This window comes from Gorilla gorilla, chromosome 20, assembly GCF_029281585.2.
Source record: "Gorilla gorilla gorilla isolate KB3781 chromosome 20, NHGRI_mGorGor1-v2.1_pri, whole genome shotgun sequence".
Lineage (NCBI taxonomy): Eukaryota > Metazoa > Chordata > Mammalia > Primates > Hominidae > Gorilla > Gorilla gorilla.
Genome location: NC_073244.2, coordinates 47,622,202 through 47,866,266, shown reverse-complemented (window position 1 = coordinate 47,866,266; position 244,065 = coordinate 47,622,202). Strand labels below are relative to the sequence as shown.

Sequence of the window (244,065 nt, the reverse complement as noted above, 5' to 3'; positions counted from 1 at the left end):
AGGAGTTTGAGACTAGCCTGGCCAACATGGTGAAACCCATCTCTACTAAAAATACAAAAATTAGCCAGGCATGTTGGTGCATGCCTGTAATCCCAGTTACTTGGGTGGCTGGGGCACGAGAATCGCTTGAGCCCAGGAGGAAGAAGTTGCAGTGAGCAGAGATCATGCCACTGCACTCCAGCCTGGGCAACAGAGTGAGACTCTGTCTCCAAAAAAAAAAAAAAAAAGCTTTAAGAAGTCTTTAGATTTACAGCTAAGCATATTCTAAACACTACGTGATGAATTATTTCTCTTATGTTAAAAAAAATATTAATTTGGACCCAACTATGACTGTGGGTATTCTGCCCAGGGAAGAAGAGCTAAGAGGCTTAAACCTTACCTTGGACTTGCTGCTTTGTTTTCTATGCCTTCTTGACAGAAGGATTTATTTCACTTCCGAAATATTAGCCATAATGCCCTGCTATCAGTAAGAGGACAGCCTTGCTCCATTAGTACCCTTTAGACCCAACATCAACAGACTCTAATCTGTAAGGCATACACATGACGAGAGGACATTCATTCACACCCAGAGCTCCTATGAATTCTTGGGAACTCCCAGGGTTATCACTGTACTTCTCTAGAAGTCTTTGTCATGCTCTACCTTTGACTTACTTTTATTTCCCCTGTTGAATTATAAGCAATACAAAGGCAGCAATTATAGCTTAGTAATTTGTGCTTCTTCCAAGTATTGAAGCACAAGGTCTTGCATGTTGCCAGGCATGCCAGTGTCTTACTCAGAAATCCCCCACTTCTAGGACAATTTGTCTCTTAGGAAGTAATTATAAAAATGAACTAAATAGTATTACAAGAATGCTCATTGAAGAATTCCTGATAATAATTAGTAAATAAAAATGAGAATAAACAGTGTGTTAAATATCATATAACAGAACCCATAATCCTAATGATTTTCATTCCAAATTAGTTGGCACTCATCAGGAATGGCTTTGTGAAGCGGGTGGGATATAGAATAGAAGGTGTCAAGTTAGAAAATGGTAATCTAATAGTTAAAGACTGAGGGCTTTGAAATTCAAATTCCAGTTCCTTCTCTTAGGAACTCTGTGACATTTTACAAGTTATTTAAGCTCTTGGTGCCTCACCTGCATCATCAGTTTACTGGGAAAGGTATCAATAACTCCCTCAGGGTTCTGAGGGGAGTTAAATGACACTATACATGTAAAATACTTAGGACAGTATATTAAGGTTCTCTAGAGAAACAGAACAAACAGGGTGTGTGTGTGTGTGTGTGTGTGTCTGTGTGTCTGTGTGTCTGTGTCTGTGTGTATGCATGCACACAGAAAGATTTATTTTAAGGAACTGGCTCATGCAATTGTGGAGCCTTGGTACGTCCAAAATCTGCAAGGCAGGCCAGCAGGCTGAAGACCCAGAAAACAGTTGTGGTTCGAAGTCTAAAGGCAGTCTGCTAACACAATTCCCTCTTGCTCAGAGGACATTAGCCTTTGTACTATTAAGAACTTTAGCTGATTGAATGAGCCTCATCCATTGTGTGGAGCGTAATCTGCTTTATTCAGAGTCCACTGATTTAAGTGTTACTCTCATCCAAAAAAACACCTTTCACAGAAACATCCAGAATAATGTTTGACCAAATATCTGGGCATCATGGCCCAGTCAAGTTGACACATAAAATTAACCATCATAAGTCCACCCTTGTCAACTTGGTACCCATAAGCATCTCCTAAAACCATACTTCATATCTGAATAAAGGCAGTAACAAGGTTATACTTCTGCTTAACATGATACAACTATCCTGCATAAAACCAAAAATAACTAACCCTTCCCCAGAAGAGGATGCAAAGTCTGGATGATGTTAATGCTTCTCCCTGATATCCCATAACTTAAAAACTGATATAAAGTTAACAATATTTAAATACTCTAATATAAAGTCAGTATATCTTACTGTACATGATAAAGAGATATGAAAGGGATGAAAACAAAGCTGTGTTGTATACACATTCATTACAAAATAAAGAAGACACATTCATGACAATTAGTCTTTGTTTCTGTAACTGCTCACGTGGTTATAGCTGGTATTCATACCTACCTTCTTCCATTATCCATTACGTATTCCTTTTTCCCTCAGCAACGAGCTCCTCAGCTGATTGTGGTTCTTTAACTGGTGGGGTGACCCAAACCTTCATTCGTTAAGGGTCTGGAGGGTAGTTTTGGCAGAAGCATTTTGTGTCAGGAAGGCAAATTTGTATCTAAAGTGTGTATTCCAGTAAGAAAAAAATACTACCCCTTCCATGATGGAAGCAATCCAATGTATCAGCCTGCCACCAGGGAATGGTGCCATATTGGGGAACCAATGTTGGTCTTGGCTGCCAGCAGACTGGGCACTCAGCAGTAGCTGTAGCCAGTTTGGCTTTGGTAAGCAGAAGTCCATGTTGCTGAACCCATGCATAACTTTCATCACTGCCATCATGACCACTTTGTTCGTGAGCCAATTGGGTGATGATAAGGGTAGCTTGGTAAAGAGGCTGACTGATATCCACAGAATGGGTCATCCTATACACCCGATTATGAAACATCCTCTGCTAAGGTTACCCTTTGGTAAGTATTCACATAGGGCACAAATATCTTTATATTTTTTACCTGTTCAGCGAGGTCCATATCTCTTCCCTAGAATTCCTTGTCACCAGTTTTTAAATAGTGTTCCTTCCAAGTTCCTGACCATCCAGCCAGACCATTGGCTACAGTGCACGAGTTGGTATATAATGTCACATCTGGCTATTTCTCCTTCTAGGAAAAATGAACAACCAGGTGCAGTGCTCAGAGTTCCAATCACTGGGAGGATTTCCCTTCACCACTGTTCTTTGGGGATGTCCCAGAACAGGACTGTAGTGCTGTCCAGGTGGTATCTGTCTATCATGCAGAACCATCTGTAAACCAGGCCTGAGTCTTCTCTACCTCTATCAGCTGATCATAGGGAACTCCCCATGAGGCCACGAGTGCAGGCTGGGAGAGAAAGATATTGTAGCAGGAGGGGGAACGATGGGCTTTTGGGCCACTTCTTCACATGTGTGCCTTCAGGGCCTGCTTAGGCCAGATCACATTTATACCACTTAAATTTTATGATGGAGTACTGCTGTGTACACTCAATTTAATGACTTGGTGGGTCAGGTAACACCCATTTCATGATGGGTAGTGCAGGTTGCATGGTAACTTTGTGGCCCATGATTAAATGTTCAGTCTCTACTAAGGTCCAGTAGGAGGCCAAAAGCTGCCTCTGAAGAGTCGTTTTCTAAAAAGGAAGATAGAGCTTTGCTCCAAAATCCTCAGGGCCTGCACTGTGATTCCTCTGCTGGGCCCTGCCAAAGGCTCCAAACAGCATCCCTCTCTGCTACTGACACCTGAGGCACCATTAGATTTGTTGGATCATGTGGCCCAAGTGGCACATCAGCTTGCACAGCAGCCTGGTCCTGTTGGGGAGTTTTCCTTTGTTCTGGGCCCCACTGTAAACTAACAGCTTTTTGGATCACTTGGTAAATGGCCAGCAGAATAACACATCCAAATGAGGAATGTGTTGCCTCCAAAATCCGAAGAGACCCCCTTTGCATTGTGCCTCCTTTTTGACTGTAGGAGGAGCCAGATGGAACAATTTATACTTCATCTTAGAAGGGATATCTCACCATGCTCCACACCACCGGACCTCTGGGAATTTCAGTGAGGTAGAAGGCCCCTGATTTCTTGTTGGATTTATTTCCATCCTCTGACATGCAATGTCTTAACAATAAATCTAGAGTACTTGCTACTTCTTGTTCACTAGGTCGAATCAGTGTAATGTCATCAATGTAATGGATCAGTGCAGTATCTTTTGTTTATTTGTTTGTTTGTTTTGAGATGGAGTCTTGCTCTGTCACCCAGGCTGGAGTGCAGTGGTGCGATCTCAGCTCACTGCAACCTCTGCCTCCTGGGTTCAAGCAATTCTCCTGCCTCAGCCTCCCGAGTAGCTGGGATTACAGGTGCATGCCACCATGTTCAGCTAATTTTTGTATTTTTAATAGAGACGGGGTTTTGCCATGTTGGCCAGGCTGGTCTGGAACTGCTGACCTCAGATGATCCACATGCCTCGGCCTCCCAAAGTGCTGGGATTACAGGCGTGAGCCACCATGCCCGGCCCAGTGCAGTATCTCGTGGAAGGAAAAGGCAATTGAGATCCCTGTGAACTAACTTACGATATGTGTCTGGAGAGCTGATATACTCCTGAGGCAGCACAGTGAAAGCGTATTACTGGCCTTACCAATTGAAAGCAAGCTATTTATGGTGGTTTTAAATAACAAGGATGGAGAAAAAAGCATTTGCCAGCTCAGTAGCTACACACCAGGTAGCAGAGGATGTGTTAATATCCTTAAGCAACAAAACCACATTTGGTACAGCAGCTACAACTGGAGTCACCACCTGGTTAAGCTTGTGATAATCCAGTGTCATTCTTCAAGACCCATTTGTCTTCTGCAGGGCCAAATAGGCAAGTTGAATGGTGATGGGGTGGGAATCCATTACTATTATTTTGTAAATAGTAAATTTTTACTATTTACAAAAATAGTAAAAAAAATTACTATTTTTCTAGGTGGAGACAGTTTTAGTAGCTTCCACCTGGCCTCTCCCACCATAACAGCCCTCAGTCCACAGGTCAGGTAATCAATGTGGGGATTCTGCCGGTTACTAAGTAGATTTAGTCCAATTATGTGTATGGTATTGGGGATACAACCACAGAATGCTTCTGGGACTTGCTGTGCCCATTGTGAGATAGACCTGAGCTAAAACTCCATTCATCACCTAACTGCCATAAGCCCCTACTCTGACTGGTAGATCACAGTGATGTTTTGGGTCTCCTGGAATTAAGGTCAGTTCAGAGCCAGTGTCTAATTTAAAACAATTTAATAAAAATGAAACAATAATTTATTGTGATAAAGAATGCAAAATGGCCATGAAAGAACATTTCAAAGAAAATATCTGTTACAGGGTAACTATCTGGGAAGATGGCTGATATTCTTTGATGGAAGTTAAATAGATAGGAAATCTACTAAAGCGTTAATTGATTTGTGTAAGTGGAAGACTTCTAGGTCAAGTGAACAAAAGCATAACTTGATTCATAAAGACAGAAAGTCAGTGTCCCTCAATGAATACCCAGACTTGAGCCAGTGAAGAGACCCAGAAGCCCTTGAACGAAGGGGAGGCCAGGTCCCCTTAAGGAAGAGCACCAGTATACTTCCAGAAATTTATACTGTTCATCTTTCTCCCAGTCTTCCAAAAGGGACCTATGGCTTTTATTAGAGTGACTGTGCAGAGACCAACACTGAGTCCCAACATGGCACCATTCTCTGGTGGCAGGTTGGTTACATTGGACTGCTTTTTTCTCACTGAAATAGACACTATGGATATGGATTTGCCTTCCTTATACAAAGTGCTGCCACCAAACTACCCTGAAAAGTAATCCCTGAAAGGTCTGATTATTTATTTTCCCCACTGTAACGTATCTATGGGTCCCAGATACCTGCATTCTCTTATGTAGTTACTACATTCATATAACTTCGCAATCTTTCATTCGGATTTTAATTCATGTAACATTCAAACACACCAAATCTCACATGATCTCCAACTCAATCATAATCCTTTAAAACATACACATCAACCTCAAAGCCACAACAGTCTAATCACGTACTCCTTCACTGTCATACAATTCATCCAGAGACTTGAGCATATTCGCAAACCACTTTCACATAGTCATCCCTCAGTGTCCCTCCAGGACCCCTCCCTACCAACATACACAGATGCTCAAGTCCCTTATATAAAATGCACACAGTATTTGCATATAATCTATGGAAATCCTCCCATATTCTTTAAACCCTCTCTAGATTACTTATAACACCTAGTAACCATGTAAATACTATGTACATAGTTGTTATATTCTATTTTTTAGGGCATGATGACAAGAAAAAAAAGCCTGTACAAGTTCAGTACAGATACAAACATCAACTTCTTTTCCCAGATATTTTCAACTGAAGGTTTGTTGAATCCACAATGCAAGACCCATGGATAGGGAGGGCCAGCTGTACGTGATACATTTCACTCTACTTTCTCTCTCACTGACAGTTTCAAGTGCAAACCATCTCACATACATGAATGAGAATCAGACACAAGCAGAATCACTTGTTCTCAAACAAGCACCATTTCCTCATATTACACTTGGTGATGGAGTTACTGGTCTCTCAGCAAGGTTAAAAATCCTTACCATGGATCTGTCCCTTCTGGCAGATAACATGTGCCAGCTTCCACTCCTCTAAGTCGGCTCTGGACTCTCACACACAAACATACACAGTCACCTCACACCGCTCCTATGCATACGTCTAAGGTTCAGGACGCCCTGGTCCAGAGATCTGTCATTCATCCATCTCAGACCTTCCTGGTCGCAACCAGCTTCTTCCCTTCTCAGGGGCCGCCACATCACACTAGTCCTCTAATCATGGGTGGACCCAGCGCAAAAAGCCTCACACAGAATGTCACACGATCCCTGTGCACGTGGCTGCGCTCCTGCAAACGTGGCAATCACACGGGTCCAGGTGGCCTCTCACATTTAAGCCACATCACGTATCACCCCCACAGGGGCCACTGCGGGAGTGGCGGCGCTCGCCGCATGAACCCCACGCGGGCATACAGAACAGCCATTCTCAAAAAGCCTCAAAACCGTTTCACCACCCAGCGCGGTGGCTCACACCTGTCATCCAATACTTTGGCCACCGAGACGGGAGGATCGCTTGAGCCCAGGAGTTCGAGACCACCAGCCTGGGCAACACAGCGAGACCCTGTCTTTACCAAAAAAATAAAAATAAAATAAATCGTTTTGGCCTGACCCGGTGGCTCACGCCTGCAATCCCAGCACTTTGGGAGGTGGATGCGGGAGGAGCTGAGGAGGTGGAGACTGCAGTGAGCTAGGATCGCGCCACCGCACTCAGCCCGGGCAACAGGGCATGAAGACCCCGTCTCAAAAAGAAAAAAAAAAAAAGTTGAGTGAAATATATGACGTACAGTTTTTGTTGTTGTTGTTGTTTGTTTTTTCTTGCCCGGGCAACAGGGCAAGAAGACTCTGTCTCTAAACAAATAAATAAATAAATAAATTGAGTCAAATATATGACATACAGTTTTGTTTGTTTGTTTGAGAAGGAGTTGCTCTTGTTGCCCAGGCTGGAGTGCAATGGCGCGACCTCGGCTCACCGCAACCTCTGCCTCCCGGGTTCAAGCGATTCTCCTGCCTCAGCCTCCCGAGTAGCTGGGATTACAGGCATGCGCCATCACGCCCGGCTAATTTTGTATTTTTAGTAGAGACGGGGTTTCTCCATGTTGGTCAGGCTGGTCTCGGTGATCCGCCCGCCTTGGCGTGAGCCACCGCGCCCGGCCAAAAAAAAAATTTTTTTTTAAATCGTTTCACATACAAATCTCACGCGCTACACCCTCACCGTCAGTTCATATCCACCTTCTCCTCCGGAGTCACCTTCGGACACGCGCACAACAAAACACCTTTCTCACCACAACTCCACAAAGGGAAGCCGGGTTAGTCCGCGCCCGCCGAAAATTATCTTCAGCCACAGCCCGCGGAGGCCGCCTTGAGGGGTTCGGGGCAGCCACTGTGCCTATTCCGAAATCCGTCCTCAGTGGAACCCGAAGTCCAGAATCCGAAAACGAACATTAACAGGTTGGCGTCACTCCAGCTTCGGGTGAAACTGCGCAAGTGCAGCCCGGAGCCCGGCGGAACACACCCGCTCCAGTCCAGGCGCTCTCCCCTCGGACTGCATTTCCCAGAGGACACTGCTGTCCACAGCTACTTCCGGTAGGAGCCTCGCAGGAATGGTCTCCGGGTAGAGGCAGGTAAGGATGTCCCGGGCCGGTGGAGAAGGCAGAGCTGGGCGTGTGGCTTTGCTTGGAATCCGAATCAGAGCTTGGACCAGAGCCTTCCCTGAGGATGCTGAAGGTAAGAAATCCTGGCTCACCAGTGCCGCGGAAGGGGAATGTCTATAGTTTTAGGCCTCTGAGTGCGGGATCAGCCCTTAGGTGGGTGTGTTTTGAATGCGTGAGGAAGTAGGGTTTATCTTTGGGCTGTGTGTTACTGTTGGGACAGCGACCTGGTGCGTGGGTGTGCTTTAGTGACAGTGTGATTGTGTGCCTGATCATTTGTGTAAATGGGGTTTGTAGGTGACTGTGACCATGATTGTGAATGGCTATTTGTGTAAATCTCATTTATTTAAGTGAAAGAAAAAGCACATTTACAGGCCGGGAGCGGTGGCTCACCCCTGTAATCCCAGCACTTTGGGAGCCCGAAGCGGGTGGATGCCCTGATGTCGGGAGTTCGATACCAGCCTGGCCAACGTGGAGAAACCCCACCTCTACTAAAAATACAAAATTAGCCGGGTGTGGTGGTGCATGTCTGTAATTCCAGCTCCTTGGGAGGCTGAGACAGGAGAATCGCTTGAACCCGGGAGGCGGAGGTTGCTGTGAGCCGAGATCGCGCCATTGCACTCCAGCCTGGGCAACAAGAGTGAAATGAAACTGTCTCAAAAAAAAAAAAAAAAAAAAACATTCACGTTATCCTCAGGCTCACACGATCAGGCAGAGAGCTTCCACTCCTCTCAGTCAACTCTGGTCTCTCACACACAGACACACGCACATTCACCTCACCCCGCTCCTGTGCACACATCTAAGGCTCAGGACGCCCCACTCCAGAGATCTGTCATTCATCCATCTCTCATCCTCTCCTGACTCCTTGAGGAGTTAGCTGTAGATTTACACACACAACACAAGCGAAAATCACATTGCTACCCCGCATTTATCATTACAGCCTCAGAAAAACACCACATATGTAGTATGCTTATGTACCTATGTGTTTGATTTTTTTTTTCTGAGATTTGGCCACAATACACATTGTTCTGCAACTTCCTTTTTTTTTTTTTTTTTTTGAGACGGAGTTTCTCTCTTTCACCGTGGCTGGAGTGCGGTGGCGCGATCTCGGCTCACTGCAACCTCCGCCTTCGGGTTTCAAGCAGTTCTCCTGCCTCAGCCTCACGAGTAGCTGGGATTACAGGCATCCGCCACCACACCCAGCTAATTTTTGTATTTTTAGTAGAGACGGGATTTCACCATGTTGGCCAGGCTGGTCTTGAGCCCCTGACCTCGTGATCCGCCCGCATCTGCCTCCCAAAGTGTTGGGATTACAGGCGTGAGCCACCGCGCCTGGCCTCTGCAACTTCTTACTAAAAGATATTTATGTCCTTTTGTCTGTATTCAAAGACAAACTTAAGAATATTTTTCAGGATGTTTGCAGGTATGATTCTTCTTTAATTCTTACAGCACTGTACTTCAAACTAAAGACTCAAGAATTTATTTTGGTCTGCAAATTTTTGTTCTATTTATTTTTTCTCTTCCATCTGTGTTGTTTCAGCCTCTATTTTTGAAATTTCTGTTACACATACATTGGGTCTTTTGGGTCTGTTTTCTGTTTCCCTAATCTTTTCTCATAATGTTCATTACCTTTTCTTTTTCCTCTTAATTCAGTGAAAATCTACCCAGTGCAGTTCTCAGCACCCTGATCCTGGCTTCGATTTCATCATAGTATTGGGACAATGGGCTGGCCTAACTATCCCTTCTGCTGAAGAGCATGATCCTTGCTTTTCTTGAGTCTATCCTGCTGTAGCTGAGTTTCCTCATGGTTTTGAGTAAAGCTAGGATTTGTCCAAATTCCCACTAATAATTTATGTATGTATGTATCAGGTCTGGGAATAGGAGATATGAAGGGGGAAGAAAAATGTCATTCTGAATTAACATTTTGGGAGCTTAGAGGCAATCATCTCCTGTCTTTTTTTTAACTCCCCTCTCTCCCAGCAACACCTTCTTTGGATTGAGTTTCTTCCAGAGGGAACGAAGAAGAGGATTAAATAATACATTCAATTCTAAAATAAGACATGGCCCATGTAAGTTGGTTTTTTCTTGCTCCTAATTACAATACTTGATTTTTTGTTTGTTTGTTTTTGTTTTTTTTGTATAGGGCATGTGACTATTTGCTTTTTTTTTTTTTTTTTTGAGACATAGCCTCGCTGTCTCCCAGGTGGGAAGGTTAGAGTGCAGTGGTGCGAACTTGGCTCACTGCAGCCTCCACCTCCCAGGTTCAGGCGATTCTCCCACTTCAGCCTCCCAAGTAGCTGGGACAACAGGCACGTGCCACCACACCCAGCTAATTTTTGTACTCTAAGTAGATACGGGGTTTTGCCAAGTTGGCCAGGCTGGTCTCAAACTCCTGGCCTCAAGTGATCTGCCCATCTGAGCTTCCCGAAGTGCTGGGATTACAGGCGTGAGCCCCTGCACCTGGCCTGCATTATTTATTCTGACATCGTTTCTTACCTGGGAATTATACAATAACTTACTAGTGAGTAAGTGACGGTGCCAGAATTTCAGGGCCTTCATTTTTGCTCCTCTCCTCTCCAACTCATGTTCATATACTTGTTGAATAAATGATTCTTCATCTCCCTTACGTGAAATCTTTTAACAGACACAAGGAGAGAACACAAATAATATTCTTTTGAAGAAAATATTAGTGTTTCTCTTGTCAGAACTTTGATTTGATGAGGTGATTAACGAATATTTATTGAGTACCTACTATGTGACAGGCATTCTTCTAGGTAACGGAATAAATCAGTGGGGAAAAAAATATCACATACATACATGTTTCCCTTCTGAAGCTTAACTGGTAGTGAGAGACAGAAAACAACTTACATATAGTAAGACTTCTCAGATATATGCAGAGAGAGTGAGCAAGACAGAATTAACAAAATAATCACATGATAAAAGCCAGGCACGGTGGCTCACGCCAGTAATTCTAGCACTTTGAGAGGCTGAGGTGGGAGAATTGCTGGAGTCTGGGAGTTCCAGACCAGTCTAGGCAACATAATAAAACTCAATCTCTACAAAAAAAATTTTTGTGTTAATCAGCTGCTTGTGGTTGTGTGCACCTGTAGTCCTAGCTACTCGAGAGGCTGAGGCTGAAGTGGGAGGATCACTTTATCCCAGGAGTTTGTGGCTGCAGTGAGCTGTGATCACACCACTGCACTCCAGCCTGGGTGACAAGGCAAGACTCTGTCTCAAAAAAAAAAAAAAAAATTACATAATAAAGTTAAGACCAGAGAGCAAACATATATACCTTATTAACATATGCAAATGGGGTTTAACTCATCTATTAAAAGACCTTTCAGATTGAATTACAAAGAAAAACCCAGACACCTGAGTGATTCACTGATTTAGAAAGGTTAAGAAAAGGATGGGCGAACTATACCAGGCAAATAGAATGAAAAGAAAACAGGACTGGGCATGGCAGCTTATGCCCATAATCCCAGCACTTTGGGAGGCCAAGGCGGGAGAATTGCTTTAGGACAGGAGTTAGACCAGCCTTGCCAACATAGCAAGACCCTGTCTCTACAAAAAAAGACAGAATAAAGAAAACAGACTAAGTAAGATTCAGGCCACATCACAGAATTAAACATGGCAGAAAGACATTATATACTTTTAAAGTATAAATTTCAAAATGAAGATATAACAGTTCTGAATATATGTGTATTGAATATCATAGCATTACCTCTCCTAAAGTAAAATTTAGAGCAGATAGAAGAAATAGACACTTACCAGCAGTAAGAGACATTAATTCACTCTTCTCAGTCCAAACCAGGCCAAGTAGACAAAATTTAATAAGGAAATAGAAGTACTAAATCACATACTGTATCAGATCTATATTATTGATATATATATATTAAATTTGGTATCCTGATAATTGTTAATATTCATTCTTTCAAGTGGCTGTGGAATATTCAGTAAAAAATGACAAAATCTGAGGCCACAGTAACATCCAGTAATTAGAAATGATAATGTTGCGTGAATACAGTGAAATACAACTAGAATTTAATAATAAAATCAGAGAAATAAAGCTAATTTTATCAAAAGTTTATAAATTATGTCTTAATAAGTCTGGGAACAAAGAGGAAATATAATCTAAAAGTAAAGAATTTTTAGTAATCAATGATACATTGCATATTGAAACAAGAAACATGAGATTTAGTTAAAGCAGGACCCTGGCCAGGCACAGTGGCTCACGCCTGTAATCCCAGCACTTTGGGAGGCTGAGGCGGGCGGATCACGAGGTCAGGAGATGGAGACCATCCTGGTCAACATGGTGAATCCTCATCTCTACTAAAAATACAAAAATTAGCTGGGTGTCGTGGTGCGCATCCGTAATCCCAGCTACTCGGGAGGCTGAGGCACGAGAATCACTTGAACCCCGGAGGCAGAGGTTGCAGTGAGCTGAGATCATGCCACTGCACTCCAGCTTGGGCAACAGTGAGATTCTGTTTAAAAAAAAAAAAAAAATATTTTAGAGAAGGAAAGACAGTTGTCTGACACCAACAATGAGAAACAAGGAGGACAGTGGTACGAAGGCTGTGGGAGAAAAAAAAAGCCACCACTTGAGGTGTCCTCAGGGAATGAATGGTTAATTAAATCACACGTGGGAAATCTTTGAAATTCACAATTTGGGATTTTCCAGTGAGGTGTGATAGGAATTGGTGTTGGATGATCTCACTGAGCAGAGAGACTTTGCTGTGTGAGGCTTTAGAATTAGATGGAGATAGGATTAGTGCTTGCATGGAAAAATTGGAGATCTTGCCAGAAAATATATGATCACCAATTACAAACTCCAGTTTTAGATTGAACAGCATATGTTAGACTTGGGCCACATCTGTGAGAGTCTGGATCATTCTACATTAATATTCTTTGGGAACATAGTAAATATACAGGGAGAGGTGGTGGATGATAACAGTTAAGACCTCTCAGGTGTGATTGCAAAACAATGGAATATGTACCTTAGAAAATACCGTAGAGATTTTGTTCACTCCAGAGATTCAAGTTTAAGAGAATTATTAAATCTCTTATTGTAAGATTAAATGAGGCTAGGTGCAGTGTCTCATACCTGTAATCCCAGCACTTTGGGAGGCCAAGGTGGGAGGATTGCTTGAGCCCAGGAGCTCAAGACCAGCCAGGGAAATATAGTGAGACCCTGTCTCTTAAAAATGTTATGCTACCAATGTTATGCTACCAATAAAAATCATATTACAGTTACAATAACTATTTCCAGATAATAAGCCAACCCAAAGTTTAGTAGATTAAAACAACAATCATGGTTGGGCTTGCAAATCCACAATCTGAGCAGAGCTCAGTAGGGATCGCTCAGCTCTGTTCCATGTGGTATCAGCTGAAATGGTCTGATTGGGAACTACATGACCCACTTTCAAGATAGTTCCCTCACATGGTTTGCAAGCTGTGGCTGACTGTTGTTTGGGGAGGCTTGGTTCCTTTCCTCATGAGCTCTCCCATGGAGAGCTTGTTAGGCTTCCTAGGAACATGGTGGCTGGGTTTCCAGAACGAACATCCCCAGAAAGTAAGGCAGAAGTATGAGACGTTTTTGTGATCTAACCACGGAAGTCACATAATCACTTCTGCCGTATTCTATAGGTTGAATAAGTCACAGATGTCCTTTCAGGTTCGAGAGAAGGGGGCACAGACCTTTACGCCAATTGGAAGGGGGATGTCAAGGTTACACTGAAGAAGAATATTTGGGATGCAAGATACAGCAGTGTCCATCTATGGAAAATATAGTCTGCACCAGATGTGTACTAAAGAATTTGCAGGAAAACTAAAAATGCCTATGGCATGATAGTCATAATCATGAAGAAAAATCTTCAAGTTCTTTTTCTCAAGATAGAGATTTTAATAAGACATTTTGGAAAGATTTAAAAGTTTTTGACTATTTAATTTAATTGGGACCCTCTACTTATTTTCTTAGTTTTGAGATGACTGATTAACAGGAGTTTCCCACCTACACAAGAAGATGTGTCTGCAGAAAATGAATTGTTTAAGAACATTTGGGCACTCCGCTTCAGTCACACTAAATTCCTCTTTGACCCATGTCCCAGACTTAGCCTATATATTCAGTAGACTGTCTCCTTCCTTGCAGTACCTTCTTTTAGCACCTCTCTTTTCTTTTTAAAAACATTTCTTATAATTTCAAAAATAGTACTATTATTTGTCATTTTAGGAGTTGGTGATGTTCAGAGATGTGGCTATAGATGTCTCTCAGGAGGAATGGGAATGCCTGAACCCAGCGCAGAGGAATTTGTACAAGGAGGTGATGTTGGAGAATTATAGCAACTTGGTGTCACTTGGTAAAGTTATCTAAAAATTAAGAACCTGACAATTCAGAATTCCTCTAACAATTCACAATCTACTTCTTGGAATTTCTGCTTTCTCCCCTATTAATTTAGGGCTAGCTTTCAAATAACTGGATGAATTTTCTCTTTATGTATTGTAGAAACCAGCACAGCTAAATGGAGGTACATTTTCATTTTCCCCATCCTTACACGTTCTTTTGGTCCTTTCTTATAATAACTGCTCCTTGATGTTTAAGGGGCAGAATTGGAAATCTGCAATGTTAAAGCATAACACTGTCAAAGAAAGCAGACTCTGTCTTTTGTTTCACTTCCACTGTGCTAAATCTGCCAGTGTACTAGCATAAGATTAAAACTAGACACAAGGGTTCCAGGAGTGAAGCTTTTTTCTTTCCTGGGTAATAGAGTGATAGGCTGGAGCAATAAAGGTTCATTTACTATTCTCAAATGAGCACCACTCTATTTCCTATAATAAATGTAATCTTTCATTTTTTATTTTATTTATTTATTTATTTTTGAGACGGAGTTTCGTTCTTATTGCCCAGGCTAGAGTGCAATGGCGTGATCTCGGCTCACCACAACCTCTGCCTCCCAGCTTCAAGCAATTCTCCTGCCTCAGCCTCCCGAGTAGCTGTGATTACAGGCATGTGCCAATGCGCCTGGCTAATTTTGTATTTTTAGTAGAGATGTGTTTTTTCCATGTTGGTCAGGCTGGTCTCAAACTCCCGACCTCAGGTGATCCACCTGCTTCGGCCTCCCAAAGTGCTGGGATTACAGGCATGAGCCACCGCACCTGGCCTTTTTAATTTTTTTTTGAGACAGAGTTTCACTTTTGTTGCCCAGGCTAGAGTGCAATGGCATATCTTGGCTCACTGCAACCTCTGCCTCCCAGGTTCAAGCAATTCTCCTGCCTCAGCCTCCTGAGTAGCTGGGATTACAGGTGCCCGCTACCACGCCCAGCTAATTTTTGTATTTTTAGTAGAGACAGGGTTTCACCATGTTGGCCAGGCTGGTCTCGAATTCCTGATCTCAAGTGATCCACCCGTCTTGGCCTCCCAAAATGCTGGGATTACAGATGTGAGCCACTGCGCCTGACCTGTACTCTCTTTTAAGTGATTTGCCTTTGGAAGTTATTTTTTAAGAACTTTGTACAGTTAACATTGAAAAAAAAAGGAGGCTGGGTGCTGTGGCTCATGCCTGTAATCCTAGCACTTTGGGACGCTGAGGCAAGTGGATCACCTGAGGTCAGGAGTTTGAGACCAGCCTGGCCAATATGGGCCAAACCCCGTTTCTACTAAAATACAAAAATTAGCCAGGCAGAGTGGTGTGCACCTATAATCCCAGCTACTTAAGAGGCTGAGGCAGGAGAGTCACTTGAACCCGTGAAGTGGAGGTTGCAGTCAGCCAAGATTGTGCCATTGCACTCCAGCCTGGACAACAAGAGCAAAACTCCGTCTCAAAAAAAAGAATAAATATCTCAAGAAGCTTCTTTTTTTCCTCACAGCAAAAAAGAGAAACCTTACATAAATTTAAGTACTATTTTGTCGCCTATTTGTTTGCTTTGTTTGTTATGATCCTGTGTTCATCTGAATATGAGTGTTTCATCTCTTCTCCTTTATTTCCTCTGTATCCCTTATCAAGTACCATTTTTATCTGTGATTTATTTTTATTTTAATCAGTTCTAAATCACTGTATTTGGATACATTCATTTCCATCTCATCTCAGTTTCTTTTCTTATAACTAGGACTTTCTGTTTCTAAGCCAGCCGTAATCTCCTCATTGGAGCAAGGGAAGGAGCCCTGGATGGTTGTGAGGGAAGAGACAGGAAGATGGTGCCCAGGTGAGTGAGCAACCACAGGAAGCTCTTGCAGAGAGCAGGCCAGCTGGTCAGAATGTTGGGTTGGCAAGTTTATTTTAAACCAAACTTTGGGAAAACCTGATTTCAAAACATATTACAAAGATACAGTAATCAAACAGTGTGGTACTGGCATAAAGATATTCTAAAGGAATAGAATAGAAAGCCCAGAAATAAACCCTTGCATAAATAGTCAAATTATTTTAGACAAGGGTGCCAACACTTCCATGGAGAAAATTGGATTATCCACCGGCAAAGGAATACAGTTGTACCCTTGTCTTACACCATATAGAAAAATTAACTCAGAGTGGATCAAAGACCTAAATGTGAGAGCTAAAACAATAAAACTTTTAGAAGAAAATATTGGAGAAAAGCTTCATGACATTGGATTTGGCAATGATTTATTGTGTATAATACCAAAAGCACTGGCAACAAAAGCAAAAACAGACAAATGGGACTACATCAAACCTAAAAACTTCTGTACATCAAAGGACACAATCTATAGTGTTTATTAATTTTTGTTTGTTTGTTTTGAGACAGGGCTTCACTCTGTCACTCAGGCTGGATGGAGTACAGTGGTGCAAACTCGGCTCACTGCAACCTCTGCCTCCCTGGCTCAAGCAATCCTCTCACCTAAGTTTGCTGAGTAGCTGGAACTACAGGCCCATGCCGCCATGCATGGCTAATTTTTTAATTTTTTGCAGAGATGAGGTCTCACTGTATTGCCCAGGCTGGTCTCGACCTCCTTAAGCAATCCTCCCACCTCATCCTCTGAAAGTGCTAGGATTACAGGCATACACCACTGTGCCCAGCCTGCTTATTAGTTTTTTAAAAGATTCAGGCTGGGCTCAGTGGCTCACACCTGTAATCTCAGCACTTTGGGAGGCTCAGGTGGGAGGATTACTTGAGCTTAGGAGTTTGTGACCAGTCTGGGCAATATAGCAAAAGCCCTGTCTTTACAAAAAATTAAAAATTAAAAAATTCACCAGGCATGGTGGTACATGCCTGTAGTCCCAGATGTTCAGCAGACTGAGGTGGGAGATCACTTGAGCCCAGGAGTTTGAGGCTACAGTGAGCCAAGATTGTACCACTTTACTCCAGTCTAGGTGACACTGCAAGATGCTGTCTCTAAATAAATAGATAAAAGATCCGTACAAGTTGCTTTGCTAGGTGATGGGAATACATTTTTAAAGTGTTATAGAGACGTTTTCAATCTAACAGGGGATCAACAATACATGGATGGATGTTCTAATAGAATCACTAGGCAAAAAAATAGTGTTGATCAGAAATTAGGAAAGTTAGAGAAAGTAATATATGACTATATTGAGGAGGTAGAGATGGCAGAGGGATGATTGAGAAGGAAGGAGATCAACCAGGAAAGTTTGGGGTGCTATAGGCCAAGGGCAGATCCATTCTACAGGCTAGAGTTGTTTGATGATGTCTGTGTTTCATTGAAGTGCTATAGGCTGAACATGGTGGCTCATGCCTGTAATCCCAGCACTTTGGGAGGCCAAGGTGGAAGGATTGCTTGAGCCTAGGAGTTTGAGACCAGTCTGGGCAATATAGTGAGACCCTGTCTGTACCAAAAAAAAAAAAAAAAAATTAGCCTAGCATGGTGACATGCTACCTGTAGTCCCATCTACTCAAGGGGCTGAGTTGGGAGTATTGCTTGAGCCTGGGAGGTCAAGGCTGCAGAGAGCCATGATTCTGCCATTGCACTCTAGTCTGGGTAACAGAGCAAGACCCTGTCTCAATCAATCAATCAATCAGTCAAGTGCTACAGAACTGTGAGAGAATACATTTGTGTTGTTTTAAGCCACCCAGTTTGTGGGACTTTGTTAATGGCAGCCCTAGGAAACTAATAGAGAGGAATCATGGAAAAATGGTACATATTCTCATACATATTTTAATGTAAAGATAACATTCCTTTACCAGTTTTTTTATACCTGGGTAGGCCTTTTCCTTGGCATGGATTTTCCTTAAAAAAAGACTTTTTATTTTGAAATAATTATGGATTCACAAGAGGTTGCAAAGAAATGTACAGGGGAGTCCTGTGCACCCCCTTTGCAGCTCACCCCAGGGTTAATACCTTACCCAACTATAGTACAATACCATACCAAAAAATTGACATTGCTACAATTCATAGAACTTACTCAGATTTCACCAGTTATACATGCACTCATTTCTGTGTGTATATTTATAGCTGTGTGCAGTTTTATCACATGTAGCCTTGTGTCACCACCACAATAGCCAAAATACTCAACAATACCTCACAAGACTCCCTGTGTTAGCTATACTTATCCCATTTCTCTTTTTCCTAGCCCTTGTGATATTGTTTGGCTGTGTCCCTTCCCAAATCTCATCTTGAATTGTAGGCTGCCATAATTCCCACGTGTTGTGGGAGGGACCAGGTGGGAAATAATTGAATCACAGGGGCAGTTTCCCCCATACTGTTCTCGTGGTAGTGAATAAGTGTCACAAGATCTGATGGTTTTATAAGGGGTTTCCCCTTTCACTTGGCTCTCATTCTCTCCTGTCTGCTGTCATGTAAGATGTGCCTTTGCTCTTCCTTTGCCTTCTGCCATGATTGTGAGGCCTCCCCAGCCACGTGGAACTGTGAGTCCATTAAACCATTTTCTTTATAAATTACCCAGTCCTGGGTATGTCTTTATCAGCAGCATGAGAGCAGACTAATACACCTTGGCAACCACTGTTCTGTTCTCTGTATAATTATGTAATTTCATAAATGTTACATAAATAGAATCCTGCAATACTTGTCCTTTTGAAAATGGCTTTTTTCCTTTTATTTCATATACACATACACATATATATGGGTTTTTGTTTTTTACATTCATGTACAAACTTGTACATGAAAACAAGTCTTCATTTGTTTATGATAAATGCTCAAGAGTGTAGTTGCTGGGTGGTGTAATAAGTCCATTTTTAGTTTTTCAAGGAGCTACCAAATTATTGTCAACAATGTTTGTACCGTCTTACATTCTTACTGGCAATGTATGTGTGATCCAGTTTCTCTAATCATAGTCAGCACTTGGTGTTCTAATTGTTTTTCATTCTAGCCATTCTAATAGGTGGGTAATTATATCCTATTGTGGTTTTAATTTGAATTTCCTTAATGGCAAGTAATGTTGAACATCTGTGTGTGCCATCTGTCTATCCTATTTAGTGAAATGTCTCTCCATGCCTTTTGCCCATTTTCTAATTTGGTTAGTTTTATATTGTTGAGTTTTCAAAGTTCTTTTTGTATCTTAGACAGAATGCCTTTGTTGGATTTATGACCTGCAAATATTTTCTCCCAGTCTGTAATTTGTCTTTTTTTGAGTGGTAGCAAGGTTTATTGTGAAGAGCGAAAGAACAAAGCTTCCACAGCATGGAAGGGGACCCCAGCGGGTTGCCCTGTAATTTGTCTTTTTATCCTTTTAACAGGGTCTTTGCAGAGCAAAAGTTTTTAATTTTGATGAGGTCTAGTTTATCTTCTTTTCTCTTATGAATTGTGTTTTTGGTGTGTGTATGTGTATTTAGTGTCACGTCTAAGAACTGTTTGCCTATTCAAAGGTCTTTAAGATTTTCTCCAATGTTGTTTTTTAGAAGTTTTATAGTTGTATCTTTTTTTTTTTTTTTTTTGAGACGGAGTCTTGCTCTGTCACCCAGGCTGGAGTGCAATGGGGCAATCTCAGCTCACTGTAAAGTCCACCTCCCAGGTTCAAGTGATTCTCCTGCCTCAGCCTTGCAAGCAGCTAGAATTACAGGCATGTGCCACCACACCCAGCTAATTTTTGTATTTTTTTTTTTTTTTTTTTTAGTAGAGGCAGGGTTTCACCATGTTGGCCAGGCTGGTCTCGAACTCCTGACCTCAGGTGATCTGCCTGCCTCTACCTCCCAAAGTGCTGGGATTACAGGCATGTGCCACCGTGCCTGGCCAGAAATTTTATAGTTTTACATTTTTCATTTAAGTTTGTGGTTTATTTTGTGTTCATTTTTGTAAAGTTGTGAAATTTAGATCAAGGTTCTTTTTTTTCTATGGACGCCCATAGCATTTATTTAAAAGTTATCCCTTCTCAAGTGAATAGCTTTTTCACCTTTGTCAAAACTTAGTTGTGCACACTTGTGTGGCTCTCTTTCTGCATTCTCTGTTCTGTTGCATTGATCTTTGTGACCATCTCTCTTTTAGTGCCACCTTTCATGATGGCTGCAGGTATACAGTAAACCTTAACATTGGAAGGAGTGATTCTTCCCACTGTGTTGTTTTTCATAATTATTTTGGCTATCCTTAGGACCTTTTTCTTTCCATATAAGTTTTAGAAAAGCTTGTCTGTATCTACAAAAAATTTGCTGAGATTTTAATGGGAATTGTGTTAAGCCTATAGATGAAGTAAGAGAGAACACCTTTATTCTATTCAGTCTTCCAAAGCATGAACACAGTGTGCCTCTCCAAATATTTTTGTTTTCCTTGATTTCTTTTATTAGCATCTTACAATTTTCATCATACAGAATCTGTACAAGTTTTGTTAGTTTTATACCTAAGTATTTCATTTTCTTTGGAGCATTTGTAAATGGCATTGCATTTTTATATTGGAGTGTAGTTAATTTTATATATTAATCCTATATTTTGTGATCTTACTCAACTTGCATATTAGTACTAGTTATTTTTTTCTTAGAGATTCCTACTTATAAACAAATTATCGACAAATAGATAATTTTCTTTTTATTTCATAATCTATGCCTTTTATTTCTTTTTCTTGCCTTATTGGAGTGGCAAGAACTTCTAATACTATGTTGAATAAGGGTGGTAAAAGTGGACATCCTGTGTTTTCCCCATTTTGGAGGGAAAGCATTCAGTCTTTTAACATTACATATGATGTTAGCTCTAGGAATTTTTTTTTTTTTTTCCTGAGATGGAGTCTCGCTTTGTGCCCCAGGCTGGAGTCCAGTGGCGCAATCTCAGCTCACTGCAAGCTGCGCCTCCCAGGCTCACACCATTCTCCTGCCTCAGCCTCCCTAGTAGCTGGGACTACAGGTGTCTGCCACCACGCATGGCTAATTTTTTGTATTTTTAGTTGAGACGGGGTTTCACTGTGTTAGCGAGGATGGTCTTGATCTCCTGACCTCGTGATCCACCCGCCTCGGCCTCCCAAAGTACTGGGATTACAGGCGTGAGCCACCACGCCCGGCCAGCTCTAGGAATTTTGTAGATACTTTATATTACAAGGTTGAGGGAGTTCCCCTCTCTAATGCTCTGGGAGGTTTTTTTTTTTTTAATATGAATGAGTGTTGATGTGATCATGTTATTTTTCTTATTTATCATATTTATATATTACATTGAACTATTTTTAAATATTAAATTAGCTTCTTATACCTAGAATAAATCCCACTTAGTCATGGTATATTATGCTTTTTATTCATTGTTGGGTTGGATTTGATTTGCTAAAATTTAGTTAAAAATTTTCTCATTTAAGTTCATGAAAGATACTGATTTGTATTTTCTTTGTTGTGTCACCCTAGTCTTGTTTTGGTATCAGAGTAATACTGGCCTTATAAAGTGAGTTGAGAAGTGTTGTCTTTTCTTCTGTTTTCTGGAAGACGTTGTGTAAAACATCATATGAATGTTTAGTAAACTTCTCCAGAGCAACTGTCTGAACCTGGAGATTTCTTTTTGGGAGCTTTTTAATTATAAATTCAATTTATTTAATAGTTGTAGGACTATTCAGATTGCCTATTTTATCTTAGTAGAGTATTGGTAGTTTGTGATTTTCAAAGATTTCGTCCATATCTTCTAATTTGTTGAAGTTATAAGTATGAAGTTGTATGTGGTATTATTCTGTATATTCATATATATAAAGGATGTATATATGTACTTATAGTTGTTTTGAAAATTTTTTCCTTTGAGACTCCCTCTTTGACTCATGGATTATTATTATTATTATTTAATTTTTTTGTTTTAAGACAGAGTCTCACTCTTTCGCCCAGGCTGAAGTGCAGTAGCAATCTCAGCTCACTGAAGCCTCCGTCTTCCGGGTTCAAGCGATTCTCCTGCCTCAGCCTCCTGAGTAGCTGGGATTACAGGTACCCACCACCAGGCCTAGCTAATTTTTGTATTTTTAGTAGGGATGGGGTTTCACCATGTTGGTCAGGCTGGTCTCAAACTCCTGACCTCGTGATCCACCCACCTTGGCCTCCCAAAGTGCTGGGATTACAGGTGTGAGCCACCACGCCCAGCCAGATTATTTTTTAAATACTTTTAATTGAAAAATACAAATTGTATGTATTTATGGTCTACAATATGATGTTTTGATATACGTATATGTTGTGAAACGATTAAATCTAGCTAATTAACATATCTGTTACCTCACATGCTTCTTTTTTTGTTCATCCACAATAGTTATCTTATAAACTTATTTTTTTTGTGTGTGGGAGAACATTTAACATCTACTCTCCTAGCAGTTTTTAAGTTTACAGTACACTGTTTCAGCCAGGCGTGGTGGCTCAGGCCAGGCGCAGTGGCTCACACCTGTAATCCCAGCACTTTGGGAGGCTGAGGAGGGTGGATTACCTGAGGTCAGGATTTCAAGACTAGCCTGGCCAACATGGTGAAACCCCGTCTCTACTACAAATACAAAAAATTAGCTGGGCACAATGGCCCAGCCTGTAATCCCAGCTACTCAGGAGGCTGAGGCAGGAGAATTGCTTGAACCCCGGAGGCAGAGGTTGCAGTGAGCCAAGATTATGCCATTGCACTCCAGCCTGGGCACCAAGAGTGAGACTCTGTCTCAAAAATAAATAAATAAATAATAAAATATACTGTTTCAAGAGAATTTAAAATTGATTGGCAAAGACTTTTTGTGAAGCATGTTTTAAAGTCTTTGTCAGATAATTCCAACATGTGCTTCATCCTTGTATTTGCATTAGTTGATTGCCTTTTCTCCTTCAGATTTTGGTTTTCTTGGTTTTTGGTATGAGAAGTGATTTTCAGTTGTACCTTGGATATTTTCGTTATTATGTTTCAGAGAGTCTTGATTCTATTTAATCAATTTGAGCAAGTAGTTATCCTGTTAGATTTAGTAAAGATCTGATCTACTTTTGTAGGCTTTAGTTCCAATGACAGTTTAGTTTTCAGAACCATTACACTGCTATTCTGATCTGCTCCATACCTCTTGTGCTGCTGGGGCCAACAGGCACATGAAGAGATGTTCAAAATCACTAGCCATTAAGGAAATGCTAGTCACAACCACAATGAGGCTGGGCACGGTGGCTCATGACTGTAATCCCAGCACTTTGGGAGGCTGAAGCAGGTGGATCACTTGAGGTCAGGAGTTCGCGATCAGCCTGGCCAACATGGCGAAACCCCGTCTCTACCAAAAAATACAAAAATTAGCCAGGCATGGTGGCATGCACCTGTAGTCCCAGGTACTTGGGAGGCTGAGGCACAAGAATCACTTGAACCTGGGAGGCGAAGGTTGCAGTGAGCTGAGATTGCACCACTGTACTCCAGCCTGAGTGACAATGAGACTCTGTCTGAAAAACAAAACCAAAAACGAAAACAAAAACAAACAAACAAAAAAACACACAATGAGATATCACCTTACACTCAATAGGATGGTTAATTTAAAAAAAAAAATAACAAGTGTTGCCAGGAATGTGGAGAAATTTGAACCTTTGTGCACTATTGGTGAGAATGTAAAATGGTACAAGGTATTAGATCATTCTTGCATTGCTGTAAATACCTGAGACTGGGTAATTTGAAAAGAGGTTTAATTGGCTCATGGTTCTGCAGGCTTTATAGGAAGCATGGCCCTGCTCAGCTTCCAGGAAGGCCTCAAGGAGCTTTTATTCATGGTGGAAGGCAAAGCAGGAGCAGACACTTTACATGGTGAAAGCAGGAGCAAGAGAGAGAGTGGGGGGCGCGGGGAGGTGCCACACATTTTCTTCTTCTTTTTTTTTTTTTTGAAACGGAGTTTCATTCTTGTTGTCCAGGCTGGAAAGCAATGGTGCAATCTCAGCTCACTGCAACCTCCACCTCGGTTTCAAGCGATTCTCCTGCCTCAGCCTCCCGAGTAGGTGGGATTACAGGTGCCTGCCACCACACCCAGCTAATTTTGTATTTTTAGTACAGACACAGTTTCACCATGATGGTCAACCTGGTCTTGAACTCCTGATCTCAGATAATCTGTCCACCTCAGCCTCCCAAAGTGCTGGGATTGCAGGCATGAGCCACCGCACCCAGCCCACACACTTTCAAGGACGAGATATCATGAGAACTCACTCACCATCATGAGGATAGCACCAAGGGAATGGTGCTAAACCATTTATGAGAAAACCGCTCCCATAATCCAATTACTTCCCACTAGGCCCCACCTCCAACACTGGGGATTACAATTCGACATGAGATTTAGAGGGGACACATATCCAAGCTATATCATACAGCCACTATGGAAAACAGTATGGTAATTTCTCAAAACATTAAAAATAGAATTGCCATATAATCAAGCAATTCTACTTTTAGGTATATACGCAAAAGAATTGAAAGTAAATTGAAAGTGGAATTTTAAAATAGAATGTTATTTATTTATTTATTTATTGCTTTTTTGAGACAGCATCTTGCTCTGTCACCTAGGCTGGAGTGCACTGGCGCATCTCAGCTCACTGCAACCTCCACCTCCTGGGTTCAAGCGATTCTTCTGCCTCAGCCTCCCAAGTAGCTGGGATTACAGGCACCCACCACCACACCCAGCTAATTTTTGTATTTTTAGTAGAGACAGGGTTTAACCATGTTGGCCAGGCAGGTCTCAAACTACTGACCTCAAGTGATATGCCTGTCTCAGCCTCCCAAAGTGCTGAGATTACAAGCGTGAACCACCACACCTGGCCTAAATTAGAAAATTGTTGCATAATGTCAACTACAGCTGAAGAAATTTATATCCTATGATGCAGCAATTTCACTCTGATGTGCATACCTAACAGAAAAGAGTAATTATTTCCACCAAAAGAAATGTACAGGAATGTTCATAGCAGCACTAATCATAATAGTCAACTATTGGAAGCAACCAGAATGTCCATCATTAGGTATATGGGAAAATAAATTGTGTTAGAATGGAATGCTATATATAGTTATCAGTCTCAAACTTTTTATTCTCAGGATGCCTTTATATTCTTAAAAACTATTGAGAACCCCAAGAGCTCTTGCATATGTAGATTATATCCTTCAATATTAACTGTCTTAGAAATTAAATCTAGGAAAAATGAAATATTCATTTAATTCATTTAAAAATAATAAACTATATGTTAACATAAATGTTATATTTTCCAAAACAAAATGAAAATATTTATTGTGAAAAGTGGCAATGTTTTTCATTTTTTGCACATTTCTTTAATGCTTGGATTAAAAGAAGACAGGTGGATCTCACATCTGCCTCTGAATTTAATCTATTAAATTAAAACTCACTAGTCTGTCTTGTTTTTTGAATGGATCTCTTATCTGTGGTACCTGTTTTGTAACATGATGCATTAGTTATTTGGAAAATATTGCTCCAATTAGTTATGCAGATCTTCCAGACTTTGACACATTTTCTTATAAAATAGCCAAAAAATCATACTTGTTAATAACACCACGAATCTAATCAGGTAAGTCTTTAAGTATTTGGAAGCTGTCAAGCTCACAGGGGCTGACACAAACTTTCCTAAAGTCTAATTTTGACCAGGTGTGGCAGCTCATACCTCTAATCCTAGCACTTTGGGAGGCAGAGGAGGGTGGATCACCTGAGGTCAGGAGTTCGAGACCAGCCTGGGTAACATGGTGAAACCCCGTTTCTACTAAAAATACAAAAAATTAGCCGAGCGTGGTGGCACACGCCTGTAATCCCAGCTACTCGGGAGGCTGAGGCAGGAGAATAGCTTGAACCTGGGAGTCGGAAGTTGCAGTGAGCTGAGATCACACCATTGCACTCCAGCCTGGGCAACAAGAGTGAAACTCCATCTCAATCAAAAACAATAACAACAACAACAACAACAACAAAATAGTCAAAATCTGGCCAGGCACAGTGGCTCACGCCTGTAATCCCAGCACTTTGGGAGGCTGAGGCGGGTGGATCATGAGGTCAGAAGTTCCAGACCAGCCTGGCCAACATAGTGAAACCCTGCCTCTACTAAAAATACAAAAATTAGCTGGGCATGGTGGCTCACGCCTGTAGTCCCAGCTACTCAAGAGGCTGAGGCAGGAAAATCGCTTGAACCCGGGTGGTGGAGGTTGCAGTTAGCCGAGTTCGCTCCACTGCATTCCAGCTTGGGAAACAGAGTGAGACTCCATCTCAAAAAAATAAATAAAATAAAGCTTCAGTTATGCAAGATGAGTGGATTCTGAATATCCATATTCAGACTCTAGAATATTATGACTCTAGTTTGCAGTACTGTATTGTATATTTGAAACGTGCTGAAGGTACATGTTTTTTTGTTACCACAAAAAAAAGAAAACAGTTAACTATGTAAGGTGATGAACAGGTTAGTTAGCTGACTGTGGTGATTATTTCACAATGTAAATGTATATCAAATCATCAGGTTGTATGCTTTAAATATATAAATTTTAATTGTCAATTTTCCCTCAATAAAGTGGGAAATAAAGTGTTTCTCAAAAAATACTCAGTGTTTCTCAAAAACAAATATTGAGAAATTTAACTATGGATGCTATAATTAATATTTATTTACATTGGTGCTGTATGCTAAGAAATAGAAAAAAGTATTTATTAAATATGTAAACACTTTAAAAAATTTTCTTGTGTTGTGAATACTTTACATGAGATCTACCCTCTTAATGGAATTTTAGGTGTACAATGCAGTATTGTCCAGTGTGGGCACAGGGTTATACAACAGATCTTTTTTGTTGTTGTTGAGACAGGGTCTCACTCTGTTACCCACGCTGGAGTGCAGTGGAGTGATCACAGTTCACTGCAGCCTGGACCTCTCAGGCTCAAGCAATCTTCCCACCTCAGCCTCCCAAGTAGCTGGGACCACAGGTACACACCACTATACCCAGCTACATTTCTATTTTTATTTTTTTTAGTAGAGACAAGGTCTCACTATGTTGTCCAGGCTGGTCTCAAACTCCAGGACTCAAGTAATCCTCCCATCTCAGCCTCCCAAAGTGCTGGGATTACAGATGTGAGCCACCACTCCAGGCCAGATTTTTTAATAATAAAAGTAGTCTCAAAAAATAAACCTGGCCAGGCACGGTGGCTCACACCTCTAATCCCAGCACTTTGGGAGGACGAGGTGGGCAAATCACTTGAGGCCAGGAGTTCAAGACCAGCCTGACCAACGTGGTGAAACCCCGTCTCTACTAAAAATACAAAAAAAATTAGCCGATGTGGTGGCATGTGCCTGTAATCCCAGCTACTTGGGAGGCTGAGGCAGAGAACTGCTTGAACCCGGGAGTCAGAGGCTGCAGTGAGCTGAGATTGCGCCACTGTACTCCAGCCTGGGTGACAGAGCAAGACTCCATCTCAAAAAAAAACAAAAAAAAACAAACAAAAAAAACACAAAAAACTAGCTGGGCGTGGTGGCTTACGCCTGTAATCCCAGCACTTTGGGAGGCCAAGGCGGGAGGATCACCTGAGGTCAGGAGTTCAAGACCAGCCTGGCCAACATGGTGAAACCCCATCTCTACTAAAAATACAAAAATTAGCCAGATGCGGTGGTTCGCGCCTGTAATCCCAGCTACTCAGGAGGCTGAGGCAGGAGAATCGCTTGAACCTGGGAAGTGGAGGTTGCAGTGAGCCAAGATCGCACCATTGCACTCCAGCCCGGGGGACAGAGCGAGACTCCATCTCAAAACAAAACAAAAAACCAATATCCATTTTCAAGTATAAGAAATACATATTCTCTGCCGGGCGCGGTGGCTCACACCTGTAATCCCAGCACTTTGGGAGGCCAAGGTGGGCGGATCACCTGAGGTCAGGAGTTCAAGACCAGCCTGGCTAAGTGGTGAAACCCCGTTTCTACTAAAAATACAAAAAATTAACCAGGCATGGTGGCACGTGCCTGTAATCCCAGCTACTTGGGAGGCTGAAGCAGGAGAATCGCTTGAACCCAGTAGGCGGAGGTTGCAGTGAGCCGAGATTGTGTGATTGCACTCCAGCTTGGGCAACAAGAGCGAAACTCTGTCTAAAAAGAAAAAGAAATAGATATTCTCTTTTTATTGTATAATAAAATATTATTCTAAAATGAAGTATTTATTCTTTTGTTTCCATGTAGGTACATGGAAAACTTGGGGATTTCACAATAATTTCTTGGACAATAATGAGGCTACAGACATAAATGCAGGTATAAATAAATACAGTTTTTAAGAGTACAGTAGAAGTACTGGTAACAAAGTCAGCTAATTTCTGAAAGTACATGTTTATTCCCCAAACCTACTACTCTAGAAACTTCTAGAACACACAGAAATACATAATCACGCATTCTGTTAGATTTCAGAATGTGACGTTATCACACTTCTAGTAGTCTCTCAGAGTCTCTCCTGTCCAGTGGTAAGAGAATAAGTAAAAAAGGCAAATGTCTCAGAATTAGTATGAAAATAGCTTTGACCTTATAGACTTCCTGATAGGGTCTCAGGTACCCTCTGTGGTCCTTGGACCACCCATTGAGTACTGCTGCTATATAGTAATGAAAATTAAGAAACTACTACTATATGTAATATTACAAATGAACCTCACACGTGGTACTGGACAGAAGATGCTGGAGAAAAAAGTACCTCCTATATCATTCCATTTATTGGAAATTCAGAAATAGACAAAAACCACTGCATAGTGTAAGAAGGCAGGATATCGCCTACCTTTGGTGGGTAAGGTAAACCTGGGAAGGGCCTTGAAGGCTCTGTGTTTCTGGTAATGTTCTGTTTCTTGGTTAAGTGGTGGTTTCACAAGTATGTTCACTCAGTAAAAACATCGTCTGTAAGGAAGTGATGTAGAAAAGTGTGTGTTTGTGTTTATATCTGTACATAAATAAGTATGTGTATGAGTGTAGTGGTTGTTGTAAACATGTCTGCTGGCCGGGCACGGTGGCTCACACCTGTAATCCCAGCACTTTGGGAAGCCAAGGCGGGTGGATGGCCTGAGGTCGGGAGTTCGAGACCAGCCTGGCCAGCATGGTGAAACCCCATCTCAACTAAAAATACAAAAATCTCAACTAAAAATACAAAAATTACAGGTGGTGGGCACCTGTAATCCCAACTACTTGGGAAGCCGAGGCAGGAGAATCACTTGAACCCAGGAGGCGGAGGTTGCAGTGAGCCGAGATCGCACCATTGCACTCCAGCCTGGGCTACAGAGCAAGACTCTGTGCCCCACCCCCCCCCACCAAAAAAACACACACACACCATGTCTGCCACTTCTGTGCTTCTGTGACAGTCCTCAAACCAAAAAAAAAAAAGAAGTCTAACTTCCTGCTTTGAAAATGGGACAGCCCTAAGTGAATTGTTTCCAACAAATAGAAATACTTTGTGATTTCTGAGGCTAGGTCATAAAAGTAGACAGCTTGTGCCTCGCATATGCTCATATGCCCGCCCTCCCTCCCTGCATTTCCCCATATGCTTTTGGAGTCTGGAGTTGCCAGGTAAGAGGGCATCTGTTACCTTGAAACAGCTATGCTGGACACACCATGTAGAGAGACCACATAAGGATAGAAAGCCCCAGGCATCACAGCTGTTACAGTCCCAAGCTTTACATATTTCCTCAGGCCTGGTACCTGACATGTGGGTGGAGGAAGCCATTGGAATGATCCAGCCTGACCAGTGTGTGACTGTCACTAGAGAAATGCCAAGTAAGGAATGCCTGGCTGAGCTCAGTTAATCCTCAGGACTGAAAGATAATAATGATAAATGGGTCTGGTGTGGTGGCTCGTGCTTATAATCTCAGCACTTCGAGAGGCTGAGGCAGGAGAATCACTTGAAACCAGGAGTTCAAGACTGGCCTGGGCAACAAAGTGAGAGCCTTTTCTCTACAAAAAATGATTTAAAAATTAGCAGGGCATAGTGGCACACCCCTATAGTCTCAGCTTCTCCAAAAGCTGAGTGAGGTAGGAGGATTTCTTGAGCTCAGGAGGTCGGGCCTGCAGTGAGCTGTGATTGCACCACTGCACTCACTCTCGCCTGGGTGACAGAGCATGACTTGGTCTTCACTAATAATTACAACAGCAATAGTAATAATAATAATAAATGACTTACTGTTTTAAGCCACTCAGTTGGAGTGGCTTGTTATAGATAAGCAAGTACATGGTTTATTTATGTATGTGTTTATATATAAAATCAGTGCAGTCGATGCAGGAGTGAATAGAAGCATGGAGAGATGTTCAGTAGTTATTACAAATTTAAGGGCATTAAATGATTATGATTGTCAACTGTTATCTTTGTATTGTTTCTCTTCATCTTAATTCATTAAATGATTATGATTGTCAACTGTTATCTTTGTATTGTTTCTCTTCATCTTAATTCATTAAATGATTATGATTGTCAGCTGTTATCTTTGTATTGTTTCTCTTCATCTTAATTCCTTTTCCTTAATAATTCATTTATTCAGCAACTGATTATTGAATACTTATTATATTGTAAAGGTTGTTTTTATAGTGATTTCTCTATCCTTGAGTAGCTTTATGGGTAAAAAAACGTAATATATATATATATATTATATATATATTTTGTTGTTTTTTTGTTTGTTTGTTTCTGAGACAGTCTTACTCTGTTGCCCAGGTTGGAGTGCAGTGGTGTGATCTTGGCTCACTGCAGCCTCCACCTCCCGGTTCAAGCAATTCTCCTGCCTTAGCCTCCCGAGTAGCTGGGATTACAGGCATCCGCCACCACACCCAGCTAATTTTTGTATTTTTAGTAGAGACAGGTTTCACCATGTTGGCCAGGCTGGTCTCCAATGCCTGACCTCAAGTGATCTACCCGCCTAGGTCTCCCAAAGTTCTGGGATTACAGGTATGAGCCACCATGCCTGGCCAAATATTAAAAAGATTAATAATAAATGAATATGTAATTCCAGTAGTACTTCAGGAAGGACTTCATTAGATAATATTATCGGGAATACAATTCTGAGGAAGTGACTTTTACTCTGAGACTTAGATGAAATGAAGCCCACTATACAAAAAATCTAAGCAAAAAGATTCTTAGCACATGGAAGAAGCTATGAAGCTCTAACATAGGAAAAGGCTTTGGCATGTCCTAGTTGTTGACAGATTAATTTGGTTATAGCTTAATGAATAAAAAGGAATTGGACTCAAAATGAGATTATATTGGTTAGCAGAAGCCCTATATTCTCATGCTAAGGAGCTGAAGTTTTAAAGTTTCTGTGGGAAGCTGTATTTGTATGTATGTAGGTTAAGCTGCTTGTGACAGAGACCCAGAACAATAGCGATTGAAACCATATAGATGTTTAAATTAATTTTCTTTTTTTGATACAATGTCTATAACCCAGGCATATAAATTTAATTTTCTCTCGCATTAAAATCCAAGCTAGAAAGGTATCTACTCTACAAAACCATTATTTGATAGACATGACAGCAAATCAATATTGCCATCAGCTTTGTTGAGGAAGAGGGAAAACAAGCAATATAGGGCGTGGGCCACCTGGCTCTTAAGGAAAGAACTCAGATGGTATTACATAATATTTCTGTATTTCTTTAGGCAGAACCCAGTTGCATGGCATTCTCAGCTGTGAAAGAGCTTGGGAAATGCAGAGTTTATATTGGCAGCTTTATTCTCAAATAAAAAGCCATGGGTTCAATTGATATTTTTTAAAAAGGGAAAAAAATAGATATTTGGCAACAGCTGACAATCTGCCGCATAAACCTTTGGCCTGATAGTGTTAAACATATGAACTCTGACTCAGTTGACGTCATTCTAAGACCAACTCTCTTAGATTCTGATTGAGTTGATTTAGAATGTTTCCTGAACATCCATAATTGCAACAAACTCTCAAGGTAATTCAGAGGTGGATCAAAATTTCAGCACCATTGAATTGACTTATTTCCCTAATTAACTACTTCATTTGAGTGCTCTCATTTCCCTGTGCTCCTTTACCCATTTAAGAGTTCTCCAAGCCTTTTATTTCTTATATGAATTATTTGCAGTTATCTCTCATTGCTACCATAGATATTTTATTTCTCTTATAGTACAAAACCAGGAGTTAAAATATATTTTTTATCTTTCAGACTTGGCATCCAGAGATGAGCCCCAGAAGTTATCTCCAAAAAGGGATATTTATGAAAGAGAATTATCCCAGTGGGTTAACATGGAAGAATTTAAAAGCCATAGTCCTGAGAGATCAATTTTCAGAGCTATCTGGGAAGGCAACTGTCATTTTGAGCAACATCAGGGACAAGAGGAGGGTTATTTTAGACAACTTATGATTAACCATGAAAACATGCCCATTTTTAGCCAACATACTTTACTCACTCAAGAATTTTATGATAGAGAGAAAATCTCTGAATGTAAAAAGTGTAGAAAAATCTTCAGTTACCATTTATTTTTTAGTCGCCACAAAAGAACTCATTCTAAAGAACTTTCTGAATGTAAAGAATGCACAGAAATTGTTAATACACCATGCCTTTTTAAACAACAGACAATTCAAAATGGTGACAAATGCAATGAGTGTAAAGAATGTTGGAAGGCCTTTGTTCATTGCTCACAACTTAAACATCTAAGAATTCATAATGGTGAAAAACGCTATGAATGTAACGAATGTGGGAAGGCCTTTAATTATGGCTCAGAACTTACTCTACATCAAAGAATTCACACTGGTGAGAAACCTTATGAATGTAAAGAATGTGGGAAGGCCTTTAGACAGCGATCACAGCTTACTCAACATCAGAGACTTCATACTGGTGAAAAACCCTATGAATGTAAGCAGTGTGGGAAGGCTTTTATTCGTGGCTTTCAACTTACTGAACATCTGCGACTCCACACTGGTGAGAAACCTTATGAATGTAAAGAATGTGGAAAGACTTTTAGGCATCGCTCACATCTTACTATACATCAGAGAATTCATACTGGTGAGAAACCCTATGAATGTCGGGAATGTGGGAAAGCCTTTAGCTATCACTCAAGCTTCTCACACCATCAGAAAATTCATTCTGGCAAGAAACCTTATGAATGTCATGAATGTGGGAAGGCTTTTTGTGATGGCTTACAACTAACCCTACATCAGAGGATTCATACTGGTGAGAAACCCTATGAGTGTAAGGAATGTGGGAAGACTTTTAGACAGTGTTCACACCTCAAAAGACATCAGAGAATTCATACTGGTGAGAAACCTCATGAATGCGTGATATGTGGTAAGGCCTTTAGACTTCATTCACACCTTATTCAACATCAAAGAATTCATACTGGTGAGAAACCCTATGAATGTAAGGAATGTGGGAAGGCCTTTAGCTATCATTCAAGCTTCTCACACCATCAGAGAATTCATTCTGGAAAGAAACCTTATCAATGCGGGAAGGCGTTTAATCATAGATTACAACTTAACTTACATCAGACTCTTCATACTGGTGAGAAGCCAGTCAGGTTTCCTCTCCTCCCTCCCCATCCTAGTCTAGCATCATGAAATTTGTTGATGGAAATATACATTGTATTTGTTTTATTTAAGGAAAAAGTTGGTAAGCCACCAGTTTCATTAGTATTGATTTATTTAAATAATCCTTGAAAATCAAATGTTTTTAAGTGAGAAAGTGGAAAACTAATTAAAGTGTAAATTTTGGTCTCATTTTAATGCTGTTTCTGAGTTATTGTATTAACCATTATTGAGAATAAATTTTTTTATTGAGAAATTTTCTAAAATTACGTTTCACTGAAACAGTGAAATAAAATGAAAACAATTTCCTCCCTTCCCTCAAATCTCTGAGATAACCAGTATGTGTATTTCTTCTTCCTTTATGCTCAAACAACCTGTACACAGAAAGCGTTTTTTGCATGTGTTTGGAGGAGCTTTTACCCCCATACGGACATTTGACAGCGTCTTGTCCTTTTCATAATAATCCTGAATACTTTTCCAGGTCAGTACGTAAAGATGTAACTCATTCTTTGTAAGGTTCAGAATATTTCTAGAATGGAATGTATGTCCGTATTTTGGGCCATTACCTACTACAGACATTGAAGTTGTTTCTAATGTTCACCTAGAACTCTAATTTTACCTTCTTTTGTTTCTATTGTGCAGATTCCCAACAGTGGGATTAAAGAGTATCTGGCATATATATTTTGACATTACATTTATTTTTTAAAACCTTCTAAATTTTTTGTTTAATAAAAGCACACATTATAAAAATTCAAAAATTACCAAAAATGTGAAAATTAATTCTCCCCTAACATCCAGTTCTGTAGCCACTCACTTTCTCTCCACAGATGCAACAACTGCTATCAGTTTCCTTTTATTCTAACGGGAATATTTCATGTAAATTTCATACATTCTTTGGACAAAAGTAGGTTATTCATAATATGTGATTTATTACACATTCTCATCATTAGTCCACATTTGGCCTACTTCTTTTTTTTTTTTTTTTTTTTTAAGACACACCCAGGCTGGAGTCCAGTGGTGCAATCTTGGCTCACTGCAACCTCCGCCACCCAGGTTAAAAATTCTCCTGCCTCAGCCTCCTGAGTAGCTGGGACTACAGGCATGTGCAGCCACTATGCCCGGCCAATAAGCTATATTTATTCTTATTTGATGTGGATGAAAATTATCAAAATTGGCCAGGCTTGGTGGCTCATGCCTGTAATCCCAGCACTTTGGGAGGCCGAGGCGGGCGGATCACGAGGTCAGGAGATCAAGACCATCCTGGCTAACATGGTGAAACCCCGTCTCTACTAAAAAAAAAATACAAAAATTAGCTGGGCGTGGTGGTGGGTGCCTGTAGTCCCAGCTACTCGGGAGGCTGAGGCAGAAGAATGGCGTGAACCTGGGAGATGGATCTTGCAGTAAGCTGAGATCGCGCCACTGCACTCCAGCGTGGGCAACACAGTGAGACTGTCTCAAAAAGAAAAAAAAAAAAAATTGTCAAAACACAACCAATAGATAATGTTAACATGCATTCTAACATGCAATTTATTGGATTTAGCGAATAGAATGTGAGTGGAAGTTATTTTTGGTAGAACTGTTGGGAAAAGGGCTTGTGGGGTGCCTGCATAAACTGGCCATAAAAATATGGGACAATAAGTTGTGGAAAGCCACAAGAGGCCTCTGAGGAGGAAAGCCTCCTAATTGCCATCACGTTCCCATGACCAGAGTGTGACCTGCTCTCTTATCTATAAACACTGTGCTCAAGGAGAAAGACACTCCTTTGAAGCATTGGAATGTGGCCAGATATGCTGGCTTCTAGTTAGGCCCACTCCCCACAGCTGCTCTCTGATAAGTAAAAGAATAAATCAGTAGTTAAGTTTATGCTGCTTCAGCACAAAGAAAATGTACCTAAACCGCCATTGCCCCCCTTTCACTGTTTCACCCCTGAACATCTGCTTCTTAGATCTAAGTGATTGTACTCAATAAATAGTGTGGAGACCAGAGCTTGGCGTCTTTGCGCCTCTGATTTGCTCTGGCCCCTTGGCTCCCACCTTTATGAACTCTTAACCTGTCTCTTCTCATTCCTTTGTCGCCACCGGACTTCAGGTACCCTACAGGTGGTGTTGAGGCTGGTCCCCAACAGAACTTTACATGTGCTTTCATATTATGACTTGGCTTTTGCCACTGGCCATGAGAAGAACATGCCACATGTAGCCATTTGCTCATCCATGAAAACCTTCCAAGAATAGTGGTAATGCTTCACTTCCACCTTCTAAATCTCATGCAAATTTCACCAACATGGTGAAACTCCGTCTCTACTAAAAATACAAAAATTATCCAGGTGTGGTGGCAGGCCCCTATAATCCCAGCTACTCAGGAGGCTGACGCAGGAAAATCACTTGAACCCAGAGGGCGGAGGTTGCAGTGAGCTGAGATTGCGCCATTTCACTCCAGCCTGGGTGAAAGAGTGAAACTCTGTCTCAAAAAGTAAGGCCGGGTGTGGTGGCCCATGCCTGTAATCCCAGCACTTTGGTAGGCCGGGTCAGGTGGATCACCTGAGGTCAGGAGTTGGAGACCAGCCTGGCCAACATAGTGAAACCCCTTTCTACTAAAAATACAAAAATTAGCCTGGCGTCGTGGCATGCACCTGTAATCCAGCTACTCAGGAGGCTGAGGCAGGAGAATCGCTTGAACCCAGGAGGCAGAGGTTGCAGTGAGCCGAGATCACGCCATTGCACTCCAGCCTGGGCAACAGAGCGAGACTTTGTCTCAAAAAAATGAATAAAAATAAAAAAATAAAATGACCATTATCAAAAAGACAAACAATAAGAGATCTTGGTGAGGGCAGAGAGAGGGGAACTCTCTCTGCTGGTGGGAATGTAAATTAGTATAACCACTATAGAAAAAATTATAGAGTTTCCTCAAGAAACTAAACATAGATCAACCAAATAATCCAGAAATCTCACTCCTGGGTACATATCCAAAAGGAAGGAAATCAGTATATCTAAGAGGTATCTGCACACCCAAGTTTACTGCAGCACTATTAACAACAGCCAAAGTATGGAATCAACCTAAGCCTCCATCAATGCATAATGGATTTATACACAATGGAATACTATTCAGCCATAAACAGAATGAAATCCTACCATTTGCAGCAACATAGGTGGAAGTGGAGGTTAATTATGTTAAGGGAAATAAGCCAGGAACAGAAAGACAAACTTGGCATGTTCTCATGCATAAGTGGGAGCTAAAAGAGTCGATCTCATGGAGGTCAGAGTAGAATGATGGTTACCAGAGGTTCGGAAGCGAGTGGCTAGGGGTGAAGAGAGGTTGGTTAATGGATATAAAAATATGCTTAGATAGGGCCGAGTGCGGTGGCTTATGCCTGTAATCCCAGCACTTTGGGAGGCCGAGGTGGGTGGATCACGAGATCAGGAGTCGAGACCATCCTGGCCAACATGGTGAAATCCCATCTCTACCAAAAATACAAAAATAAGCTGGGCGTGGTGGCTCACACCTGTAGTCCCAGCTACTCAGGAGGCTGAAGCAGGAGAATTGCTTAAACCCAGGAAGCAAATGTTGCCGTGAGCCAAGATCGCATCACTGCACTCCAGTCTGACAACAGAGCGAGACTCTGTCTCAAAAAAATATATATATGGTTAGATAGAAGGAATAAGTTCTAGTGTTTGATAGGATAGTAGGATGACTATAGTTAATAATTTATTGTATATTTCAAAATAGGTAGAATACTTGAAATGTTTCTAACACAAGGAAATGATAAATGTTTGAGGTGGATATCCTAATTACCCTGATTTATTACATATTGTATGCATGTATCAAAATCTCACACATATCCAATAAATATGTACAATCATTACGCAGCAATAAAAACATACACTGTAATCCCAGCACTTTGGCAGGCTGAGGCGTGGGATCACTTGAGGTCAGGAGTTCAAGACCAGCCTGGCCAACATGGTGAAACCCCATTTCTACTAAAAATACAAAAATTAGCCGGGTATGGTGGTACATGCCTGTAATCCCAGCTACTTGGGAGGCTGAGGCTGACGAATTGGTTGAACCCGGGAGGCGGAGGCTGCAGTGAGCCGAGATTGTGCCACTGCACATATACAATCAGGGACCTTTAAATGGCACTGTGTTGGAATTAAGAATACCACTGAGAACCAAGGGATAGCAGAATTGGCCCCACTTAGTATTATTCCCAATGATTGCATATGCCCTGATGACTATGTATTGGCTGGTTTGTCAGCCACTGTTAGATGTGATGGAGACGCCCAACAGAGCACACACACTGAGTTCCATCTTCCATAGGTGTGCCACCCCCAGACATGAAGCCTGCCACTCCAATGGGGGGCTGATCATCTGGATGGAGTTTACAAATACGGGCTAACTGTAATGTGTTACTTGTGTTGTGAGTTGACCTGCGGAACAATGATGAGACCATGTGGCAAGGCCTGTGTGTGTGTAGGCTGACTACTACTGGATATGTAATTCAGAAGCCAGTCTAAAGATATCTTTGGAGACACAAATCAGGAGGTACTGCTGCTGATGAAGCAGAGCTGGGGATTTTTATTTATTTAAAAAAATTACAGACAGTACAATTCACTTTTTTGTATGTATACTTCTATTTTTTACACATGCATAGATTTTTTGTTATCTATGACCACAAGCAGAATACAAAACAATTCCAACACCTCAAAGAATTCCCTCGTGCAACCCCTCTGTATTCAGACCCCACCCCACCCCAGACACTCAGCAACATTTGATCTGTTTTCTGTTGTTATATTTTCACCTTTTCCAGCATGTCATATAAATGGAATCATACAGTATGTAACTTTTTGGGACTGGGTTCTTTCCTTTAGCGTAATGCATTCGAGGTTCATCTATGTAGTTGCATGTTTCAGTAGCTCATTATTGTTATCGTTGAGTAGAATTCCATCTTGGGAATGTACCACAGTGTATGCATTTACACACTGAAGAACATTTGCTTGTCTCTAGTTTTTTTTTTAAATTATAAATAATACTTACAAACACTCATGTACAGGTTTCTGTGTGCACATAATTTTTCATTTCTTTAGGATAAATACTTATAAGTGGGATTGCTGGGTCATATTGGATGTGTAACTTTTTGAGACGGGCATATTGTTTTCCAGACCGGCTTTACCATTTTGCCTTTCCTATTACCAGTGTATGAAAGCTCCAGTAACAAATCCGCATCCGTACTCCTGAATCTAAAACAAAAGTTAAAAAAGAAAGAGTTCCAGTTGTTCCATATTCTTGTCAGCACTTGGTATTGTCACATATCTAGGGTTTTGAAAAGTCCGATTATACGCCGGGTGCGGTGGCTCACGCCTGTAATCCCAGCACTTTGGGAGGTCGAGGCGGGTGGATCATGAGGTCAGGATATCGACACCATCCTGGCTAACACAGTAAAACCCTGTCTCTACTAAAAATACAAAAAATTAGCTGGGCATGGTGGCAGGTGCCTGTAGTCCCAGCTACTCAGGAGGCTGAGGCAGGACAATGGTGTGAACCCAGGAGGCGGAGCTTACAGTGAGCCAAGATCGAGCCACTGCCTCCAGCCTGGGCGACAGAGCGAGACACTGTCTCAAAAAAAAAAAAAAAAAAAAAAGCCTGATTATAAACTGATGATATCTAGAACATCCCAGGTGAATGTTGTAGACTAGTGTTGGAGCCTGTGCTTTTGCTGTTGCACATTACTTGTGAAGCAGGACATGGCAAGCCTAGCTCTATTGCTAGACCAGAAACTGAGTGGAGAAATTCAAGCATTAGCTGACAAGAAATGATCACATTTGAGATGTACTGTGCGCTATCTGATACTGGGGACACAGAGGGTGAGGAGATAGGCTTCTTCACATACATTATCAGGAAATATACAGCAGTTATAGGAACCATGTTTATAAGATGGAGCTGATTTACAGTCAGACTGCAAAGCTCTAAAATTATCTCCACGATGCCCGGATGTCTGGCTCTGACTCTTGGTTGGGATAAGGCCAGTGAGCTATACAAGGTACTAGTTAAAGTCTGATATTCCCTGGGAGACTCCCAGAGCCAATTTGTTTATGATGGCTTTTTAACTTTTTTAAACTTACATAACCAGTTAAATAGCCTGGCTTGACTATGTAACCAGTGAACAGAGAAGCATAAATACCCATGCAGTGGCTGGGCACGGTGGCTCACGCCTATAATCTCAGCACTTTGGGAAGCCGAGGTGGGTGGAGGATTGCCTGAGGTCAGGACTTCGAGACCAGCCTGGCCAACATGGAGAAACCCTGTCTCTACTAAAAACACAAAAACTAGCTGGTTGTGGTGGCACATGCCTGTAATCCCAGATACTTGGGGAGGCTGTGGCAGAAGACTTGCTTGAACCTGGGAGGCGGAGGTTGCAGTGGGCTGAGATTGCACCATTGCACTCCAGCCTGGGTGACAGAGCAAGACTCTGTCTCAAAAAACAAAACAATGACAACAAAAAAACCCATGTAGAGAAGTTCTGCTGTCAGCTCTCCCCAAATCAAGTTTGATACAGGTCTTAGTGCTTCAGTTCAGAGACAGTGTGCAGTCTGTGTGTGAATAAAACCACTGAGGAATGTGCAGCTAGATGATTCTGAGCCCTAATGCTTACCTTCCCTTTCTTTTGCTGAGCCACATCCTTTGCTTCTAAGTAAAAACATTTCCTGGGTATGCTCTGTGGAGTCCTGTTAGTCCTCTGAACTGATGAAATCATTTTGCATATGCCTTATAACCTTGCAGTTAGGTCTACAAAATATGAATTTGTAAAATCACTCCTATTTTGTCGTATATGTTTAGGTCAAGTTGACTTAGATTCTATAAACGTTTGCTCCTTAGAGTTGCCCAAACTTCATTGAGCAATATATAAGTTAGATGAAAAATACTCATGCACCACATGACATTTTGGTCCATGATGGACTGCATATATAATGGTGGTCTCATAAGATTATAGTACCGGCCAGGCATGGTGGCTCACGCCTGTAATCCCAGCACTTTGAGAGGCCGAGGCGGGTGGATCACGAGGTCAGGAGATTGAGACCATCCTGGACAACATGGTGAAACCCCGTCTCTACTAAAAATACAAAAATTAGCTGGGTTTGGTGGCGCGCACCTGTAGTCCCAGCTACTCGGGAGGCTGAGGCAGGAGAATCACTTGAACCCAGGAGGTGGCGGTTGCAATGAGCTGAGATCACACCACTGCACACCAGCCTGGGCGACAGAGTGAGACTCTGTCTCAAAAAAAAAAAAAGATTATAGTACCATATTTTTACTGTACCTTTTCTGTGTTTAGATAGGTTTACATATACAAATAATTACCATTGTGTTACAATTGCTATAGTATCCAGCACAGTAACATGCAGTACAGATTTGTAGCCTAGGAGCAACAGGCTCTACCATATAGCCTAGGTGTTTAGTAGGCTGTACCATCTCGGTTTGTATCAGCACTCTGTGATGCTTGCACGATCATGACACTGCCTCATGATGCATTTCTCAGAATGTATCCCTATTAAGTGATGCAATGCTGTATTTATCAATTCATAAAGTGAAAATCTCTAAAGTGAGTGAAGTGGCTCACACCTGTAACCCCAGCATTTTAGGAGGCCGAAGAGGGAAGATTGCTTGAGGCCAGGAGTTCAATACCAGCCTGGGCAACACAACGAGACCCCATATGTATAAAAAATAAAAACATTAGCTGAGAGGAATGGCGCCTGCCTGTAGTCCTAGCTACTTGGGAGGCTGAGGCAGGAGAATTGCTTGAGTCCAGGAATTCAAGTCTGCAGTGAGCTATAATGGCACCACTGTACTCCAGCCTAGGTGACAGACTGAGAACCTGTCTCAAAAAAATAAAAAAAATGCAAAGAAAATTTCTGATTTCTTCAAAAGAAATATTCAAGCAGGATTCTGGAATACAGCCCAATGCTGTTTCATGCCAAAATATAAACCATAGCACCAAATTTTCCTAAGGAGCGGCAGCTTATATGTAAATAGCTTTAGAAAACACAATTTCGGCTGGGTGCGGTGGCTCACACCTGTAATCTCAGCACTTTGGGAGGCTGAGGCAGGTGGATCGCCTGAGGTCAGGCTTTGGAGACCAGCCTGGCCAACATGATGAAACCCCGTCTCTACTAAAAATACAGGCGGGCGCCTGTAATCCCAGCTACTTGGGAGGCTGAGGCAGGAGAATTGCTTGAGGTAGAGGATGCAATGAGCCGAAATTGCGCCATTGCACTCCAGCCTGGGAAACAAAAGTGAAACTCTGTCTCAAAAAAAAAAGAAAAGAAAAGAAAACGCAACTTTATTTAGACTTTCTTTAAAGCATTCAAAAGTACCTCCTTCACGGACATTCATTAGATTCCATACCTTGATTTCTCTCTGCGCCTTTGTTGAGAAATGACAGCACAGGGTCTTTTGAGGATAGATCGCATTATCCTGCCTTCCTTTTGGGGGCTATTTTCATTTTTTGTGTGTGCAAAATTGGGACGTATATGATGAATATGATTTACTGCCAGAAAATGAGAAAGAACATATATGGATCCCTCAATTGAGTTGTAATTATTAAGGTATGTAATCGTAAGGCAAAAATGCAGCCAAATCTTCAACTGTATTTTATGGCCAGTTTTTCTTCATGCCAAAATCACCTATTAGTAACAACAATACCTTTGCTCATTGACTCTAGAATCCAAATATTTACACCTTTATGTATTTATTTATCTATGAGACAGGGTCTCGCTCTGTTACCCAGGCTGGAGTGCGGTGGTGCTATTCTGGCTCACTGCAACCTCCGCCTCCCGGGCCCAAGTGATCCTCCCACTCAGCCTCCCGAGTAGCTGGGACTACAGGCATGTGCCACCATTCCTGGCTAATTTTTTGCAGAGATGGGGTTTTGGCATGTTTCCCAGGCTGGTCTCGAACTCCTGGGCTCAAGTGATCCTCCCAACACCTCCCAAAGTGCTGGGATTACAGAAATGAGCCACCAAGCCCAGGCTTATATCTTTATTTTTATTATATATTAACAGATACTTAAAAATTACTTTTCCCTTTTAATAAAACAATCAAGTTAAATAAAAACTTTTTTATTAAATAAAAAATAAAACTGTTTTTAGTTAAAAAGCCTGATGATTTTGTTGGCCAGGAATTTGGGAAGACCTCAGCTGGGCAGTTCTTGCTTGAGGTCTCATTTGTGGTACCAGTTGGGTGTTAGCAGGGTCCACAGTCATCTGAAGGCTTGACTGGATGTCCAAGAGGCCTCACTTACATGGTTGGCAGCTAATGCTAGCTGATGGCTGGGAGCTCAGCTGTAGCTGTTGACCAGGGGGCCTACACATAGACTTCCTAGCATTATGGTCTCGGTATGGCTAGACTTCTTTCATGAAAGAGAGCTTTCCCCAGAGTTAAAAGTCCCTGTAATCCTAGCACTTTGGGAGGCCAAGGCGGGCAGATCACCTGAGGTCAGGAGTTCAAGACCAGCCTGGCCAACATGATGAAACCCTGTCTCTACTAAAAATACTAAAATTAGCCGTGCGTGTGGCGCGTGCCTGTAATCTCAGCTACCCGGGAGGCTGAGGCAGGAGAATCACTGGAACCTGGGAGGCAGAGGCTGCAGTGAGCCGAGATCATGCCACTGCACTCCCGCCTGGGTGACAGAGCAAGACTCTGTCTCAAAAAAAAAAAAAAAAAAGTCCCAAGACCCATTTGTTTCCTTGTAATCTTCCTTTCTTTGGTATTAAGTCTTTGATGGTGTAAAAGAAATGAGCAACAGTTAAAGTCATTCTTACAATCATTTCATTTGAAGAGTTCTCATCCTATGTGAATTCCCTGGTGTAGTATAATATATGAACGATGGCTATAAGCTTTTCCATATTCATCATTTGTACCTGACCAGTAGATACAGACCATAGGTAAAGACTATATTCCTCCCCACGCCCTAACTTCAACACAGTCACAGGACTTTTCTCTAGTTGGAATTCTCTGATGTTGAACCAGGGAAATGCTGGATGCCTCTCCTCTAGTAGATTTTTTGATTTCAAATAAGGCATTTACTGTGGCTAACGGCAATGTCACGTTTATTACATTTGCCTGGAAGATTTGGGCTGTGGCTAAATGTTTTTCTACATATATTACATTCACATTCCCAGTTTTCACAATAACATTGATTGAGTTTCCCTGCAGCATGAATTCTCTGGTTTGAACAAGCACCATATTGATAAAATTTATAGCTGTTTCCCTTCAGTGTCAATTATCTCATGTGGTGAAAGTTCTGAATCGTCTGCCAGTATCTGACTGAATACACACATGCTCTAAGACCCAGCGATTCCACTCCTAAGTATATACACAAGAGAAATACATGTATGTACACCAAGACAAGTATGTTCTCAGAAGCATGATTTATTATGACCCTAAGCTGTAAACAATGTAAAAGTCCATCAACAGTAGAATGGATAAATTGTGATATAATCATATAATTGAATTATATACTGGATAAAAATAAACTTCTGCCACATATACTAATGATTAGACTCAGGGACATGATGAAGGTAATAAGCTGTATATGAAAGAATACATGATACATAATCCAATTTATAGAAAGGTTTATAATAGTAAAAACTAATTTGTAATGTTAGAAGTCAGAATCGTGGTCAACTGTGAGGAGGTAACAACTAATTTTTATTTTGTATTTGCAATGAGAAATACAGTTCATACCTCCTTCTTTTAAAGAACTTCTACTCACTGTGTAGTCCATGGACCACAGTCAGTTGGCCAACTAGTTATTACTGATGAACAAAAAGATATGTATTGAAATGGAAAATGTGATTTTAAATGTTTATAACACCTTGACAGAGGAAGTTTTTGTCTGCTGAAGCTAGTAATAAAAAAAAAGTTTGGACTTCTTAATGATTTTTGTCATGTAATTTGTCTAATAATATTTGTGTGTGTGTGTGTGTGTGTGTGTGTGTGTGTGTGTGTGTGTGTGTTTTACAGGCTGGCAAACAGTAGGTTACCATGTGGTATAATACCTTAAACTGTTGGATATTACGCTTGCAAGCAACATCGTCTACAGGGTTTACTATGACTTAACATTTTTTTTACAAAAAAAGCCACATTACTTACTGAATTCCCGTGGTTTCTACCTTGTGAGTTTTCTGATGGACAATGAGGTTTGACTTACAACTGAAGAACTTCCCACACTGTTTACATTCATATGGTTTCTCTCCTGTGTGAGTTTTCTGATGGCGAATGAGGTTTGATTTCCTACTGAAGGCTTTCCCACACTGAGGACACCCATTGGATTTTTCTCCTGTATGTATTCTGTGATGAACAGTGAGGATTGCCTTCTGGCGGAAGGACTTCCCACATTCATTACAAATATAGGGTTTTTCCCCCGTGTGAATTCTCTGGTGGAGAGTGAGGGTTGTTTTTTGGCAGAAGGACTTCCCACATTCATTGCAAATATAGGGTTTCTCTCCTGTGTGAGTTCTCTGATGAACAGTGAGGGTTGTCTTCTGGATAAATGCCTTCCCACACTCATTACACTGATACGGTTTCTCTCCTGTGTGAGTTCTCTGGTGATCAATGAGGTATGACTTCTTCCTAAAGGCACTTCCACACTGAGGACATTCATAGGCTTTCTCCCCCGTATGTGTTTTGTGATGTCTAGTGAGGGTGGCCTTCTGGCGGAAGGACTTCCCACAATCGATACAAATAAAGGGTTTCCCCTCTATATGTGTTTTCTCATGAAGGGTGAGGGCTGTCTTCTGACGGAAGGCCTTTCCACATTGATTGCAAACATAAGGTTTTTCACCTGTGTGAATTCGCTGATGTTCAATGAGGTATGACTTCCTTCTAAAGTTATTCCCACAGTAAGGACAGTGAAAGGGTTTCTCTTCTGTTTGAGGTCTCTGAGGCATAATAAAAACAGACTTTCTGCAGAGGAATTTCCCATATTTGTTGTAGGCAGAGGGCTTCTTTTCCATAAGATTACTTGGATGGACACTGAGGCTTGACTTTTCTATGAAGGCAATTCCATCTTTATTGTATTCAAAGGTTCTTTCTCCTCTGTGAGCTCTAGTATGTGTAAATAGCATTCCTTTCATCAGGAAGGATTTTTCACATTCATTATGGTCAAATGGTTGCTCTGGAGCTTGAACCTTCTGATGCTGAATAAGCTCCTGTTTACCACTGAGAACTCTTTCTGTTTGTTTATGGAGATTCACTGCAGGATGAATTTTCTCATGCTTGGTATTGAGGAGTGATTTCTCCCATCCAGTACTGTCACCAAACTTCTCTTTTATGGGGCTTATATTTCTAATGACTAGTTCTGAAATATTTTTCAAAACTTTTCCATCAGGTTTATATTCACATAGTATTGTTTTTGAAATACGGTTCTTGCCTAGAGTAAATGTTTTACCATAAATATTACTTCTCTCCTTAATTAGTTTTTTGTGGTTGATGAATATGAGGGGTCTAGAATGCCTGTCTTGGTATTCTTTGAACTTCACTAAGACATCTTCAGTTTTCCCATCTTCTTCTAGAAAAGAATACCATTAACACTGTGAGTCTTCACATAAATGCTATGGATTGGGTATACATACAGACAAAATATGGTGGGAGTATCTCACTACCGTGATCTACAAAAAGGCCAGAATAAATTACCTCTTGGTAGGGAAAATGTATAAACATAAATACAAATCTTGCTACTCTGTTAAAATGAAGAAAAACTGGCATAAGCAAAAAACACTGATATCTTTGGCATGTTATAAATATAAGCTGCACTGAGAAGGTATAAGAAACACAAGGATGGCCAGGCGCAGTGGCTCATGGCTGTAATCCCAACACTTTGGGAGGCCAAGGCGGGCAGATCACCTGAGGTCAGGAGTTTGAGACCAGCCTGGCCAACATGGTGAAACCCTGTCTCTACTAAAAACAAAATTAGCTGGGCATGGTGGTACATGCCTGTAATCCCAGCTACTCAGGAGGCTGAGGCAGGAGAATTGCTTGAACCCGGGAGGCAGAGGTTGTGGTGAGCCGAGATCGTGCCATTGCACTCCAGCGTGGGCAACAAGAGCGAAACTCTGTCCCCCCGCCCCACCCAAAAAAAAAAAAGATAAGTGAGCAGAAGAGAAAGAATGAAGAAAGAGGGATTCTACTTGGAATGGAAGATTCAAAGCTGCTGAAGTGAGCCTACCAAGGGTGCTGAACAGTAGGCAATGTGACAAAAAATTATTTAGGAAGAGATGAAAAGCTATACATTTATCCCCTCACGACTAAATAAGTGTTATAAGTGCTTCCAATTCTTTCTTCTTCACTTGCATTTAGCCCATGAATGGTAAATGAACTTTCTCAGCTCATTTCCTAGTGTTTACAGAAACATTAGTCTACAGTCTAGGCCCTAGATGTCCATATAACCGTAATTTATTTTCTCTTGAAAGCAGAGAATCTGGAAAACATATTCCCATGAGGAATTATAAAATACAGCAAAAGACAAAATATATTTCCAACATGAATATAATCACTGTTTTGTATACATTATATATATATATATATATATATATATATATATATATATTTAAATTCATTTTTATTTTTTTGAGAAAGGGTCTTGCTCTGTCCCCCAAGCTGGAATACAGTGGTTTGATCCTGGCTCACTGCAGCCTTGATCTCCTGGGCTCAAGCAATCCTCCCACCTCAGCCTCCCAAGTATCTGGGGCTACAGATGTGTGCCACCATATCCAGCTAATTTTTGATTTTTTTTTTTTCACAGACGGGATCTTCCTATGTTGCCCAGGCTGGTCACGAACTCCTGGCCTCAAGTGATCTTCCAAAAGTTCTGGGATTATAGGCATGAGCCACAGTGCCTGGAAACTGTAGTATTCTGATTGCTGTTACCATCAATTTATTCAATTTATTCTGCCAGAGATGGTCAATAATGAAATTCTCCTGACCAACAATTCTAACTTCATTCCTTAAATTTGCCAAATTACTTTTTTTCACCTTTAGGGAAAGATAGGTTTGAGTTTTCCTCCCAATACATCACCTACCTTAACTCTGCTATTCCCTACTGGAGCTGTAAAGGACTGGATTCTTCAATGTATGTGCAGAGCACTGATTAATCTTAACTATTTAAAAAAAATTATTGTATATCTTACTATTGTTGCCTTACTACCATCCATATTTGGGAGGGCAATTTAAAGATGGATTCATCTTACCTATGATTAACATTGTTATTTATAATAGCCCCATACTGGGAACAGCCCAAATATCCATCAAAAGATGAACAGGTAAAACTGTGTCATGTATTACACAATAGAATACTACCTCAGCAATAAGAAGAAACAATGCTGATACACAATGACAACAAGAATGAATCTCAAATATTTTGCAGAGTGTAAGCTTTATGAAAAAGAATACATATTATACAATTCCACTTATGTGCAGTTTGAACATGTAAAACTAATCTGTATTGGTAATTGGAGTTACACTGCCTCCCTAAGAACTTCAAACACCTCCAAGTATATGATACTATCACATAGTTTTCACATAGTTTTTCCTTTTTTTTTTGAGACAAAGTCTCACTCTGTCACTCAGGCTGGAGTGCAACAGCATGGTCTCAGCTCACTTGCCTCCCTCTGCCTCCCAGGTTCAAGTGATTCTCCTGCCTCAGCCTCATGAGTAGCTGGGATTACAGGTGCCCGCCACCACACTTGGCTAATTTTTGTATTTTTAGTAGAGACAGGGTTTCACTATGTTGGCCAGGCTGGTCTTGAACTCCTGACCTTGTGATCCACCCACCTCGGCCTCCCAAAGTGCTGAGATTACAGGTGTGAGCCACCGCGCCCGGCTCCCTTTTTTTTTTTTTTTTTTGAGACAGAGTCTCACTCTGTCACCCAGGCTGGATTGCAGTGGCACAATCCCGGCTTACTGCAACCTTAGTATCCCAGGTTCAAGCGATTCTCATGCCTCGACCTCCTGAGTAGCTGGGACTACAGGTGTGTGCCACCAAATCTGGCTGATGTTTTTTGTATTTTTTAGTGGAGATGGGGTTTCACTGTGTTGGCCTGGTGGGTCTTGAACCCCTGGCCTCAAGTGATCCACCCGCCCTGGCCTCCCAAAATGCTGAGATTACAGGAGTGAGCGACTGCTCCTGGCTAAGCTTTCACACAGTTTTTCTACCTTTCAGTATCCCGTCTGTCTGAAATTGTAATATAATTATGGTCTGGAACATTCACTTCCAGATATTTTCCAACGGCCTAAGATTTTAACACGATCATTCTATGTAAAGTCCTCGATTTGATAATACAATATTGCTTTCCCAACTAAAACTCATGTTTTTGGAGGTCAACATTTTATTGACGATCTTCTCTAAAATCTTCTGAGTCTACATTTACACACTGTTACCTGAAGTTAGGGGATAAAATGCTGGCAGGTACACCTAAAAAGAACTTAGTAGTAAATGATTTCTAAATGGATGAGAAAGACATTTTCGCGTGCATGGCACGACAATCAATAAGATAACTACTGGATACATGGCCTCTGTTACAAGCTGCAGTAAGGAAAGGCAAAAGAGAGGACCTTATTTTGGGGAATGATTATAACCAAATAGAGAAAGAAGTGTCATATAAAACAATGTTGAATTAGGTACCAAATTACTAGATCATATCAGAGGACGTGTCTGCTCACATGTTACAGATGTTAAGTACAATGGGAATGCATAAAAAACAGAAATAGACATAGTCTATATAGTAGTCAAGGTATTTCATGGAGGAAATGAAACTTGATTTTTTAGCTAAATGATATATTATATAGTATTGTGTGGTAAAGAATTTAACCCTGCCAAATGAGAGGCCGAACCTTTAACTTCAGTTTCAGGGTGGTAATTTTTAAGGCCTTTGAATGTCATGGCTAATAGGAGTTTATTTGTTTGCTGGGGAGTCTTTGGCTGGCCAGACAGTAACAATATGATTTAGGGTAGGGGCTTTGAGTCATGCAGCAAGCATCAGCTCAGCTTCCTAAGGCACTGGAAACTGAGCTCAGCCACATGGGCAATCAGGCCTATTTGATGGAGCCCCAGTAAAAACTTTGGACACTGAGGCTGTGCTGAGCTTCGCTGGTTGGTGGTACTCTGTATGTATCGTCACATAGTGTTGTCAGGATTGATATCCATGACTCCACGGCGATAGGGTGACTAGAAGCTGCATGTTTGGCACTTTCCCAGACTCTGCCCATTTCCTTCTTCCCTTGGTTGATTTCAATCTTTTCCTGTAACAAACTGTAACTGTGAGTATAACAGCTTTCACTGAGTTCCATGGGTCTTTTCAGCAAATTATCAAACCTGGCCAGGTGTGGTGGCTCATGCCTGTAATTCCAGCACTTTGGGAGGCTGAGGTGGGTGGATCACTTGAGGTCAGGAGTTTGAGACCAGCCTGGCCAACATAGTGAAACCCTGTCTCCACTAAAATACAAAAATCAGCAGGGTGTAGTGGCACATGCCTATAATCCCAGCTACTTGGGAGGCTGAGGCATGAGAATCGCTTGAACCTGGGAGGCGGACGTTGCAGTGAGCCAAGATCACGCCACTGCACCCTAGCCTGAGTGACAGAGTGAGACTCTCTCTCAAAAAAAAAAAAAAATTATCGAACCTAAGGGCAGTCTTGAGGAACCCTGAATTAACAGCTGCTGTCAGAAGTAAAGGCAGTCTTGGATGGATTACTGTACCCTCTAACTTCCTAGTTGGCTAATTTTGCAAGTATATATGGAACATACAGTATCCATCATATAAGGAAAGGTCCAGCTGTGATGAATAAAACCAATTACAGTTTTCCCTCATTATCCAATCTAAGGGGACAGGTTGTGAAATCCCCAAGGATACTAAAATCCAAAGATGCTCAAGTCCCTCATATAAAATAGTGTAGTATTTGCATATGACCTACACATATCCTCCTGTATACTTTGAATCATTTCTAGATGACTTATACCTAATACAATGCAAATGCTATGCCAACAGTTGTTATACTATACTGATTTTTATTTGTATTTTGTGTGTGTGTGTGTGTGTGTGTGTGTGTATTTTTTTCTATTTACAGTTGGTTGAATCTGCTGATGTGGAAGCCATGAATTCGGGGGGCTGACTGTATATGAAGTATATTTAGGAGTCTTGAACAAATAGAGATTATCAAAAGTTCTTAGTCACAGACAGAAATACATTTGGAATGACCAAATTGGGTATGATCCTGTCACCCTTGAAAACAGAGGGATTTAAATTTCATATTAAAAAGTGTTATCTTTTTAGCATAATGACAGAAAAAAACTGAAAAAAAAAAAAAACTGGGGAAAAATCATGGCAAATCCAAAGATTAATTACAGTAGCCCACACCTGAAATGATATAGCTCTCATTTTGGAAGCTGTCAATGGCAAATGAGAATGTAAGAAGATGTAAAGATATTTTACAGAGTGAGATAATATAACACATTGTGGAGAGATCATTAAGAAAGTATAACAGAGATGATGGACCCAATTTTATACTACTTGGGCTGATTATGGGAACAAGAGAATACAGAAACAAACAATAATAAATAAGATTATGGGAACAGGCCGGGCGTGGTGGTTCATGCCTGTAATCCCAGCACTTTGGGAGGCGAAGGTGCGCAGATCACTTGAGACCAGGAGTTCGAGACCAACCTGGCCAACATGGTGACACCCCACCTCTACTGAAAACACAAAAATTAGCCAGGCGTGGTGGCACGTGCCTGTAATCCCAGCTATTTGGGAGGCTGAGGAGAGAGGATCACTTGAACTTGGGAGGTGGAGGTTGCAGTGTGCCCAGATCATGCCATTGCACTCCAGCCTGAGCAACAGAGGGAGACTCCATCTCAATTAAAAAAAAAAAAGATTATGGGAACAAAAGAATAAACAAGAGTAAAGATAGCAATTATTATTTCTGATATATTGGAAACCAAAAAGGACAGGACAATTGATAGTCATATTTCTATTGGCAGATTAAAATATACCACTACAGTTGACAAGGGAGAAATGGGCTGAAATGTCTATTTGAAAGCAATTCACATAAAACAAGGAAATCAATTTAGAATTCATCAGATGATTGTAGCTTGCAGGACTTTCATAAAGTCAAGAACTGAGAGTGAAGAAAATGCTTTAAGGACACATCAGAAAGGACCAATGAGAGGCCTAATGAAACGAGATTCATTTAGTCAACAAATATTTATTGTCCTAGACAAGGTACATAAAGGGGATAAAAGCAAACAAGATGTGAAAAGGTACTCAGGGAAATAGGATGAGAATGAGTTAGTATTTTTCACCCAAATCCCACAACTATCCCTGGCAGATATCAAGAATGATGCTCAGCATTATGATATGAAACATAAAAGTTTAATGGAAAGAAATTGTGATCTTCAAATTACCATTTTGGTCCCAGGCATATGGATTTTGGAACCTGGTGGTAGGTCTCATGGTGAGAATGGGATGTGAGACTCAGGCAGGAAACAAAGAAATAATATTTCTTTGCCCAGGAAAAGAGAAGAAAGTGAAAACTATGAGGAAGATAGATATTAAACAATGATTTTTATTTTTCTGATAGGTTTAAGAAGGCTCTCTCAGGCCAGGCGCAGTGGCTCACTCCTGTAATCCCAGCACTTTGGGAGGCCGGGGCGGGCAGATCTCGAGGTCAGGAGATAGAGACCATCCTGGCTAACACGGTGAAACCCCGTCTCTACTAAAAATACAAAAAAATTAGCCGGGCATGGTGGTGGGTGCCTGCAGTCCCAGCTACTCAGGAGGCTAAGGCAGGAGAATGGTGTGAACTTGGGAGGCGGAGCTTGCAGTGAGCCGAGATCGTGCCACCACACTCCAGCCTGGGCAACAGAGCAATACTCCATCTCAAAAAAACAACAACAACAACAACAAAAAAAACAACTCTTTTAATTTCTGACAGTGTAACCAAGTAACCCAGCCTCAAACATACTTTAAAACGTTTTTTCTTTTCTTGCTTTCAACCTTGAGACACTTTGAAACGCTTTGTCACCTTCTCACCTGGCACTTCCATGTGAACAGTGTTTACTTATCTAATTATGTGCTTGCTTAGGAATTCCAGGGGCCAATTTTGAAACAAACCAGGCAGAGACACCCAGCTGCAGAATCCTCCCCACTTAGTGGGGGTTACAAATAGTTAGCTCACCACTACCAGGCCAAAGTCAGAATGATGCAAACTGGACCTCCGGAAGAGCAATTACTCAAGATAAGCATTGGAACAAGACACACAGGCCTGTGCCCTCCTGCACCACCCTTTCCACATCCTTTCCTTCACAACCCCCTTCACTCAGCCCAAAAGGTAGAGATGGCTTCTTTGAGGCAGAAGCCTTGCCAACTCCCATCTGCTGGCATTTAATCAATCAAGTTGCTTTCCTTTCACCATTCCTCACTTCTCGTGTTTTTGGTCTCTAAGCAGTGAGCAGCTGGACTTAGGCCAGTTACAATGCCATACACACAGACATATGCGCACAAAGTTCTTCTAAGTTCTTAATAACTTTAAGATTTTAAATATGTCTAAGACTAGAAAGTTTGAGAACTGCTGGTCTGGACATCTAGATTTATTTATGTATTTATTTATTTATTTTTGGAGACAGAATCTTGCTCTGTTACCTATGCTGGAGTGCAGTGGCGCAATCTACCTCCACCTCCTGGGTCCTAGCAACTTGTGTGCCTCAGCCTCCTGAGTAGCTGGAATTACAGGTGGGCGCCACCATGCCCAGCTAATTTTTGTATTTTTAGTAGAGATGGGGTTTTGCCATGTTGGGCAGGGTGGTCTGGAACTCCGGGCCTCAAGTGATCCTCCCGTCGCAGCCTCCCAAAGTGCTGGGATTATAGACGTGAACCACTGTGCCCGGCTGACATCTAGATTTTGGTAATAACAAAGAAGTTTGTATCAAAACAATCCTCCAGCTGATTAAAAAAAAACAAACCACTTATTTGAAGGCACTAAAGAATGACCAAAAGTAGCCAGAAGCTGAAGTGGATGCAATCTTTGAAAGAAACCACACTGCATAAGAGCTACATTTAGCCAGATATATGTTCTCAGTAGTTCAGGCAGCACAGAAGAGATAGATCTCCAAGAGAAAGCACAAGTCATCTGTATAGGGGAATCAGAGGTTAGAGTTCAGAGCTACCCTAACTTGAAGACAAAATTTGGGAATGGAGAAGTCAAAAAAGCAGAGCCCCAAAGTTGGCATAAGCCATCCTCAAAGCCTTGGTTAACTACATTGCTGCAGGGCAAGACTGCAAGGAACCCAAAGGGGAAAGAAAGCGAGAGCCCTGAAGGAACTGAGCAGAGTTCAGTGGCTGTTTAGCTCTGAAAAAGAGTTTGCAATTCTAGCCCTGTGCCAACAAGAACCTTGTTAAAACCTTGGTCCCAATATAAGCAAACTAGAAATGTTATATTAAAAGAGAGTAGTTCAGCATGGATTCATGAAGACCAATATGGGGCAGTCCCTTTCTGGTATTTTTAAATGCACTGAAAATTTTAAAGCAGAGTGGAAAAACAGGCAAACAAAACAAAAGAGCAAAAAATCCTGGTCCATTCATTTTTGTCCTGGGCTAGGTGAAAACAAAACAAAACAACAAAGCAAAACAACCTTGGTCTTTCCATCGAGACTCCAGAAGGGCCACGTTTTAGGAGTAAAGACTGCATCCCAGGACTCAGGACAACACCATAAAACTTTAACCAACTAGGCCCAGTCCTTGGGCATGTCCACCGAAGGGCCCCGTTTTAGCGAGAATTCCGTCAAGTCGGTTTAGCTGGAATCCCCCACTCTCAATATCTGATCTCTCTCCTCACCAACCCCTCCAGGTGATATCTGATCACCATGACCTGCTTTCAGTAGGAATCCTGGTAGGTCAGCTAAGCAAGATTACCCTATCCACTCAGTAATTTCCCATCACTGCCCCCTCCCACAACTATAAATTTCCTCTCTTCCTTATCGTATTCAGAGTTGGCCCATTCTCTCCCCAGTACTTCAAAATCCCATTGTAGCAGTCCCTGAGATCTGCCTTACAAGTGTCAGGATAATGTTTTTCTTTAGTATTTATAGTAACACAGCTTGGATAGGAACAGATTGATTATTGGACCCCTTGGCGTCTCACCCAGGACCCCAAGTGCACACCTTTTGAGCCTTGGTCTTCACTCCTGACTGACTGGGGACCCACTGGTGAGTCAGACTCCTGGTCCACTACTCTGGACAAACTCCCATTGAAGCTGGTACAACATTTTGATTCCTTAGATTCTGAGCATACTCTAGAGGCTGGGTTAGAATCCTAGGCTCCTCTTGTTTATATGAAGTTGGGTTACAGGCACCGGCTTCTTTGTTTAAAAGGTACCTGCTGGGCTAGAAGTCTTTCTCCCTGGGTTTTTCTTTTGGGTGGGAATTTACTTCCTGACTGTCAGGGCTAGAAAATTCCTGACTCTGTGAGGCCTGTTTGATCCTGTTTCTCCCATGGGAACTTCTCAGTTGATTGATGGTGTATGTTCCCCTGTTGGTATACGCTCTGCCAACTCCCTCTACTTCCTTTCTTCTTGGCATTACTTTACTAAGGATTCTCTACACTGGCTCCTGTAAGACCTCTCTTTTCCCACTGCTCCACTCCTCCTTCCTCCTCTCACCACCTCTGATTGTCCCTTCAGTTCCCCTGAATCCTTTGACAGGTGGCCCTTCAGAACTCCTCCATCCCTCTGTCCACCCTGCCGACCTTTCCCTTCCCACTCTAGCCCCTACAGTCACTTGAACTTTAGGTGCCCTGCCCCACACTGGGGGCACTCAAGGGGCCCCCAAAAGAAACTACCTGCGGCTGAGAAGGACAAAAGGGCTAACTGGAAACAAAGTGGATATTTTATTCACTCAGCCAAGCTTTGGAGACATCCAGATAGCTCAGTTGCTCACCTAAAATTTAGTCCACAGCTTCCATAAGATTACATAACAGGGCAAATGAAAATCTGAAAATCTCTACAAATATTGGCTAAAAAGCATTAGCCCACATATTGAACAGCTAACCTTGTTCCATGTGTCAGAAACACTATTCAGATAAAAATATAAAGTGGAGCAAAGATGAGAGTGTAATACTATTTTACTGACTCCTGGCTAACATTTTAGAATGAAAGTTATAAGATCTCTGTTTGGGTCTGTCCGCCTATGTATGTCTATGTATGTATGTTATGTATATGTGATATTTTCTTACCTCAAGATGGTATTAATTAATTATTTAAACATTTTAGTTATTTAGAGACGAGGTCTCACTCTTGCCCAGGCTGGAGTGCAGCAGTGCATAGCTCACTGCAGCCTTGAACTCCTGGGCTTAAGTGATTCTCCTGCTTCAGCCTTCTGAATAGCTGGATCTACAGGTGCACACCACTGCACTGGGATACATTTTTTCAGAGACTGGGTCTTGCTATGTTGCCCAGGCTGGCCTCACACTCCTGGCCTCAAGCAATCCTCCTGCCTCAGCCTCCTGAGTAGCTGGAATTACAGGTGTGAGCCACAACACTCGGCCAAATTAATTTATAAACTCCCTTAAAGAGTTTATTCAAATTGTTTTAAGAGAAAAATGAGTGTTTATATAAGTGAAATATTCCTAATACCCCCAGAAATGTAGGAACTAACCCAAAGGCCTTTCAAGTTCATGTGACTTGGGGTAAAATTTTGATAACTAAGATGAGTTTAATATTGTTGGTTTAATAAAAAGAGGTGCATCTATGAGCACATATTTTTATTCTACTTGGCTTTACTAGTCAAATAAGTTACTATTATATTTACTACATTTAAAACTATAAAAACTATAAATTCAACTTAAGAAAAAAATGCACAAATAAACATATAGTAAAAACGAATTGTCTGATATCCATTATTTCATATACATCAAACACAGCAGGAAAACAAACCTATGTATTTAACTTTTCAGGTTTTCTTGATTTGCCTTTAATTGCCTTTTACTTGTATGTGCTATAAAAACAGTTAACAAGGAAATGACTTGAGAGGATGGCTAGTTTTGTTTAATGTATTATGAAATTTTCATGAACAATCCAAACATAATAAATACTATCTGTGTAGGTCAATATAAGTGGAATAAGAGTTTTGGATAAGCTCTTTGGATCTGTTAAACACTAAAAAATTGTACTACGAGGAAATATGTATCTATAAAGTTGTAAGATGATGTATTCATAACATTTGCTAATCTGTTATAGAATGCTAGTATGTAGCAGATAATTCACAACTATCTACTTCTTAGTTACTCTGTTAAAAGGTTACTAATGGTTAAAATTATAATTACTATATGTAATTAAAACTACTAAAAATAGTCGGGGGGCAGTGGCTCATGCCTGTAGTCCCAGCACTTTGGGAGGCTGTGGCGGATCACCTGAGGTCAGGAGTTCGAGACCAGCCTGGCCAATATGGTGAAACTCTGTCTCTACTAAAAAAATACAAAAATTAGCTGGGCATGGTGGAGCGCACCTGTCATGCCAGCTACTCCTCAGGAGTCTGAAGCACAAGAATCATTTGAACCCGGGAGTCGGAGGTTGCAGTGAGCCGAGATCATGCCACTGCATTCCAGCCTGGGCGACAGAGAGAGACACTGTCAAAAAAAAAAAGAAAGAAAGAAAGAAAGAAAGAGAGAGAGAGAAAGAAAGAAAGAAAGGAGGGAGGGAGGGAGGGAGGAAAGAAAGAAAGAAAGAAAGAAAGAAAGAAAGAAAGAAAGAAAGAAAGAAAGAAAGAAAGAAAGAAATGGTTCATTGCAACCTCCGACTCCCGGGTTCAAGCAGTTCTCCTGCCTCAGCCTCCTGAGTAGCTGGGATTACAGGTGTGTGCCACCATGCCTAGCTAATTTTTGTATTCTTTTAGTAGAGACAGGTTTTTGCCACGTTGGCCAGGCTGGTCTTGAATTCTGACCTCAGTTGATCCACCCACCTCAGCCTCCCAAAGTGCTGAGATTACAGGTGTGAGCCACCATGCCCAGCCGCTCTTACTATGTACAATAGAATCAGAAATATTAAAAGCTTAGAGAGAAACTTAATGAGCAATATGTAAGACTTCTATACCAAAAATAGGAATTGCTTTCAGGAATTAGAGGAGCTAACTAAAATGGAAAGTTATAGCATTGTCCTGAACCACAGGACTCAATATTGCTAAGACATTAGCTCTCACTAATAAAAAACCTAGCACGTTTATCTAAAGAAATCAAGAAGTTGATTCCAAAATGAATTTGAGAAGAAAATGACATAGAATAGCTAAAAGTTGTTTTCATTTGTTTGTTTGCTTTTTTTGAGATGGAGTCTCACTCTGTTGCCCAGGCTGGAGTGCAATGGCGCGGTCTTGGCTCACTGCAACCTGTGCCTTCCGGGTTCAAGCAATTCTCCTGCCTCAGCCTCCCGAGTAGCTGGGACTACAGGCATGTGCCACCATATCCGGCTAATTTTTGTATTTTTAGTAGAGACGGAGTTTCACCATGTTGGCCAGGCTGGTCTTGAACTCCTGACCTCAGGTGATCCGTCCGCCTCAGCCTCCCAAATTGCTGGGGTTACAGGCATGAGCCACCATGCCTGGCCCTAAAAGTTTTTAAAAAGCATAAAGTTAGAGGACTTACTCTAACTGACTTCCAGACTTATTATAAAGTTACAATAATCAAAGACCAGGTGGTATTGTCAATGTGACTTAAAATATGTCCAAGGAAACAACAGATTGTCCAAAAATAGACTGATACAAATGTGATCAATTTTCTCTATGATCATCATAGTAATTCAGTCAATAAATACTGATGGAACTAATTGATAACCATATAGAAGAATAGACTTTCGAACCCTACTTCACATCATAAACAAAACATGAGGTGGACCACAGAACTAATCTTAAAAAGCAAAATATACAGCTGGGCACAGTGGCTCATGCCTGTAATCCCAGCACTTTGGGAGGCTGAGGCAGGTGGATCACCTGAGGTCAGGAGTTCAAGACCAGCCTGACCAACAAGGATAAACCCCATCTCTACTAAAAATACAGAATTAGCAGGACGTGGTGGTGCATGCCTATAATCCCAGCTACTCGGGAGGCTGAGGCAGGAGAATCGCTCGAACCTGAGAGGTGGAGGTTGCAGGGAAGCGGAGGTTGCGGTGAGTTGAGATCACACCATTGCACTCCAGCCTGGGCAACAAGAGTGGAACTTTGTCTCAAAAAAAAGAAAAAAAGCAAAATATACAAAGAAATTACAGAGCACTATCCTCACCATACCTAGAAAAGAGAACTATCCTCACTATACCTAGAAAAAGACAAATATTTGTTTGAGAGGTCAAATAATTAATGATAAAAGAAACAATGATTAAGTGAAATTCACCAAAGTTAAAAACTTCTGTTCATCAAAAGACACCATTAAAATGAATATGCAAGTCATAGACTAGGGAAAATATTTGTAATACATACATTGAACAAAAGATTTCTATCCACAATATGTAAAGAATTCCTACTACTCAAGGAAAAATACATACTACCTAAATAAAAGATGGATACAACATTTGAACAGGGCCAGGCGCAGTGGCTCACGCCTGTACTCCCAGCACTTTGGGAGGCCAAGGTGGGCGGATGACAAGGTCAGGAGTTTGAGACCAGCCTGGCCAAAATGATGAAACCCCGTCTCTACTAAAAATACAAAAAATTAGCCGGGTGTGGTGGCGCACGCCTGTAATCCCAGCTACTCGGGAGGCTGAGGCAGGAGAATTGCTTGAACCCGGGAGGCAGAGGTTGCAGTGAGCCAAGATTGCACTACTGCACTCCAGCCTGGGCGACAGAGTGAGACTCTGCCTCAAAAATTATCAAACAAACAAACGAACAAAGAAACAAACAAAACACTTGAACAGATGCCTCTGATATAAAAAGCACTTGAAAAAGTTTTCAACATTATTAGCTGTAAGATAAATCTAAATTAAAACTGCGAAGTTATACAACCAGAATGGTCAAAATGACCAGAATGGCCAAAATGAACACAAAATGTAGAAAAGAACGTGGGGCAATCAACATTCTCATACAGTGCTGATGAAAGTCTAAAATGGTATAGTAGTTTTAGCTACTAAACTACCAAACCAAAATGGTAGTTTCTAAAGAAATGAAATATGCATCTGCCTAATGAATCAGCGATATCGCTGCTAGGTGTTTACTGAAGAAAAATAAACATGTATGTCCACAAAAATATTTTTACAAGAATGATTATAGCAGCTTTGTTCATAATAGGTCTAAACTAGAAACATCCCAAATGTCTTTCAACAAGAGATGCATAAACTGGTATACTCGTACAATGGAAAACTGTTCCACAGTTAATAAACTACTTATGCATGCAGAAACATGTATAAATCTCTCAGACATGAAGCTGAGCGAAAGAAAGCAGACATGAAAAAGGTTTGCAATAGACAAAATGAATCTATGTTGGTAGACATCACAACTGTGATTATCTTAATGGGAGGGACTGAGTTGGAAGAGGCCTGGTGGAACTTAACGGGTTAATGAAACTGTCTTTTATCTTGATTGGAGTGTGAGATACATGGGTTTATCCTTCTGTCAGAATTCAAAGAACTTTACACTTTAGATCTCTATGTACATTATACCTATAAAACATGGAATAGATTCTTGGTAAGGTAATAGCAGCAATATTTCCACAAACCCAGGCAAACAACGAAAAGATTTATGTGGGGAGTGATATTCATACCTAAAATTTACATTTTAGAGGCATGAAAGTCAGCCATGTATAGGCACTTTACAGATCTCAGGTCTTTAAAAATAGATCACTAATAGGATGGATACTATGAAAATACAGAAAATAACAAGTGCTGGTGAAGAAATTGTAACCCTTGTACACTGTTGGTGGGAATGTAAAATGATGCAGCTGCTATAGAAAACAGTATGGTGACTCCTTAAATATAAACACAGAATTACCACATTATTCAGCAATTCCACTTCTGAGATTATACCCAAAAGAACTGAAAGCAGGGACTAAAACTGATATTTGTACACCCATGTTCATAGCAGCAATATTCACAATAGCCAAAAGATGGAAGGAACCCAACGGACCACTGATGGATGAATGAATAAGCAAAATATAGTATATACATACAACAGAATATTAATCAGCATTAAAAATGAAGGAAATAGATGAACCTGGAGGACATTACATTAAGTAAAATAAGCCAGTCAGAAAAAGGATAAATACTATGTGATTGCACTTACAAGAGGTACCTAGAGTAGTCAAATTTACAGAGACAGCAAGCAGAACGGTGGTTGGCAGGGCTAGGGAGTAGGGATAAAGGGAAGTTATTTTTATTTATTTATTTTTTTGAGATGGAGTCTCGCTCTGTCACCTAGGCTGGAGTGCAGTGGTGTGATCTTGGCTCACTGCAACCTCCACCTCCCAGGTTCAAGCAATTCTCCTGCTTCAGCCTCCTGAGTAGCTGGGATTCCAGGTGCCCACCACCATGCCCGGCTAATTTTTTTGTATTTTTAGTAGAGACAGGGTTTCACTGTGTTAGCCAGAAATGGTCTCCATCTCCTGACCTCATGATCCACCCACCTTGGCCTTGGCTTCCCAAAGTGCTGGGATTACAGGCGTGAGCCACCTCACCTGGCCATGGGAAGTTATTGTTTCATGGGTACAGAGCTTCAGTTTTGCAAGATGAATAGTTCTGGAGATGGATGGTGGTGATGGTTGCACAACAGTGCGCATGTACTTGATGCTACTGAACCATATGCTTAAAAAGTTTAAGATAGTATATTTAATGTTACGTGTATTTTACCACAATAACAAAAACAGATCCCTAAAAACATTCAAAGGCTTCAACTACTTGACATTTAATGTTCACTAGACTTCATTTATAGACTCACCTAGGTAGCTGTAACTTGGAAAAATTCTCTGTGTCCATAGCTCTTCTCCTTGTTCCAACTTGCGGATCATATCAGGCTTAGCCATGTGAAACCCTGATGATGGAAAATGAGACTCTTGGTCTAAGCTGTTTCGACTTTAAAACTATTGAAGTAAGATAAAGATACAACTTCAAGGTAGTAAATGAGGTATACATTAATGTCTTACCAAAGTTAATACCTTACACTACACAAGTGATGATATAATCATATTTTCTTTTCTTTTTCTTTCTTTCCTTTTTTTTTTTTTTTTTTTTTTTTTGAGACAGTCTCGCTCTTTCACCCAGGCTGGAGTGCAGTGGTGCAATCTCAACTCACTGCAACCTCGTCTCCCAGGTTCAAGTGGTTCTTGTGCTTCAGCCTCCAGAGTAGCTGGGATTACAGGCATGTGCCACCACACCCAGCTAATTTTTGTACTTTTTAGTAGAGACGGGGTTTCACCATGTTGGCCAGGCTGGTCTTGAACTCCTGGCCTCAAGTGATCCACCTGCCTCGGCCTCCCAAAGTGCTGGGATTACAGGTGTGAGCCACTGTGCCTAGCAATATAATATTTTCTGCCAAAAAAATAATCACCTCTAATCCCTGAAATTCAAACTCCTATATGTTTCAGGAATTCTTAGAAGGAGATGCATGACAGTGAAAGATTCAGGAGTGTTTCTTACCCACAGATACGAAGTGGCAATAGTTTTCCAACATCACATCCCTGTAGAGCGCCTTCTGAGCAGGGTCTAGTTGCTGCCACTCCTCCTGGGTGAAGTCCACAGTCACATCCTTGAATGACACTGATCCCTGTAAGGGCATACTCTAGTTCATCCTGAAGTGATCGGAAATGTGTGAGAACTAGATATTGGAGACCTAGTACTGACAATGTTTAGTGGTCAGACTAGTTTCCTTATTTATGTTTTATATTGCATAAAATTCTCTCTGAAAATACATCCATTTGTATTTACTTATAATCTCATGCTAAACATACTGAGATCACACTATTTGTCCTGAATGTGACTGGTTGCCTGGTAGACCAAAATGAATAAAACCCTGACCCTACTCATGAGAAGTTATAGGCTAACAGAGGGGCATACATGTAAATACATGCACTTAGTAGGTTTTACAGATGCAATGACAGAAATATGTACAAGGTAAAGTGTCACAAAACAAGGAAAAATTTCATTTTGTACTCCGAGGCTTCATTGAGGACATAAAAGTTTTGTACTCACAACGAATTTGTTTTGTAGGAATACAGGGCATCAGCTTTTAAAAATTCATGGGGAGAAAAAAACCAGTTAGTAAATCAGGAAATAGCAAAAGGCACAGTATGTTAGGAAACAGTCTTTGAGCTCTAAGAAGGAAAAGGTATATGGAGATAGGCAGTGGGGATATTATGACATGATACTAGATTTTTTTTTCCTACAGAACAGTGGTCTTAAAGATATACTGAACACATTCCCAACATTGTAGCTATTTATAAACCATCAATAGGCATTTATGAAAACCTACATTGTTAATGAATACTGCTCTCGAATGTAAATTGTTAGTATTTTATTTCCTTCCAATAGACCGTCTTATACATTCTACTGTGAGGCATGCCCTACTGTGGGTCTGTTGCTTTAAGGAATGTAAAGAACATCAATAAACATAAGTTGACACACATGTTATGTGATAAAAGTTTTGAGGTAATACTCCTGAAGACTGGAAAAGGCTTATCATATGTTAGGTGGAAATGACAATTAAGTAACCATGGTTAGAGATGTCTCCTAGATTAAGGAAGTGTCAGCGGGCTGACAGAGGACAACTGCTCCTACATGACCACCATTACAACAGAGATGGTCGTAAATTGGCCGTAGAGTGGAAAAGATACAGGCATGTCATCTGCATAGGCAAATGCATGGCTGCTGGGACTAGAAAGTGAAAATGGGAAACAGAAGAAAATGTAAGCTGGACCAAAGGAAGTAATGAGGTAAGCTTTGGAAATGTACTTTAAGTGTCTGTGGAACATACAGGTGGTGATAGCTACTGGAGGTTGGATATTCAGTTCTGACACTCTGGACAGAGGTCTAGAGTGGAGAGGGGTATTTGAGAGTCACTAGAATCACACTAAGTGTAGCCTTCAGAATGAATCTGATTGTGCGTAGAGAAAAACGGACTGTGAAGAAGAAGAGAACCAATTAGCATCTGAGGAAAACCTGTATTTTAAAGGTTGGTGGATGAGCTAAAGAGGAATTTTCTGAAAGATATGAAAAGAGGACAAAGTACTGTTTGATCAACAATAGAATATTTCAAAAGTGGCCTGGCATATGGATTTCCTTCTCCTGCACCCGCAAATAAAAAATTAGAAGAAACTAAAAAGAAAATAACAAATCTCTAACAGCATTGGAATACTGGAAAGGTTTTCACTGGCAGCCCACAATTTGTAGGAATGGCTAGCAGACATGAAAGAAAAAAGAAGATGAGAGAGGAGGAACATAAAACCTGTTTCCTTTACAAGCCTGCAATCAAATTGCTATCCTAAACACCTCACAAAGCAGGACATCTTTCCAGAAACTAATGCTGGGATCTACCACTTCTATTTCCCAACGTATCATTGCAAAACCTAGGCTAGCAGAGATAATCAAGGTTTTTCCACGTCTGCTCCATGACTACTCACAGCTTAGGTCTCAAATCAGCATCAGGACAAGTTAAATTCATTCAAGCCATATATTCCCATTTACATCAAGACAATACCTTTCTATTCCAGCAGTTTGTTTGTGAGAAGACTGAGAAAGGAGATGATGAATGATGTACCCAATGAATATGTACAACCAGAAGGTACACTTGGGGAAGGCTTAAGTTGATTTGGTTGGAATGGAGAAATTGTGAACAGGGCTGGATATAGGGTGAGGCAGGTGAGGCACCTAGAATGCAAAATTTAGGAGGGCACAGCCCTGAGGGTACCCCTTAAATATTTCACCTCATGCCACTTGCCTGCCTCAGCCTAATCTGGCCCTGACTGAAGACTAATTTCATGGAAGCAAATCCCAATATCAGGGAAGGTTAAAGGACAGGGAAGCTCATGTTCATACACCATGAAAAAAAGTTATTTCAGAAAGAGAGGAAACATCATCTCACCTGAGACATGGCTTTGAGATTTCTAGATGAACTTTCTCTTTTGAGCTCCTCTTTTGGAAAAAGAAACAGTCCTGAGAAAGCAAAGATGGAGGATATACGTATGTGAGACCATACTTGACTCAGAACTCCCAGAATTAACTCAGTTAAATCTGCATGAATGTTCACTATTTCAGCACTTGTCCACCCTGCGTACCCTTCAGATGTCCAGGATGGTAGTTAGTGGGAAAACGGACAAATCAGGCTCCCTCACAAACACCAGAAACCCAGTCTCTTGGTAAAGTATACAGGATTCTGGGGAACCTGTTTTAGCTTGAAGAGAGGGAACACTGTGTTTTTCCCTCTGCAGCTCTACCTTCCATCTACCTCTAACCACAGGTTTACTGTGTATTTCCAAACGGTTCTTCTTGGACTTTTTGCCAACTTACACTGATAGTAGTGGATGAGAATACCTTCCCAAGCCCTGATGAAGACAGTTGACAACTTTTAAATCTTTGCCTATCTGGTCTATATTGTAGTTGAGAATAATCTTTTTTTTTTTTTTTTTTTTTTTTTTTTTGAGACAGAGTTTCACTCTTGTTGCCCAGGCTGGAGTGCAACGGTACAATCTTGACTCACCGCAACCTCCACCTCCCAGGTTCAAGTGATTCTCCTGCCTCAGCCTCCTGAGTAGCTGGGATTACAGGCATGCACCACCATGCCCGGCTAATTTTGTATTTTTAGTAGAGATGGGGTTTCTCCATGTTGGTCAGGCTGGTCTCGAATTCTCGATCTCAGGTGATCTGCCCACCTCGGCCTCCCAAAATGCTGGGATTACAGGCATCAGTCACTGCACCAGGCCCGCAAAATAACTATTTTAATTACTACAGTGAGACTGGACTTATTAAAAATCTATCAAATACTTTTTATTATCTTAGCAAGCCTAAGGGAGTAGGAAACCTCACTCATATACAAGTGTTGAAAGTGGTAGTTATGCCAGGCACAGTGGCTCACACCTGTAATCCCAGTACTTTGGCAGGCCGAGGGGGCAGGGGGGCGGATCACTTGAGGTCAGGAGTTCAAGACCAGCCTGGGCAACATGGTGAAACCCCATCTCTACTAAAAATACAAAAACTAGCCGAGCGTGGTGGCACAAGCCTGTAGTCCCAGCTACTCAGGAAGCTGGGGCAGGAGAATCACTTGAACTTCAGAGGTAGAGGTTGCAATGAGCAGAGATCATGCCACTACACTCCAGCCTGGGCAAAAGAGCAAGACCTTGTCTTAAAACAAACAAAAAACAACAACAAAAGTGGTAGTTATGGTAAAAAAAAAAAAAAAAAAAAATTTCCTGCATGTCCCCAATGGAATGCTATTCATTTCAACATATTGGTTTTAGTTAATATGGTGTTTCCAGGAAATGAATCTGGGAATTATGAAAATCATCTCTTCCCCTCTGATACTGTTACCTCTATTTTATTTGCTAAATTGCTACTTAGTTACAATTTTGGAGGCAGGCTTAATGGCTACTATTCAGATAATCAAGTCTTACATAACCAACTAGCCATGGTCATAACAGAGTTCCTCAATCATTCAAATACTTAGGTCACCAAGGCCACAAAACCACCAGAAGTAACAGTAGGTTACAAACACATGCAGAGTCACAGTCAATCAAACATCCTTCAGAGAACCACCAACCTACAGGCCCCACTTGTCATTCACAACCTCAGACAGCAGCTAACACGACTCCAGGCAGTCACAACCACATCTACAAATCACTTGCAATTCTCCACACTCAAAGGCAGTCTCAAATGCGACTCACACCTAATCTAAAAATAGACACACGCAGAGGAAACCTCGCGCAGCAACACTACTCCGTTCACTTTTCACACACAATCGGCCACAACATCCCAAAGAGAGGCAAGCACCTAAAATGCAGCAGGTTGGGCGCAGGAGGCCACCCCTATTCGGCGCGCGCGCGCGCGCGCGAACACGCAGCGCCCGCTCCGCGCGGGGACCCGCCGCCAGCGATGGCGCTTCCGCGGGATCAGAACGGGCAAAATCCCCCTTCGCGGAGCTCGCTCCGGGTCACCCTCAAGGTCACGCCCACGGACCACGCCCGAGGCCCGGCTCGTACAGATCGGAGCGTCTGGATACCGCGGTCCCGGTTCCCTCCTCAGAATTACCAGGCCCGGCTCGGACTCTTGGTTACCTCCCTGGCCTCCCCACCCGGTTCCGCGTCCTTAGACAGCTCCCCGGAACGGAGCTCCCAGTGCCCTCCTCGGCCTCCTCAGCACCCCTCGCACCCACCAAGCCTCACCCCCGGCCCAGGGTGAGTCGTCTGCGCCTGCGCACTCGCGCGTGGGCCTGAGCTCCCAGGAGTCTCCGGGGCGGCCCGTTAGGCGCCGCGCGGTGCTAGCTGCCGGCGCTCCCCTCCGTTTGCACCCACGCCCGCCCTATTGCGGCTGGCACTACGCTTCTCCCAGGACCCCGGCTCCCTTTTCCGTTGACCTGGTGTTCGTTTTCCATGTGGTGAGTTGAGGTGACCCGGGTCTGGATGCGAGAGGAGCTCACGGCAGGGGACCCGGGTTCATGGGACGCGGAGAGGGTTTGTGGAGGCAGAAGCCCCAGGCCTGTGTGCAAGTCACCTGCTGGGGAGGGAGACTGTGTGATTGTGTTTGTGTGTGCCGTTCTGTGGCTGCGTCCGTGTGTAGTGGTGTGAGTGGGCGCGCCTGTGACGGTCCCGGGGGGTCGGGGGGTGTGCACAGCAGGGGGTGTGTGTGCACAGCAGGTGCACAGCCGGGACAGCCCTGACTGTCCCCGATTGGGCCCGCGGGACTGAGTGGGGGCGGGGCCGTTTGTGTGACGGCGCTGAGCGGTGACTATGAATGTGTCATGCTGTTATCAGTGATCCTGTGACAGCGCTGTTGTGACCCACTGGAGACTGTGTTCAAAACTGGCCTGGTGCAGCTTTTGTAGAGTTTGATTTCTGCAGTTCTGGGGCTCAGGAATACGTGGACAAGGTCCCCGTATGGCTCGATCTGTGTCTGTGGAAGACTCTGAGACCTTCTGTTCTAAAGCATGGCCCCTGTCGCTTTCATAATGCATAATACACAGTGGCATGCAGCCTCGCCAATCTCTGGGGCCAATTTTAAGTTACGTGGTTTCTTGGAGTTTGTTATACTGGGATTTCTTTCACTGCCTCAGTCATTTCACCTTATAACCACATTGCACAGTGTGCAGTCAAATGGCTATCGAAAAGGAAGTTGGATATTTGAGATCCAGAATGAAGTTTCCAACTGAAAAAGCACAGCCTTGTGTTTCACATGGACAAGGCTGTGTTCTGATATGCACAGCCTCGTGTTTGATATGGAGATGTTAGAGCTGGAATTGCTCCCAAGGCAAGGTTCTGGGAAGATATGATATTGAGGCCCCAAGAGAAGGATTCGTTTCTCCAAAGATTTTGTGTGTGTGTGTGAGATGGAGTTTTGCTCTTGTTGCCCAGGCTGGAGTGCAGTGGCGCAATCTCGGCTCATTGCAACCTCCGCCTTCCGGGTTCAAGCAATTCTCCTGCCTCAGCCTCCCGAGTAGCTGGGATTACAGGCATGCACCACCATGCCCGGCTCATTTTTGTATTTTTAGTAGAGACGGGGTTTCACCATGTTGGTCAGACTGGTCTCGAACTCCTGACCTCAGGTGATCCACCCGCCTCGGCTCCCAAAGTGCTGGGATTACAGGCGTGAGCCACCGTGCCTAGCCAAAAGATCCCTTTTGGAAGCTCTGTGGGGGCAAGTTGAATATTGCAGATCCACAGCATTTTCATAGCTGTCTAAAGGAAATTATTGTGAATACAGAAACATTTCAGTCCCAGGCTTTGGTGAACCTGACTTTTCTTTATGAAGGGAAGAGTCAACAATATTCCCGTCTTTCTCATACTTCCATCTGGGCATGTTCAGCATGGGTTATGGAAGCTTGCCGGTGGTGAAGAATGTGTTCTTATTTAGCCTGTCTGGGCTCCAAGAAAGGCTGAATATATTGTGATTCCCTTTCTTTCCACATTTTGCTGTATTCCAAGAGAAGAGCTCTGAGAGAAGAAAAGCATTGTAGTTGCACATTTTAAAGCCAAGCTGGAGGTCATTTTGAATTTTTTCTTTGTTTTATGAAATGCATTTTTGTTTTTCAGGATGTGGAATAACTTCATTTGAAATGCTCACCAAATAGTGACTTATCTATTTACCTGGTCTCTAGTCCTTCTCTTCCCAGTTACTGATGACATTATGAAGACAGATCTCCTTCTTTCCAGTACCTCATCAGATGCCCTTCCTAGAGTTAATTTTCATATAACACCTTGACAGTATGTTCACTTCTCCTGTGTGCTCTTTTTGTTTAAGCATTCTCATGACATAGAAATAGTCTGCCTTCACACGGTGATTTGTTACGGAGGAGACCAATTGCTTAGGTAGAATTACACATTAGATAGTTTAGATTTTCTTCAGAGACATGAGTGGAAAAACAGCAAGATAGGAGATGGTTTGAATGGTTATAGTAACTTTTTTTGTTTTAGAGGACCTTAGGAGTTAGAATATTATTGCAGAGTATGTGCAGAGAGAGCTGTTAAGAAGGGCAGTAAGTTTTTCCGAGGGGATATCTTAGGAGATTTATATGGTACCAGCTAGTTCTTGCATGAGGTTTGGCCACATCAGGTGTTTTTTTTTTTTTTTTTTTTCTTTTCAGACGGAGTTTCACTTTTGTTGCCCAGGCTGGAGTGCAATGGTGCGATCTTGGCTCACTGAAACCTCCGCCTTCTGGGTTCAAGCGATTCTCCTGCCTCAGCCTCCCGAGTAGCTGGGATTACAGGCATGCGCCACCATGCCTGGCTAGTTTTGTATTTTTAGTAGAGACGGGGTTTCTCCATGTTGATCAGGCTGGTCCTGAACTCCCCCCACCTCAGGTGATCCACCTGCCTCAGTCTCACAAAGTGCTGGGATTACAGGCGTGAGCCACCGTGCCCGGCCAGGTGTTTTTTTCTTTTTTTTCCCCCAAGTCACATAACTGTGTAGACTGTGTGAGTATGGTATAATGGTCTCTGGGTCTAGAACAGGGGTTTGCAAACTATGGCCCTGTGGGCCAAATCCAGCCTGTAGCCTGTATTTTTGTATGGCTTGTGAACTGATTGGTTTTAACTTTTTGTTAATAGTTGACCACGAAAAAAAAAAAAAGGAGAGTAATATTTCATGACATGTGAAAATTATATGCAATTTAAATTTGTGTCCATAAATAAAGTTTTGGATTTTGGCAATTAAAAATTTGTAGAGGTGGCCGGGCGCGGTGGCTCACACCTGTAATCCCAGCACTTTGGGAGGTCAAAGTGGGTGGATCACAAGGTCGGGAGTTCGACACCAGCCTGACCAACATGGCAAAACACCATCTCTACTAAAAATACAAAAATTAGCTGGGCATGGTGGCATATGCCTGTAATCCCAGCTACTCGGGAGGCTGAGGCAGGAGAATTGCTTGAACCTGGGAGGCGGAGGTTGCAGTGAGCCGAGATCACGCCACTGCACTCTAGCCTGGGAGACAGTGAGAATCCATCTTAAAAAAAAAAAAATTGTAGTGTTCAGGTGCAGTGGCTCACACCTGTAATCCCAGCACTTTGGGAGACTGAGGAGGGAGGACTGCTTGAAGCCAGGAGTTCCAGACCTTATCTCTAAAAAAAGGAAAAACAAAGGGGAAATTTTTCATCTCTCTTTTATATAAACTCCTATATAATATCCTTAATTTTGCCTTTTAGTTCACAAAGCCTAAAATATTTACTATCTAGTCCTTTACAGAAAAGTTTGCCAACCCCTATTCTATAGTATCTGAATTAAAATCTAAGGTTTTGCTAATTATTAATACTGTGTGTGAATTTGGGCAATATACTCAATATCTTTCTGTTCTATAGTTTATTATTTATATAATAATAGTACCAATTTCCAAGGATTTTTATGAGGATTAGCAAAGTTACTATTAACAGAGTAACAAAACAGTGGCTGATAATAATAAATTATTAAGCTTAAATTTAAAACCTTATTATTATTATGTGGATATTCTAAGTCATTCCACATTCACGTATAAGGTGCAATGAAAATATGAGGTTAATTGTGATGGGAAGCGGTGCGATCATAGCTCGCTACAGCCTGGAACTCCTGGGCTCAAGCAGTCCTCCCACCTCAGCCTTCCAAGTAGCTAGGAATACAGTTGTAATTAAGAATTACACTTGTGGCCGGGCGCAGTGACTCACACCTGTAATCCCAGCACTTTGGGAGGCCGAGGCAGGCGGATCACGAGGTCAGGAGATCGAGACCATCCTGGCTAACATGGTGAAACTCCATTTCTACTAAAAATAAAAAAAAATTAGCCAGGTGTGGTGGCGGGCGTCTATAGTCCCAGCTACTCAGGGAGGCTGAGGCAGAGCGAGACTCCATCTCAAAAAAAAAAAAAAAATTACACTTGTAATTAAGGAAATAGGATGAAGGTTCCAACAGAAAAAGCACAGCCTGTGTTTGATATGGAGATGTTAAGAGATGGAGATGTGGTACCCAGCTAGTTCTTGCATGAGGTTTGGCAGCATGAGGTGTCTTTTTTTTTTTCCAAGTTACATAATTGTGTAGCCTGTGTATGGTATAATGGTCTCTGGGTCTATAGCAGGGGTTTGCAAACTATGGCTCTGTGGACCAAACCCTGCTTGTAGCCTATTTTTGTATGGCTTGTGAACTGATTGATTTTAACTTTTTCAATAGTTGACAACAAATCAAAAGGAGAATAATATTTCATGACATGTGAAAATTATATGCAATTCAAATTTGTGTCCATAAATAAAGTTTTGAATTTGGTCAATTAAAAATTTGTGGAGTTCAAGTGCAGTGGCTCACAAATATGCTCTGTCTAGAACAGGGATACTTCACCTGGAATAATTTGCCTTGGAATTATATACCTAATTATTGTATGTTTATTTTATTCATGCATATTTTTTCCTCGGCAAAAGTCTCTAATTTTATGAGAGTATTAAGGGTATATACAACCCAAAAATGTTTTCAACCACTGATCTATAACACTTGGAAATGAACTTTAGGAGGAGTTTGTCCAAAAACAATTTCCTGTATTATGTAAATATTAAGTCAGTCAGTTTACATCCAAGTGATGTAATACTACATAGATAATAAGAAATAGGAGATACTAATATAAAAAATATAAGATGGAATATCATATAACATTCATATTTGTGAGCAAAAGTACACAATGAATTGCTAAATTATAAATCAGTTGAACTATGATAGGCATTTATTAGCAGCTTTTCAAGGATTATATTAACTGGTCATTCAGTAAAGAAAGGCAATGATAAAACCACATTTGTTAAGCCTCCACTGTGGCCCAAACAGTATTTATTCAGTGTGAAAGGGCCACTTACCTCAATTTTGCACATCTGAACAAAAATCTGAATATTGGAAATGTCTCAGTACATTGATGAAATATGGGAAGAGAATGTACAAGACTTGGTCAGGCACGGTGGCTCATGCCTGTAATCCCAGCACTTTGGGAGGCCGAGGTGGGTGGATCACCTGAGGTTAGGAGTTCGAGACTAGCCTGACCAACATGGTGAAACCCTGTCTCTACTAAAAATGGAATAATTAGCTGGGCACGGTGGCACATGCCTGTAATCCCAGCTACTTGGGAGGCTGAGGCAGGAGAATCACTTGAATTAGGGAGGCGGAGGTTGCAGTGAGCCAAGATCGTGCCACTACACTCCAGCCTGGGCAACAGAGTGAGATTCCTTCTCAAAAAAAAGAAAAAAAAAAAAAGAATGTGCAAGACTTGGTAGTCTTGTTTATTTTGGTCAGTTTGGTTTTAGTGCTGCTCTATGTCATTTTGCCAGCCTGTTTGCTCACAGTTTTCTTAATAAGTAAAAGATAGCTTTCCCTCCCAGCTCTTTAGAAAAATGCTTTAGGTTTTATCATTCCTGATGATGGAATTAATGCAGTCTAATTGAAAAAAATTCAGTAACCTAAGTTGACTTATAAAATAGAAAGTTGTAAGTACTCATAGTTTTATTATCTAGAAAATGTTCACTATTAATATTTTAGTGTACATTCTTCTCAATTTTTCCTTGTAGATATGTTAATATGTTCTTGTTTTTTTCAGAAAGATTCACATGAATTAGTCATTTGAATGAGAGAAGACCTCTCTACTCTTAGCTTGAAAAAGAAATTCAAATCAGTCATGCTTTTGTTAGACTTCCATGTGTGTAGGGATAAAAAGGAAGTGTCATTGATGCCCAACTGATTTGACAAACATTCTGAGTATTTACACCTTTTAGAATTATATACATATCAATTTATGCATAATTACCAGGAGAACAGGTAGGCAGCTACGTAAGGTAGCTAGTCAGAATTATGTACGTATGTATGTATTTGTACAGATTTAGGTAACTTTCACAAGACAGCATTAACCTTTCAAGACCAGAAGTCTTAGGAGACTTTGTTATATAAATCACACTGCTGAGGATGGGTTTATGATTTCTGATAACAGAATTAGATGTTAATAGTTACAAATAGGCATAAAAGACTGGATTGGCCAAGGAACAAGACTGATCTTTTGTTAATATTTTCAATTTGTTAACTAATTGGGTCAGATTCTCTGAGCTATGTTTATAAGCCGAATGATTTCTCTCTAGCTGCTGTCCTTTTCTTTTTGAAAAAATCTGTGGGTTATGTTGTTAGTGAAGACTAATTACATTTGCAGGGTGTGCTTTGTAAGATATTAGCTTTATAAGAAAGAGCAGGCCTCAGAAAGCATGTTAAGGACAGAAGACACTTTTCTTTAATACTAATAGATTATATGACATGACATAGTCTTTTCATCATCAATACAAATAGATGATATTTATTAGGTGATTTTTAGGTACTTATTATGTGCCATGGAAGTGATTTGTTGTTAGTTTTTTTTCCACTTAATTCTGACAACTCTGTGAGGTACAAGGTGCTGTTGTTTTTCTAATTTTATTGATGAGGAAATCTAGGTAATGCCAATAAAATACTTGTCAAAGCACAGAATTAGTAACTTTCAGAGCTAAGATTAACATATTGAAAGTTTTAATCACATCTTTTGTTCTTATTCACAACTGTACATAACCTCCCAACCATTTTTTTTTTTTTAAGAGACAGGGTCTTGCTCTGTCACCCAGGCTGGGTTGTAGTGGTGCAATCAAGGTGCACTGTAGCCTCAAACTCCTGGGCTCAAGCTACCCTCCTACCTCAGCCTCCTGAGTAGCTGGGACTACAGGTGCGCATGTCACTCGGCCCGGCTAATATTTTTTACTATTGTAGACACAGAGTCTCACTATGTTGCCTAGGCTGGTCTTGAACTCCTGGTCTCAAGTGATCCTCCAGCCTCAGCCTCCCAAAGCGCTGGGATTACAGACATGAGCCACTGCACCCAGCCAAGAAGTAGTCTTAAATGAAAAGAAAACCATAGAGAATACAGAGAAGCAATGCTAATATAAGGATGCATAACCAGTCAGCTATTACTAGAGTCAAAGCTGAATCCTACCAAGGCAATTCCTTGTACTGGCTGTGCAGCTCTCGTGACCTGACCAACTTTATACCCGCTTCCAAGACCCTCTAGGAACGTGTGTCTTTGTCATTTTAAGTATAGATATCTACAGGAATGTGGCATGGGCTTTTGGTGGGTGAACAGATTGCAGCCTGCTCAAATCTACCTGTTCAGGCAATAATGTAGGATCTGGATAATTTATCCAGTCTCCTGGGGTCCCACTGAATAAAAATATTTCCTTCATGTACCTCTCCTTTTAATATCTATCTATTTTAACTTCTCATAAGTAAAATAATCTTCTACTGAATATCTGTGTAAAATTCATCCATGTTGTTCCATATAGCAGGTACCTGTTCCTTCCTTTTGCTGTGTAGTATTCCATTGTAGGATGTGGCACAGATTATTTATCTGTTCTATTGTTGGAAATTTGAGTTGTTTCAAATTTTTCTATAGAAATACTGCTAGTATGACCATTATTGTCAAAATATGGACAAAGACATGCACATACGTATTAATCCTCTCCCCCACCCCTGCACACAGACATTATGGAGATAAACAGGGGTAGAATTGCTGGATTGTATGATGTATGTATGTTCAGTTTTCGTAGATACTGCTAATCAGATTTCCACTGTGGTTGTACTTATGCTGTCAGAAGCACTGCATGAGAATTTTAGTTGTAGCAAGTTAAGCACAGTATTATAATCTTTATGGTAACTAAAATAATAGTGCATGACAGTATGAACTAATATGGCAAACTAGAATAATAAAATTATTTGACCAATAAAATAAAAGGTAAGAATGGGGGAATAAAAGAACAACAAAAAAAAGAGGGGGACACATAGAAGTAAATGTTGATGAACTTACCTCCAACATAGTAATTAAATTAGTAATTTAATTACATTAAAGAAATTTAATGAAACTGGACTAAACAATAAAAAGATTAACTATTGGCTGGGCACAGTTGCTCATGCCTATAATCCCAGCATTTGAGGGGTGAGATGGGAGCATTGCCTGAGCCCAGGAGTTTGAGACCAGCCTGGGCAACATAGTGAGACCCCATCTCTACAAAAAATTAAAATTAGCTGAGTGTGGTGATGCATACCTATAATCCCAGCTACTCAGGAGGCTGAGGCGGAAGGATCACTTGAGCCTGTGAAGTCAAGACTGCAGTGAGCTGTGATTGAGCCACTGCACTCCAGCTTGGGTGACAGAGCGAGGGACGAAAAGAACAAAATCAACCATATGCTTTTAGTAGCTGACACACTTTTAAGTATAATGACATAGAAAAGTTGAAAGCAAGGCTGGGCGTGGGGTCTCACGTCTGTAATCCCAGCACTTTGGGAGGCCGAGGCGGGCAGATCACTTGAGGTCAGGAGTTCAAGACCAGCATGGCCAACATGGTGAAAACCCCATCTCTACTAAAAATTAAAAAAAATTACCTGGGTATGGTGACACACACCTATAATCCCAGCTACTCTGGAGGCTGAAGCATGATAATTGCTTGAACTGGGAGGCAGAGGCTGCGGTGAGCTGAGACCAAGTCACTGTACTCCAGCCTGGGTGACAGAGTGAGACTCCATCTCAAAAAAAAGAAGAAAAAAAAAATTGAAAGCAAAAGTATGAAAGAGGTAATGCAAACACCAACAAAAGCTGATGTTTATTTATGTCAAAAAAATAGAGTTTAAGGCCAAAAATATTATGAGAGATAACATGGAGGCAGCTCATAATGATAAAAGTTTATACCCAAGGCTGGGTGCAGTGGCTCACGTCTGTAATCCCAGCACCTTGGGAGGCTGAGGCAGGTGGATCACGAGGTCAGGAGTTCGAGACCACCCTGGCCAACATAGTGAAACCCTGTCTCTACTAAAAATATAAAAATTAGCCAGGTGTGGTGGCACACGCCTGTAGTCCCAGCTACTCAGGAGGCTGAAGCGGGAGAACCTGGGAGGTTCTTGAACCCAGCAGGCAGAGGTTGCAGTGAGCCAAGACCATGCCATTACACTCCAGCCTGGGTGACAGAGTGACACTCGGTCTCAAAAAAAAAAAAAAAAGAGCTTCAGGATATAAAAAGGTCAATAAAAGAGAAAGGATGAATAGACAAATTCAGTCATCATTGGAGATTTTAGCACACCTTTCAGTAACTGTTAGAATAAGGAGACTAGAAATTATTAATGATGGAGGTGAGCAAACGACCTAATTGACATATATAGAATACTGTATCCAACTAGATATAGTACCATATATATTTATTTATACTTCTATATAGATATGTATAATGTAGATATATGCTATCTCCAACTAGACAATATTATATGTATATTGTAGGTATATGCTACATCCAACTAGAGAATATAAGTCTGACACTTATACATTCCTGATGTACATTCCTGATGCCATTCATGCAGTTCTGGTGTGGATGGTGTCATCCCTTTGCAACCCTAGAAAGTCAAATGAAGGGAGCATTTTCTCCCTCTGTTATCTCAAGATAGGGTTGAGTGGCTTAATTTTAGGTCCAGGTCAGCATTAGCAGAGTGGGGGATGGGCCAGAAACTTGCTGTCTGGACCCTACTTTTAGATTATGAGGATGTCTGCTTGGTGTCTACATCTGTCTGCTGGACTCCTTGTGGGTGCAGGGTTTCATTTTGTCCAGAATCCCTCTTACCTCCCCGATTTTGGAAGCTGAGAGGCACTTCTCATCTCATGGGCAGTTTTCCTTCCCCAGCTCTTGCCTCTGTGGTCTCAGTGCTTCTGCAAAGAGAGGACCCCTGAGGAAGACTGACAAGTTCTTAACCATTTTTAGCCATGGTTTTGGTGAACTGTTTGTCTGTACTTCTTAAACACAGTCATATTTTAGATCATGTAAACATTATCTTATCTTGAAATGTCCTATGTAACAGAGATCTAAGAAGTTGTCCCCAGTTCCAGTGAGTGATGATGCCAAACAGCCCAAGATTCTCCTAATGGATCCCTCTATTTTCCATTAATATTTAGCATCCACTATCGGTTCAGCCCTTTTTTTTCGGAACAGTAAAATGAAAGCTCTTGAAGAGGTATTGGATCATCCAAAAGATGTTGGACGGATGATTAAAAGAAGCTGATTTCATTCGATTATAGATTGGGACCTATCCAGGCACAGTGGCTCATGCCTGTAATCCCAGCACTTTGGGAGGCTGAGGCAGGCAGATCGCTTGAGCCCCGGAGTTCAAGAGTAGCCTGGGCAACATGGTGGAAACTCCATCTCTATAAAAAATTAGCCAGGTGAGGTGGTGCATGCCTGTAGTCCCAGATACTCTGGAGGCTGAGGTGGGAGAATCACCTGAGCTGGGGAGGTCGAGGGTGCAGTGAGCGGTGATCGCGCCACTGAACTCCAGCCTTGGTGACAGACTGAGACCCTATCTATAAAAAGAAAAAAGAATCTACTCTTTAGGATTTTTAAGTAAATACTTGAGTCATCTACAGAGGAAGTTTTCTTCTTTGCCAGTATTTATAGGTTTCATTTATTTTGTTGCCTTATTGTAATCGCTAGGACTTGCATTAGTAGTCATAGATAAGCATTGTTGCCTTTTTTATCATAGGAGGATTGTATTTAATATTTCATCACTATATTATAGCTGGAAGTTTTCATAGACTATCAGATTGAACAAGTTCTCATCTACTTCTAGCTTGCTGAGAGTTTTCATCATGAAGGGATATTGTATTTTGTCCGATAATTTTTTGTATACTAAAGTGATCATATTTTTTTCTCCTTTATTCAACTAATATGAATAAAATTGATTTTTAAAACTGTTAAGCAGAAAACAATGCCATTTCAAAATGTCATTGGCCTACATGGCATCCTGCCTCCCAGCCAACCCAACTGCTTCTAGCTCAGCATTTTCTATTTCTCTTTGTCTTTTTTGTTAAATCTTGTATTAGTGGTTCATTTTGTAACCTTTTTACATATTTCTAGATTAAATTTGCTACCATTTTCTTTTTTCTTTCTTTTTTTTTGGAGACAGAGTCTTGCTTTGTTGCCCAGGCTGGATTGCAGCGGCGTGAGCTCGGCTCACTGCAACCTCCACCTCCCAGGTTCAAGCGATTCTCTTGCTTCAGCTTCCCGAGTATCTGGGACTACAGGCACGTGTCACCACACCCAGCTAGTTTTTTGTATTTTAGTGGAGACGGAGTTTCACCATGTTGCCCAGGGTGGTCTTGAACTCCTGAACTCAGGCAGTCCGCCCGCCTTGGCCTCTCAAAGTGCTAGGATTACAGGTGTGAGCCACTGTGCCAGGCCTTTCTTTTTCTTTTTTTTTTTTTTTTTTGAGACAAAGTCTTGCTCTGTTGCCCAGGCTGCAGTGCAGTGGCATGATCTCGGCTTACTGCAACCTCCGCCTCCCGGGTTCAAGTGATCCTCCCACCTCAGCCTCCCAAGTAACTGGGAGTACAAGCATGCACTGCCATGCCTGGCTAATTTTTTTTTTTTTCTGTATTTTTAGTAGAGACAGGGTTTCACCATGTTGGCCAGTCTGGTCTCCCAACTCCCGACCTCAAGTGATCCACTCGCTATGGCCTCCCAAAGTGCTGGGATTATAGGCACGAGCTGCTATGCCCAGCCAAATTTGCTACCATTTTCTTAAGAATTTTTGCATGAGGTTTTTGGTCTGTCATTTCTTTCCTTGTAATATCTTTATCAGGTTTTGGTATTAGGGTAGTACTGGCCTCAAAAAATGAACTGTCCTCTCCTTCCCTATTTTCTGGAAAAGTCTGTGTAAGATTGGTATTATTTGTTCCTTAAATTTCTGGTTGAATTGTCTGGCAAAACCATCTAGGCCTGGAGATTTCTTTTTTTGATGTAATAAATTAAATTTCCTTTTTTTTTTTTTTTTCAGATGGAGTTTCGCTCTGTCGCCCAGGCTGGAGTGCAGTGGCACGATCTTGGGTCACTGCAAGCTCCGCCTCCCGGGTTCACACCATTATCCAGCCTCAGCCTCCTGAGTCGCTGGGACTACAGGCGCCCGCCACCACGCCCAGCTGATTTTTTTTTATTTCTTAGTAGAGACGGGGTTTCACCGTGTTAGCCAAGATGGTCTCGATCTCCTGACCTTGTGATCCGCCCGCCTCAGCCTCCCAAAGTGCTGGGATTACAGGTGTGAGCCACTGCGTCTGGCCTCAATTTCCTTAATGTATCTGTTTCATCTTGTGTGTTTCAGTAAGTTATATATATATTTTTAGAAATTTCGTCCATTTCATCTGAATTCTCAAATTTGTTGACTTAAGTTGTCTATAATAATTATTTTCTTTTTTTTTTTTTTGAGACGGAGTCTCACTCTGTCACCAGGCTGGAGTACAGTGGCGCAATCTTGACTCACTGCAACCTCTGCCTCCTGGGTTCCAGCGATTCTCCTGCCTCAGCCTCCCGAGTAGCTGGGACTACAGGCGCACACCACCATGCCCAGCTAATTTTTGTATTTTTAGTAGAGATGGGGTTTCACCATGTTGGGAGGATGGTCTCGATCTCTTGACCTCATGATCTGCCCACCTTGGCCTCACAATAATAATTCTGTTAGACTTCTAATATCTAAAATGCTCCTTAGTGATAAGTTCTTTCATGTAATTTGTCTTTGCAGTTTTTAAATTGATAATTCTAGCTAAGGTTTTTATCAACTTTTTTTTTTTTTTTTGAGACGGAGTCTTGCTCTGTTGCCAAGTCTAGAGTGCAGTGGCACTATCTCAGCTCACTGCAACCTCCACCTCCCAGGTTCAGGTGATTCTCCTCCCTCAGCCTCCAGAGTAGCTGGGACTACAGGCGCATGCCACCATGCCTGGCTAATTTTTGTATTTTTAGTAGAGATGGGGTTTCACCATGTTGGCCAGGCTGGTTCCAAACTCCTGACTTTAGGTGATCTGCCCGCCTCAGCCTCCCAAAGTACTGGGATTACAGGCATGAGCTGTCATGCCCACCCAAGGTTTTATCAATTTTGTTGATTTTTCAGAGAATTCACTTTTAGTTTGGCTAATTATATATCTATTTCATTTATTTTTTTCTCTCATCTTATTTCCTTTCTTCTGGGTACCGAGGGTTTACTCTGCTTTTCCTTTTCTAGCCTTTTAAAGTAGAACCTGTAGTTATTGATTCTAGGCCTTCTCTTCTAATATAAGCATTTAAATCCAGAATCCCTGCTTTAACTCCATTCCACAAATTTTCTTTTTATTTATTTATGTATTTACTTATTTATTTTTGAGGTAAAGTCTCACTCTGCCACCTGGGCTGGAGTGTAGTGGTGCGATCATGGCTCACTGCAACCTTGACTTCCCGGGCTCAAGCGATCCTCCTGCCTCAGCCTCCCACATAGCTGGGACCACAGCCATGCAATTGCACACCACCACATCCTGTTAATTTTTGTATTTTGTAGATACGAGGTTTCACCCTGTTGCCTAGGCTGGTCTGAAACTCCTGAGCTCAAGCGATCCACCCGCCTTGGCCTCCCAAAGTGCTGGGATTATACATATGAGCCACCATGCCTGGCCCCAGAAATTTTTATATGGTGCATTTTCATTATCAGTTAGTTCAAACTATTTTCGTTTTCCCTTTGATTTCTTCTTTAACCTATGGATTATATAGAAGTGTGTTTAATTTCCAAACATTTGTGGGTTTTCTAGGTACTTCATTGTCAGTGATTCCTAACTTCATTTGACCGAAGAACACACTGTGTACGATTTTGATCCTTTGAAATTCACGGATGCTTTTTTTATGGCCTAGTATGTGGTCTGTCTTGAATATAACATGTGCACTTGAAAAGGACATGTATTTTACAGTTGTTAGGTGCATTATTGTGCAAAATATTAATTTTATCAAGTTGGTTGATAATCCATATATCTTCACCAATATTTTTTGTCTTTTTTTTTTTTTGCCAGTTGCTGAGAGGTGGATGTTAAAAATCAACACCAGGACTACAGTAAGGCTGAAATCATTGAAGTGCTTGGAGTGCAGAACTGAAAGAGGTACTTACTAACTTTTAGGGCTGTGTAAGTGTAGTGTTGTTTGAAGCTCTGTGTGTGTTTCTGTAAAGACTGGTCTGGAAAACTGACCAGAGGAAAACATTTCCTTGCTTTTCCTCTGCTCTCACATGAAAACAACAAACACAGTAAGAGTCAACACCAAAGACTTCAATGACCCCCAGATATGTGGGGATTTCCCCCTACCAGCAAGCAAGCAATCAGTTCTGCAGCAGACACTAACTGCGTATCCTCCAATTTAATTCTGACACTATCTGCCTGGAAATAGCATCAGATCCCTCAGGTTGAGGGCTCAGTCCCCAAGACTGCCATCCCTTCAGACACCAGTTGCAAGTCTGGGCCTCTAGAACTTCTGACCAGCTGGGCTTCAAGTTGGCATTCCCAGACATTTACAGTGGCTCATGGCTGGAGGATCACTTAAGGCCAAGAGTTCAAGACCAGCCTGGGCAACAGAGTGAGACCTGTCTCAAGAAAATAAAAAGTAAAATTAGCTGTGCCTGGAGGTACAAGCCTGTGTAGTCCTAGCTACTTGGGAGGCTGAGGTGAAAGGCTCACTTGAGCCCAGGAATTCAAGGTTACAGTGAGCAGTGATCTGTGCCATTGTACTCCAGCCTGGGCGACAGAGTGTGATCCTGTCTTAAAAAAAAAAAAGAAAAAAGAAAAAAAAGATGGGGTTCTCACAACCCCCTCTTTGGGTTCAATTAATTTCCTGAAGTGCTCACAGAACTCAGGGAAACACTTATGTTTGCTGGTTTATTATAAAGGATATTACAAAGGATACAGTTGAAGAGATTCGCTGGGCAAGGTATGGGGAAGGGGCATATTGTTGGAGGCACAGAATAGGCAAGACTTCAGAGAAAGTTTCTCTTCTCTCCCCACTTCTTGCTGCCATTGTCTGTTAGGTTTGATCCACAATGGATGGATCTCATTCTACTTTTCCATTTCCCTAATATTTGTCATGGCCCCTTTGAATCTTGCCATTCACTGTTCTGATTTTCACAGTGCTGGGGGTCATCAGTATGTTCCTGAGGTGGAATAGCACTCATTTCAGAACAAGGATGACAGAGGTGTGGGGTGCAAACATACACTTAGGGAACAGGACAGACCAAGTGAATGACAACTCTCTTTCCGTCACACCTATCCTCACATCATGAGATACTTATCCACTTTTACCTCTGAATACAGGACTGTGGTACTCCTATGCAAAGACAGCAGGGAGTGGACACTAGGAGGGTAAAACAACGCTCTGAATAAAGCTCAAGAGATCTCCCATGGAATTTCATTAAACCACTACTGGAGGCCATATACTAAACTAGTAATCCCTTAAGGCATGAGACACATTAAAACCACTTTATTGAGCCATAATTCATATACAATTCACCCATTTAAAGTGTACAATTCAATGGATTTTTGTATATTCACAGAGTTATACATTCATCACCACAATTTTATTTTATTTCGAGAGAGTCTTGTTCTTTCACCCAGGCTGGACTGCAGTGGCATGATCTCGGCTCACTGCAACTTCTTCCTCCCGGGTTCAAGCGAGTCTCCTGCCTCAGCCTCCCAAATAGCTGGGATTACAGGCACATGCCACCACACACAGCTAATTTTTGTATTTTTAGTAAAGAAAGGGTTTCACCATGTTGGCGAGTCTGGTCTCAAACTCCTGGGCTCAAGCATCACCACAATTTTAGATCGTATGTATCTCCCAAAGAAATCCAGCTCCCCTTAGCTGTCACTTCCAAACCCCCATGCCCTCCAGCCCTAGGCAACCGTTAATGTGCTTTTTCTTGAGAGATTTTCCTGTTCTGGACATTTCATATAAATGGAGTCATGCAGTATGTAAATCCTTCATGACTAGCTTAACTTACCATAATGTTTTGAAGGTTCATCCATGTAACGTGTATCATTATTACTTTCTTTTTATGACTGAATAATATTCTAAGATGTGGTAAGGATATGACATCTTGCTTACCCATTCATCAGCTGACGGATGTTTAGATTGTTTCCATTTTTGGCTACTGTGAATAATGCTGCTGTGAAGATTTATGTGCCTGTTTTAGTGTGGAAATGTTTTCATTTCTGTCAGGTAGATCTGAGGAGCAGAACTGGAGATTATATGCTAACATTATGTTTAACCATTTCAGGAACTGCCAGATTGATTTTCACAGCAACTGGACCATTTTACATTCCCACTAGCAGGGTAAAAGAGTTTTTATTTCTCAACATCCTTCCCAACACTTTAAAATAAATTATAGCCATCGTAGTAGGTGTATTCATAGTATCTCATTATTGTTTTGTTGTGCATTTCCCTAATGGGAATTTTTTTTTTTTTTTTTTTTTCCTGAGATGGAGTCTTGCTCTGACACCCAGGCTCGAGTACAGTGGCATGATCTTGGCTCACTGCAACCTCCGCCTCATGGGTTCAAGCGATTCTCCTGCCTCAGCCTCCTGAGTAGCTGGGATTACAGGTGCTCGCCACCACGCCTGGCTAATTTTTGTATTTTTAGTAGAGACGGGGTTTCACCATGTTGGCCAGGCTGGTCTCCAACTCCTGACCTTAAGTGATCCACCTGCCTCAGCCTCCCAAAGTGTTGGGATTACTGGCGTGAGCCACCACGCCCAGCCACTCATGGGATTTTATTATACCTTTATGCTGATAGAAGTAAACAGAAACAGCATACTCGTCTTTTTTCTTAATATAGAAACCTTATACATATTTATGTCTTTTAGAAAAACAGAGATGAGTTTAAGCATTATCAGGGCAGCGAATTATGACATAAACAAGAGGATTTAGGATTACTATTGAAATATGAGGTCTTAAAGACTTCTTTGCACAAATAATGCAAATAAGCAAATTATAGACAGGAAAATAGCTGAGGATGATCAGAGTTATCTCTCTACTGAACAGGAGAGTAATGCTGATATTCACTGAGTGTTCTGAATTCAATACTTTATCATATCAGGTTCTTTTAAATAGCTTTTTTTTTTTTTTTTTTTTTTTGAGACGGAGTCTCGCTTTCGCTCTGTTGCCCAGGCTGGAGTGCAATGGCATGATCTCAGCTCACTGCAGCCTCCATCTCCCGGCTCCAAGCAATTCTCCCGCCTCAGCCTCCTGAGTAGCTGGGATTAGAGATGCACACCACCACGCCCGGCTAATTTTTGTGTTTTTAGTAGAGATGGGGTTTCATCATATTGGTCCGGCTGGTCTTGAACTCCTGACCTCATGATCCACCTGCCTCGGCCTCCCAAAGTGCTGGGATTACAGGGGTGAGTCACCGCGCCCAGCAACCATTTAAATAGATTTTATGACACAGAGTGGTGTCTTTTCCCCTGTAGCTCCATAGGGAGAAGACATCTCCATATTTTTAAAATATTCCTTTTTAGTACTATTAGGTGGGTCTGCATCCTGAAGAATTTTACTTGTTTGCATGATGACAAAACAGGACTGAAAAGCTCAATACATATTGCAAGGAAATGGAAAATGGAGTCGATAATTTCTGAAGTTAAAATGTAATAAACAGCATATAATGTTTTATAGTCAGGATGGGATTTCGTGTTCCACACTGGACACTCCTGTCTTTGCCTGACCTTTCATTGTCACCTCTTCTGCCTCATGATCCACAGTTGGAACCCCTTAAATAATCAATGTGGCATGTAAATCAAGGAACAGTACATACTTAGCTTAGCAGATGTAAGCATAAATGTTAAGACATTGCTTAGAGATCCATAGTTACTGAGCCAGCTAGGGAATGAGCTGTGTGGTGACGTTAAGTATCGTTAACCATCACATCCAGTCCTGGAGCTGGCCAGAAACCAGTCTCCTCATTATCTTCCATCCAACCAAAATCCAGCCTCCCAATGTTGCCACTGCTGAGGAGTATGGAAAGGAGTCATGAGTTAATCACTTAGGAAAAATTCATAGTAATCTCTTTTGTATGCAGAGTGCCTTATGGTTTACAAAGCAATTTTCCAGCTTTTATTTCAGTTTTGTGAGAAACAGGTAGAAAGACACTAATTTATTGACTGCACTGCAGACACTGAATATACTTTGTCTCATTTCATAAAGACTTATTCCCTCCATTTACAGATGAAATGCGTTGAGCAGAAATGCCTGTCTTCATTTTACATCAGAAGAGAATGAGGTTCAGTAACATTAAGGGATATACACAACTAAAAACAGTGCAGGTGGGGATTGTAGCTAGATCTGTGAGCACAGGGCTCTGGAACACTGACTGCCCTGCAGCCCTGTTACTCCACATGAGGATGAACCTGGGGCTCTCTGCTGGTCAAGAGGCAGCTCATTTCTCTATCAGACTTCACAAAAACTTCCCACTCATCCACGAGCCCCTGTAAGCCTTTAAACTGGGAGTAACGGGAGGGCAGGGAGTGGAAACTGATAGGCCTGAGTCTTTAATTCTTTCCTCCATGTTTAGTGTTGGGTTTGTTGTTTCTCCCCACCACAAACTCAGAGAGGCAAGGACCATGCACTTTGGCCACAGCAACCTGATTGACTTATGTGCTATTCTGGTCAGACTTCATCTTCCAAGAGCTGTCACCAGGCCTCCCCTTAGCTCAATGACCCATCTCTTTCCCCACTTTCTTTTTAATCAGGCTTACACTTGCTGCTTCTTTTATGTTTTATTGACTTCTATGAGATCAATTAAGTGCTCTTTATTCTACTTTCCCCTGCACTGGATTAAAAATAAGATATTGTATTGCTTTACTATCGGAAGTTACTCTTAACCTTGCATCTTTGACTTAATGACTAATTGGTATCTCCTTCTTGAGCAATAAAAAAGACCTTAGAATGCTGTAGGTACATTCTTTCTTTCTTTTTTTTTTTTGAGACAGAGTCTCCCTCTGTTACCCAGGGTGGAGTGCAGTGGGGCAATCTCGGTTCACTGCAACCACCACCTCCTGGGTTCAAGCGATTATCTTGCCTTAGCCTCCTGAGTAGTTGGGATTACAGGTGAGCGCCACCACACCCAGCTGATTTTTGTATTTTTAGTGAAAATGGGGTTTCAGCATGTTGGCCAGGCTGGTCTCCAACTCCTGACCTCAAGTGATCTGCCCATCTTGGCCTCCCAAAGTGCTGGGATTACAGGTGTGAACTACTGCATCCGGCCTCTTTCTATTTTTGTCTGGTGCTTTTGATCTAATTTGTTTTGAAATTCCGTAAAAAGTAATCATCATTACTTAGTAAACAGAATCCCCAACATATTTACCAATTTCCTTGCTCGATCATTTAAAATTTTATCTCATTCTGTCTTTCTGGGTTTTTCTTTTTGCTGATTCACACCCTTTAGAAATTCTTCCAGTGAGTCTATGAAAAAAACCTTATCTTTGTCTGAAAATGTCTTTATTTTGCCCCACTCTTAATTGCTACTTTTCCTCTATCAGTTTGAAGGTATTATTCTCCTGTCTTCTGACATCTTGTGCCCAATCATCTTTCCTTTTAGGTAGTTTGTCTTTTCTGTTTTTCTTTTCTTTCCTTCCCTCCCTTCCTTCTTTTCAAGATTTCTGTTTTGCATTATCACTGTGATGTGTCTAGGTGTTAGATCCGCTTTCATTATCCTACTTGACACTCATTTTGATTCCTCATCTTAAAATTGAGTTTAATTATGAAAAGTTGTAAACCATTTTTTCTTCTGATGCTTCTCCTCCTTTTTCTCCTTTTATGACATTTATTAGATGTACTTGGGCCCTTTTATTTTCTTCCATGTCTCAGTTTCTCATCTGTATTTCACTTTTTATCTCTGTGCTGCATTATAGGTAATCTCTTCAGATATATCTTTAAGTTCATTAATTTTGAGCTGTGCTTGTTATGTTCTCTATACTTAAGATCTTTTTTATTTCTAGAAATTTTCTCTGGTTATTTTTTAAATCTACTGATTCTTTTTAAGTATTATGCTTTCATTATGAGTTTTTTTCATTTAAAATATTTCATATTCTTTCATATTGTCATATTATATGCAGTTCTTGTAGGTGCCAACTTTATTATTTATTTACTCTGCTGACCCTCCTGTGATGGTTATTTCCTCGTTGTTTGTAATGTTTGTTTTTGAGCTCATCTCGGTGGGGCAGAGGTATGCTTTGTTTTTGTTTTTGTTTTTAAGGGTTTTTCATGTGCCCTGAATTAAGACAGCATTCAAAACCATGTTACATTTACTTTTGGCTGAGTTGCAGGGGTTTCAGTGGAGCTGAACCTGGTTCTGTACGTATGGATTTTTATTTATTAAAACTTAAAATTTTAGGCCAGGTGTCATGGCACATGCCTGAAATCTCAGCACTTTGGGAGGCCAAGGTGGGAGGATTTCTTGAGCCCAGGAGTTCAAGACCAGCCAGCACAACAAAGTGAGACCCTGTCTCTAAATTTTTTTTTTAATTAGCTGGCCATAGTGGTGCCCACCTGTAGTCCCAGCTACTTGGGAGGCTGAGACAGAAGAATCACTTGATACTGGTAGGTTGAGGCTGTAGTGAGTCATGATCATGCCACTAGCCTCCAGTCTGGGTGACAAAGCAAGACCCTGTCTCCAAACAAACAAACAAACAAAAATTAGATACAGACTTTCTGTTTTTCTATTTCATTTTGAGTCAAGAGTTTTGAGAAGCTGTGCTTTTAAAGGAATGGATGAATTTCATCTAAAATGTCAAATTTATTGGCATAAAATTGTTCATAATATTGCCTTATCATTTTACTGTCTATAGGATCCGTAGTGGCATCTTCGTTTTTATTCCTGGCATGGGTAATTTGCGTTTTCTCTTTTATTAATTATGCTTACTAGGGATTTATCAATTTTTAAAATACCTTCAAATAAACTTTTTGTTTTGTTCATTTTCTTAATGGTCTGCTTTCTATTTCTACTTAATTGATTTATGCTCATCTTTTTTTTTTTTTTTTTTTTTTAAGATGGAGTCTCGCTCTGTCACCCAGCCTGGAGTGCAGTGGCGCGATCTCGGCTCACTGCAAGCTCCTCCTCCCGGATTTAGGCCATTCTCCTGCCTCAGCCTCCTGAGTAGCTGGGACTACAGGCGGCGCCTGCCACAACTCCCAGCTAATTTTTTGCATTTTTAGTAGAGATGGGGTTTCACCGTGTTAGTCAGGATGGTCTCGATCTCCTGACCTCGTGATCCGCCCGTCTCAGCCTCCCACAGTGCTGGGAGTACAGGCGTGAGCCACCGCGCCCAGCCGATTTATGCCCATCTTTCTCTCTTTTTTTTGACTTTTGGTTTAGCATATAGCATGTTTATTATTCTTGTTTAAGCCTTTCCTCATTTTTAAAAATTGTGGCAAAGTATACATGTAACATAAAATTTACCATCTTAACTATTTGAGTATACAGCTCAGCAGCATTAAGTATATTCCCATTTTTGTACAACCAACATCCACAACTTTTTCATCCTGTAAATGTGAAACTATATCCATCAAATAATAACTACCCTTTTCCCCCTGCCCCCAGCCCCTGGCAACCACGACAAGAAACCTACAAACTCTCAGTACAAGCGTTAATAGCCTAAAAGTGGGAGACCAGTAATACTTTCTGATTTTATGAGGTGGACTACTCTAGATACTTCATATGAGTGGAATCATAAGTAGTTATCTTTTTGTGATTGGCTTGTTAGAATATCCTCAAGGTTCAGCCACATTGTAGCATATGTCAAAATTTCCTTCCAAGGCTGAATAATATTACATTGTATGTATATGCCACATGTATTAGTCTGTTTTGTGTTGCTATAAAGGAATACCTGAGGCTGGGTAATTTATAAAGAAAAATGGTTTATTTAGCTTACGGTTCTATAGGCTGTACAAGAAGCATAGTGCCAGCATCTGCTTCTGGTGAGGCCTCAGGAAGCTTACAATTATGGCAGAAGGCAAAGGGAGAGCTAGAATATCACATGGCAAGAGGGAACAAAAGGGGGAGGGAGGAGGTGCCAGGCTCTTTTAAACAACTATAGGGTGAACTCATATCCATGTGGAGGACACCAAGCCATTCATGAGACCCACCCCATAATCCAACACCTCCCACTAGGTGCCACCTCCAACACTGGGGGTCACATGTCCGTGTGAGATTTTGAGGGAACAAATATCCAAATCATATTACCACATTTTGTTTATCCATTCATCCACTGATGAACATCTGGGTTGTACGTATTTCTTGGTTATTGTGAATAATGCTGCTATGAATTTCTCCTTTTTTTATTTAAGTACTTAACATTCCTCTCAACTCTGCTTTAGCTGTATCCTTCCAATTTTGATATGCTGTGTTGTCACTTTTTCATATTTCAAAACATTTTCCCCTTATTTATTCAATGATCTGTAGATTTAGAAGTGTGTTATTTAATTTCCATGTATTGAAGGACTGTATAGGTTTCTTATTACTGGTTTCTAATGCACATTCCCTGTAATGTGGCAATCTTTTGAAGTTTATTGTGACTTATGGTCCAGCCTATAGTCTATCGTGGGGACTGTTCAGATACATGAAAAGAATGTAATTTTTCAGTTGTGGGTATGGTGTTCTGTAAACAACAATTAGGTCATGTTGACTGGTGTGGTTCATATCTTCTATACAGTTGTCCCTTGCTATCCACAGGGGACTGGTTCCAGGACACCTTGTGGATACCAAAACCTACAGATGCCCAAGTTTGTTATATAAAATGGTGTAGTAGTTGCATATAACCTATGCACAACCTTCTGTATACTTTAAACCATCTCTAGATTTTTTATAATACCTAATACAATGTAAATGCTATGTAAATAATTTTATACTGTATTTTAAAATTTGTATTTTTTTACTGTCATTGTGTTTTTTCTGAATATTTGTGCATTGCTATTGGTTGAATCTGCATATATGAAGAGCTGATTACATATACTACTGAATTTCTTGCCTACAAGTGCTATCAATTACTGAGATATAATTGTGGATTTCCAATTATGCTTGTGGATCTGTTTCTTTTGTTCTGTTAGTTTTTGCTTCATAAAATTTAACACTCTCATTATAGGTTCATACTAGCATACATATTCCTGATGAACACATACAGTCATGTGTCATGTAATAACATTTTACTCAACGTTGGACACATATACAATGGTGGTCCCATAAGATTACAATGGAGCTGAAAAATTCCTATCACTTGTGGACGTTGTCATGCAACATATCACTCAGGTGTTTGTGGTGACGCTGGTGTAATTAAACCTACTGTGCTTCCAGTTGTATAAAAGTATAGCACATGCAATTATGTATAGTACGTAATAGGTGATAATAATAAGTGATTACATTACTAGTTTATGTAATTTATTGTACTATTTGTATTATTATTTTAGACTGTACTCCTTCTACTTATTAAAAAAAAAAAAAGTAACTGTAAAACAGCCTCAGGCAAGTCCTTCAGGAGGTATCCAGAAGAAGGCATTGTTTTCATAGGCCATGCATATTTTTAATCCTGAAGACGACATTCCAGTTGGACAAGATATGGCGGTAAAAGACAGACATATTGATACTCTAGACCCTGTGTAGGCCCAGGCTAAAGTGTGTTTGTTTTTAACAAGGAAGTTTAAAAAGTAACAAACATTTTTAAAACAAAAAAATTTTTAAATAGAAAAAAGCCTATAGAATAAGGACAGAAATATTTTTGTGTTGCTATATAATGTGTTTGCGTTTTAAGTGAAGAGTTACTACAATTCAGAAAGATAAAAAATAGTAAGTTTATAATGTAAAAATATTACAGGAAGCTAAGGTTAATTTATTATTTGAAGAAAACTTAAAAAAATAAATTTAGTGAAGCCTAAGTGTACTGCTTGTAAAGTCTACAGCAGTATACAGTAATGTCCTAGTCCTTAGCATTCTCTCACAACTCACTCACCGATGCACCCAGAAATTCAGTCCTGCAAGCTCCATTCATGGCAAGTATCTTATACTGGTGTGCCATTTTTTAATATTTTATACAGTATTTTTACTGTACCTTTGCTATGTTTAGATAGACAAATACCACTGTGTTATAAATGCCTACAGCATTCAATACAGGTATGCTATATGCTATATAATATGCTATACAGGTTTGTAGCCTAGGAGCAATAGGCTATACCATGTAACTTAGGTATGTAGTAGGCTACCCCATTGCTGTTTGTGTTAGTGTGCTCTATGATGCTTGCATGATGCAATCACCTAATAACACATTTCTCAGAATGTATCCCTGTAGTGACAAATGTATATGCAAATTCCTAACGACCTGCTCTTTTATGACTGTTACCTATCTCCTGCCATATACATTGTTTTGAGGCCTATCATCTGATACTACTATAGCCATGCCAACTTTCTTATACTTAATGTGTATCTTTTTCTTGACCAATTTTAAGTAGCTTTCTCAGCTTAGAATTTCTAATTCACACATGTAGTATTTTTTTTTTTTTTTTAGACGGAGTCTCACTCTGTCTCCCAGGCTGGAGTGCAACGGCGCAATCTCGGCTCACTACAACCTCCACCTCCCGGGTTCAAGCAGTTCTCTGCCTCAGCCTCCCGAGAAGCTGGGATTACAGGCACCCATGACCATGCCTGGCTAATTTTTAGTAGAGACAGGTTTTCACCATGTTGGCCAGGCTGGTCTCGAACTCCTGACCTCAGGTGATCCACCCGCCTCGGCCTCCCGAAGTGCTGGGATTATAGGCATGAGCCACTGCCTCCAGGCGCAAATACACAACTTAATACTACATGTGGCCGGGTGCGGTGGCTCACGCCTGTAATCCCAGCACTTTGGGAGGCCAAAGCTGGCAGATCACTTGAAGTCAGGAGTTCGAGACCAGCCTGGTCAAATGGCGAAACCATCTGTACTAAAAACACAAAAATCAGCCAAGTGTGGTGGCATAATCCCAGCTACTAGGGAGGCTGAGGCAGCAGAATTGCTTGAACCCGGGAGGCAGAAGTTGCAGTGAGCCAAGATCGCACCACTGCACTCCAGCCTGGGCAACAAAGCAACACTTCATCTCAAAAAAAAAAAAAAAAAAAAAAAATTCTCCCCCAGTGGAGTGCAGTGGCTCATGCCTATAATCCTAGCACTTTCGGAGGCTGAGGCGGGGGGATCACAAGGTCAGGAGATCGAGACCATCCTGGCTAACACGGTGAAACCCCGTCTCTACTAAAAATACAAAAAATTAGCCGGGCATCGTGGCGGGCACCTATAGTCCCAGCTACTTGGGAGGCTGAGGCAGGAGAATGGCATGAACCCGGGAGGCGGAGCTTGCAGTGAGCCGAGATCACGCCACTGCACTCCAGCCCGGGCAACAGAGTGAGACTCCGTCTCAAAAAAAAAAAAACAAAAAAAAAAAAACAAAAAAAAAAACAAGAGATCAAGACCATCCTGTCCAACATGTTGAAACCTCGTCTCTAAAAATACAAAAAATTAGCTGCATGCGGTGGCGCAGGCCTGTAGTCCCAGCTACTTGGGAGGCTGAGGCAGGAGGATTGCTTGAACCTGGGAGGCGGAGGTTGCAGTCAGCCGAGATAGCACCACTGCACTCCAGCCTGGGTGACAGAGTAAGACTCCATCTCAAAAAAAAAAAAAAAAAATATCACCCCCACACACTTTGTTCTTGCCCCTCACTTGAAGGACAGAAAAAAAAAATAAGGGATTGAGTTCTTCATTTTATAAAAAAAATATAAGGGAGGAATGGACAAGAGAAAGAGTGGGTAGTACTGAATTAATGTCCAAAGGAAGGCTTAGAATACCATTTATTTTTTCACCAAGACTGAAGGCCTGCTCTATTCCTAGGCTCCTGTCACTACGGACCTGTTTCTCTTGTCCTCTCTCTTCTCCAGTGCTTTCCTGAGCATAAAGAGTAGAGTTCAGCTGAGTGTGGTGACTCATGCCTGTAATCCTAGTACTTTGTGAGGCCAAGGCAGGAGGATCACTTGAGCCCAGGAGTTTGAGACAAACTGAGCAACACAGTGAGACCCTGTCTCTACAGAAAATTTTTAAAAAAATAGCTGCATGTGGTTGCATGTGCCTCTAGTCCCAGCTACTCAGGAGGCTGAGTGGGAGGATTGCTTGGGCCCAGGAGTTTGAGACTGCGGTGAGCCATGACAATGCCACTGCATTCCAGCCTGGGTGACTCTGTCTCAAAAAAAAAAAAAAAAAAAAGAGAGTACAATCTTCTGTCTTATCTTTCAATCAGATTACTCCCATTCCTCTGGTGACCACTAGAATGGAGCTGTATAAATGGGACAAGGCCCCCTGGGATATGACTAGAAGGGAAACAGTGGTGCAACATGACCCAGAAGGTGAAGGGAGAACAATGTAACATGGGAGGACCTCCCTCTTCCCATATACTGTTAATAATAATGTGATCTACCTATTCTACTTCGATAGAAAGTAGGGCCGGGCACGGTGGTTCACACCTGTAATCCTAGCACTTTGGGAGGTCAAGGAGGGCGGGTTGCTTGAGCTCAGGAGTTCGAGACCAGCCCAGTCAATGTGGCGAAACCTTGTCTCCACCTAAAATACAAAATACAAAAATTAGCCAGGTATAGTAGTGGGTGCCTGTGGTCCCAGCTACTCAGGAGACTGAAATGGGAGAGTCACTTGAGCCTAAGAGGTTGAGGCTGCAGTGAGCCAAGATTGTGCCACTGCTCCCCAGCCTGGATGACAAAGACCCTGTCTCAAAAAAAAAAAAAGAAAAAAGAAAAAGTAGAATCACTCACTAGTAAACTGAGATATGTGGACATGATGAGGCTTTCCCTTGTATAGGCTCTCCTGAGTACTCACTACATAGACATCAAATCACTATCTGTATAAAAAAGGTTTATGAAAGGAATATATGCTTATTTAATTCAAGGGAATATGTTTCTGTTTATAGGAGTGAAAAGGAGTGCTGAGTGATATAGCCAATTATTATTATTATTATTATTATTATTTTGAGATGGAGTCTTGCTTTGTAGCCCAGGATGGAGTACAATGGCACGATCTTGGCTCACTGCAACCTCCGCTTCCCGGGTTCAAGCAATTCTCCTGCCTCAGCCTCCCGAGTAGCTGGGACTACAGGCGCAGGCCACCACGCCTGGATAATTTTTGTATTTTTAGTAGAGACGGGGTTTCACTATGTTGGCCAGGCTGGTCTTGAACTCCTGACCTCGTGATCCACCTGCCTCAGCCTCCCAAAGTGTTGGGATTACAGGCGTGAGCCACCGCGCCCGGCCGAAATATCCCATTATTAAGTGAACAGTAGTTACAATTAGAAGGGAAACTTGGAGAAGGCAACATCGTTATCTGACTAGAATAAAAGAAAATGGAGAATCCTGTCTCATGGAAGTTTCATGGTAGGCAAATGCTCAGTTATCCTGGGGGAAAGATATTTCAGAAAGGAGAGAAGAAACATTCTCAGCCATAGCTTTTATAATTTGCAGGAAAGGACCCTTGCTCTTTTGGATTCTTTTTTTTAAAAGGTGAACAACACAGAGAGAAGGGAGGCAAAACAAGCCACGTGAGGCCGGGTGCAGTGGCTCACGCCTGTAATCCCAGCACTTTGGGAGGCGGAGGTGGGTGGATCAAGAGGTCAGCAGTTGGAGACCAGCCTGGCCAACATGGTGAAACCCCATCTCTACTAAAAATACAAAAATTAGCCGGGTGTGGTGGCGGGTGCCTGTAATCCCAGCTACTTGGGAGGTTGAGGCAGGATAACTGCTTGAACCCGGGAGGCAGAGGTCGCAGGGAGCCGAGACGACGCCATTGCACTCCCACCTGGGTGACAGAGCGAGACTCCATCTCAAAACAAACAAACAAAACAAAACAAAACAAAAAACACATGTGAAACCTCTTAGAGTTTCTATAATAACTTGGTTAAACCTGCCTGGTTAACTAATAAGCATTTACTATTAAATCCTAATCATTATGTGAGATAGTAACTATTTAGTAATACAGGTTGGGGAAGTAGAGAAGAAAGTAATTACACTGTAGGCTCTAGACAGTTGAAAGAAATTTTTCTTTTAAATGAAGTTTGAAATTTGATTTTTACAGTAAATATTTTAATTAGAAAATGACTATTTTAATTACTACAAAGCTGACTTTGTGATTTTTAGTATTTCAAGTACTTTTACTTGGCTTAAAGTGATTTAGGAGGGCATTAAATCACCCTCAACTTCATCCAGGGGCAAGCAGGAGGCGGGGGGATGGGTGGGAGGGGACCTCAAATCTATATAACTATTCAAAGTGGTAGGGATGAAAGTATTTTACTTCTGTGCTACATATGGAGTCCACCTCATTTCAACATATTGGATTTAGTTTGTATGATGTTTCCAAGTAATGCAACCCTGTCATCTAGAAATTATAATTTTACCTCCTAGTTTCCAATGCTTGTGATATTTTAGTTATTAGAAACTGTCATAATTCTGCAAGCAAAATGAAATACACCAGACACACAGAGTTCTTCAGTCATTAACATCACTTACATAGTGATCCATTTTCAGTTATCATGGAATGTACACACAAAACCATGATAAATAACAATTAGCACAGACACATTCAGTTTCCTGTGATCTTACCTACTCCACAAAGCCACAATCCTATGGACCCTACATGACATTCACAACCCTGTTGAGCCCATCTTATAATTCCATACAAACATAGCAAAGCAAACTCAGAAACTACTTACTCCAGTTACACAATCTCACACACACAAATCACAACTAATCATTCTAAAAGGCTTATCAGCTTCTTGGAAAGTTAAATGTAAACTTACCAATTACCCAGCAACTTTTCTTCTAAATATTTGCCCAGGAGAAATGGAAACGTGCCAGCTTTATTCGTAATGTATAAAACCTGTAAATATGCCAAATGTTCAACAACAGAAAAATGACTACACAAATTGTGGTATATTTGCACAATGGAGTGCTGTTCAGAAAAAGAAAAATGAACTACACATGAAATCTCACAGACATTAGGGTAAACTAAAGGAGAAATATGGAATTCCGGAACTGACAGTTACAGTGACACAAATCAGAACTATGGCTGTCTCTGCTTTGGAACTGACTGGAAAGGACACCAGCAAACTCCGGTGGTGCTGGTGTTGTAAACCAAAAATAAAATCCTAAGCACACCCAGACCATCCTGAATGGACCCCTCCTCTGGGCCAGGGCATTCCTAACCTGAAAAACTAGTAAAGCCATGATGGAAAGGCGGGGGTGGGCGGGTCGGACATGCTTCATTATACCCTCCTCCATTTTGGAATTACTGATAGAAAAGACCCCAAGTCTGAAAAGAAACATTTACAATCTATTCTCTGTGAAGCGTGCTACCTGGAGACATTCCTAAGTCTTATGTCAATAACTCTTTCAACCCACTGTCAATCAAATAATCTTTGAATCTACCTATGACCTGGAAGGCCAGCCACCTTCCAGCGGTCCCGCCTTTCCGGAGGGAATCAGTGTACATTTTACATGTATTTGATTGGTGTCTCATGTTTCCCTAAAAGGTATAAAACCACATATATCCCGACCACACTGGGCACAGGTTCTCAAGATCTCCTGAGGGCTGGGCCACCGGCCATTGGTCACTCATATTTAGCTCAGAATAAGTCTCTTCAAATACTTTAGAGTTTGAGTCTTTTCGTCAACAGTGTAAAACACGCCCTAAGGCAGACACACACACACTGAACCGCCGCTACCTGCCAGATTCCATTTGGGGCCTTTCTCATGGTGCAAAACGGACAAAAACTCCAAGTCACCCTCAGGTTTACGACCACGGGTCACATCCTGAGGCCCCCACACTTAGAAGCCAGAGTGGAGCAAAACCTCGCCCGACTCAGGCTCCGAGTTCTCCCCTCGACCCTCCCCAGCCTAAAGGCTGTACCCGCTTCAGGCCTTCCCAGCCCGGCCCTCCAGTTCCTTCTTCGGCCTCCCTCAGCCTGGGATCCGCGTTTCCTCCTCGGCTGAGCAGCCGGGTCCGCGACTCCCTTCACCCTTCCCGGCCCGGGCTTCCGGTTCTTTCCAGAGGTGAGGCAGGGGCCACCTAGAATTCCGCGGCCCCCCACCTCCCCCAAGACCACCCTCGCCCCAGCTTCCTGTTCCCCATTCTGTCCTCCCAACCTGGGTTCCCGATTACTGCCTCGACTTCACCTTGCCGTCAGGGACCACCAGCCGCCTCTTCCGCGCCTAGGGGACGCGCAGCTGCAGCCTCTGCTGACGGCAAGGGTCTGCGCACCCGGAAACTCCAGGGTCTGGGGCGTGGTACGGCCCCTGCGGCCAGCGGGCTCCGCTTGAGCTTCAGGGCTCTTTCGTTGTTGGACTACGTTTCCCACAGGCCCCAGGGCCGCGGATGAACTTCGACCTTTGCTTCCCTTTCCGGTGTTGTGGTTATTGAGTTAAGCCTGGTGAGTCGAGGTGACCCGGGCCGGGCTGCGGGAGGAGCTCGCGGTGAGGTGGCCCCGCGCTGCCGGGCGAGGTCGGTCCACGTGGAGCCGGGAGCCTGAGGCCTTGTACGCGGGAGCTGCGGACGATGGTGGTTAGTGCTATTGTTTACGACGTCATTGTGGTGTGTGTGTGTGTGAGAGAGACGGAGACCCTAGTGTGTGCCGTGGGTGCTGTTTGATCGGACTCAGGACGATGAGTAGGGGCGGGGTCTATCGTGTGACCCTGGTCTACGGTGACGTGATCGTGTGACAGCACTGTTGTGACCAACTATAAGTGTGAACGGGGTAGAAGTGTTTTTTTTGTTTTTTGTTTGTTTGTTTGTTCGTTTTTTTCCGTGAGCCTGTAGGAGTTTGTTTTGGGTAAAGCGTCATTTTTCCGACTCTGTGATGTCTGTGATGGAATCTCTTCGTGAGTTCTTCTTATACACACACACACACGCATATAGATAGATTACATAGATGATATATAGAAGATAGATAAATGATAGATAATAGATAGGTAGATAGATAAGATAGATAAATGAAGTTTCCTGGGAAGACGTGAAGGGGAGGGCATAGGTGTAGTATTCATTCCTGGGATAACTCCCCTTGCATGAATTTGGAGGCCATTTATACATTAAAGAACTACAGTATTTCCTGAGCTGTGTTCCCTAGAAACTGCTAGGCATTGGTCGTACCTTTTTCTCGGATGTGGGGAGGAGTCGACAGTATTCTAGTTTCCCTCTTCGATCTGGGGGTGTGTTTGTTGTGTGTGATGGGCTTTTCTGGTGGTGAACACTGTGTTCTTATTTAACCAGTCCAGGATGTCATGAGTCCTTTCTCCCTCTTGGTTATGTAGTTCTGCAAGTGAAGACCCCCTGAAGTGGAAGACAGCATTGGTACTAATGGCCAACTCAAGGTTAGTTTTTTTTTTGTTTGTTCATTTACCTGGTGCCTTGGTTTTCCCTTCCCAATTAACAACAAGACCGTAGAGATGGGTCCCCTTGTCCTCCATTGCCTTTCCAAATGCCCATTTCCTTTTCATTGAATATTCACATACGCATTAGGTAAATCATTCAATTCCCCCATGTGCTTCTTTTTTTCCAAAGGATTTTTATGGTATAGAAATACAACTCCTGGAGGAGAAGTTAAAACTTTTTTTTAGAATGTAATTTGTTAAGGAGGAGACGAGTGATTAAGTAGAATGGCACACTAGATACCTTTGATCTTATTTACAGACTTGATTTGCAAACAAAGCAAGATAGGAGATGGTAGGTATTAATCAGTAAGTGACAAAGTTGGCTTTGGAGACATTTAGGAGTGGGAATATGGTAGGAGTTTTATGCGGAGAGGCTATGTCAACAAGGGCAGGGAGTTTTTCCAGAACATTCATGAGGGGATTTAAGTGGTGACAACCAAATCTTCTTTGAGATTTGGCAGTGTGACATTGGTGTAGATTGTGAGAGGCAGCCTGATACACTGGTGTCTGAGTCTAAAGCAGCACAGTCTAATGCAAATATAATATAAAGCCACTTAGGTAATTTAAAAATTTCCATTGGACACTTTTTTTTTTTTTTTTTTTTTTTTTTGAAACAGAGTTTCACTGTTATTGCCCAGGCTGGAGCGCAATGGTGCGATCTCAGTTCACTGCAACCTCTGCCTCCCAGGTTCAAGTGAGTCTCCTGCCTCAGCCTCCCAAGTAGCTGGGATTACAGGTGCCCGCCACCACACCCGGCTAATTTTTGAATTTTTAGTAGAGAAGGGGTTTCATCATGTTGGCTGGGCTGGTATCGAACTCCTGACCTCAGGTGATCCACCTACCTCATCCTCCCAAAGTGCTGGGATTACAGGCGTGAGCCACTGTGCCCGGCTTTAAACACATTTTAAAAAGAAAAAGAAACAGCTGAAGTTAATTTTGGTAATGTATTTTATTTAAACCAATATATCCAAAATATTATTTCAACATGTAATGATATGAATACACTGAAATACTTTACACTCATATCTTTATACCAAGTTTTCAAAATCTGGTGTATGTTTTATTGTTATTGCATGTCTCAATTTGGATGCTAAATTTTCAGTGTTTAAGGTGAATTATAGTCCTACCAAAACAATAAAGTTGTGTTTAATAGAAAAACATTTATATTGCTTTTGTATTTAAATTTAAGTTAATTAAAATTAAAGGTAATCCTGTGTTAATTAGCTTAGGAAAAGTGAAAAAAATTTAAAATTCAGTTATATGTTCACACTACATTTCAAAGGGGTTAATAGTTACTCATTTTTCCGCTTTACAGTTTCTTGTTGTAGAATGTAGACAATAATTATATCAGTGCTTTAGGGTCTTTATGAGGCCTGGATACATTAATATGGACATAAACCTAGAGAATTTAATAAAGGCCTGGCACTTTAAGTCCTTATCTGCAAGGGAAGAAAAAAAGCTGGTTTGTGAAGATTCTTAGTATTCCCCATACATTTTCTGTAAATCAAGAGCAATGAAAATATAAAGTTAATTTTGATGGGCACTTGAAATGAATTTTTTAAAAGCCAGATTTGCAAATGTTCTATTAAGGCAATTTGACTGTCTTAGGTTCAATGATTTGCTAGAAGGACTCACAGAACTTAGAAAAGCTGTTATGCTCATGGTTATTCTTCATTACAATGAAAAGGTACACATTAAAATCAGCAAAGGGAAAAGTTGCATAGGGCAAATACCGGGAGAAACCAGGTGCAAGCTTCCAGTGCAGTTGCACAGGCAGCACCTAATTCTCCCAGCAACAATGTGCGAATACAAACGTGAAGCGTGGCCAACCAGGGAAGCTCTCCTAAGCCGTGGTTTCCAGGGGTTTTTGTTTTGCTTTGTTTTCTTGTGGGTTTTCTTTTTTCTTTTTTCTTTTTTTTTTTTTTTTGAGATAGGGTCTTGCTCTCTCACCCAGGCTGAAATGCAGTGGTGGGGTCACAGCTCAATGCAGCCTCTACTTCCCAGCCTCAAGGGATCCTCCCACCTCAGTCTCCCAAGTAGCTAGGACTACAGGCACACACCACAACACCCGGCTAATTTTTGTATTATTTGTATAGATGGGGTTTTGCCATGTTGCCCAAGCTGGTCTTGAACTCCTGGGCTTAAGTGATCCACCTGCCTCTGCCTCCCAAAGTGTTGGAATTACAGGGTGAGCTACTGCCCTGGCCCGTGTCCGGGGTTTTTATTGATGATCAGTCATGTGGGCATGAAGGTTCTGTGCACTGACCTTACCTACTTAGTCAAGCCTACCCAGAAGTCAGATGGATACAGGTATTTACCATAAACCACATTGTTAACAAAAGCTATCTGGCATGGCTAAGACCTCAGATATACATAGACTCTCTTAATCAGGCAGGATACTCTAACTGCTCAGAGATTATCTCCCAGGAGCTGGTCAAGGACAATTTCTTCTTTGGAATGTGCAGGGTTTGAGCACTCTGAGCCAATTCTTCGTTTTTTTCTTTTTCTTTTTGTTTTGCAACAAGAGTCTTGCCCTGTCACCCAGGCTGGAGTGCAGTTGTGTGATCTTGACTCACTGCAACCTCTGTGCCTCCCAGGCTCAAGCAATTCTCATGCCTCAGCCTCCTGAGTAGCTGGGACTACAGGTGTGCACCACTGCACTCAGCTAAATTTTTTTTTTTTTTAGTAGAGACAGGGTTTTACCATGTTGGCTAGACTAGTCTGGAAATCCTGGCCTCATGTTGTTTGCCCACCTCAGCCTCTCTAAGTGCTGGGATTACAGGCATGAGCCACCACACCCAGCCAGTTTTTTAAAAAGTAATTATTTCTCTTTGTTGATATCTCACTTATTTATATGTCATTTTCGTGATTTCCTTTTTAGTTCTTTCTCTGTTTTCCTTTAGCTCTATGAGCATATTTAAGACAGTTTTTACAAAGCCTTTTTCTAGTTACTCCAATGCTTTTGTTTCTTCAAGTGTAATTTATTTTGCTCCTTTGATTGGACCCTGTTTTCCTGTGTCTTTGTATGCCTTGCAGTCTTTTGTTGAAAACTGGGCATTTGAATAAACAGCTACTTCTCCTAATTTTTGCAGACCGTTGGAGAAGATCTTCACTAATTAGGGCCTTGGGATCATCTCAGGGTGAAAGTCTAAGGTCTTATGTTTTTCCTGGGTCTGTAGCGTGCCTGTGCCTATACCTGTGTATGTGCTTTTACCAGTTTCCCCAATATGCATAGCTGCTTTCAACTGCCTTAATTTCATAGGGTCTCACCCTTGCTTCTTAGGCCCTAGATGTTATATTTTTCCACCTGTAATCGTTTGCTCCAAGTATCCACAGGTGTCCAGGCAATTAAAATATCATTGAGTTTTGCATATTGATCTTATATCCTGCAGTGCTGCTGCACTTATTTCTAGTTTTAATAGTGTTTTAGCTTTGATGCACCACAGTGCCCACCACTGTCCTTTGTGGCCTTTACCTGCCTGAGATCTGAGCTGTGCAGCCTTTTACATGTTGAAACTCAAAAGTCAGAGTGGCTCACACCTGTAATCCCAGCACTTTGGGAGGCCGAGGCAGGCAGATCACTTGAGGTTAGGACTTCGAGACCAGCCTGGCCAACATAGTGAAACCCTGTCTCTATTAAAAGTACAAAAATTTGCCAGGCATGGTGGTGTGCACCTATAATCCCAGCTGCACAGGAGGCTGAGGCAGGAGAATTGCTTGAACCTGGGAGGCAGAGGTTGCAGTGAGCCGAGATCATGCCACTGCACTCCAGCCTAGATGACAAAGCGAGACTCTGTGTAAAAAAAAAAAAAAAGAAAATCAGACAAAACAGAAACCAGTACCTCAGTACCTCAAGGAGCCCACAGACAGATTAGCATGTTCCAGATAAGCTCTGCTTTGTTCCTTCTGGCCTGAAGGAGGGAAATGGGAACTGGGCTGCTTCTTCCAGGCTGCACTAGAGATGGAGTAAGGGCACAAGTAACATAATCAACAAATTCACTACCATTTTGAATGTGACTTTCTCCTGACTGGGCATTTGTTTGATAGTTACAGTCTTTGAGTGATTTCCAGACCCTTACAAAGATATTTTAGCTAGTCTCTAGTTGTTTTTTAAGTGTTTCAATAGAGAATAGGGAATTGAAGCTTCCTCAGCTGCCATCTTGCTGATGTTATTCTCATGGTTCTGTTGTTATTTTCCTATTGTCTAATGATTTTCAGCATCTTTCCATGTACTTGTTGACCATTTGTTCATCTTTTATGAAGAAATGTCTACTGAAGTCTTTTGCCAGCTTTTAACTTGGGCTGTTTGTCTTTTTGTTGGGCTGAGTTGTAGGAGTTTTTATGTATTCTGGATGTTAAATGCTCATGAGATATATGATTTGCAAATATTTTTTCACATCATGCAGGCTGTCTTACCAGTTTCTTCTATAATGATTTTTTGATGCACAAAAGCTTTTAGTTTTGATACATCCTAATTCATCAAAATTTTCTTTTGCTGCTTATCCTTTTGGTGTCATCATTTAAGAATCCATTGCCAAATATAGGCCAGATGCAGTGGCTCAGACTGTAATCCCAGCACTTTGGGAGGCAGATATGGGTGGATCACTTGAGGTCAGGAGTTTGAAACCAGCCTGGCCAGCATGGTGAAACCCCGTCTCCTACTAAAAATAAAAAAATTAGCCAGGCATGGTGGCAGGCACCTGTAATCCCAGCTACTCGGGAGGAGGCTGAGGCAGGAGAATCACTTGAACCTGGGAGGTGGAGGTTGCAGTGAGCCGAAATGGCGCCACTGCACCCCACTCTGGGTAACAGAGTGAGACTCCATCTCAAAAAAAAAAAAGAATCCATTGCCAAATATAAGTTCATGATGACTTACCCCTACATTTCCTTCTAAGAATTTTATAGTTTTAGCTCTTATATTTGGGTCATTGATCTGTTTTCAGTTACTTTTTTTATGTGTTATTAAGAAGTGATGCAATTTCGTTCTTTTGCCTGTGGATATTCAATTTTTCTGGCACCATTTGTTGAAAAGACTGTTCTTTCCTTTATTTCATTAGATTGGCATCCTTGTCAAAAATCACTTGACCCTAGCTACACTGGTTTAAATTTTCACTCAGTTCTATTCCATTGATGAATATATCTATCCATATTCCGTGCCCCACAGTCTTGATTATTGTGGTTTTATAGTCAGTTCTGAATTGGGAAATATCAGTCTTCCAGCTTTGTTTTGGCTATTCCGAATCTGTTGCAATGTCATATGAATTTTTTTTTTTTTTTTTGGAGACAGTCTCGCTCTGTTGCCCAGGCTGGAATGCAGTGGCGCGATCTCGGCTCACTGCAACCTCCGCCTCCTTCCAGCACTTCTCCTGCTTCAGCCTCCCAAGTAGCTGAGATTACAGGTGCCTGCCACCACACCAGGCTAATTTTTGTATTTTTAGTAGAGATGGGATTTTACCATATTGGCCGGGCTGGTCTGAAACTCCTGACCTCAGGTGATGTACCTGTCTTGGCCTCCCAAAGTGCTGGGATTACAGGCATGAGCCACCAGGCCTGGCCCTTTTTTTTATTTTTTATTTTTGAGACAAGGTATCACTCCATCACCCAGGCTGGAGTTCAGTGGTGCAATCGCAACTCACTGCAGCCTCAACTGCCTGGGCTCAAGTGATCCTCCCACCCCAGTCCCAGCCCTCACACACCCCCGCCCCCCACCTCCCCAACAGCTGGGACCACAGGTGAGCACCACCATGCCTGGCTAATTTTTTGTATTTTTGGTAGAGACAAGGTTTCACCATGTTGGCCAAGCTGGTCTTGAACTCCTGGGCTCAAGCGATCTGCCTGCCTCAGCTTCCCAAAAGTGTTGGGATAAGTGGTATGAGCCACTACGCCTGGCTTTCGTTTTTAATTGACTTATTGTACTGTACCATTTTAATTCCCTTGTCATTTCTTTTATATAAGCTGATTGTTTTCTTAGCATGTGTTCTGAAGATTACAGTGAATATTTTACATTTACAAATAACTGGTTTGAATTTATAGACTTTGGTCATGGAACTCCAAGACCACTTTCAGGTTCACTGACTGCTAGATGGACTCACACAACTCAGAAAAGTGTTGTTGTTGTTGTTTTCCCACTAGTGAAAGGATCACATTAAAATTAATAAAAGCTGGCTATTCCGGGGCCAGAATTTATCTTCTAGGTGTTAGTCAAGGGCTACAACTTTCTTTGGAGTAGGCAGGGTTTAAACATTCCAGACACTACTACACTCCAGCCGGGGCAAAAGAGTGAGGCTCTGTCTCAAACAAACAAAATTCCAGACCTGTTGAGTCAAAACTGTGCTGCATACTCCTTAGCTTTAATACTATATCCAAAACTCTGTTCCTATACAGTTCTGCTCCTCTTCATGTTGTTTTGTCACAGATTGCATTTTTATACATTGTGTGCTCTTTAACATTGGTTTATAATGACTGTTTTACACATTAGTCTTTTAAATCATATTGGGGAAATAAAGAGGACCTGCAAGCCCAAGATGCAATAGACTTTTGTATTTGCCTATTTAGGTACCTTTATCGTTGTTTTCTTTTCTTTTTTTTTTTTTTTTTTTTTGAGACGGAGTCTCGCTCTGTCGCCCAGGCTGGAGTGCAGTGGCGCAATCTCGGCTCACTGCAAGCTCCGCCTCCTGGGTTCACGCCATTCTCCTGCCTCAGCCTCCCGAGTAGCTGGGACTACAGGCGCCCGCCACCACGCCCGGCTAATTTTTAGTATTTTTAGTAGAGACGGGGTTTCACCGTGTTAGCCAGGATGGTCTCGATCTCCTGACCTCGTGATCCACCCGCCTCGGCCTCCCAAAGTGCTGGGATTACAGGCGTGAGCCACCGCGCCCGGCCTGTTGTTTTCTTTTCTTTCTTTTCTTTTTTTTTTTTTTGAGACAGAGTCTCACTCTGTCACCCAGGCATGAGTGCGGTGGCACAATCTCTGCTCACTGCAACCTCCGCCTCTGGGGTCAAGCAGTTCTCCTACATCAGCCTCCCAAGTAGCTGGGATTATAGGCATGTGCCACCATTCCCAGCTAATTTTTGTATTTTTAGTAGAGATGGGGTTTCACCATGTTGGCCAGGCTTGTCTCGAACTCCTGACCTCATGATCCACCTGCCTTGGCCTCCCAAAGTGCTGGGATTACAGGTGTGAGCCACCGCGCCCGGCCTGTTCTTCATTTTTGTATATGGCTTTGAGTTACTTTCTACTGTCTTTTTATTCCAACTTGCAGGGCTCCCCTTAGCTTTTCTATTATGGCATGTCTTCGAATGAGGTCCCTCAGTTTTTGTTTACTTGGGTATGTTTTAGTTTCTCCTTCATTTTGTTTTTGGTTTCTTTTTTCAACTTTTATTTTCGATTCAGGGGGTACATTTGCAGGTTGGTTAACATGAGTATATTGCATGATGCTGAGATTTGGAGTACAATTGATCTTGTCTTCCAGGTAGTGAACCTAGTACCCAATAGTTTTTCAACTCTTGTTTTTCTCCCTCCCTCCCGCCTCTAGTAGTCGCAGTGTGTATTTTTCCCATATTTATGTCTATTTGTACCCAGTGTTTAGCTCCCACTTAGCAGTGAGAACATGCAGTATTTGATTTTCTTTTTCTGCATTAATGCTTTTAGAATAATGGCCTCCAGCTGCATCCATGTTGCTTCAAAGGACGTGATTTTGTTCTTTTTTATGTATGGTATTCCATGACATATGTATACCACATTTTCTTTATCCAAGCCACTGTTGAGGGGCACCTAGGTTGATTCTGTGTATTTGCTATTGTGAATAGTGCTGTGATGAACATAAGTGCATGTGTCTTTTTTGTAAAATGATTTATTTTCTTTTGGGTATGTACCCAATAATGGGACTGCTGAGTCAAATGATTGTTCTATTTTTAGTTATTTGCAAAATCTCCAAACTGCATCCCACAGTGGCTAAACTAATTTACACTCCCACCAACAGTGTGTAAGCATTCCCTTTTCTCCGCAGCCTCACCAACATCTGTTACTTTTGACTTTTTAACGATAATTGTTCTGACTGATATGAGATGGCTAACTCATTGTGGTTTTGATTTGCATTTCTCTGATGATTAGTGGTGTGGGGCATTTTTAAAAGTATGTTTGTTGGCTGCTTGTATGTCTTTTGAGAAGGGTCTGTTCATATCCTTTACCTACTTTTAGTGGGACTGTTTTCTGCTTGTTGAATTGTTTAAATTCCTTGTAGATTCTGGATATTAGACCTTTGTTAAATGCGTAGTTTGTGAATATTTTCTCCCATTCTGTAGGTTGTTGTTTACTCTGTTGATAATTTCTTTTGCTGAGCGGAAGCTCTTTAGTTAGGTCTCACTTGTCAATTTTTGTTTTGTTTCAGTTGCTTTTGAGGAATTAGTCACAAATTATTTGTCAAGGCTGATGTTTACAAGGGTATTTCCTAGGTTTTCTTCTAGGATTTTTAGTTTTAGTTCTTACATTTAAGCCTTTCATCAAACTTGAGTTAATTTTTGTATATGTTGAAAAGTACGGGTGCAGTTTCATTCTTCTGCATATGCCAGTCATCCCAGCACCATTTATTGAATAGGGAGTCCTTTCCTCATTGCTTATTTTTGTTGACTTTGTCAAAGATCAGTTGGTTGTAGGTGTGTGACTTTCTAGGTCCTCTATTCTATTCCATTGGTCTGTGTGTCTGTTTCCAAACCATTGCGTTTTGGTTACTGTAGCCTTGTAGTATAGCTTGAAGTCAGGTAGTGTGATGTAACCAGCATTGTTCTTTTTGCTTAGGATTACCTTGGCTATTCAGACCCTTTTTTGGTTCCATGTGAATTTTAAAATAGCTTTTTCTAGTTCTGTGAAGAATGTCCTTGGTAGTTTGATAGGAATAGCATTGAATCTATAAATTGCCTTGGGCAGTATGGCCATTTTAATGATATTGATTCTTCCTACCATGTTTTTCCATTTGTGTCATCTGATTTCTTTGAGCAGTGTTTTGTGGTTCTCATTGTAGAGATCTTTCACCTCCCTGGTTAGCTGTATTCTTAGGTATGATATTCTTTTAGTGGCAATTGTAAATGGGATTGTGTTCCTGATTTGGTTCTCGGCTTGACCGTTTTTTCCATCGTCTTACTCTCAATCTCCTTGCAGCTTTGCAGCTGAGTCACCCATAGACAACCTTTTTTTTTTTTTTTGAGACGCAATCTCATTCTGTTGCCCAGGCTGGAGTGCTGTGGTGTGATCTCGGCTTACTGCAACCTCCGTCTCCTGGGTTCATGTGATTTTCCTGCCTCAGCCTCCCGAGTAGCTAGGATTAGAGGCGCACACCACCATGCCTGGCTAATTTTTGGTGTATTTTTAGCATAGGACAGGGTTTCACTGTGTTGGCCAGACTGGTCTCGAACTCCTGACCTCATGATCCACCCGCCTCACCCTCCCAAAGTGCTGGGATTACAGGCGTGAGCCACCGCGCCTGGCACCCATAGACAACTTTCTTAGTCTGTTTGTGCTGCTATAACAAAATACCTGATTTATAAAGAACAGAAATGTATCACAGTTCTGTAGGTTATGAAGTCCAAGATCAAGGCATCATCAGGTTCAAATGTCCTCTTCCAAGGGTGCCTTGATGCTGCATCCTCCAGAAAGGACGTGTGTCCTCACGTGCAAAAGGGAGGACAAGGAAGTCTGCATTGAGCCTCTTTTATGAAGGCTGTAATCCCATTCACAAAGGGAGGAGCCCCTCATCACCTCTTAAAGGCTCCACCTTCTTTTTTTTTTTTTTTCTGGAGACAGAGTGTTGCTCTGTCGCCCAGGCTGGAGGGCACAATTTCAGCTCACTGCAAGCTCCACCTCTCAGGTTCATGCCATTCTCCTGCCTCAGCCTCCTGAGTAGCTGGGACTACAGGCGCCTGCCACCACGCCCGGCTATTTTTTTGTATTTTTTTAGTAGAGACGGGGTTTCACCCTGTTAGCCAGGATGGTCTCGATTTCCTGACCTCGTGATCTGCCCACCTCGGCCTCCCAAAGTGCTGGGATTACAGGCATGAGCCACCGCGCCCGGCCAGGCTCCACCTTCTAATACTATCACATTGGCAACACCTGAATTTTGGAGAGGACATGTTACATTCTGCCCCTGGACCCCTCCTATATTCGTGTCTTTCTCACGTACAAAATACATTCATTTCATTCCAATAGCCCCCAAAGTATTAAAACTCATTACAGCATAAACTTTAAAGTCAGCTTAAAGGTCAGAGTCTCATCTAGGTATTATCTAAATCATGTGGTGATTCATCCTGAGGCAAATTGCTCTCTAGTCCTGTACCTGTGAAACCAAACTAGTTCTGTGCTTCCAAGCTACAATGGAATAATAATGGAATAAGACAGACAGTTCTTTTTTTTTTTCCCCCAGGCTGGAGTGCAATGGTGCGATCTCGGCTCACCGCAACCTCCGCCTCCCGGGTTCAAGCGATTCTGCTACCTCAGCCTCCCAAGTAGCTGGGATTACGGGCATGCACCACCATTCCTGGCTAATTTTTTTGTATTTTTAGTAGAGATGGGGTTTCTCCATGTTGGTCAGGCTGGTCTTGAACTCCCGACCTCAGATGATCCGCCTGCCTCGGCCTCCCAGAGTGCTGGGATTATAGGCATGAGCCACTGCACCCGGCCAGGACAGACATTTCTATTCCAGAACAGATAAATAAGAAAGTATGGGTCACTGGTCTCAAGTAGGTCCAAAACCGAACAGGGCAAACAACAATAAACCTTTAGCCTGGAGAATAATAATCTTTGACTCCTTGTCGCATGTTCCAGACACACTGGGATGGGGGTTGGACCCCAAAGGCCCGAAGGGACCCTGCCACCATGGCTTTGGTGTGCACAGTTCATACTGCAGCTCTCATAGGTTGCAGTCAGATGCCACTGGCTCTCTCCCAGGCCCATGTTGCATGCTGCTGGCTCTACAGGTCTAGGGTTTGGGGAGTGGCACAGCCTCTATGACTCCACTGGACAATGCCCTAGGGGGCACTGTCTGCAGTGGCTCTGCCTCTGTAGTAGGTCTCTATCTAGGCCCTGAGGCTCTCCAAGGCATCGCGTGCCTGTAATCCCAGCTATTTGGGAGGCTGAGGCAAAAGAATTGCTTGAGCCAGGGAGGCGGAGGTTGCAGTGAGCCAAGATCGCACCACTGCACTCCAGCTTGGGCAATACAGTGAGACTCTGTCTCCAAAAAAAAAAAAAAAAAAAAAATCTCTTTGAAGGATGCCATGCTTCCACATCTTGTGCACTCTGCACACTTGCAAAATCAGTACCATGTGGATGCTGAGGTTCACCACTTTGCCCTCCAGAGCAGGGACTAAACTGCACCTGGGCCCACTGGAGCCACAACTACGGCAGCCAAGGAGCACTGTGCCGGGATGTGGGGAGCAGAGAGAGGCAGCCCCGGGCAGCAAGCCCCAAAGTTCCATGAGTGTTCTACGCCCTTCCCTTGAAACCATCCTGCCTTCAAGGCCCTCGCACTGTGGGCCTGTGATGGGAGGAGCAGCCTTGAAGCTCTCTGAAGTGCCATTGGGTTCATTCTCCTATTGTCATGATGAAAACACCTGGCTTCTTTCTAGCCACACTCTGATCAGAAAGTCACTTGGTCACACCCTTGGTTTACTTTCCTAAATACCTTTTTATTTACATGCTTAGGCTGAGAATTTTCAAATCTCTATATTTTGCTTCCGTGTTATAAATACCATCTTTGTATTGTTTCTTCTCACATTTTACTCTGAGTAGTTAAGAGAAGCTGAGCAGCACCCTGAACACTTTGCTGCGTAGAGATTTATTCTGCCAAATATCTTACTTTAGAAACAGCTTCTGATTTATATTGGCTTAATTCAAGTGAGATACAGAAATTTACTCCTATATAACTCTTATTTCCTTTCATCTTCTCTTATAGTAATATTGGTCTTCACATTATATCTACAGATGTTTCAAACTCAACCAATCGTTGTAATTTTTACCTTATATAAATCTATGTTTTTAAAAAAGAGAAGAAAGGAGAACCTTTATACATTTATAACTTTTATTTTATCAATCTGATTTCTCACTTTGGGTTCTCCTCATTTGGTCCAGATGGATTCGAGTTACCATCTGGATTCATTTCCTTAGCCCAGTACAACTTTGCTTTCCCCTGCCTTCTTTGTGTTATTATTAGCAAATATATTACATTTCTGTATGTTATGGGCCCAATAAATACATAAGTACACGTTTCATAAAATTTGTATATCAGTTAAGAGGAGAAGAGATATATATGTATACTGTCTTTTATAATTACATAAAATTGGCTTGCTTCTCTTTTTTTTTTTTTTTTTTTTTTTTGAGACGGAGTTTCGCTCTTGTTGCCCAGGCTGGAGTACAATGGCGTGATCTCGGCTCACCGCAACCTCTGCCTCCCGGGTTCATGTGATTGTTCTGCCTCAGCCTCCCGAGTAACTGGGATTACAGGCATGCATCACCACACCCGGCTGATTTTTTATTTTAGTAGAGATCAGGTTTTTCCACGTTGATCAGGCTGGTCTTGAACTCCCAACCTCAGGGGATCCTCCCACCTCAGCCTCTCAAAGTGCTGGAATTACAGGTGTGAACCAACGCACCCAGCCACTTCTCTTTGTTTTTTCTTATGGATTTGTATTACTGCCTGGGATCACCTGTTTTCAGCCTAAAGAGCTTCCTTGAGTACTTTTTAAGGTCAGTCAGCTAGCAGTAAATTCAGTTTTTATCTGGAAATGTCTTTTCATCTTAAGTTTTGAAATGTTCTTAAGTTTTGAAATATAGGTTTGCTGCATAAGGATAACCACCCCCCTCTGTTTTACTGATATATAATTGACACATACATGTATGTATACACACACATACAAACACACTTTTATCTGTCCATCCATTGATGGACACTTAGGTTTCCATACCTTGGTTATTATGAATAATGCGGCCATGAAAAGGACTGCAAATATCTCTTCAAGTTACTGACTTGGCCATGTGTGGTGGCTCACACCTGTAATTCTGGCACTTTGGGAGGCCAAGGTGGGTAGATCACGAGCTCAGGAGTTTGAGACCAGCCTGGCCAACATGGTGAAACCCTGTCTCTACTAAAAATACAAAACTTAGCTGGGCATGGTGCCACACGCCTGTAATCCCAGCTACTCAGGAGGCTGAGACAGGAGAATTGCTTGAACCTGGGAGGTGGAGGTTGCAGTGAACTGAGATTGCGGCACTGTACTCCACGGTGGGTGAAAGAGCAAGACTCCATCTTGGTGCAGGGGGAAAAGAGTTATTGACTTCATTTCTTTTGGCTGTATAGCCAGAAGCAGGATTGCTGGATTGTATGGTTGTCCTATTTTTAAGTTTTTGAGGAGCCTCCATACTCTTTTTCAGAAGGACTGTACCAATTTACATCCCTGACAGTGTACAAGGCTTCCCTTTTTTCCATATCCTTGTCAACATTTTTTTTCTTTCTTGTCTTTTTGGTAACAGCAGTCCTATCAGGTGTGAGGTGATATTTCATTGTGGTTTTGATTTGCATTTCCCTGATGTTTAGTGATATTGAGCGCCTTTTTATATACCTGTTGACCATTTGTATATCTTCTTTGCAAAAATGTCTATCAGGTTCTTTGCTTATTTTTTTAATTGGATTTTTTTTTTTTTTTGCTATTGAGTTGAATGAATTTCTTATATATTTAGATATTAACCCCTTGTCAGATATATAATTTGCACATATTTTCTCCCACGCTGTAGAATGTCATTTCACTTTTTAAATTGTTTATTTTGTAGAAGCTTTTTAATTTTATTTGGTCCCATTTCTTTGTTTTTGCTTTTGTTTCCAGTGCTTTTGGTGTTATATTTTAAAAAATCATCGCAAGACCAATGTCAAGAGCTTTACTATGTTTTCTTCTAGGATTTTTATAGTTTCAGGCCTTATATTTAAGACTTTAATCCATTTTGAGTTAATTTTTGTAAGTGGTGTGAGGTAGGGGGTCACTTCATTTTTTTATGTGTTGATGGATTTAGGATTCTGGGTTGAAGGATTTTGTGTGTGTGAGTACTTTGTATATATCATCCCACTGCCTTCTGGCCTTCATTTTTTTCTGATGAGAAATCAGCAGTTAATACTTTTGTATTAGTTTCACTTCTAGCCTGCAGTTTCCTTTTACTGCTTTCAAGATTTTCTCCATTTCTTTCTTTGGATTTCAGTGCTTTTATAATGATGCATCTATGTTTGGATCTCTATGCATTTATCCTGCTTGGTGTTTGTTGAGCTTCCTGGATGTGCAGTTTAATGTTTTTCAATAAATTTGGGAATTTCAAATCCATTATTTCTTTGTAAATTTTAAATCCTTTTTTTTCTCTCTCACCTCTCTTCTGGTACTCCTGTTTATATCAGTGTGGTTAATGGGGTCCCACATTTCTCTGAGATGTTAATTTGTCTTGTTTTCTCTCTGTTCATCAGATTACACCATTGCTATTAATCTGTCTTCAACTTTGCTAATACTTCTGCCAGTTCATATCTACTATTGAGTCCTTCTAGTGAAAATTTCATTTCAGTTATTATACTTTGTAACTTAAGAATTTCCATGTTTATTTTTAATAATTTTTATCTCTGTTGATATTCTCCTTTTGATGCAACATTATGATCATAGCTACATTTACTTCTTTATGGTTTCCTTTGTCTACCTGAATATGTATTATAGTGTATAATTTGAAGTCTTTGCCTGTTTATAATTTGAAGTCTTTGCCTGTTAAATCTGGTTGCTCTCACGAGCAGTTTCTGTTGTGGGCTTCTTTTCCAGTGTGTGAATCATACTTTCCTGTTTCTTTGCCTGTCTCTTGTTTGTGGAAAGTGGACATTATAGACAATTGTTGGAACTCCAGTACTTTTGTCCACACCCTCTGCCTCAGGGCTTGTTATTGGTACTTGCTTATTTACCTGCTTAGTGACTGTAATATGGTTTGGCTCTTGTATCTCCACCCAAAACTCACCTTGAATTGTAATAATCCCCACATGTCAAGGGCAGGACCAGGTGGAGATAATTGAATCATGGGGGTGGTTTCCCCCATACTGTTCTTGTAATAGTGAGTGAGTTCTCACAAGAGCTGATGGTTTTATAAGGGGCTTCCCCCTTAGCTCGGCTCTCATTCTGTCTCCTACCACCCTGTGAAGAGGTGCCGTCTGCCATGATTGTAAGTTTCCTGAGGCCTCCCCAGCCATGCAGAACTGTGAGTCAATTAAGCCTCTTTCCTTTGTAAATTACCTAGTCTTGGGTGTATCCTTATAGCAGCATGAGAATGGACTCTCTGGATTATTTTAGTGAAGTCTGTTCCCACCATGTTGTAAAATCTCTGATGTTGCTCATTGGGAGTACAGCCTTGCCTACTTTTACAGACAGCATTAGATGATAGTGGTTTTGACAGGGCTGTCTTTGAGCATCTCCCTGACCACCCCCAGCTGTTAAGCACCACTAATTGCAACTTATGGCAGTATTGCTTTCATAAGTGCCCTGGAGTATACATTGCTTCACAGGCTAATGTAATCAAACTGGGGCTTTTTTGAGGTCAGTGTTTGAGATTTGTTCTGACAATAGAATGTCTTCCCAGGTGTCTCTCAGTTTCTGTCTGGCAAACAAGCCACCCTACAGTATAATATACATCTCTAATCTATCAACCTCCTCCCAATTGCCCTTCACCAAAAGTTTCAGTTTTTGACATTGCCCTTAGGTTTAAACTTCTCCACATTCTGTTGCAAGTCAATTCAGTTCCTTTGAGGAGCAATACAGAACTCTGTTCTGTGGCCTGCTTCTCCCCCTGGACAAAATCTCAGAGCCACCATTCTAGTGCTGGAGGTAGGGACAATGGCGTGCGTCTCTCTGAGTGATTCCCCTGCTTTAGGAGCTGAGTGCTTGGTAGATGGCAGATGGGGCAGCAGCCAGGTCTCCCTGGCTTGCCTGTTTGGGCATGGAACACTTGCCCCGGGAGCCAGGACACAACACTCGGAAACCTCAGTATACTCAGCAGTACCACATCCAAGTTAAAGCCTACATTTCATGTTTTGGGGCTAGGCAGAGGAAGGGAGTCCTCATTCTTCAGCTGTGCAACAGGTAACTGGGGCAGAGTGAAAAGTGATGATGTCTTACGCCACCTAGGAAGATAGCTATCCGACTGGGGCAAGGGTTGAGAAGTGGTGAAGAAGCCCCGTGCCCTTGGCTATCCTGTCTGGAGTGGAGTCTTTCTCACCAAGATAGAATGGACAATGGAGGGCTCAGGTTTGGTTCACAGAGTCTAGACTCTAAGAGTTCTTAACATGTTTTTTGAGATTCTCTTAAACTAATTGTTTCTTCATTTGCTGTACATTCCTAGCACCATTTCCAGAGACTTTAAATGGTGGTTCTTTCTTAAAAAATAATTTTTACAGTTTCATTGGGGATCATGTCCATGGAGCTCCTCATGCTGTCATGCCAGAAGTGGAATTCCCTGACCAATTCTTTACAGTTCTAACCATGGACCATGTAAGTTAACTATTTCTCTTTTCTTTGTGATATTTCCTTTTTCTGATTCTTCCTACCAAACACCTCTGTCAAAGAACCTGTACCACAACCCCATACTTCTTCGCTTTCTAGTAAGGGCTGGAGTCTAACAGCACAGTGTCCCTCCTGTGTGCCTCTATTCCCCAAAGAATGTTCAACACTCCTATGTGTTCAGTCCTCTGTCAAGAGCAGATATAAAGCAAAAGTTGAATCCCTAGACTTTTCCTTGTCATATTCTTGGATAGGGAAAAAGCAGATGGATCTGTTTGATAATTGGGCATACTCTGACCTTCTCCACAGACTTGAGTTTCCAGGTAGATTGATTTGATGTTGAATGGCCTCAAGTCATACAAAATGATGATGATTGTAGACGCAGAATTGGAGAAGACCTTCTCTAACCTAAACGTTGGAATATAATTAAGGCTATTATATTTTTAACAAGAAAACTACTCTGTAGCCACTAAAAAACACTTACTAAAAACTTTATCGCTGGAAGTAATAATTGTTATTATATAATGTGAAATAATACGTCACATAGTAATGAACTTGGAGCTACAAGAAATCTTTAATTTTGTTCATACCCCATTTTCAAAGTTAGATATTTTTCTCCTGTACAGGGGAATGACAGTATAGAAACTTACCTTTATTGATGATTCATGAGGCAGGCACATAGCATGAAATGTGCTTGTATATAGTACTTCTTTTAATTTGTAAACTGGTTATTAATTTCCAGACATGGTTGGCTAAATAAGAGATCCCATAAGTATGCAGAAAGATTTCAGTGGATCAAAGGGAGTCTTGAAAGATGATAGTCTGGTTTGGAAGCACTAATTTCCTTACTTCCCATGTCACAGTCTTCTTTTGGCCTCCTTGTTTACTGTCCAATCCCCTTGCTATAAGGCAATTCCTCTTGTCTTTTTCTCAAAAATATTTCCTTAAATTTTACCTGTAATGTACGGGTTTGTTGTTTCAGGAACTGGTGACACTCAGGGATGTGGTCATCAACTTCTCTCAGGAGGAATGGGAATATCTGGATTCTGCTCAGAGGAACTTGTACTGGGATGTGATGATGGAAAACTACAGCAACTTACTCTCACTGGGTAAATTTATCTGCCTCAAATGACTTAGAATATACTCTCTAGACTATCAGCTGATATTCAGTGAACTCAAGGCTATGTTTTGTTTTGTTTTTGAGATGGAGTCTCACTCTGTCACCCAGGTTGGAGTGCAGTGACATGATCTTGGCTCACTGCAACCTCTGCCTCCCGGGTTCAAGCGATTCTTCTACCTCAGCCTCCCGAGTAGCTGGGATTACAGGAGCCCGCCACTATGCCCATCTAATTTTTTGTATTTTTAGTAGAGACAGGGTTTCACCATGCTGGCCAGGCTGGTCTTGAACCCCTGACCTTGTGATTCGCCCACCTTGGCCTCCCAAAGTGCTGGGATTACAGGTGTGAGCCACTGCGCCGTCCTCAAGGCTATGTTTTAAGAAACTAGGTGAACTTCTGATTTCAAAGGCATGCTTTCAGTATTGTTGTGTTGCAAATGACATCTCCATTAGTCTTTAACATTCTTCATGATATTCTTACCTTCTTAGGCCCTTCGTATAATTTCTACCTTCTTTGATACCAAGGAGCTGGATTTGACTTATGGGACACATACAGCATATCATTGAGACATTACAGGTTGAGTATCCCTTATCCAAAATACCTCGGATGAGAGTGTTTTGGATTTGGGATTTTTTTTCAGATTTTGGAATATCTGCATATACATAATGAGACATCTTAGGGATGGAACCCAATTGAAACACAAAATTCATTTGTGTTTCATGTACACTTTATACACATAGACTGAAAGTAATTTTATACAATGTTTTTAATAGTTTTGTGCATGAAACAAAGTTTGTGTTAAGTAGTTATGTGTATTTCACTTGTAGCATCATGTCAGTGCTCAAAAAGTTTAGGATTTTGTAGCTGAATTTCAGATCGTAGATTCGGCATGTACAACCTGTACATTGTGTTTGAGGTCAGAATTGCTATAAATACTTTATATTCTTACCTGCCTTCTGGGAGAACTTTTAACATACTGTGTGTCCTGATTTGTTATAATCGTTAAAAGAATCTCTACAATTTATATATTGATGGACTGATAAAGAGTTCATATTCATTTCCTCCCACCTGCTTTATGGCTAAAGAACTTTACATTTAACATTAAATTAGTATTCCACCAAGGACCTTTTAATAGCTCAGAAAGTTACTAACTTTCCTCTCAGCTTCCATAGTTCTTGCCTTCTACTTGGCCCCATCCTAAGCACTTTACATAATTGACTCTTGGCTGGGCGCGGTGGCTCATGCCTGTAATCCCAGCACTTTGGGAGGCCGAGGTGGTGGGTGGATTGCCTGAGCTCAGGAGTTCGCGACCAACCTGGGCAACACGGTGAAACCCCATCTCTACTAACATACAAAAGAATCAGCTGGGCATGGTGGCATGTGCCTGTAGTCCCAGCTACTCAGGAGGCTGAGGCAGGAGAATTGCTGGAACCCGCTTGAACTTGGGAGGTAGAGGTTGCAATGAGCCAAGATTGCGCCACTGCACTCCAGCCTGGGCAACAGGGCAAGACTCCATCTCATAAAAAAAGGACTTGTTTAATTCTTACAATAACTCTGTGATATAAGTGCTATTTGTATTATTGTTGTACAGAAGAGGTTGCTTACAACAGAGAGTATTTAGGTACTTCTGCAAGGCTACACAGCCACTTAATTGCAGAGGTAGGCTTTCTACCCAGGCAATCTGGCACCAAAGACAGTATTTTTTAACTGTTATACTGCTTCTCCAGACAAAGAATTAGTATGGGTTTAAATAACATAAGAGCTTTCTTTACCTGTCTAGTCTCTTTATACTTGATAATTCTGTGGTTACTCTAAGGTGAGTGTTTTTGCAGTTCCCTCACATTTCTCTTTTCTGACATCTTTATCAATATAATTTTGATTTTATTTAGTAAAACTTTAGCCAATTCTCAAAGCTGTATTTTAAAAATTGGCTATAATAAAAAAATACATTGTTACATTTCTTTGTTGTAAGCAGTCTTCCATTTCTAATCCAATTGAGATCACCTTACTGGAGGAAGGGAAGTTGCTCTATAGAGTTTATGGGATGTGAAAGAAGACAGGTCCAGGTGAGTGATGGCCAATCTGTGATAGAAAGTCATTGCCAAAGCACAAAGCCCATCTGGTCCAGGAGGGAGATTAGCCCCTGTGATTCTGTTGGGAAAATCCCTTCAAAAGCCTGTGGGTTTTTATTTTGATGTTGTTGTTGTTGTTGTTGTTGTTGATTTTATTGATTGATTTTTTTGAGACAGTCTCGCTCTGTCACCCAGGCTGGAGTGCAGTGGCACAATCTCAGCTCGCTGCAACCTCTGTCTCCTGGGTTCATGCCATTCTGTCTCAGCCTCCCGAGTAGCTGGGACTACAGGCGCATGCCACCACGCCCGGCTAATTTTTTGTATTTTTAGTAGAGATGGGGTATCACCGTGTTAGCCAGGATAGTCTCAATCTCCTGACCTCGTGATCTGCCCGCCTTGGCCTCCCAAAGTGGTGGGATTACAGGTGTGAGCCACTGCACCCAGCCCAGACTGTGTTTTTTTTGTTTGTTTGTTTTAAAAAAAGAAACAAAAGCCTGGCACTTGGAGGAAATTAAGATCTTCAGTGCCACCAACTGTTTTCCAGTTCATCTTGTATTTAGACTTATGTATGTATATATTGACCAAAAAAAAATGCTCATTCATATTCTCAATATTTATTCAGGTCTACATTGAGACAGATATCAGTACAATGGTGAACAAGACCAATACAGACCCTGCTCTCATGGAATTGACATACTAGGTCTTGAGATGTATAATAAACAAGTAAACAGATAAGTAGAGAACATATATAGTGATATGTATAAGAATAAAGGGATGGCGTATGATGGAGAAAGAGCTAATTCAGACAGTGTGGTCAGAAACCAATCTCTGTGGTCTTAATTTGGCATTTTATAGATACACAGTTCCTTTTCAGTGATTCACCTAATGTTTTTGCAATTGGAAGTCCTCATTGGAATCAATGTGTTTCAATTTGTCATTCATTTTATATATTAGTTGCTGTCATGTTCTTTGGTAAACTTTCGTAATTCTAGTAGGAAAGGCAAAGAGGCTTTTTTTATTATATGTCTTTTATATTACTGTAAGTAAGTAGCCACCTCAAGTGGTGCACTAGAAATTTTCATACCTTCTATTAAGTCTCATTATGTTTATTGATTTTATTGGTTCGGTATACATTAGCCCACCAGAGTCTGATTTTTGATGTCCAGCTGTATGACTATTGGATGAAATTTTGATATACTGATACCATGTTTCTTATGGTGATTTCTGTGTGCTTTGGCTTTATCCTTTAACCTTTGAATTTATTCTCACTTTTTGTCAAAAGCTTATCCAAGGCTCATTCCATACCCTCCCTACCCCAGACCCAGCATTGAATTGGATATGAGTGCATTTTTCTGGTTTTGTTTAGTTTAGCATGTTTCAGTACATAAACTTTTTTCCCCTCATTTGACTCTTGTATTGTCAAAATGGTGGCACTTTAGCTCCCGCAAACTATTTTTGTGTCCCTTTGATGTGACCCACTGTTGTAAAACTTTTTTCTTTCTGGCAAAACATTACAGGTTACATCTCATACCTCCCCTGGTCCAGATCATGATTCAGGTCTTTGTTCTAGGATTCCTGGCTTATTATCTGGTTTATTTCAATGACAAGGACAATAAGGCATGGTTATGATTTTTTTGTTTCATGGAGTGAGTGAACATTTTATCTCATTCCAGGAATTTGTTTTTTTCCAACTATTGTTGCTTTTTGGGTTGGTTTTAAATATTCCTTTACCAAGAAATTCATTCATTAGTCTACATTTTCAGCTTTATTAGCATAGGAGTCTTAATAACATTTTGTGTATGTTTTCATCACATAGTGATTGTTTGCTAATTCCTCACCTTTTCTTTAGGTCACTGTTCTTTTGTCTTTAGTAGGATATATACATTGGTTATTTTTACTTTTTTTAAAAAAAGCATTTAAGTTTTTACTTTTTATGAGACAAATGTATTTGCGTTCTATAGATGTCAGTTAGAAATGTTTTCAACATCATGGTTCTCTACAAACTTTGTGATTTCAGTTACATTTCCACATTGACTCAACAGTTATTTAATAGTGAGCTTCTTTTTTTTTTAAGACGTAGTCTCACTCTGTTGCCCAGCCTGGAGTGTGGTGGCGGTCTCAGCTCACTGCAACCTCCGTCTCCCAGGTCTGAGCGATTCTCCTGCCTCAGCCTCCCAATTAGCTGGGATTACAGGCATGTGCCACCATGCCTAAGTTTTTTTGTATTTTTAGTAGAGACGGGGTTTTGCCATGTTGGCCAGGCTGCTCTCAAACTACTGACCTCAAGTGATCCACACACCTTGGCCTCTCAAAATGCTGGGATTACAGATGTTACAGCTACTGCACCCAGCCTAGTAGAGAGCTTCTTTATTTCTAACTGAAACTTCTTTTGATTTACTGATACTGGCACTCAAATCTGGTTTTAATGTTGTCGTCAGATATTGATGCCTGCATTATTTCATCTTATACATAATTAAGTCACAGAAAATTATTCCTGCCCTTTATCATGCAGTGTTTATGTGTTGCTCTGAGTTTTCCTCAGGCATTCCCTTCTCTCAATGTTGGCCTCCAGATGATGTCCATAAAATCCTTTGCTACAAAGTGCCTTCCAATCTTGTCTACCTAGACCACCTTCTTCATATGATTCTGTTAACATATTCTCCTTTTCACACATAAGCCCTTGCTCAGAACTGTGTAAGTCTAACAGTAGTTATAATTATATTCAGATATTATTTTAATATCTGAAATATATTTTTGGAAAGTACAGCATTAGTTGACTTTTGCTATAAGAAAATGGAAAGGAATATCTGTAAAAGAAGATAAAAGAAAAAATAGAGGAAGGTTTTAGGAGGACGGCGGAGTAAATGTAAATATGCTGTTGAAGAGAAGTAAATAACACATCCCGATTGTATTTCTTCATTCCACATGTCAATCATGGCTCTGCATAAGAGAGAATAAGTAATAGTGGTGGACAATATGTGTAGGTGGAGAAGCAGTTGGAAAATAAATACATATGAATGTTCGCCATATTTATGTATCTTACTGTATTATAAATATACATAAGTAATCACTAATACAATGTGAGGGTTGGGAGGCATTGATAACTGGCATTATTCTTATAGTTACATAATTATTTTGATAATTATTGTTTTCTAGTGACTTATCTTTGTATATATACTTTTATTTTTATTTAGATTCATTCATACAGTGATTTACTTTTCCTCTAATTAATTATCATATACTGTGTCCTTAGGTCTTGTTATACATTGGCACATGAAAATTTATTACATTTGTCCTTGTGGAATTTAAGGAATAAGGAAGTAAATGGTGTAAGAGAAAAGTACTGAATACACAACTGAAAAATATATATGAGGGTAAGGCACTAGATATGGGATTAGAAACAGAAATGAAGTTATTTAGGGTCAACTAATATGCCCTTTCTGAGGGTATCTTGAGACTTTAACAAAGAAAAGAAGCTGGCATACAAAGAGACCATTTATGTGAAATGAAATGTCCTGTGGATAGCTCTAAATGATAGGAAATTTGTTTTGATCTAGGAGATGAAAAATGATTAGGAGAATGCGTTAAAATGAGGTGGTTTTTTTTTTTGAGACGGACTCTTGCTCTGCTGCCCAGGCTAGAGTGCAGTGGTGCAATCTCAGCTCCCTGCAGCCTCCACCTCCTGGGTTCAAGCAATTCTTGTGCCTCAGCCTCCCGAGTAGCTGGGACTACAGGTGCATGCCATCACGCCCAGCTGTTTGTATTTTAGTAGAGGCAGGGTTTCACTGGTCGCAAAGTTCTGAGCTCAGGTAACCCACCCACCTTGCCCTCCCAGAGTGCTAGGATTACAGGCATGAGCCAACACGCCCAGGCAAAATGAGGTCTTAACAAACTGCACCTTGTTATTATCCTCGGTAAAGTGTATTTTTGGGGAGGAAAACCACAAAAGTGTTAGTATATATGGATTATCAAATTTTGATCTGCATTAGCATTACCTCTACAAGATGCTAATGACTAGTTCTACATCTACAGATTTTGATTCTGTTTAACCAAAGAGCTTACCAGGTGATGACCAACACACAAATTTCAGATCCACTGACTTAATCTGTTACCTTTATCACAGTCCTCATAATCTTTATGTTCTGCTGTTACTCTGTGAGCTCTCTTTATCTTTCATGACAGTATTTTAACCAATTCATGTATATGGTGAATTATTCTTAAATTGTCTCTTCTTTCCATAACTGTTTTATTTTTGTAGTACATGAAAATTATTTTTTCCTTTCTTTCAGATTTGGAGTCCAGGAATGAGACTAAGCAGTTATCTGTAGGAAAAGATATTATTCAAAACACTGGTTCTCAGTGGGAGGTAATGGAAAGTAGCAAGTTATGTGGCCTTGAAGGTTCCATTTTCAGAAATGACTGGCAAAGCAAAAGCAAGATTGAAGTACAAGGACCTGAAGTGGGATATTTCAGTCAAATGAAAATCATCTCTGAAAATGTGCCCAGTTACAAAACTCATGAATCTCTTACTTTACCTCGGAGAACTCATGACAGTGAGAAGCCCTATGAATACAAGGAATATGAGAAGGTCTTCAGTTGTGACTTAGAGTTTGATGAATATCAGAAAATACATACTGGTGGAAAAAACTATGAATGTAATCAATGTTGGAAAACCTTTGGGATAGATAACTCCAATATGTTACAACTGAATATTCATACTGGTGTGAAACCTTGTAAATATATGGAATATGGGAATACATGTAGTTTTTATAAAGACTTTAATGTATACCAGAAAATTCATAATGAGAAGTTCTATAAATGTAAGGAATACAGAAGGACCTTTGAAAGAGTTGGAAAAGTTACTCCACTTCAAAGAGTTCATGATGGTGAGAAACACTTTGAATGCTCATTCTGTGGGAAATCCTTTAGAGTGCATGCACAACTTACTCGACATCAGAAAATCCATACTGATGAGAAAACTTACAAATGTATGGAATGTGGCAAGGACTTCAGATTTCATTCACAGCTTACCGAACATCAGAGAATTCATACTGGTGAGAAACCCTACAAATGTGTGCACTGTGAGAAGGTTTTTAGAATTAGTTCACAGCTCATTGAACATCAGAGAATTCACACTGGTGAGAAACCTTATGCATGTAAGGAATGTGGGAAGGCTTTTGGAGTATGTAGAGAACTTGCTCGTCATCAGAGAATTCATACTGGTAAGAAACCCTATGAATGCAAAGCATGTGGAAAGGTCTTTAGAAATAGTTCATCCCTGACTAGACATCAGAGGATTCATACTGGTGAAAAACCCTATAAATGTAAAGAATGTGAGAAAGCATTTGGAGTAGGTAGTGAACTTACTCGACATGAAAGAATTCACAGTGGTCAAAAACCTTATGAATGTAAGGAGTGTGGAAAGTTCTTTAGACTTACGTCAGCCCTTATTCAACATCAAAGAATTCATAGTGGTGAGAAACCTTATGAATGTAAGGTATGTGGGAAGGCCTTTAGACATAGTTCAGCCCTTACAGAACATCAGAGAATTCATACCGGAGAAAAACCCTATGAATGTAAGGCATGTGGGAAGGCCTTTAGACATAGTTCATCCTTTACCAAACATCAGCGCATTCATACTGATGATAAACCCTATGAATGTAAGGAGTGTGGGAATTCCTTTAGTGTTGTTGGGCATCTTACTTGCCAACCGAAAATTTACACTGGTGAGAAATCATTTGACTGAAATAAATGTATAAAGTGGTTTTTTATTTCTGATTTTCACAGGAAAATACTGTGGATGGATTTAATAGGTAATCAAGGCAATTCAGTATCTCCCTCTCTTAAAGTCTGTTTTTAGACTTCATGGTCATTCTGTATGTAGACACAGAATTGCTTAGTCATAGCTGATATATACGTATAGCTTTGTTAGATGTTGCCAAATATTTCTCCTTTTTATGTTAAAAAGTTTTTTTCATGAGTTTCTCATCCTGGCATGTTTTGTTTACAATAGCTTTTGATGTTTGTATTATTGCTCTTTTGACTATTCAGTTTTTTAATTGTAATATTACTTCAATATCTTTTCTGCATTGTAATTCTTTGCTTGTGATATCTATACTTACTTATTTTCCTCCAGAGAGTTAGAACTCCTAGTCAGATACAATATATTTTTACAGTCTTACAGCTCATCATTTTGTGTAATGTTCTTATTTTGTTTTGTTTTGAATGATAGAAGTGTGATCTCCTTTCCATTTTCATCAAATTGTTGACTTCTCTTTAAATTTCTACTTTATTTTGATACAACATATTCCCCCAAAAAAAACACATACATAGGAACTGGTTATATTCCACCATAACACACACACACACACACACACACACACACTATGTACATATAGTGTATATACACATATAGTGTATATAGTGTATGTGTGATGTATACTATATATATCACATATACTATATGTGTGTATATAGTGTGTGATGTATATGTGTGTGATGTATACTATATATACTCACACATGCACTACATAACACACTATATATATACACACACACAATATATGTATATATAGTATATACACTATATACTGGGCACTATATATATATAGTGTGTATGTGTGTTCTATTGGAATATAACCAGTTCCTTTAAGCAGTCTTTTTACCTGCAGGCTATACCAACCAGGATCCAAATGAAGAGAACTCTTTTAAATATTTGATAAAACTACTCACCCAGTAAGTCTCTTAAAATTTATCATTCTCTTAAAGTATCACTCTAAAATTTGTCAAACACCTTTAAAAGGGGAGAAAAAATGATCACTGAACTTACATTAAGAGAATTTACAACTATATATTAACATGGCTTCAGTTGTTTTTTTAATCTATTATCATTATTTTTCTTTTTATTCCCTCTCAGAGTTGACTTACTAGGTTTGGGCATTTCAACAATCAGCAGACCTTCTTTGGTTTAACTAATCTCATTTAACTCCAAAATCATCTCTCTCTTAGTACTGCTGACTTGGTTATGCAGTCAGTGAGATCACGAGCCACTGGTTATTGGATTTTTTTTTTTTTTTTTAGACAGAGTTTTGCTCTTGTTGCTTAGGCTGGAGTGCAGTGGCGCAGTCTTGGCTCACCTCAACCTCTGCCTCCCGGGTTCAAGCTATTCTCCTGCTCAGCCTCCTGAGTAGCTGGGATTACAGGCATGCACCACCACGACCGGCTAATTTTATATTTTTAGTAGAGATGGGATATCTCTGTGTTGGTCAGTCTGGTCTCGAACTCCCGACCTCAGGTGATCCACCCGCCTCAGCCTCCCAAAGTGCTGGGATTACAGGCATGAGCCACCGCACCCAGCCTGGTTATTGGATTTATTTATTTATTTTGAGATAGAGCCTTGCACTGTCACCAGGCTGGAGTGCAGTGGTGTCATCTCAGCTCACTGCAACCTCCACCTCCCAGGTTCAAGCGATTTCCCTGCCTCAGCCTGCCAAGTAGCTGGGATTACAGGCATGCGCCACCATGCCCAGCTAATTGTATTTTAGTAGAGATGGAGTTTCACCACGTTGGCCAAGACAGTCTCGATTTCCTGACCTCGTGATCCCCCTGCCTCTGCCTCCCAAAGTGCTGGGATTACAGGCGTGAGCCACCACGCCTGGCCGGTTATTTGATTTTTATAAGAAAATTTTACTATTATTTTCAGATAAATTTATGTCACTGTCATTCATTACATTTTAATTTTTGAAACTGATGTCTTTCCCAGAATTTATGTACTCTATAACGGTGTGAATGATTACCAGTATTAAGCCATTTTCTCATCTGATATATTGAGCTATGTTTTATGTAAGTATTGCTTATTCAAGTAGTTTTAAAAGATATGTAATTGGTTGTTGTTTCATGTCCTACACAGTAAGAACAAGAGTATGTTAACCTTTTTGTCAGGATATTTGCTATTTCATATCTTTGAAATAGAGTAGTAGCTCTATTTCTAAACTAAATTCTATTTATGTAACAACACAGCTAATTTACTCTTGGATCTCATTCTACCTTTTTATCCTGAGTTACCATCAGTGCTGATGTTCCTCTTTTGGGTATAGTTCTCCAGGAGAACTTGTCCTATATTTCTTTGTGTGTGTTTTTTTCCTTCCAGCTTAAACAAATTAAAACTAAATATCTAAACCTTGTATGCAGACATTAAAATTAGTGAGAGAAACAAAATATCCTTGTGTCTTGGCTTTTACTTTTTGAAGTCATTAACAAATAATAAATTAATGAATAAAATGTATCATTATGTTTTCCTTGTTTGTAGTTACAGCTATATTTTTATCATATTAACATTTTTCACTTAACTTTGTAATGAACTTATGGCATTTCACACTTACTTGAAACCATAATATAATTATTATTGGTGGTATTACTGTTTGGTTTTTACTATTTTTACTCAAAAACATAAAACTTCACCATTCTTTCCATTTTCATTTGCCCCTTTATTCTTTCTGACTTTTCTCTAGCCTGCATAGGAGCTTTATTCTCATATTCAATAGGATAGGATATTGCAGTCTCATCCTGTTTTCTGCTGTCCTGCACCATTAAATTTTTTATGTCCTGAAGGAATTCAATTTAATGGCGACTAATATATGTATGTTAGGGACAGGTAAAGAGTCTGTGACTGAGATTTCTGGAGTTATATAACCCACTGCGCCACCCCCCACCCCAACTCCAACTTGCCAGAATTTACCCCTTAACCTGCAATGTGATTGTATTTGGACATAGGGCAATGAGGACATAAGAATGTGATTCTAATTTGATACAAATGGTGATCTTATGAGAAGAGGAAGGAGAGACGTCTCTCCCTATGCTCACACACAAAGGGAAGTCCACATGAGGACACAAGGAGAAGCCAAGAGAGCCCTTACCAGGAATTAAACCTGCTAATCCCTATTTTAATTAGAACAGTGAGAAAATAAATATCTGTATTTAAGCCTCACAGTCTATGGCATTTTCTTACAACACCCTAAGCAAACTAAGACAGTTGTTGGTACTGAGAAGTGGGGTGCTGCTATAACAAATAACTAAAAATGTGCAAGTCCAAGCTTTGGAACTGGGTGGTGGGCAAATAGGCTGGAAGAATTCTGAGGGTGGATGCTAGAAATACGGATGTAAAAATGATTCTGGGGAGGACTCAAAAAAAAAAATAGAACCACTGGAGAGAAAGCTTCCATTTTAAAGAATACTGTCATGAACGGTATTCATGTTAAAGAAACAATCATGAACAAAATGTTGGTAGAAATATGGACATTTAAGGCCATAATGTTTTAGTCTCAGAAATGAGAAACAGGTTATTGTAGCAAGGAACTTGGCTGAATCATGTTCTAGTGTTTTGTGGAAGGTAGCGCTGCCAACCAATGAAAACTGAATAGTAGCGGAGATTTCTAATTATTGAACTTGTGGCTTGGGTTCCCTTTATTGCGCATATAAAACAGGAAAGGAGAGAGATGAATTGAAGGAGGAATTCTTAAGCAATAAGAAACTAAAATGTGAAGATTTGGGAAATTCTTAACCATACTGAGAAAAATGAGGAAATTTGTATTTTGCTGTTTTGGGGTAGAGTGTTGTGTACATGTTAGGTGTTGTTAGTTGATAATCTTCCAGTTTTCTATTTCCTTCTTGATCTTCTGTGTAGATGTTCCATCCATTATTGAATGTGAAGTTTTGAAGACTCCAACTATTGTAGAACTTTTTTTTTTTTTTTTTTTGCCTGCAACTTTTTGTAGTGTTTGCTTCACTTCTTTTGGGGCTGTTTGGTGTGTTTGTGTTTATAACTATTATATCTTTTGATGCATTGGCCGTTTTATCAATATATAATGTCTCTTTTTTTGTCCCTTGTAAAAATTTTTGACTTAAAGTCTATTTTGTTTGATACTAGCATAGCCACCCTACCTCTCTTTTGCTTAACTATTTGCATGGAATCTTTGTCCACTCCTCTCACTTTCAAACTATTTACACTTTTGGATTTATACTGAGTCTCTTGTGGACAGCATATAGTTGGATCATTTTTTTTTAATCCATCTGGCAATCTCTGCCTTTTAATTGGAGAGTTTAATCAATACACATTTAAATTAATTGCTTGTAAAGAAGGACTGACTTCTGCCATATTTTAATTTGTTTTGTGTATGTCTCTTTTTGTTTCTTAATTCTCCCAATATTGCCACCTTTTGTGTTTAATGGAATTTTTTCTTTTTTCTTTTTTTTTTTGGAGATGGTGTTCCGCTCTTGTTGCCCAGGCTGGAGTGCAATGGCACAACCTCAGCTCGCAGCAACCTCCACCTCCCAGGTTCAAGCGATTCTCCTGCCTCAGCCTCCTGAGTAGCTGGGATTACAGGCATGTGCCACCACGGCCGGCTAATGTTGTATTTTTAGTAGAGACAGGGTTTTTCTGTGTTGGTCAGGCTGGTCTCAAACTCCTGACCTCAAGTGATCCGCCCGCCTCAGCCTCCCAAGGGGCTTACAGGTGGGAGCCACCACGCCTGGCCCGAATTTATTTTACTATATCATTTTGGTTCCTTTATTTTATTTTCTGTACATTTTGTATTCATTTTCTCAGTGTTTGCCTTGGAGTTAACACATATTCTACTTTGAATTAATACTATCTTAGCTTCAATAGTTTACAAAAATTCTGGTCCTATACATCTCTGTCCTTCCCCATTTATATTATTATTGACAGGAATTACATCTTTACACATTGTGTGCCCATTTACAGAGACTTATAATTACTGTTTTATGCATTTACCTTTTTTTTTTTTTAGATGGGAGTCTCACCCGGGCTGGAGTGCAGTGGTGCGATCTCGGCTCATTGCAACCTCTGCCTCCTGGGTTCAAGCGACTCTCTTGCCTCAGCCTCCCGAGGAGCTGGGACGACAGGTGCCTGCTACCACACCCAGCTAATTTTTGTATTTTTTGTAGATACAGGGTTTCACCATGTTTCTCCAGGCTGGTCTTGGAACTCCTGAGCTCAAGTGATCCATCCACCTTGGCCTACCAAAGTGCTGAGATTACAGGATGAGCCACCATTCCCAGCTACATTTTTCTTTTAAATCATATAGGAAGAAGACAGGAATACATGCCAAAAATACAATATTGCTGGCTTTTGTATTTACCTATGTAAATACATAGTTATGTAGTTATCTTTACCAGTGTTCTTTATTTCTTCCTGTAGCTTTGTGTTACTTTCTAGTATCTTTTCATTTCTGCATGAAACATTTACATTACTTATTTTTACTTCATTATTATTATTTTTAGAGACAGGGTCTCACCCTGTTGCCCAGGCTGGAATGCAGTGGCACAACCACAGCTCACTGCATCTTCAACCTCCTGGACTCAAGCAATCCCTCTTGACTTAGTCTCCTGAGTAGCTAGGACTCCAGGTACCATGCCTGGACTTTAAGCTGTAGCATCAGAGACATACACCCTTATAGAGACTGCTTAACCAACCCCCATAATTGCACAAGCCAATCCCCTCTAATAAATCTCTTAATATATAGATACAGTATGTATATATCTCTTATTGACTCTGCTTGTCTTATTCAAGCCTGACTGATACAATACCTTTCATCAGGATGAGGAAACTCCTTTATTTTCCTAGTTCTATTCCTAGCATTTCAAAAGTTTTAAATCAGGCATGTATGTGGGACTGTATCAAATAATTTTTTATGTCTATTGAAATCATATATTTTCAGCTTATTTGTATGTTGAGAGCTTATCAATGGGTTTGGGATTCTGTCAGATGCTTTTTTTCAGTGTTTTTTGTTGTTGTTAAGGACTTTTTTCTTTTTTGAGACAGGGTCTCACACTGTTGCCAAGACCAGAGTATGGCGCGATCGTGGCTCACTGCAGCCTCGACCTCCGTGGGTTCAGATGATGCTCTCACCTCAGCCTCTTGAGTAGCTGGTACTACAGTGACGCCACCATGCCTGGCTAGTTTTTTACTTTTTGTAGAGACAGGGTTTCACCATGGGTCCCAGGCTGGTCTCAAACTTGTGGGCTCAAGCAATTTGCCTGCCTTGGCCTCACAAAGTGCTGGGATTACAAGTGTGAGCCACTGCACCCGGCCTTGTTCAGGATTTTTGTGTCTGTGTTCATGAGAGTCTGTAGTTCATGGTCTGCAGTTTTTCTATTGATATTTTTTTATTTTATTTTATTTTATTTTATTTTTACTTTTTTTTTTTTTTTTAAGACGGACTCTTGCTCTTGTTGCCCAGGCTGGAGTGCAATGGTGTGATTTTGGCTCACTGCAACCTCCACCTCCTGGGTTCAAGGAATTCTCCTGCCTTAGCCTCCCATGTAGCTGGAATTACAGGCACCCGCCACCACACCCAGCTAATTTTTGTATTATTTTATTTTATTTATTTATTTTGAGATGGAGTCTCTCTCTGTCGCCCAGGCTGGAGTGCAGTGGCACCATCTCAGCTCACTGCAACCTCCACCTCCTGTGTTCAAGCGATTCTTCTGCCTCAGCCTCCTGAGTAGCTGAGACTACAGTTGCAAGCCACCACGCCCGGCTAATTTTTGTATTTTTAGTAGAGACAGGATTTTCCCATGTTGGCCAGGCTGGTCACAAACTTCTGATACCGTGATCCGCCCGCCTCGGTCTCCCAACATGCTGGGATTACAGGCATGAGCCACTGCACCTGGCCTTTCTTTTGATATTTAAAATCTGCCTTTGGTATAGGCTTAATACTGGCCTCATAGTATGACCTCAGAATTGTTTCCTTCTCCTTGTCTGTTTCCTGAAAGAATTTGTGAAGTATTGGTATTATTTTTTCTTTAAATATTTCATAGATTTCTATTTATGGACTATTCTTCATGGAAAATTTTAATAAAGTCCTTTTTTAGTTATAGGTCTATTCAAGTTTTGAAATTTCTTCGAGTTGGTTCTCATAGTTTATGACTTACCAGAAATGTTTCCCTTTTATCTAGTTTGCCTAATTTGTTAGCATGAAGTTTACATTTTGTAGGTTTTTGATAGTGATTTCCCTTCTTTCATTTCTGATTTTGGTAATTTGTGTTCTTTTTTGCTTGTCAAGTTTGCTTGTCAAGTTATCTTTTCAAATAACTACCTTTTGGTTTCAGACATTTTCTAGTATGTGTCTTAATGTCTTCTGTTTCTTTGATTTCCATTGTGATCTTTATTGTTTTTCTTTTGCTTGCTTTGGATTTAGTTGCTCTTTTCTAGTTTCTTTAATTTTCTAACTTGGCAGTTTCTTAAAAAGTTAAAATCTTTTTTTTTTTTTTTTTTGAGACGCAGTCTTGCTCTGTTACCCAGCCTGGAGTGCAGTGGTACTATCTAGGCTCACTGCAAGCTCCGCCTCCGCCTCACACCATTCTCCTGCCTCAGCCTCCCAAGTAGCTGGGACTACAGGTGCCCGCCACCATGCCTGGCTAATTTTTTGTATTTTTAGTAGAGACAGGGTTTCACCATGTTAGCCAGGATGGTCTCAATCTCCTGATCTCGAGATCCGCCTGCCTCGGCCTCCCAAAGTACTGGGATTACAGGCGTTAGCCACCGCGAAAGTTAAAATCTTAAACTTTACCACTATACAATTCATCCACATAACCAAAAACCACATGTACCTCAAAAGCCATTTGTATTACTTCATTCTTCACGCTGCTATAAATAAATACCTGAGACTGGGTAATTTATAAAGAAAAGAGATTTAATTGGCTCATGGCTTGACAGGAAGCATGGCTCGGGAGGCCTCAGGAAACTTAAATCATGGCAGAAGGTGAAGGGAAAGCACGCACATCTTTCGTGGCCAAACCAGGAAGAAGACAGAGTGGGGACGTGCCACACTTTTAAACAACCAAATCTCACGAGCATTCACTCAGTATCATGAAAGCAGCACCAAGGAGGAAATCTGACCCCATGATCCAATCACCTCCCACCAGGCCCCACCTCCAACACTGGGGATTACAATTTGTCATGAGATGTGGGTGGGTACACAGACCCGAACCATACACTATTGGGGAAAAAAGGTGGCTGGAATGCAGTGGCATGATCTCAGCTCACTGCAACCTCTCTTCCTGGGTTCATGTGATTCTCCTGCCTCAGCCTCCTGAGTAGCTGGGACTACAGGTACATGCCACCACTCCCGGCTAGTTTTTGTATTTTTACTATAGACAGAGGTTCATCGTGTTGGCCAGCTTGGTCTCGAACTCCTGACCTCAAATGATCTGCCCACTTGGCCTCCCAAAGTGCTGGGATTACAGGCATGAGTCACCGTGCCTGGCCTTACATCTGAAAAAATCTAGTTCACATTAAACTTTCACTAGGTAAAAATTGTAGGTTTAATTTATATTTTATTCCTATCAGCAAGGATAATTATCTTTTCACATTATTGTACACTGAAATGTGTCTACCTGTATTTCATGTTAAAGCCCTAATGACTGATGGAACTGGATTTGGAGATAGGACCTTTAAGGAGATATTAAGGTTAAATGAAAGTTGTAAGTGTGGGAACCTAATCTGATAGTGTTCTTACAAGAAGAGGAAGAGACACCAGAGATTTCTTTCTCTCCTCCCACACGCGGAATAACAGCCATGTCAAGACACAAAAAGCAAGTGGCCATCTACAAGCCAGGAAGACAGCCCTTCACCAGAAATCAACCGTACTGGCACCCTTATCTTGAACTTCCAGCCTTCAAAACTATAGGAAAATAAATTTATGTTTTTTAAGCTACTCAGTTTGTGATATTTTGTTATGATAGTCCAAACAGATGAAAACATGCATACCAAAAGGCGATTTTTTGTTCCTTTTCTATGAACCATCTCTGTATCCCTTGCTTATTTTCTTTTTGATTATTTTTCCTCCTTATTAGATATGCAGTACTTTCATTTCATTAAAATTAACTTTTTCTGGGATATATGTTGCAGGTAAGTTTTCCCAGGCTATCAATTATCTTTTGGAATTTTAGCATTAATAGTTTTTGCCAAGTAAAAAAATTAATTTAGGCCAGGCGTGGTGGCTCACACCTGTAATCCCAGCACTTTGGGAGGCCGAGGTGGGTGGATCACGAGGTCAGGAGATCGAGATCATCCTGGCTAACATGGTGAAACCCCATCTCTACTAAAAATACAAAAAATTAGCCGGCATGGTGGCGGGCGCCTGTAGTGCCAGCTACTCCGGAGGCTGAGGTGGGAGAATGGCGTGCACCCGGGAGGCGGAGCTTGCAGTGAGCCGAGATCGCATCACTGCACTCCAGCCTGGGCAACAGAGCAACACTCTGTCTCAAAAAAAAAAAATTTATTTATTATTATTTTCAATTATGGGTTCTAGGATTTGTGTTAGACTTAGAATGATTTCCATGTCCTGAGGCTAACATTTTTTCCACATTATTTCGAGAACTTTTATGATTTCATCTTTCACATTTGAATCTCTGATCCACTTGGAATAATAGATATGAAATGTTAACGACCTATTTTCTTTCCCTCCACAATGATTACAATATACAGGTGTATATTATAAACGAAGTACTAAATCCATATGTGTGCCCCTAATTAGAAATGCTGTCTTTATCATATGAAGAATACTGCACTACCTACTGGGTCTGGAGTTTCCCTTCCACTCCACTGATCCGTCTGCTCATCTGTCAGAACCATGCTATTTTAAGACTTTTATTTTATTTTATTTTATTTTGAGACAGGGTCTCACTCTGTCACCCAGGGTGAAATTCAGTAGTACAATCACAGCTCACTGCAGTCTTGACCTCCCAGGCTCAAGCCATCCTCCCGCCTTAGCCTCCCAAAGCATTTGGGAGGATGGCTGAGACTATATGCATGTGTCAACATACCCAGCTAATTTCTGTATTTTTTGTAGAGATGGTGTTTCATTATGTTGCCCAGGCTGGTCTCAAACTCCTGGGCTCAAATGATCCGTCTACCTCAGCCTCTCGAAGTGCTTTTAGTGATTACAGGTATAAACCACCACACCCAGCCAAGGCTACTATTTTATGTTTAAACATATGGTAGAGTAAATGTTCTGAATTACTGTTTTTCAGAATTTTCCTGGCTATTCTGCCATATTGACTTTTCCACATGAACTTCAGAATTAACTTGTCTTTAATAAAACAATTATTAATTTATTAATAAAATAATTATCAGATTGGGATCACATTAAATTATTACAAATTAAGTTTTAAACCCTTAGGAGTTTGAGGCATCCTATACTATGCTTTTTCACATGTTTTCTGATTAGTCCCTCCATATTCAAGTTCTCTTCATAAGGTATACCAATTCTTGCTAATTTTATTCCTTAGTAACATATTTTTATGTCTATCATTGCTGGGGTCTTTTACAACTTTTTCGATTGAATCTTCTATTTGTTGTTTTCATATATATATGTGTATCATATACATTATGTGTACTATTTTGGCGTATTTTATATCCAGTCACCTTCTTGAAATTTCTCATTGTTTAAAATTGCTTTCTAGGCCAGGTGCCGTCTAGGAAAAAACCATAAAAATTAGCCAGCTGTAGTGACATGTGCTTGTAGTCCCAGCTACTCAGGAGGCTGAGGTGGGAGGACTACTTGAGTCCAGGAGGTTGAGGCTGCAGTGAGCCAAGGCTGCCTGGAGTACAGAGCAAGACCCTATCTTTTTTTTTCTTTTCTTTTTTTTTGAGACTTGTTGTCCAGGCTGGAGTGCAATGGCACGATCTCAGCTCACTGCAACCGCCGCCTCCGGGGTTCAAGTAATTCTCCAGCCTCAGCCTCCTGAGTAGCTGGGATTACAGGCATGTGCCACCATGCCTGGTTAATTTTGTATTTTTAGTAGAGATGGGGTTTCTCCGTGTTGGTCAGGCTGGTCTCGAACTCCTGACCTCAGGTGATTCGCACGCCTCGCCCTCCCAAATTGCTGGGGTTACAGGCATGAGCCACTGTGCCCAGCTGACCATATTTTAAAAAATTAAAATTAAAAAAAAGAAACTGGCTATAAACAATTTCTGATACAGTTCAACATACCTCAAGGACATGTGAGAGGCTGGGGAGGCTGAGGAAGAGGACTTTTTGTGAGGTGGGACTATTTTTGGGAAGAGCTGTGGGTGTGTTCTCAGCACGCTGAGGAAAGGAGGTGGGTGTTTCCTCCTCTAATCAAACCAAGCAAGTTGACCCGATCCATCCCAGTCCCTCTAATATCCAAAGGGGAGTGTGTTAAGAGAGTTCTTAGAACTTTACCTTTTTTCCTGCCATTTAGGAGAAACAGAGATAGGAACTTAATTCCCACATGGTGACAGGATATGGACCATACGGAGTGAGCTGACCTCAGGAGATCTTGGATCCTGTTCTAGAGAACTTCTGGAGGGCCAATGTGACCCACCAGAAAAGGATGACCACAGTATGCCTAGGGTTAACGTAAGGATTTTAAATGGCCTCTGTAAACAGGATGTTCTGGCAACATGGCCTCCCCTGCAGTTGAAGATCTGCAGCAAGGTATTTGCTTAGAAACCCGGAAAAACACCTAACAATAAGAAAAACTGTCAGCTTTGACTATCCATGAAGGCAGGAGAGAACCAAACACTGATTATAACAATACCAGTTAAGTAAGACCTTTCCTGTCTCTTACCTTCCTTCCCCTTCCTCTTCTCCTGCTTTAGGGAGGCTGAACAATCTACTTTTGGAGGAAGCTGAGAAGACCATGGAAGGGAAATGGAAGCTGCTCACATATTCCTTCCCTCATGCAGGTGTCCATCTTTACCTAAGATTCAGTTGTAGGAAGAAGTCTTAATTTTAAACAGTTCAGAGTATTAATCATTGTAATATACCAGGTATTTCATTTAGCAAATTAAGGCTGATTTTGTCTACTGGATTTTTTATTACTTAAGAATGACTATAATGACACTTGACAGACATTTCATCCAGAGGCAGGAAAAAATACCATCTCACAGAGAAGGGCTGAAAGAGACAATTATGGGAGAATAGTTTTTTTTTGAAAATACAAAATTTTACTCTGGAATAGGTTAAAGACCTAACTGTGTAAGGTAGAACTACAAAGTCAAGAGACAAAAATGTAGAAGAATTTCTTTGTGACCTTAGAGAAGAAAAATGTTTCTTTTTTTTTTCTCTCTTTTTTGAGACAGAGTTTTGCTCTTGTTGCCCAGGCTGGAGTGCAGTGGCACGATTTTGGCTCACTGCAACCTCCGTCTCCTAGGTTCAAGAAATTCTCCTGACTCAACCTCCTGAGTAGCTGGGATTATAGGCACCCGCCACCACGCCCGATTAATTTTTGTATTTTTAGTAGAGATGGGGTTTCACCATGTTGGCCAGGCTGGTCTCGAACTCCTGACCTCAGGTGATCCGCCCACCTTGGCCTCCCAAAGTGCTGGGATTACAGGCGTGAGCCACCATGCCCAGCCAGAAAAATGTTTCTTAATAATACCAGAAGCCACATACATATACACAAACACATAACAATAATATTAAAATAAGTATTTCTGTTTAATAAAAAGTATAATAAACAATACATAAGAGGGTATCAGCAGGGTCTAAAATTATCAGAGAGTTAATATCTAGAAAACATAAACATTTGAAAATTAACAAGAAAAAGACTAATCCCAATTACATTTTAACAAAAGGTACAAAAGGCAATTTACAAACAAGCTGAAAAAGCTAACAAGCATAAAAGCTATTCAAAATCACTGGCAATCAGAGAAATGCACATTAATACTACAAAGAAATACTACTTTATACCTTTTAGACTGATAACTATGAGACAGCTACACAGTGCTGTGTTCATACAGATATGGGATATGGAAACTCTCATTCCATACTGGTGGGAGTGTGGACTCCTACAACCAATCCGGAGAGAATCTGGCACCACTTAGTCAAGTAAACTCATATCCTATGACCCAGAAATTCTGTGGCCTAAGAAATTCTCAAACTGGCCCATAAAGGGATATGTATGAGATTATTATTTTCAGCATTTCCTGTGGTGGGAGGGTATGGAGGCAATCTGCATGTCCATTCCCTGCAAGAGTAGGTAGGTAACGTGACCAATGCCTTGAAATAAATGTTTACATAGTAACAGATAATTGTAAAAACACTGTGATTACTGAAAAAGAATAGGAGACATATATTTTTTTTAATACATGTATGTAAAATATATGCTTTGTAAGAACATTTTCAAGCATAAAGATAAAATTAATCTTTTTTTTTTTTTGAGTTGGAGTCTCACTCTGTCATCCAGGCTGGAGTGCAATGCCATGACCTCGATCACGGGAACCTCCATCTCCCAGGTTCAAGCAATTCTCCTGCCTCAGCCTCCCGAGTAGCTGGGATTACAGGTGTGCACGACCACGCCTGGCTAATTTTGTATTTTTAGTAGAGATGGCGGTTTTGCCATGTTGGATGGGCTGGTCTCAAACTCCTCAACTCAGGTGATCCGCCTGCCTCATCCTCCCAAAGAGCTAGGATTACAGGCGTGAGCCACTGTGTCCAACAAATTAATCATTTTGAATGTGTCTACAGCAGAAGGAGAATGGAAGTAGAGTATGGTGTTGGAAACAGATCTATAGAGCCCTTTTAAAGATTAGTGATAAATGAGTCTGATTAACTCAAGTTCAGGTTCAGAGGGTGATTAAAAATATATACATAAACATTTATCTTCCAGACATACTTCCTATGGAATTATGCATTTAAGTCATTGTTATTTCCTCTTTTCAGAATTTTTTTGCCTCTAAATCTTTTTACTTGTTTAATTACTCTACCAAGCATCTCTTAAAAAAAAAAAAAAAGTTAAGGGCCGGGTGCGGTGGCTCAAGCCTGTAACCCCAGCACTTTGGGAGGCCAAGGCAGGTGGACCACCTGAGATCGGGAGTTGGAGACCAGCCTGATCAACATGGAGAAACCCTGTCTCTGATACACATACAAAATTAGCCAGGCATGATGGCGCAAGCCTGTAATCCTAGCTACTTGGGAGGCTGAGGCAGGAGAATCACTTGAACCTGGGAGGCGGAGGTTGTGGTGAGCCGAGATCGCACCATTGCACTCCAGCCTGGGCAACAAGAGCAAAACTCAATCTCAAGAAAAAAAAAAAAAGTTAAATAGTAATGGTGATATATATATATATTCTTGTCTCTTTCCTTATGTAACGGAAATGCTTCTAGTATTTCCCTGTTAAGAACTCAATTGGCATTTAAGAATCCATATCTGGCCAGGTGCAGTGACTCATGCCTGTAATCCCAGCACTTTGGGAGGCCAAGGCAGGCAGATCACTTGAGGTCAGGAGTTCGAGACCAGCCTGGCCAATATGGCGAAACCCCATCTCTACTAAAAATACTAATTTAGCCGGGAGTGGTGGTGGGCACCTGTAATCTCAGCTACTCGGGAGGCTGAGGCAGGAGAATCGCTTGAACCTGGGACGCAGAGGTTGCAGTGAGCCGAGACAGTGCCACTGCACGCCAGCCTGGACGACAGAGTGAGACTCCGTCTCAAAAAAAAAAGAATTGGCAGGGTGCGGTAGCTCACTCCTGTAATCCCAGCCCTTTGGGAGGCCAAGGTGGGCGGATTGCTTGAGGTCAGGAGTTCAAGACCAGCCTGGCCAACATGGTGAAACTCCGTCTCTACTAAAAATACAAAAAAATTAGCCAGGCGTGGTGGTGTGCACCTGTAATCCCAGCTACTCAGGAGGCTAAGGCAGGAGACTCGCTTGCACCCAGGAGGTGGAAGTTGCAGTGAGCCGAGAGTGTGCCACTGCACTCTAGCATGGGCGACAGAGCAAGACTCTGTCTCAAAAAAAAAAAAAAAAAAAGAAATATATATTAATCAAAATTAATAAGTTTAAATGTGAGAAAAATTGGTTATATTTTATGCTTGACAGAAAATAAATAATCAAAGAAAACAATAAATAATCAAAGCAGTGAATATCTTTCGCCCAACATCAAAAGTCCTATGGATGATGAAGAACTTATACCCAGTTTGAAGAATGTTGGCTTATAACACCCCTTGGCATACCTCTTCCCTACCCCAGAGGTAGAGTTAACACAGAGTAATCTCAGAGAGTAACAGAAACCTAAGGCAATCTGGGCATGTTTCCTCTGTGCAACCAAAAAGAAACTAAGTAGCACTGCTATCATTTATTAACTACTTACTATTCTTTCATTAATCAAATATTTACTGAGAGCCAACTATGTGCTAGCCATTGTAAATGGTGAAGATGGAACAACTAAACAAAAAGACAAGTCCCTTCTTTCACAAGCTTGAGTCTAGTTACAATGAAGAAAATTAAAGTGCAACTACACATTTCATGCACAGATAGGTAGAATATACATATCTTCTAATCAAATTGCTTTCACACAACATATATAACTTAAAATCCTCTATTTTCATTTAATATGACATTGTAAACTCTCATCTCCTTCCTTCCATTATAAATGCATGGTATTGGCCGGGCATGGTGGCTCACACCTGTAATCCCAGCACTTTGGGAGGCCGAGGCAGGCGGATCACCTGAGGTCAGGAGTTTGAGACCAGCCTGGCCAACATGGTGAAACCCCATCTCTTCTAAAAATACAAAAATTAGCCAGGCATGGTGGTGCACGCCTGTAGTCCCAGCTACTCAGGAGGCTGAGGCAGGAGCATCACTTGAACTCAGGAGGCAGAGGTTGCAGTGAGCTGAGATTGCGCCACTGCACTCCAGACTGGGCAACAGAGCAAGTTTCTGTCTCAAAAAAAAAAAATGCATGGTTATGAGATAGCTGCTCTGCATGTAGCACAATATCCACATTCCAGACAGAAAGGGGAAAAAGAATGCATGCACACTGAGCCTGCCCCACCCCATCCCCATACCTTTAAAGAACTGCCTGAGTGGCCAGGTGCAGTAGCTCATGCCTGTAACCCCAGCACTTTGGGAGGCCTAGGCAGGCAGATCACCTGAGGTCAGGAGTTCGAGACCAGCCTGGCCAACATGGTGGAAACCTCATCTCTACTAAAAATACAAAAATTAGCCGGGCATGGTGGCAGGCGCCTGTAATCCCAGCTACTCAGGAGCCTGAGGCAGGAGAACCGCTTGAACCCGGGAGGTGAAGGTTGCAGTGAGCTGAGATCACGCTACTGCACTCCAACCTGGGTGACTGAGTGAAGACTCCATTTCAAAAAAAAAAAAACTGTCTGAGAAGCCCAATCTAAGAACTTTAACTTACATCAACAGGAGAAGCTAGAACATGTAGAGTTTGGGTTTTTTGTTTGTTTTCTGTTTGTTTTTCTTTAAGCAGAGCAAACAAGATCAGGACTTTTATAGCAATAAAGAAGGGAATGGATATTGGGTTAGCCACATATGTGGCAAAACAATTAACAGTATCTACAATTTAATATATTCTCAAATAGCTTTCAATTATGTAGGAAGTTAAAATATCACTTAAAACATGAGATACATTTCAATATGTGCATATACAAATATGTGTATGTATTTGTATGTATATGCATATATATCTACATATGTATATAGGTAAAACCAAACTAAGCATACATGATAAACTGAACCATTTGCTATATTAATAAGACAAAATTAGGAAGATTTTTCCAAAGAGTAACAGAAGATTCCAGGTTACTTGATAAGTCCTTTTAGGCATTTGCTAAGAAAAAAAAAAATCAGCCGGGCGCAGTGGCTCATGCCTGTAATCCCAGCACTTTGGGAGGCCGAGGTGGACGGTTCACGAGGTTAGGAGTTCAAGACAAGCCAGGCCAACACAGTGAAGCCCCGTCTCTACTAAAAATACAACAACAAAAAAAATTAGCCGGGCGTGGTGGCCGGCACCTGTAATCCTAGCTACTCGGTAGGCTGAGGAAGGAGAATCGCTTGAACTGGGGAGGCGGAGGTTGCAGTGAGCCGAGATCGCGCCACTGCACACCAGCCCGGGCGACAGTGCGAGACTCCATCTCAAAAAAAAAAAAAAAATCAGGTCCTGGAAAAATAAAGCATTTCAGGAACAAAGAGAAAACTTCAAGGCACCTTAAACATGGCTTTTAGATATCACAACCGTTATTTCCTCTCCTCTGGGGAACCTCTCTTGGAGGACAGAAATGAGAAGTGAGACAATACACCTCCCCTAGGGCCCAAATGACAAGGCCACAGCTTACTCTGCGTTCCCCTCCCCCGCCATGGGAGGGCTATCAGAGGAAACTGGGGCTTCCAACTCAAAACTCAGTGTCATAGAAAAATCCCCTTTACTATCACGGGGCCGAGCTGTCTTCTGCTCTCACATATGACTATGTGTGACATTTGGTCAAAGACACACAAACACAGTCTCAACTCCACGCACACCCAATGCTTCACAGTCACACACCCACCACTGTACACAAAGTCACAAGCACCCACCCTCCATACTCCCACACAAGGACAAAGTCACAACTACATAAGTACAAAGCTCCCTATATCTGCACACAAACGAACATACGGTCACAGAGTCACAATCACACACCCACCGCGGGCACACAGTCACAGCTAACCCACACCCTCACACAGCGTTACCCAGTCACACAATAACAGTCCTAACACAGGGACTCACGGGACACCCGCAGAGTCCTCCCCACATCCGTACACAAGGTGTCACAATCACAATCACACACACACTGTGCTAGGACATACAGTCACAAAATCACAATTTCACAACCGCCCTTCTCGGCCCGTTCCGCCTGAACAGACTTAATACTCAGTCTCATCCTCCGCACCGGATTCCAGACGCTTCACCTCCAACCTCCTCCTGATCCTGTAGTCTCCGAGCCGACCGGCTCAGAGGCCAGCACCCGGGTCGCGTGCAGTTCTCCCCCGAGCCGCGGGAGTCGCGAGGGGAGGGGCCGAGGGCGCGGCGCCTTCTGGGAAATGTAGTTCAGCGCCACGCCCGCGATGAGCAAGATGGCGCCCGGCTTGATCCCAGCCAAAGGGATTACCCTCATTCCCGAACCGTGTCTGAGAGTCTCCTGGGGGTCCTGGCTTAGTATCGCACCGTGGCTGTTACATAAAGTCAGCACAGCGTGTTTAAGCTGATGTTACACCACTACCCAATCCCAGGGATAGAGTAAACTAAGACTAAGGCCTTACACCCCTGCCCCGGCCAGGGAGACAGTCCCACAAGCTCTGGCGGAGGAAAAGTTCGCGCGAAAAGCTGACTCAAACCGCTGAACCTTCTGGGAAATGTAGTCTACCCTCAAAAGAGTGGCACGGAGGACGGGCCGAGATCTCTCGATTCCGTCCGGTTCTGAGCCGGGGCCTGGCCCAGCCCAGGAGACCTCTGGGAGCGCTGCCCGCGGAAGGAGTGCGCAGGCGCGGAATCTCCGACTCGCCATGGTCGTCTTTGTCTGCCGGTGAGTTGGGTTTCGGCCCTGTGGGACTTGGGTTTCTGGACACTGAAACGGGCCAGGGACGCTGGAGGGGAGGATTTGCAGTGCCTGCGACGGGGCTGGGAGTATGGAGGGCAGGAATCGCCTTCTATGATGTGCGGTGATCCGAGGTTGTGTGGCTGGGGGCAGGGGTACAGTACGGGTGGGTTCGCGGGTGAGTGACCGAGAGTGTGAGGGGGTGTTAAGGGTGCAGAGTTAGTGAGAAACTGGTTCCAAGTTTGTGAGGATGGACGGATGGCTTTGTGAGGTAGTAACCTCTAAGCCTCACTTTTCTCATTTCTAAAATAATAAAGATGCGTTTTCTGGAAAATAGGAAACGGAAAAGCCTAAGGAATTGAGCGGATAAGTAATTTTAAAGGTGTTTTTTTATATAAAAGCAGACCTATTGTGGAGTAGAAAACAAAATCAGCACTACCTTTCCATTATTTTTTTAAAGAGGAAAGATTTCGGAAAAACTTGTTACTGGATGCCTGTACACCCAGTAGGCATTGACTTTTCTTAATACTTTGGAGAAACTTTGGTGCAGTTGCTTGGAGAAACCCTGAACTAAGGAATATCTTTAAGAGGTCGTTTCCAATAGTGCAGACGGCACAGAATTTGGAAGCTACTTGTCCTGCCTTTAGCGCAGAGGTCAAGAAACTCCCTAGTTCGTCAGTGAGGGCAGCAATCTCACTCCTAATTTAATCAGGGTTTCCCCAGCCTTTTGTAAATATAGGGGAAATTCTTTTCTTGTGTATACAAAGATAGAAGTATCCTATCTTCAAGTATCTTGTCACACTTATTCTTAACATATCAACATATTCAAGTATCTTGTCACACTTATTCTTAACATATTTTTCAATAAAATAAAAAAGTAACAGGGTTAATAGTTTTGAAATATACAGAAAAAGTAAAAGATACAAAGAAGACAGGACTTAGTTTCTGCTTTTCCCCTAACTATTGGTGTTTCTAAGTTTCTGGCCTTGATCATCTAAGTACTCCTATCAGCAACAACATTACACTGCCATCCATGGCTTCATCTAATACAGATGACTAATAAATGTCTGTTTCTGCTGGAGGCTTGTCCTGAGCTCCTAATCCATATTATCTAATTGCCCAATGTGCAGTCCACCTGGAAGTTACAGGGAACTTCAAGCTCTTTATGTCTAAAAGGCTCCTTCTTCCTGCAGTCTGCCTCCATCTATTTCCCCTCTGTACCTGTTTCAGCAATTTATAGCACTGTCTAGCCAGGTTCTAAGGCACTTACAACTTAGAGAAGGCTTCTAAGTAAGTTTGATCCTTTGATTTGTTATATCCCATTACAAATTGTAAACCAAGGTTTCTCAGCACACATAATCATAAATGTATATGTTTGCTGAATCAGTGAATGAACAGTCAGCCCTCTGTGTCTGTAGGCTCTGCTTCCACGGATTCAACAAACATGAATCATAACTGTTGTTAAGCTTGCAATGGTTGTATCTGTACTGTACATGTACAGATTTTTTTTTCTTGTCATGATTCCCTAGACAATACAGTATAACAACTATTTACCAGACATTTACGTTGTATTAGGTATGATAAGTAATCTGGAGATAATTTTAAAGTATATGGGAGGATGTGCATAGGTTATATGTAAATATACTTCCATTCACTTTATTTTTATTTTTTTGAGATGGAGTCTCACTCTGTCACCCAGACTGGAGTGCAGTGGTGCAATCTCGGCTCACTGCCACCTCTGCCTCCTGGGTTCAAGCGATTCTCCTGCCTCAGCCTCCCAAGTAGCTGAGGTACGGGTGTGTGCCACCATGCCCAGCTAATTTTTTTTATTTTTAGTAGAGACAGGGTTTCACCATCTTGGCCAGCCTGGTCTCGAACTCCTGACCTCAGGTGGTCAGCCTGCCTCAGCCTCCCAAAGTGCTGGGATTACAGGCGTGAGCCACCGTGCCTGGCTTTATATTTGAAGTATAAGGGACTTGAGCATCTGCAGATTTTGGTATCCACAGTGATCCTGGAACCAATCTCCTGTGATATCAAGGGAAGACTATTATTATAGGACACTTACTATATTTAACTTCTCCTAGTTAATCTAAGTAAAATATTAGTCCTCTAAATTTTTTAGAGCTCTGACCTATAAATACCATCAGAATCATTTCCTGTATTTTTTTCCATATCACTCAAGGTTGGTTACTTCATATTTATGAGAAAAGTGTTATGGGGAAAAATTATATGCAAAGATGTGACTTCACTCAGGAGCAAGGTCACAAGTGACACCTGCTCGAAGGAACCTATACAGGTTGTGATTGTGGATAACTCTGGCATCTTAGTCTCTCGTAGTTTCTCTGTGTAACCTAAATTCTGAAAATAAGGTCCCTTCTGTTTCTCATTTTTGAAATGTTTAGAGCTTTTTTTTTTTTTTTTTCCTTCCTTGAGATGGAGTCTCCACTGTCGCTTAGGCTGGTGTATAGTGGCGTGATCTTGGTTCACTGCAACCTCTGCCTCCTGGCTTCAAGTGATTCTCTTGCCTCAGCCTCCTGAGTAGCTGGGACTACAGGCATATGCACCACGCCTGGCTAATTTTTGTATTTTTAGTAGAGACAGGGTTTCACCATGTTGGCCAGGCGGGTCTCGAACTCCTAATCTCAAGTGATCTGCCTGCCTCGGCCTCCCAAGGTGCTGAGATTACAGACGTGAGCTTCCATGCCTGACCATTGAAATGTGTAGAGCTTTTGAATGGCATAATGGGTCTGGCCTGAGGTGCTATGTACAAATACTGTTTTTCCATTTGCTCACATGTAGGTCAAAGCCAAAGAGTCATCATTACTTTGTTCTTTTTCACAGGCGTGCTTGCTTGTATATCCACAGGAGCTGCAAAACCTCTTAGAGTTCTAAGGGCGCTCCCTGAATTTTGGGATGCTGCTTTGTTCCCCAACCATAACATCCAAGTCCAGTGTCATTTTTCTGCTCACAAGTTTAAAGTCAGCACTTAAAAGAACAGCAACAGATGATTGAGAAAGAAATGTAAAGAAGGTTCTCTTTGTGTGAGTAAGCAAGAACCTGGTAGGTATGAATGAGATAAAGACTTATTGCAGTTATTCAGTGAGAATTTGCAGCCTCTGAGTTGTTTTGGGGTTTTTTTGTTTGTTTGTTTGTTTGTTTGAGATTTTCGTACTAGCCTTTGTCTTTTAGAGTGACTGTTGCTGGGAATTCTTTAGATACCTAAATGACATTTCCAGACTGTCTTCCTGAATCTATGCATCCCTTTTATCAGATTCTAGAGGACTGATTGCTCTTCTAAAATCTATTCTGGATGCCAGTCATTCTACATCATTTGCAGCCTCAATTTTATGATTTTTTTACAGCCTCAATTTCACTTTTCTTCCTTTCACTAACATTCTCCATTTTTCACTTTTCCCTGTATGCCTAGATGCATTTCCTTAAGCATTCAGTCCTTCATAGATCTGTTAGTTTTCAAAAATTAGCATGTAAGTTATTTTCTTTAAAATGTAATCATTCTGGCCAGGCGTGGTGGCTCACGCCTGTAATCCCAGCACTTTGGGAGGCCAAGGCCGGCGGATCATGAGGTCAGGAGATCACGACCATCCTGGCTAACACGGTGAAACCCCGTCTTTACTAAAAATACAAAAACAAAATTAGCCAGGTGTGGTGGCGGGCGCCTGTAGTTCCAGCTACTCAGGAGGCTGAGGTGGGAGAATGGCGTGAACCTGGGAGGTGGAACTTGCAGTGAGCTGAGATTGTGCCACTGCACTCCAGCCTGGGCAACAGAGTGAGACTCTGTCTAAATAATAATAATAATAATAATAATAAATAAAATAAATTAATCATTCTATGTACAACTATTATGTATCAATAAAAAAACTTTCAAAAACTAGCAAGTAGATTCTTTTCTTTACATTTTAACTTTCTATCATTCTTTCTCCTTCCATTGTTATATTCCTCAGAATTGAATTTTGCTTCCTTACTCTTGTTTTCTATTGTCTTCCTACCTCCAGCCATCATAGTCCAACACTATGTCACCTCCTGCTTTTTAACAATATTACAGGCTTGGGGATTAGTGCTGACTTCCTATTAGTTCATTACCCTGTTAATTTTAAAAAGAAATAATAATGGCCGGGTATGGTGGTACACGCCTGTAATCCCAGCACTTTGGGAGGCTGCGGCAGGTGGATCATGAGGTCAGGAGTTTGAGACCAGCCTGACCAACATGGTGAAACCCCGTCTCTACTAAAAATACAAAAATTAGCCTGGCGAGGTGGCGCACGCCTGTAATCCCAGCTACTCAGGAGCCTGAGGCAGAAGAATCACTTGAACCCGGGAGGCGGAGGTTGCAGTGAGCCGACATCATGCCACTGCACTCCAGTCTGGGCGACAGAGTGAGACTCCCATCTCAAAAAAAAAAAAAAAAAAAAAAGAAGAAATAATACTATTATTATCAAAATTTAATATGTATACTTGATAGAAAATTAAAACAATCGGGTATGTCTCTTCATTCCTGGCCCTCAATCCCCTGTTTCCCAGAAGCAGCCACTGTTAACAGTGTCTGCTGTATGCTTCTAAATGTTTTTATGAGGATACAAAAAGGCTTTCAAGTAGAGCAGTGATGTGATTGGACTGTGACAAGATTACTGTGGCTGCTGTGTTGAGAACTGTAGAGAGGTGAAAGCTAAAGTAGCAAGACTGGTAAGGAGGCTGTTATATAATCCTGGCCAGACATGTGGCTTAGACCTTGGTGGTCACAGTGAGGATTGTCCAAAATAGCCAGTAAGCTACGAGGTTGTAAAGAGTGTGTAATCTGACTGAAAGAGAAGTATTGTTTGAGCAACAAGGAGAATGAGATTGCTATTTAAAGAGATGAGAAGAATTTGAGAGGAGTTGGTTTGGGAGCTGGAGCAAGAGTTTGCATAGGGGCAGGGTAAGTTAGATCACTATTAGACATCCAAGTGGAAATGTTGAGTAGTCAGCTGGATATTTGAATTGATTGTTGAGAGGGGTCCAGGCTGGTGATTAGTATTTGTTAGGCATCTCAGATTCATGATATGTAAAGCAATAAGAAGTGTACTAATCACAGTAAAGCTAAGTGACTATAATAAACTTCAGAGTGCCAGTTTAAGGAATGCAGGAATTGATTTCTTGGTCACATAACACTCATGTGGTGAATAGTCCAGATTTGCATGCTAACTTTGGTGCTTATGGTCCCTGAAGCATATGGATTCCTCCCAGGTTCTCTCTTTATTATCTGGTTGTGGTTGGAGCTGGATCAACAATGCAGCCTGGTTTCAGCCAGATAGAAGATGGAGGAATTGCTACTCTAGGACAGGAGTTCAGCAAGGTTTTTCTGTAAAGGGCCAGATGGTTAATATTTAAATCTTTGTAGGCTACAGGGTCTCCATTGCAGCTACTCATCTCAAGCATTATACTGTGAAAGTAGTCATGGACAAGAAAATAAGTAAACATGGCCATGTTCCAGAAAAACTCTTTTAGTTTGCCAACCTTGTGGTGTTTTTTTTTATTTTATTTATTTATTTATTTTTTGAGATGGAGTTTCGCTCTTGTTGCCTAGGCCAGAGTGCAATGGTGCGATCTCGGCTCACTGCAAGCTCCGCCTCCCAGGTTCAAGCGATTCTGCTGCCTCATCCTCCCAAGTAGCTGGGATAACAGGCGCCCACCACCAAGCATAGCTAATTTTTTGTGTTTTTAGTAGAGACGGGGTTTCACCATGTTGGCCAGACTGGTCTCAAACTCCTGACTTTGTGATCTGCCTGCCTGCACCTCCTAAAGTGCTGGGATTACAGGCATGAGCCACCGCACCCGGCCTTATTTTATTTTTTGAGACAGAGTCTTGCTGTGTCACTCAGGCTGGAGTGCAATGGCACAATCTTGGCTCACTGCAATGTCTGCCTCCCGGGTTCAAGCAATTCTTTTGCCTCAGCCTCCTGAGTAGCTGGAATTTACAGGTGTCCACCACCATGCCTGGCTAATTTTTGTATTTTTAGTAGAGACAGAGTTTCACCATGTTGGCCAGACTGGTCTCGAACTCCTGACCTTAAGTGATCTGCCTGCCTCATCCTCCCCAAGTGCTGGGATTACAGGCGTGTGCCACTGCACCTGGTCCTGAGAATATTTTTTAAACCATGGGATAAATGTTGAAAGAACCATTTTACTTGTTGTTCTGATTATGTTTTCTAGTTCAGTTCAGCATTGTCATTTACAGTGTTAAAAATTCAATTCTGATAAGTGTGTGAAGGATGTAGGGTTTTAATTACAAAGGAGATGTAATTTTTAATTTTCTTTTGGATTGTTTGGAATATAGTAGCATAAGTCCTGATCTGTTATGCATCCTACCAATTTTCATGAATTTTTAAAAAGTAATTGGAAAACTTAAATAATACCATTATCTAATCAAAGTTTAGTAAAATTCACATACTAAGCCATCCATGCCTTGGGCTTTAAGGGGCAAGAGCTCTATTTTTTCCTTCTTCTTTCTTTCTTTTTTTTTTTGAGACAAGGTCTTACTCTGTCTCCCAGGCTGGAGTGCAGTGGCATGATCACAGCTCACTGCAGCCTTGAACTCCTGACTCAAGTAATCCTACTACCTCAACCTTCTGAGCAGCTGGGACTACAGGCACCTGCCACTACGCCCACCTAATTTTTAAATTGTTTGTAGAGACAGGGTCTCACGGTGTTGGCCAGGCTGGTCCTTTTTTTTTTTTTTTTTTTTTTTTTGAGATGGAATCTTGCTCTGTCACCCAGGCTGGGGTGCAGTGGGGCGATCTCGGCTCACTGCAACCTCTGCCTCCCAGGTTCAAGTAATTCTTCTGCCTCAGCCTCCAGAGTAGCTGGGACTACAGGCGCCCGCCACCATGCCTAGCTAAATTTTTTTGTTTTTGTATTTTTAGTACAGACGGGGTTTCACCATGTTAGCCAGAGTGGTCTCGATCTCCTGACCTGGTGATCTGCCTGCCTTGGCCTCCCAAAGTGCTGGTCTTGAACTGCTGGGCTCAAATGATCCACCTGCCTTAGCCTCCTAAAGTTCTGGGATTACAGGCGTGAGCCACCACACCCAGCCCTATTTTGTACTATGTTTATGTTTCTGTTTAGGTTTTCTGTCTTTTCTGGTTTCAGTTTGCATCGGTTATACTTGCTAAGTTTTCTGTTTGCATGGGGTTTAACAAAATAGTCTGTACTATCCATATTTTCTATCTATAGTTATTTCCAAATATCTTTTTCTTTTTTACTCTTACTTCTTTTAAGTTTTTCCTTAAGAATCCACTCATGAATTTATTATTTGTCTTTTTCTGTTTGTAATACATTAATTTCTTTTTCCTATTTTTACTAATTTTCTGTTTTTCTTTCCTTTTTCTTTTCTTTTTTTTTCTTTTTTTTGGAGACAGAGTCTCACTCTGTTGCCCAGGCTGGAGTGCAGTGGCACAATATTGGTTCACTGCAACTTCCTCCTCCCGGGTTCAAGCAATTCTCCTGCCTCAGCCTCCCGAGTAGCTGGGATTACAGGCGCACACCACCACACCCGGCTAATTTTGTATTTTTAGTAGAGATGGGGTTTCTCCATGTTGGCCAGGCTGGTCTCGAACTCCTAACCTCAAGTGATCTGCCCACCTCGGCCTCCCAAAGTGCTGGGATTACAGGCGTGAGTCACCACACCCGGTCTGTTTTTCTTATATTTACTTTTTCTTATGTTAATTACTTTGAGTGCTTATTTTATTACTTTTTTAAAAATGATGTAAGCTTTTATGCTAAAACTTCATTCTCCAAGCATTAATTTTCCCTGGCCAAAGGGTTTGTTCAAACCAATAGATTTTGAAATTTATAAGTGAAAGGTTTTGTTTTTGTTCTGTCATTTCTATGTGTTGGGTTTTTTGTTTTTTTGGTCAGAGTATTTTGTCCATCCTTTACTACTTTGTGGAATAGGCTACTATATGGGCTGATTTTGAGAATGTTCTTTGGGCATTTAAAAAGGTGGTTTATAATCTATTTTCAAGATATAGGATAAACTGATTAATAAAATACGTTATAAATGTGTCTACATTTTTCTTTTTATTTATATTGTATTTTATGGATTTGAATTCAGAGGTTGAGAGTGGTTGTTTTCTCAGTTACTAATGGGGTTCTGAAATGTTACCCCCAGTATGTTACAGTATGTTATACCCATACTTCCCCTTCTGACTTCTGATACTAGTAAGATCACTGCTTTTTTATTAAAGCATTTGTAAGCATTTACATAACTATAACACTGTAAGCATTGTTGACTGGTAAACCAAATGATTTGCTATGACTCTGTTTGATTTCTTGTATAACCTTTTGCTTTTCTTTTAATTAATATTTGCTTCTTTGTTTTGTTTGCTTAGTTTTCCATTTTTGTGTTTTGATTCTTCCCAAGCTTTCAGACAGAACTGTAAAACCTAGAAGTCTAGGTTGGAAGTAACTTATGGTTAGGATTATCCATTGTCTTGCAATCTGATGCCTTTTTGATGTGGTATGTCTTTTTCTTTTATTTCCTTTTATATGATAAATGTTTTGGAACATTTAGGATTTTTTGTTGTTGTTGTTAAGACAAGGTCTCACTCTTGCCCAAGCCGGAGTTCAGTAGTGTAATCATAGCTCACTCTCCTGGGCTCAAGCCATCGTACCATCTCAGCCTCCCCAAGTAGAAGGGAGTACATGTATATGCCACCACACCCAGATAATCTTTTTTATTTTTAGTAGAGACAAGATCACACTGTGTTGCACAGGCTGGTCTCAAACTAGGATCCTCTTTTTATCCCTAGCTGAAATTTTGTATTGATGTGCTTTCGCCGGTATCTTTTTAAATGGAATGTTCTTTGTACTCAATGGGCCTGCTAAGTATGTGGACTCATGATTTGTAATTCTGGGAAGTGTTCTTTATTAGCTCTTTGAAAATGTCCTGTATTCATTTTTCTTCGTACTTTCTTTGGAACTTCTTTGGTAGATGTTGATCCTTCCAGATTCTTCCACTAACCCACTAATGTTCCAACCATTACACTCTTTCTTTCTCCTTTCTTCCATTCTTCCTTTTTTTATTCTAGGAGATTTTCTAGACTTTCTTTCCCCAACATACTGAATTTTTAAGATCAATTTCATATTGTTTATTTCTAAAAACACCTCTTTATAGAACACTGTTAATATTTCATTGCAGTGATAATAGTAATCTCCTAACTTTCCATGATATTAATTGTAGTATTATATGGGTGAGTTTTTCTGCTCTTTGCCTTGTATTTTATTTGATCTGCCTTTGATGTTAGGGCTTTCATCAAATGTTTTCTGATCTTTAGCTCTACATTAATTTGTGTATGTAAGCGGGGCTTATGAAATGGTGGTTCTCACTGTGCATCAATCAGTAATATAGATGTGTTTCGTTAGATGATTCCAAATGTTAGCATCTGTAGGTGTTCTCATGCTCTTCTCATTTTTTCAGAAAATAATTCTTCCGGGCTGGGTGCGGTGGCTCATGGCTGTATTCCCAGCACTTTGGGAGGCCAAGGCGGGTGGATCATGAGGTCAGGAGTTCAAGACCAGCCTGGCCAACATGGTGAAGCCCTGTCTCTAACTAAAAATACAAAAATTAGTCGGGCGTGGTGGCAGGCACCTGTAATCCCAGCTACTCGGGAGGCTGATGCAGGAGAATCCCTTCACCCGGGAGGCAGAGGTTGCAGTGAGCCAAGATCGCACCACTGCACTCCAGCCTGGGCAACAGAGCGAGACTCCATCCCAAAAAAAAAAAAAGAAAGAAAGAAAAAAGAAAATAATTCTTCCATCATCTGACACCTAGTAACCACCAGCATTCTCGGAATCTAACAGTAGAAGAGCCTCTGTTATGTGTATAAACTTTTACTTATTCTTCTCTTACTAGGATGCTCTCATTACTTTGCTGGTCATCACTAAATTTGGAGCCTCTTGGTTTTGTCTGGATGATAAACTTCACATTTCTGTCCAGCTAGGAGAGTTCAGGGCATTAGCTGGTCCTTTCACAGTCATTTTGTAAGCCCTGCCTTCCACTCTTGCCCAGTTTCTCCACTGACAGAGTGTATCTGTCAATATCTGTGTTACAGACCTGTGAAGGTGGCCCCCACATCTGCTGGCTTTTCTTTAAACCACTCAGTTCTGCTGTTAATTTACAGTTCTCTATTTGCTTTCTTTCCAAAATTTCCTAATACTTTTTTTTTTTTAGAGACAAGGTCATACTCTGTCACCTAGGCTGGATTGCAATGGCATGATCATAGCATACTGCAGCCTCGAACTCCTGGGCTCAAGCGATCCTCCTACTTCAACCTCCCAAGTAACTAAGACTACAGGTGTATGCTACTGCACCTACCTAATTTTTAAAATTTTTGTAGAGATAAAGCCTTGCTGTGCTGCTTAGGCTGATCTCAAACTCCTGGCCTCAAGCAGTCCTCCTGCCTAGGCCTCCCAAAGTGCTGAGATTACAGGAATGAGCCACTATCCCTAGTCCTCCTAATACTTTTTGTCCACTGATATCTTCTTAACCTTTTAGTTCTTATGTGTCCCTCTTCACCCTTTTACTGTCATTTTAATGGTGTTTCGGGAAGACATAGAAATAAGCACCTTATTTAAACTTTTCTGTTCATTTTATTTTTGCCCTGTCTTCCTATGCACTCCCAGTCTTTTAAGTATTTGTCCTTTCATCCTGTTTCTCACCGATTCCTTATGTTTTAAAGACCAAGTCGGCTGGGCGCAGTGGCTCACGCCTGTAATCCCAGCACTTTGGGAGGCCAAGGCGGGCAGATCACGAGGTCAGGAGATCGAGACCATCCTGGCCAACATGGTGAAACCCCGTTTCTACTAAAAATACAAAATATTGGCAGGGCATGGTGGTGGGCGCCTGTAGTCCCAGCTACTCAGTAAGCTGAGGCAGGAGAATGGCGTGAACCCAGGAGGCGGAGCTTGCAGTGAGCCGAGATCACGCCACTGTGCTCCAGCCTGGGCGACAGAGCAAGACTCCCGACTCAAAAAAATAAAATAAAAGACCGAGTCTTGCACTGTCACCCAGACACTGGCACGATCATAGCTTATTGCAGCCCTGAAATCCTGGGCCTAAGCAATCTGCCCACCTCAATCTCCTCAGTAGCTAGGACTACAGGCACCATGCCTGGCTTTTAATTTTTTATAGAGTTTTTAAATTTTTTATAGAGACGGGAGTCTCGCTGTGTTACCAAGGCTGCTCTCAAACTCCTGGCCTCAAGCAATTTTCCTGCCTCACCCTTCCAAAGTGCTGGGATTATAGGTGTGAACCACCATACCTAGCCTTATTTTCTCTCATTTTACTGATTTATGAAGTGTGCTGGGTTACATTTAAAAGCAATTAAAATTACACATACCTGGGAATGTTATTTGTATTTGAACTTTATTTTATAATGAGACTAGGCTTGGATAAAGAATCTATTTTACAGCTGTGCGCAGTGGCTCATGCCTGTAATCCCAGCACTTTGGGAGGCTGAGGCGGGCGGATCACCCGAAGTCGGGAGTTTGTGACCATCCTGGCCCACATGGAGAAACCTTGTCTCTACTAAAAATACAAAAATTAGCCAGGTATGGTGGCGGGCTCCTGTAGTCCCAGCTACTCGGGAGGCTGAGGCAGGAGAATTGCTTGAACCTGGAAGGCAGAGGTTGCGGTGAGCCAAAATTGCGCCATTGCCCTCCAGCCTGGGCAACAAGAGTGAAATTCTGTCTCAAAAAAAAAAAAAAAAAAGAATCTATTTTACAGTAACACATTTCTGAAATTATATTAATAATGGGAAACTTCAAAGGTGTTAGTGATATTATGTTGATGATAATGATAACCTAATTTATTGGACACTTATTACATGCCAGGCACTATATATTATATTAACTCTTTTTCAATTATGATTTTTTTGTACTTCCTTTTAGAAGAAGCCTGGGAAGTTTATAAACAGATAAAGACGCAACATGAAAGACTTGTAAGTTAAGTCTCATCTTTCTCTGTGAAAATACAGACTGAGGGAAAATTTAGGAAACAAAGTATTTCCTCTGAACAGTCATTGATTCTTCAAGACCACCCTTCTGTGTATGGAACTCAGTTTAAAAGAATTTGAAACATAATTTATACACAATTTATACCTAAATATGAGAGAAGCTGTATAAGAACCATTAAGAATATAAAGAGAATGTTACATTTTATCCCTTTTTGTAATCATCTCATCTCAGGGTAATCAATGTGAGAGAAGTCTTCCATCATAAATTTAACTTCATTAGATACCCGAGAATTAATATTGAAAATACACCATATGAATTTAGTGAATGTGGGAAAGCTTTCATCCTTATTACATCTTATTTGATACTAGGGAAATCTCCTGATTAAATTCACATGCATGATAGATAGGCATGTTGGAAAGTCTTCAGCATGAATCAGATCTCCTTCAGCATGATCAAATTCATACTGGAGAGAAACCTTATGAATGTAATGAATGTAGAAAAACCTTTAGCCTGAAGCAAAACCTTGTAGAGCATAAGAAAATGCATACTGGAGGGAAATCTCATGAATGCACTGAATGTGGTAAAGTGTGCTCTCGAGTCTCATCCCTTACTCTACACCTTAGAAGTCACACAGGAAAGAAGGCATATAAATGTAATAAATGTGGAAAAGCCTTCAGCCAGAAGGAAAACTTCCTTTCTCATCAGAAACATCACACTGGAGAGAAACCTTATGAATGTGAAAAAGTTTCTATTCAGATGCCAGCCATCATCAGACACCAGAAAAATCATACAGGAACCAAACCCTATGCATGTAAGGAATGTGGCAAAGCCTTTAACGGCAAAGCATATCTCACTGAGCATGAGAAAATTCATACTGGAGAAAAACCATTTGAATGTAATCAGTGTGGAAGAGCCTTCAGCCAGAAGCAATACCTCATTAAACATCAGAACATCCATACTGGAAGGAAGCCCTTTAAATGTAGTGAGTGTGGAAAAGCTTTTAGCCAGAAGGAAAACCTCATTATACATCAGAGAATCCATACTGGAGAAAAACCTTATGAATGTAAAGGGTGTGGGAAAGCTTTCATTCAGAAGTCAAGCCTCATTAGACACCAGAGAAGTCACACAGGAGAGAAACCTTATACATGTAAGGAATGTGGGAAAGCCTTCAGTGGCAAGTCAAATCTCACTGAGCATGAGAAAATTCATATTGGAGAGAAACCCTACAAATGTAATGAATGTGGAACAATCTTCAGGCAGAAGCAATACCTCATTAAACATCACAATATTCATACAGGAGAGAAACCCTATGAATGTAATAAATGTGGAAAAGCCTTCTCTCGAATCACATCACTTATTGTACATGTGAGAATTCATACGGGTGATAAGCCTTATGAGTGTAAGGTCTGTGGGAAAGCCTTCTGTCAAAGCTCATCTCTTACTGTGCATATGAGAAGCCACACAGGTGAGAAACCCTATGGTTGTAATGAATGTGGGAAAGCCTTTTCTCAGTTCTCAACCCTTGCTCTGCACATGAGAATCCATACTGGTGAAAAACCTTATCAGTGTAGTGAATGTGGGAAAGCTTTCAGCCAAAAGTCACATCACATTAGACACCAGAGAATTCATACTCATTAAAGTTCTCTATGAATGCCTTGGATTTAGCAAAACGTTCAGCAGATTTTACACTTAATAGTGTATTGGAAAATTCATTTTACATTAAAGTGACATGAATGTGGGAAGTCCTTCAGCAGCAATTCAAAACTTAAATACTATGATGTTTAATAAGTATTATAGTATAAAGAAAACCCATACCCCCAAAACTCCCACAACAAGCATTATGGATGCTGTACTTCTAGGAGTATACTCATTAAAGTTAGGATCTAGTCATGGACACTACTTAATGTGTTCCTGGAAGGCCTACAGATGCATTAAGAAATAGATACGAGACGTATGAGGATTTGAAATTAAGAGACAAAATTATCATTTTTGTGATGTTTTGCTACATATATGAATTGTAAAACTAGAATCATCAAAATTATTTGTTGTTGAAGCAGTCATAAAACTGAGACTGAGACAGAATATTGAATTCAGAAATGTGTGCATGAATATATGGGGAATTGGTAATTGATAGAGGTGGTATCCCAGATTGGTGGGGAAATCATGGATTACTTAAAAATTAATTGACTCTTCATATGGAAAACTAATATCTCCCATCATAATATAAAATATTTTTCTTATGAATTAAAGTACTGAAGACTAAAATGCAAAAAGCAATACTTAATAATATAACAGTTTTATAAGAAGATGTTTTTAAAACCTTAGGGCAGGAAAGAACTTCTAAAACATTCCAGAATACCCGGTAGTTCCACTCTTGAGTATGGTAGTCCCCTATTTTCTGCAAGGGATGGACTCTAAGACCCCCAGTGGATACCTGAAACCCAGATAGGACCAAACTCTGTCTATGATTTTTTCTTATATATACATACCTATGATAAAATTTAGTTTACAGATTAGACACAGCAAGAGATTTAAAACAATAATAAACGTAATATGGAACAATTATAACAATATACTGTAATCATAAAAGTTATGTGAATATGATCTTTCTCTCAGAATACCTTATTGTACTGTTCTCAACTGTTTATGAACTGTGGTGACCACAGGTAACTGAAACCATGGAAAGCAAAGCTGTGGATAAGGGGGAACTACTATATATATGCATATACCCAAGAAATATGAACACAGGGAGTCATGTACTGGTCTGTAGCTGTATAGTTCATTGCACCATGAGTTATAGTAGCCAGAAGTTGGGAAACAAATGCTGTCTCTTGTGAAATAGATGAATAAAATGTGATATAGTAACATAGTAGAGTACTCTCTAGCAGTTAAGTGACAAATTAAGTCTATATATTAACAAATATTTTTTAAAAATTACAGTGAAGAAAAATGATGAACATATTGTAATGATGCTTCTGTGAATTTGAATAAAATCAACACTAACCAGCCCTAGTACTAAGAATTGGTTATGGATAAATTATGTAAAACTAAAGAATGGATTGAAAGGATATGTATGTACTCAGTTCCCAAAAGTGGAGTGGTTACCTCTAGGAAGAAAGGAGGTGGAAGGGAAGTGTTACCAAGCATGGTAGTTAAAGGATACTTCAATTTTGTATCTATTTCTTATTAAAAAGAAATAAACATTCTAAGTAAACATAACAAAATATTAATTCTGGGTGGTGGTAATATTTGTGTTCATTCTATCATTCATGCTATTTATTTCCTTAAACTTCTGAAAGTTAAAAAGTCCAGATAGGAGTGAGGAAGCTGTACATGAAACATAATGGACTTACATTCCTAGTCAGATACTAATATTCTGTAGAAGATATTTCTAAAATCATATCTTTATGAAATAATTTTTAATTGGGGTGGCAACTTAAATTCAATTAAACTAACTCATGTGTCACAAGAGTAAATTTTACATAATCTGTACATAGTTCTAATCTGTATATAGTCTTGGAGGTTATGATTTGCCACAGGTTGGTTGGATCACATACATTTAAGGATCATATTATTAAATAATATATGCACAGACATGGAGAGAATTAGTTTTTACTAAAACATTTATCAGAAATTTTAATACTCTGCATAATCAGTATTAGCATTAGAAATTAGCCACTTTTAAAATGAGAAAACTGTGTCACTCTTAAATTTTTTTTATAAGCCATTGAGGAAAACATTAACTCCTGGATTTCAGCTTCACTTTTAACCTGCAGACTAAATTTCTTTCTCAATTATGTTGTCTGACATAATTGGGTGTGTCTGCACCCAAGTCAATCCCAACCCCCTTGTTACCTTGGGAAGACCGTGCTGAAAAAGGAGATCTTCCACCTAAACAGTGTTCTCTTATTTGAAGCAAATCTTTTTGAGAATTTGTTTACTTGATTTCTTTCCACAATAAACTGACAGAGAAAGCTACTAATGATTTTTTTTTTTTTTTTTTGAGGTGGAGTTTTGTTCTTGTTGCCCAGGCTGCAGTGCAATGGCACGATCTTGGCTCACTGCAACCTCTGCCTCACAGGTTCAAGTGGTTCTCCTGCCTCAGCCTCTTGAGTAGCTGGGATTACAGGCATGCGCCACCACGCCAAGCTAATTTTGTATTTTTAATAGAGACGGAGTTGCACCATGTTGGCCAGGCTGGTCTTGAATTCCCGACCTCAGGTGATCCACCCGCTTCGGCCTCCCAAAGTGCTGGGATTACAGGTGTGAGCCACCACGCCTGGCTAATTTTGTATTTTTAGTAGAGATGGGGTTTCTCTAAAGGCTGGTCTTGAACTCCCGACCTCAGGTGATCCACCCACCTTGGCCTCCCGAAGTGCTGGGATTACAGGCGTGAGCCACCGTGCCTGGCCTGATATTTTTGAATGATTATGAAAATGGGTATACAGCATGCAAACCTTAGACTGATTTTAAATATGTTAATTTCTTTTAAACTCAATATAATGTTAATATTACTATAGCACTTATTAGCATTTCTGAAGGTTGGTCTTGAGATAAGATTGAAAATGACAGTTGTTGATTTTCTGAGATAATATACCCAAATAAAATATATGTATGTGTACATGAATCTAAACTGTCTTCTTCTGTTCCTTATTTTACTTTACTTAAATAATCTTTCATATTTTTTAAGTGTTTTGCCCATGTGCTTGGGTAGCCTTGAAGTCACCAGAATAACTAGGACTCGAATTCAGACCAAACCAGGACTATCTTTTTGTGCCATGAGTTAGCCATGGTCCTGGACCCAGCAAAAAGAATGATTATGATGGTCAGAGTAAGATGAGCAATTGCAACATAATATTCTCTAATATTGTATACTGTAAATTTATTCAGCTGCCCTCATTTACTCACAGTTTGCTTATTTGCCACCATAAGAAATGCTACAATAAAAATTCATGTAATCACCCCTTAGATTTCAGTTGTTTTTATTTCTGTGGGTCAGATTACAGGGAAGGGATTGGTAGATCAAAGGATTGATGTTATTTTAAAATTTTTAATAGATGTTGTCAGAGTCAGGTCCAAAAGAACAACATATCCTCTGGCTCTACAATAGATCCTATGATGCTACTTAATTGTATGCTTCTTTGATGAGTATAAACCTCACTTGCTCCCAGATTTGCCTCTTTGAGAGTTTTCATATTGTTAGCTCATTTTTCTATAGGATTATTTGTCTTTTTGCCTCCCTTTTTCTTTTCTTGAGTTAAGGTCTGGCTCTGTTGCCCAGGCTGGAGTATTGTGGCACAATCTTGGCTCACTGCAACCGCCACCTCCCAGGCTCAAGCCATCCTCCCACCTCAGCTTCCCAAGTAGCTGGGACTATAGGCATGCGCCACCATGCCTGGCTATTGTTTTCTTTTCTTTCTTTCTTTTTTTTTTTTTTTTTGTTGAGACAGTGTTGCACTGTTGCCCAGGCTGGAGTACAGTGACGCGATCTCGGCTCACTGCAACCTCCACCTCCTGGGTTCAAGCGATTCTCCTGCCTCAGCCTCCCGAGTAGCTGGGACTGCAGGCGTGCACCACCACACCCAGCTAATTTTTGTATTTTTAGTAGAGACTGGGTTTCACAATGTTGGCAGGATTGTCTCTATCTCTTGACTTCATGATCCGCCCACCTCAGCCTCCCAAAGTGCTTGGGATTACAGGCGCAAGCCATTGCGCCTGGCCATTTTAGTGTATTTTAATATCAAAGCTAAATATTTAGACAAATAATTGTCTTCTAATTATAGCCAACTTGGTCACACACAAAATTTCTTGCATAAATTTATCCTTCATGAATTTTATAGTTACATGTAGTTAGGCCTGAGCAAGGCAGGTGAGGGCTCTCTGCCCACCCACTAGGAATGTCAGGTAATAGTATGGCAGTTTTGACATTGCTTCTTTAAAAATGATAATTCTGCTGGGCGCAGTGGCTCACGCCTGTAATCTCAACACTTTGGGAGGCCAAGGCAGGTGGATCATTTGAGATCAGGAGTTCAAGACCATCCTGACCGACATGATGAAACTTTGTCTCTACTAAAAATACAAAAATTAGCCAGGCATGGTGGCGTATGCCTATAGTCCCAGCTACTCGGGAGACTGAGACAGGAGAATCGCTTGAACCCGAGAGGCAGTGAGCTGAGATTGCACCATGGCACTCCAGCCTGGGTGATGGAGTGAGACTCCATCTCAAAAAAAAAAAAAGATAATTCCAAGGAGGGACAATCTCCTGATGGTCCACACCTGTTAACATTAAAAGTGTTAATTGAGTGCAGACCCAGGGAGAAGCAGATTCTTGGCCATGTGTGTTAAGAGACAAAATGGCGACATGACGTTCCAGGGCCACATGCCACCAGATAAAGGAAAAAAGCCTCAGATGGGCATGTATATAACTCCCTAAACATGCTGTGTGTGCTCAATTCCCAAGGGTAAGGAAAGCACTGTGCATTTGGGGAGCCCACCCTAAGGGAAGAATCATGGGAAAGAGGTGAATGTATAAAGTCCTAGGATCAAGGTTAAAGTCTTTTTTTTTTTTTTTTTGAGACGAAGTCTTGCTCTGTCACCCAGGCTGGAGTGCAGTGGCGTGATCTCGGCTCACTGCAACCTCCACCTCCCAGGTTCAAGCGATTCTTCTGCCTCAGCCTCCTGAGTAGCTGGGATTACAGGTGTGTGCCACCACTTCCAGCTAATTTTTGTATTTTTAGTAGAGACGGGGTTTTACCATGTTGGCCAGGATGGTCTCGATCTCCTGACCTTGTGACCTACCCTCCTCGGCCTCCCAAAGTGCTGGGATTACAGGTGTGAGCCACTGCACCCGGCGAAAGACTTTTTTTTTTTTTTTTTTTTTTTTTGGTCTTTTCTTTCTTGGACCTTCAGGCATCTGCTTGGCTCTCTTCCAAGTGAATTTTCCTTTCTTTACTGTTCTAAAGCCTTTTAAAATAAACTTCCACTCGTGCTCTGAAACTTGCCTTGGTCTCTTTTTCTGCTTCCCCTCAGTTGAATTCTTTCTTCTGAGAAGGCACAGGCTGAAGTTGCTGTGGTCTCGTATGAATACACCACTGTTAACGGGGTAATTCAGATCTCTGTCACCACTAACTTTATCACAACTTATTCAGACCTTTGACAACATACTTTGACTTTCCGCTTTGTCCTATGCTTTCTTTCAAAAAAAAAAATCACTATAGGACCAATATTTATCACATAAAATTCTTTCTCATACAAAGTTATTCTCTTTTGCTTTTAACTTGCCTTACCAAAAGTGTATCTTCATATTAATAACTTTCTTTACATCTCTCTGTCCTATTGGTTCTTTTCCTTTTTTTTATTTGAGACAGAGTCTTACTCTGTCCACCAGGCTGGAATGCTGTGGCGCCATCTCAGCTCACTTCAACCTCCACCTCCCAGGTTCAAGCAATTCTCTGCCTCAGCCTCCCGAGTAGCTGGGATTACAGGCGCCCGCCACCACACCCAGCTAATTTTTGTATTTTTAGTAGAGATGGGGTTTCACCATGTTAGCAAGGCTGGTCTTGAACTCCTGACCTCGTGATCCACCCACCTTGGCCTCCCAAAGTGCTGGGATTACAAGCGTGAGCCACCACACCTGGCCTATTTAGAGTTTTTATAAGATTTTAAATGCCAAGAACAAACATTTGTGTTCAACAATTCATATTTTGGTTTTTTAATCTTACTTGGTACCAACCAAGACATTTAGTAAGTATCCAGTAATTAAGTAACATAATGGTACAATGTCAAATGACATGAAAAGTCTTTTTATGTCTATCCCATTTACATTTACCTAATTGATTTTTTTTTTTTTTTTTGAGACGGAGTCTCGCTCTGTTGCCCAGGCTGGAGTACAGTGGCGCAATCTTGGCTCACTGCAAGCTCCGCCTCCCGGGTTCATGCCATTCTCCTGCCTCAGCCTCCTGAGTAGCTGGGACTACAGGCGCCCGCCACCATGCCTGGCTAACTTTTTTGTATTTTTAGTGGAGACAGGGTTTCACCGTGTTAGCCAGGATGGTCTCAATCTCCTGACCTTGTGATCCGCCCACCTTGGCCTCCCAAAGTGCTGGGATTACAGGTGTGAGCCACCACGCCTGGCCCTAATTGATTTACTTTTAACAATTATACTGAAATTCTGAAAACTGAGATATTAGACAAAGTCACTATTTGAAGTTATTTGTGTATCTGATGTGTGATCAATATCCAGAATATATAGAAAATTCCTAATACTCAAAATGAAAGCAAACAACCAGATCAAAAGGGTAAATGACTTAAATAGCCATTTATCCGAAGAAGTTTTTTGTTTGTTTGTTTTTTTGTTTTGAGACACAGTCTGGCTCTGTCGCCCAGGTTGGAGTGCAGCAGCACAATCTAGGCTCACTGCAACCTCCGCTTCCCGGGTTCAAGCAGTTCTCTGCCTCAGCCTCCCGAGTAGCTGGTATTACAGGCACACACCATCATGCCCGGCTGATTTTTGTATTTTTAGTAGAGATGAGGATTCCCCGTGTTGGCCAGGCCAGTCTTGAACTCCTGACCTCAGGTGATCCGCCTGCCTCGGCCTCCCAAAGTGTTGGGATTACAGGCGTGAGCCACTGCACCCGTCCCAAGATTTTTTCATGTGCCAGTGCTTTGCAAATCAAAACTAAAATGTGATTACCAACTCACCCATTAGGATAGCTATTAAACAAAATACAGAAAATAACAAGTGTTTACAAGAATAGAAAGAAATGGGAACCTGGCCTGGCGCCGTGGCTCATGCCTGTAATCCTAACACTTTGGAAGGCCAAGACAGGCAGACTGCCTAAGCTCAGGAGTTCGAGACCTGCCTGGACAATATGGTCTCTACAAAATACAAAAAAATTAGCCACTGCAGTCCAGTCTGGACGACAGAGCAAGACTCCACCTCCAAAAAAAAAAAAAAAAAAGAAATGGGAACTCTTATGCCCTGTTGATGAGGGTGTAAAATGGTGCAGCCACTGTGGAAAAAAATAGAGTAGTTCCTCAAAAAATTAAACATATAGCACTTTGGGACGCTAAGAGGAGGGGATCTCTTTTTTATTTTATTTTTTTGAGATGGAGTCTTACTGTGTCGCCCAGGCTGGAAGGCAGTGGCGTGATCTCGGCTCACTGCAAGCTCCGCCTCCCGGGTTCACGCCATTCTCCTGCCTCAGCCTCCTGAGTAGCTGGGACTGCAGGCGCCCGCCACCACGCCCAGCTAATTTTTTTGTATTTTTAGTGGAGATAGGGTTTCACCGTGTTAGCCAGGATGGTCTCAATCTCCTGACCTCGTGATCCGCCCACCTCAGCCTCCCAAAGTGCTGGGATTACAGGCGAGAGCCGCCGCGCCCAGCCACTTACGAGGGGATCTCTTGAGCCCAGGAGTTCCAGACCAGCCTGGGCAACCTCTACAAAAAATATAAAAATTAGCTGGCTGTGGTGGTGTGCACCTGTACTTTATGCCCCTAAGTCAAACTTTTTTTTTTTTTTTGAGACAGAGTTTTGCTCCTGTTGCCCAGGCTGGAGTGCAGTGGCATGATTCTACTGCCTCATCCTCCCGAGTAGCTGGGATTACAGGCATACACCACCACACTCGGATAGTTTTGTATTTTTAGTAGAGACAGTGCTTCTCCATGTTGGTCAGGCTGGTCTCGAACTCTCAACCTCAGGTGATCCACCTGCCTTGGCCACCCAAAGTACTGGGATTACAGGCATGAGGCACCGTGCCTGGCCAGACTTTTTGAGTCTTGCACTGTTGCCCAGGCTGGAGTGCAGTGGTGAGATCTCAGCTCACTGCAACCTCCACCTCCCAGGTTCAAGTGATTCTCCTGCCTCAGCCTCCTAAGTAGCTGGGATTACAGGCACCTGCCACCACACCCAGCTAATTTTTGTATTTTTGGTAGAGACAGGGTTTCACCATGTTGGCCAGGCTGGTCTTGAACTCCTGACCTCAAGTGATCCACCCGCCTCAGCCTTCCAAAGTGCTGGGATTACAGGCGTCAGCCACCGCTCCCTGAATTCTTGATAATGTCATGATAATGTTAGCAGTGGCACAGATCCAAGTTTACCAAGTTTCCAGCAGTGTATTCACATCAGTCCACAGCAACTTCAGCCCTTGCCACCTCAGAAGGCTGCTCAGGAGGTTGAGGTGGGAGGATTGCTTGAACCCTAGGGATTGAGGCTGCAGTGACCTGTGGTCTCACCACTGCACTCCTGTCTGGGCAACAGAGAGAGACCCTGTCTCCAAAAGAAAAGAGAAAAACATTAAACCTACAACTACCATATGATTAAACAATTCCATTTCTGAGTATACACTTAAAAGAATTGAAAGAAAGGACTCAAACACTCATGTTTATAGCAGCGTTATTCATAATACCGAAAACATGGAGGCAACCCCAGTGCCTATAGATAGATGAATGGGTAAGCAAAATGTGGTATATACATACAGTGGAATAGTATCAGGCCTCGAAAATGAAGGACATTCTGTAATAGGCTACAATGTGGATGAACTTTGAGCACATAATGCTAAGTGAAATATTCCAGTCACAAAAAGACACATACTATATGATTCCACTTATCCAAGGTACTTAAAGTAGTCAAAATCATAGGGACAGTAGAATTATGGTTTTTAGCAGAAAAGAAGAATGGGGAGTTAATTGTTTAATGGGTATAGATTTTCATTATGACAGGATGAAAAGAATTATAAAGATGGGTGGTGGTGATGGTTGCACAACATTATGAATGTATTTAATGCCACTGAACAGTACACTTTAAAATGTCTAAGATGGGGGCCGGGCACGGTGGCTCACGCCTGTATTCCCAACAGTTTGGGAGGCTGAGGTGAGCTGATCACAAGGTCAGGAGTGCGAGACCAGCCTGGCCAACATATTGAAACCCTGTCTCTACTAAAAATAATTAAAAAAAAAATTAGCCGGGTGTGTTGGTGGGCACCTGTAATCCCAGCTACTTGGGAGGCTGAGGCAGAAGAATCGCTTGAACCCAGGAGTCGGAGGTTGCAATGAGCCAAAATTGCACCACTGCACTCCAGCCTGGGCGACAGTGGGAGACTCCGTCTCAAAAAAGAAAAAAAGGGCCAGGCGCGGTGGCTCACGCCTGTAATCCCAGCACTTTGGGAGGCCATGGCGGGCACATCACAAGGTCAGGAGATCGAGACCATCCTGGCCAACATGGTGAAACCCCGTCTCTACTAAAAATACAAAAAATCAGCCGGGCGTGGTGGCAGACGCTTGTAGTCTCAGCTACTTGGGAGGCTGAGGCAGGAGAATGTCGTGAACCCAGGAGGCGGAGCTTGCAGTGAGCCGAGATAGTGCCATTGCACTCCAACATGGGCAACAGAGCAAGACGCCATCTCAAAAAAAAAAAAAAAAAAGTCTTAAGATGGCAAATTTATTTTATGTGTCTTTTGCCACAGAAGGGGTTTCCCAGAACACTCCTCCAGTTGCTGCGTGACAGGCTTCTAACCAGCCTACATCTAACAGAGTATAGACCCTTGGGAGTCTAAATGGAAGTTTGGTACTTTCCAAGTCTCCCCGTGGCCTACTCCATGTCTACAGATTCTTCAAAAAAAAAAAAAACACAAAACGATTTCCACACATAGAGTGCCCCAGTTTTCACAGCTCCCAACTAGGAGGCTCCATCCTAAACCATCTAAAATTGGGAACGAAGGGACTTGACATTCACTAGTTTCTCTAGATCACAGAATAAAGAGGTGGGTTTTTTGTTTGTTTGTTTTTGTTTTTGTTTTTTGAGACGGAGTTTCGCTCTTGTTGCCCAGGCTGGAGTGCAGTGGTGCGATCTGGGCTCACGGCAACCTCCGCCTCCCGGGTTCAAGCAATTCTCCTGCCTCAGGCTCCCGAGTAGCTGGGATCACAGGCATGTGCCACCACAGCCTGCTAATTTTGTATATTTAGTAGAGACAAGGTTTCTCCATGTTGGTCAGGCTGGTCTCGAACTCCCGACCTCAGGTGATCTGCCCGCCTCAGCCTCCCAAAGTGCTGGGATTACAGGCGTGAGCCACCGCGACTGGCCAAGAGGTGGTTTTATACTGATACACGAACATTGCCATTGTTTACATCTCAGGATCAGTGCAGAGAATGGTCTAAAGTGCACACCTCTCAGTTTCTCTCTGGAAGTGTCCATCTGCACACTTTTTCAACTGCGGTTTGAGAATCTATCCTGCACCTGGAAACCAGTGGGGTAGAAAAGCAATAGACATATGGGAGCCTGAACAGGAGCTTAGGCATTTCCTGCGCTTTTCCCCCTCAGTTTGCTCAAGCAATAAAGCCAGGTATGTAGATGCTCCCTGAAGAAGTTTGTCCATGCATTGAGTGCCATAACTTCTACAGCTCCCTTCCATGGGGTTGCCTCTATAAACACCTAGCTCTGTAAGTTGATTGAGCTCAGCATTCCCGAGCCTCCCTAGACCACAGAAAATAAAGATGTGGACATTCAATGATCCCACGTCCAGCAGAGGATCAGAACATGCAATCTGAAGAAGAGTGCAGGCATTTGCTACAGATACACTCCCTGACTTAATGCAGAGAGACTTGGAGATAAACTCCTCTCAGCTTCACCCTGAGGATAAAATGAAGTGGAAGACATATCTAATGCCCCAATCTTTCCAGCTGCATCTAGAGGGACTGGTTTCTATCTTACCTGACTCAGAGTACTGCCAGGTCTTGGCACATCCTAATCTCCTAGGGGTCACTAAAAACAGAGACTGCAGTTTGGACAAACACAAAAATGTGAGAGGAACCTTGGACTTATTGATTAGGCTCTTCTATGTGAGGCCAGTGTGAAAAAACTGAGACTGTTTTCTTATTAATACACAGAAATCAACACAGAGATACAAGGAAAATGAAGAAACAGGGAAATATGTTCCAAATAATAGAACAAAATTAATTTCCAGAAACCAACCCTACTGAAATGGAGATAATGTGATTTACCCAACAGGCAATTCAAAAGAATCATCACAAAGATGCTCACCAAGGTGAGGAGAGCAATGCATGAACAATCTTGAGAATTTCAATAAACAGAAAATATAAAAAAGTACCAAACAGAAATCTTAGGGATGGCCAAGTAGGGAGGTTTATGCCTGTAATCCCAGCACTTTGGGAGGCCCAGGCAGGTGGATCACCTGAGGTAAGGAGTTTGAGACCAGCCTGGCCAACATGGTGAAACGCCATCTCTACTAAAAATACAAAAAATTAGCTGGGCGTGGTGACGTGCAACTGTAATCCCAGCTACTTGGGAGGCTGAGCAGGAGAATTGCTTGAACCCGGAGGCAGAGGTTGCACTGAGCCAAGATCGTGCCACTGCACTCCAGCCTAGGGGATAGAGAAGACTCTGTTTAAAAAAAAAAAAAGAAAAGAAATATTAGCGCTGAAGAGTACAACAACTGAACTGAAAAATGCAATAAAGGGTTCAGTATCAGACTAGATCAAGCAGAAGAAAGGATCAACAAACTCAGAAACAGGTAATTGGAAATCATCCAATCTGAGGAGCAAAAGAACATAAAATAGTGAAGACAGCATAAGGGACTTTTGGAATACCATCAAGCAGACCAATACACACACTGCCAAAGGGTCAGAAGGATAAAAGAGAAGGAGACAGAGAGCTTAGATAAAGAAATAATGGCAGAAAACTTCCCAAGCCTGGGAAAGGAAATAGAAATCCAGATCGAAGAAGCCAAAAAGACACCAAATAGGAGAAATCAAAAGAAACCCACACAGATGTGCATTATAATCAAATTTTCAAAAGTTAAACACAAAGAGAGAATCTTTAAAGGAGCAAAGAAAAAGTGACTTCTTATGTTCACATATGTACAAGGTCACCTCAATAAGATCATCAGTGGATTTTTCAGCAGAAATCTTGCAGGCCAGAAGGGAGTGGGATGATACATTGTTAGAAAGAAAACAACTGCCATGTGAGAATACTATACTCAGATAACCTGTATTTCAAAAATAAAGGAGAAATTAAGACTTTCTCAGACAAAAGTTGAAGGTGTTTAACACTCCAATATCTGCCCTACAAGAAATGCTAAAGAGAATTCTTCAAGCTGAAGGAAAAAGTCATTTATTAGTAACATGAAAACATGAAAGTATATAAAACTGGCCAGGCGAGCTGGCTCACGCCTGTAATCCCAACACTTTGGAAGGCCAAGGCAGGCAGATCACTTGAGGTCAGAAATCCAAGACCAGCCTGGCTAACATGGTGAAACCCTATCTCTACTAAAAATACAAAAATTAGCTGGGCATGGTGGCACATGCCTATAATCCAGCTACTCGGGAAGCTGAGGCAGAGATTCGCTTGAACCCGCAAGGCAGAGGTTGCAGTGAGCAGAGATCGCACCACTGTACTCCAGCCTGGGTGACAGAATGAGACTCCATCTCAAAAAAAAAAAAAAAAACAAAAACAAAAACAAAAACAAAAACAAACTTACAGGTAAAAAATAAGTACATTGTGAAATTCACAACACTCTAATACCGTAATGGTGAGGTGTAAATCAATTCTCTCTCTAGTTTGAAGATTAAAAGACAAAACTGGTGGCCAGGTGCGGTGGCTTACGCCTATAATCCCAGTACTTGGGAGGCCCAGGCAGGGGGATCACGAGGTCAGGAGTTCAAGACCAGTCTGCCCAGCATGGTGAAACCCCATCTCTACTAAAACTACAAAAAATTAGCCGGGCATGATGGCACACACCTGTAGTCCCAGCTACTTGGGAGGCTGAGGCAGGAGAATTGCTTGAACCTGGAAGGTGGAGGGTGCAGTAAGCCGAGATCACGCCACTGCACTCCAGCCTGGGCAACAGAGCAAGACTCTGACTTAAAAAAAAAAAAAAAAGACAAAACTACTACAAAACACCCATAGCTACAATAATTTGTTAATTGATACAAATTATATGTAAACTGTGATATCAAACTTAAAACTTTTCTTCCTCCAAGATGGCAGATTAGAGCATGCCTCAGCCACTTGGGGATAGCATGATAGTGCATAAAGATAAACTCCATGTACTTTATTTCAAGAAGAAAAATGGAAATCCACTGGAATCATGAACGATAACCCAGAACCTGGGGAAGGGAGTGGGAGCAATCAGCCCCTGAGGCAGTGTCCAGCTGATAAGAGTGAAACCCAAGCACATGAAAGAGAGCCTCCCTCCGTGACTCAACTTTCCACTGGGAACCAAAGCGACCCAGTTTAAGGGAGAGCACTTTGTTTCTCTCAAGGCCTGGGGTTAACTTGAGGAGAGGTTTGGAGGTGCTGAGAAGGAAACACACTTGGAAAAGCTGATTCAATCATTCCACAATGTACACATGTCATTGTGTTCACATCACGATGTGTACAATGTACACATCAAATTGTACCCCATAAATACATGCAATTATTACATCTTAATTAAAAATAAAATGAAAATATAAAAAATATATAGTAGATCCTGGAAATGTAATATGAGGAATAATTAATAATAAATGTTTGGGGCCGGGCACGGTGGCTCACGCCTGTAATCTCAGCACTTTGGGAGGCTGAGGCAGGCAGATAACCAGGTCAGGAGTTCAAGACTAGCATGACCAACATGGTGAAACCCCGTCTCTACTAAAAATACAAAAATTAACCAGGCATGGTGGCACATGCCTGTAATCCCAGTTAGTCAGAAGGCTGAGGCAGGAGAATTGCTTGAACCCAGGAGGCAGAGGTTGCAGTGAGCCGAGAGTCCGTCTCAAAAAAATAAAAAATAGCCAGGCGCAGTGGCTCACACCTGTAATCCCAGCACTTTAGGAGGCCGAGGCAGGCAGATCACAAGGTCAGGAGTTCGAGATCAGCCTGGTCAATATGGTGAAACCCCGTCTCTACTAAAAGTACAAAAATTAGCTGGGCATGGTGGCGGGCACCTGTAGTCCCAGCTACTCTGGAGGCTGAGGCAGGAGAATTACTTGAACCCGGGAGGCAGAGGATGCAGTAAGCTGAGATCGTGCCAGTGCACTCCAGCCTGGGCAACAGAGCGAGACTCTGTCTCAAAAAAGAAAAAATAAATTAAAAAAATAAATGTTTAGACCAGGCTTGGTGGCTCATACCTGTAATCTTAGCACTTTGGGAGGCCAAGGAGGGTGGATCACCTGAGGTCAGGAGTTCAAGACCAGCCTGGCCAACATGGTGAAATCCCGTCTCTACCAAAAATACAAAAATTAGCTGGGCGTGGTGGCAGGTGCCTGTAATCCCAGCTACTTGGGAGGCTGAGGCAGGACAATTGCTTGAACCCAGGAGGCGGAGGTTGCAGTGAGCCGAAATTGCGCCACTGCACTCCAGCCTGGGCGACAACTGCAAGACTCTGTCTGAAAAAAAAAAAAGATAATAATAATAATCCAAATTCAATGTGTCATTTTAAGGTGGCTTGGGAGCGGTCCGAGGAGCGAAGGACTGAACCAGGAGCCATGCTGCACTGAACTGAGGCAGCATAGCCTCTGGGTGGGGTGGGAGGGGCGGGAGCCCTTCCACTGTGGATGCTGACTGCCCAGGACGAGGGTTTCATCACCTTAAATGTTTTTGAACTAACGAAGCTGCATTCCCTTAAAAAGATGAACAGCTAGTGGCTCACACCTGTAATCCCAGCACTTTGGGAGGCCAAGGCAGGTGGATCACGAGTTCAGAAGATCGAGACCATCCTGTCCAACATGGTGAAACCCCGTCTCTACTAAAATACAAAAAATAGCCAGGTGTGGTGGTGTGCACCTGTAATCCCAGCTACTCAGGAGGCTGAGGCAGGACAATCGTTTGAACCCGGGAGGTGGAGATTGCAGTGAGCTGAGATCGCGCCACTGCACTCCAGCCTGGCGACAAAAAGAAAGAAAGAAAGAAAGAGAGAGAGAGAGAGAGAGAGAGAGAGAGAGAAAGAAAGAAAGAAAGAAAGAAAGAAAGAAAGAAAGAAAGAAAGAAAGAAAGAAAGAAAGAAAGAAAAGATGGACAGCCCATCCTGTGAACTATAGAGTTTGTGGACACATATGTATTGGGTTCATAGTGGCGTCATGCACACACACTCCTGAGAGTTTCCGTAAGTTTTTAGAGGACTGCTTTGCCTTTTGTTTTGTTGTTGTTTGTTTTGGTTTGGTTTTTGGAGACAGAGTCTCACTCTGTCACTCAGGCTGGAGTGCAGTGGCATGATCTCAGCTCACAGCAACCTCTGACTCCCAGGTTCAAGTGATTCTCCTGCCTCAGCCTCCCGAGTAGCTGGGATTACAGGAGCGCGCCATCATGTCCAGCTAATTTTTATATTTTTAGTAAAGATGGTGTTTTCCCCATGTTGGCCAGACTGGTCTCAAACTCCTGACCTCAAGTGATCTGCCTGCCTCGGCCTCCCAAGTGCTGGGATTACAGGCATAAGCCACCATGCCAGGCCTGCTTTGCCTTTTGATCTGAGAGTTGCAAAGTTCCATAAAGAATGGCCCTGGTGGATAAGCACAAAATCACGAGACAGCGATTGGACAGAATTTGTGAAGCTATCCACCCCCAGATCACGAACAGCCCCCTTCACCCCCTCCCGCTGCTGGTGCCGCTGGATGGCTGTGACCGCACCGTGGAGATGCCCATCCTGAAGGACCTGGCCACTGTGGCCTTCTGTGACGCACAGTCCACGCAGGAGATCCACGAGAAGAGTCTAAACAAGGGAGGACCTGGAGAAGTTCAAGGCCCTGAGAGTGATCGTGTGGATAGGCAAGTGGCTATGACAACGTGGACATCAAGGCTGCCAGCGAGCTCCGGATTACTATGTGCAACATCCCCTCCACAGCCGTGGAAGAGGCAGCTGACTCCACTGTCTGCCACATCCTCAATCTGTGCCGGAGGAACATGTGGCTGTACCAGGCACTGTGGGAAGGCATGCGGGTTCAGAGCGTGGAGCAGATTCTCGAGGTGGCCATGGGAGTGGCCCTCATTCGTGGGAGACGCTAGGCCTCATGGGCTTCGGTTGCACGAGGCAGGCGGTTGCAGTTTGAGCCAAGGCCTTTGAATTCAGCGTCGTATTTTATGACCCCTACTTGTAGGACAGGATAGAGCGGACCCAGGGCATGCAGAGGGGACCCTGATACACCCTGCAGGGTTTGCTGTATCAGAGTGACTGTGTCTCCTTGCACTGCAATCTCAATGAACATCACCACCACCTCGTCAATGACTTTACTATAAAGCAGATGAGACAGGGAGCATTCCTTGTGAACGCAGCCCGTGGTGGCCTGGTGGATGAGAAAGCCTTAGCACATGCCCTCAAGGAGGACAGGACAGGAGGGGCAGCCCTTGGCTTGCACGAATCGGAGCCCTTTAGCTTTGCTTAGGCTCCGTTGAAAGATGCGCCAAATCTCATCTTCACTCCTCACACTGCCTAGGACAGCATGCAGGCGTCACTGGAGATGAAGGAGGCAGCTGCCACCGAGATCCGCCGAGTCATCACAGGTCGCGTCCCAGAAAGCTTAAGAAACTGTGTGAACAAGGAGTTATTTGTCACATCAGCGCCTTGGTCAGCAATAGACCAGCAAGCAATTCATCCCGAGCTCAACGGTGCAACATACAGATATCCGCCAGGCATCGTGGGCGTGGCTCCAGGAGGACTTCCTGCAGCCACGGAAGGAATCATCCCTGGAGGCGTCCCAATGACTTACAACCTCCTGAGAGTGACACATCCTTCCCAAGCTCCCCCTCCCAACCGGCCCACAAAACATGGGGACAATCGACAGCACCCTAATAAGCAATAGCAGAGAATGCCCAAAGGTAATCATTCAGATACACTTGGGACCATGAGCCAGTGAAAAATAGATGAACTAAGAGAAACAAATTATGGTCTTTTTAACTGATTCTGGACATAGGCATCATTGATGTTGCCGTGCTAAAACTACAAGAACTAGACAACTGAAGATGTCGTCTCTTATGGAAGTGCTGAAAGACTAGGATGTGATTTACTAACAACCAACTTCCGTTATTGTGTGTGAAGTTTTTCATCTGTGCATCAGATCCCAAATAATACATGGAGCTTTTTTCTTTATCGGTCCCTTGGGCACAGGAGGTCCCGAACACCCTTCTCTAGAACGCTGCATTGAGAGTTCAAACATCGGGCCATGCGCGGTGGCTCACCTGTAATCCCAGCACTTGGGAGCCCGAGGCGGGTGGATCACCTGAGGTCAGGAGTTTGAGACCAGCCTGGCCAACATGGTGAAACCCCGTCTCTACTAAAAATACAAAAATTAGCTGGGTGTGGTGGCGAGCGCCTGTAATCCCAGCTACTCCGGAGGCTGAGGCAGGAGAATTGTTTGAACCCAGGAGGTGGCAGTAAGCCAAGATCGTGCCACTGCACTCTAGCCTGGGTGAAAGAGCAAGACTGTCTCAAGGAAAAAAGAAAAAGAGTTCACACATCAAATTTAAAAATATTAAGAGGAAAGCTTCATTCTGTGACTCTAGTCCTGTGAATCTAGTCCCTTCATTCTACAGGGGCTGTTTACCTCTTTTTGCTAGTAGCAAGATCATATAACTACAAAATGCGGAGAAACTGTTTGCCTGTGGTAGATACCTGCACACATAGGATTGAAGACAGTACAGGCTCCTGAGAGACACCTCTGTCCTCTCACATCTGTTTTGTTTTGTTTTGTTTTGTTTTGAGATGGAGTCTTGCTCTGTCACCCAGGCTGGAGTGCAATGGCGAGATCTGGACTCACTGCAATCTCTGCCTCCCAGGTTCAAGCGATTCTCCTGCCTCAGCCTCCGGAGTACCTAGGATTACAAGTGTACACCACCACGCCCAGCTAATTTTTGTATTTTTGGTAGAGACTGGGTTCCACCATGTTGGCCAGACTGGTCTTGAACTCCTGACCTCAGGTGATTCGCCTGCCTCTGCCTTCCAAAGTGCTGTGATTACAGGAGTGAGCCACTGCGCCCGGCCCCTCACTCACATCTGAATTGCATACTGAGTGGGCAAGTTGGTTATAAGTTCAGTAAAACCCTCTGATAATGCAAAAAAAAGTATTATGTTTCACAAGCTGTTTGTACTCAAATACATTTTCTCAATTTCAGATCCTTTCCTATTTTATTGAGTGGAAAGTCTTGAACTAAAAGTGTTCAGGAAGAATAATGTTGCATTTCCTTATGTCTCCTGAAACACTTTTTTTTTTTTTTTTTTGAGACGGAGTCTTGCTCTGTCGCCCAGGCTGGAGTGCAGTGGCACGATCTCGGCTCACTGCAGGCCCCGCCTCCCAGGTTCACACCATTCTCCTGCCTCAGCCTCCCGAGTAGCTGGGACTACAGGCACCCACCACCACGCCCGGCTAATTTTTTGTATTTTTAGTAGAGATGGGGTTTCACTGTGTTAGCCAGGATGGTCTCGATCTCCTGACCTCGTGATCCACCCGCCTCGGCCTCCCAAAGTGCTGGGATTACAGGCGTAAGCCACTGCACCCGGCCGTCCCGAAACACTTTTAATGGTAAGTTGTCATATTGTCTATGAAGAAACCCATTTTTTTATGACATTAATAAATTCTTTTCTTCATGTGATATTTTATACAAGAACACTTCAGATGTATTAGATTTGACTGATTTTAAACAAATCCTATTAGATTTGTATCAACTAGTTACATGTTCTATTCATAGACTTTTGTGAATCATTGCCTTTTTGTTTAAAAAGATGGCCTATTTTCCAGGCACAGTGGCTCATGCCTGTAATCCCAGCACTTTGACAGACCGAGGCGGGCAGATCACCTGAGATCGGGAGTTCGAGGCCAGCCTGACCAACATGGAGAAATCCTGTCTCTACTAGAAACCCAAAATTAGCCACGCGTGGTAGTGCATGCCTGTAATCCCAGCTACTTGGGAGGCTGAGGCAGGAGAATCGCTTGAACCCAGGAGATGGAGGTTGTGGTGAGCCGAGATCGCGCCATTGCACTCCAGCCTGCCTGGGCAACAAGAGCGAAACTCCAACTCAAAAAAAAAAAAAAAAAAAAGATGGCCTATTTCAAGCCTTTGCATAGGTACATTCCTGTTTTTGTGACAAAAGAAAAACTTTAAAATTTCCCCAAACAGAAAAATAATGGCTATATGTTTTATTTTATTTTAACTTTTTTTTTGAGATGGAGTCTTTGCTCTGTCACCCAGGCTTGAATGCAGTGGCATGATCTCGGCTGACTGCAACCTCTGCCTCCCAAGTTCAAGCGGTTCTCCTGCCTTGGCCTCCCGAGTAGCTGGTATCACAGGTGTGTGCCACCATGCCTAGCTAATTTTTGTATTTTTAGTAGAGACGGGGTTTCACCATGTTGCCCAGGCTGGCCTCAAACTCCTGACCTCAGGTGATCCGCCCACTTCAGCCTCACAAAGTGCTGGGATTATAGGCGTGAGCCACCGCGCCTGGCCCAGTTGATAGTTTCAACTATGTAAATCATTACACTGATTCCTACTGATCATTCTCATTGCCAGCATTCCTGAACTTAAATTGGCTCTGGAAATTCTCCAACCATAGTGAATCCTATTTTCTATGACCCCATAAATATTGGGCATTGTTGCGGTATGTTAGAATACGAGCCCATGGTTGGGAAAGGCAGTATCATATATGCAGTCTTTCTACCTATATGTGGCCACATAAGAATGACATCTGACCTGCAACATTTCCTTACCAAGAGTTACGGATCCCACATGGGCTGTGCAATGTATTTGTGTTTTAAGCTAAGTGATATTACATAAAAGTCAAAAAGCTTTTAAAAATTTGAACATTTATAAAGTAAAAAAGTTACAGCAAGCAAGGGTTAATTTATTATGGAAGAAAAACTTTAAATACATGTAGTGTTGCCTAAGTATACAGTGTTTATAAAGTCTAGAGTGTTGTAATGTAATGTCCTAGCCTTCACATTCACTCACCTCTCATCGACTCTCCAGAGCAACTTCCAGTCCTGCAGCCTCCATTCTTGGTAAGTACCCTATACAGGTGTACCATTTTTTACTTTTTATGCTGTTTTTTTTACTGTACCTTTTGTGAGTTTAGATATGTTTAGATACATAAATACTTACCATTGTGTTCTGTGGGCAGCAAGCCACCCAGGTGCCGAGGCAAGAGACCGAGGGCATGAGCTGTTTCAGTATAATAAAATATAAAATAACAAGAGTTACACTAGATACAGATCACAGATATGATTATACACAAGTATCACTAATCGTTAGTTTGTAGTAATTACTCTTTATTCAAATATTATAATAATCCTCACTCTACAATCATAACCTAGGAAAAACCAGGCCATACAGAGGTACGAGCTGAAGGGACATGGTGAGAAGTGACCAGAAGACAAGTGTGTGAGCCTCTGTTATGCCTGGACAGGGCCACCAGAGGGCTCCTTGGTCTAGCGGAACGTCAGCGTCTGGGAAGACGCCTGTTACCAAGCGGATTGTGGTCTAGCAGTAGCGTCAGTGCCAAGGAAAAGCACCCGCTATTCAGCAGACCAGCAAAGGGAGTCTCCCTTTCCCCGGGGAGTTTAGAGAAGACTCTACTCCACCATGTCTTGTGGAGGGCCTGACATGAGTCAGGCCTGCCCGCAGTTATCTGGAGGCCTAACCGTCTTCCTGTGATGCTGTGCTTCAGTGGTCACACTACTGGTCCGCTTTCATGTTCCATCCTGTACACCTGGCTCTGCCTTCTAGATAACAGTAACAAAATTAGTGAAAGTACTAAAAGTCTCTGATATGCAGAAATAATGCGTAAGCTGTTTTCTCTCTCTCTCTCTCCGCTTCAGCTGTCAAACAGGGAAGGGCCCCCTGTCCAGTGGACATGTGACCCACGTGACCTTACCTATCATTGGAGATGGCTCACACTCCTTACCCTGCCCCCTTGTCTTGTATCCAATAAATAACAGCGCAGCCTGGCATTCGGGGCCACTATCAGTCTCTGTGTCTTGGTGGTAGTGGCTCACCCGGGCCCAGCTGTCTTTTCTTTTATCTCTTTGTCTTGTGTCTTTATTTCTACCACCTCTCGTCTCTGCACATGGGGAGAAAAACCCACAGACCTTGTAGGGCTGGTCCCTACAGTGTTCCAACTGTATTCTGTACAGTAACATGCTGTATAGCTTTGTAGTTTAGGAGCAACAGGTTATACCATATAGCCTAAGTGTTCAGTCAGCTATACCATCTAGGTTTGTGTCAATACACTCTATAATGATGAAATTATTACACAATGACGAAATTGCCCAACAATGCATTTCTCAGAATGTATCCTTTTTTTTTTTTTTGAGACCGAGTCTCACTCTGTCGCCCAGGCTGGAGTGCAGTGGTGCAATCTTGGCTCACTGCAACCTCTGCCTCCTGGGTTCAAGCGATTCTCCTGCCTCAGCCTCCCGAGTAGCTGGGACTACAGGCGCGCACCACCACACCCGGCTAATTTTTGCATTTTTAGTATAGACGGGGTTTACACCATGTTGCCCAGGCTGGTCTCGAACCCCTCAGCCTCCCAAAGTGCTGGGATTTCAGGCGTGAACCACCGCACCCGGCCAGAATATATCCTTATTATTAAACTATGCATGACTGTGTATACAATACCTTTATAGGTCAAAAGCAGTCAAATACTGGCCATGAGATACACTTAGTCCAAGTACACAAATAATTGCAGAAGGAGAAGGTGAAACTCCTCTTACTTCCTGTCCCACTCATTTATCACAAAGCACACAGAAGTCAGAATAACACCTGCCCTTTGCAATTTCAGACTCCTCTCTTTCTGCCTCTCCAAACCCGTCCCACGTTTGGCGATTCCTTTCCCTTCGACCTCCCCCCATCAGGTCGCAGGTTCCTGGTCTACACCCCTTCTGCATCCCCAACCAGTTTTGAGTCTCACAACCTCTGGTCCCATAACCCCTCTGCACTAAGGAGCAATAAACAAAATTCACGCCCGAACAAAGAGGCCAAAACAGCAACCCAGGATGTTTGCGCCTGCGCACTCTGGGCGCACAGTACTCAGGCCGGCAGCCCAGCGCCGGCTTATCTGTGAGAGCAATTAAGATGACTTTCGGAGGGTCCAACCACCTTCCCAGCTCCGAACTACATCTCCCAGAAGGCTCAGTTGTGCGATTATCTTTCCATGCAGACTTGTCCTCTTTCTGAGGCTGTCCAGCGCCTGGGGGCAGTAGGACGGGTCCGGGAACTAAGCCCATCTCAAACACGTCGGAGTGGCTTTCTTTGGGGGCCAAGGCCCGAGCCTGAGGCGGGACTCCATGAGGCCTCTGGGGCGCGAGTGGTTTGACTAGGGGGGGCGATCCTTTCGGCGGGGCTGACGCAAGGCGCGGACAGGAATTCTGACGATCGGGAGCCATCTTGTCCGGCCTTGATACGTCTCTGACTACGCTTCCCAGAGGTCTCCTCGGCAAGACTGTACTTCTCGCGGTAATTCAGCTTCCAAGTCACGCGCTGGCGGGACCCTTAGGGCTTTACCAGCAACTACCCCAGTGCCGGGGAGGGTTCTGCTGCTTCGAAAGCTCGTAAGGCCTGAGGTGAGGAACCCGGGAGAGGGCGGGGCCGGGGGCCGAGCCTCGGCTTTGTGCGGCGGTGGAGGTGAGATTGAAAGCGTGCGCTTGCGTCTGTGTGGAGGTGTGTGGTGAATGATCGCGCGATTGTGACAGGCTGCTTTTGTGATGAGTGTGTTTCCAACGCTCACACCGTGTGCAGCACGGCCTCGGAGACTGTGGCTGCTGGTGTGTGTGAGAGGGAGCAGGACCACGTGAGGCATTGTGTGTGCGGCTGTGGGGAGCTTGTGCCTGGTTGAGTGTTATTGCGTTTGTCCCCGTAGTGGTGTACGACTATGTGCTGTGTGACTGTGTGCGGCAGAGTTCAGGTGGGGATACCTGCGAGTAACTGCATGTTTCTATCTGTGTGTGTGGCTGTGGTTAATGTGTGATCGTGACTGTGACCCGGTACAGGTGTGCGCCGACTGTGACAATGTGGTTGTGACTGTGACTGCCTCCTCGGTAAGTGTGCACTTGTGCTTATGTGACCGATAGAGGCCCTGCGTGTGCGACCCTGTTGCTTTGGGCGTGGATTGTCTGTAGCTGAATGTCCCCATGGTGGGAGTGTGATCAGGTTTGTGTGGCTGGGTAAGTCACACAGTGTGAGGTTTTATCACTTATGTATACTTCTCTAGGCATTATACTCCAGTTTTTCCCCGTTTTAAAACTTTATATGAATGTTGTCATACTGTCTTTGGTTTATTTTTACAATTCTGTGAATCATCCCTATTAGATAAAATCGCGGTTAATTCAATTTCTTTGCTATATTGTATTCTCCCTTCTGAAGTATACCACAATTATTCATCCTTTCTAGTAATGATGCCCTATTAGTTATTTATAGCTTTTTATTTTATAAACACAGCCACAAACATTCTTTCACATGGGGTACACATGCTTGAGTTTATTTACCAGCAGAATTGCCGGTTCATATATCTTCCACTTTACTAAACAGTGTCAAAATATATACCCGAGTGGCTGCACAAATTTGTACTTGAACAGCAATGTTTGAAATATCTTATTGCTCCATATCCCTACCAAAGCATAGTTCCAAGAGTTAAAAAAATTTTTGTAGGCCAGGTGTGGGGGCTCATGCGTGTAATCCCAGCACTTTGCCAGGCCAAGGTGAGAGGATCACTTGAGGCCAGGAGTTGGAGACCAGCCTGGGCAACATAGTGAGACCCTAACTCTACCATAAATACATACATACATAAAAAATTAGCCGGGCATGGTGGCTGGCACCTATGAGTCCTAGCTACTCAGGAGGTTGAGATGAGAGGATCGCTTGAGCCCAGTGCTTTGCAGCTGCAGGAAGCCATGATCATACCACTGCCCTTCAGCCTGGGCAACAGAGCAGGAGGCTGTCAATAGATACATAGAGCCTATATAAAGTGTGCAAATCTTAAGTGTACAGCTGTGTAACACTCCTAGATCTATACAAAGAACTTTGCCAGGACCTGAGATGCTTCCCTCATACCACTTCTCAGTAATTTCTCCCCCACACAATCTATTCAGAATTCTATCATTAACTAGTTTTACCCATTCTTTTTTTTTTTTTTTTTTTTTTTTTGAGAGAGTCTCGCTCTTGTCGTCCAGGCTGGAGTGCAGTGATGCAATCTTGGCTCACTGCAACCTCTGCCTCCTGGGTTCAAACGATTCTCCTGCCTCAGCCTCCTGAGTAGCTGGGATTACAGGCACCCATCACACTCGGCTAATTTTTGTATTTTTAGTAGAGACAGGGTTTCCCCATGTTGGCCAAGCTAGTCCTGACCTCAGGTGATCCGCCCACCTTGGCCTCCCAAAGTGCTGGGATTACAGGCATGAGCCAGTGCATCTGGCTGTCTTACACATTCTTGAACTTCATGTATATATGCAATTATACAGCATGTACTGTTTTATGCCAGGCTTCTTTTGTTATATATTATGTTTGTGAAATTCATTCATGTTGTTCAGTGTAATTGTACTTAGCTCTCACTATACTGGGGATATATTGTAGTATATTAGTCGATTACATTGTTGATGGATATTTGGGTAGCTTCCAATTTGGGGCTGTTACAAATGATGCTGCAGCTGTGAACACTCTACTGTGTTTTTGGTGAACACATGAAGGCTTTTCTCCCGGGTTAATACTTAGGAGTGGCATTGCTAGATCATAGGGTAGGCTAATGTTTAATAGATACTACCAAGCTCTCATGTGGTTGTTCCAGTTTACACTCCATCCAGCAATGTATGAGAGTTCCAGTTGCTTCATATCCTCTCCGTAATTTGGTATGGTTAGTCTTTTAACTATTTTATTGGTTGTGTGGTGCAGTTTCATCATAGGTTTTTGTTTTGTTTTGTTTTGTCTTGTTTTGTTTTTTGAGACAGAGTCTCACTCTGTCATCCAGGCTGGAGTGTAGTGGTGTGATATCAGCTCACTGCAACCTCCGCCTCCCAGGTTCAAGTGATTCTCCTGCCTCAGCCTCCCGAGTAGCTGGGATTACAGGTGCGTGCCACCACGCCCAGCTAATTTTTGTATTTTTAGTGGAGACAGAGTTTCACCATGTGAAACTCCCGCCCGCCTCAGCCTCCCAAAATCCTGGGATTATAAGTGTGAGCCACTGCACCCAGCCGCATCTTAGTTTTAATTTGTATTTCCTTGATGTGAAATGATGTTCAGCACCTTTTTGTATGTTTACTGGCCATTTGTATATCCTCTTTTTTGTGTCCACTTTCCCCTTTGTAAATTTTTTAAAAATGTTCTTTTCTTTCTTTCTTTTTTTTTTTTGAGACAGAGTTTCACTCTTGCTGCCCAGGCTGGAGTGCAATGGCACGATCTCAGCTCACTGCAACCTCCACCTCCCAGGTTCAAGCAATCCTCCTGCCTCAGCCTCCCATGTAGCTGGGATTACAGGCTTGCGCCACCACGGCCAGCTAATTTTGTATTTTTAGTAGACACAGGGTTTCACCATATTGGTCAGGCTGGTCTCAAACTCCTGACCTCAGGTGATCCAACTGTCTTGTCCTCCCAAAGTGCTGGGATTACAGGTGTGAGCCACTATGCCTGGCCTAAAATTTTATTTTCATGTTGTGAACATAGCATAAGGAATTTGCAAATACTCTGCAGGTGCCCACAGTACAATGATGAAAACTAGGAAATTTATGCTGATAGAAGACTTTTAATTAAGTTAGAGCCCTTTTTCAAATTTTGCTAAATTTTCTTACTGTTTCAGGATCCAATCCAAGGTCCTGCATTGAATTGTATTGTTTCATTAGTCTCCTTCCATCTTTGAGTGTTCTTTAATCCTTTTTATCTTTTAGGACTTTGACACTTTTGAAGAGTACTGGCCAGTTATTTTGTAAAATATCTTTTTTTTTTCTTTTCTCTTTCTCTCTCTGTCTTATTCTTTGAGACAGAGTCTCTGTCACCCGGGCTGGAGTGTAACCACAACCTCCGCCTCCTGGGTTCCAGCGATATTCTTGCCTCAGCCTCCAGAGCAGCTGGGACTATAGGAGCGCACCACCACGCCCAGCTAATTTTTGTATTTTTAGCAGAGACAGGGTTTCACCATATTGGCCAGGCTGGTCTCGAAATCCTGACCTCGTGATCTACCTGCCTCAGCCTCCCAAAGTGCTGGGATTACAGGCGTGAGCCACCGCGGCTGACCGCCTTTTTTTTGAGACGAAGTCTCGCTGTTGTCCCCCAGGCTGGAGTGCAATGGTGCGATCTCAGCTTACTGCAGCCTCTGCCTCCTGGGTTCAAGCGATTCTCCTGCCTCAGCCTCCCGAGTAGCTGGGATTACACGCACCTGTCACCACCCCTGGCTGATTTTTGTATTTTTAGTAGAGATGGGGTTTCACCATGTTGGCCAGGCTGGTCTCAAACTCCTGACCTCAGGTGATCTGGCCGACTTGACCTCCCAAAGTAGTGGGATTACAGGCATGAGCTACCACGCCCAGCCCCGGCCACTATTTTTTTTTTTTTTTAATAGACAAGGTCTTGCTCTGTCATCCAGGCTGGAGTGCAAATGCAGTGGCGTGACCATGGCTCACTGCAGCCTCAACCTCCAGGGCTCAAGCAATTCTTCCACCTCAGCCCCTGAGTAGCTGGGACTACAGGTGCACACCACCACTCCTGGCTATTTTCTTTCTTTTTTTTTTTTTTTTGTAGAGATAGCATCTTACTATATTGCCCAGGCTCGTCTTGAACTCCTGCTTTCAAGCCATCCTCCTGTTTTGGCCTCCCAAAATGCTGGGATTGCCACACCCAGCCTGCAGAATATCTTTCAATTTGCGTTTGCCTGATGTTTCCTTATGGTTAGATTTAGACTGGGCAGTTTTGGCAAGAATATCACAGAAATGATGTTGAACTCTTCTCAATGTGTCATATCAGGAGATATATATATATTAGTATATCTCATTATTAGCAATGTTAACTTTGAGAACTTGGTAACAGCGTTGTTTGCCAGATTTCTCCTCTGTAAAATCACTGTTTTTCCCATTTTATTGAATAAGTATCTTGTGGGGAAATAATTTGAAACTATGTAAAAATGGCTGGGCGCGGTGGCTCACGCCTGTAATCCCAGCACTTTGGGAGGCCGAGGTGGGCGGATCACAAGGTCAGGAGATCAAGACCATCCTGGTTAACACGGTGAAACCCCATCTCTACTAAAAATACAAAAAATTAGCTGGGCGTGGTGGTGGGCACCTGTAGTCCCAGCTACTCGGGAGGCTCTGGCAGGAGAATGGCGTTAACCCGGGAGGTGGAGTTTGCAGTGAGCTGAGATCGCGCCACTGCACCCCAGCCTGGGTGACAGAGCGAGACTCCATCTCAAAAAAAAAAAAAAAAAAAAGAAACTATGCCAAAATCTTATTTCTCATCATGTGTTCTCACCCATTAGTTTTAACATTCATTGATAATTTTTACCTGTAACAATTATTACTGTGATGTTTGCCTAGTGGTGATTTTCGCTTTCTATCATTTCTTACACTTTGATAATTTAAATTCTGCTATAAGGAAGAGCTGTCTCTTCTTGCTCCTGTTAAAAGTGAACTAAATGTGGCCTGAGAAGGACTTTGTACTTCTATATTTGAGTCCTTATGGACGAACTGTAACCTAATAGGTAGACAGAATTGGAAACCTAACTTGTGTGCCTGTAACAGTGTATGTGCCTGTAACAAGCTGAGTCTTGGCTAATCCCAGCAGCAATACTTCAACCACTCATACACTGCTGAGTGTTCAAACTGTGTTAAGTAAGGCAAACACTGTCCGGGCACAGTGGCTCGCGCCTGTAATCCCAGCACCTTGGGAAGCCGAGGCAGGCGGATCACCTGAGGTCAGGAGTTGGAGACCAGCCTGACCAACATGGTGAAACCCCATTTCTACTAAAAATACAAAAAATTAGCCAGGTGTGGTGGAGTGCACCTGCAATCCCAGCTACTCAGGAGACTGACACAGGAGAATTGCAGTGAGCCGAGATCGTGCCATTGCACTCTAGCTTAGGCAACAAGAGCAAAACTCCGTCTCAAAAAAAAAAAAAGGGCAAACAAGAACTTGTAACCAGTTGAGCTGTTTCTCCACCTCACTTCTGATTTTTGTATGTCACTTCCCTTTTTTTTGTCTATAAATTTGTTCTGACCACGAGGCATCCCTGGAGTGACTCTGAATCTGCCGTGATTCTGGGGGCTGCCTGATTTGCGAATCGTTCATTGCTCAGTGAAACTCCTTTACATTTAATTCAGCTGAAGTTTTTCTTTTGTCCCCATTTGTTTATTCAATTATTTACCTATGGACTCATGGATATTTATTTTATTCTATTCTCTATTATTATTATTTATTTTGCTGTTCAAATTTTCCCATATTTGGCCATCAGAAGCTCCTTAAGTTGGCTCTTGTGTCCTTTCAACGTGTGATCATTTTTTAAAGCTTCCCCCCGACCCCGCTTTCTGGGACATAAGATGTTCCAGGTTCATCTTGTATTTTCCCTCTTCCATCTCTGGGCTCAGCAATTTCTCCAAGCAGCGTTAATTTCTTTTATTGGAGAATGAATTTATAAACCAAGATCTGGGCACTTGGTGTGCTTATTGCTACTGATGTGTCTTTGCTCTGGTTCTGGTCAGTGGAGAGAGTGAGAAAATACACAAATGTCTACATGCACATTTATGTCTATTTATTTGTTTATATGTTAAAAACACACCAGTTTACACTCATATGTTTAATTCTATTCCAGTACCACAGGGTATTTTCTTTTCCCAAGAACTATGAACTATCTGAGATTTTACCCTAGTTGTAAGCTAGTAAGTTGGCTTGTCAGTTTCAAAGATACGATCAGAAAACATGAGACTTCTGAGTCAGAGACAAAGGATGCTTTGTTGCTCATGGCAATCTTCAGAATATCTACATTCTCATGGTACTGATTCAGTCATACACCCAGGATTATGCAAAATACACAGGTATCTGTGTGTTCCCTTGACCTTAGGAAACCTGAATTTTTTATAATGGATAGTTAGAATGCCTACCCTTTGCTGTAGAAGGAGACCGACTCTGTCTTCCAAGGCTGTTCACTGTATAAACAACTTGGTAAAATAGTGCAGAACAAAAACACTTAGTACCTCTTCTTGCAAGATACGCAGAAACATGCAAGACCCATGGAGAATTGTCTCCCATCAAATTTGGCCATTTCCTTGTTACTTCATTTTCCAACAGAGAGAAACCTGCTTCTCAGAATCAATAATTAGCTCTGTCCTAGAATACATGCAAATTAGTTCAGAGTTGCCAACCTGGACCTGTGTAAAAAGTATTTGCTAACTACAGTAGAGAATCTCTGTGTAGCTCTTTTTCTTTAAGCTTATAGTATATAGTAAACAAACATCTTCCAAAGTTACTCAATTTAGTTCTTTTCTTTGCCACTCTTTTCAGTGTGTTTTTTTTTCTTACATTTTTCTTACATTTAAGGATCATTTGTTGCATTTTGGGTTCCCCCACATCCTGGTTGATTGTAGCAGGCTACACTATTTTGAATGTGAAAACATTCGCAGGGGACAGTGGCTCACTCCTGTAATCCCAACACTTTGGGAGGCCGAGGCCGGCGAATCACGAGGTCAGGAGATCAAGACCATCCTGGCTAACACGGTGAAACCCCGTCTCTACTAAAAATACAAAAAATTAGCCGGGCGTGGTGGCGGGCGCCTGTAGTCCCAGCTACTGGAGAGGCTGAGGCAGGAGAATGGCGTGAACCTGGGAGGCGGAGCTTGCAGTGAGCCGAGATAGCGCCACTGCACTCCAGCCTGGGCGACAGAGCGAGACTCCGTCTCAAAATAAATAAATACATAAAAATTAACTTAGTTCCCACAGACTCCTTGTATATATTCAACTTCATTCGTTTCTGCTTTATCCGTGCTGTGTTTCTTTTGCACAAATGAAGAGTTACCTGTATTCTTTTTACATTAAAGATAGCATTCTCTAGGCACTCTTTTGTACATTGTTTCTTTCTTTTAATGATACATTCTGGATAACACTCAGGCAGTTAAAGAGATATTCATAATTCTTTTCTAATTGTTACATAATACTGCAGCCTGTGGATTTATCATAGTTTATTGAACCGCTTTCCTACGTATGGATATTTAGGTCATTTACAATATTTTGTTACTAGAAACAGTGCTGCAATAACCTTGTATATATGTATTTTTCTATTGCTGGAGGAGTATCTTTAGGGTAGATTCCTAGAAGCAGTATTGCTGGGTCAAAAGGTAAGTGCTTTGTAGTTTTGTTAAGTATTGCAAAATTCCTCTCTAGAACTGTTGTACCAGTTTTTATTCCTACTTGCTATGTATGAGCATGTCTGTTTCCCTTCACAGCCCACCTAACAGAATATGTTGTCATGTTTTTTAGTTTTCACCAGTCTAATAGATGAGAAATAGTACCTCAGTGTTCTTTTCTTTTCTTTTTTTTTCCCGAGACAGTGTCTTGCTCTGTTGCCGGGGCTGGAGTGCAGTGGCGCGATCTCGGCTCACTGCAACCTCCGCCTCCTGGGTTCAAGTGATTCTCCTGTCTCAGCCTCCCGAGTAGCTGGGACTACAGGCGCGTGCTGCCACGCCCAGCTAATTTTTGTATTTTTGGTAGAGATGGGGTTCCACCATGTTGGCCAGGCTGGTCCCAAATTCCTGACCTCAGGTGATCCACCAGACTCGGCCTCCCAAAGTGCTGAGATTACAGGTGTGAGCCACTGCGCCCGGCCCTCGTTGTTTTCTTATTTCTCTCATTATGAGTGTGTTTGAACATTTCAGAGTCTTTTTAAAGATTGCCTGTTTATGTCTTTCCCCATTTTTGTAGCAGATATTTATTTAGTGCTTTGTCTTTTATGACTAGTGCTTTTTTTTGAAACGAAGTCTCACTCTTGTTGCCCAGGCCAGAGTTCAGTGGTGTGATCTCAGCTTACTGCAACCTCTGTCTCCTGGGTTCAAGCGATTTTCCTGCCTCAGCCTCCTGAGTAGCTGGGATTACAGGTGTCTGCCACCATGCCCGGCTAATTTTTGTATTTTTAGTAGAGACAGCGTTTCAACATGTTGGCCAGGCTGGTCTCGAACTCCTGACCTCAGGTGTTCCGCCTGCCTTGGTGGGCCTTGGCCTCCCAAAGTGCTGGGATTACAGGCATAAGCCACCATGCCTGGCCCCGAAGCTTTTAAACATTCACATTCACACTTAAGTCTGTGATCCCTCTTAAATTAATTCTTATGTATGGGGTAAAGGTTAATTTTTTTTTTTCCAGTTGGGTGCCTAGTTGTTTCGGCACTGTTTATTGAAAAGATTGTCCTTGCCCATCTAAACTGCATTGAGGCTGGGCAAGGTGGCTCACGCCTGTAATCCCAGCACTTTGGGAGGCCGAGGCAGGCAGATCACCTGAGGTCAGGAATTTGAGACCAGCCTGGCCAACATGGTGAAACCCTGTATCCACTAAAAATACAAAAATTAGCTGGGCGTGGTGGCAGCCACCTGTAATCCCAGCTACTCCAGAGGCTGAGGCAGGAGAATTGCTTGAACCTGGGAGGCAGAGGTTACAGTAAACCAAGATCTTGCCACTGCACTCCAGCCTGTGTGACAGAGTCAGACTCTGTCTCAAAAAAAAAAAAAAAAAGAAAAAAAATTGCATGGAGTCTTTGTCATAAATCAGGTGACAATATATACATGTGGTTATGTGGCTCTCTTTCTGGACTCTATATTCTATTTGGTTTTATTGTTTTGTCTGTACTGCTGTCTTGAAATCTGTAGTTTTAGGTCTTCTTTAAAACCTAAATGCACCCTGATATTATTATTATTACTACTACATATTAAGCTCTTAGTATTCTTTTATCAACCAAATAGCCTATGATATATAATAGCCAGGCATTGTGCTAGATACTAAAGAGTCAAAAATAATCCAGAAAGATCTGGAAACAGAGTTCCTTCTTCTATATTCCTCATTTTAAGCCCTCCTTTCTGGTCTCTCCTCCTGGCCTTCCTCTGGTTAAAGGGATGTCTTCAAATGCTGTACCTTCCAAGCAGGATGGCATGAAACATTCCCACTTCAACAGCTCCATACCTCCTACTTTTTTTCTTTTCCAAGCTATCTCGGCTATTATAAGCTCTTCTAATTTCCAAATAAATGTTAGAATCAACTTGCTAATTTTTACCTTATTCCCCCCAAAGCCTTGCTGGGGTTTGTTTACAAATATATGTGTTCATTTTGGGGCCTGATGCAGTGGCTCACACCTGTAATCCCAGCACTTTGGGAGTCCAAGGCTGGAGGATTGCTTGAGCCCAAGAGTTTAAGACAAGCCTGGGCAACATAGTGAGACCCTGTCTCTACCAAAACAAAAACAAAAAACCAAAAACAACTAAAACCAAGCAAACACGCAAACAAACAAAGAAACAAAACCCCAAACATGTAGTTGGACTTGATGGCGTGCGTCTACTCCTCGCTTCTCAGGAGGCTGGGGTGGGAGAATCCCTTGAGCCCCACAGGTTGAGGCTACAGCGAGCTTTGATCGTGCCACAGCACTCCGACCTGGGTAACAAAGCAAGACCCTGATTCAAAAACAAAAACAAAAACTGTTCATTTTGGGAGAATTGACATCAATATTCAATCTATAGTATATATGGTATATGTCGACATTTGTTAAGATCCTTAATTTCTCTTACCAATTTGTCATTTTTAGTAACATTTTTGATAGCTTTATACCTGAGTCTTTGATGTTTATTATGGAAACTGTGAATAGTATTTACATTTTAAACAATTTTCCAATTACTTGTTACTAGAAATGCAATTGATTTTTATATATTGTCCCTGTATGAGACCATGTTGTTTAATTCACTTGCTAATTTTAAGAATTTATTATTTAGGATTTTCTATGTCTGCAACTTATCATCTGTGAATAATGATAGTTTTCTTTCTTTCCTACCAATCTTTATACCTTTTATTTCTTCATCGTGCCCTATTATACTGGCCAAGCCCTTTATTACATTGTTAAAAAGAAATGATGATAATGCACATTATTCTTTTTTTCCTGGATTCAGGGGGACATTTTTCAGTGTTTCAACATTAGTTATAACATTAGCTCTAGGATTTGATATTTTCCTACATACAAGCTCATACATTAGCCTGTTAGTTTCATGAATGCTGGCAGAAAACATGAGACCCCTGGATCAGAGACAAAGACTTTATTACTCATGGCACAGCAAGCAGCATAGGCATCAGTGTTCATCAGTTCCTATTTCTCTCAGCTCTCATGGGGACAGCATGTGGGTCTACATGGATGCTATTCATGCAGTGCATGGGCATAGCCACTGAGGAACACTGAGCCTGGATAATCCATTGCTTTTATAGTCAGCAGTAAGCAACCCTGCTGTTCATGCTCTTATCTCAACTCTCAAGGTTATCAGCTGCATAAATAACCCTGGGAAATGAGTAGTTAGAATCTTGCATTCTAGGCATACCCAGCAAGACGCCTAAGAATGTGGAGACCCATGGTGACTGTCTCTCCCAACAGTAGGTATTTCTTAGATGCTACTCATCAAGTTGAGGAAGTTTTCTTTCTTATTTCATGAGACTTTTTTTTTTTTTACATTAATGAGGGCTGAATTTAAAAGAGAGGAGCAGATCCCCTGATGTAAGAATTCAGCATGGGAGGCTGCTCTCTGGGGCAAAGATGAGGAGTGTTGAGAATGCAACAAGCATGGTATGGAGCTGTTGAAGTGGGAATGTTTCATGCCATCCTGCTTGGAAGGTACAGCATTTGAAGACATCCCTTTAACCAGAGGAAGGCCAGGAGGAGAGACCAGAAAGGAGGGCTTAAAATGAGGAATATAGAAGAAGGAACTCTGTTTCCAGATCTTTCTGGATTATTTTTGACTCTTTAGTATCTAGCACAATGCCTGGCTATTATATATCATAGGCTATTTGGTTGATAAAAGAATACTAAGAGCTTAATATGTAGTAGTAATAATAATAATATCAGGGTGCATTTAGGTTTTAAAGAAGAGACACTTGTATTCCTTTGGTATTCATCTGGGGAAATGCAGTGAGTGAGTGCCTATGGGTAGAGGAAGCCATTAGATAATTGATAACATGGTGCTACTTTCTGGGTGGTCAGTTTTATATGAAATAATTGATGAATTTTTTAATGATCCAGAAGCTTGGTGCATAGAGAATAATAGTGCTCTTTACAGTTTGTATAATTTTAAGTTTATTAAGTTCTTGTAGCTAATAAGCAAAACACCAAAATTTTCTTAAACATTTAAACATTGATCACTGATTCAGTTCTTCCCCTTAAACAATGTCGTCTTCCTTTAGTATTTTAGTATAACTTATTCTTTTGGGCACTTTAAACATCTTAAAGTGAAGATGTTTATAAAGAATGCACATAAGGCTGGGTGTGGTGACTCACGCCTGTAATCCCAGCACTTTGGAAGGTCAGGATTTTGAGACCAGCCTGGCCAACATGGTGAAACCCATCTCTACTAAAAATACAAAAATTAGGCGGGCGTGGTGGCCGGAGCCTGTAGTCCCAGCTACTTAGGAGGCTTAGGCAGGAGAATGGCGTGAACCTGGGAGGCGGAGTTTGCAGTGAGCCAAGATCGTGCCACTGCACTCCAGCCTGGGCGACAGAGCAAGACTCCGTCTCAAAAAAAAAAAAAAACAGAAACAGAAAACTGGTTTGACCCAGGTATATCCAAACTTAAAATGTGTATAATCTCTGAGCAATTATACTTTTAGGAATTAATTGTGAAGAATTCATATGCAGGTAAAATGACATATGCACAAGGATATTTATTACAGCATTGTTTGTTACAGTGAAAAACTAGAAAAAGCCTAAATGATGATTGGCCACAGATTGGTTAAATAAATAAAGTTATGGCCAGGCGCGGTGGCTCATACCTGTAATCTTAGCACTTTGGGAGGTGGAGTCGGGCGGATCATGAGGTCAGGAGATCGAGACCATCCTGGCTAACAGAGTGAAACCCTATCACTACTAAAAATACAAAAAATTAGCCGGGCGTGGTGGCACATGCCTGTAGTCCCAGCTACTTGGGAGGCTGAGGCAGAAGAATCGCTTGAACCCAGGATGCGGAGGTTGCAGTGAGCCAAGATTGCACCACTGCACTCCAGCCTGGGGGACAGAGTGAGACTCTGTCTCAAAAAGAAAAAAAAAAATTAAGTTATATCCATTTAATGGACTACAATGTAGCTATTAAACCAGTTATGTAACACAATATGTGCTAATTGGTACTTCATTCCAAGATATATTAAGTAAAAATAGCAATGTGTATAAGTAGTGTGTATAATATGAGTTAAAAAAATATATATGTATGTATGTGTGTGTATATAAACACATATTCTCCAAGCCATATTGAGTTGCCCTAATCCATCCTGCTCCAGTTACAGCCTGGTATCTTTGAAGCTAGGGATGATAGAGACATTTGCCCATTCTCCTCACTGATACCCCACAAGCATTTCTGAAGCATGAACAGAAGGGAAATGATCATTCTGGGCCAGGAGCTGTGAGGAAAGTGGGGTCTTATCTGTCTTCTTTTGCCTCTCCCAGCTCTACCCTTCTCCAAAAGAAGAGCCAAGAGAAGGTCCTTTTCTACAAATATCAGAGCCATGGCTCAGGTGAGATACTGTTTCCTTTTGCTCAGATAGAGTGATTTTTACCTCTAGTAACTGTAAACATTTGCTTTCCTCATGATGATGCTTTTTGATGTTAGAAAGAAAAACAACACCTTTCAAAAAGTTTGGTTATGAGCAATGTCAGAATTTTGCTGTAAAGGAAAGGATCTCTAACAGGCCAATTCATAGAAAAAAAAAAGAATTGATTACATAATCATTGTTAGAAAATTTACCCTTTTTTTTTTTTTTTTTTTCGAGATGGAGTCTCGCTCTGTCTTCTAGGCTGGAGTACAGTGGCACGATCTTAGCTCACTGCAACCTCTGCCTCCCGGGTTCAAGTGATTCTCCTACTTCAGCCTCCTGAGTAGCTGGGATTACAGGCGTCCACAACCACACCCAGCTAATTTTTGTATTTTTAGTAGAGATTAGGTTTTGCCGTGTTGTCCAGGCTGGCCTCGAATTCCTGACCTCAAGTGATCCACCCGCCTCAGCCTCCCAAAGAGCTGGGATTATAGGCATAAGCCACTGCGCCCAGCAAAAAATTTATATTCTTAACTCACAGTTAACTATTAGTCAGCCAAGTGGTTGAATAACAAATTTCTCTGAAGAAGTTTTAATTTAGATTAATGTCCATCTGAAAATCCCCTATCAATTTCATCAAGAATACTTATTTCTTTCCATAAAGAGATTTAAGAATTATGTAATGTAAAAATGGTCTGACCCAGATCAGGTCTGGAATAATTTTTTTTACACTGGTTTCCAGGGTCCCCTGTCAGGAAAAGGACATGCATTTCCTCCTAAACAACCCCAGTCTCCTCTCCAGTTCCCCCCAACCAACTTTTAAACAATGTTTATATACTCGTTTACAAGTCCTTCAGCATCTCCTATCTCAGATTTCTACCAAAAATCCTGATAGGGCAGAAATGTATTCCCCACATTGAATTAATATGAATTTAATTTGCTTGGACAGCGATTTGATGGGATGAAAATAAGTAATTAGGGGCACCTTATAGGGAAAAGCCCTCATTAGCTCCGTAGACCTGGGTTTTCCAATAAGAAAATACATGCTGTGGTTTTGTTTGATTTCAGTCCTAGTACATGGCAAGGTCTCCTGGTTAACGAGCCTTTTATGTTTGAGAGTGTGACTAGTGGTTGGTACAAAGCTCTCACACCTCACTAAGCATCCATGAAAAATTGATGTCAGTGGCCACATGTGGTGACTCACACCTGTAATTCCAGCATTTTGGGAGGTTGAGGCTGGTGGTTTGCTTGAACCCAGGTGACTAGCCTGGGCAACATGGCAAACCCCATCTCTACAAAAAATACAAAAATTAGCCAGGCATGTTGGTGCACGCCTGTAGTCCCAGCTACTCGGGAGGCTGAGGTGGGAGGATCACTTGAGCCCAGGAAGTCATGGCTGCAGTGAGATGTGATCATGCCACTGCACTTTGGCCTGGGTGACAGAGGAAGATCCTGTTTAAAAAACAAAAGCAATGATGTCAGTAATACCAACGGTGAAACTGGATCATCCTTCACCAGTTTTCTGTAGCTTAGTTATAAGGGGAATTTACAGCTGGGCAGTAGGTGGTTATAAATAAGATTGGGCCAATGTTGGCGAGGTCTTTAAAGATCACCTGTAGCCTGAATTTCTAAAGGCAAAAGGATAGATGTCATTTATAGCCTTATAATAGAATAGTATTCAGTGAGAAACATATGAATAGCATTTGTTGTAACAAGGAATATTTCTTATTATATAATAGTCTGGCATAGGAATGGATCAGAGTCTTAAATTATATGCAAATTTAATTTTCTAAGATACAAAATTTGTAAAAGTAATTTTACACATGTCTACAAGGGAAATAGTTCAATTCTGGTTTTGTCCCATTACCAGACCCGCTCCAAGAGGCCACTGCCCTCAACTCTTGAAAATTGGTTTACTACCATTTTTTGATAAACCCACTTTAGTCATTATCTCTTGACTGATTGCAAAGTTAAAGGGAACATTGTATTCCCATACTGCACTTTCGTTTTTCCTGACTGTCACCATATCACCATTTTTGGTTAAATCAATAGTATACACCTTATTACGGCTGCAAATATTATTCTCTGCCAAGCGAGCTCATGGCTTTGTTCTATACAACCCTTCATTTTCCTGGGGTTAATTGCTTCCCCCCCCATTAGCCTAGTCATTTGTGTGTTTATATCCAGAATCTCCAGCATCACTGCCACAGGCCAATCAATACGTTTTCCCTCTGGTCAAACACATCAGTTCCTTTTGATGTAGAGACTTGATTCCCCATTTCCTGTTTCCTTGTTCCCATCTGGTCTGGTTTACTCTCTCAGTCACAGCTTTCCTGAAACTTTACCTACTTCCTGAATCCTATGTTGTCTTCTTTTTTTGTTTACTCCCTCGTTTTTGTGGAGCACATCCTCTAGAAGTTTCTGAAGAAACTCTTCTTGAGTCCTTGGATGTCTACAAATGTCTTTTCTCAACACTCAAAACAGAATGATAGTTTGTTTATGAAAGTCTAGGTCACAGTTTATTTTCTCCATCAGAATATTGAAGAATCGTTCTTATTGTTTCTTGCTTTTAGAGGTGTTCTTGAGAATTCCATTGCCCCTCTAATTTTTGATGCCTTTTATATGACCTGCTCTTCTCTCTGGCGGCTTTTAATGTCTTTATCCCTTATTCTGAAATTTGACTCTCAGCTATTTGGGAAAAGAGAGGGAGAAAGATCACATGTATTGTTGATTTATTATATGACAGGTATAGTGTGAGGCATTGCATATACAATTTCATTTAATTGGAAAAGCCCTCTTAGCTGAATTTTTGTACCTTCTCAACCTTGTTTGGATAATGGAGGTATCCTAGCATACTCAGGCAGTTTCATTTGGAGAAAACAGAATCACCTGGAAGCCCAGTGATTCAGTTGTGCTTATTTGTTTACAGTCCTCCACTGCTTCCCAGACATTCATATGCTCACTATATTTTACTTCCTCTACCTTAATCTTTTTCTTCTCTCTTTCCTTCACAAAAATACTTTTTAAAAAATTAATCAAGTCATATACGTGGTTATTGTTCCAGGAGTCAGTGATGTTCAGTGATGTGTCCGTAGACTTCTCTCAGGAGGAGTGGGAATGCCTGAATGATGATCAGAGAGATTTATACAGAGATGTGATGTTGGAGAATTACAGCAACCTGGTTTCAATGGGTAAGGACATCTGTCCATAGTAATTTAGATTCTGCCCTTGGAAGGCCTACTTCCTCCAATGTGAAATGCTCACCTGGCTTTCAAAAACCAGTCGAATTTTGACATCCTGTTCCACAGGAATGTTCTGAATATGGTAGAGTTAGAAAAAGGAAGCTGCATTGAGTTTTTGGGGATGTTTTACATCTTCTGTTATGTTTCATAAGTCCGTTGTACCTCTCTTTGACTCTTCTCATAATGCCATGTCTTTCTTTATAATGAAGGGACTGGATTTGAATTCTAGGATATTCTCATGATAAATTTGTTTTGTTACTTCTTTTGTAAGCAGGGCATTCTATTTCTAAACCAAATGTGATCTCCTACTTGGAGCAAGGGAAGGAGCCCTGGTTGGTTGACAGAGAGCTAACAAGAGGCCAGTGGCCAGGTAAGTGAGGCACAGCAGGTAATGCGTGATTTGGCCAGTAGAGAGACTGCATCTTTTAGATGCTATCTGGGAAACTCTCCTCAAAGGCTTTTGGCCTGTTGTGCAAATGTAAGACCTTTTCTATATGAGCTTTCAAATGATCCTACCTTTCCCCTTTACCTAACGCACTTTACCTGCTTTTCTCCTCTTATCCTTCTCTCTCAGTTCTAACCAGCTGGTGCCCTCCTCCACCCTTTCTAGTGATATTCTTTTCTATCCATATTTTGGATCCATTTCCTTCCTAGCTTCTCATCCTCCTTTGTATTTAGTCTAATAAAAGCATCACTGTCTCCAGAAATAGATTTTTTCCTACACTGCCAAAGACTTATTTTCTTTTACTAAGTTTTTTGGGATAGGGGTTTATGCCCTCATTGATTCATTCATATTTTTTACCAACATTTACTGATTTTCTAACATGTATAAGGCACTCAGCTAGGTGCTACAGAGTTTAAAAAAGGAATAAGCAATTTCAGAACTTACTTCCTAGTAGAAGTACTAGAACATGTCTACAAATAACACCACCATAAGCGAAGTTAAAATAGGGAGCTTAGCAGAAAGTGAGGGCTAATGAGGTAGAAGCGGGGTTGATCCACATAGAAGTCATAGGGGGAGATTTTTGGTGTGAGCGTCATTGACTTTATATAGAGGGTTGGAAATAAAGGGCCTGTGTCTCCATGGAGAAGTTAAGAGCTGGCAAAGAGAGATTTGGTATGAAGCAGGAGGAACAGAACAGCACATTCATTCATTTAGTTTATGTTTCTGGAGTGCCTATGGTATGCCCAGCACTGTTCTCAACACTGAGGTTACAGTAATGAATAGAACATGCGTGATTGGGTGCAGTGGCTCACCCCTGTAATCCCAGCACTTTGGGAGGCTGAAGCAGGAGGATTGCCTGAGGTCAGGAGTTCAAGACCAGCCTGGCCAACATGATGAAACCCCATCTCTACTAAAAAATACAAAAATCAGCTGGATGTGGTGGCATGCACCTGTAATCCCAGCTACTCAGGAGGCTGAGGCAGGAGAATCACTTGAACCCGGGAGGTGGAGGTTGCAGTGAGCCAAGATTACGCCACTGCACTCCAGCCTGAGTGACAGAGAGAGACTCTATCTCAAAAAAAGAAAAAAAAGAACATGCATAATCTCTGTTCCCAGAACCTACCCCACAGTGTAGGGAGAGATATGAAAATAGATGAATATATAACATACCAGGTAATAGTAAATACTAAAAGAAATAAGAAGTAGAGGAAGGGGATAAAGGATGATATTTTATGCGAAGAGGCAAGAGAAATTTACCATATCTTACTAAATGATGTGGTAACGTTTGGGCAGAGACCTGAAGAAGCACCATAGTAAGTTACTGTATATGGGTACTGGGCGGAGGACCACTCCAGATGGAGGAATGCAGACCTTCAAGGGCCTGAGGCAGCTGTGCATTGGCTGTGTTTGAGGAGCAGCCCCAGAGGCCAGTGACTGGAGGAGTGAGAGCAGAGGGGTACGTGGGTGGGAGATGAGATCAAAGAGGCAGGAGTGGGAAAGAGTGGGTCAGTTTATGTACTGTCTGCCATACAGGCCATGGGAAATCTTTTCATTCTAAGACAAGAAGTCATCAGAAGGCTGTGCACCTAGAAATGGCTTGATGCAACTCATTATTTTTTTTGTTTTTTTTGAGACAGAGTCTCGCTCTGTTGCCCAAGCTGGAGTGCAGTGGCATGATCTCGGCTCACTGCAACCTCCGCTTCCCAGGTTCAAGCGATTCTCCTGCCACAGCCTCCCGAGTAGTTGGGATTACAGGTGCGTGCCACCACGCCCGGCTAATTTTTTTGTATTTTTTTTTTTAGTAGAGACGGGGTTTCACCATGTTAGCCAGGATGATCTCAATCTCCTGACCTTGTGATCCACCTGCCTTGGCCTCCCAAAGTGCTGGGATTACAGGCGTGAACCACTACGCCGGCCATGTTTTTGTTTTTGTTTGAGATGGAGTCTTGCTCCGTCACCCAGGCTGGAGTGCAGTGGCATGATCTTGGCTCACTGCAAGCTCCACCTCCTGGGTTCAAGCAATTCTCGTGCCTCATCCTCCCGAGTAGCTGGGATTACAGGCACCCGCCACCATACCCAGCTAATTTTTGTATTTTAGTAGAGACAGTGTTTCACCATGTTGGCCAGGCTGGTCTCGAAATCCTGACCTCAGGTGATCCTCCCACCTCGGCCTCCCAACGTGCTGGGATTACAGGTGTGAGCCACTGTGCCTGTCCTTGATGCAACATATATTTTAAAAAGATTTCCCTGGCTGCTTTGTAGGTGGCAAGATTGGAAGCAGAGTGGCTGTTTAGCAGGTTTTTGTAGTAGTCTGGTTGAGATAACAGTGGTGGCTCAGAGACCATTGAAATATTATCAGTGGCAGTGGAAGGAAGCGGTGGGTTTGAAATCTTTTCAAGGAAGAGTTAGCAGGATTCAGTCTTGGAGTGTAAGCGGAAAAAAAAGGATTCATGCTTTTTAGGGAGAGCCTATGGAAGAATGGGCTTTGTAATTACTGATATGGGGAAAGAGTAGATTTGGGGCTTGCAAAATCAAGGGTGGGTTTGCTTATGTTAAGCTTCAGGTGCTTACTGGACGCAGCATAGATGCCATGCAGGCAGTTCAGTATAGAAGTCTGAAACTGGGAGGTCAGATCAGCATCGGAGGAAAATTTGGAGAGCCTTCAATATAGAGATATAGAGTCTTGTGACTGGATGAAATCCCCTAGGGAATAAATATAGCAAGGACAGAAACCTGAAGCACCCTGATACCTAGAGGTTTACAGCAGGAGAAGATATGGCAAGGAAATGTAGGTTGAACAACAGCAGGATAGAAGGGGAACTCAGGAACTCAGGAAGAAAAGTACCAAAAAGATCTGGCCATGAAGATTAGATAGGTATGTAATAGTTTCTACATGCATTTTCTCATATAATTCTGTTTTTTTTCTTTTAGTGCAGTTCGAGTACTTATACTTACATAGTGAAGCTGCTTTCTAATCAATGCTTGTTTGTAAAAGTACCATTCTTTATGCATATATGCATTCTTTATGTAAAAGCACACTTTATGCATATAGATTTTTCTGTATTTGCTTAGGATAGATTCTCAGAGACAAGATATTTCTGAAGCTTTCAGACACTCACAGTGTTTGGTAGTATTCATTTCATTGTACTCTTTAAGAATGGTTAATTTTTATTTTAAATAAATGTTTTCGCTCATTTATTTTACAACTCGTAGAATGTTGCTTTTCATTGTGAAAATTTTCAAAAATACATGCCACTCATCTACCCCTACTGTCGCACAAATATTTTCTTTTTTTTCTTTGTTTTCGAGATGGAGTTTCGCTCTTGTTACCCAGGCTGGAGTGTAATGGCGTGATCTCGGCTCACTGCAACCTCCGCCTCCCGGGTTCAAGCAATTCTCTTGCCTCAGCCTCCCGAGTAGGTGGGATTACAGGCACCCGCCACCATGCCTGGCAAATTTTTTTGTATTTTTCATAGAGATGGGGTTTCACCAGGTTGGCCAGGCTGGTCTCAAACTCCTGACCTCAGGTGATCCACTTGCCTTGGCCTCCCAAATTCTGGGATTGCAGGCGTAAGCCACCGCGTCCCACCACAAATAATTTCAAGTAAATCCAGGACCTCATGTCATTTCACCCTTGCATAATCTCATGATGTAATTCTAAAAAATACTGATACTTTCTCCCTTATATAATCTTAATGCAAAGTTATATAAATTTTACAGTGATTTCTTTGTATACTGGACTGCTTTATTGTCATTATATTGAATACTTGTAAGAGTGGACATTTTCACCATAGCATGATAATTAACTTGTTCATTTCTATATTTCATACTTTTAATCTATTACTGTGTTGGTTTTTTCAGTTTTTATGGACTTTGCAAAATAATAACATTTACCTGTCTATTGGTTCCCAGAGGGTGCTTTTACTTTTTTTTTTGAAACAGGGTCCCACTCTTGCCCAGGCTGGAGGGCAGTGGCACTATCACGGCTCACTGCAGTCTTGACCACCTCCTGGGCTCACGGGATCCCCCCACCTCAGCCCCCTGAGTAGATGGGACTACAGATGCATGCCACCACACCTGGTTAATTTTTTGTATTTTTTGTAGAGACGGGGTTTTGCCACGTTGCCCAGGCTGGTCTGGAACTCCTGGGCTCAAGTGATCCCACCACTCAGGCTCCAGAAGGGCTGAGATTACAGGCATGAGCTACTGCTCCCAAACTAGCTGCCTAATTTTTTAGTTTTTTTGAGACAGAGTCTAGTCCTGTCGCCCAGGCTGGAGTGAAATGGTGTGATCTGGGTTCACTGCAACTTCTGCCTCCAAGATTCAAGTGATTCTCATGCCTTAGCCTCCCGAATTGTGAGAATTACAGGCATGCAGCACCACACCCAGCTAATTTTTGTATTTTTAGTAGAGACAGGGTTTTGCCATGTTGACCAGGCTGGTCTCTAACTCCTGGCCTCAAGTGATCCTCCCACCTCAACCTCCCAAAGTGTTGGGATTACAGGAGTGAGCCACTTCACCCAGCCGAGCTACCTAATTTTAACTTTTCTTCAACACTTGTATTTGTTTACAATTTCACCAGCAGTATATGAACGTTCCCATTGTTGCACATGCTTCCTAATGTACGGTATTGTCAAACTTTAATTTTTTTTTTTTTTTTTTTTTGAGACAGAGTTTCACTCTTGTTGCTCAGGCTGGAGTGCAATGACACGATCTCGGCTCACCGCAACCTCTGCCTCCCGGGTTCAAGTGATTCTTCTGCCTCAGCCTCCGAAGTAGCTGGGATTACAGGCATGCGCCACCACGCCCGGCTAATTTTGTATTTTTAGTAGAGATGGGGTTTCTCCCTGTTGGTCAGGCTGCTCTCGAACTCTTGACCTCAGGTGATCGGCCTGCCTTGGCCTCCCAAAGTGCTGGGATTACAGGCGTGAGCCACCATGCCCAGCCCAAACTTTGATTTTTATCAATTAGTGAGTGTATAATAATAATTCAGTGTGGTTTTAATTTGCATTTCCTTCTTTTTTTCTTTTTTTTTTTTTTTTGAGATGGAGTCTCGCTCTGTCACCCAGGCTGGTGTGCAGTGGCATGATCTCAGCTCACTGCAACCTCTGCCTTCCAGGTTCAAGCAATTCTCCCACCTCAGCCTCCCAAGTAGCTGGAATTACAAGCACGTGCCACCAAGCCCAGCTAACTTTTATATTTTTCGTAGAGATGGGGTTTCACCATGTTGGCCAGGCTGGTCTTCAACTCCTGACCTCGAATGACCCACCCGCCTCCCAAAGTGCTGGGATTATAGTCTTGAGCCACCGTGCCCGGCCACATTTTTCTTTCCTGATGAGTTTTAGCACACATTTTCAAGTGATTGGTTTTTTGAAATTCTTTTTTTTTTTTTTTTTTTTTTTTTTTTGAGACAGAGTCTCACATTGTTGCCCAGGCTGGAGTGCAGCGGTGCGATCTTGGCTCACTTTAACCTCCGCCTCTCAGGTTCAAGCGGTTCTTCTGCCTCAGCCGCCTGTGTAGCTGGGATTATAGGCGCCCACCACTATGCCCAGCTAATTTTTTATACTTTTAGTAGAGATGGGGTTTCACTGTGTTGGCCAGGATGGTCTCAAATTCCTGACCTCGTGATCCGCCTGTCTCGGCCTCCCAAAGTGCTGGGATTACAGGCGTGAGCCACCACGCCCAGCTGAAATTCTTTAGTGAATTGCCTGCTCAAATCTTTTGCCTGTTTTTCTGTTGAATTGTCTGTATTTTTCTTTCTTTCTTTTTTTTTTTTTTTGATGGAGTCTCGCTCTGTCACCCAGGGTGGAGTGCAGTGGCGCCATCTCGGCTCACTGCAAGCTCCACCTGCCGGGTTCACACCATTCTCCTACCTCAGCCTCCCAAATAGCTGGGACTACAGGCGCCTGCCACCTCGCCCGGCTAATTTTTTTGTATTTTTAGTAGAGATGGGGTTTCACCGTGTTAGCCAGGATGGTCTCGATCTCCTGACCTTGTGATCCACCTGCCTCGGCAAAGTGCTGGGATTATAGGCATGAGCCACTGTGCCTGGCCGAATTGTCTGTATTTTTCTTAATAATGTGTAAGAGTTCTTTATATGTTCTGCTTATGGGACTTTGCATGTTCTACGAACTACAAGTATCTTTTTCTACTCTGAATTGAATTTAGCTCTGTTTACGGTTTTCTTTTCTGTGAGCAGAAGTTCTTAATGATTACTGTAGTCAAATGTATCCATCTTTTCTTTTATGCTTCACACTCATAGGGACTCAGTTAAGAAATTCTTCCTTAGCCTATATTTGAATCTTACATGAATGGAATCATCACATATGTATAGTCAGCCCTTCGTATTTGTGGATTCTGCATCCACAGACTCAACCAATCATGGATGTAAAATACGTATAGTTGGCCCTCTGTATTAATAGGTTGAGACTCACAGTTGGTTGAAACCAACTTATTGTGCCATTTTATATAAGGGACTTGAGCATCCGCAGATTTTGGTGTCTGCCATGGTCCTGGAACCAAACCTCAACTGTCCTCACCCCTCCCACCTGGTACAGAGGGCCAGCTGTACATTGTTGTCTTTTTTAATATATCATGCCACAAGGCCGTGAAGATATTCTTAACTGTTTTCTTTTTGATAGATGATTCTTGTTCCTTTCCATTAGAGAAAAATGTTTTCCTCTAATAGGCTAAATTTTTACTGTGATAAATTCAGATATGGTTACCTTTATTCCCCTTATGCCTTGCTCCTGGTAGTATTTTTCAATCTGAGGACTTAACATCTTTTTTTTTTTTAGTGGTAGGAAATTCTTAGTAGCCATCTCTTCAAATATTGCCTTATTACCTTTTCCTTTTTTCCTTCTATTAAACTGACATAAAACGTCTGTGTGTTTCTTACTCTTTATCTGTTTTTCCATTTATACTGCCTTTATATATATTTATACTGCCTTTATATATATTTAATATATTATATATATTTCTTTGGCCTTGATTTATATTGATTTGCTAATATATTCTGTAACAATGACCTTTATGCTTTTCAACCTATCCGTTAAATTTTTCCCTTAAAATAGTATTTATAAGCTGGGCATGGTGGCTAACACCTGTAATCCCAGCACTTTGGGAGGCCGAGGTGGGCGGATCACGCGGTCAGGAGATCGAGACCATCCTGGCTAACATGATGAAACCCCGTCTCTACTAAAAATACAAAAAAAATTGGCCGGGCATGGTGGTGGGCACCTGTAGTCCCAGGTACTCGGGAGGCTGAGGCAGGAGAATGGCGTGAACCTGGGAGGCGGAGCTTACAGTGAGTTGAGATCATGCCACCGCACTCCTGGGCTATAGAGCAAGACTCCGTCTCAAAAAAAAAAAAGTATTTATAAACATAGTAGAATATATAGAATGTATATATGTAAACATATAATTATGACAATAATATTTACATCTGCAGACTTACATGTGCAAGAGATTTGTTAGGAAATACACTTAGGAATACCATTGCGGGATCTTGGTGTACATACTTACTCAGCTTTGCAAGGTGATGCCAAACTGTTTTCCAAGTGTTGTATTAGTTTACGTTGGAAGTACTTTTGTTCCACCATCTGTCCTTGTAATATTATAAGATTTTTCATCTTTTAATAATCTGATTGATGAGTATGAAATCTTATTTTATAATTTTAAATTAAATTTCCCTGGTCATTATTGAAGATGATTACCTTTCCATATGTTTATTGGTCATTAGTGTCTCTTCTGTATAATGTCATTTTGATGCATTTTGTATTAGGCTAATTTGTCTTTTTCCTAAGATTTGTAGGAATTCCTTGTATAAATTCTAGATACTCATTTTTGATCAATCGCATGTTTTATAGATATGTTTTCCAGTTTATGTCTTTTTTATTCACTTTTGTTATGATATCTTTTGAAGAACAGTAATTCTTTGTGTTAATATTGTCAAATTGTATGTTTAGTGGTTAAATTATATATTGCTTATAAACATTTTTATCTTTTTCCTGTATGCTTTATACTTTTTGGATCTTCAGAAACCCCTTCCTAGCCCAATTTTCTACTTTAATTCCAAAATTTTTTTTTTTTAAGACAGAAAAAGTCACCCAGACTAGAGTGCACTGGAACAATCACGGCTCACTGCAGCTTCTACCTCCTAGGCTCAGGTGATCCTCCCACCTCAGCCTCCCGGGACTGCAGGCGCGTGCCATCACTCCCGGCTAACTTTTCATATTTTTTGTAGAGACAGGGTTTTGCGATGTTGCCCATGCTGATCTCGAACTCCCAAGAATTTTTATGTTTCCGCTTTCTTGTTAAAGACCTATTAATGCAACTTTAATTGATTTTTATGAATAGTATGAGATGGAGATCAGTTATTTTTCCTATATAGAAAACGAATTGGCTGGGTGTGGTAGCTCATGCCTATAATCCCAGCACTTTGGGAGGTTAAGGCAGGAGGGTTGCTTGAGCCCAGGAATTCAAAACCAGCCTGGGCAACAGAGGGAAACACCGTCTCTTAAAAAAAAAATTATGTTTCCCTCTCAAATGAAAACTCCGTCTATTCTTCATTGATCAACAATGCTCCTCTGTCATATATTCAGATTTCATATATGCATTGGGTCTTTCTTGTTACATTGAGCCTTTTTATCCCTGCCTTAATTACTCTTGTTTATCTAACAAGTCTTGATTTCTGATAGGACACATCTCTCCACCTTTTCTTTAGGCATATTTTGGTTATACTTATGTCTTTGATCTTTCATATAGTATTAAAAATTACTTTATGTTTTATTTAAAATGTTGAGTTTTTAATATGTATAATTACATTGAATTTGGCCGGGTGTGGTGGCTCATACCTGTAATCCCAACACTTTGGGAGGCTGAGGTGGGCAGATCACTTGAGGCCAGGAGTTCAAGACCAGCCTGGACAATGTGGTGAAACCCAGGCTCTACTAAAAATACAAAAACTAGCCAGGTGTGATAGCACACAACTGTAATCCCAGCTACTCGGGAGGCTGAGGCACAAGAATTGCAATTGCTTGAACCCGGGAGGTGGAGGTTGCAGTGAACCGAGATCGTGCCACTGCACTCCAGCCTGGGTGATGGAGTGAGACTCTGTCTCAAAAAAAAAAAACCCAACAAAAGCAAACACAAAAATTAGCCAGGTGTGGTTGCGCACACCTGTTGTCCCAGCTACTTGGGAGTCCAAGGCATGAGCATCACTTGAACCCAGGAGGCAGAGGTTGCAGTGAGCCAAGATGGTACTACTGTACTATAGCCTGGGCAACAGAGCGAGACTCTGTCTCAAAAAAAAAAAAAAAAAGAAATTACATTGAATTTGTAGATCACTTTAGTAGTAACTGATATCTTTATTATGTTAAATCATGTTTGCCATGACCACAGTACTTTTCTCCATTTATTTAGGCCTTCTTGATGGTATTTCAATGTATTTTTATAAACTTATCTCAAAAAAGGGCTTATAGTTCATTTGATATTTTATTTCTAGGTATTTTCTATATATTTTTGGGGGTCTACAAATGCAGTTGACTTGTTTATTGTGTAGGATGTAGACAGAGATAATTCCAGCTGGAGTGTAGTGGTGAACCCACAGCTCACTGCAGTCTGGACCTCCTGGGCTCAAGCAATCCTCCTACCTCAGCCCCCGAGTAGCTGAAACCGCAGACATGTGCCACCGTGCCCAGCTAATTTTTAAAATTTTGGTAGAAACCAGGTCTCCCTGTGTTGTCTAGGCTGATTTTGAACTCCTGGGCTCAAGCAATCCTCCCATCTTGGCCTCCCAAAGTGCTGGGATTACTGCGTCTGGCCCAAGATAAGCCTTCTAGTTTTGGCAGAAGGCACAGGAAATGGGATTCTTTTTTTTTTTTTTTTTTTTTTTTTGAGACAGAGTCTCGCTCTGTCACCCAGGCTGGAGTGCAGTGGCACAGTCTCGGCTCACTGCAACCTCCGCCTCCTGGGTTCAAGCAATGCTCCTACCTCAGCCTCCCGAGTAGCTTGGATTACAGGCACCCCCACCACGCCTGGCTAATTTTTTGTATTTTTAGTAGAGGCGGGGTTTCACCGCATTAGCCAGGATGGGAGGAAATGGGATTCTTAACACCAAGAAAGACTGGGGCAATCTCTTGCTTGTGTGTACATGCACATACATATGTACGTATATACATATATGTATATATACACAAATATATGTCTATATTTTCCGCCCTGTTTTTGCATGTCCCAGCCTCCAGACAATCTCACAGCAGCAGCAGCAATAGTGGAAGCAGTGGGGGCCTGCAGGTATCTAAAACTACAAGGAATAGGAACCTTCTTTTCCTGTTAGAGTTGCAGTGGAGTGAACCCCTATTACTTTTTTTCTCTGTTTCCTCCTGCCATACCCAGGCATAGTTGCAGAAAGTACATAGCAGAGGGAGGTAACTAAAGCCCCAGCGTTATGACTAGAGAACTGAATAGGGGAGTTCCAGGGAACTAGAAAGTATTAAGAAGATCCCAGAAAGGAACAAGTTCAAAAAAGCAACCCATGTTCAAGTTCAAAAAACCCAAAGTTGGCCCCGGCATGGTGGCTCATGTCTGTAATCCCAGCACTTTGGGAGGCCGAGGTGGGTGGATCACCTGAAGTCGGGAGTTCAAGACCAGCCTGACCAACATGGAGAAACCCCATCTCTACTAAAAATACAAAATTAGCCAGGCGTGGTGGTGCGTGCCTCTAATCCCAGCTACTCGGGAGGCTGAGGCAGGAGAATTGCTTGAACCCGGGAGGCAGAGGTTGGGGTGAGCCGAGATTGTGCCATTGCACTCCAACCTGGGCAACAAGAGCAAAACTCCATCTCTAAAAAAAAAAAAAACCCAAAGTTCAAAAAAACTCAGTTTTTATGAACCCTTAGGCTCATTTTTGCCCGAATATACGTGGATCTGTCCCTAAATAACATATCAAAGACTTTAAGAACTAAAGTGTAAGTTCAGATTGGATTGGGTGGTGCACACACAGGACAAATCCAAAAAACACTGCAAAGGCCTTGAAAACTGACACTGGAATCACAGTCCACACAAGGCTTGTTGGAACTTGCAGCCTGTACCCAACATGGTCAATACCTGTTAAAACAAAATATCAACCATCTCCATAGGATTTATTTTATTTTTTTATTTTATTTTTTCTGAGACAGAGTCCCACTCTGTCGCCCAGGCTGGAGTGCAGTGGCGCGATCTTGGCTCACTGCAACCTCTGCCTCCTGGGTTCAGGGGATTCTCCTGCCTCAGCCTCCCTGAGTAGCTGGGACTACAGGTGCACACCACTAAGCCTAACTAATTTTTTTTTGTATTTTTAGTAGAGATGAGGTTTTACCGTGTTGGCCAGGTCTCAAACTCTTGACCTCAGGTGATCCACCCGCCTCGGACTCCCAAAGTGCTGGGATCACAGGCGTGAGCCACTGTGTCCGGCCAAGAGTTTTAATTAGATGTATCTTGGTATAATTTCTGAAGTTCAAAGAAACAGAAAACTTCATTGAAGTAACAACCTAGTAACTCAGGGTGTATCCTACACATGTTTGTGTTTGGTGCTGCCCCTACAGTTCTCTAATGTTCTGAATTAGTTACCAGCCTCAAGCTATCAGGGGATTTAATATAGAAATCTGGATTTCTAGTTTTCCTTGGAGAGCTGGAAAGCAGCACTGGACCTTCATTCTCACATGACAGCTGTCTCCTGGATTTAACAAGCACTTAACCCCTTTGAGAAGGGGTACAAGCTCTTTTACTAACCACTGTCCCCACTATTGCCTACTCTCACACAGACTCTGAGGGCACAGCCTGAGCTGCAATGTACATTTGCAGTATTACTTTTCTTAATCTCACCTTCATTACTGAAGGATATTTTTGGTAGATACAAAATTCTGGATTCACAACTCTTTTTTTCAGCACAATAAATTATTGTTCCAATTTTTTTCTGGCCTCCAGAGTTTATGAAGAGCAATCCAGTCATTCAAATCATTGTTCACCCAGAAGTAATATATATTTTTTTACAGTTCTTTCACTTTTTATTTTGTCTTTCATTTTCAGCAGTTTGATTATGATGTGTCTGAGTATGGATTTCTTTGGGTTTGTCCTGTTTGGGGTGGCTGAGCTTCTCAAAATGGCTTTCCTTGTTTTATCTTTCACAAAATTTGTAAGTTTTCAGCCATTATTTCTTCAAATCTTTTTTGAGTCCTATACTATCTCTTCTCCTTCTGAAACCCTGATGACACAAATGTTAAATCTTTTCTTGTTCTACATTCCCAGAGGCTATGTTCTTTTTGCATTTTCCATCTTTTTTTCGCTGTTATTCATATTAGCTAACTTCTTTTGAACTATCTTCAAGTTTATTGACTTTATTACCTCCATTCTGCTGTTGAGCCTAGCCAGTGGTTTTTATTTTGGCTACTGCACTTTTCAGTTCTAAAACTTGTTTCTTCTTCTTTATATATTCTACTTTTTTGCTGAAACTTTCTATTTTTATATTGGTTTGCAGAGTGTGCATGATTCCTTATTCAAGCATTTTTAAAATAGCTGCTTTAAAGTCATTATCTGATAATTCCAACATGAGTCACCTTTATTTTGGTGTCTGTTGTCTTTTGCCATGTAAGTTAAAATTTTCTTCATTCTTCATATGTTGAGTGATTTTGGATGGTATCCTAAGGCATTCTGAATATTATTCTATGAGACCCTAGGTCTTTCTTTAAATCCTATGGAAGCCAGGCACGGTGGCTTATGCCTGTAATCCCAGCACTTTGGGAGGTCAAGGTGGGCAGATCACTTGAGGTCAGGAGTTCGAGATGAGCCTGGCCAACGTGTTGAAACCCCGTCTTTATTAAAAATACAAAAAAAAATAGCTGGGTATGATCTCAGCTACTTGGGAGGCTGAGAGGCAGGAGGATCTCTTGAACCCAGGAGGTGGAGGTTGCAGTGAGCTGAGATCACGCCACTGTACTCTCACCTGGGCAACAGAGTAAGGTTCTGTCTCAAAAAAAAAAAAAAAAAAAAGTAATAGGTGGCCAGGCGCGGTGGCTCACGACTGTAATCCCAGCACTTTGGGAGGCCGAGGCGGGTGGATCACCTGAGGTTGGGGTTCGAGACCAGCCTGGCCAACATGGTGAAACCCCTTCTTTACTAAAAATACAAAAAATTAGCCGGGCGTGGTGGTGCATGCCTGTAATCCCAGCTACTCAGGAGGCTGAGGCAGGAGAATCGCTTGAACCTGGAAGGCAGAGGTTGTGGTGAGCCGAGATCAAGCCCTTGCACTCCAGTCTGGGCAACAAGAGCAAAACTGTCTCAAAAAAAAAAAAAAAAAGTAATAGGCTGGGAGCGGTGGCTCATGCCTGTAATCCCAGCACTTTGGGAGGCCGAGGTGGGTGGATCACACGGTCAGGAGTTCAAGACCAGCCTGGCCAAGGTGATGAAACCCCATCTCTACTAAAAATACAAAAATTAGCCAGGCATGGTGGCTCATGCCTGTAATCCCAGCTACTTGGGAGGCTGAGTCAAAAACAAAACAAAACAAAAACCTCTTTCCTCATATATATTGCTCAGCAAAAAGGGAACCGTCTGAATACTAAGAGTTTTCATCAACCCTGGAAATTTGTTTTATTAGGGTTCTATATCATTGCCATATTTTCCTTCCAGAATTCATATTTGACATTCACTTTATTTCTTACATCAATTTTTCTTCCCTATGACTTATTATTTTCTGTCATCATTTTCATCCTTCTCTGAAAGTTTTTTAAACAATTCATTCCAGCGTTTTCCCTAGCTTTATTGAGGTATATTTGGCAAATAAAAATTATATATATTGGCCAGGCGTGGTGGTGCATGCCTGTAATCCCAGCTACCTGGGAGGCTGAGGCAAGAGAAGCACTTAAACCCAAGAGGCAGAGGTTGCAGTGAGCCAAGATCGCACCTTGCACTCCGGCCTGGGCGACAAGAGTGAAAACTTTGTCTCAAAAAGAAAAATTATATATTTACAGTATACAGTTAGGTATTTTGATATATGTGTATACATTGTGAAATGATTACCATAATCAAGCCAATTAATGTATCTATCACATCACATAGTTACCAATTTGTATATGTGTGTATGTGGTAAGAACATTAAGATCTACTCCCATAATAAATTCCAAGTATACAATACAGTATTATAAACTATAGTTACTATGGTATACATTCTGTACTGGTATTACTATTAATGGTATGTATTTACATGGCAGTACATACTATTAATATATAATGCTGTATATTAGATCTCCAGAAATTTTTTATTCTGAGTAACTAGAACTTTGTACCCTTTGACCAATATCTTCTTTCCTCCGTCCCACAACTCCTGGTGACCTCCATTCTACTCTCTTCTTCTATGAGTTCAACGTTTTAGAGTTCATATATAAGTGAGATCACTGCAGTATCTGTCTTTCTGTGCCTGGCTTATTTCACATATGTCCTCCAGCTTCATCTATGTTGTTGAAAATAACAGGATTTTCTTCATTTTTAAGTCTTAATATTCCAGTGTTTGTGTATTTGTATATATACACACACATTCCATTATGTGTGTGTATATGTGTATGTGTGTGTGTATACATATATACGCCCACACATCACATTTTCTTTATCAATTTATCCATTGATTCCATATCTTGGCTATCATGAATGATGCTGCAATGAACATAAGAATGCAGATTTTTTTTCCCCATACTGATTTGATTTCATTTGGATATATACCCAGAAGTAAGCTTGCTGAGTTATAGGGTAGTTTTGAGAAACCTCCATGCTGTTTTCCATAATGGCTGTTTCAATTTATGCCACCAGCAGTGTCCAAGGATTCCCTTTTTGCCACATCCTTTCCAACACTTGTTATTTTTTGTCCTTTTGATAATAGCAGTTCTGACAGGTGTGAGGGGATTTTTGTTTGTTTGTTCATTTTTTTGAGACAGAGTCTCACTCTTGTTGCCCAGGCTGGAGTGCAGTGGTGCAATCTCAGCTCACTGCAACCTCCGCCTCCAGGGTTCAAGCAATTCTGCCACCTCAGCCTCCCAAGTAGCTGAGATTACAAGTGCCCGCCACTAAGCCCACATAATTTTTGTATTTTAGTAGAGATGGGATTTCATCATGTTGGTCAGGCTGGTGTCGAACTCCTGACCTCAAGTGATCCGCCCGCCTCGGCCTCCCAAAGTGCTGGGATTACAGGCCTGAGCCACAATAACCAACAATGAGGTGATATTTCATTGTGGTTTCAATTTCCATTTTCCTGATGATTAGTAATGTTGAGTGTTTTTTCATATACCTATTGGCTGTTTCTATGTCTTCTTTTGAGAAATGCCCATTTTTTAATTGGGTTATTTGTTTTCTTGTTACTGAGTTGAGTTCCTTATACATTTTGGCTATTAGCATCTTACCAGATACAAGGTTTGAAAATATTTTATCCCACTCTGTGGATAGTCTCTTCACTCTGTTGTTTCCTTTGCTGTGCAGAAGCTTTTGAATTTGATGTAATCATATTTTTATATTTTTTGCTTTTCTTTTCTGTGTTTTTAGTTTTGTGTCTCATGTTTAAGTCTTTAATCCATTTTGAGTTGACTTTCGTATATGTATGCAATAGGAATTCAATTTCATTCTTTTGCATGAGGCTATCCAGTTTCTCATCACCATTTATTGAACTGTCTTTTCCCCATTGTGTGTTCTTGGCATCTTTATTGAAAATCCAATGACCATAAATGCATGGTTTCTGTATGGGTTCTTGGTTCTGTATTCTGTTCCATTGGTTGATGTGTCTATTTTTATGCCAGTGCCGTGCTGTTTTGATTACTGCAGCTTTGTAATCTATTTTGAAATCTATCGGATGTAGTGATGCCTCCAGCTTTGTTCTTCTTGTTCAAGATTACCTTGACTCTTCAGGGTCTTTTATGGTTCCATATGAATTTTAGGATTGTTTTTGCTATTTGTGTGAAAATACCTTTGGAATTTTGTTAGGGATTCCACTGAATGTGTAGATTGCTTTGGGTAGTATGGACATTTTAACAATATTAATTCTTCCCATTTATGAATGCAGAATATCTTTTCATTTATTTTTGTCTTCATTTATTTTTTATTATACTTTAAGTTCTGGGATACATGTGCAGATTGTGCAGGCTTGTTACATAGGTATACACATGCCATGGTGGTTTGCTGCACCCATCACCCCATCATCTACATTAGGTATTTCTTCTAATCCTGTCCCTCCCCTAGCTCCCCACCCCCCTTTTTTATTTAATGCAATTTTTTTTTTTTTTAGATGGAGTCTCACTCTGTTGCTCATGCTGGAGTGCAGTGGTGTGATCTCAGCTCACTGCAATCTATGCCTCCCGGGTTCAAGCAATTCTTCTGCCTCAGCCTCCCGAGTATCTGGGACTACAGGTGCATGCTGCCACGCCCAGCTAATTTTTTTTTTTTTTTTTTTTTTTTTTTTTTTTTTTTTTTTTGTATTTTAGTAGAGATGGGGCTTCACTGTGTTACCCAGGCTGGTCTTGAACTCCTGAGCTCAGGCAATCCACCTGCCTCGGCCTTCCAAAGTGCTATGATTACAGGCATGAGCCACCATGCCTGGCGTGTCTTCATTTTTTTCATCAGTGTTTTATAGTTTTCCATATACAGATTTCCTTTGTTAAATTTTTTCCTAAGTATTTTATTCTTTTTGATGTTATTATACATGGGATTGTCTTCTTGATTTCTTTTTCTGATAATCTGTTGCTAGTGTATAGAAACAACCGATTTTTATATCTTACTGAATACACATACATTTATTACTTTTTTTTTTTTTTTTTTTTGAGATGGAGTCTCGCTCTGTCACCCAGTTGGAGTGCAGTGGTGCAATCTCGGCTCACTGCAAGCTCGGCCTCCCGGGTTCATGCCATTCTCCTGCCTCAGTCTCCCTAGTAGTTGGGACTATAGGCGCCCGCCACCACGCCTGGCTAATTTTTTGTATTTTTAGTAGAGAGAGGTTTCACTGTGTTAGACAGGATGGTCTCGATCTCCTGACATCATGATCCGCCCACCTTGGCCTCCCAAAGTGCTGGGATTACAGGCATAAGCCACCGCGTGAGGCCTTATTACTTCTTTTTTTTTGAGACAGAGTCTCGCTCTGTCACCCAGGCTGGAGTGCAGTGGCGTGATCTTGGCTCGCTGCAACCTCCATCTCCTGGGTTCAAGCGATTCTCATGCCTCAGCCTCCTGAGTAGCTGGGATTACAGGTGCCCACCATCGCCCGGCTAATTTTTGTATTTTTAGTAGAGACGGGATGTTGCCATGTTGGCCCGGCTGGTCTCAAACTCCTGACCTCAAGTAATCTGCCCGCCTCGGCCTCCCAAAGTGCGGGAATTACAGGTGGGAGCACACTGAGTTGTAAATAAATAACATTTATTACTTCTAACAGTTTTATGGTAGATCCCCTAGGGTTTTTTTGAATTTGGATGCCTTTTATTCCTTTTTATTGCCTAAAAGGAATGAAAAGGACTTTTGGTACTATGTTGAGCAGAGTGTCAAGAGTGGACATCCTTGTCTTGTTTCTGATCTTAGGGGAAAAACCTTTATCTTTCCAATGTTGAGGATAATGTTAGCTGTAGGTTTGTCATATATGGCCTTTATTATTTTGAAGTAAATTCCTTGTACACCTAATTTGTTGAGAGAGTTTTGATTATGAAAGTATGTTGAATTTTGTAAGATGACTTTTCTATATCTACTGAAATGATCATATGGTTTTAGGATGTGGTGTATCACGTTGATTGCTTTGCTTATATTGAAACATCCCTGCATCCTAGGAATAAATCTCACTTGATCATGGTGCATGATCCTTTTAATGTGCTGTTGAATTCCATTTGCTAGTATTTTGTTGAGGATTTTTGTATCTGTGTTCATCAGGGATATTGGCCTGTAATTTTCTTGCAGATTTTTTGTCTGGTTTTGGTATCAGGGTAATACTATCCTCATAAAATGAGTTTGAAAGTGTTCCGTCTTCAACATTTTGGAAGAGTTTGAGGAGAATTGGAGTTAATTCTTCTTTAAGTGTTTGATAGAATTTACTGGTGAAGCCATCAAGTCTTTGTCTTTTATTTATTGGGAGGTTTTTGATTACCGATGGAACTATCCTACTCATAATTGGTCTGTTCAGATTTTCTCTTTCTTCATGATTCAGGCTTGGTAGTTTTGTTTCTAGGAATTTATCCATTTTTTTCCTAGTTTATCCAATTTGTTGGCATATAATTATTCATAGTAGTCTCTTATGATTCTTTTGTGCTGTTGTTGTTGTTTTAGAGATGAGGTCTCCCTCTATTGCCCAGGCTAGAGTATAGTGGCATGATCATAACTCACTGCAGTTTTGAACTCCTGGGCTCAGGCAATCTTCCTGCCTCAGCCTCTCAAGTAACTGGGGCTATAGTCATGCACCCCTCTGCCGAGCTAATCCTGACTGTTTTATAGTGTCTTTGTTCCTATCTCACTCTTTTCTTTCTGATTTGATTTTTTTATGGTGGTATGATTTGATGTCTTTCTCTTTGTCTTCAGTGTATCTACTAGAGAGTTTTTCTCTGTGGTTACCATAAGGCTTACATATTTAAAACATCTCATAGTTATAACAGTCTATTGTAGGTTAATAATAACTTAACTTTAGGCTGGGTATGGTGGCTCACACCTGTATTCCCAGCACTTTGGGAGGCTGAGGTGGGAGGATCGCTTGAGCCCAGGAGTTTGAGACCAGCCTGAGCAACATAGTGAGACCCTGTCTCTACCAAAATGTTTAAGGATCACTTGAGGTCAGGAGTTGGAAATCAGTCTGGCCAACATGATGAAACTTTGTCTCTACTAAAAATACAAAAAATTAGCCAGGTGTGGTGGCAGGTGCCTGTAATCCCAGCTACTTGGGAGGCTGAGGCAGGAGAATCACTTGAACCTGGGAGGCAGAGGTTGCAGCGAACCGAGATTGTGCCACCGCACTCCAGCCTGGGAGACAGAGCAAGAATCTGTCTCAAAAAAAAATTAACCAGGTGTGGTGGCACATGTCTGGTTTCAGCTACTCAGGAGGTTGAGGTAGGAGGATCCCTTGAGCCCAGGAGGTTGAGGCTACAGTGAGGACTGTGGCCTGGGCTACAGAGCAAGACCCTGTTTCTCAAAAATAATAATAATAATAGTAATGATAATAACAATAGCTTAACTTTGACCACATACAAAAAGTCTACACTGTAACTTCTCCACCCACATTACATTATTGATGTTACAATGTACATCTTTTATATATTGTGTATCAGCAAATGATTGTAGGTTTATTTTTATTTTCATTTTATTTTTATTTATTTATTTATTTATTTATTTATTTATTTATTTATTTGAGATGGAGTCTCACACTGTCACCCAGGCTGGAGTGCAGTGACGCGATCTCGGCTCACTGCAACCTCTGCCTCCTGGGTTCAAGTGATTCTCCTGCCTCAGCCTCCTGAGTAGCTGGGAGTACAGGCGCACACGACCACAGCCAGCTAACTTTTGTATTTTTAGTAGAGACAAGGTTTCACAATGTTGGCCAGGATGGTCTCAATCTCTTGGCCTCGTGATCTGCACACCTCGGCCTCCCAAAGTGCTGAGATTACACATGTGAGCCACCAGCGCCCAGCCAGTTTATTTATTTTTAGTACCTTTGTCTTTTAACTTTTTTTTTTGTTTGTTTGTTTGTTTTTGAGACAGAGTCTTGCTCTGTTGCCCAGGCTGGAGTGCAGTGGCAAGATTTCATCTCACTGCAACCTCCACCTCCCGGATTCAAGCAGTTCTCCTGCCTCACCCTCCTGAGTAGCTGGGATTACAGGCACATGCCACCATACCCAGCTAATTTTTATATTTTTAGTAGAGACGGGGTTTCACCATATTGGGCAGGCTGGTCTCGAACTCCTGACCTAGTGATCTGCCCGCTTCGGCCTCCCAAAGTGCTAGGATTACAGGTGTGAGCCACCGTGCCCAGCCTTGTCTTTTAAGTTTTATACTAGAGTTAAAAGTGATTTATGCACTATTATTACATTATCAGAGTATTCTGAATATAACTATATTCATACCTTTATGGTGAGTTTTATATTTTTATATTGTTAGTGTCCTTTTCTTTCTACTTGAAGAACTCTTTTTGATGTTTCTTACAAGTTAAATCTAGTGTTGATTTCCTCTCACGTCTTTTGTTTGTTTAGGATTCAGTGATCAGATTAAATGCCTTATAGCTATCAGAGAAAGATTGCATGATGTACGTTTTTACCATATGATCTAGTATGATTTCAAACTATCTTCCCTACTTAATTCATAACACTATTCCACTAAAATATTGAGTGCCTACTAGTGTCATACACTTGACAGATTTACAGATGATAAAAACAATATTCATTGAGGTTTCATAATTTGTTTATGGCCTCTCAGCTAGTTAAAAAGTCCGGAATTCAGACCTCTTTTACAACCCTAAAGCCTTCAGTTTTCTCAACCACCTTGCTATACTCATTTTTTCCTTTCATCATATCTCATTCCGTAGTCATTTCTTTCTCTGTGGGTAACTGATAAGAATACTAGATGAGATCCTGTCCCTCTGTAACCAGACCAAACTATTTCTTTTAAAAATTTATTTGTATTACATGTATATTATAATAGTTTACAAAGCTGTACCTTCCTTACCCCTCCATTTCCTTGTCTAAGAGTCAGTGACTTTCAAGTCTTCTAACTATTCTCCCTTTTTTTTTTTTTTTTAACGAGTCAAGGGGTCAGGCCTAATGTCCCCATTTTTGTATGGAAATTCTTTTTTTTGTTGTTTGTTTGTTTTTTTGAGATGGAGTCTCACTCTGTTCCCTAGGCTGGAGTGCAGTGGTGTGATCTTGGCTCACTGCAATCTCCACCTCCTGGGTTCAAGCAATTCTTCTGCCTCAGCCTCCTGAGTAGCTGGGATTACAGTGCATGCGCTACCACACCCAGCTAATTTTTGTATTTTTAGTAGAGATAGGGTTTCACCATGTTGGTCAGGCTGGTCTCAAACTCCTGACCTCGTGATCGGCCCGCCTCGGCCCCGCAGAGTGCTGGGATTACAGGCATGAGCCGCTGTGCCTGGCAGAAATTCTTCCATAGTATTTACAAACATTAATCCCAATCCTCACAACAGTTGTAAGGGCTATCATTCCTATTGTATTAGACAGAGAACTGCAGGTTTGGAAGGTTGAACTCATTTGCCCAAGAAAACAAAGCTTATAATTATTCAAGTGTGAGTATAAAACGCATGTAACTGAATCTAGTATCTCTGATCTGTCAGTACCATACACTGCCTTCCATTTTACTCTCTCCCCTTCTCTTGAACCTACAAATGTCTTTTCTGCCAGTCAGTCATTACTACTATAGTGCTCATTGTACTTGTTAAGTCCCCTCTTCTCTTTAACAAAGGTCAGCATCTCAGAATTACAGGACAAACACTATTTTCATCAAACCCCAAACATATACCATATCTGTCCACAAATGAGTCCTATCTACCACTCATACTATGTTCATTCCACACTTGACTTTTCTTAAGCTAGGCTTTTTTCTGGATTGTCACCCTGTAGTTCCTTATCATTTTTTAAAGTGCTCTGGCCCTCCAGTTACAGAATCCAGACCAGGGCTATCCAAGAGAACATTCAGTGGTGATGGAAATGTTTTATATTTGTGATACTTAGTACAGACTTCCAGTACAAAAGCTACCAGCCACATTTAGCTGTTGAACATTGGAAATGTGAATAATGTGACTGAGAAACTGAATTTTCAAATTCAGCTGTTTATTTCAAAATAAAATGCACATTTTACTTAAATTATTTGAAATTTTAAAAGCCACATGTAGCTAGCGGCTACTGTATTAGACAATGCATATCTAACCAGGGGCTGGCAAACTTTTTCTTGAAAGGCAAATAGTAAGTATTTTAGGTTTGCAGTTCACACATTCTCTATCATAACTACTCACTTCTGCCCTTTTAGCGCAAAAGCATCCATAGACAATACGTAACAAGTATGGCTAATAAAACTTCATTTATAAAAATGGGTGCAGGGCCACAGGCCATAGTTTACTGATCTCTGGGAATTTTCCGTTAGGCATATTCATTTCATCTGACAATAGCCCTGTTAACAGTGTGATCATTCCTTTATTTATTTATTTATTTATTTATTTATTTATTTATTTATTTATTGAGACAGAGACTCACTCTGTTGCCCAGGCTGGAGTGCAGTGGCAATCTCGGCTCACTGCAACCTCTGCCTCCTGGGTTCAAGCAATTCTCGTGCCTCGGCCTCCCCAGTAGCTGGGATTACAGGCACACCACCATGCCCCGCTAGATTTTTATATTTTTAGTAGAGACAGGTTTCACCATGTTAGCCAGGCTGATCTCAAACTCCTGACCAAGTGATCTGCCTGCCTCACCCGCCCAAGGTGCTGGGATTACAGATGTGAGCCACCATGCCTGGCCATTTCTCTTATTTTATAATTCATACTATGGGATGCTATTATATGTCTGTGTGTATATATGCAATGAGATATTGTGTGTGTGTATGATTAGAGTCATCCTTTAACAAGGGAGATAGGACTAAGGCATGTGTATATTTAGCAGGCTTCCCAAAGTAATTCTGATCTATAGCAATGTTTGGGAACCAGTGACTTACTTTGTTTTCCTAATCACTACCCTCATCTTATTATGTAACCTGTCTTCTAACTCTCTTTTTTCCTCATCCATTTGTAAAAAAAATTCAGTTAAATTCTCCCATATTGATTGAAGTTTCGTTTCTCCCAAACAAGAAAAATGTGAGTGATTACTTTCATATTTTCTTTCAGTCCTGGAATCAAGATGTGAGACCAAGAAATTATTTCTGAAGAAAGAAATTTATGAAATAGAATCAACCCAGTGGGAAATAATGGAAAAACTCACAAGACATGATTTTCAGTGCTCCAGTTTCGGAGATGACTGGGAATGTAATAGGCAGTTTAAGAAAGAACTCGGCTCTCAGGGGGGACATTTCAATCAACTGGTATTCACTCATGAAGATCTGCCCACTTTGAGTCACCATCCATCCTTTACATTACAGCAAATCATTAACAGTAAAAAGAAATTCTGTGCATCTAAAGAATATAGGAAAACCTTTAGACATGGCTCACAGTTTGCTACACATGAGATAATTCATACCACTGAGAGGCCCTATGAATGTAAGGAATGTGGAAAGTCCTTTAGACATCCCTCAAGACTCACTCATCATCAGAAAATTCATACTGGCAAGAAACCCTTTGAATGTAAGGAATGTGGAAAAACCTTTATTTGTGGCTCAGACCTTACTCGACATCACAGAATTCACACTGGTGAGAAACCCTATGAATGTAAGGAATGTGGGAAAGCCTTTAGTAGTGGTTCAAACTTCACTCGACATCAGAGAATTCACACAGGTGAGAAGCCTTATGAATGCAAAGAATGCGGGAAGGCCTTTAGTAGTGGCTCAAACTTTACTCAACATCAGAGAATTCATACTGGGGAAAAACCCTATGAATGTAAGGAATGTGGCAATGCCTTTAGTCAGAGCTCACAACTTATTAAACATCAAAGAATCCATACAGGTGAGAAACCTTACGAATGTAAGGAATGTGAAAAGGCTTTTCGTTCTGGCTCAGACCTTACTAGACATCAGAGAATTCATACTGGGGAGAAACCCTATGAATGTAAGGTATGTGGGAAGGCTTATTCTCAGAGTTCACAGCTTATTAGTCATCATAGAATTCATACTAGTGAGAAACCCTATGAATATAGGGAATGTGGAAAGAACTTTAATTATGACCCACAACTTATTCAGCATCAAAATTTGTACTGGTGATGAAACAGGATATATGAAATGTGTAGGGAGGCTTTTAATTATGGCTCAAAACAGAATTTATCTTGTTAATAATTCCTCTAGATAGAATAATGTAGAAACATTTTATTTGTGGACTACAGCTTATTCAGCCTGGGAAAACTAATGTTGGAGAAATACTCTATGAATAGAATATACTTTGGAAGCCCTTAACTAAACGCTCACTTCTCTTGACATCAGATAATTCAGTCTAGCAATATGATAGATAATTCAGTCTGTCGTACTGAAAATGACAGCACTTTTAACACCTTTCTAACCTTCTTAACATCAGAGAATTTTTGTAGAATTGTAGTCCTGTGATTGTCATTTTTTCCCCTAATTTCTCTAATTGTTACATTCTTAGTATTTTAATCCATATTAAATTTATATGGCTATAAATTTCATCTGTTTACATCCTGATTTGTATACTATTTTAAAAATACCTTTAGTACCTGGGAGAAGTGACCTCTTTATTTTTGAAGATGGCTTATTCTTTTTGTTCTTTATAACATTAAGGCTTTCTTATTGTAAAAATGTTCATGAACGACATTTTACTCAATAGAGATTCTTCGTTATCTTCATGGTGTTTTGTTGTGTTACTGTAATATCACTTATGAAATCCTATTGGTGGATATCGTAGTCTCCGCTAGATATTTTGCCATAATACATGCCAAAATACAAGTCCCTGATGGACATTCTCCCTAAGCACATCTTTGTATCATATCTTTTAATTGCAGAAGTAATGTGTGAATATATTTTCCTTATAAAAGATGCAAACATTACAAAAAGGCAAATGTACCCTTTGACCATATCCCAAAGGATAGTCTTTATCAGTTCATTATTTATTGCTGATCATTTTTCTGTTCATATATACATGCGTGTCTCAGTAAAAATTATAAAATGGGGGATAATTATAATACCTACCTCATAATGCTTTGTGAGGATTAAATGAATTAAGATCCATAAAGTGCTTAGAATTGTGCCTGACATGATAAATACATACTCACTGAATGTTAGTCATCGTTATTATACTCATCGTCATCAGTATTATTATTTGTAGAAAGGCTTTTTAACTTCTGCAGAACTTAGTCACCATTAGGCAGGGTGTTTGACTGAAGAAAAACCCTTTGAAGGTAACAAGTTAAGAAAATTTCCCATCATCATGTACTTACTATTGAACATGAAATAATCCTAGGTGTTGGGGGGGAAAGTACTGTGAATAATGTGTGTGAAGGACTTTATTCCGACTAATACTCTTTTTGTTGCATTATATACCCAGTAAAAAAGAAAAGAGAACATAAACAAAATATTGGTGCACTAATGAGGAAAAAAAGTATGAAAAGAGAAACAGCATCATATTTAAAAAACGGACAGAGATAGAAACAGTTACAGATTTAAAAGGTTCTGTTGAATATAATGCTTTTTTCTGATATGTTTGAAAATTTAAACAAAATGATTTTTAAGGAAAATGTACATCAATGTTGACTCCAAGAAAATTAGGACTCTTCGAAGACTCTCATAAACACAGAGAACAGGGAAAAATTAGCATGTGATCAGTTAACTATTACTCATGAAGCACCAAATCCGGTTTCTTTCTAAGGAAAACTTTATCAAATGTTCAAGGAACTATTTCAGTTATATAGAAGTACACATCTTGGCTCACGCCTGTAATCCCAGCACTTTGGGAGGCTGAGATGGAAGGATCATTTGAGGCCAGGAGTTTGAGACCAGCCTGGCCAACATGTTGAAACCCCATTTTTACTCAAAAATACAAAACTTAGCCAGGCGTGGTGGCACATGCCTGTAATCCCAGCTACTGGGGAGGCTGAGGCAGGAGAATCACTTGAACGCAGGAGGTGGAGGTTACAGTGAGCCAAGATCACGCCATGACACTTCAGCCTGGGCGACAGAATGAGACTGTTAAAAAAAAAAACCAAAAAAAACCCCACAGTGTAGCTTTGTTTGGGGTTAAGTTAGTGTTTTGAAATGGGCCTTCCCTGTGCTCAAAACATGCTCAGCAAGCAGCTCCCCACACTGGACAGATCGCATGTGTGGAAGGATGAAGTTTATGTCTGTAGAACTGTTATTTTATGCCCCACTTCCTTTTTTCTTAGTTCCTGTGTAGACGGGTCTCTCTGAACATTGTGTTACTTTACTTTACTGGCATAAGGAAGTAAAATATTTCATAATAAATTTGAGAAAACTAGAGTGAGCAAAAATACCTGCAAATGAGAGAATTACTAAAAATGGACTGTTGTAATGTTTTGCGTTATCAAAATGAGAACTGCCAAATGAAATTTTGTTTACTTTCTTTTCTTGTGTGCTTATGTCTTTTATAAAGTTCTTCATCTAAAATTATAGAGATAGTGCATTTGCACCCAAATTAATGAAACAATACCATTAAAGAAAAAGAAAAGGGGCTGGGCACAGTGGCTTACGCCCGTAATCCCAGTGCTTTGGGAGGCCAAGGCAGGTGGCAGCCTGGCCAATATAGTGAAACTCCATCTCTACTAAAAATACAAAAATTAGCTGGGCGTGGTGGCATGTGCCTGTGGTCCCAGCTACTCGGAAGGCTGAGGCAGGAGAATTGCTTGAACCCGGGAGGCGGAGGTTGCAGTGAGCTGAGATCCTGACTGCACTCCAGCCTGAGCGACAGAGTCTCAAAAAATCTGCCTCAAAAAAAAAAAAAAAAAGAAAAAATGATTATCTTTGCCCTTCTCCGTTCCTCATTCCCTCCCCTCTGTCAGTTTTCTTCTGAATAATATTTAAAGGTTGTGTATATTACCCATATATTTCTTCATGCTAAAACATTAACACACAATTATTTTATTATGTTTTTACAGAAAAATGGATAACTATACATTTCCCTGAAATTTGCTTTTTTACATTCAACTGTACATTTTGGATTTTCCTTCAATAGATGATGATCTAACAGTCTTTCTGATGGTTACAGTATGTTCCACAGTGTTATTTACCAATGCCTTTTCAACCACTTTCCCAATTGTGATATGGATTGTTTGCGCTTTTTTGCCATCTAAAAGTAATGCTGCAACAAACACTTTGTATTCTTGTCTGTTTTATTTCTATAAAATAAGCTTCCCAAGTCATTTCCAGTGTTTTTGTTTTGTTTTGTTTTGAGACAGAGTTTCACTCTTGTTTCCCAGGCTGGAGTGCAATGGCGCAATCTTGGCTTACTGCAATCTCCGCCTCCCGGGTTCAAGAGATTCTCCTGCCTCAGCCTCCCAAGTAGCTGGGGTTACAGGTATATGCCACTACGCCTGGATAATTTTGTATTTTTAGTAGAGACGGCATTTTTCCATGTTGGTCAGGCTGGTCTCGAACTCCCGACCTCAGGTGATCCACCCTCCTCGGCCTCCCAAAGTGCTGGCATTATAGGCATGAGCCACCGCACCTGGCGTCATTTCCAGTGTTTTCTATGTTTCCTAGGAAGGTTTTGCTTCTAGAAGATTTCAGAGGGCAAGAGAATAAAGGAGTGGAGTGCAGTTTTTCATATATGTGATTCTGTGAGTGTGTATACACAGAGATTTAATATTTTAGTACATCAGGAATTGATTATACGATATAATGCAGGATGTCAGACTTGTTTCTATCCAGGAATAAAACCAGTTATGCCAGAAGTAACTATTATTCACCTTTCTCCTACTGAATTAAAATACTATCAGTTATATATTAAATGCTCACATACATCTATTTCTGTTCTCCATATTCTAGCAATCCTTGACACTTTTCAATAGCTTTTATTACTTGGAAATAAAGATGTATGTATATATTATTAATATATAGTTTATTATTTGGAAATAAAGATGTTTCTTCATGAGAATTTTTTGTGTCATTTATTTTCCAATGAAAACCCCTTTAGGATTATATTTTGAATTTAATTCAGTTTAAATGCAGAATATCCTACATGAATAAACAATTGACACTGAGTGGAATTCATTAACACATCTTGAGGTTTCTTTTATAACTCTTCATCCTCCTGACCCTCTAATATCTAATAATAACACCATCTACTGTGATGTCTCACAATACTTAAAATATGCTAGTAATATCTGAAAATTTATTAGGGTTCTGCTTATAAGGTGATAGATTCTTTTGGGCTCTATAGTTATATAATCTGCAGATAAAGGTGACATACCTATCTCACAATATTTTTTATATCTATTTTATTTTATTTTATTTGAGACAGAGTCTCCCTCTGTCACCAGGCTGGAGTGCCATGGCGCGATCTTGGCTCACTGCAACCTCTGCCTCCTGGGTTCAAGTGATTCTCCTGCCTCAGCCTCCTGAGTAGCTGGGACTACAGGTGCACACCACCATGCCCAGCTAATTTTTGTATTTTTAGTAGAGACAGGGTTTCACCATGTTGGCCAGGATGGTCTCGATCTCTTGAACTTGTGATCCGCCCGCCTTGGCCTCCCAAAGTGCTGGGATTACAGGCATGAGCCACTGTGCCTGGGCCATCTTATTTTCTTATTGCATATGCAGACCACAGACCTGGTGAGAGTGGGTATTGGGCAGCACTTTTTTTTTTTAACCATATTTTACTCACTTTTTACAGAAGAGCCAGTTTTTGAGATTTTGTTTTCTTCCTGTTTTTAGCCCTACTCTTGTTTGTGTGTTATAAGAGAAATGACTTATTGCCTTGGTGAAATGTGTTAAAACTGTGTGTATATTACCTCCCTTCATTGGACCCTTAATTTCTCCATGGTCTCTAGTACAGGCTATGATTTTCTATTCCTACTTTATAGAAAATAGATTTTCTATTCCTATTTCCATCCCATTTTCATTCAACTGAAAATGTGATGGGCAATATCTATACTTTATATCTGTGAGGATTATGTGTAGACATTCTGTCATCTTACTCTTAAGTGTAAACTACAGAAATAAACCACAGTTTCAATGCAATCCCTATAAAAATACCAATGACATTATTCACAGAAATAGAAAAAAATAGCCCTAAAATAGCCACAAAAGACCCAGAATATCCAAAGCCATCCTAAGCAAAAAGAACAAAACTGGAGAAATCACATTACCTGACTTCAAATTATACTGCTGAGCTATAGTAACCAAAACTGCATGGTACTGGCATAAAAACAGACACATCAACCAATGGAACAGAATAGAGAACCTGGAAATACATCCGTACATCTATAGTGAACTCATTTTCAACAAAGGTGCCAAGAACATACATTGGGGAAATGATAGTCTCTTCAGTAGATGGTGCTGGGAGAACAATATCCACATGCAGACTGAAACTAAACCCCTACGTCTCACCATATACAAAAATCAAATCAAAATGAGGCCAGGCATTGTGGCTCATGCCTATAATCCCAGCACTTTGGGAGGCAGAGGCAGGTGGATCAGCTGAGGTCCGGAGTTTGAGACCAGCCTGGCCAACATGGAGAAACCCCGTCTCTACTAAAATACAAAAATTAGCTGGGTGTGGTGGCATGTGCCTGTAATCCCAGAAACTCTGGAAGCTGAGGCAGGAGGATCGCTTGAACTTGGAAGACAGAGGCTGCAGTGAGCCAAGATCATGCCACTGCACTCCAGCTTGGGCAACAGAGCAAGACTCTGTCTCAAAAAAACAAAACAAAACGGCCGGGCACGGTGGCTCACGCCTGTAATCCCAGCACTTTGGGAGGTCGAGGCGGGTGGATCACGAGTTCAAGAGATCGAGACCATCCTGGCCAACATGGTGAAACCCCATCTCTACTAAAAATACAAAAATTAGCTGGGCATGGTGGCACGCACCTGTAGTCCCGGCTACTTTGGAGGCTAAGGCAGGAGAATCACTTGAACCCAGGAGGTGAAGGTTGCAGTAAGCCGAGATCACACCACTGCACTCCAGCCTGGCGACAGAGCAAGACTCTGTCTCAAAAAATACAAAATAAAAAACATTAGCCAGGCATGGCGGTGCGAGCCTGTAATCCCAGCTACTTGGAGGCTGAGGTGGGAGAATCACTTGAACCTGGGAGGCGGAAGTTGCAGTGAGCCAAGATCGCGGCATTGCATTCCAGCCTGGGAAGAAAAAAAAAAGATTAAAGACCAGGATATTGGTCTGGACAAAGATTTCTTGAGTAATAAATACCCCAACATCCCAGGTAATGAAAGCAGAAATGGATAAATGGGATCACATCAAGTTAAAAAGCTTCTGGAGCACAGCAAAGGAAACAATCAACAAAGTGAAGGCACAACCCACAGCATGGGAAAAAAATTTGCAAACTATCCATCTGACAAGGGATTAATAATATACAAGGAGCTCAAACAACAGGAAGAAAATCTAATCTGATTTTTTAAACGGGCAAAAGATCTGAATAGACATTTCTCAAAAGAAGACATACAAATGGCCAACAGATATGTGAAAAGGTGCTCAACATCACTGATCCTCAGAGAAATGCAAATCAAAACTACAATGAGATATCATCTCACCCCAGTTAAAATGGGTTTTAGGAAGCCGGGCCCAGTGGCTCATGCCTGTAATCCCAGCACTTTGGGAGGCCGAGGCAGGTGGATCACCTGAGGTCAGGAGTTCGAGACCAGCCTGACCAACATGGAGAAACCCCAATCTCTACTAAAAATACAAAATTAGCCGGGTGTGGTGGTGGGTGCCTGTAATTCCAGCTACTCGGGAGGCTGAGGCGGAGAATTGCTTGAACCCAGGAGGTGGAGGTTGCAGTGAGCCGAGATCGCACCATTGCACTCCAGCCCAGGCAACAAGAGTGAAACTCTGTCTCAAAAATAATAATAATAATAAAATAAAAATAAAATGGCTTTTATCCAAAGGACATGCAATAACAAGTGCTGGTGAGGATGTGGAGAAAAGAGAACCCTCATATGCTGTTGGTGGGAATGTAAAGTAGTACAGCTACTATGGAGAAAAGTATGGAGGTTCCTCAAGAAAATAAAAACAGAGCTACCACTTTGGGAGGCTGAGGCGGGTGGATCACGAGGTCAGGAGATCGAGACCATCCTGGCTAACATGGTGAAACCCTGTCTCTACTAAAAATACAAAAAAAAATTAGCCGGGCATGGTGGCAGGTGCCTATAGACCCAGCTACTCAGGAGGCTGAGGCAGGAGAATGGCGTGAACCCGGGAGGCGGAGCTTGAGTGAGGGGAGATCGCACAACTGCACTCCAGCCTGGATGACTGAGCAAGACTCCGTCTCAAAAAAAAAAAAAAAAAAAAAAATAGAGCTACCATATGTTCCAGCAATCCTGCCACTAGATATATACCCAAAAGAAAGGAAATTCATATATTGAAGAGATATCTGCACTCCCATGTTTATTGCAGCACTGTTGATAATAGCCGAGATTTGGAAGCAACCAAATGTCCATCAATCAATGAATGGATAAAGACAATGTGGTATACATACACAATGGAGTACTATTCAGCCATAAAAAGAATGAGATACTGCCATTTGCAACAACATGCATGGAACTAGAGGGCATTATGTTAAGTGAAATAAGCCAGGCACAGAACGACAAACTTCATGTGTTCTCACTCATTTGTGGGAGCTAAAAATTAAAAATTGAACTCATGGAGATAGAGAGTAGAATGATGGTCACCAGAGGCTGGGAAGGATAGTGGGCAGGGGAAGGGGATAGTAGGGATAGTTAGTGGGGACAAAAATATAGTTAGATAGTATGAATAAGATATAGTATTTGATAGCACACCAGGGTAACTACAGTCAACAATAATTTATTGTATATTTAAAAATAACAGAGTATAACTGAAATGTTTGTAACACAAATAAGTGATAAATACTTGAGGTGATGGATATTCCATTTCCCCTGACGTGATTATTACACATTGTATGCCTTTATCAAAACATCTCATGTACCTCATACATATAAGCATGTGAAAAGCTACATAAAGGAAAAAGGGGAGTAAAAAAGAAGTAATCAGTAATAATATATAACTATATGTTAATCAGATGGATGCTCCAGTCTTTTTTTCTATAAATCATAGTTGTGACTCATTCCCTTTTACTTAGCAAATTGGGAGGGTTTGTTGTTGTTGTTTTGAGACGGAGTCTTGCTCTGTTGCCCAGGCTGGAATGTGATGGCTCGATCTCGGCTCGATGCAACCTCTGCCTCCCGGGTTCAAGCAATTCTCCTGCCTCAGCCTCCCGAGTAGCTGGGATTACAGGCACCCGCCACCACGCCTGGCTAATTGTATTTTTAGTAGAGATGGGGTTTCACCATGTAGGCCAGGCTGGTCTCAAACTGCTGACCTCTTGATCTGCCTGCCTCAGCCTTCCAAAGCGCTGGGATTACAGGCATGAGCCACCTTGCCTGGCCCGCCTTTCTTTTCTTCCCTCCCTCTGTCCCTCCCCTCTCCTTTCTTTCTTTCTTTCTTTGTCTCTCTCTCTCTCTTTCTTTCTTTCTTCTCTCTCTCTCTCTCTTTCTTTCTTTCATTTTTCAGACAGGGTTTTAGCTCTGTTGCCCAGGCTGGAGTGCAGGGGCATGATCATGGGTCACTGCAGTCTTGATGTCCTGGGCTCAAGCCATCTTCCTACCTCAGTCCCTGCCGAGTGACTGGGACTACAGGCATGTGCTGCAATGTCCAGTTAATTTTTTTTTGCACCAATGCGTCACTATGTTTCCCAGGCTCGTCTTGAACTCCTGGGCTTGTGATCCTCTTGCCTTGGCCTCCCAAAAGCTGGGACCACAGGCATGAGCCAGCCACCACATCCAGCTGTGATTGGAAGTTTTTAAAGTGACTCGAATCTTCTTTCATAGGATCCGAATTATTATTAGTTACTATAGTTTTCTATTAACTTTTTCTATTGTAAGAGATAGAGGTAGGAGTTGACCCAGGGGAATCTTTGCATTCTATCCATGTTACATTTAGAAGGTTCAAACCTATTTTCCCCTTGAGAGCCAGGATCAATCAGCCCAGCAAACACCAACCTACTCCCCCTTACCTCTCCCACCCCAACCTTTCTTCTGTTGCCCATGGTCACAAGGAGCACCAAATAGCTGCATTATGTTCTCACTTTCCATTTTATTGGAACCACTGTTGTGTCTCTGGTGAAGGTGCTCTTTCATCTATTCTCTATATTATTTTTAGATAAAGTTTCAAAATCTGGCAATATTTTTGATATGTAGGTTTGATTTTATAATTGGTCATTGAGAGAATGCTGAGGTTTTTATTACATTTTATGGTCTGGATATTACAAGGGGAGCAAGAAAAACAGTAACACCCTTGCAAGGTAACTACCTCAGACAAGATCATTATAGGATTTTGAAGCAAGATATGTCTCACAATGCATTTTGTCTTAAAGTTTCTGTTATTGGGCCGGGCGCGGTGGCTCACACCTATAATCCCAGCACTTTAGGAGGCCAAGGCGGGCAGATCAGCCTGACCAACATGGAGAAACCCCGTCTCTACTAAAAATACAAAATTACCCGGTCGTGGTGGTGCATGCCTGTAATCCCAGCTACTTGGGAGGCTGAGGCAGGAGAATCGCTTGAACCCGGGAGGCGGAGGTTGTGGTGAGCCAAGATTGCGCCATTGCACTCCAGCCTGGGCGACAAGAGTTAAACTCCGTCTCAAACAACAACAACAAAAAGTTTCTGTTATTTTAAGTAGTATAGTTACATGAACTTGCTTGTTTATTGTTAGTTTTTCCATTTTTAATTTCTTTTTCTTTTTCTTTCTTTTTTTGAGACAGTGTCTCACTTTGTCACCCAGGCTAGAGCGCAGTGGTGCGATCTTGGCTCACTGCAGCCTCCGCCTCCCACGTTCAGGCAATTCTCGTGCCTCAGCCTCCTGAGTAGCTGAGGTTACAGGCGCACACCACCATGCCCGTCTAATTTTTGTTTTTGTTTTTTTTTTTTTCTTTTTTAGTAGAGACGGGGTTTCACCATGTTGCCCAGGCTGGTCTCAAACTCCTGACCTCAAGTGATCCGCCTGCCTCGGCCTCCCAAAGTGCTGGGATTATAGGCATGAGCCGCTGTGCCTGGCCTCCATCTTTAATTTCAATGTTTCTGCATTCTTAAGGTAAAGATGGCTTTTGAAAATACAACATGCCTGAATTTTTTTTTTTTTTTTTTTTTTTTTTGAGACGGAGTCTTGCTCTGTGGCCCAGGCTGGAGTGCAGTGGCGCGATCTCCGCTCACTGCAAGCTCTGCCTCCCGGGTTCGGTTCATGCCATTCTCCTGCCTCAGCCTCCCGAGTAGCTGGGATTACAGGCGCCCACCACCATGCCCGGCTAATTTTTTTGTATTTTTAGTAGAGATGGGGTTTCACCGTGTTAGCCAGGACGGTCTCGATCTCCTAACCTCATGATCCGCCTGCCTCGGCCTCCCAAAGTGCTGGGATAACAGGCGTGAGCCACCGCGCCTGGACTATACTTGAACTTTTAAAATTCCAGTCTGACAACCTTTGTCTTTTTTTTTTTTTTGAGACGGAATCTCGCTCTGTTGCCAGGTTGGAGTGCAGTGGCGCGGTCTTGGCTTACTGCAACATCTGCTTCCTGGGTTCAAGCGATTCTCCTGCCTCAGCCTCCCAAGTAGCTGGGATTACAGGCACGTGCCACCATGCCCAGCTAATTTTTGTATTTTTAGTAGAGATGGGGTTTCGCCATGTTGGCGAGGCTGGTCTTGAATTCCTGACCTTGTGATCCGCCCGCCTTGGCCTCCCAAAGTGCCTGCATTACAGGCGTGAGCCACCGCGCCCGGCCCAACCTTTGTCTTTTAAGTAAAGTATTATATTCACTTTTATTCGATGTGATTACTAACATATTTGGTTTTAAATCTATCTTTGTTCGTTTATCTTGTCAATTATATATACATATATATATATATTTTTCCTCCTTGTTTTCTTCAGGAGCTTTAATAATTATGTCGTTGTTTATGGTTACTAGCTTGGAAATTCTATATATTATTTCTATGCTTTAAGAATTACCTCAGAAAATACCATGCATAACAAAATCCTTCAAAGTCTAAAACAGTTATGTCAAAAGCACAACACAGTGATTACAGTCGACAATAATTTATTGTGCATTTAAAAATAAAAGAGTATAATTGGGATGTTTATAACATAAACAGCAAATGCTTGATGTGACAGATACTCCATTTACCCTGGTGATTATTATGCGTTGCATACCTGTATGAGAATATCTCATGCACCCCATAAATATGTACACCTATTAGGTACCCATAAAAATTAAAACTTAAAATAAAAAAGTTGTGTCAACGTAAAAAGACATAGAGACGAATCGCTAAGTAAAAGGTTTTATTTGGGAATAATATACAAGAAGTAGAATTGCAATTCAGGACATACATAGATGCATGGTGTCTGGTATGTCTAGAGAACAAATGAAAAGTTTAGAGTTTATTGGGTAAAGAGGAGGTTATGTGAGTTGTTTTTAAATACAATTTACTTGGCTGGGCACAGTGCCTCATGCCTATAATCTCCTAGCACTTTGGAAGGTTGAGGCGGGTGGATGCTTTGAGCCCAGGAGTTTGAGACCAGCCTGGGCAACTTGGTGGAATCCTGTCTCTTCTAAAAATACAAAAATTAGGCCGGGCTTGGTGACTCACGCCTGTAATCCCAGCACTTTAGGAGGCTGAGGCAGGTGGATCGCAAGGTCAGGAGTTTGAGACCAGCCTGGTCAATATGGTGAAAGCCCCTCTCTACTAAAAATACAAACATTAGCCAGTCATGGTGGCGAGTGCCTGTAGTCCCAGCTACTTGAGAGGCTGAGGCAGGAGAATCGCTTGAACCCGGAAGGCGGAGGTTGTGGTGAGTTGCACTCCAGCCTGGCTGACAGAGCAAGACTCCGTCCCAAAAAAAAACAATAATAATAATAATAACCCAAAAAATAAAAAATAGGCTGGGCATGGTGGTGCACGCCTGTAGTCTTAGCTGCTTGGGAGGCTGAGGTGGGAGGGTTGCTTGAGCCTGGGAGGCAGAGGTCTCGCCACTGTACTGCAGCCTGGGTGACAGAGCCAGACTCTGTCTCTAAATAAATAAACAAACAAACAAATAAATAAAATGTATTGGTGCTGGCAGCGTTTTACAAGAGCTGGAGAGTTCTGATTGGTGTGTGTCATTAGTTGCCAGGTAGGATTTGTAATCTCAGAGTAATGGTTAGGTCCTTGCGGTTTTGGATTGGGTCTGTGAGCCAATTTTGAAATAGGCAAGTGTTTTGTATAAGCAGGTAGCTGGGCTTGTGTGACTCATGAAGTAAGCTGCAGTCTGGAAAAATTTCTTGTGAAATATTTGCCTGTTATCAGTCAGATTGTGTGTGAGAGCTCTCTCTTTATGGCCTTCCCCTGGCTTAATTTGCCAGGGTTTGACACAAGTGACCCTATTTTGAATGTTACAGCTTTCGCAGTTCACACCTTTATTCATTCCCACAACAATAGAAAGTACTTAGGCTACTCTAGCTACATGTATTCACCTACTTTCAATGTGGATTATTGTTCTCTTGTATTTTTATTATCTCTTTCTCAGGCATGCGCCACTATGACCAGCTAATTTTTGTACATTTTGTAGAGATGGGGTTTCGCCATGTTGTCCAGGCTGGTCTTGAACTCCTGGGCTCAAGCAATCCTGCTTCAGCCTCTGAAAGTGCTACTACAGGTGTGAGCCACCGTGCCCAGTCAACATTATTGCTTTTTATAATCAATATTCATTCACATTTGCCCCCATAATTCCTATATTGCTTTCCATTCCTCCTTGCATAACAATATTTCCATTTGACATCATTTTCCCTATGTCCATTGATGAAATTCTACATTGGGCTTTTTTTTTTCCAGTACATTGAAGCTATCGTTTCATTCTTGACTTTCATTACTGCTATGAGAAGTCAGCTGTCAGTCTAATGACTACGTTGAAGGTAATTTATCCTTTTTACTTTTGCTGCTCTAAGATTTTCTCATTATCTTTGGTTTTTCTGCAGTTTGTCCATGATGGGTCTAGGTTAAGGGATTTGAGTCAATGGTTTAGGGACTTTCATGATCTTTGGAAATTGTTCGGCTATTGTTTCTTCTTCTTTTTGTTTTTGAGCCGGAGTCTCGCTCTGTCGCCCAGGCTGGAGTGCAGTGGCACAATCTCGGCTCACTGCATCCTCTGCCTCCGAGGTTCAAGCAATTCTCCTGCCTCAGCCTCCCGACTAGCTGGGATTACAGGCACGCACCACCGTGCCCAATTAATTTTTGTATTTTTAGTAGAGCCAGGGTTTCACCATGTTGGCCAGGCTGGCCTTGAACTCTTGACCTTTTGATCCAGCTGCCTCGGCCTCCCAAAGTGCTGGGATTACAGGCATGAGTCACCACACCCAGCCAGCTATTGTTTCTTCTAATATTGATGTTTAATTGGAACTCCAACTAAAAATATGTTTGACCTTCTCACTCTGTCCTACATATCTTTTTTTTTTTTTTTTTTTTTTTGAGGGGTCTCACTCTGTCACCCAGGCCAGAGCGTAGTGGTGTGATCATAGCTCATTGCAGCCTCTACCTTCCGCCCCAGCCTCCTGAGTAGCAGGCATGCACCACCATGCCCAGCTAATTTTATTTTATTGCATTTTAGTTTCATTTATTATATTTTATTTAGAGATAGGGTCTTGCCATGTTGCCCAGGCTGGTCTCAAACTCCAGGGATCAAGCAATCCTCCCACCCAAAGTACTGGGATTACAGGTGTGAGCCACTGCATTTGGCCAATATTTAATTTTCATTATTGTACTTTTCACATATGAAAGTTTTATTTGATTCTTTTGAAAATCTATGTCATTTTTACAGGTCCCTATACATATTTTCTTCTTCTTCTTCTTTTTTTTTGAGATGGAGTCTCACTCTGTCGCCCAGGCTCGAGTGCAGTGGCGTGATCTCGGCTCACTGCAAGCTCCGCCTCCCTGGTACAAGTGATTCTCCTCCCTCAGCCTCCAGAGTAGCTGGGACTACAGGCACCTGTAGTTACCACACCTGGCTAATTTTGGTAGTTTTAGTAGAGACAGGGTTTCACCATATTGGTCAGGCTGGTCTCAAACTCCTGACCTCATGTGATCCACCTGCCTCGGCCTCCCAGAGTACTGGGATTACAGGTGTGAGCCACCACGCCCGGCCTCCCGATACATATTTTAAGGAGATAAATTCAGCACTGACCTTTATGCCTCTTCCTTTCCATGTTTCCATGTTTTGAGGGAGGGGAAAGGTGACAATTCCTAAGACTCAGGTTTTTAAACTTTTTAAATTGTAAGAATAAAACATAGATATAGAAAAACAAAACTATAACATAAAAATATAGCCAAATGAATTGTTACAAGACAAACACCTGTGTAACTAGAACTCAGGTCAAGAAATAGAACTTTGCTAGATAATCTAGAAGTTCCTCTGTGTTCCCTGTCCTCAAAAGTAACCAGTTACACTCTCCTAACTTTTTTTTCTTTTTTATTTTTTTGAGACAGAGTCTTACTCTGTCGCCCACGCTGGAGTGCAGTGGCACAATCATGGCTCACTGCAACTTCTGCCTCCCGGGTTCAAGCAATTCTCCTGCCTCAGCCTCCTGAGTAGCTGGGATTACAGGCATTCGCCACCACACCTGGCTAATTTTTATATTTCTATTAGAGACGGGATTTCGCCATGTTGGCCAGGCTGGTCTCGAACTCCCAACCTCAGGTGATCCACTTGCCGTGGCCTCACAAAGTGCTGGGATTATAGGCGTGAGCCACTGAGCCCATCCCTCTCCTAACTTTTACAGTGATCACTTCCTTGTGTTCCTTTATAATATTATTATCCATTTGCACATCCCTAAATGCTTTTGCCTTCCCTTTTTTATTACTTGACATATCTTTTAAGTCTTTTAACCAACAAGAGTCCCTGACACTCATATGTTGATAAAAGTATTTGATTTTAATATGCTGGACATAAAATATTTGCCATATCTTTTCTTGCAATGAGTATGTAAAATATGTTACCCCATTTTCTTTTTTTTTTTTTAATTTTATTTATTTATTTTTTTATTGATCATTCTTGGGTGTTTCTCACAGAGGGGGATTTGGCAGGGTCATAGGACAATAGTGGAGGGAAGGTCAGCAGATAAACAAGTGAACAAAGGTCTCTGGTTTTCCTAGGCAGAGGGCCCTGCGGCCTTCCACAGTGTTTGTGTCCCTGGGTACTTGAGATTAGGGAGTGCTGATGACTCTTAACGAGCATGCTGCCTTCAAGCATCTGTTTAACAAAGCACATCTTGCACCGCCCTTAATCCATTCAACCCTGAGTGGATACAGCACATGTTTCAGAGAGCACAGGGTTGGGGGTAAGGCCATAGATCAACAGGATCCCAAGGCAGAAGAATTTTTCTTAGTACAGAACAAAATGAAAAGTCTCCCATGTCTACCTCTTTCTACACAGACACGGCAACCATCCGATTTCTCAATCTTTTCCCCACCTTTCCCCCCTTTCCATTCCACAAAACCGCCATTGTCATCATGGCCCGTTCTCAATGAGCTGTTGGGTACACCTCCCAGACGGGGTGGTGGCCGGGCAGAGGGGCTCCTCACTTCCCAGCAGGGGCGGCCGGGCAGAGGCGCCCCTCACCTCCCGGACGGGGCGGCTGGCCGGGCGGGGGGCTGACCCCCCATCTCCCTCCCGGACGGGGCGGCTGGCCGGGCAGAGGGGCTCCTCACTTCCCAGTAGGGGCGGCCGGGCAGATGCGCCCCTCACCTCCCGGACGGGGCGGCTGGCCAGGCGGGGGGCTAACCCCCCCACCTCCCTCCCGGATGGGGCGGCTGGCCTGGCGGGGGGCTGACCCCCCCACCTCCCTCCCGGACGGGGCGGCTGCCGGGCGGAGACGCTCCTCACTTCCCAGATGGGGCGGCTGCTGGGCGGAGGGGCTCCTCACTTCTCAGACGGGGCGGTTGCCAGGCAGAGGGTCTCCTCACTTCTCAGACGGGGCGGCCGGGCAGAGACGCTCCTCACATCCCGGACGGGGCGGCAGGGCAGAGGTGCTCCCCACATCTCAGACGATGGGCGGCCGGGCAGAGACGCTCCTCACTTCCAGGATGTGATGGCGGCCAGGAAGAGGCGCTCCTCACTTCCCAGGTGGGATGGCGGCCGGGCAGAGACGCTCCTCACTTTCCAGACTGGGCAGCCAGGCAGAGGGGCTCCTCACATCCCAGACGATGGGTGGCCAGGCAGAGACACTCCTCACTTTCCAGACTGGGCAGCCAGGCAGAGGGGCTCCTCACATCCCAGACGATGGGTGGCCAGGCAGAGATGCTCCTCACTTCCCAGACGGGGTGGCGGCCGGGCAGAGGCTGCAATCTCGGCACTTTGGGAGGCCAAGGCAGGCGGCTGGGAGGTGGTTGTAGCGAGCCGAGATCACGCCACTGCACTCCAGCCTGGGCGCCATAGAGCACTGAGTTAACGAGACTCCGTCTGCAATCCCGGCACCTCGGGAGGCCGAGGCTGGCAGATCACTCGCGGTTAGGAGCTGGAGACCAGCCCCGCCGACACAGCGAAACCCCCTCTCCACCAAAAAAATACGAAAACCAGTCAGGCGTGGCGGCGCGCGCCTGCAATCGCAGGCACTAGGCAGGCTGAGGCAGGAGAATCAGGCAGGGAGGTTGCAGTGAGCTGAGATGGCAGCAGTACCGTCCAGCTTCGGCTCGGCATCAGAGGGAGACCGTGGAAAGAGAGGGAGAGGGAGACCGTGGGGAGAGGGAGAGGGAGAGGGAGAGGGGGAGGGGGAGAGGGAGAGGGAGAGCACCCCATTTTCTTTTCTTTCTTTTTCTTTCTTTCTTTTTTTTTTTTTAAAGACAGAGTCTTGCTCTGTTTCCCAGGCTAGAGTGCAGTGGCATGATCTCGGCTCACTGTAACCTCTGTCTCCTGGGTTCAAGCAATTCTCCTGCCTCAGCCTCCCGAGTAGCTGGGATTACAGGTGCTCGCCATCAAGCCAGGCTAATTTTTTTGGATTTTTTTTTTTTACAGATGGGGTTTCACCATGTTGGCCAGGCTGGTCTTGAACTCCTGACCTCTAGTGATCTGCCCACCTCAGCCTCCAAAGTGAGCCACCGCACCTGGCCTGTTACTCTATTTTCTGCTTACTATTTACAACTGTCAGAAGGTAAATGACAACCTGATTTTTGTTGCTTTTTAAGTCACTTATACCTCTCACTAGTGATACACATCTTTTTTATTTCAGAAAATGTTTTATTATAATTATAACATTTTAGTATTTGTTCTTTTCTTTTGCTTTGGCTTGGTTCTTTAGAACCTTCTATTTATGTATTTGATCTTCTTGAACTGTCTTCTATGTCTCTTTCTCTCAGGTCTTTTTTTTTTGTTTTGTCACTTTCTTCATTTCCATCCAATTTTAGAAATTATCCTCATTTTGGCCAGGCGCAGTGGCTCACACCTATAATCCCAGCACTTTGGGAGGCCAAGGCGGGTGGATCACGAGGTCAGGAGTTCGAGACCAGCCTGGCCAACATGGTGAAACCCCGTCTCTACTAAAAATACAAAAATAAGCTGGGCGTGGTGGTGGGCGCCTGTAATCCCAGTACTCAGGAGGCTGAAGCAGAAGAATCGCTTGAAACCGGAAAGCAGAGGTTGCAGTGAGCTGAGATCTGCCACTGCACTCCAGCCTGGGCGAAAGAGCAAAACTCCATCTCAAAAAAAAAAAAAAAAAAAGAAACTATCCTCATTTTTCAGTTAACAAGTTTGCTCCAAACAAAAGAAATTTTCCCATTTTTACCTTCAGTTTTTCTTAAACATTTGTTGTGTTTATTCTTTGTGGTGGTCCTTTTAGTTTAGTTTTCATTTCTGAAATGATTTTTATTTGAATTATTTTCTGAATTATTACCTCATTTCCCGCATTTTCTGATTCTAACTGATTTTGTTCTTTCATATCTTGTATCATTTTGTTAATGAAATTTTAGCTCAGTCTGAAATAGCAAGTTCCAGTTCTGATCTCCTGTGGGCATGGCTTTCTGATACGCTTTTATTGTCTGGAGGAATGTTATTGTGTTCCTTATTCTCTCTCTCTTTTAAATTGTAACTCTTAGGGAATTCATGCTTGATACTTTTCTGTTGTTTTTTAAAAATTTTATTTATTTATTTATTTATTGTTTTATTTATTGAGATGGAGTCTTGCTCTGTCGCCCAGGCTGGAGTTCAATGGCACGATCTCGGCTCATTGCAACCCCCGCCTCACAGGTTCAAGCCATTCTTCTGCCTCAGCCTCCCAAGTAGCTGGGACTAAAGGCATATACCACCATGCCTTTTTGTATTTTTAGTAGAGACGGGGTTTCACCATGTTGGCCAGGATGGTCTCGAACTCCAGACCTCGTGATCGGCCCACCTCTGCCTCCCAAAGGGCTGGGATTACATTTAATTTTATTTTTTAAGACAGAGTCTCACTCTGTCACCCAGGCTAGAGTGCAGTGGTGGGATCTCAGCTCATTGCAACCTCCACCTCCAAGGCTCAAATGATCCTCCTGCCTCAGCCTTCCAAGTAGCTGGGATTTAGTGCGCCAACATGCCCATCTAATTTTTTGTGTGTTTGTAGTAGAAACGGGGTGTCACCATGTTGGCCAGGCTGGTCTTGAACTCCTGACCTCAAGTGATCCACCCGCCTCAGCCTCCCAAAATGTTGGGATTACGGGCATAAGCCACCATGCCTGGCTGGTGTTGCTTATTATTTATTTATTTATTTAGAGATGGAAAGGAATTTTGGCTGTCGGTTTTAAGAGCTGTCACAGCGAAGAGTTCACTGGCCCCTTCAGGTCTTCCCTTGTGGACCACTTGCACTCCCCTCCTGTTGGTGTAGGAAAAGCCTCAACCCCTCTCTGCTGCTGCTGTCACCATGGCCCTCTGTGTTTTTTTGTTTTGTTTTGTTTTGTTTTTCGAGATAGAATCTTGCTCTGTCACCCAGGTTGGAGTGCAGAGGCACAATCTTGGCTCACTGCAACCTCCGCCTCTCGGGTTCAAGCGATTCTCCTGCCTCAGCCTCCTGAGTAGCTGGGATTACAGGTGCCTGCCACCATGCCCAGCTAATTTTGTATTTTTAGTAGCAACGGGGTTTCGCCACGTTGGCCAGGCTGGTCTTGAACTCCTGACCTCGTGATCCACCTGCCTTGGCCCCCAAAGTGCTGGGATTACAGGCATGAGCTACCGCACCCAACCCCGTCTGTGTGTTAATACTCGTTTTGAGGCTCTTCTGTTTTCAGATGATTTCAGATGCCCCATCACTTCCCCTGGCTGCCTCCTTCACAGATGCTCAGGTCCACCATGCAGGTATTGTGATGTTTATGATTGTTCTCATCTGCTTATATTTGGGGGCTCATGGGGACATTTCCTGTATTAGTTTGCTGGTACTGCTGTAACAGATTACCACAGCTGGGTAGCTTAAACATAACTTTATTTTCTCACAGCTGCAGAGGCTTTTCGTCACAGATCAAGGCGTTGGCAGGTCTGGTTTATCCTAAGGCCTCTCTCCTTGGCTTGCAGACAACTGCCTTCTTGCTGGATTTTCACACAGCATTTACGCCATGTGTGCACATCCTTAGGGTGCCTCAGCATATCCAAATTTCCTTTTTTAAAATAAGGACACCAGGCTGGGCATGGTGGCTCACACCTGTAATCCCAGCACTTAGGAGGCTGAGGCGGGTGGATCACCTGAAGTCAGGAGTTGGAGACCAGCCTGGGCAACATGGCGAAACCACTTCTCTACTAAAAATACAAAAATTAGCCAGGCATGGTGGTGCGTGCCTGTAGTCCCCGCTACTTGGGAGGCTGAGGCACGAGAATCGTTGAACCCAGGAGGTGGAGGTTACAGTAGCCAAGATCAAGCCACTGCACTCTAGCCTGTGTGACAGAGTGAGACTCTTGTCTCAAAACAGCAACAACAACAAAAAAGATAAAATAAGGACAACAGTCATATAGGATTAGGACCCACCCTAACTACCTCATTTTAGCTTAATCATCTCTTTGAAGGCTGCACCTCCAAATACACTCACATTGTGAGGTACTGGGGGTTACAGCTTAAACATACGAATTTTGGAAGCATGCAATTCAGCCCATCACATTATCTCATGTAGTTTTGTTTGAATGTTGTCAACAAGCTTTTTGTTTTGCTGTCTGATTGCTCTATTTTTATTTGGGGATTTTGGAAGATTCAAAAACTACTGCTGGAGGCACAGTTTTTCTAGAATCTTGGTGCTTCTGTTTTTGTTTTGTTTAATCAGCTTTATTGAGGGAAAATTTGCATGCAACAAAATTTATCAATTTTAAGTGTACAATTTGATGAGTTTTGACATACATGTAATCATGTAATTATTACCAGTGAACCTCGAAAATCTGAGAGAGGTCTCAGTTAATTTAGAAATTTTATTTTGCCGCCGGGTGCGGTGGCTCACGCCTGCAATCCCAGCACTTTGGGAAGCCGAGGTGGGCGGATCACGAGGTCAGGAGTTTGAGACCAGCCTGGCCAACATGGTGAAACCCTGGCTCTACTAAAAATAAAAAATAAAAAATAATAAATTAGCCAGGCATGGTGGTGGGTGCCTGTAGTCCCAGCTACTCGGAAGGCTAAGGCAGGAGAATCACTTGAACCCGAGAGACAGAGGTTGCAGTGAGCCGAGATCTTGCCACTGCACTCCAGCCTGGGCGACAGAGTGAGACTCCATCTCAAAAAAAAAAGAAAGTTTATTTTGCCAAGGTTGAGGACATGCATCCGTGACACAGCCTTAGGAGGTCCTGATGACACGTGCCCAAGGTGGTCAGAGCACAGCTTGGTTTTAAACATTTTAGGAAGATATGAGACATCAATCAATATATGTAAAATAAACATTGGTTCGGTCCACAAAGGTAGGACAGGTCATAGGTAGGTGAGAGACAAACGGTTGCATTCTTTTTATTTATGGCTTTTTTTTTTTTTTTTTTGAGACGCAGTTTCACTCTTGTCTCCCAGGCTGGAGTGCAGTGGCATGATCTTGGCTCACTGCAACGTCTGCCTCCCGGGTTCAAGCGATTCTCCTGCCTCAGCCTCCTGAGCTGGGATTACAGGTGCCCACCACCACGCCTAGCTAATTTTTTTGTATTTTTAGTAGAGACACGGTTTGGCCATGTCTTGAACTCCTGACCTCAGGTGATCCGCCTGGCTTGGCCTCCCAAAGTGCTGGGATTACAGGCATGAGCCGCCGTGCCTGGCCATAGTTGCATTCTTTTGAGTTTCTGATGAGCCTCTCCAAAGAGGCAATCAGATACCCATGTATCTCAGTGAGCAGAGGAATGACTTTGAATAGAATGGGAGGCAGGTTTGTCCCAAGCAGTTCCCAGGTTGACTTTTCTCTTTACTTTAGTGATTTTGGGGGCCCAAGATGTGTTCCTTTCACAACCACAATCATGATATACAGAACTTCCATCAACTCAGAAAGCTCCCTCATGCCTTTTTTTTTTTTTTGAGACAGAGTCTTGCTGTGTTGCTCAGGCTGGAGTGCAATGGCATGATCTCATCTCACTGCACCTTCTCTCCCCACCTCCAGACTAGCTGAGACTACAGTGCCACTGCGCCTGGCTAATTTTTGTATTTTTAGTAGAGACAGGGTTTCACCATGTTGGCCAGGCTCCTCTTGAACTCCTGACCATAAGTGATCTGCCCACCTCGGGTTCCCAAAGTGCTGGGATTACAGGCATGAGCCACTGCACCCACCCCCTCATGTTGCCCAGGCTGGAGTGCAGTGGCACAATCTCGGCTCAATGCAACCTCCACCTCCCGGGTTCAAGTGATTCTCCTGCCTCAGCCTGCCAAGTAGCTGGGATTACAGGTGTGCACAACCATGCCCAGCTAATTTTGTATTTTTAGTAGAGATGGGGTTTCTCCATGTTGGCCAGGCTGGTCTCCAACTCCTCACCTCAGGTGATCCGCTCGCCTCAGCCTCCCAAAGTGCTGGGATTACAGGCATGAGCCAGGGCGCCCGGCCACTCTTGCACTTTTGCAGTCCGGCCCCTCCCCAACCCCTGCCCCAGCCCCTGAGGGCCAATATTCTGCTTCCTGTCCACAATAGTTGTACTTTTTCTAGAATTTCATATAAATAGAATTATACAGTATGTAATCTTTTATGTAAAGCTTCTTGTATTTAACAGTGCTTTTGAGATTCATTCATGTTGTTGCATATATCAGTAAATTATTCTTTGTTTTCTGAGTAATATTGCATTTTTTGGACATCTTCCAATTCGTTTATCTGTTTACCAGTTGATAGAGAATGGGTAGTGTCCAGTTTTTGGCAGTGTGAATAAAACTACTATGAACATTCAAGGACAAATCTTTTTTTTTTTTTTTTTGAGACAGAGCCTTGCTCTCTCGCCCAGGCTGGAGTGCAGTGGCCAGATGTTGGCTCACTACAACCTCCGCCTCCTGGGTTCAAGCGTTTCTCCTGCCCCAGCCTGCTGAGCAGCTGGGATTACAGGCGTGCGGCACCATGTCCACCTGATTTTTGTATTTTTAGTAGAGACAGGGTTTCACCATGTTGGTCACACTGGTCTCAAACTCCTGACCTCATGATCTGCCCACCTCAGCCTCCCAAAGTGTTGGGATTACAGGCATGAGCCACCGCGTCTGGCCAATAATTTTTTTTTTTTAAAGGAAAATAAGTGCTAGTGAGAATGTAGCGAAATTGGAACTACCATATGTTGTTTATGGAAATGTAAATGGTGTAGCTGCTGTGGAAAAAAGTTTGGTGGTTACTCAATAAATTAAACATAAAATTACTGTATGACTCAGGAATTCCATATATATATATTATATATATATGTATGGTTTGTGTGTATGTGTGTGTATATATATATATATAAATATGCTATATATTATTTTTTAAAGACTTTTTTTCTTTAAGACAGAATCTTGCACTGTTGCCCAGGCTGGAGTGCAATCTTGGCTTACTGCAACCTCCCCTTCTTGAATTTAAGTGATTTTCATGCCTCAGCCTCCCAAGTAGCTGGGATTACAGGTGCACGCCACCACACCCAGCTAATTTTTGTACTTTTAGTAGAGCAGAGTTTCACCATGTTGGCCAGGCTGGTCTCGAAATCCTGGCCTCAAGTGATCTGCCCACGTCGACCTTCCAAAGGGCTGAGATTACAGGTGTGAGCCACCATGCCTGGCCCACTTGTATATATTGAGTATATGCCTAAAAGAATTGAAAATGAGTGTTTAAACAAAAACTTGTCCACAAAGTTTATGGCAGCAATATTCACAATAGCCAAAAGGTAGAAACAACGCACTTCTATCTACTGATGGATCAACAAAATGTGGTACATTCATACAATGGAATAGTATTCAGCTAGAAAAAGAAATAAAGTATTGATGTATGCTACAGCATGGATGAATATTCAAAACATTATGCTAAGTGAAAGGAGTCAGACATAAAAGGGCTCATATCATATGAAAGTATCTAGAACAGGCAAATCCATAGAGACAGAAAGCAGATTAGTAGCTGCCATGGCTGGAGGAAGTAAGGAATGGAAAGCAACTTAGAAGATATGTAGGTATATTAGTTCGTTTTCACACTGCTATAGAGAACTGCCCGAGACTGTGTAATTTATAAAGAAAGGAGGTTTAATTGACTCACAGTTCCGCATGGCTAGGGAGGCCTCAGGAAACTTACAATCATGACGGAAGGGGAAGCAAGCACGTCTTACATGACAGCAGGCGAGAGAGAGAGAGTGTGAAGGAGGAACTGTCAAACACTTATAAAACCATCAGATCTGGTGAGAACTCACTCACTATCACAAAAACAGCATGGGGGAAACTGCTCCTATGATCCAATCACCTCCCATCAAGTCCCTCCTTCAACACATGGGGATTATGGGGATTGCAATTTGAGATGCGATTTAGGTAGGGACACAGAGCCAAACCTTATCAGTGGCTTTTATTTTTATTTCTTTTTTTGGGGGGGTGGTGATTAAATATTC

The 244,065-nt window shown here is 41.8% G+C and overlaps 6 protein-coding genes, 1 long non-coding RNA gene and 1 pseudogene across 37 annotated transcripts; 5 read left to right on the top strand and 3 right to left on the bottom strand.

The window, feature by feature from the left end:
- The first annotated feature begins 3,875 nt into the window (after window positions 1–3,875).
- ZNF461 (zinc finger protein 461) lies at window positions 3,876–34,484 on the top strand. Of its 6 annotated transcripts, none has more exons than XM_019015342.4 (6): window positions 3,876–8,023; window positions 9,928–10,016; window positions 14,180–14,269; window positions 16,054–16,149; window positions 28,423–28,491; window positions 32,377–34,484. In XM_019015342.4, the coding sequence occupies exons 3-6, from the start codon at window positions 14,227–14,229 to the stop codon at window positions 33,765–33,767; spliced, it is 1,599 nt and encodes a 532-aa protein (XP_018870887.3). In that variant the 5' UTR covers window positions 3,876–8,023; window positions 9,928–10,016; window positions 14,180–14,226; the 3' UTR covers window positions 33,768–34,484. The 6 variants fall into 6 exon arrangements, with proteins under 6 accessions (XP_018870887.3, XP_018870884.3, XP_018870888.3 ...); XM_019015339.4 differs by having other exon boundaries at window positions 14,180–14,306; XM_019015343.4 differs by having other exon boundaries at window positions 14,159–14,269.
- Window positions 34,485–38,283: 3,799 nt separating this feature from the next.
- ZNF382 (zinc finger protein 382) lies at window positions 38,284–67,195 on the bottom strand. Of its 15 annotated transcripts, XM_063701847.1 has the most exons (7): window positions 66,713–67,130; window positions 64,812–64,882; window positions 62,924–62,957; window positions 62,372–62,498; window positions 61,674–61,766; window positions 44,874–46,290; window positions 38,284–40,511 (listed from the first exon to the last, which is right to left on the bottom strand). In XM_063701847.1, exons 4-7 carry the CDS (start codon window positions 62,403–62,405, stop codon window positions 40,454–40,456), a joined length of 1,602 nt encoding a protein of 533 aa, XP_063557917.1. In that variant the 5' UTR covers window positions 62,406–62,498; window positions 62,924–62,957; window positions 64,812–64,882; window positions 66,713–67,130; the 3' UTR covers window positions 38,284–40,453. The 15 variants fall into 15 exon arrangements, 13 of the variants coding, with proteins under 13 accessions (XP_063557917.1, XP_063557912.1, XP_063557914.1 ...); XR_008673748.2 differs by having other exon boundaries at window positions 38,284–38,965; window positions 40,378–40,511; window positions 62,372–64,882; XM_063701842.1 differs by having other exon boundaries at window positions 62,372–62,957; window positions 67,095–67,142.
- On the top strand, window positions 67,162–126,683 carry ZNF529 (zinc finger protein 529). 7 transcript variants are annotated; one of them, XM_063701848.1, is made up of 6 exons: window positions 67,218–67,316; window positions 79,244–79,563; window positions 81,270–81,356; window positions 115,174–115,267; window positions 116,259–116,385; window positions 122,756–126,683. In XM_063701848.1, the coding sequence occupies exons 4-6, from the start codon at window positions 115,214–115,216 to the stop codon at window positions 124,210–124,212; spliced, it is 1,638 nt and encodes a 545-aa protein (XP_063557918.1). In that variant the 5' UTR covers window positions 67,218–67,316; window positions 79,244–79,563; window positions 81,270–81,356; window positions 115,174–115,213; the 3' UTR covers window positions 124,213–126,683. The 7 variants fall into 7 exon arrangements, with proteins under 7 accessions (XP_018870859.1, XP_063557918.1, XP_055225120.1 ...); XM_055369145.2 differs by having other exon boundaries at window positions 67,228–67,316; window positions 79,244–79,501; XM_019015314.4 differs by lacking the exon at window positions 79,244–79,563 and having other exon boundaries at window positions 67,162–67,316.
- Window positions 93,067–97,651, bottom strand: LOC109024174 (uncharacterized). Its single transcript, XR_008673750.1, has 3 exons — window positions 97,445–97,651; window positions 96,100–96,179; window positions 93,067–93,860 (listed from the first exon to the last, which is right to left on the bottom strand). It is a non-coding gene; the product is annotated as an uncharacterized lncRNA (long non-coding RNA).
- Window positions 126,684–142,394: 15,711 nt separating the features above from the next.
- ZNF260 (zinc finger protein 260) lies at window positions 142,395–159,800 on the top strand. 4 transcript variants are annotated; one of them, XM_055369123.2, is made up of 4 exons: window positions 142,472–142,816; window positions 145,670–145,888; window positions 151,245–151,340; window positions 154,772–159,800. In XM_055369123.2, exon 4 carries the CDS (start codon window positions 155,246–155,248, stop codon window positions 156,473–156,475), a length of 1,230 nt encoding a protein of 409 aa, XP_055225098.1. In that variant the 5' UTR covers window positions 142,472–142,816; window positions 145,670–145,888; window positions 151,245–151,340; window positions 154,772–155,245; the 3' UTR covers window positions 156,476–159,800. The 4 variants fall into 4 exon arrangements, with proteins under 4 accessions (XP_055225097.1, XP_055225098.1, XP_004060651.1 ...); XM_055369122.2 differs by lacking the exon at window positions 151,245–151,340 and having other exon boundaries at window positions 142,395–142,816; window positions 145,670–145,869; XM_004060603.5 differs by lacking the exon at window positions 151,245–151,340.
- A 12,237-nt stretch (window positions 159,801–172,037) lies between these two features.
- Window positions 172,038–174,866, top strand: LOC101144704 (C-terminal-binding protein 2-like; annotated as a pseudogene).
- Window positions 174,867–177,064: 2,198 nt separating this feature from the next.
- Window positions 177,065–179,196, bottom strand: LOC101143964 (uncharacterized). Its single transcript, XM_055369121.2, has one exon. The coding sequence runs from the start codon at window positions 179,194–179,196 to the stop codon at window positions 178,537–178,539; it is 660 nt and encodes a 219-aa protein (XP_055225096.1). The 3' UTR covers window positions 177,065–178,536.
- A 48-nt stretch (window positions 179,197–179,244) lies between these two features.
- On the top strand, window positions 179,245–223,956 carry ZNF566 (zinc finger protein 566). Of its 3 annotated transcripts, none has more exons than XM_019016667.3 (5): window positions 179,245–179,373; window positions 192,442–192,509; window positions 195,592–195,718; window positions 196,044–196,139; window positions 219,076–223,956. In XM_019016667.3, the coding sequence occupies exons 2-5, from the start codon at window positions 192,501–192,503 to the stop codon at window positions 220,098–220,100; spliced, it is 1,257 nt and encodes a 418-aa protein (XP_018872212.1). In that variant the 5' UTR covers window positions 179,245–179,373; window positions 192,442–192,500; the 3' UTR covers window positions 220,101–223,956. The 3 variants fall into 3 exon arrangements, with proteins under 3 accessions (XP_018872212.1, XP_055225095.1, XP_055225094.1); XM_055369120.2 differs by having other exon boundaries at window positions 196,041–196,139; XM_055369119.2 differs by lacking the exons at window positions 179,245–179,373; window positions 192,442–192,509; window positions 195,592–195,718; window positions 196,044–196,139 and adding an exon at window positions 209,285–212,639.
- The last annotated feature ends 20,109 nt before the right edge of the window (window positions 223,957–244,065 follow it).

Bases quoted from the DNA above. Each gene is read 5' to 3' on its own strand.
- ZNF461 (XM_019015339.4), top strand. The intron at 16,150-28,422 runs GTGAGTGAGCAA...GTTTCCATGTAG, and splicing joins GACAGGAAGATGGTGCCCAG to GTACATGGAAAACTTGGGGA. The intron at 28,492-32,376 runs GTATAAATAAAT...TTTATCTTTCAG, and splicing joins GGCTACAGACATAAATGCAG to ACTTGGCATCCAGAGATGAG.
- ZNF382 (XM_063701842.1), bottom strand. From the start codon at position 62,510: ATGCCCTTACAGGGATCAGTGTCATTCAAGGATGTGACTGTGGACTTC. The intron at 61,767-62,371 runs GTAAGAAACACT...TTCCATCATCAG, and splicing joins TTGCCACTTCGTATCTGTGG to GGTTTCACATGGCTAAGCCT. The intron at 46,291-61,673 runs GTGAGTCTATAA...ATTCTTTTCTAG, and splicing joins TCCAAGTTACAGCTACCTAG to AAGAAGATGGGAAAACTGAA.
- ZNF529 (XM_004060605.5), top strand. The intron at 115,268-116,258 runs GTAAGTTAACTA...TTGTTGTTTCAG, and splicing joins CAGTTCTAACCATGGACCAT to GAACTGGTGACACTCAGGGA. The intron at 116,386-122,755 runs GTAAATTTATCT...CCTTTCTTTCAG, and splicing joins CAGCAACTTACTCTCACTGG to ATTTGGAGTCCAGGAATGAG.
- ZNF260 (XM_055369122.2), top strand. From the start codon at position 155,246: ATGTTGGAAAGTCTTCAGCATGAATCAGATCTCCTTCAGCATGATCAA.
- LOC101143964 (XM_055369121.2), bottom strand. From the start codon at position 179,196: ATGGCTCCCGATCGTCAGAATTCCTGTCCGCGCCTTGCGTCAGCCCCG.
- ZNF566 (XM_055369119.2), top strand. From the start codon at position 212,252: ATGGACATTTTAACAATATTAATTCTTCCCATTTATGAATGCAGAATA. The intron at 212,640-219,075 runs GTGCATGCTGCC...ATTTTCTTTCAG, and splicing joins CCGAGTATCTGGGACTACAG to TCCTGGAATCAAGATGTGAG.